The following is a 288,358-nucleotide window of genomic DNA, read 5'->3' on the forward strand; positions in this document are numbered from 1 at the left end:
TATGGAATTTGGAGAGGTCCTGCCCTATTCAGCTGTCACGGAGCAAAATCTGCCTGGCTACTTTGGAAAAGATACTTCCCCCTGCTTCAGGCTGTCTTTCTTGTCGGAAATAAGTCTTTAACTTTGAAGTTGGTCACTGAAGGTCCACTTTTTAGGAGAGGTCAGTGCTCCTTGTAAGTTCCCTTGAAATCTAAGGTCAGAAAACACCAGGAAAGGAGACTCTATATTGCAGATCCTGTGTTTCAGCTGACTTCCTTGTCCAGCTATATAGTCATGCTTAAGAAGTCACAGAATCGTACATTGTACAGAATCATCTCTGACCTGTCTCAAGGCTCCAGGTTCACACAAATATAGCTCGATCTGACAGACTTTTAAATTTCAAGAACGAGACCCACTGGTTTTCCTGTTGTCTTCCCTTCTGAGGAGTTCACTGAAACAGCATATATCCCACAGATCGAGACATGCGGAACTCAGCATCAACCATGTTCTCCTCTTTCCCCTGCATCCACCTTCATATCAACTTTTCAATTTAACTGAAGATGAAAGACAGAGACAGAGACAGAGAGATCCTGGAACTGTCAGAGTTTTAAAATGGGAAGTACCCTTGACAGACTAGAAGGAAAGAGATAAACCAGGACTTGTTACTGCTATAATTTCACTGAGATTAGGTGTGTTTTTTGTTTTGTTTTGTTTTGTTTTGTTTTGACTTGTTTTGCTTTTTTTCATTTGGTTGTTTTGCAACCTTGGCATTATGGGGGAAAAATAGAATGTCAATAAATTCAACTTTGACCATCTATTCAATGAGTTATTTCCTAGGACTAGTAGGAGGGAAAAAAAAAATGAAGCCGGCGAGGCAGTCTAAAGGGAGACCGTGTAAATGACTTGTAACTAAGGGGATATGACCCTCTGCATAATTCATAATCATTAGTCTAAGTGACACTTCTGCAGTCACTCTGTCAGGGCGTTCTAATATGGCGGGGCTGAAACCCAAACAGTCCACTCAGCAGCAGGCTCCGTGAGATCAGGTTTCTCTGAAAGACAACTCCCTGAAAGGCTAGATTTGGGTTGCGGGTTTTTTTTTTTTTTTTTTTTTCAACAGAAGATGCTGGCTCAGCTTCATCGTGTGTGCAATTTAAGGGTTGCTCAAGTGATTCTTTAAAACTGCATAAAAGCATTTCTGCTGTGCCTGGGAGACAGTATTGCTATAATGTTCTGTGCATACATCTGCATGATTTCTCAGAGCTAATTCAAATTTAATGCATTGGTAATTCCTTTTCTGCCGAAGCCACCCAGCAGTAATCTGAAGGTTACAGAATGATCTTCCAGCTCAAATAACACTTTTAGACCAGCATAAATGGAGAGGCAGGAATATAATGGGCAGAATTAGGCTTGCGAGGAGACTCTACCCTCATTACCACTCTGAGTGAGGCTGACCAGAGTTTAGAATGTTTTTAGAAGGACAGTCGTAACAGAGGTTTAATAAAACTGGAAGTCAAGCTACAGTGGTCTTTCGTCAGAGACGGTGTAATAACAAAAATGACAGCATGTGCACAACTTAGAAAATATTTCCCTAACAACTGCAAAGACAGTTCTTAGGGTAAAATTAAAGCTTTGGCTAAACCACTTAGAAGAAACCAATTCACAAATTTATGGGACGTCCGAGAATAATAATTTAGCTCGGATGTCATAAAAATATTGACACCTAATTACAGTCCATATGAATAATAAAATGAATAAAGTGGGGAGTGTTTTTTAAATTTTTAATAAACTTCTAGATTTTATAATAAAATTAGATTTCTATAGAAAAAATCTTAAGATAGTACAGTGTTCCCAGAGGCCGCAGGCCTAGTTTCCCCACTTTCTAACGTTTCACATTACTGTGGTACATTTGTCATAATGGATGAACCAATATTAAGACATTATTATTAATTAAAGCCCACAGTGCATTCAGACTTCCTCCCTTTCTATCTACTGCCCTTTTTCCTGTTCCAAGATTCCTATCCAGGACACTACGTGATACTTAGTTGTAATGTTGCCTTCGATTCCTCTCACCTGGGACAGTTTCTGAGACTGTCCTTGTTTTTGATGACCTTGACAGTTTGGAGGAGTATTGGTCAGGTGTTTTGTAGAGTGTCCCTGAATGGGGACTTGCCTGATGTTTTGCTCATGATTAGGGTTATTGAAAAGACCACAGAGGACAAGTTCCATTCTTAACACATCATATCAAGGGTACAGGCTATCAACATGACTCATCACTGTTGTTGTTAACCTTGATCATCTGGCTGAGGCAGTGTTTGCCAGGTTGATCTTTCTTTCCCCTTTCTATACTGTATCTTTTGGGAAGTGATTACAATGTGCAGCCTGCACTTAAGGAGTGGGGAGTTATACAGGTAATACCTACCTGAATTATTTGGAATTGTCCTTCGGAGGAAATTTGCCTATTCTCTCCCATTTATTTGTTCAATCAATTATTATAATTATTACCAACATATTAATATGGATTCATGGATGTTTATTTTATGCTTTGAGTTATAATCCAATACTATTTTATCATTCAATTCATTACAGTTTTGGCCATCTACAACTTTTTCAGCTGGCATCTATGTCCCTTTGAGGTAGAGGGTTTTGTTTTTTTTTTTTTTTTAGTTTTTTTTCTTGTTTGTTTTCTTTATTGAGAACTTTCTCACTTCTGGCACTACAAAATGTTCCCACCTCATCTTGCATATTTCCTGTCCAAATTCTAGAATCAACAATTTCTCCAAGGTGCCTGGCTCTCTTTAATGGAGAACAGAATCAGAAAAAATCTGGGCAGCAGATATGCTGGTTGCTCCTGTGATATCATGAATACCAACCTTTCTATGTACTCTCTGCTGAAAAAGCAAGGAAACACATGTATACTAATTCGCGTATGTTAATGTATCTATAAATGTTTCTATATGTAACCATCTGTGTGTACGTTAAAGTGTAACATGCGTTCATACCGAGGTGTCCCAACCTAACATTCATCAATGACTGTAGATTCCTCCTTTGCGTACCTATACTCTCCCTCTCCAAAAGCAAGAAACGGAGCTAATTTAGGAGTATTTTCACTACTTCCTTCACGATGTAGATGAGGGTTCATAACTCAAAGTCTTTCCTTTCTGACGTCTGATCCTATCTTATCGGGTCTAGAATGCCTTTCCACTTCCGACTCAATACAATGACATTACTCAAAAGTAGAAAGGCAATGAGCTCATTGGCAATTTTCTGAAGTGAATCCATGCCAAGGACTGAACAGAGTCTTATCCTTAAATGTGATTCCCTCAAGGCTTAAAACATTGTGAAAGAGACTGCATGGCCATTTCTTACTCTATGGCGGTGAAACAAAAGCATTTGGCTTCAAGTGTTGTCCAACCAGTAAACTTCATAGGATTAAAATCACTAAAAGCTGTTCTTTCCTGAAACCAAGTATTAGTCATTGGCAGATGTTATCTGTTAGTAAAAGGATTGCAACCAATAAATGCTGGGGATCAAGGCCCTACTTAATACAAAAACCTGACATCATCTGTGTCACTTACAAATCTGGTATTAATTATTTGATAAGCTTGGGGCTGATTTTGTAACACAGACATTTTGTTGTATGAATGGTGAATGTCAAGGATGACTTATTACCCTGAACACATTGAAAAGGAAGGATAATATGATTTCTTAGAGGAAAGACCCAAAGGCAGCTGTACCAGAGAGTCAATTACTGTTGTGTGCAGACTTATTTTCCAGCACAAGACTTATTTCCCAGAGCCAGAGAAAAAGAACAAGGCATATGAGTATCTTCATAGTGATGATGTTTTGGGTTCTCTAAATTTTGGATTACAAATCTCGGGAAACAGAACACAGAGGAAAGGGAGGATTCCTGCTTAGCCATCTGAAAGCAGGGTCTTTCCTTCCCTATAATGAATTCATGAGGTTTCAGTCCACAAAAACACCCCTTAATAGAGTATCGAGTTGAGAGGACACGAAGGATGTCAACATTATCATTTAACACAGCTGGATTTTCTATCGTAACAACATTATGAAGAGAAATCTCAGAACATAAGTTGTATAATTCACTGCTTTGTTTGTTTGTTTTTTGAGAATACAAGATATGTTGAATGCGGCTCATTATGGAAAGAGCAAATCAACACAGAATCAGAAACCAAATTTTAAGAGACGGAGTACACAGTATGGTATATAGATATTTCTTTCAAGTCTAGTTTATAATGTGGTTATTTATCCCCCAAAGAGGAGCGATCTCTGAATCAAAGAGGGTAAACCGAAGGCAAGCATGTGGTCCCCGAGCAGATCTCTGCCTGTCTGCAAAGGCAGAGATTTACAAAAGGAAATGATGTCTCTGGAAGAAAACAATCCTTTTCTGCTCTCGGTTGATCTGTTCTCTGAAAACTGTAAATTGTCCATATCCGATGTTGACAATTTTCTAAACAATATTGTTACTAAGAATGCAGTTGTGTCTCTAGTAGAGTCACGTATCACACAGGCAAACCGGCACATGTTTTTCTGAACATAAACACACGTTCCACAGTGGTAGGGGGTCGATGAGGCAGGACGTTAAGAGGATATATCCAAAAGCTTCATAAGAAATGCTGAGGTTCTGAGGCCTGGTGTTAGAATGAGGTCACGTGCGTGATTAGAGAGGGACGTACAAAGGCCGGAAACTGCTGTAGTACCTGATTCTGTTAGACCGGGTGCAGCAAGGCACACCCAGCGAATTAGCTGCTATGGGGACTCTAGTGTCCCTTTGGAGACACTGCTTAGTCTTTCGGGGTTTCTAATACCACTCAATACAGTGATGACTAAGTAAGGGCCCATACTGCGCTGGAGACTCAGGCTGTGATAAATCCTTGAAAATACCAATGACATGGAAGTTAACCACTGTTCTTGATCCAGCTCCTTTTTTAAGCAGTTAAACGAACATGGTTGATTTAATCAGAATAAAGGACTATTTGTTGAGAAATCATTGATAAGCATCCTGATTTCACTGAATTTACGTGGCTAAATACATACAGCAGCACTGCCTTTCACTCTGTCCCCCACCCCCCCCCCCCCCGCCCCGCCCACAGTCTTGGTAGTCCATGCATGACCACCCCGCAGGAGTGAAAATACTCCTAAATTAGCTCAGTTCCTTGCTTTTGGACTACCTCTTGGTAGTCCACGCATGAAAGCTCTTCTTCTCAGTTTTCTCAGGTAGGCTACAACCCAAGCCTGAAGGCCTGACTCCCCATCCAAATAGTTTTTATTCCACATGCTTCAAGAGTACATTTAATAGAGTAATTGAGAATATAAGTCAAAAACAATAAAATGAAATGAGAACAGTAATAAAATATAAATTGGTCATTTCCTTTTCCATTTGACCAACCAGATTTTACCAAGGCTTCACTTTTAAAGACACAATAGTTTTCAGTCCCAAGATAACATCGAGATCTATTAGTATGGTATAAAAACGTCTTCAGGGGTGCCTGGGTGGCTCAGTCGGTTAAGCGTCCGACTTCGGCTCAGGTCATGATCTCGCGGTTTGTGAGTGTGAGCCCCAAGTCGGGCTCTGTGCTGACAGCTCAGAGCCTAGAGCCTGCTTCGGATTCTGTGTCTCCCTCTCTCTCTGCCCCTTCCCTCCTCATTCTCTCTCTCTCTCTCTCTGTCTCTCTCAATAACAAGTAAACATTAAAAAATTTTTTTTTAAAAATGTCTTCAAAATCAGTGTCCAAAGATGGCTAGACATATAATGAAAAGATGCCCAATCTTACTCTTTTTAAGAGACAGAGACATAAAATAATCCAGATGTGAAATTTGACCTATTTCATTAAATTTGAAAGCTTTCATGATATCCAAAGCTGCCAGGTCAGTGGGAAGAAGAATACATTTCATAAACTGGTGAGGGAAGGAAAAGTTGTTGGAAAGATTCTGAACAGTCATTTGGCCGAGATATTTATATACCAATATATTAATGTAAATTATATCTAACACTGTAATCAACAAAAACCCAGAAAGCAGTGTAAATAAGTATCAACCAAATCAGTTAAGTTGTTTCAACCCTATAGTGAAATATTATGCAGCTGCTAATAATACTCAGATCGGTATATGTTGTCATGGGTGGGTCCCACAAATACGTCATAATACCCCCAAACCATCAAGATGCAGAAGAGCATGAAGAGAATAACTTATTTAAAAATTCAAATTATTCAAAATACATTTTCCTTAAGGGAAACCCAAGACACTATTAACAATAACTCTCTTTGGAGAGAGACATCGGTAAAGAGAAAGTGGGGGGGGGGGTTACTTCCTTCTGGTCTTTTTATGTATGATGTAAAAAACCCATACACTTTTGTGATTTTGCTTAGAAAAACTGTTAACAGGTTAGTTGGATATTGAGATTATGATTCATTTTATCTTTTGCTTTCTGATTCTTATTTTATATATTTACAAGTTTGTAACGTTTGCTATTTAAAATTTGGATGGGGGGGTGGGGCACCAGGGTCGCTCAGTTGGCTGAGCATCGGACTTCGGCTCAAGTCATGATCTCGCCGTTCCTGAGTTGGAGCCCAGCAGCTACAGTTCCTGACAGCTTGGAGCCTGGAGCCTGCTTGGGATTCTGTGTTTCCCTCTCTCTCTGCCCCTTCCCCACTCGCACTCTGTCTCTCTCTCTCTCTTTCAAAAATAAACATTAAGGGGCGCCTGGGTGGCTCAGTCGGTTAAGCGTCCGACTTCGGCTCAGGTCATGATCTCGCGGTCCGTGAGTTCCAGCCCCGTGTGGGGCTCTGTGCTGACAGCTCAGAGCCTGGAGCCTGTTTCGGATTCTGTGTATCCCTCTCTCTCTGACCCTCCCCCATTCATGCTCTGTCTCTCTCTGTCTCAAAAATAAATAAACATTTAAAAAAATTTCAAAAATAAACATTAAATTTTTTTTTTTTAATTTTGGATCAAATAAAGCCTAAGTGTCTTTTTAGCTTCATTCTCCACTCCCACAACTTAACTTGCTATTTTTAAAATGGGTCATATATTTTCATTTCTTCGCATATAATGCTTCCTGCTGGGAATACTTTCCTCCCTCTTTGTGAATCTGGTAAACTCCCCTCCATCATTTCATACCAACTCAAATATTCTACGTCTGTTTGGATCTTGGTATATGTGCTGTTTAACCTAGTGCCGACCAAATGTTATTTGGCATTAACTTTTTTTCCCTAAAATGCTCAAAGTATGATGGCACTATTTCAAAACATGCTTAATACCAGGAGTTAAAGAACCAGGTTCTCTTATAAGCTGCTATTGGTGAAGTCTGTAATAGCTTTGGTTTCTGTAATCAATCTGTGATACGCTGAATCTAAAGACATTTGATAGCAATAGTATAATGATACTCCTGTCCCTGTTTCTGCTTTACAGAGCCATCTAGCTTCACCCCAAATCCTCCCCTATGTGAAATACCTCTCCCTGCTTTTAATGGACATTAGACATGCGAGCTAGGGCTCAGATTTTCTTTTTCTTTAAACCTGCAGGGTAGAATGTAGCCGCGGAACTAAGGCAGAAGTAATGGAGAGCACTGCGTGAGAAATTTACATTATTATCTGGCAGTAGATTGGTTTACTTACTCTGTACCCACCAGCTCTATCCCCTGATAATCACCTTCACACTTAGTTGCACTTCAGAGCTTGTTTACCGTGTTGCAATGATGTTTATTCCCTGAGTTTATTTGATGTCGGCCATTTGAAAACATTATCATTTAAATTGGTTCCTGTAACTAATGAGCATATGTTTCATGTGTGTTTCACAGGAATGAGCCAGTGGAAGTATCGGTGTGTGAGGGCTGTAGGTAGTCATTTTAGCTGCAGTATAATGTCAAATTTTAAACTGTTCGGGTGCTAAGGGGGGGGGGGCGGAGAACTGGCATGAAATGATAACAGAATTTTATGAGAACTAAAGGAAAAAAAAAATTGAAACCAAAGCTGAGATCATTTATAAGCTAACTTAAGGGAAATCTTGAATGCAAAATGCTTAAAACTTGCTTTGGGACATTGTGAATCTATTGAATGACATAAGTATTCCCTTCAAACTTGCTGGAGGGAGGTGACAAGAATGTCAAATTCCTCTCTACAAGCGCTGATTGCTGTAGTGGGTTACACTGAGTGCAAGTGTGCAGAATATAGTTGTCTGTAATGACACTGTGGAGGGCAATGCTTGGTACGCAAATCAATCCCCCTCCGCTATAAGAACATGAAACAACTGCATTGGAAGCAAAGAGAAAGAGAAAGGTAATTAGGAATGAGATGTAGGAATGTGAAATACAATTCCATGGCACCAGATCATTAAAAAATATCAAGTGCAAATTAGCCACGCAGTATCTCTCCAATGATCTTCTGGAAAGCACACCCCCCCTATTTCCCCGGACAATCACATTCTCCCTTGGACTCTGCTCAGTGTTTTGGATAAGGCTGACTTCTTCCTTGACCAGAGGTGGGCAGGTAAGGAGGGCTCCCATTCATAATCTTGTATTCTCTTGGCCACAGACACTTGCTCAGTGATTGCCATGTGACCCAGTCAGAGAGTCAGTAAAATACAAGAAATCTGGCAGGGATCTCTGAGAGAAACATGTGCCCATTTTCCTACAGACCCGGACCTAGGATAGTATAGCTCTGACAGGCAAAAGGGACAAGAGTTGAGCTCCTATCTGAAGAAGGATCAGGTCTTAGGGCACTCAGCCACGGATGAAGCTAGATCTATACAGGACTTCTTAGTAACATGACCCAATAACTTGACTTTTGCCTATTGGGGTTTAGCTTGGATTTTTCGGTCTCTTGCAATGAAAAGTGTTCTGATACACTATATAAATATTCAGATCAATGTTTCATTTAAAACATGGACATAATTAAAGTGTGATGGTCTTCAAAACATTGAACCAGATAACTCCCTAAGGTTCTTTTCTCTACTAAGGACAGCTGAACCTAGAATCCAATCCTAATGTCAATGGACCATAAAAGAAGAGGTTAGACTAGAGCTGCAGACAATACGGCTGGCATCATGACTGGTTTTTCATCACACTTTCAGGTTTGGATGGTATTTTCATGATCTATACATAAGTATAATTAAAATGTCAATTGCACTCCTTTTGAGAGAGTGAGTGTAGCAAACGACCCCTCATTAAACAAGCAAGAATTTAACACTTTAAACAGTTTTTTTTTAAACAAATGAAATGCTTTAGTGTTTTTTTTTTTTGTTTTTTGTTTTTTTTTGGTTTTTTTTGGTCAAAGGGCTCCAAAAGCTCAAATGATATTATTGGCATTTTAAAACTCTGTTATAAATATGTGTTATATTTAAGTGATTCCCTGGCAATTATTCATAACTATAAAATACACTAAATAGAATGTACACTTAATGACAGCACATCACTTTTCATGGTACAATAAACTTTGCAAGCATTTGCTACAATAAAAAAAAAAAACAACATTCATAAACCTTAGCTTGGGAAGGTTGGGAAGTGGATTTTCATTAATAGCTTCTAAACGCTGCTCTAGAAGGATGGCTGGCCTAGAAGGACAGATAGTCATGCATACAAGATGCTACAGAATAAATATCAGTGTCCCCTCTCCCTAATTCATATGTACGTAACTCACCGATGTACACACAGGGACACGATGTCTAGAAAGCTCAAAGTTTAGCAAAGCTAAGCAACAACAAAAGCAAAAGTAAACTAGTGGGACTAGATCAAATTGAAAACCTTTTGCATAGCAAAGGAAACTAATAAAAATGCAACCTGTTGAATGGGAGAAAATACCTGCAAATCGTGTATCTAATCAGGGATTAATATCCAAAGTATATAAAAACTCACACAATCCAACAGAAAACAACAACAGTCAATCAACCCAATTAAAAAATAAGCAGATAATCTGAGGAGACATTTTTCTGAAGAAGACACACAGATGGCCAACAGGTACATGAAAAAATGCTCAACATCACTTATCATCACGGACATGCAAATCAAAACCACAGCGGGCTATCACCTCACACCTGTCAGAACCACTATGACGAAAACCACAAGAAATAACAAGTGTTGGCAAGAATGTGGAAAAAGGGAACCCTCGTGCCCTGTTGGTAGGAATGTAAACTGTTGCAGCCACTATGGAAAACAGCACGGAGGTTCCTCAAAAAATGAAAATAAAACTACAATATGATCCATCAATTTCACTTCTGGGTATTTTTTCAAAGAAAACAAAACCACTAAATCCAAAAGATACATGCATCCCCGTGCTCAGGGCGGCATTAATTACAACAGCCGAGATATTAAAGATATTACCAACAGATGAATGGATAAAGACGTGGCATATATACACAATAAAATATTATGCAGCCAAAAAAAGAAGGAGATCTTGTCATTTGTCCAACATGAGTGAACCGTGAGGGCATTCTGCTAAGTGAAATAAGTCAGAGAAGAACAATTACTGCCTGATCTCACTTATATATGAAATCTAAAAAAAGAAAACAAAACACCAAGTGCGCAGATACAGAGAAGAGGTTTATGGTGGCAAGAAATGGGGAATGGGGGTAATACGGGTGAAGGGAGTCAAAAGTACAGATTTCTAGTTATGACATAAGTCATGGGAATATATGTATAGCATAATGACTGTAGTTAGAATATCATATTGCATCGTTGAATGTTGCTCAGAGAGTCAATCTTACAAGGTCTCATCAAAAGAACACTTGTACCTATGTATGGTAATGGATATTAACTAGGCTTAGTGTGGTGATCTTTTCATAATAGATGCAAATACTGAATTATGGTATACACCTGAAACTAATTTATCAATTATACTATATACTTCAATTTAAAACAAAAACAAAAATAAAAACAAGCAAAGGAGAAGTAAGGCCAAATTCAAGATGGTAGTCATCTATTTGGGGGCAGGGAGTAGGCAAGGGCATGATAAAGGATCTCAGAACTAGTTCCCCATGGTTTTGGTGACGTTAGCTGCATTGCAGGTCTTGGGTTTGTTGATGGCATTGCTAGTGTTTATTTTGACTTTTTGCTCTGTAGTATATATTTTAGTTTCCTATATTCCTTTGTTATGTATCAAATACTGCATAATAAAAAAAAAAAATCAAAGACACCTGGCTAGCAATTTATACGTGCAAACAACTTCGAGTATGTAAACTAATAGTTAAGACACTATTTGCTGAGATACAGGTTATTTGATAATTCATAGGCAAAACTCAGTCCGACCATTCAAAATGTATTAAAATTCAGGATTTAATTTGGGTAGAAATGGACAGACTCTCAAATGCAGGATTATCTCTAACATCTTAAATGCTTCTCTTCCTATTTTTTGACATATACCAAACTAGTGGCAAAAAGATAATACTGGTAAAGTATAGAAGAAACCTTAGCGGCCACTTTTTCTTCCTAAAGTTTACTTAAACTGTGAATTGAACTATTTCTTCTTCGCCAGGTATGATCTTCTCTCCCTTTTTTTTTTTTTTCTTGCTAAGGATTTATTTTCTTAAGCAGACTAATATACCCATTAAGAACAGCCGATCCAGGCTTACAAAAAATTCTGTCACTTCCTGGTTTGTATGAATCTGTGGCAAGTTACTTCACCTGATCTATAAAACGAGGTTAGTAATAGTACCTACCTTGCTGAGCCGTGAAGATTAAATGAAACAAATGACTATAATAAAAACAAATGTCTATAATAAACTTGGTCTCAGGCCTGGCAGCTAGTAAACATTCAATAGATTTTAATTATTATAATTATTATGCCAGCAAGCATGTGGTACTTAAAGCTGGTAAAATATTGCTCTTCGATATCAGAGGAAAACAAAAAAAAAAAAATCACCCGCCTTCCAAAGGTTAAGACCTCGCATGTACACTTAGATTTGAATTCTCTGAAGGGTCACAAAAGAGCCAAGCATCCACATGGCTGGGTTTCCTGTCTCAGTGTGCAGCACTTTCCTTGAAGTTAGAGGTTGGGCCAGGCAGGAAGACCAAAGCATTTTGTAAGTCGAGTAACAAATCCATCCACACTTATTTTTCATGATTCAGGACACATGACAGCTTAAAGAAGTGGTAACAAGAGAACTCTCTGGTATTTTGAAATTCTAGGCCAGTCCCTAGCATCTGCTGTATGAAAGTATCTGGGTGCTTGGTTGGCTCAGTGAGTTAAGCGCCTGACTCTTGATTTCTGCTCAAGTCATGATCTCACCATTCACGAGATACAGCCCCAGATTGGGCTCTGTGTGGTCAAGGGCAGAGCCTGCTTGGAATTCTCTCTCTCTCCCTTTCTCTCTGCTCCTCCCCCATTTGTGCTCTCACTCTCTCTCTCAAAATAAAATAAACTTAAAACAAAATAAACGGAACAAAAGAAAGCAACATCAAGATGAATATTCTTCACGTTCAGGCTTCTATAATATAGCAACCAGTTCTATGCAGCTAATTAAAAGCAGAAATGGGACATAAACTGTGGATAATTGGGTAAAAGTAACACTCCATTGAGCATGTTGCTATGTGCCAGCACAGCCCAGGCCCGGAGCTAGTCACAGCCATAAGCAAACCGTGTCCGGATCATGTGCACTTGTTGTTTGCTTTGTGCCATGAAGGTCTATTTGTAGTCTTGCGGAGGGACAAAATAAAAATTTATTTGATCCTCTCTACCAAGGGTAATTACAAACCAAATTGAAGTACCTGTGAATTTCAGGAAAGTTCATCCAAACTTTTCTTTGTTACACTTCCTGTTTCTTCCTGCCTTTCCTGCGTTCACAAGGGTTTTGTTCCAAGCAGATTCAATGACGTAACACGAACGGCTTTGTTCTAATTTCCAGCTGGATAAGTCACAGAGTGTGGTACAGTTTGGTAGAGCAGATTTCAGCGTGATTTACAGCGTGAAATCTACCTCAAAGAGGATCATAAAAGCGAAGCTGCCAGATGATTGATTCAGAATTAAGTTGGGGTTTCACGTGTTGTCACGTTTGGGGTGCTAGTTAAAAATGGGTTTCTCTTTCCCATTTTCACAAACTGCATGAAAGTCTGCGATTTCTCTGAGGTTTCCTGACTGCAAGACTTCCGTCTGTTTGGCTTTCTTCCTGTGAACTCTGACACTTTGGGCTTTGGCTATTGATTATGTGACTGACTTGGGAAGTGGTCTCAAGTAATCTCAACGTGTGTATGTATTTGTCTAGATGGCTGTGTGTCTGTATGTGTGTGCACATCTGATGGACATTGTGAGCAGACAAAGATTATAACGTTTGGTATTCTGTTTTCACTATCTAAATCCTACCCAAGACAACAGGGAAAACCTCAGTAATTTGAAAAGCATGGCTCACCACTATCTGGACAAGTCTGGGTTATTTGATGTTTTAATTAAACAACAAGAGGGTATTTATTCGGCTAGGGAATCAGGGCTATTTAGAATGGTGAGCCATTTTGACTAGATTCATACTGACTTAATGAGGTTTTTTTTTGCTGTTTGTTTCCCTCAAAGGATAAAATTGAGTGGAAAAGGATTGTTCACATCCAATAGAGGTTGTCTCTTTCCCCTCAACCATCCTGATTCCAATTTCTAGTTTCCTTTGCTGTAATGAGGTTCAAGAAGATCTACACCGGGAGCCCATCATCTTGAACATTTTTCCCCCATTAAGATGGAAGGAGACTTTGTCAACAGTAGCTTCATACTCTGACGTCTAACCTGGTAATCCCAAGAAGGTCCATCAATTTAAGAAGCATGACAGAACCGCCAAGTTAATAATTGGTTTTATGCATCTGGTCATCACAGGTTTGTATAAAAAAAAGTTGTAAATGTGTATAAATGCATATATGTCATACAGGTCCCTCTTTCCTTTCTGAATCATGACTAGGCTACATAGAGGCCTTATGTAAGCTCTTAGAAGAATTCCTACTTATGTTTATGTGGGCTCCATTGCCCTAAGAGTGCTCAAGTCTTCCTCAGAAGCAAAGAGCATGGGACCCATTCGAGTGCTGCCTGGGCCGTCAATACTCAGGCTTTGCCTAGCTGCCAATGCAGACGTGGATTCCAGAGCATTTGAGGTTATGGGGATGAATAATGTAGTCCCCCACGGAGAATACATTAGGGTTGTTTCTTGCTTTGAAATAACCTGTGGTAAATTTGTTTCTATAGTAGCGGGGACTTCTTAAAAATGGGTTCCCCATATCCTGGAGCATGCTGGGTCCATGAGAATCTTATAACCGTCCCAAGGCTGGAAGAGGGAGCACGGAATCCTTCTTGAATGTTGAACTTTGTTAGGTGCTTGTCTCTCCAAGTCCCCAGAACAGTTCTGTGAGGCAAACAAATGTCTCCCTGATGGTGAAGGTCATCAAGGGGTTAATTTGCCTGCCTGAAGCCAAGGAAGAAACTGAAGGAGTAGAATCTGAATCCAAGTCTGATTCCTAAGGGGGAGGGGGGTTCCTACTGCGTCGTGTGTGCTGTGCCTGGAGCTCTCGTGCTGGGATTGGAGGATACGGTCAGGTCTTAGAATGAACAGATGGTTTATGAAAAAGAGACTGAAGGTGATGGTTGGTCATAATCTGTAGAGTGCTTTTCTTTCTATTTCTTTGTGGCAGTAATTATTTTTACTCTGTCACAGTGTTCGAATGCTATCCTACAAAGACAGAGGCTTCCCAACAAGTTTCCTTAAATTACACTTTTAACGGAATTACAGAAAATGTCATATGAAGGGAGTGCTTTTCCGACTTGACAATGATCCACACTGAAGCTAAGCAGCATCCTTGCGAGAAACTTTTGCTCCTTATGCCCAGAGGGCTGGTTTTTTAATTAATCCGTAAAGAAGCAAGTAAGTACATATAGACAATGCGTTGCAAATCATATGGCATATTCTATTCACAAACTACAATCGAACACGTGATTTTCTCTTTCCTTTTCTTTTACCTCTGGGAGACATTTTGCTTTGGTAGGGTATGCTCTTCATAGAAAACGAGTTGTTCTCCTCTCCCTCACTCTTTTACGCACACACACACACACACACACACACACACTCATTCTTGATTTCACTTTTAAAAGACATTCTTGTGCGTGGCGGGAGGACAACGCAGCACAGGCAGCAGGGCTGAATGAGGATAATGAGAAGGGACAGAATCAGGTCAGAGAGCTGGATATTAAAACTTGATAGGCACGATTGTTGGACAAACACTTGATAGGTTTTTAAATTATCATTATGGGGTATGAAAAATTCATATATAGCTACAGTGAGATTTTTATAATGGATGCTTAAATAATATAGTCTTGTTTCTGATCAGAAAGTAATACGTAGTTGTTTGGAAAACATATCTGCAAGGAAGAAAATAAAAATCACCCAATCCCACCATGCTGAGACAAAAGTCTTGAGTATATTAAGACTGTGATGTATTTCGGAATTTTACCATATCACTGCGAGGCAAATAAATAAATAAATAAATAAAAGACTAAAATCCCATATATTATTCCTGTAGACTCTGTCCTTGAATGCTTGTAGGAAACCAAGATGATAAAAAATGGTACATCCCCTGTAAATAGATTCAGACTGCACTACTGAAGTCACAAGTTTTAGCAATTTGTACTATGCCTTGGTTCGTTTTTGAGGGTAGGCACCAATGAAACTGGAGATATTTAGGGTACTGAACCCAGTGTTGGTTCTGGGTACAACACCACCGTTCTGTGGTTCATCTGCTTTTCCTATGCTTTGCAGACACTAGCAAACGCATGCCATACTGAAATGTGAAATTTATAATTAATGATGTTTAATATCTTATAAAAAATGGAATTTATAGTAACTGAAAAGCCCAGGAAATATTACAAAGGAGTAAAACTATCGATGGGCATTCAAACACTTACATTTACTGGGGCGCCTGGGTGGCGCAGTCGGTTAAGCGTCCGACTTCAGCCAGGTCACGATCTCGCGGTCCGTGAGTTCGAGCCCTGCGTCAGGCTCTGGGCTGATGGCTCAGAGCCTGGAGCCTGTTTCCGATTCTGTGTCTCCCTCTCTCTCTGCCCCTCCCCCGTTCATGCTCTGTCTCTCTCTGTCCCAAAAATAAATAAACATTGAAAAAAAAAATTAAAAAAAAAAACACTTACATTTACTGTGCAAATACATTTGATTTTAATCCTGGAAAAATCCTTTCACAAGGTATACATATGTCAAATCATCTTGTGTGCACTTTAAATATTCTATAATTTTATTTGCCTATTATACATGTCAATAAAGCTGGGGAGAGGGGCACCTGGGTGGCTCAGTCGGTTAAGCATCCGACTTCAGCTCAGGTCACGATCTCACGGTCCCGTGGGTTCGAGCCCCGCGTCAGGCTCTCGGCTGATGGCTCAGAGCCTGGAGCCTGCTTCCGATTCTGTGTCTCCCTCTCTCTCTGCCCCTCCCCCGTTCATGCTCTGTCTCTCTCTGTCTCAAAAATAAATAAACGTTAAAAAAAATTAATAAAGCTGGGGAGAGGGAAGGAAAAAAAAGTCCATATTCTAACCCTTGGAACCTGTTGATATATTATCTTATGCACAGCAAAAGACGCTTTTGAGGATGTGACTAAACTTCCAGATCTTGAAATGAGGCTGTTATCTTGGACTATCTTGGTTCAGTATAATCGCATGAGTCCCGAGAAGTGGAAGAGGGAGGAAGCAGGCGAGTTCATAAGAGAGAAATGATATAAGAGGGGCAAAACCTGCCATTGCTGTCTTTGAAGATGGAAGAAGGAGGTCCTGAGCCAAAGAACACAGGCAGCCCCAGAAGCTGGAAACGGCCCTCAGCTACACGCTGCAAGAAACCGAATTTTATCAACAATCTGAATGGGCAAGAAAATGGTGACCTCAGTTCCCGAACTCCAAAGAAACGGATTCTGTCTTGGCATCTCCAGTAAGGAATACAATACCGGTGACACAGTGATTTTAGCCCTGTGAGGGATATCTGATCAGCAGAACCGTAAGACCATGAATGTGTCTTGTCTTAAGGCTTTGAAGTTGTGGTGATTTGTGACAGTAGCAGCAGCAGAAAACGAATACCTGCTGCAAAGAGCTTGGACCATTTTGCACTCTTACCGGCAAGTGATGAGCTCGTTCCCCCACATCTTCACAGACACAAAGCGTTACCAGACTTGGAGATTTTTGTCCATCCAGAGGGTGAGAAGAGTACCTCTGTGCAACTTGAACTTGCATGTCTCTTGGTATGTATGAGGCCAAGGGCCTTTTCATGTATGTTTGCTTGTATTAAATGACTATCTGTTCATGTTTGTTGCCCCTATTTCTATTGTGTTGTTGGCATTGAATCAAATTCTAAGGGTTCTTCACGTATTCAGAAGATGTGGATTTTCTCTGTGATGGGAATTACAACTACTTTGCCCCCAAATCATTCAATTTCTGGGCGGGTGTGAAGGTGAACAGTGACACCTTCACTATTATCTCTAGTTTCTATGAAGTTTTCATCACATTGTTGTAGCTCCCAGGGTAACGCAAGCTAAAATATCACCAAGAGAACACAATTTTTGAGGGAAGAAATAGAAAAACAAGGAACTGTTGAATAGACTTGCTTCTTTCTTCACTTTCTCACTTCCAGTCTGAATCACGGTCATGGCTCCTTCCTAAGGCTTTGGCCTGAAGTCCACGTATGGCTCCCAATTCTAGACTGGCTCCCACCAGGAAGAAAAGATTTTGTGCACTACAATACAGAATCGCAGCAAATATGGTGTTTTGCATCAAAGTCTTTAATTAAAAGTTGCACCCTTAGACTTCAGCTGTCCAAGAACCCCACGTGTGGTGTTTCACATGAGCAGAGGCAGTGCTATCATTATTCACAGTGAAACGCTGACAGGCCCTTCTCTGCAGTGACACCAGCCAGCTCAGGTTATAATTACCCTTGTTACATCATTGCTTCCCTTGCTACACACAGCGCAAGCCAGCTCTTGCTTAGGAGACAGATTTGTGTTTATAGCCAAAGAGTTGTTCGTTTCTAATTCAAACCAGGTTTGCTGATAGCCGAGGGGGGGGGGGGGGAGAAAAACGGTTATAATTAGAGTATCATGAGGAAAAACAATAAACACGTACAGGATGAGGAGGTGATCATCATCTAGTTTGAAACAGAAGATCAGGGTGTAAGCCAGGCATTTCTGACAAGGATATCAGTGCTAGGTTCATTAACTGCCCTTCCTGCTTTCAGAATATTTTAAATGTGGCAATTTACATTAAAATGGATTTAGTGACACCATCTTCTCATTACTGTCAGTTTACATTTGGGTTCATAAACTATAATTGTAAATAAAATATGCTTTTCATTACCATGTCTATTTAGTAGAATATGGTAGGAAATTAGAGGCATAATCATGATCTAAATTATTAATTCAGTGATATTTTTCAGGTGCCATATGTAGATACTCCATTGTGCATAATGAATTTGCACTCAGTGGTTGAATTAGGTCTACATCTCTGTGTTCTGCCTCACTCTTCCCCGTTTTCATCTTATTTTGGTTTTGCTTCTCCACTTCGGTACACAGTAAAAGAGTGTTTCTTAAGTAGTTACCCTGTGATTATATAACATTATTTTCATCTTGTTTCTCCAAGTCTCAAGGGGCCCCTAATAAAAGTGCCCTTCCTCCTTCTCCATGTCCTAAATATTTTGAGAAATCAAGAGTAAGACAGATTGGGAGATCAAAATATCAGCTTTATTATGGACACAATTTAAGTTAGAGGCCATAACTTAGTCTGTGGGCCAAGTCACCTAGAATTTGGGAGATTTCTGCTCTGTCCTGATGATACTGGACCGGGTAGGCATCCCCCATGTACTGGCCTTAATAATGGCCACCCAAAGATGTCAGATCTCAATCTCTGGCACCTGTCAATGTTGACTGGTGAAGTTTTACAGATGTGATTTAAATTAAGATTCTGGAGATGCGGAGAGTATTCTGGATATCAAAGTGGGCCCAAGTGCCTTTAGAAATGTCCTTACAAGAGAAAGCCAGTGGGAGATAAGACAGAGAGAAAAGAAGGCGGCAATGTGACCACAAAAGTATTGACTAGAATGATGTGGCAACAAAGCAAGGAATGCCAGAAGCCTAAGGTGCTCGAAGAAGCAAAGACCACCTCCCCTTACCTCTTGAGGGAGTGTGGCCCTGCAGAATCTTTGATCTTGGCCCAATGAAACTGAATTTGGGCTTCTGGCCTCCAGAAGTATGAAAGAATAGACTTCTGTTATAATAAGCCACTAAATTTGAGATAATGTGCTACAGCAGTCTCAGGAAACTAATATGCTCCCCAGCCATCTCTGGCAGAAGGCCGCCAGAGGTGCCAAACTTATAGGCTGTCAAGAGGGAGAAGAGCTGAGAGGGCTATTCATGTCCAGTTTATGCTTAAAAACTCACCCATCAGATGGGCTGCTTTACTTTTTGTGGGGTAGAGTGATCAAAGAACCGGGAGAAGCCAGGGATTTATTTAGGGTAAATCTCTCTCCAGAGAAACACATTCCTTCGCTTTGATTCATGGTCTTCCTTAAATTCTAACAATTTCCGGGGCGCCTGGGTGGCTCAGTTGGTTAAGTGTCCTATTTTGGCTTAGGTCATTATCTCGCGGTCCGTGAGTTCGAGCCCCGCGTCGGGCTCTGTGCTGACAGCTCAGAGCCTGGAGCCTGTTTCAGATTCTGTGTCTCCCTCTCTCTCTGCCCCTCTCCCGTTCATGCTCTGTCTCTCAGTCTCAAAATAAACGTTAAAATAAATTTAAAAAAATTCTAACAACTTCCATGCTGAAATAACTTCTGGTATTTAAATATTATGGTCATTGTTAAGTCTGAACAAAGTCTATAGTTGAAATTACCTTCTACATTGGAGACCTTTGAGGGTCAAGATTAACACTGCATAAGAACAAAATTATTAGTAAAGTTGAAACTTTACTGGTCTCCCTGCCTCCCAACCAACTTTCATATTGTGTGTGGACGACACAGAAAGGGAGGTTGTCTTTTGTCTTGCTTAAAGAAAGAAGTCAGCTGGTAACATTCTCAAATACCGTGCTCATGCTCCTCCTGTAAAATGGTACCATCCCCTTGTAAATGTACGAGTTTACTGAGTTTACTGTATTTTAAAATATTTTCCCAGGGTGCATGGGTGGTTCAGTCAGTTGAGTGTCCGACTCTTGATTTTGGCTCAGGTCATGATCTCACGGTTGTAGAATCGAGCTCCACGTTGGGCTCCATGCTCAGCATGGAGCCTGCTTAAGATTCTCTCTCTCCTTCTGCCCTCTCCCCAACTCATGCTTTCTCTCTCTAGTTAAAAAAAAAATTTTTTTTAATGGGCGCCTGTGTGGCTCAGTCAGTTGGGCATCTGACTTCGGCTCAAGTCATGATCTCTCAGTTCATGAGTTGGAGCCCCGTGTCTCCCTCTCTCTGCCCCTCCACCACTTGTGCTCTGTCTCTGAGTCTCCCTTTCTCTCTCTCTGTCTCTCAGAAATAAACATTAAAAATTTGTAAGTAATATAAAAAAATAAAGTATTTTCCCTCCATATTGGATAATTATGTGGAAAAGGACTATACCTATTTGAAATCTTTTATTTTGAAATATTTTACCCTGCCTAAAAATCTGACAAACTAGGGGAAAGTAAAAAATGCAAAAACATACATAACAAAACAAAACAAAAGCATCACCTACCGATCTTGCCTCAAAGAAGCATGAGTCATGCAGCATAACCATTTTTTTTTCACTATTCCTTTCTTCCCTTTCATATGGCTTTCCTAATATGATGTGTTGAATATTAGTTCCCATTATAGGTCTAAATAAACTATTTATTCAACAAATACTTGTTGAGTGCTAATCACTGTGTGCAAGGCATTATTCAATTAACAAAGAGCTCCACTGTGCTGGGCTTACTTTCTCATGGCTATGGTAGCCTTTGGAAATTTTGATTTCACTCAGTTGGAGGAACATGTTTCCCTAACGTGGGCACACACAGGCTATGAATAACATGCAGTCCAGAACCTTAGGCACGACATCAAAAACATTCAAGCAATGGAGAATCATTTTCTTTCTTGCAAATGCAAACTAAATGTTAGACAAAATATTTGAGTAGGCCATTTCTGCCCACTAACGAAGGGATAAAAAGAGGTGATCGTGTTCCACTGAATCCTTCACATTTATTCCTTAGCTCTTTGAAGCACATGCCCTAGACCTAAAAGAAACTGATACATTCAGAGAATCTAGTATTGTAAGCATTGGACTTTATGAAAATAGGAATATAGTCTCTTTTCTATTTCTCTTAATACTTTACAGAACTATTTGGGAAGCTCTAAGTTTTTCTTTCTTTTGTTTTTGTTTGGTTTGGTTTTCCAACAGTGAGTGCTTATGCTTTGGAACCTGATGCGAATGCTATGCATATTTGTTCTCTTATTATTCTGTCTCCTTCCTACACAAATATATTTTAAATTCCTTTGTGAGGTTTTATTATATTTTATATTATTCTTCTATGTCATTTAAACTGAGCATAGTGCTACTGAGTGGGCATTTAATGAAATTTCTCAGTTGAGAGAGCAGTAAGAGAAAGTGAGAATGTTTTGAAAGGGGAGAGACAGAAGACGATAAATCAGACATGGCCAGTGGGTGTCAAGAAACATTTGCCTTGTTTAATCACTGTTTTATATTAAAAAAACATATTTATTATAAAACCCTATCCCTTTTCTGTTTACTGTATTATAACTTGCAACTTTAGAATGTGAATATTTTTATAAGGAAATAAGTTGGGGTGCTCCTGGGTGGCTGAGTAGGTTGAGTGTCCAACTCTTGATTTTGGCTCATGATCTCATAGCTCGTGAGAATGGACCCTGCATTGGACTCTGTGCTGGAGTGTGGAGCCTGCTTGGAATTCTCTCTCCTCCTCTCTTTCTGCCCCTTCCCTGTTCTTTCTCTCTCTCTCTCTCAAAATAAATAAATAAACATTAAAAAAAGAAATAAATTGGGACATTTGTTCCTAGAATTTGAGTGTTACTGAAGAAGTAATTTCCTTTAATCAACAAATCATGTCATGTGATTTTAAAAGTTAAAAAGACACCTAGAAAAAAAACATTCTTAATATCCTTAATGTTTTACTCCTCTGGACAATAATTTACACTTTTAAAGACCTTCAATGCCATAATGCCCTTTAAATATTTTGATTCTGTTTCCTTTCCAATATACACTTGACCACCTTTCAAGTGGATACTGTCAGTTTACTCTTTCAAATTTCATTTACTTATTGTTAAATATGTAAACTCTTTTCCAGTGGGTCACTAACCAATTCACAGAAGTGAGGTTGACAGTTGTGTAGCAGGTCTTAGTTGTACTTGCGGATACAGAAAGAGACGTTATCTTTTTTTTTCTTTCTTTGAGAGAGAGAGAGAAAATATGCAAGTAGGAGGAGAAGGGCAGAGGAAGACTCTTAAGCAGGCTCTATGCTCAGCGTGGAGACCAATATAGGGCTTGATCTCATGACCCTGAGATCATAACCTGAACTGAAACCAAGAGTCAGAGGCTCAACTAACTGAGCCACCCGGGTGTCCCAAGAGGTTGTCATTTTAATGTGTGAAGACTGGCTAGTGATCACTCTTCTCCTTGCCTTTCCATAATTCAGGTCTTAAAATTTTTCAGTGTGTGGCCTTTCGTCCTACAACTCTACCCAAAAAGTTGTTTAGCTTTTAATACAGAAGCAAAAGGTAAGAGATAGTTAGAAATGAAAGTCTGAGGTAACTGAAAAAATCTGACAAAGGATATTTTAAGAAGCTACAGAGAAAATTATGAAACATTATTGAAGAAAATTATAAAAGACCTAAATAAATGAAATGCTATACCATGTTCATGGACAGGAAGATTCAATTTTGAAAAAATGTGATTTCTCCGCAAATATTTACAATTTCCTTTCCTACTATATATTTTGTTCTGTGGAACAGAAAAAGAACAGATTTTCTGGAGTTTTATGAGAGCATACAAGCTCTCAAACAGTGGGAAATTTCTGAAGATGATCTTGGAGAAATTTTGCCTATCGGATATTAAGACATTGTGAAGAAATAGTAATCAAGGCATTGTGGCATTTATTCAGGAATAGACAAATATAACAGTGGAACGGAGCCCAGAACCAGTCCTATTCATAAGGGGAATTTACTATATAACATCTGTGACACTGCAAATCAGTGTTGAATAGAGTGCCTTTTAAACAAATGGTGCTAGTCAAATACACTGTTTAGTTATTATAAAATAGTATGGCGACCTTAGAATCCATTAGAGATGACCCATATGTGTGTGTTTCTCTGCTTTTTAAACTCATGTTAACAGAAAAGCTGAATGAATAAATAAATTACAAAATCATGTTAACAAAGAACCAGAATTACATAAAAAAATAATAAAAAAATAAACAAATGGTACTAGAATATCCATCTGAAAATGGGAGTAATAATAATACCCTCATCTCATACAATTGTTTTGACAATTGTTTTATTTGCAAATTGTTTATAAATGAAGGAAAATACTTTTATATTAATTTTATTAACAATATTTGTTTATGCTATGAAGCCTCTGTTCATACTTTGTCATTTTCCCCATTGGATCATTCTCTTTTACTTAATATACTGTAAATCTTTTTGAAAATTAATAAAATCAGCTCTGTCATAAAAATTGCCTATTTTTCTTTTATATTTGTTATTTAATATAACTGATTTATTATACAGTATTTTAAATTTTCTGTAATGAGACACCTCCTATTGTTTCTGGAATTTGTATACTGTAAGAAACAAACATTTCCTATTGCATGATTATTAATAAAATTTCCCATTCTTTCTTCCTGCTCTTGTTTCAATTTTTTCTGTCTTTAAATCATTGGTCTATCTGAAATTTATTAGTGTAAGGAGGAATATGCTTTCATTTTCCTATCAAAATTTATTGATGGTTTTCATATATTTCTTTTTCCATGTAGGTTTCCAACTTAGTATTATTCTGCTGAACAAAGTACCACGTGCTCCAAAAACATTTGCAATTTTGATGTGCCTCATGTTACATAAGGGAAAAATTCAAAACAATGAATAATTTTTAATGCATACTTGGAGAGAATCAATTGTCTTGGTTACCCAAAATTGTACCCCAATAAATGAGGACAACTATACCAGTTGTAAGCAGCATTTAGGTCTTATTTCAGAATATAGGACATTCCTACACTGTTAGCTAGTTTTAAAAGGTTTAACAGGGGATGTACAGTATGGACCTTCAGCAGACTTCTCTGACCTAAGGTATTCTCTTTAGTTTGTGGGGAAAAGAGAAAGGATGGAATTAGAAAGGAAGAAATCAGGGTGAAGCCTACATTTTTATATTTGAGTAAGTCTTGAGTTCCTTTCTGCCTCTAATTTATATGGCTAAAAAGTCTCACAACAACTTTGCACAATATTCATCTCACAACTGTCATGCTTGACTATTGATTAATTCAGCTTTGTTATTTTGTGAATCCTGAAACATCCTGTGAAAAACATTTTTTCTTTTCTTCTAGATGTCCAAGAATCATCATTGTTGTCTGTTATTTTTTTGGACCGTCTGCAAAGGATTCTATTTGTATTCTTCCTGGTTCTAGGGACTTGAAGGTATTTTAGTTCTTTTGATGTCTGTAATTTTGTTGCTAGAGGTCAAAATTAAGTTTTCACTTCTTGCTAGCGGTGTAGTTCACAGAGGTCACCCAACTCAGAGGTGAGTGGCAAGGAGAGGCCATACAGGGCTTGGTTCCTTTCCTCTCTGTATGACCATCTAGAAAGTATAAATCACATTTCCCATTTCTACTTTCTCATTTCCTACTCATTCCTCAACCCACTGCAATTTGGGTGTCAATCTAACCCTCCTTAAAATTGCTCTCCTTTTCTATTTTGGGATTTTCAGACCATCTGTTCTGATACCAGGCTCTACATTCTACAAGAACAGAGATGTTTGTCTGTCTTATTTCTGCTATACTCCAGGGCCTAGCACACGGAAGGCAATCTAATAGCATTTGCATATGAATGAATGTATGACCATGCCTCTTTGCAATTCTACTTTAGGCCTCCCTGACACAGCTCTCAGTTTTCTTTCTCCTCATTCTCTTAAATGTTCTTCTTTCACCTGTCCCTTAGATCTCCAGGTTGCCCAGGTTCAATTTTAAGTCTACCTTCCTCCTTCTACATACTCACCCTAGGCAGATGCATCCATGCCCATGGATTTAATTGCTACACATACATATACCTTAACTTCCAAATCTCTTATCTCTATCCTTGTTTTGCAAACTTTTGACTGGTATTTCACCAGGTGGAGTTGATAACATGAATCACTTGGAGCATTTGTTTTGAAATGAAGGTTTCTTCCTTCTCTTTACTGAATAAAGATATTTAGGGTTGAGCTTGGGCATCAGCATTTTCAACCACCTTCATAATTTTTGTTTGTTTCTGGATGAGTTTTAGGCACAGAACTGACTAGAAGCAGACTCAAGATGACAGTACTAATAACAGTCATCTGACTGATGCCACAGGTATTCTGAAGAGGAAGTAACTATTGCAGGGAAAATGTCATGAGAAGTTGGGACTGAACCTGGGCCTCAATATATGAGTAGGAACCCGACATTGTTGCCCAAATCCATCCATTTCCCTCATCTCCAGCATTAAGCCCCTAGTTTGATCCATCATCATCTCCCAGATAAACTATGGAAATAATGATAATCAAAATGACATTCACCGTCATTAAAGAAGAAAGAGGAAGAAGAAAAGGAAGCTGACAAACTATAATGATGTCTAACATTCACTGAATACTTGTAATTTGTAAGACTCCTCTACGTGTTTCATAACCAACCTCTTCTCCCTGTTACTGCCTATAAACTAACTTCCATGGAGTAGCTAATTTTGAAAAGGTAATCCTCTCATGCTCACCATTGCACTTACAATAAAATCCAAGCTGTCTGCCATGACTCACATTTCTCTCTGACCTCTCTCTTCATTATCCATCTGGCTTATACCACTACCCCTTCTTTGTTCAAATGTCCCATGTTGGTGGCTGCCTTGAGTCTCAGCCTTTGATCTTCCATTTGCTTGCGTTCTTTTCCTCCTTGTCCTCTGTTTTCTTTCTTCCCATTAAGGTCCAACTTAAATTGACCCCTACTCAGCATAACCTTCCATTGCTTCCTGATCTAAAATAGCGCCCCCCCCCCGCCAGTCTCCCTCTATCATCTCACCTATTTTTTTTTCTTTATAGCATTTAATATTCTCTGAAACGATCTTCTTTAGCCATTTATTTACTTATTTATTGGTCTTTCCTGCTCCATTGAGATGGTATCTGCTTTTCCATTTCTGTCTCCCTTACCTGTCTCACAGAGTGTTTATCCACAATAGACACTCATTGGATGTTTGTTGAATTGGTAAATGAATAGTGAGTAAATGTTTGGACAGGTTAGGCAAGTGTATGATTGTCTGGGGTGTCCATATATATGAAGGCTAAGAACTGTTATTTGGGGGCACAAAGAACAGATATATAGGATAGAATTGTCCTTTTATTCAATGGTTTACAATGGTTAGGAAGCGAACATGATATAAAAAATAAATAGATTGTTTCTTCCTTCTTCAAAAGTAAGCAACATTTATGGCACAAAAACAGACACTCAGATCAGTGGAACAGAACAGAGAACCCAGAAATGGACCCACAAACGTATGGCCATCTAATCTTTGACAAATCAGGAAAGAATATCCAGTGGAATAAAGACAGTATCTTCTGCAAGTGGTGCTGGGAAAACTGGACAGTGACACGTAGAAGAATGAACCTGGACCACTTTCTTACACCATTCACAAAAATAAACTCAAAATGGATGAAAGACCTAAATGTAAGACAGGAAGCCATCAAAATCCTCAAGGAGAAAGCAGGCAAAAATCTCTTTGATCTTGGCCACAGAAACTTCTTACTCAACACGTCTCTGGAGGCAAGGGAAACAAAAGCAAACATGAACTATTGGGACCTCATCAAAATAAAAAGCTTCTGCACAGTGAAGGAAACAATCAACAAAACTAAAAGGCAACCAACAGAATGGGAGAAGATATTTCCAAATGACATATCAGATAAATCTATAAACTTATCAAACTCAACACCCAAAAAAAATAATCCAGTGAAGAAATGGGCAAAAGACATGAATAGACACTTCTCCAAAGAAGATATCCAGATGACCAACTGACATATGAAAAAATGCTCCACATCACTCATCATCAGAGAAATACAAATCAAAACCACAATGAAATACCGCCTGACACCTGTCAGAATGGCTACCATTAACAACTCAGGCAACAACAGATGTTGGTGAGGAGGCAGAGAAAAAGGATCTCTTTTGCATTGTTGGTGGGAACGCAAACTGGTGCAGCCGCTCTGGAAAACAGTATGGAGGTTCCTCAAAAAATTAAAAATAGGGGCGCCTGGGTGGCGCAGTCGGTTAAGCGTCCGACTTCAGCCAGGTCACGATCTCGCGGTCTGTGAGTTCGAGCCCCGCGTCAGGCTCTGGGCTGATGGCTCAGAGCCTGGAGCCTGTTTCCGATTCTGTGTCTCCCTCTCTCTCTGCCCCTCCCCTGTTCATGCTCTGTCTCTCTCTGTCCCAAAAATAAATAAACGTTGAAAAAAAAATTAAAAATAGAAGTACCCTGCAACCCAGCAATTGTACTACTAGGTATTTATCCAAGGGACACAGGTATGCTGTTTCGAAGAGACACATGCATCCCAATGTTTATAGCAGCACTATCTACAATAGCCAAAGTATGGAAAGAGCCCAAATGTCCATCGATGGATGAATGGATAAAGAAGATGTGCTATATACATACAATGGAGTATTACTTGGCAATCAAAAAGAATGAAATCTTGCCACTTGCAACTACGTGGATGGAACTAGAGGAACTAAGTAAAATTAGTCAGAGAAAGACAAATATCATATGACTTCACTCATATGAGGACTTTAAGACACAGAACAGATGAACATAATGGAAGGGAAGCAAAAATAATGTAAAAACAGGGAGGGGGACAAAACATAAGAGAGTCTTAAATATGGAGAACAAACAGGGGGTTACTGGAGGGGTTATGGGAGGGGGGATGGGCTAAATGGGTAAGGGGCATTAAGGAATCTACTCCCGAAATCATTGTTGCACTATACGCTAACTAATTTGGATGTAAATTAAAAAAATAAAATTAAAAACATTTTTTAAAAAGTAAGCAACATTTAAGAAGGGGGGCTCTTAGATCTCAAATCTACCCATCCAAGCCACAGTCATCATCATATTCAAGAAATTAGGGGCATTCCAAAATTAATAGTGGGAGGTCAACAGGTATCAACTTTGTGCCATAGACACACAAATTAGCAACTATTAATTATGAGTTAACATGCCATGTGCATAACATGTTGATATTTAACTGTATACTATTACTATATGTAAATCATATTTTTTTTTTAATTTTTTTTTTCAACGTTTATTTTATTTTATTTTTGGGACAGAGAGAGACAGAGCATGAACAGGGGAGGGGCAGAGAGAGAGGGAGACACAGAATCGGAAACAGGCTCCAGGCTCTGAGCCATCAGCCCAGAGCCCGACGCGGGGCTCGAACTCAAGGACCGTGAGATCGTGACCTGGCTGAAGTCGGACGCTTAATCGACTGCGCCACCCAGGCGCCCCTGTAAATCATATTTTTGATTCAATTTTTTAGTGGAAAAATTATTTACACGTTGAATTCTCAGAGGCAAACAAAACAAAACGACAACGAATCAGAAGAAAAACTCTTTGTCAGTGGTGGTTTAACGACACTGTGACACAAAGAGCGAAGGAAGGGTACTTCTCAATGGCCAACCTCTTCCAGAAGGCTGTAAAGTCACAGGGAAAAGATAAGCATCGCTAAGTGATCAATCACTGTAGTAGAAATTCTGCATGACTGAAAAAGTGTTTAAAAATCACTGGCCTGCATCTCTCTGGAAGCGCCCGATTGTGTTTTCACTGTGGGAGAGACATGCACATTTGTAGATCAGGAACATATGGGACTCATTGTAGGGCTAGTGAGACTAAAGAGTTAATTGTGTATACATGTCATTCATCATCAGTCAGTCAATCAGGCAACTAATACCTTTAGGGGTCATGAATCTAACAGGACTGACAGTGACAAGCAAGCTGACAGTCCAAGACCTGCCACCTAGATAACAGGTCGTGTGAACCAAGCCATTACTTGCTGGGGCAGATGGCACAGAGGAAGCTTAGCTTCTGGGTATTCCTGACTCCACAGCTACAGCCCTGCTCTGGAAGCAGCAAAGGCAACCTCTCAGGCACTCGCTGTTTCTGTTAGCAACTGCCTGTCCATTTCACATACGATCAGGGTATAAATGGGATCACGTATGCTGAAGCTGGAAGGGACCTCAGGGCTCACCTAAACCAGCCCCACATTTAACCAGTACAGATACTGAGCCCTAGGGCGAGCGACGCCATTGTGATCAGAAGCCCTATTTCTGACTCATAAGCCAACCTTTGGTTCACTATATGGTGTGTCATTTTAGAGTTAAGCATCTGACATACATTTCTTCTTTTAAAAATGCACAGTCGACTGAGAAAAAAACCAAAGTAATGCCATTTAAAAACACATATAAAAATAAATTAACTTTTGCTGCATTGGTTTTCAACTAGAGGTCTACTTCAGAATCACGTGGAACATTTAAAAAAGCCCGCGTGGCTGATCCCCACCACAGACTGCTGAATTAGAATCCCCAGACTTGGCCACTGGATACGTATGCTTTGAAAAAACATCATATGATTTCAATATACGGTTTTTACCAACAATGTGGAAAATCCTACTCTTGTACAAACACTGGATAGGAAAATAAAAATTGTAACATCCATAGCTTAGGCAAGTATCAAACTTCCCCTTTTCTACCACATGTTCCACCACTGCAAACATCTTTACAATCATTAAGCATAGACTGCGTCGTGTCCAGATGCGGATATATAAGACAGCTATATTTCCATTATAAGTTTGGATGGGAAATAGTGAGAGCAGAGCAAACAAAAAAATCCATGGGATGTTCGAAAACCTCCTTTCAGTCAAGAATGCCCAGTATTTCCTCACCCATCAAATCCTTTGCAAAATCTGTTTCCAAGAATTAGGCTGGCTCATTTGAGTCCTATATCCTCCAACTCCATTTAGCACAGATAAGAGTGAATAGTGAGGTCATGATAACGCAGCAAGAAGAAAAAGAAAGGGAACAAAGGGTCTGGGAAATACACGGAGGCAAGAATTAATCCTTACACATGCCAGAGGTGCCTAGAATGCATGGAAGACAAATTGACCTTCTGAAAATTGAAATGGCAGCTGAAGTGGTGAATGATATCTGCCCCCACTGTTGGTTAAGGGCACTAGTTCAACATTTCTTTTATACTGAATTTAAGAATAGCATACACTAAACACAAGTTATTATTTCAGAGTATGGCATATTATAAAGAGGATCTCTGAAATACATATATATATATATAAATATATATGTATATATATATATACACATACATATATGTGTGTGTGTGTGTGTGTGTGTGTGTATATATATATATATATATATATATATATATATATATATATATATATTATGGAGGGCTAAGCATTCTCCCAAAGAGGAAAAGTTTCTGTTACAGGTTACGGTAAGATGGGGAGCCTGGGTGGCTCAGTCACTTGAGGGTCAGACTCTTGATTTTGGCTCAGGTCATGATTTCAGGGTCAGAGGATTGAGCTCCATGCTTAAGATTCTCTCTCTTCCCCTCTGCCCCTCCCTCTGCCCCTCCTATTCCTGCTCTAACTCTCTCTAAAAATCATAATAATAATAATAATAATAATAATAACTTAAGATAAGCGTAAGTCAACTAGTCACTCCAAGTCTGAGTGAGGAGTCGTGGTTCAGCAAGGTTTTGAGTTTGGAACACTAACTGAGTCTCCAACCTCATATTTTCTTCATTTTGTCCTCTGCCCTGATGTTTTATTCACAGGGATTAAAGTGCTCTTGCTTAGGGCAAGAGAACAAAAAGAAAGGAAACACAACTACTTCATGACATACTTGCTTTTATATCACAGTTGGGTTTCCTGGCGGCTATCAACACCTTTTGTTCCAGCATGGCATTGTAACTCCAAAAGTAATCCAACCCAGCCATGACATTTGTTCCCGAATGGAATGTCTTCCTATTGGCGAGAATGTAGTAGGAGTCCACTGTTTGGTATTTGGTTTCCCTTTTAACAGCCTCGTCTTTCAATGACATCACTCACAGCCCTGAGATACGACTGCGCCTCCCCAGCTGCCTGATAGTAAAGCAAAGGTTACCTTCTATCTCACAGCAGTGTTGTCATCAAAGAGCTCTATTTCACAGATGTGACAATGCAATAAATAAGATTTCCTCCAAGTGTGCAGAAAGGCCAAAGCAACCTTTACAACGGGAAACCAATGAGGCGGCAGGATTCAAATAGCCTCCCCAACAGATAACCAGTTTGGCTGCCTCTGATACCATCCCGCCCTTCAGCAAAGAGTGACTGCTTTGTCTTCAACTTTATCTTTGTTTTGTTCTTTGGGGCTCGAAATAAAACAAAGAAAAAGGCCCTTTTAACACGGGATAGATGTACAGAATACAGCTATCCCGCCAGCCATGTATAGATAGGCTGACTTCGTAATGGCTTAGAGACTCAGAAAAGTAATTTGACCCTGAGAGAGAATCATGGTGAGAGTCGTAAAAATTAAACAGAAACAGCCTGGAAAGCATTCATAAGTCTTTATGAGAATATTCTTCTGTGCGTCACTGTATTTCTATTAGTTTGGTGCAACAATATTTACCAAATGGAATCAGGGGGTGAAGTTTTTCATTAGCTGAGAAACAGCCATCTTGTCCTTCAAGAAATGGCAACGACACTTCATAAGGGAAAGCGGAGCTCTGTATGAAACTGCTGTCTAAGTAGAAGCAAAGGGTCTGAGTGCCTCAACGTAAACCAGCTACTCATGTTACAGCAGGTCAAAAATACCAGCTTCTGCTTCCTTGGTCCATTTCAGCAAATGGTGCCTTCATGGGAAAAGAACAGGCCCACTCTTCAGCACTCTCAAAATCTCTTTGCGAACCCAAAGCACAACCAACCCAGATCAAACCAAAACATTCCAAATCCCCTTCCTCCTCCATCACCACGGCGGATAGGTTCTTACGTAAAAGGAACATAGAAGCAGACAGTTTTTCCTGAATGTGATAGTTTGACAAAGTCGAGGTGAACAAAGTGCCACTTGAAAGTATGTCTCTTTCTGAAAGGGTTTATTTCCGAGGTGCAGAGGAAGGAAAGAGAAAGGAGGTGAAGAACGAATCTACCTCACGAGGTGATTCGTGGATGCTCAGCGCTCTGTGCTTAGTACTAAGATGACGCTCTCTTCAGCCCTCCTTCCTTTTGCTCACCCTGCTTCCTGTTGTCACTGCTGGTTTGTTCCATGAAGGCGTTCTAAGCCTGAGCCCCTCCACATGCCCTATGAAATTCCTACCGAGAAGCTGTGATACAGCACCCCCGCTCCAAAAGAAGGGCAAAGAAAAATATTTTCTCTGGCATCTGTCTCTCTCCAACCCCTTCATTTTCCAGAAATGCTACCAGTTGTTTTCCAATTTCACAGTTTCTGCAGTGCTGTGGCCCCACCTTATGTGGTGTGAGGAAGAGACATAGCACGAGGAAGAGAATATGGCTCTAGGCAGTGATCCCGTCTCTGTCTTCTAGATGTGGGATCTTGAAAAAAGTCACTTACCCCTAGAACCCTAATTCTGAAAACTGTGAAATGGACACGATGGTAACAATGGGTTATCCTGACGGAAAGGGAGATCAGTTGGGAAGGGTCCCTCACAAAGCTTGACAGTTAGAAAGGAAACAATGCACGTCACTGCCTTTCCCTTTCTTGAAATGCTCCAACTCTCTTTGGGGGAGGGCACCGTTCCCTAATTGACGTTTACTTTTTGGAAGGTGGAGAGATTGAGGCCAGGTGGTGGGAAAAGGATAGAGGGGTGTTTTGACATTTATTGGGTGTGTGTTTCCTTCCAAGATCTGAGTGTGTGAACGGCATATGGTATCACAGCGGAGGGCTCTCCCGTTGTTTCGCTTTAGATGGGTATTTCCAACTGGGTGAGGATCAAGAGAAGGCAGTCTCTATTTAGCAGACAGTCACTTCCAGAAATCTAGTATTCGACATGACTTGCATCTCTGTTTTTTTTTTTTTTTTTCCAAATGCACTCCACTTGGACTTAGCTCATCCCCTCAGTTGGTGGAAATTCTTTCTTTTGCTCTTTGGGCCCTAAATTGACTAATGAACTGTCCATCCATCATGGGGGAAAACAAGAGTACTGTTGTTCATCACTCCAGGCTTGAGGGTAAGTAGGTGTTGCCGCAACTGCTCCATATAGAGTCCTGTGTCGTGTTTGTTTGTTTGTTTGTTTGTTTCCTTCTGACTAAACGTCCAGGCATTCAGACGCGTAATATTCACTCACGGTGATCCATAAGAATTACCTGGTAACTTTTAAAGCACTCCAGTGTCCTAGCTCCTCCATAGATGAGTGAAATGTAGCAACTCTTGGGGTTGGACCTGGGCACAGGTAATTTTAAAAGTCCTTCAGGTGATACCAACACGCCTTCAGGATTGAGAATCACTGATTTACAAAAGCAACCCTGAGCCCTACCAGGGTTATTTCATAACGACACCACCATAAGGACGTCTCAAACTAAAATCAACTTTGGCATCTAACAGACACATTTTTCCTTTGCCTTTGGTGCTCTGTTTTTGTTGTCCTGTGCTCCTTAAATTATCTTTTGAATTCTTCCTGTAAATATACCATGGTAAGTTTTTAATAAACAGCGATTGAGAAAAAAATTCAAGGAAAGCCTTACACTTACAGGGGTCAAAGCTGGGTCCTTGGGCTGGTGAATGGTGACGAAGTCAGGAGGCCCGGGCTGGGCTTCAGATGCAAGCTTCTAAAATCAATAAAAATTAAAACACAAAGAGGAAGTCCCATCCTGGGAAGCGTGCCCTCAGGTGTGGGAGAATGGCATCCAGCCTTCTAACTGGTCTCTTGCGTGTACTTTAGTTTCCTTACAATCTAATTTCCATACCAAAGCCTGAGTGATCTTTTAAAAATGCAAATCACTGCTCTGCTTAAAACATTCTAGTAGCTTCTCACTCCCCGTAGAACAAAATCAAACTCCCGTTCCATGGACAACAAAGGCTCCTGCTTACCTCTGCTTTCCCAGCTTGTCCCCTTCCCTGGGTTTCTAACTCTGCTCCAGTCACACCGGGTGTCTTCTGTTCTTTACTAACGCGTGCTGGCTGTCCACTCCGGGCATTTGCTCTTGTTCTGTGTGTTTGGAGGGCTCTTTGGCCGGACCACAGAGGCCTGGCTTGAACTCCCGACCCAGAGCAGCTCCTTGCAACCACAGCTGATGACTCGGTTGTTGCTGTGTCTTCAGCGCACGCAGGGCACCGCTGTTGGTTCACTGGCTCTCCAGGAACACAAGAAAAGGTGCCCCTCTTGACACAGGGCTGCAGACCCCGTCCCAAAGACCCACAGCCCTCTGAAGCGTCTTGAGATATTTAGAAAAATATGTTTCTTCTTCCAGGCAGAGGCAGGCCTCCACCGAGATGCAAATATGGGAGGTACCCAGTAACTGCTTGCCGGATGAACTGACGGAGGGTGGTTCTGGCAATGTTGACGCACAGAGCACATTCTCCTGGGTCTGGATGTAGCAAAACGGAGCTGGCAGAAAACCAGGGGCAAGCTGACAAGTGAACGACAAGTCTCCAGAAGAAACAACGACCGCCACCACGCAGTTGTAGCCCTAGCCAAATCCCATGGTGTAAATAGTTCCACCACAGCCCATTTCAAGCTACGAACGTGATGTCAATGGCACACGAAATTCCTGAAAATTGAACACTTTCACCAGCTATTATGATGATATCAACAGTCGACACCAGTTCCCATACACCCAATCAAACCCTGCCCCATTGTTGAGCCCTGGGAGTGTCAGATTCCGGTTCGGAGAAAATGACTAATTGCACACTTCCACACAGCTGAGGCAGAGATGGATTATACACTGTGTGTTGGCATCTTCACTCATGTGAGGATCAGGAAAATGGCTTGTCTTCTGGATGGAATGGGGAGCTTCAAGATGTTTCAGAAAACAGAGGAGAAAAATAATATTAAGGCTGACATCAGCTACCTACTTCATGGAATCTCACCTCCTTCATCTCCAAAACAAAAAATTTGGACTAAGCGCTCACCATTTCAACCCAAAAGACTCATATTCCATAGGCCATGTGGGGATCCACACGAAGGGAAGGGAACACTAACTAGTAGGTCTGTGGTTTCCACATGTGAATGAGTTTGTGCTCTGCATGTAAGTAATAAGTCGATCTTTTGAGGCTAATAGGTATTTACCACGCATTTTTTTTTTCTAGTTGAAGTGAAATGATTTAGGTTAAATTTGTGCTGAAACTAAACCTGAGGCTTAAGAACTCGTCCAAATGCCAAGGACAGTATTTAAGTTAATAAGAACCCAACTCTTGCCATATTTTCCCTATCAGAGCTTGTAGGCTGATTTTCCTCCTTACTTCTCCACACACCCCATTTGACATCCTTTGTTTGATTGTGGATTTCCAGCCAAAGTTAAACACGTGCCCAGGAGCACAGACAGAAAGGAAATCCAAACCATCAAGCTGGGGAAGCATAAACCACTGTCATCAGGGGCTCAGTAACAGCTTTAAGAGTTATAATTTCTGATGTTGACCTATCGCTTTGCTGGGCAAATACCCGTGTTGAAATATATTATTACCACCCCTCTCCCCACTTCAACCACCAGAACAAACATCCAACTTCCCAGAGAAATTCATGTGTGCATGGATAAGACAGGATCCCTTTGCTGCAGCCTTTAAACTGGGACACTAAGCTCACCAGAGTCTGTCATTCTCCCACCGACTACTGAATCATGTTTATATAGAACTTGTGTATTAAAAAGCAACAGTCAATGTCAATGGTGCCAATATAAAAATATCTTAATAGCCAGTAACTGACTAATGAATGCTACTGTAATAATAGTTTAATTCGAAGAATTCTGACAGCTGGTCGCTTTGATGAGTGTGGTTTCCAAGGAGTCCTGTCCCCATGCTGAGAACATCTCCAGCCTGCTGACTGATGGCACCAGTGCAGAACTGTTTAATGTCACCGCCTCTCAGCTAAAGCAATAATAAACAGGACTGGTATGGTTAATTTTTCTGCATGAATTGTTCAGGCTCTATATGGTAAGTACCAACCAATAGGGCTTAATAGCCGTCATTCTCTTGGGAGTCGTCACTGGAGGGTGAGACTTTTTTCTTTTTTTTTTTTTATCACCAAGGTTTATATATCAGAACAAATGTAGCAATTCTTGGTTTTCTGGTGGATTTATTTTATTCCTTTACATAGCCCTTGCTCATCCCATTCTGCTTAGCAAATGTAATTACTCTGGTTAAGATGTAGCTTCCCTATTATTTCTGAACTTCCCAAGATAGTTTAAAGCAGACAGCTAGGGCATGAAATATATGGTTCTACAACTATCTTAATTATACTGCGTGCCTCTGTGTTTGATATGGAATAGCAATGTCTGGGAAGTGAATTTAATCTCTACAGATTTAGGACGATTGCCAAAAAGATTCATTGATTTTTTTTTTTTCCTAGGAGCGCAATCTTTTATTGTATAAATGTCAGAAGCTTCAAATTATTAGGAAATGTGTCAAGAAGCTCAAGGTATAATAACATTCTTTAGAGAGCTTGATTCCGAAGACAGTGCATTGAAACATTCAAAAAGAAAACATGTCTTATGTTCTTAGAGAATAAAGCTCTGGGATTCATTTTAATTTGTCATTTTGAACAGGATGAGGCCTCCACTGGGTACTTTGATGCAAAAGCCCTGGGTGTGATATACAGCCATTCTGTGGACACCTACAGCTTTACAGAGACTTGAGCAGTCCTGGGAAAGAAGATACTGCCTTGGGATTTGGGGCTTCAGAGCTGAACTATGAAAAATCACTGGGATTTGTCCTGGTGAAGAGGTCATGAAGAGGGTCTCATAAAAAAAAAAAAAGAAGAAGAAGAAGAAGAAGACAATATTAGGAGCTATGTCACCAGCTCAGGCAGAGCTGATGTCCTAAAATCAAGGGAAAATCCTTAGCATTGGGTAATATATTACTTACGGTGATTTTTATCGCAAGCGATATAAAACATACTCAACCTGTTCAAATAACAAAGGAAATGTAGTGGTTCACATATCTGAAAAGTCTAGAAGTTGGGTGGGCTTCAGGCATACGGGATTGAGAAGTTAACGATATCATGAGGGTGTGACCTTCATTTATTATTCTCGTCATGGTGCTCTCCTTCTGTGCACTGGATTCATTCTCAGGCTAGCTCCTAGCCACACTCCACTCCATCCTTTGTCTGAAGATCTTAAGGTAAAGTCCTAAATTCAATGCAGACTTGACTGCTATGCTTATCAGAAGGCTCAAAGTCACAGATTAGCTTAGCCTAGGACTTCATGGACACCCATCCGGAAGGCAGAAACTCTTGGGATGATGGCAACAGATGCTGCTGTGGCAGCCAGTGGCAGCGTTCAGAGACAGGCACGGTCTTCTTTCTGGACACATAAAAGTTGACTCAAAGGCTAGAAGACACAGATCCAATTGCAAACTTCTGCACACCAGTATATCAATGTTTTTAAGCCAGACTGAAAACTTGCTAACCAGTCTTCACTGCCTCAACAACATTCTATTTATTTAGCTTATCACTCAAGGCTTCATAGTGTGAGTTCATCTGAACTTTCCAGTTGAGGCCTCCACTGCTCTTCAGCAGGAGCCCTACATTCCAACCGGGCTATTCTGATCTCACCTCCGTGACTCAGTCTTTCCCCATCCTTCCTTTGAGCAGTCATATCCAACTCAGCCCTGAACATTGTATTGGAGGAGGCATGCTAGAGGAACTACAAACGTAGGCTCTGGAGTAAGGATGTGTAGGTTCAGACTCAGTTCTATTAGCAAATTATTCAACCTTGCTCAGCCACAATCTCCTTATTCAAATGAGAATATAATGGTACCTGATTCAAAGGCTGTTGCAAGGATTAAATGAGTTAATACACATAAAAAGCTTAGAACAATGACTGGCACTTAACATTCGCTCTCTTACTACAATTCTCTATGAAATCATTCTCTGTCCAGTCCACATCTCTCCTCCCTTTAAAGCACTGTGCTGTTTTGGCCTAAATTCCTCATTATACACTTAGACATGTGTTGCTTTGTATGGTCAAATAACTTTATATATGATAGGAGGCTCCTATTTGAAACTTCCTGTTTCTCTGCATGGCACATAATTCAACACCATCGCTCTACATTATACGTAGCTAGCAAACATTTACTGAAGAAATGGGATGTGGCTAAGAGTACCACTATGAATGTTCAGAAAGGATCACAGGTAGCCAAAAGCATCATCTAAAAACATCCACTGAAAACCCACCTTTCCAACAAATATCGTTTTGTGTACAATAAATTAAAAGACTATGTCTATGAAGCTAGTGAAAAGTTGATCAGTTGCTTATATAATTCAGGTTTACAAATTCCATTTTTTGCTCATAAAATATTTAGTGAGGATTACAATGATTTCCACCTTTCAGAATGTTTTTGGGAAATTTACTAAGTGCACGAAGATGGAAGTGAATAAGACAATTTCAGACCGAACAGAAAAAGTAAACATTAAATATTAGCAACGTGAAGAGAAGAGTAAAGGAAAAGTACAAATCCTATCTACTGAATAAGCATGTGTTTATCAGTTTGGAATATGGCACCAACTTTCTCCATCCCCCAGATGGAGAGATGAACATTAGCGCTACTGGCACACATAGAGGGCAAAATTATATGTAGATATAATTTATGTTATAAATTATATGTAGATAACAACAGCTGTATCTGTGTGATGCTATATACTTTTTATAGCATTTCTTTATTTTTCATCTGATATCCACCATTATATGTTGCAAAGAAGATATTATTCTTTCTCAATTAAAGGTCGAACAGACTAAATTAGTTCAGAGGAATTAAATGCTATTTTCTAGATCAGAAACTTAGAGAAGGGGGGAGCTGATATTGGATTTTACTGATTCCATGTTCAGGAATCTCCCCTGAATATGCCCCTCCCCCCTCCAATTCTTCTATTATCATCTGCTGCTTGTATATATTGGATGAGAAGAGAGAGGGGAATATAGTGAACATATTTGTGATGGCAAATGTGACAATCCTTTAAGGACTATCAGATTGGATATAAAAAGAAAATTTATTGGCTTAGCATTTGTCTGTTGCAAATGACACTCATCTATCAAGATCTCACTTGTGTCTTTTATATGCTAATCCCTCTCCATCCTTGGAGATTCAGTTTAAGTGTGCCTCATTCAGGAAGCATTCCCAGATCATTTTAAGTCTTCCTTCTCCTTTGCTGGGATCACAGGAAACACAGATTTACTTCTCTGTCTTCCTTAAGAAGCATGAACTCCTCAAAGCAGGATCCATGCTTCATGTGTCTTTGTATGTTGTGTGTCTATTATAGTACTGCATGGGGGGGGGTGTGAAAGAGGAAAGGGGAGAAAAAAAGAGAGAGAATATGAGAAAGAGGGAGAAAGAGAGAGAAAGAGAGAGAGAGAGAGAGAGGAAAGATGGTATTATACAGTGCCTTTCAAATTATTTTAAGAGGTTTAGCTTCCAAGTTACATGATTGGACTTCATGAGAGAAATAACCTCCAAGAAGCTCTTTAAAATCCCAATGTACCTAATCAACTTTTTTATCTGCAGAAAATTAATAGTTGCCTTACCCATGGATTAAAGTCAGCAGGTGATGAATTAGAATACTTTAAAAGCACATACAGTCCTACCAAAGGAAGAACACTAGACTAGAAGCCAGAATATCTGGGTTCCAAGTGTCACTTCATAGCTCTGGATCTCATTCTTTGTTATCAGAATAGTTTTGCACTGGGTATTTCAAAGGTCCCTTCTAGTTGTAAAACATTTTATTATGAAAACGGACTTTCATGGGGGATATGAAATATACAAAAAAAGTAACATGCATTATATAGACACGTGAAAAAAAAATCAGATTACAATGATACAATTAGACAAAACTCAAGTCCCCAATATCCAAATATTGCAGAAAACAAAGGCTCTCTATTCCAGATGGCTAATTGAATAGAAGATTTGTGTGAATGCACATGAAAATGGCATGCATAGACGTAAACTTGGTACTAAATAAATCAGAATAATCATGCAGCTTCTTCTAATGTAAAAACTTCTATTTATAAGCAAAGATAAAAGAGGAAAGGACAGAATAAAGGAGCACATGTGATTCATTTATATACTCAAGGTTCATGGCTTTTAATGACAGATAAAAGGAAATTATTATTGGGGTTTTTTTTGGATATGTTACAAGCTATTTGTAGAGACTGAATACTATTTCAGCTAATTTGTATAGAAGCTCCTATTCTTGCTATTTTTTTTTTTATTATTTATTTTTGAGACAGAGAGAGACAGAGCATGAACGGGGGAGGGGCAGAGAGAGAGGGAGACACAGAATTGGAAACAGGCTCCAGGCTCCGAGCCATCAGCCCAGAGCCCGACGTGGGGCTCGAACTCACGGACCATGAGATCGTGACCTGAGCTGAAGTCGGACGCTTAACTGACTGAGCCACCCAGGCGCCCCTATTCTTGCTATTAAAAAAGGTTTAATATTTTTTTGTTTTTTTTTTACAGTCTGACTTTCAACAATCAAAGAGATTAAATGAATCATATGTTGAAACTATCTATCTTTGGCATCCCAACTGTCTTCTCATAACAAAAGAAAATAAAAAACAAAAAACAAACTCTCCTATATGTAACACGTTAGTGGCTATTTCTCCTGCTTGCTGATACTTTTTTCTTGGTCCAAGGAATTCTATCTCTCTGGTGTAGAAAATCTGAAGCAAAGAGGATGAAAGGAGAGCAAACACAAAATCAATTCTTATTCTCTTTAAAATACACATAAGGAGAAGGAAAGAAAAAGACAGCAGATTAGTTAACTATCAAAATGCCTGAACCCTAATGGAGTCAAAGATGAAATGGCATATATAATAATAATAATAATAATAATAATAATAATAATAGTAATAATTACTCTTAGCATCAGTAAATCTGCACCAAATTTCTTAGTTGTTAATAGATGTATAGCTAAATGTTGTTAGGAACAATTTTGAGAAATTACGGCAAAGCAATTGCTCATTGTTTGCGCTCTATCTGTAATAAACCCATACAAACTGAGGGCACAGATTCCAGATGGTGCTCAAATGGTTCGGTCCTTGACCTTGCAGGTCAGGGTCAGAGCAAGAGAAGGTCCAAGGGGGTTTACAGCTTGAAGACATTACATAAAAACGTGGTATTACATAAGACAATATGGAAAGATCATTTATTCAGCAACAGATAAATCTAGGTCAAGAGCAACATTTAGAAGGATATGCTGAATTTGGCTGACAATGAACGGTGTCTTGAGAAAGTTGTCATTCTCGTCACAAACTGCAAAAATGTGACTACTATCAATCATCCCACAGCCTACATATGGACTGTCCTTCATTTTCCTATGAAATGCTATGAAAATTGCAGATGGCAACAGCCTTGAAGAAACTAAATAGCAACTTAGTAATGAGGTGTTTGAAGGAATCATGTTGAGACAAACCAGGCTCCAGATAAATCAGTGTATTTCTACTTATTGTTGAACAGTCCCAAGACTAGATTTTTTTTGATAGGGGAGAGAATCTGTAACATTTCTAGATGGTTGTTTTCTAAGAGAGAGTGAATAGAAAGTCTTTTCTTTTCCCTCCAGGAAACCAAACACCAGTCTTGGCTAAAAAACAAACAAAAGGCTTCTTTGGATCTAGTAGATTTCGGGAACTAAGGATGTTTTCATTTGTGTTTGCTTTCTAATTTAGAAAAACATCAGCATCAGTTAATGGGGTGTACTTTTTAAGCAGAAAGCCTAAGAATAAGTTGTATTATGCAGACAAAAAATAGTAAGGTTCACACTTCGCTCACTCGTGATAAGGTCTTAAATTCAACCACCCTCAGGCTAATGGTGATAAGTGAGCTCTGTACGGTGTGACATCTTCATGTATCTCAATATATGAAACAGCATGTCATCAGGCTAAAATTTCTTGAGAAAATCACTATAGATGTAGAGGGATTTTTTTTCCTCAAGACTAACTCTTCTCTCCCATTTTTTTCAAGGTTTCATTACAAAAAACTTCAAAAATGCAGAATTCAAAGATTATAATGAACATCAGTATACCCATCACCTACAGTCTACCTTTTTTTTTAAAGTTTATTTTTGCTTATTTGGTGGGGGGGGGGGGGGCGGTGAGGGGCAGAGAGAAAGGGAAACAATCCCAAGCATGCTCCACGCTGTCAGCACAGAGCCCAACGTGGGGCTCAGACTCACAAAACAGGAGATCATGACTTGAGCCGAAATCAGGAGGTGGACACTTAACTGACTGGGCCACCCAGGCACCCCCCCTAGAGTCTACTATTAATACGTTATTTGCTTCAGCATCTATCTGTCTATCCATCCCTCTAAGGTATCAGTCCATTTTACCTTCTGATACTTTTTAAAGTACAGTGCAGACATAGGTGCACTTTCTCTAAATATTTCATCATGCATATCATTAGCTTGAGCTCAGTGTTCGCTTACAATTTTATTCTTTTGATACAACATTGACAAACAGTGAAAAGAACACGGCTTAAATGTGCATTCTTGGTTTGGAAGAAAGCATGTATCTGTGTTATCACAAAGCCTACCAAGACAACAATCATCACTACTATTCTAGAAAGTTCCCTAATGAGACTGCCCAGCCGATACTCTCCTTCAGCCCTCCAGAAACAACCACTGTTCTTATTTTTGTTCCCACCATAGATTAGTTTTCTTTAGAAAATCATATACGTGAAATCACACAGTCGATACTCTTGTGAGTGAAGCTTCTTACCATCAGTATACTGTTGGGAATATCATCTCTGTGCTCTTTTTTATTGTGGAGGGATATTTTGTTGTTTATATTACAATTTATCAACTCCCCCATTTATGGACTTGAAGGCTGTTTCCAGTTTTTGACTGTTATGAATAAGACTGCTGTGAATATTCCTATGTCTTTAGAACCTTACTCCATCCACAGTCATTGTCAGTCTCCTCCCACAAACCTGACTGCCCATTTTTTTTTTTTTTTTTTTTTATGTGAAAGACTGTGTACTTCTGACCACAAACTAATTTTAATTTCAGGTCCTGCTTGGACTTGATACATGCAGTGGAGGGGTTTTGTTTGTTTGTTTGTTTCCAATGAAGATTTGAACACAGATGGAAAGAATAAAGAAAGGAAAGTAATGACCTGAGGCATATTCGTGAAGTGTGAATGCACTGTTTTCTTCTAATAACTTATATGTGAAATATCAGTTTGCAACTCTAGGAGAAAAAAAAATAAAAGCATTGCTGTATAATCTCTGTACGTCTTCCATTAAGATTGACTGTGACTTAAAATAGCCTAGGGTTATTAATGCTATAAATCTCTCTGAAACAGAGTTCAGTGCTTGTTCTTCTTGCTGAGAAAGAAAGAAAGAAAGAAAGAAAGAAAGAAAGAAAGAAAGAAAGAAAGAAAGAAAGAAAGAAAGAAAAGAAAGAGCAGTGTACCATAGATCTCACATAAATGACACATTTTCAAACTCTGCTAAGCTTAGACTTTTAGCAATGCCCAGGGCTAAAATGAATTATGGGATTCTTAAATATTTCTCTAAATAACCAAATGCACAGAAACAAAATTTTCTTTTACACAAAGACCGTTTCAAATGGATACCCGAACACTTAAAGCTTTGACTTCTAGAAGCCTACACATGAACGGTGATTACAATATTGAATTACTTCTTCAAAGGAATTAGAAACAACTAACTATGTATGATTCTAAGTTTTGGGGTGGGTGGGTAGGAGGGACTATAAAGGTTTCCCCTAATTTATGTAGTTTTATGTCAAGAGTTATTACGATGCTATCTAAAATTTTCTTTTCTGGAAAACCATTATGACAGGAACACACAAATGGAAATTCTGTATACATGATACAAAATAATTCCTCTTAGATATGGAATGATTTTTTAAAAATATATATAGAAAGAGGGTATATATTTATTCAATCTATTTTTTTTAAAACTTATTTACTTATTGAGAGAGAGAGAGAGAGAGAGAGAGAGAGAATGAATGTGGGGAAGGGGCAGAGAGAGAACTAGAGAGAGCCAAGCAGGCTCTCTGATGTCACAAAGAGCCTGATGTGAGGCTTGAACTCACGAAGTGTGAGATCATGACTTGAACCAACACCAAGAGTCAGACACTTAACCTACGGAGCCACCTAGGGGCCCAATTCCATCTGTTTCTTTTTTAATTTAAGTTTCTTTATTTATTTTGAGAGAGACAGAGACAGTGTGAGCAGGGGAGGGGTAGGGAGAGAGGGAAAGAGAGAGAGAGTGAGACAGAGAGAGACAGAGAGAGAGAGAGAGAGGAAGATAGAGAGGGGGTAGGGGGAGAGAGTCCCAAGCAGGCTCCACACAGTCAGTGCAGAACTTGATGCAGGGCTTGAACGCACGAAACCGTGAGATCGTGACTGGAGCCAAAACTGAAAGTTGGAGGCTTAACCAACTGACCATACCCCCATCCATTTTTTTTTAAATTTAGTTATTTTGCTATTTCACCTCTATTCATTCCCCCACAGTATTTTATTTCTAAAACTTCCATGTTTTTCAGGAAGTAAAATGCGTCCTATAAGTTTAATAAAGAAAAAGAGGGGCGCCTGGGTGGTTCGGTCGGTTTAGCGTCCGACTTCGGCTCAGGTCATGATCTCACGGTCTGTGGGTTCGAGCCCCGCGTCCGGCTCTGTGCTGACCGCTCAGAACCTGGAGCCTGTTTCAGATTCTGTGTCTCCCTCTCGCTCTCTGCCCCTCCCCCATTCATGCTCTGTCTGTCTCAAAAATAAATAAACGTTAAAAAAAAATTAAAAAAAAGAATACAGTTGTTTTATTAGATTAATATCAAGAAAGTTACATGCATATGTAATGCACATAATCTATAGAATGATAAAAATTAATAATAATATTAGTGAAGTAAATATCATATAAGCATTTGACATGACAGTAATGGCAGATCCTTTAAAATTTTTATTTTTTCCTATTTTTTCTTTTAGGTAACAACACAAAAGAGCCACGGGGCAATGTTTCTTTAGCTATCTAGGTCAGGAGAGCCATCTGGCACTCATTTTAATCACCATGACAGACTTGAAGGAAACCAATAAACCTTGTACTAATATTCCAATCTATTCACTAATGGAGATAATCAGAACATCTGGTTAGGGTTTCCCTTTATAAAGGTCTCCCCCAAGGATTATATTAGGTGTTGAAGCTCCTACTGTGTTGTGTTGGCTATCAACAACAGCTTCCCACCCTGCATCGTTGCCTGACTCTAGCCAGACTGCCCATCTTGGTCTCTGCCTAGAGTCCAAGCCCATCGACATTCGAAATCTAATCTGAGCATTTACAGGAAGCGTGTCATTTATGGACTCGAGGCAACCTCAGCCTCCGTTATTATTGCTGTAAGTTTGTGCCTGTTTGCAAACAATTTGCCTAAACTCTAACTTCTTTTGGTCAAGACTCAGTCTTGGGTTCCCGCTGTCATCAGCATCCACTTTGGTAGCTTCCCCTTGACTCTTCAGCCTCTTCGCTGGGTCTTCTCTCTGTGCCCTTCCAGACTTGAGGTATTTTTCCCTAGAGACCCTCGATTCTTTCTGCTCTGTACACCTCTTTATCTCTATTTGACCCAGTGGTTTTATCTTTATCTCCATTTTGGTCAATCCAACTTCTATGTATAATGGAATGATAACTGGATCAGAATCCTGAGATATATAGATTCTCATTTGGACTTGACTCTAATTAGCGTTGCAATCTTCAAGGATCTTCTGGGATTTCTATTCATTTATACCACAGAGAAGGCACCTCTCCAATTTTGCTTCTAGCTCTAACAACCTACAATTTTGTACCTATCTTTACAATGATAACAATTATAATTCACTGTCTGCTAATAACTAAATTCATTTATGTTCAGAATTTCCCAGTTATAATGACCATCCTCAAATATATGAGATAATCTAGTCAATAGAGAGATAGTCTGAGTTAGTTCTCAGCATGGCTACACCTAACAAATACTTGGGAAACTTTACAGAACCTATTGCCTGGGGCCCATTCAGACCAATCAGACCATTCAGACCAATATGACCTACTGACAGCAGGGCATATGCACTGTATAAAAGCTCACAAATGTAATTCTAATGGATAGGAAAGATTATGAACTACCACAGTAATCAATCTGAGTCAGTTTATTGTACACAGGTTCTAAAAATCACCATTTTAAGGAGTGAATCAGGCCAAGTATTTCCGGGAACAACACAGAATGTTAATAAATAAATACATGAATTTAAAAGGCAAATTGTTGTTTCAGCACAGAAAAATCTTACCTTTTAGAAAATATAAACACAATGATTTTCGGTCCAAACTCTGACCCTTGTATATACATTGGTTGATCTAAAAGACTCACGAGTCCTTTAAATATAACAGAGATGCTTCCCTTTTGGGAATTGTTCATTTCCCTTAATAATCTGGTAACATATTTTGTTCTGAATCGAGAAGTCAGCAGAATTCCGCTTGCGGTGCTAACATCACAGGCCCGGCAGATAGTGTTGACCAGGAAAACTGCCTGGGTTTACTTGATTGATTATGAATTGATCTCATTACCTTTCCACACCCTTGCTGTTCACAGTGAAATTTCACACATATTCACACAAGTATAAAAGAGTAAGAGTGAAGGACAAAGCCCATGAGTAAGACAAAATGGGTAACAGGAGTAATCACCGTGTCTTACTACTGCAAAAATCAATAAAGCAAATATGCTCTTTTTAAGTGGTATATTACAATCATGTTTTTCTGAAGATTGTTGTCTGTATTCAGTTTAAAAAGGCATCTGCTTGTGTTTGCTTAAAACAAAAGGGTGGTTGACTTAATGAATTATTTACAGGCATGCAATATGGCAACAATGTCATTACAAACTCTCTTCTAAGATCTCCCCTGGCTACTCCTGGCAGGGTGTCAATTTGCTTGTCTTTATGGTAGGTGCACAAAAATTGTGAAGCTATTCAAAGAAATGAGATTCTGCCATTGAACTTACTAAGGCACGCAAACCCAGTAAGAAAGTCCTTAGTGACAAGAGTGGCGGAAACATTTATTTGGCATTAAAATGTGTAGAGTTCATGGAAAGAAAGAACCATTAGAATTACATAAAGTTGAAAGCAGCCTTGAAAACAGGCCCGAGGCCTGAAAGAAATCAAGACAGGCCTCTAAGAGGAGCTGAAGAGGGGGAAAAAAGTACACTCTGTGACTTCTTTCTTTTCACTGTTATGTACGTTACTGACCTGTCAGTATCTGCTTGGCAGGGCGGTAGTGGGAGCCCTTAATGTTCCTGCACCACAGGATGAAGTAGAAGAAATGAAAGGAACTATGGAGTTTATACAAATAAATAAATAAGTAAAAAGCTTAAAAGGAAAAATTATGGACACAAAATAGCTTGACAAATGAAAATCTAATTATTATTATTACTTTCGCAACATCCAATCAATTCCAAATTTGCTCAAACTTCCTTCTATGAAATCAGAATATCTAAACAGACAGCCTATTAAAGCAAGTAGGTGGCTTTCAGAAGCAGGTCAGAATCCAGGGGAGATCAAATAGAACACCAAACTTGACAGAGGAGATCATAACCTACCTTCAGGGAAGAACCATGAACACCTGGCCCAATGTAATCACCCATCAGTGAGACTGGCTGACGGAGTGATTTGATCAAACTGAAATTTCCATTGATAGAAATAGCCCTGGGAAAAGATTTTGTAAACCAATATCAGTTACTATGGGTAATTTCTTCCCCACGAGTCCACAGTGCTGGTCCTAGAATGTGAGACAGGGGTTGTGAAGAGAACGAGTAGGGGGTATAGCTCTGGTGATTGCCTGCCATGCGCTGTGCCCGGCACTAAGCCTGGAACATACAATGGTGAACCGTACAGCCGTCCTCCCTGCCTTCATGGACCTTATAGTCTAGCACAGACTTTGAAACTTTGATGAATTTGATATGCTAGAGATTCAGGCAGAGAACTAGTCTGTTTATCTTCAAACACTTATTAGAGTCTGAGAGTCATAAATGTTTACAAGTATCTTTTCGTATTTGAATCAAGGACATCAGAAGGTAAAAGGAGTAGATTTTCTTATGAACTCTTTGAAAGATAAACTCTTAAATGCTGATCAGAATGTGAACAATGTATGATTAAGCATAATTTACATTGAATGCTTGAGCTACAAGCCCTCTTGTGATGGTGAGAGTGAGAATTGGCCTCTATTGTCAAAAAAGGCAGCTGTGAGCTACAAAGACCTCTGGTAGATTTGCAGGGCCAGCATGTACATTCAAATTGTAGCTGGAGTGTTTTTTCTGGTTTGAAGGATGCAAGAATTCGGAAAATCACCCCCTTCCCACCAGGAGCGATGACTTCTCTAACAGCTTTGAGTCACTGTTCAAAGGAAGGAAGAAATTAGCAATCACCAAGCCAGCAGGTAGGACTGATTAATTTAGTCTGGCTCTAGTGACAGATCAAATTCACCAGAAAATTGCCAGAGTACATTTGCTCTTTTGTAGTTCTAGATGTAACTTTAAAGTTGGGATTACCAAGTCTGCTGGTCTTTTTATTATTCCTATAGTCGATTTTTCTACACACAAAGTAGCAGTAAAGACAGAGCTAAGGGTATAGACTTCAATGCTCAGGAATCCTGGGCCAAAGAACTGACGTTTTCCAAGCACAAGCTGGACAGGTTTGGATAAGCAACTTGACCTTTCTGAGCTTCTGTTTTCTCACTGGAAAATTTGGAAAAGAATAATAACCGTTATACTAATACCTAAAGTAACGATTATCATGAAGGTTCAGGTAATTAATGTAACTGTAAGTTACATTAGTAATAGTATATGCCCCCAAATGCTAGATTTTTATTATTATCATGGTCATGATTTTAGTTTTCCTACCAATAACTTCTCTGGCAATCCTTAACATTAAGCCAACATACCAACTTCTTAGAAGTTACATGTGACCCCAAGTCTACCGCTTACGTGGCCTGGAGCTGCTACACGAGAGGAAGGCAGGAAAAGGATGATATTTCAAAATGAGTCAGAAATCTATGTGTGTTGACTGTCAACTCTAACTTCTCTGATGAACTCAGGCTTTGTCCCTCCTACACGCAACTCATTTTATCCCCACCCAGAAGACCTCTGGTATGTCCATCAAGGGCAACTGTAATAGGGCCGTTACACTAAGGACAGTGGGAAAAGAAAAGAGGTAAAGAGGTAAAGGGCTCTTCCTTGCCAGCAGAGTAGTCTTTAAGTTGGTTCCCTTTAGGATTTCTTTTCTCTTTGGAGTATCTTTCTTTTTCTTTCTTTCTTTCTTTCTTTCTTTCTTTCTTTCTTTCTTTCTTCCTTCCTTCCTTCCTTCCTTCCTTCCTTCCTTCCTTCCTTCCTTCCTTTCTTTCCCCCTTCAAATTCCTCCACATTACTCTGTTGTTCCCTCTTCTCTCAAGCTACTCCTGAGAGATTTAAAGCTTCTCCTGTTTGGGAAGAGCCTTCTGAAATGGGAAGGGGTTGAAACATCAGGTTAAGGTCCTTTGGAAAGGAACAAGGGAAGCTCTGCTCTAGAAAGGAAGTCTTTTTCTTTGTGTAGGGCTTTCATCGCACGGTATTGGTGTAGCTCAAGGACCAAAACCAAGCAAGAGAGACCAGAGGGATGTGTCTCCCTTTAATCACCGAGTTGGGGGCCACAGAGGGTCCAGAAGCTACAGAATGAGGAATGCACCGGCCGAGAGGGTCTTTTCTGCAATAGCTATTCTCTAGAAGCATCGACTGCAGGATTCCAGGATTCTAATACTCTTAGTATACTCTGGAGTATGACAGAACAGAAGGGATGTTTCTCAACATTTTAAGTACTAAATGCCATTTCATTAAGCACTCTTTGGGAAACAACATTTGACTAATATCTTGCTTCTTTAATTTTAGTATTTCTACTGAATTGACAACACAATGCTACCAGTAAGACCTGTCATGTAAGGCCTTGTCAAGTAAATAGCCAAGAAGCATAGAATCGAATATGCACTATTCTTTTTTTCTCTTCCTTTTTGTTTAATTATTTTTTATTTATTTCTTTTCAGAGAACAAGAGGGCATGTGGACAGGAGCAGGGAAGGGGCAGAGGGAGAGAGAGAACCCCAAGCAGGCTCCACACTTAATGCAAAGCCCAAAATAGGGCTTGATCCCCCAACACTGGGACCATGACCTGAGCTAAAATGAAGAGTCCAATGCTCAACTGACTGAGCCTCCCAGGTGCCCCTTACTTCCTTATAGTTAGTATCATTATGTATTAAGTTTTATTATAAATAATCTATTTAAGATATATTTTATGCTATTGTAATGTCTTTTATTCATATGGGGGGCTTATTATTGTTAAAGTATTCACACATATATTATTAATTAAGACAATAACTATACTCTATTATTAGCTCAGTTTGACAGATCAACTGACACTCAGACAAGTTCTATCTTTTAAAAAAAATTTTTTTTAATGTGTATTTATTTTTGAAGGAGAGAGACAAAGAATGTGAGCAGGGGAGGGGCAGAAAGAGAGGGAGACACAGAATCTGATACAGGCTCCAGGCTCTGAGCTGTCAGCACAGAGCCCAATGTGAGGCTTGAACCCACAAACTGTGAGATCGTGACCTGAGCCGAAGTTGGACGCTTAACTGTCTGAGCCACCCGGGGGCCCTAGACAAGTTCTATCTTGGGTAAGGCCTCAAATTTAAAAAAGGACAGAAATAGAAAATAAACCCACATGCCCTAAAACTGAGTTTTAGATCTCTTTTCACCTCGTTGCAGTTGATTTTTTGTTATGCTATCAAAGCAGAGACGAATTTTGTAGGCCAATGGTTTTCAACTTGTTTTTAGTGCTGACTTCATTCCTCCAATGAAATGTCATGCATAAACCGGATGTATCTGATGAATAAAAGTGGGTGGCATACCATCAGCTTGATTTCCCCCATCTCCATCTTGGAGAGGTCTCTAAGGAAATTCCATTAAATCTAAAGGCCTTCTCAGAGTACAGTTTGAAGGCACTTAGCATCTAGGTATGTCTAATCACCTCTGGGCACAATCACAAGTGGGCAGGACTGGTTACACAGTTTGTGGGACATAGTATAAAATGGAACCATGGGGTGCCATGTTAAAAAAATTAAGAATTTCAAGATGAGAGAACCAAGCATGAGGACCCCTTGAGTGAGGATTCTGTGTGATCACACAGGCTGCCTGTCTGTGTGAACCAGAAATTATCTTCAAAACCCTTTACTAAATGGTCTCTAGACCAGCGTGTTTATCTTTTCTCAATGACCTGTGTCTATGTTCTAGTTCATTCTCATATTTATATTTCTGTTGGGGAAGAGTCATTAAAGCTACTCAAAGTATATTGTAATGGGGTAATTTTTAAGTTAAAAAAACTATTTGCCCCATGCCTGAATACCAGATCTTTACTCCAGCTCATAGCAGGCACTCACATTCCCAAGGAGATTAATTTACTTTTTTAAAAAAAGAAACCTGAAGTAAAAGATACTCAGCTTCTGTCACAGAAGCTCACAGCTTGGGAGTGGATACGAAAAATTCCTTTAATCTCCTCCTCATCCTTAACCCACTATTATAATGCCAACTATCAATCTTGGAAGACTCAGTTAATAGACTGTATCACTAGACTGTGACAGAGACACTGCCATATGTTCATCACACTAGTCTCATGTTGGTCCTGGACACCCAGCAAGATGGTGTTTCCCAGTCTCTCCTGCAGTTAAGCGATACCAGGGTGAGTAAGGAGTGAAGTTTACCACTTCCAAGGCTGGCCCCCAAACCTGTACACTCCTCCAACTGCACGCTCTTTCCTTGGCTACAGCCAAATGCAGAGAACCCCCTGGAGAACTCAGACATCTCAGAGGATCAAAGAGTGAGAACATGGAAATATCCCAGGGCCGCCGAATAACTCCATATAACAGAGCATCTTGGCCCCAACACACCCCAATGGTCCACATTGGACTGTGGGAGGAGTGAGAAGAAATCTGTACCATATTACAAACCGAGATTTGGGGCTATTGTTATAAGAGCTAGCATTACTTTACCTAACTAATACATATAGTACAGAGAAGATACTTCTGACATTATTGGGGCTTAGCAGGAGTTAAGAAAATAGATATAAGCGAGCATTTCAAATAAAGGTTCTCCTTCTGATCCCAGAAAATGTGTGTGAAGAGACACAGAAGAGGGTACAAAGGAGAGTTATATAGCCATGTATTTGTCTCCTGAGTTTTCCTTTTTGGTCATCATCTTGGAGAAAAGAAGGCTTGCAAAACACATTGACAGGACTACTGAGAACATCGTTTCTTGCCCGTAGCTATATTTGTGACTTTGAGAGACTTTCTCACCCCAGTCAAGGATAAATCACATCGACCCAGTGATACACCAGGCCCAAGCAGAGGGAACACCTGATACTTAGCTTTCCCAAGCATCCCCTGGTTCTTAAGTGGTGTGCACGGAAGATGTGGTAGGGTTTCACCAGAGAAGAGGCCAGAGGGATTGCTTATATGAGAAAACATCGTTCTCTGGCATGGGCAGCTGAGGATAACCAAAACGGGTCCAAATGGACGTTATAGCCGTGTCTCAAAGAAATCAACAGAAAGAGCACAAACCCAAATGAGGTCAAAACTGTAAGAGAGTGCTAACAGGCCCCAGGAGAACTCAATCAAAATCACAAGTGACCCAGCCACAGACTTTAGCTATTAATACCTTTAGAGCAAGCAGCACAGGGATGATAAGGGGCAGGAAGCTTGGGTAGAAGGACTCTATTCTCTACTCTTGGAAAGTTTCCTAAGTCACCTCAGACAACCAAGGTGCCCAGATAATACCATAAGGAAAGACACGGAATGGGCGTTACCTCAGAGGAAAACGTGTTCAGTCAAAAGACTAAACACCCTAACTGGGGTGTTTCAATTATCCAAATGGATTATGCTTTAAACAGGATCACATGTTTACCAAGTTTTTTCCTGTTAATCAGTAGGTGGGAGATGGGGGAGTTGGCAGAGGATAGAGGTGTGGGGGTGCTTAGATAGTGACAGGGTTGGAAGCTCAGATCAGCTTAAGACAAAATAAAGTATTGATGTTTTCTTTGCACATCTGAGTTTTGATAGGAGTTAAATTTGGTCAATCTGCTACCTGAGATTAAGAGAAAAGCAAACAATTTCAGCTCTGTGCTAAAACTTCATACAGTGCAGAGCTCTTCCTCATGGGACCGCCTGGCAATGACAGAGTTTTATAGACTGATGTTACTCCTTTTCTCCATCCACTGGTGCCATGTTTTTGAAAAGTATTTTCCCACCTCTATTCTTGCATAATGCAATACACAAGAAGGAAAAGTGCATAAAACGGTGCCAGGTTTTCATGGGTTTTCCCCAAGCACTGCCCTGGAAAACCAAGCCTGCCAAGAACAATGTCAGAACATCAATTGACTACAGCGATAACAACATACCCAGAAGGCAGATTGTCTGACAATAAAGTTGCCAAAAAAGAAATTGCTGTACCTGTGGAGACCTTGAGTCATTCCACGAAGGTGGTCCATAGCCAGAAATAAAGGCAGCACGGAGCAGCTAAGAGTTCTTCTTTTAACCCAGTGGGAGCTTTTAGAGGATTCTGAGCCAGTTAACTTTGCTGAGTCACTCTGCAGGAGAGATACAAGTCCTTCATCCTGAGCAATAAAAGTTTTATTGAAAAGGCAACAACGACCACTGCTTAGCATTTCCTTCTTCGCACTCTTCTTTAAATTTCACTTTGGTTAATGGCTGAGACCAAATCCTACCCCCAGAGATATAACTGCATGAGTAGAAATGTGGTTGTCCATCCTCACTTGGTGTGGGACTTCTGCATTTATGCTAAGTTGCTTTACCCAACTCTCTAACCAGTGCTTGGGTGCACCAAAATGGCCAACTACAGTTTAAGCCACAGTTAGAGAGTCTAAGCTTGACTATTTCTGAGTTTAACAGTAAAATGGATGTATAGTGTTTGCATGGATCAGAACATTTTGGGCCACAGCAGATTTTATCTCTTGTCCAGAGGACTTCCCTGACCAGGTACTCTTGGGAAGCTGCCTGGGGAAAGTCTGAGAGCACAGCGGAGTGGAAATGGGATGGAAAACCCCTCGAATTGATGGCAAACGTTTGTAAAAGACTATGTCCAACTCTTGAAAGTGAGGCTGACATCTCAGTCTTTTGTCCTTTCCGTCTATCTTGCAAGTGCACCCTGGGAAAGCAGGAGGAACCCAGAGAAAAAGACAGAGACTTTATGACCTTGTCCCCTGGTGAAGTATCAAGGTCTGTGTGGGTTGGGGTGTGTTACTCACTTGCAGAATAACCCAAGTCTTGATCTGTCCTCTGAGCGTTTATGTAGCGTTCGCGCTTTCCACCAAAGAAAGAGCCTGTGAGCTCATTTGGGGCAGGGGATGTTATGTCCACCAGCGTCCTAACAAGATGGCACACTCAAGCTAGGACAGTTCAAAGAGGCTTTAAAGGAGGAAGAAAGACGCTGGCAAGGGGTGGCACGGCATCTGGGATAGTAAATGAGTGGCTGTTACCACCCTAAGCTCAAAGAAAGCTGAAAGCAAGGAGTCCAGAGCCCTTGCTCTGTGACCTTTCAGAGCAGTCAGATGGAAGCAGACAGGCCAGAGAGGAGGAGAGGGCACTCTTACCTCCCTTGCCTCTCCTGCCATGGAACCCCAGCAGCGGAGCCAGAAGGGGAAGCCAGAGAGCTCGGAATCCTGAGATGCCCCCCGAGCAGAAAACACGGTACAGAAGGGCAAAGAGCAGATCTGTGAGAAGCACACAGAACCCCACCCCCCAGCACAGACACGTTACCTATCCTCTTCTAAATCCACAGCACCTGGCCTCGGCAAAAAGCTGTTTGATTGAAAGGTTGCTCTTGGCATCTCAATGGCTCTTTTTCCCTTATCTGTATAGTCACAATGCACCTGCCTGCTTCCCGGGCCCACAGGAAGGGAATGGTTTATACCTATTTGAGGTGCCCTAAAAGAACCTGACTACAGGAATGATTTGAAAGCATAACTTAAACCGAAGCAATAACAGACCCCTAAAAGCCTTGATCAAGAGTCCTAAATAAATTCACCTTCTGTAATTGCCAGTACACGTCTATGTCCTCAACTTTATGAACCAACTCCAGCATCCCGGAGTTTACATCCTTCCTTGATCAATCTTCAGTAAGGAATTTACTTCTCTAATAACAAGCTTCTCAACATCACGCAGGTCCCAGAATGACCATCAAACAGAGGCAATGTGAACAGCTGGGACTATCTGATGGTAGTAAACACAGATGTGCCTGACAGGACATTAACTGTTTAGCGCATTGATGTAACCGACTTCCCAATGTTCGGCGAGGCTTTGTAGTCCCTGAGATGCTACTGCCTGGGTATAACGATTGCTGTGTTCCCCATCCGCTCTTTGGCAAAGGTATTTCCACAGCATTCGATGCAGGGCTTCAGCTCGGTGTTAATTATGAGATCAGCTCAAGGCCTGTGATTTAGAGCCCGGGTTCCGAACCCTTTCAGTAATTCAGTTCCCGCAAGTCTGTGTTATTGGCTCCTGAATGCACTTGCTTAAGCTAATTAAAAAATAAGCTGAAGAAATTCATTTCTTATGCGAAATTAAATCTGATACACACAGTGAATATTGCACCTTGTCATGTTCATTTCTAGCTCAATTCTACCTTTTACTGTTCATTTTGCAGTTTGCGATTCCCCTTTTAAAACAAATGTTTGTATTCTCCAAGAGACAGACCGGCCTTTTGTGCAAATATTTGGTTATAAACAACTTTGATAAAGCATTAAAGGTTTTTAATGTTCTTTTGGGGCATGATCAGTCAACCAACTTCACCATTGCAACCGACAAATTGATAGTCTCTTGATGAAATGCGAATGATCCTCCAAATAATCTCTCCTTTGCCTAGGAAAATGGCATTGGTGGACTTGATAGGCAGGAGGTATCAGCGATGATAAGTTGATGAGTGGCGACTGTAATCTCTATCCTGTCCTACCCAATGCACCTAATAGCAGAATGTCATGTATAGTTTTGCAGTATAGGCTGATGAAATGAAGAGCAGGCTTTGGCAAGAAACAAAATCTCCTTTCATTGTTTTAAATCCAAACAGACACATAAAAGCCACCCAGCTTCAGACCAGTGTTCTGTGTGTCTGTTTATGGCGAGGTTTCCAGAAGATCTAATAGAGAAAAATCTCAGGGCAGGGTCATTTCTAACATCTCTAACCTGAGCCAATGGTCTTGGAAATGCATTCTTCAGGCACAGGCTCTACTGACCAGTGCAATACATCACTGCCCTTGAAAATCTTCCAAGTAGCCTCAGACTGCTGTTAAGGGGCCAAGAGTGTCACTGTCACATAAAGCACTTGACAAAAACTTGGAAAAACGAGAGTACTCTTTTCTATCAGAGAATTGCTAAAGTCAGGACAGCAAGCAGGTTTTCTCTCTTAGCCATTCTTGTTATTCAAAACAGTTCTATGAAGCAATGGTCTCTGTCACTGTTGGGTGAATTCCAGGTTCAAGGGAAAAGAGGCTTTGGATCAGCTGGGAGGTGCTGAAGGAGTGAGGCTGGGGTGCTGTGTCATGCTCTCCTCTGGCAGCTTCCACCCTCTGCTTTCCAGGAACTGAGATCAACCAATGTTCCTTAAAGTGGAATTCCATGTTTCACAGATGATATGTGTGGGGATTTTAGCATAATGATCGCACAGATATCATGCCTATATACATTTACATGGATTTGTAGAAATAGAACTTAGCACATATAATTCCAAAGGAAGTCACAGAATTTGGCTCAGTAAAAAAAAGTGATTTAATTTAATGTTTATTTATTTATTTTTTAATGTTTACTCATTTTTGAGAGAGAGAGAGAGTGTGCGCAAGCAGGGGAGGGGCAGAGAGGGAGGGAGACAGAGGATCGGAGGTAGGTTCTAGGCTCTGAGCTGTCAGCACAGAGCCCAACGCGAGGCTCAGACCTATGAACCATGAGATCATGACCTGAGCCAAAGTCTGACGCTCAACTGACTGAGCCACCCAGGAGCCCCTAATTGAATGTTAATTTAAAGAAAAATATCTAAGTTCATAGCACAGGTGGTAAATATGGCAAAATATTATAGTTGGAAAATAAATTATTCAATACTTTGGAAAAATTATACTAAACTATAGGAATGCAGAGATAAATACAAGCTTGAATTCTTTTTTTTCCTCTCTCGACTTCAACCAATTTTCACTCTCGTATCGGGGTCAGCTACGGTTTTAAGAGGAGTCATCTTAACTATTATCATTCTTTGGCTCCGAAAAACATGGCAGCTTTTTGAATCCCTAAATGTCATGGGGGGGAGGGCCCTAGCAGAGAAGCAAGGTAACTTCTGCACCACCTCCTCCAATAATTGGCTGACTCGGTCATCAGTCCCCAGAGGAGGGAGTCACAGCAGTTATAATCCTACAGCACTCTCAGCAGGCCACAGTGATAAGTTATTAATGTACACTGGGAATTCTAACTATTAACTGGTTTGGAATATGTGAGTCAACCCATTAGGTACCCTTCTCCCACTGGGGAAAGTAAATTAACATCAGAAGGCCGCTTGGTGATTAATGAATCAAAACAAAAGGGACTGAATGGCTTTAAGAGTTGGGTTCCAAGAGGTCTTTTGGAAGTCAATCAGTTGCTTGATTTGAAATTCTTTCTCTGGCTCTCTTTATATGTGTGTAATTTTTTCTTTCATACCCAGGGGGTTTATCATAGATTTAGGCACACAGGCCAGTCTACGCAATAACTCCCTCTTTTTGGGAAGGGAGTGTAGTCACACGTAGATTTTTTTTTCCTTTTAATACTAGCATTTGGTAAAGGTAGTGTGGGATAATCATAAGCTCTGCTTCAATTTCGGGACATCCTCAAGACCCCGGCTCTGTGGGATGTTGTTACAGGAGGGAAAGCGTGGGGTCTATAGGTAGAGGTTGGTGAGGAGATAGGCTGGATGCTATTCATAGAACCATGGTGGGAGAGGTGATGGAGGGATAGCATTAGGGCCCTGCTGACCCTTCTCTGATCTCTTAGAGGCCACCAAGTAGGTGGGTGGTAACGGTGTACTGACTGCTATCATAGTCAGCAGCAGGCCAAACGGAATGGATAAAGTGCCAGGAAATCCCAGTGAAGGAAGTTCGGTCCAAGATGTCAGTTCCCAGAGCTCGAAAAATATACTCCAAGTCTTTAAGCACAAAAAGACATACATGCCCACCCACGCCCTGACATACCATGTGTTCCTAAACATAAAAACGATAGCGAGATGTAAAACTTATAAAGGATACCTAAAAGAAGTTACAGTCTTATTTTTTACACGATGACAACAATTCTTTTTTTAAATATTTCAAATACAAACTACTTTTGAAAACTGCATATGCTTAGTTTGACATCTCAGGATTCTGTAATGCTGGTCTGTAAGTCTCTGGGACTGTTCTCACTACTCAGAACTCAACTCCTCCAGCCCTGTGAGGATAAGTCTGTCACCTCGTTGCCTGCCCGATAGACACAGAGCTCTGAGCATTGTAGGAACTAATACACATTCGCGACTGGACAGGCTGACAAATTAAACGAACCCGACATCCATTAAAGGAAATTTTCACCCACTCCTTCCCATCAAGTTGGAGGCAGAGTACAAACAGGAGGTAGAGTCCATCTCACTACCGGGGCTGGAAGGTCAATGACACATCCTATTTTCTACAGCTTTCATTTTTTAGATTTCATGTTTTTGGAATAGTTATATTATTTTTTGGTAACACTCTCTAATTGCCACCTGGTTGTCCTTTATTACATTAATTTTAATCAGACATTGACTTTCCCTTTGAGCTGTTGATCTTCCCTGTTATGTGGCTGACTCTATGAGGAGAGGAGATATGGCCATCTCATTTTATAGCTGTATCACCACAGACCGACACAGAGTAAAAGATCGATACATATTTGTTGAATAAATAGATGGTGGCCATCTCCTTGTTTCCTCCCTCTTTTTCCCCATTGGACCCCTCTAAACAGGGTGACCATGGAGTTTGTCATTGAGATCAGGAATCTTTTTTGAGTCAAAGGAGATTCTCTTGGTGGTTATACAAAGGACAAAGACAAAATCTGCAACTGTCCTCCCAAACTGGGACATGTGATAGTGTTACCTTGACAGGTTGCTTCCATTCCCCCCTCACCCCCAGTACTTTCTTAATGATTGGAAGAAATGGGCAAATGAGTTTTAGATAGTAGATGTCAGGAATCGCATGCATGTCATTATTGCTTTTATGCCCAACAGCCAATAAGTTGCCAATGATGCTCGCCCCCATCTGAAGACCTCACAAAGTTCTCTGTCTGGCTAGTTATGCTTTGCTTTGTTTTTGTTGTTATTTTTAAGGAGCTGTTGTTATTAGGACTGGCTTTCTGGGTGATTCAGAATTTCTCGATCCTGAAAAAGTCTTGCTCCCTGTTTCTCATTCTCTAATCATCCCGCGTAGTTATTGTAGACTTCCTGTCCCAGGCCCTTGTCTCAGTGAACTGTTTGGCTTCTGCCATTCTGCCAACTTCATTCTGGAGGTCCTGCTGCCAACTTCCGGCCTCCTGGTGACAAGCCCCAGGTTTCAACAGGGCAGATGGGCCGGCCTGGACTTGGCTGAAACTCTTACCCCTCGGAAGTGACACGGAAGCAGGGCACCTGGATGGTTCCATCAGGGAAGTGTCCGACTTCGGCTCAGGTCATGTCTTGCAGTCCGTGGGTTTGAGCCCTGCATCAGTCTCTCTTCTGTCAGCACACGGCCTGCCTTGGATTCTCTGTCCCTTTCTCTCTGCCCCTCCCCTGCTCATGTGTGCTCACTCTCTCTCTCTCCTTCAAAAATAAATAAACATAAAAAAAAAAGAAGTGATATGGAAGCTTGTCTGTTGCTCTCCCCTTGGAGTGGTATATGCCTTGGACATACACCTGGTCCAGAAATGGACTAGAAGAGAATACTCTCACCTTCAAAAGGAATGTAGACCTTACTTATCAGGTAAGACAGCTTTCTTCATAATTGGTACCTGTCATGTAGCAGAACTTGGAAAAAATTCCATCAGGTTGTACGAAATGGACTATTGGGGAAATTTTTAAAGCACACATCATGAAGAAGAGAAAGCCTACAGACTCCTTCCTTTCCCTGCTATATCAAGAGCTCTAGACAGTCTGGGAAAACTGCTGGTCACACAGTGGATTTTTGTTCTACTTGGTCTCCATTCTTACAAGGTAGGCATGAGAACATGGTTAGTGTCAGTGCAAGCAGACTGTGAGGGTGCCAGGCAGTCTGAATTTTACATTTCAGCTGTTTACAGGTGTCGTCTGGGAAAGACAGCTTCCAGACCTAGGGGAGTCCACGCCCCTGGGACACTGGCTCTGGCTAAGGTGAGGAATTTCCTGGGCCCATGGGAGGTTGACTAGTAAGCACCGCTCAAAACACAAACTGTAGACGCTGTGTGATTCACATCCCACCTCCCCGCTCTGCAGGGAGTCAGCGTGACTAGAGCTTAGTAGTTTCAAATAAAAAAATACAAGTAACTCTACATGATTTCAATCTAAAAAACACAGTCAGGATATAGGCCTTCCTATTGTTTTATTACAAAAGAAACTTCATTGCTTTCTTGATTCCCTTTTAATAGAGGCAGTAATAAAAGTAAAATGGAAATGAAAGATGATGGATGGTCTGTAGGAACCTCCTTCCCCGACAGAAAACAAGACACACAAATAGAAATATTAATCAATGCTCTGAGCCTAGTTCAGGTGCTAAGCTGTAGAATGTAATACATCCCACAGCTTAATTATTATTTTTTATGGGTATAGTGGCCCAGGGTACCCCAGGCAATTGCATCAATAAAATCTTCTGCCAGAGTAGGTTCAGCATTGTGTTACTTTTCTGCCAGGTGAACAGCTTTGGGTTTATATGAGATTCATGCTAATAGCGTGAGCGGGGTGTCTGGATGTTCATTGCAAATGTACAGTTGAAGACACCTGCATTCAGTTCCCAAGTTGGGCCTCAGTTTTGTTCTGGAAATGTGCCTGCTCACACCAAAAAAGATGTCAGTTGAACTGAGCCATGTGATGCTACATAAAATCAAGCTTGCTACAAAAATAAATTGGCTGAAACAAATGCTTTCATCAGAAATGTCACTACTGAACAAGAAATAAAAGAGATATTTTTTTCCTCCTGGGCAAGAGCAGTGGATAACAAAGAATATTTTTCCTGGTATTAAATTTTAAATATAATTCTTTTTCTATAGAGAATTAGCATTTGTTTAAGGCATATAAAGTAGATCAAAATTTCTCTCATCTAACAAGGAACCTTTAGAAAAATAATTTATTTTAATGTAGCTATACTTTGTAGGAAGAAACGAAAAAAACTACAGGGGAAACCATGCCAGAGCATTTCTTTTCCCCTCTAGGTTGTCATATTATTGTAACCTATTGTCGCAAATTATATTATATTCTCCTAGTATGTAAGGCTACGTTCTCCAGGCTGGCTTCTAAGGATGATAAAGGAAATGCTCACAGGTCATCAAGAAAGTGAGAAAAATAAAAGAGATATAAAAGAGATTCAAGGAACTCTGTCTTCATCTTTTTCTTTCTTTTTTTCCCTTTATTTATTTATTTATTTATTTATTTATTTATTTAGAGAGACAAAGAGCATGTGGGCAGAGGAGGGGCAGAGAGAGAGGGAGACAGAGAATCCCAAGCAGGCCCCACACTATCAGTATAGAGCCAGATTCAGGCCTCAAACTCAAGACCTGTGTTGAAACTGAGTGGGATGCTTCACCGATTGGGCCACTCAGGCGTCACCCTCTTCCTCCTCTTCTAAAAACATTCTTTCTATGTGCATTAAACACTTACTTCCCCCAAACTGGGAAACTTCCAATACTGGCTGTCAATGTCAAGTTCAAAATACTTGACTCAACTAGGGAAACAGGTTTGAAGAGAAATGCTATCCTTACATTTAATATTGTTGTTTTCCATTTCCTCCCCATAAATGTTTCATAAAATCCACTCAGAGATACGAAAGATTTTCAGTTTTATCCCTCTGTCTTTTCATCGATGTGTGTTTCCACACCATGTGGTTTCAGCAAATACGATTAAAAGAAGATAATATTAAATGAGCTATAAATGGCAAACTTTTGAAAAGAGATGCAATGTTAATCTTGTATATCAGGGTTGTGTCTCTGCAACTTGCAAACATACAGATGTAAAGAAAAAAAAAATGTTCCACTATCCAGATGTTAACTCGGAGAGAATTTTAAATATTGAGATGCTTTATCTATACTGTGCTAACCAGCCCAGTGTTTCTTAGTATATGACTGTTCATACTGTGTAGACAGATGGATGACTTAACAGCACCATTCATTTTTTTAGCCAGATGTTCTGCCATCATGTTGGCAAAGCCTTGCCCCAGTTTTCACACTCGATACTCAATCTAAACTTCAGATCAGTATTGTTACATTGGTGATCTTCCCTGAAAAAGTGCTGATTTTTTTAAGTTTATGGTTATTTACTCATTCTTGTTCTGAATATGTAACTAATCTGACATGGGGAAGCTTATTACGTACTGTTAATATGGTGTTAATGAAGAGGTTATTATACATACCACAAATACACATACATCCATACATATGTATCCATATAGATCATCGTGCAGTCTTTTTAATCTCACGTATGAACCTTATTCAGTTCATTGGCTTACGCATTAATAATTGGTGATGACACTGGCATATAAATAGACAAGTAGGTAAATACACATATACATAACCTAAAATTTCACTCTTAACATAAATTCATTTCAACTGTTCTTTTGGGAGGGTATACAAAAACAATCAAGAACCTTAGGCTATTTAAAATGTTATCTGTAAGGAGACAGGATCTCCATATAAGTTTAAAATTCGGAAGATTTATAGCCTGTGCGGCTCTTCTCTTCTTCCATAGTGAGGGCTTGCATCACTTACAGTAGGAATTTTAAAGTGTATTTACTTTTGCATTTCTTCAGAAGCTCCAACTTAAATATTATTGTGACAATAAATATCTCTGCTTTAAGAACCCTTCACGAAATGTAAGAGCTTTTAACATGAAATAAATAAACGCGTTGTTCTCTGAGGTTAGGTCAGTGTGTTTGAAATACACTGTGTTCGAATGTTAATTGAGTTTGGCATAAGCATGGATATAAAATGCATCAGTGCCACTCAACTTACCAGCAGTGAAACTGATTACCAATTCTAATCGTTGTCTGCCTGGTGACAGCATACCGAGATGGAGATGTTGAATATTTTAGTTTGTGATATGATCATGGTTGTTTAAAGTACTGACTACGTGTTTTGCAACCAATAGAAGTAATTGGTATGCCTGTAAGAACGAGCAGCCCTGAGCACATCATTTATTTAGAAAGTCTTTTGATGTAACTCTATGGGGGAAAAAGTTAATAAAACATGGTTCAAAGATAAATTTACACTCAGCACTATAAGATGACATAACGCACAAATTATTGTACCAAAACAACTGTTTTCTAGCAAAACATGTTCTTTATCCATCCTTAAGCTACTCAGCCAAGCAAGAAAAACCAGGCTTGGGGGAAACAAGAGGTACACAGGTATTATTTATTCTTTTAAACTTTTTTGAAGCAACTTGTGACAATTTTAAAAAGCAACTTGTGCCAACAGAGAAAAATCAAGAAGCGTGAATGAGCTCTTAAACCTCTACATTTTCTCCCATAAATTAGGTTATGGTCCCACGGGGCAGGATGACCAGTAAGTCACTATTGAGAAACCCTAGGAAACACATTTAGGAAGCGACAGGGTGGCCTTCTCTGAAAGGGCAGATGTAGAGGGTAGTTCCATACGCACATCACTCTGCAGTGAAGGCACTGACGTGCTTAGTCTCTACTCAAACAGGAAAGACACGCTACAACAATATTAATGAGATGCCTAATTATGGCCAGAGAACTGCAGACTTCAAACGTGAGAGGCTTTAGGCAGAATCTGAGACTACAATGATGTTTTAGCAAAACGCAAAACTGCTGACAATAACAGAATGTGTTAAGAGCAGTGATGTAGGCTAGCTATGGACGAGCAGGAAGGGAAGAGGATGTCCGGGCAGACAACTGTCTATGGAGTATGACTGACTCATCTCGTCAGCTTGCGGAGAAGCGTTCCTAATCAGTGGAGGTCATGCCCAGGAGTGCTTGGGGGATTACCCTGAAAATCAGAAGGGTTGGTCTTTGGCTTTTGACTTTTAATGACAACTGTGTAATCCTAGGCAGGGGTTTTGATCCTTCTGAGCTTGATTCTCTTTATCTTGGACTAGATGGCTTCCCACTCTCCCTCCACTCTCTGTTTTGTGTGTGTGTGTGTGTTTTGAGGGAGAGAGAGAATGCATATGAGCAAGCACATGCATGCACATGCAGCGGGGTGGAGGGTGGGGCGAGGGGAGTGGCAAAGGGCATCTTAAGCAGGCTCCACGCCTGGCTCACTGCAGAGCCCCATGTGGGGCTGGATCTCACGATAATGAGATCATGACCTGAGCTGAAGTCAACAATCAGATGCTCAACCAACTGAGCCACCCAGGCACCCAGCCTCTCCCCCCGGCTTTTAATTCTTGGTTCTACAATGCCTTCTTCTCAAGAATGTTTTTGAAGTGGGACATTCTAGGTCCAAGAAGTAGAAATGATTGGCCTGATCTAGGGCTTACCTGGATCATCTCATCTAATCTTCCTAACAACCTTGTGACGTGTTGCATTTCCAGTGTCCAGATAAGCAAGTCCAGACGAAGTTGGCACGGACAACTCTATCGAACAGAGCCACGGTTCAAATCCAGGCAGTTTGGCTCCAGAGTCTGGGTGCCCAACATCAAAAAATACTGCAGTGAAGGTCTGTGCTTGGCCCCATCTTTTCTGATGACTGTGACCCTTGCATTTTGTGATCAAGTCACTAGCCATGGGGGGTGGCTAGGCTGTTTCTACCTTAGACCTCTTATGAACCAGATTGTCAACAGGAGAAATTCTGTCTTTAGGTCTGCTGAGTGGGGAAGCCTCTGAGGAACTCTCCCACACGTCTCCTCTTGTGATCGTTTGATCCCTGTGACTGGGCTTCAGCGTTTAAAGCCTCTATGTCAATAGTATTTAATTTAATCAGCCCCACCTTCATCAAGCAGCATATTATGACCGGAAGCTTATGCTGGAGCTCCTATTAACTTGCATTGTTAAACTGAGAACTTGAGAATAGAGAATGGCCACTTCGGGCAAAAATACGACTATAAAACAAAAGCTAATAATTGGAAAAATGCTGGACCTTTCCCCTTCCTACCTACACTTCTGTGCTCCTGCTGAGACTGCACTTCTGCCTGAAGAACTCACACCCGTTCATCAGCCACAGCCTGCTTTCGCCAGGCTCCGTCACCTTTGCAGGCCTGTTCATAATCTCCACCACTACTCTCTTGTCCTTACAGAGGTCAGTGTAAAGAACACGTCTCAGAAGTTTATGGCTACAGTAGAGCTAAACAAGTAACGTTTCATCAACTCTTATCAAATGCTGGATACTAAAGATGTATAAATCAGCCCGGGCTGCTATAACAAAATACCTTGGACTGGGTGGCTTATGCAACAGCCATTTATTTCTCACAGTTCTGGAGGCTGGGAAGTCTGAAACAGAGTGGCTGGGAGATTCGGTTCCTAGAGAGAGTTCTTCTTCCTGGCTTGCAGACAGATGCCTTCTCTCTGTGTTTTCATGTGACAGAAAAATAGAGAGCTCTAGTATCTTCTCTCTTCTCCCCTCTTTTCCTTCTCCTTCTCCTTCTCCTTCTCCTTCTCCTTCTTCTCCCTCCCCTTCCCCTCCTCCTCCTCCTCCTCCTCCTCCTCCTTCTTCTTCCAAGCACACAAATCCCATGTGTCTTTGAGGCCCCACTGTCATGATTTCATCTAAACCTAATCACCCCCCAAAGCCTCCATTTCCAAATACCATTTCAGTGACAGTTAGTGCTTCAACATAAGAATTTGGGTGAGACCAGCATTTGGTCCATAGCAAAGGTCAACGAAAAATTCTCCTTTTTTCATCCTCTGGACAGAAATGACACGAGTCTGCATAGAAAAGGAAGCACACTAGGGTGCCTGGGTGGCTCGGGCACTTAAGTGTCCAACTTCAGCTCGGGTCATGATCTCACGGTTTGTGGATTCAATCCCCAAGTTGGGCTCTGGGTTGACAGCACAGAGCCTAGAGCCTACTTCGGATTCTGTGTATCCTTTATCTCTGACCCTCCCCCCCCCCCCCTTTCTCAAAAATGAATGAAGATAAAGAAAAGGAAGCCCTCTTTTTGCTTTACCATATACTTTTATCACTTCTTTTTCATCTTTGGTTATTGATCTCCCTAAAAATGCACTTTGCCTGGTTCTCAGCTGTGGTAATCCAGATTAATGTTGTCTAAGTCTGGTTCAAAGTTCATGCCGTCATGGGTTTCAGATTCTTACTCTCCAAGAACAAGTTTCTGAAAATGTCACAAACACCATGTTTCCATATTTCTTGATTTGTGGTTAGTTTACCACAGGCGAGGCATTTAACATTTTCGAAAGTATAATTCCTCTCTTAACCAAAAAGAATTAAACGTGTATAAAACGTAGGTTCTTTTATGGTGGAAATATTGGTTCTCAATAAATATATATTTATTTAATAAATAAATTAAGGATGACGATACTTCAAGTTAGCTAAAAGATTTAAAAAGTTTCCTTCCATGCTTGCAACAGTTAAGTGAATGATATAACACAGAGACAAAAAGTTAGAGAAATCCTCATTTTTTTTCCCGATGTGTGTCTACTTCTCTTTATCCTTTTTTTTCCTTTTGTCTTTCTTTGTGGTCACAGTTTACTGACTTTTGTAACTCTTTTACAAAGATGCAGTTTTATGGAATTTACATTTCTATCTCCTTGCCTACATCACACTATGCACATAAGATCTAGCAAGTCAGTGAACCAGGAAGCTGAAAAGAGAAAGGAAATGTCAGTCTTCCACTGATTTATCTCCTTCAAGTTTATGGTTTTCCCGTCTCCCAGTCTAGGTCTTCTATAATACCAAGTCAGTTGGCTAATTTTTCAGAACCAGGTGATTGAATCCAAGATACGAGAAAACACATAGGAAAAAAAAAAATTCAGAAGAAGGCGCTTGTATAGACAGAGCACTTCCTGGTTGTTTTAAATTGTAGTAAGTCGCAAAATTCATTCAAGACATTTCTCATAAGAACTGCTATAAATATCAAATGTTTACCATGTGTCAGATACCACACTAAGCACTCTCACACATTATTCCATTTAAAACACAAAGGAGCCTCCTGAATCTGTTTTTCATATAAGGGCCCAGACCATTTATAAAAAAACAGTTTAGTGGATGATGACTGGCATTAAAAAAAAAAATAAAAGAGGTTAGAAAAAAGCACAGTGAATCCCATATTATAATGACAGATACTGCTTCTTAAATTGCTTTGTGTCAGTATGTGCATGAATATTTGTGTGTGTGTGCGCACGTATTGAGTCTTAGTGTAAAATGTATTTTTTACCGATAGTTAAAAACTTCAAAATCCCTTCCTCATAAGTAGGATTATTATACTAATATATAAGAGCATTATTATATGTTATAATAGTATAATAGTATTGTTATATTAATATTTGGAGGAAAAGTAAAATGATCCAGCTTTATAACCATAACTTCCAAAGTTCTCAAACCAATTAGCTTCCATAGGGTTTTTAACGGCGCCTAAGACAATGTTATTGTTGTACGTTACTTCTTCCTTACTGTCTCTCTCATGGTTTGCATTTACTTAGCATCAAGGCAGCCCTAATATAGGGTGATTAAATCTCCTCAGATCAGGCCATCTGTGCCACTGAGTAAGTGAGATACTTCAAATAAGTGAATGATGAATTCTGTTCCAGACTGTCCCATAAAATTATAATAAAAATAATAATGAAGTGCTCTCTAATAAAAAGAAAGTCGTTACAAATACTGTGCTATTGATTTCAAAGGGCAGTAATTTTAGAGGAGCTCTTTCATCTGTGTTATAAATCTCAGCAACCAGTGGAGAAAATGTCAGGATTTTAAAAAGCAAACAAACAGAAGAAAAAAAAAATTGCCTCGCTGCTCGTTTCATGCTGTTTTGAGTAAAACTAAGGTAGCACAAATATTTAAACAGATGGCTCAATGATATGCTTTCTTCTTTACTAATCATAGTTATTAAAGCACTCACTTTATTTTTATTGTGTTTTAAACGGGCAGAGAAAATCTGAGTCTGATAATGACCTTTGTACATCATGCTGCAAATTGATTTTGATGACCTTTCACTCTCCAATAATTAGGCTGGCTTCATGCACATTCATCTCCCTCCCTCTTCTCAAAGTGCCGGGTGCACTGTTTTCTTTTCTGCCTTCCCTCAAAACCTTACCCTCCTCCCCCTCTCTAGCTTTGTCTCCATCATTGCTGGATTGGGTTTCTATCTCTTCCCTGAAAGCCACAGATTCGTGAATAAAGCATGAATAGAGGTATTTAGAGGCTGACAAAAAAGAAGAATAGTTACTTTGCTGATGTTTGAATGATCAAATATCTGAATTGTCATGTAATTATGACCATTACAATGATGTCATTGCCATAGTCATTTGGCAATCGTGTACATTGTGTTGAAGACTTATTACCACATTGAATTATATCTTGGTAGTTTAATGAATTCTATAAGGGTGTTTCTTCGTGGCTAATGTGAACAGATGGTAGAGTGGAAAAGAAATAAACTATGCCTCATTTTCCTTTACATTTTCTTTGTCATTATGCTCTGAAATTAACCACATCAGACTAACACACATTTATACAGACATATTTTTAAATCATAATCTTTAAAAATGCATTTGTCAGACATCCCTAAATTCCACATTTTCTGCCTTCTTTAGACTTACGTTTGTCACTTTTTAAAGTTACGGTAAATAACGTACAACACAAAATTGACCATTTTAACGATCTCAATGTACAGTTCAGCTGCCTTAAGTACATTCATAATATTGTGCAACCATCACCACTATCCATTTCCAGAACTTTCTCATCATCTCAAGCCTTTAGACATATTTTTAAGCAAGTACATTTTTAGTCCGTTAGGGAACTTCTCTTTCTCTTCCTTATGTAAGGTTCATTAAATTATAACCTTAACAAAATCGTTTATCCATGAACCCCTAAGTTGAGGTTAATTATGAACGTATTTTCCTCAGGACTACAGAATTCCAGACAATAGCTTGTTGAGGAATAGTAGTACAAGAAGCTTTGCAGGTGATAATGGCTAACGTTTATGGAACATTTATTTTGAGTGTTACTATACATGCTAAGGAGAAAAATTAGATACCAAAATGTTGCTTCAAACATCCCTTACGCCAAAGTTGATACTGTTATTACTGAGTTGACCTTTCCTACAAAAAAATTTAACAGTTGAGGACTTCAACTGTTGTATTGCTGTAGGTTGGTGTCCAATATGTAAGACTGGGCCCAGTCTTGCAAGAGTTTGCAAGACCCACTGTTACTCTGTTCCTTTCCTGGTCAGGATTGAACCAGGGAAACAAATCAGACTTATTTATTTATTTATTTACTTATTTATTTATTTATTGAGATAGAGAGAGAAAGACAGTGACAGAGAGAGAGAGGGAGAGACAGACAGAGAGAGAGAGATATTGAGAGACAGAGAGAGAATCTTAAGCAGGCTCCACACCCAGCACAGTGCCCAATGAGGCACTTGCTGCCACCAATGGCGTGATCATGACCTGAGTAAAAATTAAGAGTCAGACGCTTAACTGACTGAGCCACCCAGGCAACCCCAGACTATGTTTTTGAAAAGGAGGAAACTGAATACAAGAAATTTGGCACACAAGTGATGGACATGCCTAAAAAGCAACAGAAGATTGCCAGGCAGCCCAAATATTGGCAGCAATGGGAGCCATGACTAGGTTGCTGGACCAAAGTGGCAATGACATGCTATCAGAGCCCTGGGGCAGAGTAACGTCCTGGAAACTGAAGCCGTGAAAGAGACACAGCCATTTTTTGTTGTGGGAGAAATAAGAAATTACTGGCACTTTTTCAGAATGTGCATACAATGGTTCTATACTTGATGACAAGACAATATGCACAGGGCCTGGGAAGAAAAAAAGTGGTGCAAGGGTCAAAGATAAAGATTACAGTGTCAACACAAGAGAGGAATAACATAATAGGTACCAATATAGTTGATTGACAAAGATGTTTTTGGTGGGAAATATTTTGAAAACATGCACAATTCCAAGTAACTGCTTTAAGGTAACAATGATTTGTTAGGCTGGAAAAGGAAAATAACTTCTTAGTGATGTCATTTATATTGTTCACAATGTTGATTATAAATCAACCAAGAATCCTCATCTACAAAAGATCAGGCTTAGGCTGAATGGCAGTAAAATTTATTTTCTTAGAAAGAAGTGCTTGTAGAATTCAAATTCTGAAGGTATAAACTCCATTGTTCTATAGAACAATATTCTAGGACAAAACAGGAAATACTGAGGTTTGGGTTCCTTAAGATGTACCTGGGCAACAGGATATAATATACACTCTACAGATCAATTTTGTGGATAGAGACGTCAGCCAGATGAGCAAACAGAGCTTATTCATCCCTAGTTTTGTTGTTTGACAATGTTTGATATAGAATTGTATGAGGTCATGAGAAGGTTTAAATTTTTTTTTTTAAGTTTAGTCATTTATTTTGAGAGAGAGAGAGAGAATATGTGTGCAGGGCAGGGGCGAGAGAGAGGGACAGAGAATCCCAAGCAGGCTCCATGCTGTCAGTGTAGAGCCCAATGCAGGGCTCGAACTCACAAACCATGAGATCATGACCTGAGCAGAAACCATGAGTCAGACGCTTAAGCGACTGAGCCACCCAGGCACCCCAAGAAGGTTTTGAATAAAAATACTTGGTGTGGGTAATTTGTGAAAGGTAAGTGGTGCTAAGTGTAGGTTTTGGAGACAGACTTGAGTTCAAATGTAGAGTGGGACTTTCTCCTTGGTCAGCCAGACACAACTGGTTTAAGCCTATTGTCCCTTTTATTCTCAAAGGTGTCCCCAGTTATAGAATAAATTATATGGTTACCCAATTTAAATGTCATCTGTTACTTACTGTGAGAACTTGGGTACATTTTCAAGACTTGGTTTCTTACTTTTAAAATGGGAATAATGATATCTAACTCTTAGGCACGTTGAGAGGTTTAAAAAGAAAAGAACCTATTCTCAGAAAAGAACCTATTTGTGCTGGCTCGTTAGTTCCTGGCAAACTGTTATTTCCTCATCCCCTGCAGCCTCCTCTGCAAGATAATTAAAGCCCTCAGTGATATGACCCCAGTGTGCCTTTTTCCTTCATCTATCTTAAACTCAAACTTCATCTGCCTAAAATTTCTCAACCTTTTCCAACTCTCAGCCTTGTGCACGTTATTTCTGAGACGGAAATGCAACCCCTGTCTTTTCTTTCTCATTATCTTTAAATTCTCTTTATTCTTGATGGCTCACATTGTCCAAATATTTATAGCTAGAAGTAAACCTACTTTCCTACACATAAGCACCTTTTTAAACTCTACTTTATGGCTGCTATAACTCTTTAAAGTGATTTAAATATTTGATTGGGTGGTAAAATATTTTATATTATTTGGATCTACCCCGATTGTTTTTATTTAGATATATGACAACTTATTTAACAAATCTCTTACTGAATGATATTTAAATTGTTCCCAGTGTTTAAATTATTATTTTTTATATAATTATACAGTGTACATTATACACTGTATAATTATACATCATTATATTTTAAATTAATATTATATGCAATGTATATAAACCTATACGTTTTTTCTTCATTGCTTTAATTTGTATTTATTTCAAGGTCAGGAATAGAGAATGTTTCATATACTAACTAGTTTTTTTTTTCTTATGAAGTATTCGTTTTTGTTCACTTACTATTCTTTTCCAGCCTATTTGTGTATTAGATTGTTCTTTGTTTTAAAAATCAATTTGTAAGATTTTTTTTCAAAATTAATGAAATTAGTTTCTATCCTATGTTTCTAGTTTGCTAAATGTCTTCTGTTCACAATGTTTCAGGTCTTGCTGCAAGGTTTTTAAGTGTTGTTTAAATTGTCAAATTTATGGTTCCTGAATTTTGTGTCTGTCTAGAAAGATCATCCCCATCCCAAGGTTATAAATAAATTCAGTCATGTTTTTATCCAATACTTATATGACTTCATTGTTTACTTTAAATCTTTGATCCATCTAGAGTTTATTTTTATGTAAGTAGCGACTTAAAGATGTGGCTTTATTGTTTTTTCAAATGACTATATAGTTAACACAGATTTATTAAAAAATTCATCTTTAATCCCACTGGTTTGAGATGCTTTCTTTATGCTAATTCCCATAGTACTTGGGTGTATTTCTGAACTCATCCTATTCCATTGATATTTCTGTACTGCTATTAAAATTAGGTGAAATAGAGCTATAGCATGTTTTATTATCTGTTACAGCTCTTAATTATTCTTCTTCAGAGTATTTCCAGTTAGTTCTATGTGTTTGTTTTCCAGGATACTCTACTCACATGGTTTCATTTTGTAAATTTTAGAGCATTTTTTGTTGTTATTGTTTTGTGTTTTTTTTAAAATTGCTATCTTTAACTATTGAGTCCTTATTTCTAGAAATAGGATAGGTTGCATTTTATTGAGGGCTTTTATTAAGTCTTTCAATTGATAATGAAAAAGTTATACCTTGTAATATCCTACAAATCTCTTATAAAGTTATTGCTGAATGGGACTATGATTGAAATATTTTCTTCCATGATATGTTTTACTTGATTATTTATATATAAGAATTTATGTTTATTGACCATATGAATACTATGTCTTTGTAATAACTTTCTAGTTCATTCTCTTTTTTCCCATTATACAATGTGCAAAATCATAGCATGTGCAAGTAATAATATTTTACTTTTTCTTTTCAAATATCTATACTTTGGTTCAGATTAGTATACCTGCTGATTATACTGCTCAGCTGGGTTCAAATGTGAACAGTGTCAAATTAGTTAAATGCCTTAACCATCAGTTTACTCATCAATAAAATGCAGAGAATAGTGGTACTTACTCTGTAAGGATAACGTAAAGATCAAATTGTTAATGTGTATAAAGCAATTAGCGACATACCTAGAACATAATATACTCTCAATAGTGTTAATCATTGTTTTGTTTTCCCTCAAAGTTAATTGAAAAGTCTAGTATTTTATCATCATTTAAATCATATTAATAGCCATTTTAAATGACTTTCAGTAATGATGTGTGGAATGGCCTAATGGCTTATTTGTAGTGTTTGGGTTACAGCATAATAAACATACAATCTACACCTAACAGGGTTACAATATCATGAAAGTTTATTATTTTAAACACAGAATCAGGAGCATACGGGTGGCTCAGTCGGTTAAGCATTGACTTTGACTCATGTCATGATCTCATGGTTCATGGGTCTGAGCCCCACATTGGGCTCTGTGCTGACAGCTCAGAGCCTGGAGCCTGCTGCAGATTCTGTGTCTCCCTGTCTCTCTGTCCTTCCCCTGCTCATGCTCTGTCTCTCTCTCTCTCTCTCTCAAAAATAAACATTAAAAAAAGAAAGGAAGGAAGGAAGGAAGGAAGGAAGGAAGGAAGGAAGGAAGGAAGAAAGAAAGAAAGAAAGAAAGAAAGAAAGAAAGAAAGAAAGAAAAAGAATCAATTATTGTGAAACTAAATGGCATTTAATTTTTGGTGAAATATGAGTGAATTCACAGATTAGAGAAAGAGTAAGGATAGTTGGGAAGTCTTGTATTATGTTAGATTCTTAAATTTAGTGGAAATATTTATCACTTTAAATTTGTAGCATATATATTTATTTACACTTTCTATCTTTCTTGATAGAAAAGGTGGGTGCCATGCTCAGCTGACTCATCTGCATGGTCAATTTGGGTAACTGACAGGCACTTTTTTTGTGCACGCACATAAGTCCTTTGTGTAAATGCACTAAATAAACTGTACTATGAAGAAATCAATGGAATCTCAAACTATGTATTTTTCTAGGTTCCACAGGGTCAAAGCATGCGCAGCGGAAACACTGTGTTATCCCACCCTCAACTGACCAGAGATAGTACGTACTTCATCTGTCCCTAATGCAGGTAACATTCTTTAATAGGAGAAAGGTAGTCAGGAGCCACTACGTACAAAGCATTGACTAGAGGTAAGAAATGTTAAATGCTCTTTCGTTAAGGAAGACTTTTTCCCCATAACGCACATGTGCTACATCTTACTCTAATCAGCTCATTTTTTGTCTTTCGCTCCTAGTGGAAATTGCAGACAGCTTGCTTTTTACTGTGGAACCTGATTTATATGCTTCTGCTAAATGCAGAGATTTCATTTATGAATGCTAGTCAGTGATTTATATCCTTGTTTTCCTTTTTGGACAAGTCACTACAAAATAATTTTTTTTTCAAGCAAGATGGTATTAACCTTCTCTGACTGCGAAGCCACTCTCTTAGCAGTATCAATACACCTTTGTCATTTCTGTCACTTTATTACATTTGGTAAACAAATAAATACAGCCCCACATATCAAAACCTAAAATGACTATTTTGAGGATTAGCTTTTTGATAATCATCTACAGCAGATTACACAGCCTCTATAATATTTCAAAGAATTGGCCTTTTTCCAGCTGATACCGATATTGGGATGTGAGTTAATTGCCAGTGCATCTCAGACAACAGAGCAGGTGCTGGTAGAAAGCACATTCCCTGTAGTTTCTTTGTTATTTATAGTCAGAGCTCTTTTGCACTGAACCCTTGAGCTGGCTTTTTAGAGCCCACTGTATAACAATTTCATTCACTTTCATGTCAACAAGCTTTGGCTTGATAAATTAAAACAGCAAAATGCTGGCTAAAGCAACCACAGCCTTACATGATTCATTTTGCTGCAAGTTTCTGGCAGCTGTCCAAGAATGACCTGCTATCTTCCCAGTGTCCTTATCATTTTCCCATCTGGAAAGGGCTGAACCTTACTTACACTGGGGAGTTAAAGGCCTGTGCAGGCTGCATTCAAAGGCCATTAACAATCATAACTCTAAAAATCATCACTTTCTTTCAGGCAAGGTTAATAGTAGTCTATAGAATAGATAGGGAGGTCAATATTTTACTTTTATTTAAATAAATATGAAGCAAGCAGGATTTCCTTCATGACATAGAACTGCATGCTGACCTGAACCATTATATATTTAGACTTTATGATCTTCCTTAAAATGATCCAAAAGTCCTTTTGAAGAGCCCATCCTAAATTAAGCAACTTCTGGTATTAGCTGTCACTTTACTATTAAGCAAAGGAATTCATCCATTTACTCTTCCTCACACAACTAGATTTCTCTTCAGTGGTGTTAAATAGAATTGTTATTTGAGTAATTATTTTAGCATTTAACTACCAGGATGCAAAGGTCATTAAGGAAAAAAAAATTAAACATATTTTTGGAAAGAAAGGCTAAATAATAGAATCAGTTTAAACTCGAATATTTAACTTTAGCAAACTTTTCAAATGTTTAAGTTAGTTTTCTTAATTAAGACTATATGTAGATTAAAACTAAATTAAATTAGGGGTACCTGAGTGGCTCAGTTGGTTGAGCATCCGACTTCAGCTCAGGTCATGATCTCACGGTTCGTGAGTTCAAGCCCTGTGTCGGGCTCTGCGCTGACAGCTCAGAGCCTGGAGCCTGCTTCACATTCTGTGTCTCCCTCTCTCCCTGCCCCTCCCCCACTCACACTCGGTCTCTTTCTCTCTCAAAAACAAATCAACATTAAAAAAAATATTTTTTAAAAGTAAATTAAATTCAAACCTGATACCAATACAGCATTTATCATACAAGAAATTATCAAAGCCTAAATATGAGGCTGTAGAGCCTAAACACTTATAATTTTTAGAAAACGAAAGCTCCCTTACTACTAGATATTTAAACAATTTAAAGCTTTCATCAGCCACTTGTAATGCATGTTAGTGATTATTAGTCTTATCTCTGAATCCTTGACCAGCTACATTGTGGGGTTTAACAAGCAAGAACTGAGCAAGGTGGGCACAACCAGGCAAAATGCTCTCTCTCTAATAAAAGAGACAATACAAGAAGAAGTCAGATGGACCCTCTATTCCTCACCCCAAATAGACCAGGAGAAGGAACTGCCATTTCAAAATTTATGTTGCTGAAGTTAAAAATGTGAGTTCTGCTTAGGAAGATGATTATATTTAAGGGGGGAAAAAATAAAAGGATTTTGTTTGTATAAAGATAAAGCCTAGATCTAATTCTGGAATGGAAACTGAGAGTTAACTGTCTGTGAATAATAATATAAGAGGTTATCTTCACAGTGAGTGGATTTGAGCCAGTGGGGATAATAATACACCCTGGGTAGCAGGTCTGAGAATAGTCTATCAGTCTCTCGGTGAGAGCTGAAACTTTGGGGGTGGGAGCATTAACTCGGGGATAAGAAGAACATAACCCAAGACTCTCATATCATATGGGAGATGGCCTGAATCATGGAACTTTCATTCAGTCATTAAACTAATATTCATTCGTTGGGCACATAGTCTGTGCCGGCATTATCTAGAGAGGTAAACTAAAGAATCATTGACATTGGTGATGATAAGAGCAGGAATTCTTATATAAATTTCCTTCCTCTCTCCCTCTCTTCTTTCCTCTCTTTCTCTTGCTTTCATTACTTTGTTCTCTCTCTCTCTCTTTCTCTCTTTGTGTGTGTGTGTGCTATAAGTTCCCTCACTATTCTCAAGCCATTACTGAAATTTTATTAACGCCTGTAACTGAAACTTAGATTGTGGTTAGAGATTTTAAAGAATGTCTTTCAGCTTAAAAACAACGTGACTTTGTTGTATAAAATTGCCAATATTAAGAGAGAAGAGAATCGTTTTATGTGATAGCAATAGATGGCCCGGATTCATGGTGTAAGATACCAACTTGCTAGAGGGACCAACAACCAGAGAACAGAGTCGTGGGACATATTAGCCTTTCTCAGGAAAGTATCAGAAATGCCTCCAGAGTAGTGCCTGATGGCCAATACTACCCTTAGAACCAAGCAAGAGTGCCAATGATATTGACAGGCTGGGGCACCCTGAGCTAGAACAGAAAATCATGAGCTTTCTTTCTGGTTTTTGTTTTCGTTTTTGTTTTCTCTTTCAGGATTCTCCCCAACCATGTACACCTCACCTCACCTTTAACAATGGTTGACCAGATGCCTGCCCCAAGGAACTTCATGATCCTAACCTATAGAATATCCTGTGGCCAGGACCTAGTTCCTAGATGGTGGCCCAGAAAGCAGATTGTTCCCATGGCCAGTCTGGCATATCTTTGTGCAATCATGTAAAATTGAGCCTTGAGAAGGGTGCTGGCATACTGACATGTCCCCATTCACATGAGACACAGGATGATTTCACAGCTCTGGGTTCCTGGCCATCTACTACTGACTCTTGGGCTTGAACTACATATGAGGGTCTGTGGGTTGGTACCCTCTGAGTTTTTACCACTGTCCCACCTCAAGTCTACTGAACCCAAGGGTGGCAAAGGGGTTCTCTGGGTGTGCATCCCTGCCAGCATCCAGGGTGGTCATCAAGCAGTCCTGGGGGAGCATGCTTATTGCCTCTATGGGGCAACAGGTGCTATGCAAAGCCAACAGGCCCTTCGATCAACATATTTCTTACTTCTGATAGACGTGGTGATATTTTACTCTTCCTGGCCTAACTTAAGCTGTGCCAAACAAAAGAGAGACATTCCTTGGAAGAATGCGACTATTCTTTTCATTCCATCCATGGGCCTTTTGTCTATTGTCCCTGTTAGTTGTCGTATAAGAAGTCAAGGGAGCAGTGAGCATTGAAAAAAATCACATTATAGGAATGCTGTGGTTCCAGCCTACAAAGGCATTATGGAAGATGTGTTGTCCTGTTTTTGCATTCAATTCTATATGATAAATATAACATGACCACAAAACAAAATGTTGTTCATATTTCCTTGCATACTTTGGGTACACATGCATTGTGTTCTATCAATGAAGCTCATTAACAACCTTTGAAATGGTCACTTGGAAGCCACTGTTCACAGGCAAGAGAATGGACGACTCGGTGTCATGAGAAATGGTGAATGCAATAGCAAATAAATAGTGTTAGGGAATAACAGAGCCAAGAAATTCTTTCAGTACAAACAAGTCCTGAAAAGCAAGGAATTGTGTGTAATAACAGTGTTGTTATCTCTTTTCTCCCAGTGGGAAATAGGAAATTAGACAGGATGGTGCATTTGACAGTAAAGGACACAAAAGGTAGATCTGGTGACCCACCTTATCTTGGACAGCTGGTATCCTGGGGATTCTTTTTGTTTGGATCAAATGGACCATAGTCTTTGAATTAAAATCCGTCTCATTTGAACCTTTTCCTCAGGTCCATCTCTTCTCACGGCTCTTGAGGCTCTTCAGTAGCCTCCATCAGCCTCAGTCAGAAGAGATGGAGAAGGAGAAGAAGGGAAGAAGTAAATGGCGGAGGAGGAGGAGAAACTGGAGAAGGGGAAAAGCATACCAAAGGAAAGAATGGTTCTTAAGTTAGGAGTCCAACGAATGAGTGCGTCTGATGGGCTTGGTAGGCTGTTGAAATAAGTACAGTTTGTGGGCTGAGACAAGAAGGAGTGGTAGAGGTTCTGGTGTCTGCAAGCCCGGTCAATATGGGAGAGTCACGTGCAGCTCCAGGCAGTTATTGTCATAAAAGAAGCAGGGCCCAATTTTGCCAGATCTGTGGTTTTGAGAGATGCCCCAAATGAAACCTTTATGCTAAATCTCCCTAGTTTTGAATGTTGGCAATTAATTCCAATGTTGAAAGTTCTGTGCCAACCACAGATGTCTGGCTCACCTTGACGTGAGCCCGGTCAGCTCTAAGACCTAAAGAATAGAGCAGGTTGGTAAGCCAATGGCACGTAAGCCTTCCAGGAATGAAAAAGCCCCTATCAAGTGGACATACATCAACTTTTGGGAGAGGAAAGAAGATACACTATCAAGAGATAGAGTCCAAAGTGTATTGGAAATCAAGCACTCTTGGTTACTTCTCTCATCTCTTCCAAACCTCTGCTCTCCAGCACTGTGGTCCTGATCTGATGGCTCTTTGCTTCTTCCTGAAAGTGAAGTGGGTAAAGGGTGTGCTGGGGTTGGGCTACCCTTCCTGGATAGTAAAGAAGAGGCCTGACCTTCAGGATGCTGAGTTGGTGATATGGTCGAAGTGATATCTTCAAGATGTGACATAGGTTATTCTCAACTTCAGATCCCCTCAGAAGAAGAACCAGCAATGATCTATAGATAAGACACCATTGTGAAAATCCCAGAAACCTGGGGTGAGGTTGGGCACCCTTCTGGACAACAAAGACTGAGAAGGGCTGCATTAGAAGGGTAAGAAGAACAGCTACCTTTAACTGAATCATCTCACCCCCACCTTCTAGGCCATCATAGCACTTCACTGAGAGGGACCCCTGGGCCTATGGTTTCTCCAGTGGGACAAGAGAGTCCAAGGTGGACATCCGGCTCCCCTAGTGTTGCAAGATTGCTTCCAAGGAGGACCACTCAGGTTTTGCCTCATAAAAATTAATGAGAGAATCAGTGGCACTCAACCACTTGGGATCAGATAGAGACAGAGAAAGGGGACAAGTCTTACAGCACCAGTACTCAGGTATTGGTGTACTGCGTTCCTGTTTGCAGTGGAGTCCAAACAAAGATCCCAGCCAGTGGATGTGCCCATCTGCAAAGTCAAGCTCGTGGCCCTATCTGGCCAGGGAGTTCAGTTAACAATTCTGTCTGACTGAGTCTCTGGTCAACAAACATTATCCACTATAGAGACCGTTCCACCTCCTCCCCAGGCAGGGACATAAATTCGAAGCCCTACCCAAGGATGAGTGCAGTCTATAGACTCAACCACATAAGAAAGTTGTAAAATACAAAACCAACATACAAAAATCAGTTGCATTTCTATACATTATCAACAAATTATCTGATAAAGAAATGTAAAAACAACAACAACAACAACAACAACAACCCCATTTATAACAACATCAAAGACAATAAAAAACTTAAGAATAAGTTTAACCAAGGAAGTGAAAGATCTCTACACTGAAAACTATAGGACTTTGATGAAAGAAACTGAAGATATCACAAATAAATGAGAACACATCCCATGTTCATGGACTGGAAAAATTAATATCATTAAGATGTCAATACTAGTCAAGGTCATCTATAGATTCAAAACAATCCCTACCAATATTTTATTGGCATTTTTACAGAACTGGAAAACACAATCCTAAAATTTGTAAGGAACCATAAAGACCCAAAGTAGCCAAAACAATCCTGAAAAAGAAGAAAAAAGGTGGAGGCAACACACTTCCTGATTTCAAACTGTCTAGAAAGATATAATCATCAAACACTATGGTGTTGGCACAAAAACAGATATATACCTATGGAACAGAACTGAGAGTTCGGAAATAAACCTTCACATATACATTCTAATAATATTTGACAAAGGAGTACAGATATTCAATTGAGAAAACATAATCTCTTCAATAAATGATAATACGAAAACTGGATATTCATTGCAAATTAATGAAACCGGATCTCTATTTCACTAATAAAAATTAATTCAAAATGGATAAAGACTTAAATGTAAGAAATCATAAAACTCCTAAAACAAAACAAGGAAAGTCTCCTTGATACTGGTCTTGGCAATGACTTTTTTGGATGTGACACCCAAAAGCACGGCAACGAAAGCAAAAATACAAAATGGGGCTACATCAAATAAAAGGCTTATGCATAGCAAAAGATATCATCAACAAAATGAACAGGCAACCCATGGAGCGGGAGAAATACTTGCAAACCACATACCTGAAAGGAGCTAACTTCCAAAATACATAAATACATATACATACATACAAAATACCCAAGGAATTCATACAACTCAAATAAAACCCTGCCAAACTCCACAAATAATCCAAAAATGGGCAAAGGACCTGAATAGATATTTTTCCAAAAAAGATATTCAGTTGGCCAACAGGAACATGTGAAGATGCACAACATCACTAATTATCAGGGAAATGCCAATCAAAACTACCATGAGATATCATCTTACACCTGCTAGAATGGCTATTACCAAAAAGACAGGAGATAACAAGTGATGGCAAGGATGTGGAGAAAAGGGAATGCTTATAAACTGTTGGTAGGAACGGAAACTGATAAAACTGCTATGGAAAATAATATAGAAGTGCTTCAAAAAATTAAAAAAGTAAATGATCAAATGACTTCTGAGTATATATCCAAAGGGCATGAAATCACTATTTAGAAGAGATATCTGTACCCCCATGTTCTTTGAGGCATTATTTAAAATCGCCAAAGTATGAAAACAATCTAAGGGTCCACAGATGGACAGAACATTATTCAGCCATAAAAAAGAAGAAAATTTGCCATTTTCAACATCACTGACAGATCTTGAGGTCATTATACTAAGTGAAATAAGTCAAAGACAACTACTGTATGTTCTCACTCATGGGGGATCTGAAAGAAATCGAACTCATAGCAACAGCAGATTGGTGGTTGCCAGGGTGGGGGTGATGTGAGGGGAACTGGTAAAGGTCATTAAAGATGACAAACTTCCACTTAGAAGAGAAATACATTCTGAGGATGTAATGTACAGGCAGCATGGTGACTATATTAACAATACTGACTTGTATATTTGAAAGTTGCTAAGAAAGTAGATCTTGAAAGTTCTCATCACACACACACACACACACAAACACACACACGCACACACTCTGTAACTAAGTGAGGTAACAGTGCGTTAACTAGCCTTATTGTAGTAGTCATTTCACAATAGGTATATATATCAAATCATCACATCACATACCCTAAACTTATATAATGTTATATGTCAATCATAGCTCAATAAAACTGGAAACGGAAAAGGGATATGGATTGAATTTTATCACAAAGACATCATTTTGGGCTTTTGGGATGAAGAGGGATTGAGGAGAAAGCCCCCAAGGCAACCAGCCTAAAGAAGAAACAAACAGTTGAAGAATCACCTCTCTCCAAGCACATTCACTTTGTGGGACCAGGCTAGCCATGGAGACAGATGAAGGATTGATTTATATACATATATATATATATATATATATATATATATATACACACACACAAACTATATATATATTATATATATATATATATATATATATATATATATATATATATATATAGTTGAATGGTGAATATATATGTTAACTATGAAATAAGTTCAACGGAGACTCTCTTGGAAAATTATAGCCAGCACTTAGATGACATTTATTGTATGTTCTATGCTCTTTTGTTATATTAACCCATTTAATTTTCACTACAATTCTAAAGGGTAGGTACTATTTTCATACTTGTTTTTCAGGTGCAGCAACTGAGGAAGAGAGAAATTAATCATTCGCCCACATTCACACAGCCAACAAACAGGGAACCCAGGAGACGTAGGGAGGTTGGTTGCAAAGTCTGAGACCTTACCCAGATGGTTTCTATGGAAGAGTACATCTTTTCTTTCACTACTGATTTATTTAAGTTATTAGGAGAAAATCAATGGCTAATCAAGAGTGAAGAATACTGACTGAGGCATGTTATCAGAAGAAAGATAAGGTCACTAAGTTCTCTACGATTCAAATTTTTTTTAGCCAGGAGGCAGAGAATACTATGAGGGAGCAGAGAGAAAGACTACTGTGATTTTTGTTGTGGGAAATAACAGTCTTTCCTGTGCTAGGGGGACACTTCAGGGAAACAGTCAGAAGAGGTGTTAAATTGGGAATTAAACTCTTCTTCCCTCTTCTAAGCAAAGAAGAATAAGCTAGTAGATTGGAGTTAAGAAACAGTGTAGGACAATCCTGAAGGAGAGAGAAGGTCAATGCTAGATAAGCAGATTTTGTATGCTCGGGATTAACATTTTCCTCTTTAGAACTCTTCTCTTCCATAGCACACTGTGATAAAAACTATATATGTAAGTATATATATATATATATATGCACATATTATTATATATATAAAACATTATATATATATAACTGACTGTTATATATATATAAACGTTATATATATATATATAAACGTTATATATATAAACATTATATATACATATATATATATATATATATATATATATGTATATATAACTGACTCCACTGACTCTGTGAACATAATGCCAATCCTCACATGTATTATCATCCATTTTATTGATGAGGAAGCTGACTAAATTTAAGTGACTGGTTACAGATCATAGAGCTCACAAGGAGCTGACTTAGAATTTGCAACTCCTTCTTGCTTTAAAATCTGTCTTCTTTCCACTGAATTAATATGATCCACTCAACTCTCACTTAATAGGAAATGCAGTGAGGAGATCGCTGCTCCAAAGCTATTCTTTAGATTTCTCTCTTAATTTTTTTTTTTCAACGTTTATTTATTTTTGGGACAGAGAGAGACAGAGCATGAACGGGGGAGGGGCAGAGAGAGAGGGAGACACAGAATCAGAAACAGGCTCCAGGCTCCGAGCCATCAGCCCAGAGCCCGACACGGGGCTCAAACTCGCGGACCGCGAGATCGTGACCTGGGTGAAGTCGGACGCTTAACCGACTGCGCCACCCAGGCGCCCCTAGATTTCTCTCTTTATGGCCCTAACTACAGGGCCTATTTGTGTCACAATCCTAAATTTTCTAGCAATAGGACTATTCTCTATCAAACAGGTGGTGTGGCTGGGGGCATGGAGTTCAGAGAGGGAATGAGGCCCGCCACCATCAGATATTCTATTTGGCAAGGTGGTATAACAGTCTTTGTAGTGGAAAATGATAACAGATTTTTAAAATTATCTTAAAATTGCAATTTCCCTCCTCTTGCCTCTGAATCGAAACTGAGAAGTAAACAGTTCACGAATGATGGTGGCATTCAGAATCTCTGTTCTTTGGGCATTGGCCACCCTCCAAGAAATATGTGATGATATTTATCTTACAAATGGTAGAATGCATATTTTAGGGGCACCTGGGTGGCTGAGTCGGTTAAGCGTCCGACTTCGGCTCAAGTCCTGATCTCACAGTCCATGGGTTAGAGCCCCGCATCGGACTCTTTGCTGACAGCTCGGAGCCTGGAACCTGCTTTGGATTGTGTCTCCCTCTCTCTCTGCCCCTCCCCCGCTCACACTCTGTCTCTCTCTCTCTCTCTCTCTCTCTCTCTCAAAAATAAACATTTAAAAAATTGAAAAAACAAAAACCAAATTATAGAATGTATATTTTAATAGTGTGCACAAAAAATAAACTCTACCCAAACAAATAGCTTGCTGTATTAAGAATCTTTTTTTTTTATAGTGTTACACTGAGGTATACGCTACTTGGAGTATCGTTACTTTTTGATTCTAAGATATTGTTTTATGCAATGGCTTTTTAGTGATTCTTCCAAGTGAATCAAAGCTTATAGCTCAGAGTTGTCCGTGAACTGATCCAGCTCCCTAGAGAAATACCCTGACTGCACATGGTTGAAAACCCATTATGGCTGCCCCACAGCCAAACATTTGAGGTGCTGATCAATCCTGGAAGTTCCAGAGAGGGCGAGCTGGGGCATCTTAGGACTGCCTGTTGTGTTCCACCTTGGTTCAGCTCTATCAGCATTAAAAGAAATAAAAACAAATTAACAAAAAAATAAAAATGAAACATGCAGCCCAAAATGAAAAACGTATTTTTCCCCATCGCCCTACCTCATCTGTCAGCATCTCATTTAGAACTGTCTTAGTAAACCAACACAATAGAATAGCCTCGTAGATGCAAGCTATGGGTTCCTAGGGACAAATTATATGCCTTTAACTCTTTAAGGAAAAGAATGCTGCCTTGGAATTATTATTGTGCGTCAGTTTTGTTATAAAGAAACACAAACTGTCTTGCTTCACATGAGGGCATTGGAAGATTAAGGCTCTCAGCCACCATGGGCAAGACAAAAGACAAGAAGGAATCAGAGATTACAGACTTTAAACGAAATAGAGACATCAGTATTTATTATCTGTGCATCACTGAGATTTACAATTCTTCAAATATGCAAGCAAAAACATTTGTGAAGCAGATAAAAAAGACCACAAAACATCCAAAGAGACTGCTAATATTAACATATAAAAGAAATATCACACTGAAGCATGTTAGTGCTAATGATTTAAAATACTACTTACACTTGAAGTGGCTGGCCTATGAGCACATATTTTCTCACAACCAGGAACAATTACTAGAATTGTTTCAAGCCCTTGTTAAATATGCAGTGTCAGGGGTTATGGAAACAGCACCAGGAATTTAATATCTTGCATACATTTGAGAATCTGAATTGAAAATATTTGGTATCTGGGATGAGGCTAATGTAGCACGAAGCTTAGGAAAAGCGTGTTTGAATACAAGGGATGAACACCAAATGAAGCCCATGGAGATGCAAGAAAGCCAAGGCAATGGGAAAAGAAAAGAAAACAACAGAAGTGTGCCACATGAAAATACTAACTCCTCCGTGTAACCGACACTCTTTTATTTATTTATTTTTGTGTGTGTACCAAACCGTGAATATTGTGATTTTAAGTGAAAGGAAATTGCTGGCGGAGTTGGGATGAACAGGAAAACAAATTTAGATACATCTTCTTCCATGTAATTACTGAAATTTTTAAGATCGTTTTTTAAAGGACTTACTCAACTTCCAACTGTCCTGGAGCTGATTCTATCCAATCATGTAACCAGTGGCTTTGGCGGAAATTCCTTTGGAGGACATGATTTGCAGATCTGTGACAGAAAACGAACTTGGTCTTTCTCACGAGTTAGAGGGCTCGGGGACCGTCCGGAAGACAGAATGATGAACAGGACACTGTTGCACCGGCAGCAGAGGTGGGCAACATGCAGGGACAACGAATATCAACCTCGCTTATAACACATTTGGTTTCGGGTCTGAATTTCCAAGAAAGATATGAATATTGCTTCTTCTACTTTGGGGAATGGGATTTTCCCACTCTTTCGGAGCTTCTGTGTTATTGGCCCGATTTGGGTCGCGAAGGTCAGGACTCTTCTCTTTTACTGGGAGCACCGCCGTGCAGCCAGGCAATGCGTGAGGAAGTTACTGGCAAGCATTGTTTTCAGGGAGAAACTCTCATTTATTAGGAGGCAGACCCAGCGCCAGGGACTTACTTGTCGTACTAGTCAGGATCCTAGAAACAGATGGCATCAAACAGGGCTAATTGAGGGAAATTGAATACAGAGGCTATTTACAAAGGGGTCCATGGGGTTATATAAGGAAACAAGCGAGGGATGTGGTAGTGTATCAGGACTAGCAATGGTGGGAGCCTTACCCGTCTGTACACGCAGGGCATCACAGTGGGGAGTACCTAGCAGAACCCCGAGGGAAAGGGGGCTACTTATCCGCAACTACAACCTTCGATAGATTGATGCAGTTTGCCCACAGGGACAGAGCAGGGAGGCACCTGGAGAAATAAAGTACCCTGACCTCACTCTCTTGTTTTCCTAAATTCTTCTTGCTGTCTTCTATTCACCAAGTGAAGCCAGAAGGCAGAGGGCAAGGTTGTCCGTAGATTTAGTTGATAAATGTCAACCGGGGCACAGAAAGGTGTGTAAGGTGGGAGAGTGGATTTGGAAGGGCAAAAGGAGAATAGCTAACTCACATAACATCTCCTCACCCTCACCACATCCTAATAAGCAATACATTACTAACACCTGCAATTTATGGTTAGGGAAAGTTAAGTTCAGAAGGTCAGGGGATTTTCGCAAGAACACACAGATAATAGATGACAGCATGAAGATCGAAACCTAGACATTCTCAGCCCAGAGTTTTCTTCTTCTTTCTTCTTCTTCTTCTTCTTTTTTTTTTCTTTAGAAAGGGCTGGGGCAGGGAGGAGAATTAAAAGCATAAGGAATAGGAGAACAAGAGTAGGGAAGGAAAGTAGCTGACACCCGTTGAGCACTGGTTATGTCCCAGCCACTGTTTCAAAAAAATGTGCTTTAAAAAAATGTGCAGGATTCCATCAGCTATATGAATTAGGTACTCTCATCTCATTCCTCGGAGGAGGAAGCAGAGCCATAGGAAGACCTGGTCAGTGATCAGGGTCAGCCAGCCAGCAAGTAGTAGAATTTGAACCTATGCAGATTCTGGGCTCCTACTTTTAGCAATTAAACCAGAGAGAATGAGGGGCAAAAACAAAACCAAGATGGAGGCCGTCTGAGTGCCTGGTTATAATTGCCCAGAACTCTCAGGTGTCCTAAATACTTTTTCTCGATCCAGGCCAATCAGTTTTTTCCTTTGTGTCTCTTGCCTGTTCATTTTGCCATTCATGTGTTATAACGTCAGTGGTACAAAAGGAAAAGAAACTCCGTTCGGGCCATTTATCATTTTGGGGACCCCTATGCCAATCCGACAGACACAGTCAAGGCTGAATTCACCACATTCCCTCTTTTTTTATTTTTTAATTTTTTTTTTCAACGTTTATTTATTTTTGGGACAGAGAGAGACAGAGCATGAACGGGGGAGGGGCAGAGAGAGAGGGAGACACAGAATCGGAAACAGGCTCCAGGCTCTGAGCCATCAGCCCAGAGCCCAACGCGGGGCTCGAACTCATGGACCGCGAGATCGTGACCTGGGTGAAGTCGGACGCTTAACCGACTGTGCCACCCAGGCGCCCCTCCCTCTTAAATCTACTTCTTTTCGATGCTCTCTCATTTAATGGCAAGGCCTACTTTTCATTATCTACAAAAACCTGGGCACCTCCCCGCGCTATTGTTATTATTATTTACTAGATTCCTCCTTGAGGGATTCTTTAAAATTATTCTCTATCATTCTAAAAGTACTGCATCTCTTTTTGGAATATTTATTACACTCCTTTGAAATCATGGAAATACATATAATTATATCCGTATAGACACATAGGATATATATGTCTACATCTATATCTATATCTATATCTATATCTATATCTATATCTACGGATATATATATCCGTATAGATACATAGATATATATCAGCTACCTATGTGTATAACATATCTGTATGTATGTCTCTGTCATCAAATGCTATGTCTTTTGCAATTGTGTCCCAGTCCTCTATGCTGGGTACACAGTAGAGACTCAATAAATGGTACTCGAATGGCCAAATGAAAATTGGGCTTCTGTAACTTCTCTGTGTGTATGAAAGCATTTGACTTGCTATGAACATATTGAGAAATGGATGCCTCAGATTTTTCCAGGTTTTCTTTCCTAGCAAAGGCCAGATAAGGCTGCAATTGCCTGGCTTTCCTTTTTGTTTTCTTTGATATCACACCTGATGTCAGACCCACTGTTCTTCAAATGTCAGACGGACTTGGAACTGATCCTTTGATGCACCGTTTCATGGGGTTTGCAGATACTGAGTTAGGCGCATTTTGATTCTCTTTGTTTCTATTTTCATGAACTCTTTTAGAGGACAACGGTCAGAAAGTCCTCCAGGTTAACTGACACCTCAATGGCATTTTTCAACCAACAAGACTATATTTTGAAACTCTCGAACGCTGTGCACACCCAGTCAAATGTTTTGACACTTGTCCCCATCATTAATGATTTCAAAACAGAGTGGTTGGCAAAGAATTCTTGAATCAAAGGTACCAAAGTGGAGTTTCTTTAAGGTCACTGAACATAAAGCACCATCTTTTAGCTTCCAAAGGAGTTGGGCACAGCTTGCTCTGAAGAAAAAAGCAGCATGTGGGCTATACTCTTCAGATTTGGAATGCTACTTACAATGTGTCCTCTGCCACAGGGACAGAAGCATTCTAAATCTCTCTCTCTCTCTCTCTGGACTGTTATGTCTCAGCAAGCTATCTTGCTGCGAGAGGAAGCTGGACCACTCTGCAGTATCTGGGTGCTGCAGTCTTTACAGTCGTGGACCGCTTCCTCCGTGGGGCAGCTTTTGCCACTGAACTGACACTCCTTCCCACCCATTCCCTGCTCCCGGGCTCATCCATTCCATCAGCATCTGTAGCGGCTGCCGCTTCCTCTGGCCCGGAAGCCTCAGTGTTTGCCTTTCAAATGTCATTCCTTCCACCTCCCTCAATATTCAGACTCGCTCATCAGTTTGTTTCCAGGCGCCCTCAAATGTATTCAGAATAAATGATGCACGAAGGACAGTCGAAACACAGGGAAGCAGTTGTAGGCAAGGCACCTCCAGTTTACCGGGCTGTCCTTCCTGAACAACAAGGGTTGTATTGTCATGTAAATGCGCGGCTGGCAGAGGAGACATTGGCTGTGTATCTGCTTTGGCAACTGAAGGATGTTTTATGGTTGCCAGGTAAAGAGAGGAGGAAAGGGTAGATGAAGGGGCACAGGACGGCGGGTTCAGGCGAGCCGCCTTTCCTTTGTTTTTCAACCTCACCGCCCATCAACAAGCTGGGCTTTACCACGGCTAAACCCTGGCAGCCTCACCGTTTCTCTCTACGGCAATCTCGCACGGTGACCACGTTAAGTCTCACTCAAGATTCTCAAGTTCAGTATCTTACCATTTTGGAAATTAGGATGTGATAAAGCCATTGTGTTACCGGTTTTCGTGTGTGCGTGAAATCGCACTCAGCATGAAGTAAGCACATGAGAATCTCACCCAGAATTTCACTCTTACAATTCAAACGTGATCTCTTCTGCAGGCATAAGAATAATGTAGCTCAATTTATAATTTTTGAAGCATTAAATTCACTTATTAAAATGACATCACTGCCTCGCTGCCATCAGGGCATGACTCTGAATTATTTTTCTAGTGGCTAATTGATGAGTAATGCAGATAGGTTTCCACTGTGTGGTCTGCCTCCTTCATGATCCATTTGCCTCATGGTTAGCGAGGGCTGAAGGCTCTGTCTGTGACCAAGAGCAGGGTGAAGCCACACGACCCACTGAGGCATGAAACCTATCACTTCAACCTCATTAGGAATAACTAACCACAAACATGGTCATTAGAAAAGAAAGTTTCCATCCTGTTAAGTTCAGTCTTAATTTTTGAGATCAAGAGAGACAAAAATCATTTTTTAAAGCCTGAATCACTCCATAAAAATTGTCTTACCTTCTTCGTTAACATGGTTCAAATAAGAAAACACTAGCCGGCTTTTTTATTGCTATAATCACAGTAAACATTGCATAGCTCTTGCTATGTACTAAGAGATTTACTTACAAGTAGTACACGTTAAATTAGTTAATCCTTACAAAGCTCTATGAAATAGCTATGATTCTAGTATTACTGGTGGGGAAACCGAGGCACGTAGCGATTACTTGGACTGCCCAGTGACAGATGGTTAAGTGGTAGGACTGGGATTTAAGCTGAGGCTGCAGGTGCAGAGACCATGCTCTTGACCATCATGCTATCCTCTTCCCCACTCCCATGGATCTTGAACTACCAGTAGAGGCAACAACAAATGACACATGCTTTCTCCTACTTTTCATTTGTGCTGTCATTCTACGCTTTTGTGGTCCAACTCAAATGTCCGCTCTCTCATTTCACTTTCCTCGAAGACCTCGCCCAAATAATAATTATAGCTTATTTATCACTATTTCTGTAGCACTTACTCATTCTTTTATTTTGAAACTATATACTAATATGGATATTTATGGCTCTTTTTCTCCTGCTATGATGCGTTCATAACTGTATTCCCAGAGTCTAAGCAGATTTTAGCCTACAGTAAGAACTCAATAATGACTTATTAAATTAACTGGATCTAAATAAAATAGTTGATACTACGCCTTCGTATGAACCCAAAAATGTTTAAAGGAATTTATATAGCTGAATATTCCTGTACTGAAACACATAAAATATTCGCTTGGCTTATTGAATATGTATTTAGTACTCACATTTGAACAGGTGTGAACATTAAGGGTCGGGTGGCAAAAACTTCAAATCTTGCTCTAAAAAAGAGTCACGGAGGCCAAATAATTGTTACTTTCAGGTAAAGGTGTATTTGTAAAATGCCTGCAAACTTTATTAAAAGTTACTCCATTCTACTTTGTCAAATGCCAGTTTGGTTGCAAGCTGACACAGTCAGATCATGTAGTTTAAAGTTTAAAGTAAAACGATGACCTGTCCTCCCTGATTATGACTGCCTTATGCAACTGCTGTGGAGAAGGTAAGAGGGTGTGCTTTTATGCTGGTCTCTCTCCTTCAATGGAATCCCCTTACGTGCATAAAATGGATCACAATGTTTCCTTCACCATGTTGCTGGTATGCCTTGGGCATGGGTCCATTCCATCTAGCAATCCATCATTATATCCTCACATTTAGACACACGCAAGTCGTCCCAAGGAGAAAGGCAAAGAAGAAAACTAGCAAATCCTTCCCTTTAAAGCAAAGACAGAGTTTATGTTTGAGGATGCAATTGATAGCTACCCTATACCGGTCAATGATGGGCTTTCAATATTCTCTCTTTTCCTAATTTTCCACGTACATTCCGTTAGCAAGACACGTCAGAAGACCCCTCAAAATATATCTTAAACCTGATCACGCTTTTACAACTGTCACCCTGGTCCATCACTTGCCTGAGCTTATATTTGCTAGACAATAACTATTCTAACTTGCCTTCTGGATTTCACTTTTGAACTTTATCTTCCAACCACAGTCACAGTGTCAGCTTATAATTGTAAATCAAATCACGTCACTCCTCGGTTTTCATTGACTTTCTTCACTGGATTCTTCACCCTTGGAATAAAATCCAAAGTCATTACTCTAGGTTTACATGATTTGACCCTGACCGTCCCTTCAAACGCATTTCCTACTTCTCCAACTCTTACTGCCTGCCCTGGAATTACCCTGGCTTTTTGGTGTTCTTTGAATGTGCCAAACACATCTGATTCCAGGGCTTTGAATTTGCCCCCCATGCTCTCTGCTTGGAATCCTCTTGCCCCACATATTCGTGATGTTCATTCCTGTTTAATCTGTCACCAGGACAGAAAGCTCTTTTTCTCAAATATTCTTCCTTGGTCACACTCTACTCCCTTCCTCACCTCATCTTTCTTGATAGTATTTTGATTTATTTGTTTATTGTATAAATAAATGTAAATTCTGAGATTAAAGTCTGTTCTTCATCATTTTCTCCCTAAAAGATAAATATGGTACATAGTAGGTAGTCATATTTGTGGGATGAACGAAATTCGATTTAGTTCTTGACCTAACATAGGAGTTTTTAGGAAGCATCTCTGTTGAGTACCATGAAATTTGAATGGTTCAGTTTCAGTAACTACTAGTAACATTGTAGGAAAATTCATGAAAATATTAATTTCTTTATTCTTTGAAGAATGTTATTGATATAGAGGAGAACAAAAATAATGTGGATATGGATTTAGGGACACAGCAATAGAGAGATAGCAATTGAGAGAGAAAGAGATAGAACCTGAAAGAGAGGGTCCTTCCCATTTTCAACAAGGTAAATATGAATCCTGCATTGATGCACTTGGCATGTCAAAATCTACCAAAATCTTGTTAGTGTGATTGACATGAATGATAGGATTAAATATTTAGATCATTTAAACCCTTATTTGGAAGTCAGTAGATTTGAGGCAATGCTTTAGACTTTAGGCTCTGACAAGATTTGCCAAACTGCAGTCCTTTTGGTAAATGCTATCTGAGCTTGGGCATCTGAGACAGATCTATCGAAGATGGTGAATACTATGGGTAGGACAAGTTCATTGCATTATTCATGGGTTGCGCTTGGGGTGTGCTGAAGTTAGAGGTCCTCTATTGTCTTTTACTTTATGATTATGTTTTTAACGTTTATTTATTTTTGACAGAGAGAGAGAGAGACAGAGTGTGAGCGGGGGAGGGGAAGAGAGACAGAGGGGGTGGGGGAGGGGGGGAGAGAGAGAATCTGAAGCAGGTTCCAGTCTCTCAACTGTCAGCACAGAGCCTGACGCGGGGCTCAAACCTATGAACCGCGACATCATGACCTGAGCCAAAGTCGGGCACTTGACCAAATGAGCCACCCAGGCGCCCCATATTGTCTTTTTCTTTAAATACTTGGTTACATTTAAACTGCATGTGAACTGATTTGTACAAAAGTAACATCTGCTGATAAAGCCTACACTCACATAGTTCTAACCTTTATTTTTAATGATTGTGTTGAATGAATACTCGGTGATTTCCTCAAGGAAATTCTCTGGAATGCTTATCATACCATATACTCCCAGGGTTGTCTATTGTAAAAACACAGCTCATAGATAGGTTGGCAGCACTCCACTGTTCTGACCCTGATGATGGCACTGACAATGGTTCAACACTTGGCTGAAAAAGTATGAGATACATTTTGGACCGCAGATTTGATAACAGGTGATATTCTTTTGCTACTGGAGAAACAGAGTTACATAATTTTGGAGCAATGAGAGACTTTACATGACATCTACTTAGACTCCTTCACTTTGTAGTTATAAAAAAAACAGTCCCCAAACCAGGAAATAGCTACCCGACAACAAATTAGCTGGCTGCAGAAGTGAAAATGGAACACGGTCTTCTGATTATTACCCCAGAGATCTTTTTTGGGTGGGGGAGGGTTTAACTGCAATATTACGCATGTGATAGGCAGACTCCTGACCCCCATAACCTTATCCTCCTGCTTTATACCAATACGTATGTTTTCCAACATAGCAAAAGAGTTTCTCCTGATGTAATTAAGGTTCCTGATTCTTAAAATTCACATAGGGACATTACCTTGGATTATGTAATGGTGCCCAGTGTAATCATATGAGCCCCAAAAAGGAGAAGATGGAGAGACTGAGATGCCCAGGAAGGATCAGATGTGCCAGTGACAGCTCGAAGAGGGGGGTGGGTCATGAGTCAGAGAACGTGGACAGTAATGAGAAGCCTCAGCCCACAGCCGGCCAGGAAAAGGGGACCTCAGTCCCACAGCCACACAGAACTAAAGTTAGCCAACAACCTGAAAGAGCCTGGAAGTGGATTTGTCCCAAAAGCCTCCAGAAAGGAATGCAGTTCTGACAGTGTTGTGATTTCAGAACCCAGGCGAAATCTAAACTAAACAATAATAAATGAGTGTTATTTGAAGCCGTAAGTTTTTCGTAAAGCAGCAACGGAAAACTAATTCATCCAGTTTGTCAAAAGGCTTCTCACAGTTTCTCAGCCTTCTATAGAGCTGAATGGTGCCCTCAATTCCTTCCCCTTCCCCCTCCCCCCCCCACCTTTTTTTTTCCCCCTCAATTCTTCAATTCCTCCTCTAAGCTGGGAAATGTCTATGCAAATACCAACTTGCAGGATGACTTCCACCCACATGCTAAGGGTTTCCCCGATGTGAGTAAAAGCCCTCCAGATCTTTCTGGTGGGATGGATCTCGTAGGTTCTCACAGAAGTTGCCTCTATGCCTCCTTCTTTGTCCCTGTTTGCCTGCCCATTTCCAGGGCTATGCCAATGCCCCGGCGTATCCTGAGAGGACTCATATCTAAGATACGGGAGGTGCTGCAGGAGGTTCCCAAAGCCTTGAACCTCAGGAAGCAGGAGCTCGGCTGGTCCTGCTCAGAGGCAGAGAGAATGACTTACTCAGTCTCTGTTCCCCTCATGGCTGCTGGGCGCCAAAGCAGCCTTCTCTGTGCATGGGGGATCCATGAGGTCCTTTCTACTTTCTGTAAAGAGCCAGGCTGTGACCCTTCATAGCCTCCTGCTTTGCACCATCTCTTCTTAGAAGTAGAATGAAAACCGGTTCAGGGGAGGTGACACAGAAATCTTGTCGTGTGCTTTCTTTTCTTCCCCCCCTTCCCGCTTCCCCCAGCTGCTCATCCAGTGAAGCATGTTTTCTCCCAATGACAAAAACAAAAACTCCTTCTCACCCTAATGGAAAAAAAAGCTGGTGTGCGGGCACATCCATATCATGTGTGTGTGTATACTTGTTAGACCAGCACAAGCATTCCTTACAAACTTATAAATTCTTTGCCCTTGGTGAAAATAAACCGGGCAACTTTCAAAATCGTTCTCAGCGTATCTTGGTAAGAGACACTGCAGTGAGCCGAGTCGTATCCTTCAAAAAGCTATGCCAGGGGCGCCTGGGTGGCGTAGTCGGTTAAGCGTCCGACTTCAGCCAGGTCACGATCTCGCAGTCCGTGAGTTCGAGCCACGCGTCAGGCTCTGGGCTGATGGCTCAGAGCCTGGAGCCTGTTTCCGATTCTATGTCTCCCTCTCTCTCTGCCCCTCCCCCGTTCATGCTCTCTCTCTGTCCCAAAAATAAATAAACGTTGAAAAAAAAAAAAAAAAAAAGCTATGCCGACTTCCTAGTCCCCGGAACCTGGGAATTCTATCTTATACGGCAAGAGATGTGATTACACTAAAGGCTTTGAGAGGAGCTTATCCTGGATTATCCAGGTAGGCCATAAATCCAATGACAAGTATCCTAATGAGAGTGACGCAGGGAGAAATATGGCAGACACACAGGGGGAAGGCATACAGAGGAGCAGGAGGTCGTAGGGCCTTGGCTACAGAGTTTGCAGTGATGCACCCACAAGCCAAGGAATGCCCAGAGCCAGCAGAAGCTGCACGAACAATGAACAGATTCCCCTCAAGCACACCTTGAAAGAGAGTACGGCCCCTCTTGAGACACTCATTTCAGACCTGTGGTCTCCAAAATGATGAGATCAATGCCTGTTGTTTGAAGCCAAGGCTGAGGTAATTTGTCATGGCAGCTGCAGGAAACTAACACAGACAACGAACCCTTAGATTCTAAAATTGGGTAAAATGTCCAAAATTCGATCCATTTTAGATGCTCACTTGTAAACAGAGGAGCTCTACTGCATTTACATTAGTGTTCACCATCACCTTGTTAGAGGTTGAGCTTACAAGAATATTGGCTCAAAGTCTTTGTCGATGAACTAATTCTCCCTTAAAAGCCTGGAATGTTGCACTGTACCTTATTAATCAATCTGTATTTATTGAAAGCTTACTCTGAATAAATTAAGGCAATATGCCAGGAATTATGGGGAAGGGGAAACAGTACAGAAAACGAAATACTCTATAATAATAATAATAATAATAATAATAATAATAATAGTAGCTGTATCTGACCCTTCCTAGCATTTACTATGTGTCAGACACTGTTCTAAATATCCAGCATATAATACATTTATATATTATGATATCTAACATCCCCACAAGGTTGGACCTTTTATTTATTTCGCTCTCTGGAGAATACCGAGGCCATGACAAGAGTCAGGTGATTTGTCCAAGGTCCCAGAGATGGTCAGTGGCAGAGCTGGGATTTCAAAGTCTATGCTCATTGACTGCCACTAGCCTTTGGTGATGGAGAAGATCATACCTCAGATTCCGAGAAACCGACTAAGAGAAGATTTCAGTTGCTGTGGAGCCCAACTACAAATAAACATCAACAAACATCGCTATCGTCTGATTATTTACTTCTATGTAGGATGCTTTCCACAAGGTGAGTTCAGATTCTCAGCAGACCTTGTAATGATAGCTTGCCCCAAGTAACCACGTTTCTCCTCAGGGCTGGATTCGGTCTCACCACTGGTGAGAAAGTGGGGATACAACATCTGAGTTCTGGTTGTTTTTTCCTTTCTTTCTTCTAAATTTGGTATGCCCAAGGCCCCCAGATGCTCCGCACTTACCCAGCTCTTGTGTCTCACAGTCAAGGCTGTTTCTACAAACGGACTTCATGGAAGACTCACACCCAGAACAAGATCCTTTTCACGGGAAGGATCCCTTGCCCTGGAGGAGAAGAGGGGAGGGCATGGTAAGAACTGTTTGTTTTACTTCCAGGGGCCCCTTATTTGGAGTGGCTTAGAATTCCCTGGCTGGGCTGGACCACCACAGGCAGACGCTTGAAGCCCTTATGTTCCATGGAGCTGAAGCTAGCTAGCAAACAGCCTCTTGGAGAGGCTTCTCCTTCTCGCCGAGTTGATGGACAAGAGGCTCTGAACTTTGATATACCAAGCAGTCACGCTTGTGGAGATTGAAACTGCGCCAAACAGCTGCCTCCTTTGAGAAAGGAGGGAGCAGGCCGCCCGCTGGTGGGGGAAGGGGGGATGTGAGAGAAGGTGTGCCAAAACAGTTAACAGAAACCATGAAGAAATTCCGATGTATTTTGTTGCAAAAAGAGGAGGGAACCGAGGAAATTGAACTTTCAGTGAAGTCTGATAATTAAACTCAGGAGTACTGACAGGGTAGCTGAACACAACAGATAAATAACTACTTTCCGGTAATTATAAGCCAGGATGGTAACATATTAGACAAGCTGGTTCACTTGGTATTTTCAAGTCTGACATTTCGATTCTAGGGGATATTTGGATCTGTGCTAACAGATTTCTTTCTTTTCCTCCACTCACTTTCCCTTTCCCACTCCCCACTGCTTGCTGAAAATGAAATGTGATTTTAGGGCAACACTTTCCGGCACGTTCCATATGTCACGCCTTACATGACATAGCAGACCTCAAAGCCCACTGCTGCTGGGCACAGTTGCTGAGACGGTGCCTGCTTTTCTAAACATCATAAAATATTATTAAAAAGAGCCCAGGCGTCCCCTACTAGAAAAACATGCTGCAAATTACATATTCTATTTATAGGCGGTCCTTCATTAATCATAGACTGAGTAAGCTTTTAACAAACCGTCTCATAGTGCAAACACTTCATTTCACAAAGAAGAAACCGAGGCAAAGAGTTCTTTCCTAAGACGCACTGTTTTCAAATGGAATAAAACAGACACTTAAGTCAAGGGAACAAAACCATTCTCTTCTATAAATAGAAATGACACCGAGACACCCAGTTTTCCTCCTCTCTTTGAGAATAACGTTAGAATACTTTTAACAGCTGAATTTACATAATAGGATAAAGATGTGTCCTTTTCTCTGTGACGTACAGACTGGATGGGTGCCGTGGTCCTGGGGCAGAAATGAAAATGAAAGCTTTTTCTGTGCGGGTCCCGTAATGAAACCACCCATGAAAAACTAAGAGACGTCCCTGTGTGCCTCCAGCTTGAGCGATCTGCAGCGTCCTGACTCAAACTCCACATGGTATAGATTTTACTTTGTGGACTCCCAACCCCCTGTTTTCTTTACTTCTTTAATTCACAGAAACGGTGTCCTAATTTATTAACGTCTGTGGGGGAAATCAAGTCTCAGCGCAGGTCTGGCCTGGCAGAGACATTCCCCAGCTCTGTTCGAGAAGACTGTCCATCCGGCTGGCTTGGCACTTGAATGGGCTGAATGTCTTTTGTTGTAAACACCTAGTTTGTTTATTTTGAACTGTCTGAGTAACTAGATCAGAGGCCAGTGTCAAATGCCCAAAGCAGTGTTTGTCAGCAGTGGGCTTTTTTTTTTCCCCCTCCTTGTCCTAAAGCAGCTGAAAGCGGTGGGGGGAAAAGACTCGTACTGTATTTCCACAAAAGCGTAGGAAAGTTCGCTTTGGCAGCCCCTTGCAAAAGAATGAATACAGGCTACTGAGTACAGATCATTTCTCTCCTGATTACAACAGACCCCAGGGGAGCTAGTGCTGGCTTGGAATCCCATCTCTGCTTCTCTGAGAGCCTCCTCGCTGTGACAGTTCCACCCCCAATCCTCACAGCACAGAGCACGAGGGAGTCCGATAGATCTCCTCTGCCCTGTCTGTGTGTTTTAGTCTGCTTTCTAAATTAAAATACGGCTTTCCTGTTGGCAACGTGTTGACTTGTTTTGAAAAAATATATTTCTAAACGGAACTGATTTAGAATTCACTGGTGGCCATAATGGATGCATTGAGTGTACGTGTGACTTTCTCACGCATGACAACAAGGGCTACGGCGAAGAGGAAGCAAACAGGGGAACGGGGCCTAACCAGAGCATCCCGTCCCTAACGTGAAAAATGGCAGAAGAGAAGCACAATGACGTTGCTAGCTATGCTTGAGCCCACATGGACTGTTTGCTTGTTGATTTATAAAGACTCCTATCATGTGTGTGTGTCCTTGTAGGATTATTGTTTTAAAATGGGGTTAGAACGTGTCTTTATCATCCTAAAAGTGCAGTTTTACTATTAGACAGTCTTGAGGGCAGTCGGGAATGTATTCCCTTCAATCACACCCGTTTTCACAGATGTTCCGTAAGAACAGCTCAGTCCACCACTGGGAGGTGAAGCTTAGGCTGAAACGCTGATTTCACACTTCGCAGCAGTCGCCGCTACGAACATCTTTTCCCCCCTCTTTACTTTTGTTTTATTGCTCATTTCCTTAAAAAAGAAGAGCGAACCACAAAATATTTGCAAAAGCCTCCTGTACTTCAGATTATCTAGATTTGCTTGATCTAGTTGCCCTCCGTCTTCTTTTATAGCCCTCCTCACTTTATTTTCCCCCTTCACGATTATTTTTCATATATAGAAAAAGAGGTAAAGCGGCAGCAGCCGCGAGAGCTGTCATTTGGCAGTTTCTTTTCCATTATGTTTTCACTGCTGGGAAATGCTGGAACAAAGGCGTCCAGAGTGTTACTGAATGGGGATCAACACACAGCCCTGCTGGTGAGGCTGTAATCAGCCTGTCTCGGATGAAAATGCATGCTTTTCAGCACTGGTTGGAGATTTTTGTATTTATCTTTGAAATGCATGCTTAGCCCGTGTAGGCAAGTGATGTGTTACTGCCTTGTCCTTACTTGGCCCCACCACTTTTCTGAGCAGAATGGAAGAAATGGAATGTGATCTGTCAACCCTCAGCGTGAAGTAGTCCAACAGATGGTTTTAAAACACATATAGGGGCTCAGCTCATGTCAGTGTCAATTTCTAAGACACATTTTTATCACAGATTCAGTTCCTGTCCTGTTCTGGCCAGATATGCATGTGGGAAAGCCATGCTGTGGCTGCTGACGTGTTACTCATGAACAGTTCTGGCAGAGGGCGGGAGGCAGGTAGCAAGAATGGGTGAACTGAAAAGGCAGTGGGCATCCACAGCCCTGGAGGGGGCACGGAAGTGGGGCGGGGGGAGGGGATCTAGGTCACATAGCCATCCCTGTGGAATGCACACCCTAATCTGGAGTTAGACCGTTTCTACCACCCAAGGTGATTCTCTTGAGTCCCTTTCCGGCAACCCTGTCTCCACCCCACAGGTCACCACTTTTCTGATTTCTGTTCCCATAGATTAGATCTCCACATTTGCTTTCAAACTGCCAAGCCATAGAGTGTAACAGTATATCAGAAAAACAAATCACACTGCTTCGAGAGTTAAGTCCTATGTTTAATTTATGTAACACTTGGATTCATCTGATACTATAAAATGTAATCTCTGGGTATTAAAGACTTGTTGAGAATTGTTATGTGATTTCCCCCCCTAAACTATTTAGTATTAATGATACTTCCTGAAAAATAGAGGTTCAGTGGATGATAGAAGTATTAGATTTATAAATTATAAACGTAGATCTCTCAAGTTCAAGTATGAAACAGCACAAAGGCTCCAAATATCTTAAGATGACAGTTTCATAGTAGAGTAGCAACCCTTTAACCTCACTGGATTAGGTAAAGTTCTCATTCTCTCCATAAAATATAGTGACTAATGCCCACTGTATTCTGTAAGCAATTGGCGTCTGAGCTATTCTCAGGTGTATTTGTTCACTTGACCCCACTTGCTGAATTGCTGTCTACCAAGCATTTACTATGTTAATATCACACAAATGTTAGTTCTTATTATTACTGTTTCATTTAATAAGTGTCACACCAAGTGGTCAGATTAGAATGTAAAGACTACTGAGTTTCCACAGAAGGAAATTTTATGCTGAAGAAAGACTTGATAAAGTTGATTTGTTAGAATAACAACAAAAAAGAGGAGCGCCTGGGTGGCTCAGTCAGTTAAGCGTCCTACTTCACCTTGGGTTATGATCTCAAGGTTCACGAGTTTGATGCCCGTGTCGGGTTCTGTGCTGACAGCTCAGAGCCTAGAGCCTTCTTTGGATTCTCTCTCTCTCTCTCTCTCTCTCCCTCTCTCTCTCTCTCTCTCTCTCTCTCTCCCTCACACACACACACACAAACATTAAAAAATCTTTAAAATATAACAAAAATTTGCCATCAAATGAAATAGACTAGACCACTGTAAAAAAATAAAACAGGAAAAAAGATCTTTTAAAATTCTTACTCATCTAAAGAAACTAAAGTAGAAGTCAAAGCTGATGCACTATAGAAGTTGCTTTATTTTTATTTATTAAGTAAACACTTAATGGCACTTTCAATGCACCAGGAACTATTCTAAATGTTTTAGAAATATTAACCCACTGAATCCTCATGACTACTCTCTGTGGTGGGTAGCATTGTGCCATTTGTCATTTGAGGAAGCTAGGGCACAGAGAGGCTATGCAACTTCCCATTTAGTTACACAGCCAGCAAGGAACAGAGCTGAGATTTAGAACTGAGGCAGCCTTATCCAGAAGACATTCTCTTCCCACTGCACTCCCTTACGTCTCTTTACCGATGACAATCTATCTATGACCGCTCTCTAACTGGGGCATCCACTTGCAGAGGAAACAACACAAGGCTATAGTCCATCATCAAAAGACAGTGAAGAATGGATGTTTAAATCTAATTCATGTTGAGGTAAACAAAAATGCTGGCATTATCTGGGTTCCTTTCTTTTCGAACATCAGCTTTAACCTATTTTCATTATTGATCCAATTTCTCTGGCTCAATGGGCTTCAACTCCTCAACCAATGACTCAACATATTCATTTTCCACATCAAGTTTTAAGAGAGAACAGCTGTTTACTGGATTTGTTAGTTAGGTCTAGATTGTCTGTAAAATGAAACAAAGTTGGATTAAATGAATTAATCAGTCCCTTCCTAACACTAATGTTTTGTGGTCACATATATGTAGCCTCTGAGTGGCTTTGTTTAGCTTTGCTTTGTTTATCTTTACTTTGGTTTATGAACACAGATGTACATACCCTTGACCTCACCCACCCATTTCACAACTGAAAAACAGAGAACGAGGGTATTTAATACCAAACCCTTCACTACTACCGACAAAGCAATCGAAAAGCCATTTTCTTATGTGAAGGAACAAAATCTCTCTCTCCTTCCTTTTTGTTATTGTCTTTATTAACTAAGGACTAATTTATATCCAATGAAACACTCAGATCTTAAGAATACAGTGCTGTGAGTTTTAATCAATATACACACTCATGTAAGTTACACTTCAGTCAAGTTCTGGATAATTTCCACCATGCCCCAGAAGTTCTCATTGCCTCTTTCCAGTCAATAGCCTCCTCACCTACAGGTAACTGCTTTTCTGATTTCCATTGCCATAGATTAGTTTTCCTGTGAGCACATTTGCTTTTAAATTGCCAACCAATATAGCTTAATACAATGTATCAGAAAACCAAATAGCACTGTTTTCTGAAGTGTTAGGTCCAATTTATACAATACTTGAATTCATCTGACAATACGAAGTGTAATCTGGTAGTCAAATAATACCATGGTGATTTCATCATCTGCTGAAATACTGATTTTTAAAACAATCTCTGAGAAAGGGGAAAAAAATGAATCTAGAGACCTAAGGCTTCCAAGTTTTATCACTGAGTTTCTGTGAATCTCTGCAAATTGTGAAATCTCTCCTATCCTCCCTTTCTCTTTGATGCTGTGCTGTTTACTCGGAGTATTACATTTACAACACATTATACATTCAAAATAAAGTCGTGACTTAAAAAAGAAACTGTCATTTGATTATGTGAAAGTCTATGTCGATGCTGTGGAATGAAATACTTATGGAAGAACGAATTACTTTCCAAGTTCTTTGGCCAGTATCCATTCATTTATATTATTTTGTATTTCATCATACTCCTCTTGAAAAGAATGAGTGTTGTGGTTGTTTATTTCTATGTGAGAAACTTCCACAAAACTTGAGGGCATCAAACAATAAGTTTTTAGTATCTCTTACAGTTCTGTGGATTGACTGGATCCCACTGGGCAGTTCTCCCTGGGGTTTTCCTCATGTGATGGCTGGGTAATGGCAACTAGATCTGGAGTCCTCGGAAGGCTCCTTCACTCATGGATCTTGTACTGGGCCTGGCGTGGCCGGCGTAGCTGAAGCGGCTGGGTATCTCTCTCCATGTAGTTTCTCCACATTGGCTCATTTGGTCTTCCTTATAAGCATGGTGGTCTCTGGGTACTTTGACTTTTTCCTTGGTGGCTGGCTTCTCCCCACAGTGAGTCATGTAATCAGCAAAGACAGAAACTTCTAGGCTTCCATAGGCTTAGCTTCATAAGTCACAAAGTATCACATCACTTTCTCTACAAGCTATTAGCAATTAAGTCATGGTAGGTAAGTCTGGTAGGTAAGTCACCTACCAGATTCAAGGGGAATTGAATCAGACTTCACTCCTCAAAGGGAGCAATAGGGAAGAATTTGCAGTTGTCTGTAATCTACCACAGTTAGGTTTATGTTTTGAATTCTGTAGCTTAAAGCTCTGTCTTGGTGCTTAGAAGACTTCATGGCATAAGTCGCCATTTAATAGCCAAGTCATCTATAAGATCAGAGAGATTTCATAACATTTAGGTATGTAATCTTGACCAACCACTCCACCTGTTTGAAATTTGGACTTTTTATCTGTAAAGCCTGTCCTCTGTCCCCTTCAGAAGGATTATATAGATCAGTGTGATAACATGTGAAAATGGAAAACAAAAATCACACAGAGGTAAGGTATTATCTTAGTTATCCTTAAAATATTAATGAATCAATTTCTCCTGCAAAACAATGAAACAAAATAAATGTCTTCTTAAAGGTAGTTGAATTTTCCCAAAACAGTTCTAAATACTTCATTTTTTTTCTATTGTCATGAAGACCTGGTTCATAGAGAGTCCTTCTCTGACCTCTGACTCCATTAACCCTGTTGTTGTTTTTTTTAAATAATATAAACACTAGGGGTACCTGGCTGGTTCAGTCAGTAGAGCACATGACTCTCAATCTCAGAATCATGAGTTCAAGCCCATCTTGGGCATGGAGCCTACTATAAAGAAAAAAGAAAAAAAAATAACATGAATAGTAATTTCCACCTGAAATTATATTATACTCTCATTCATCTACCTGTTTGGTTTTTATGTGTCTTCTAGAACATGAGTTCCTGTAGACAAAGACTCAGCTTCCTCGGGGTTCATAAGTATTCAGTGTATATAGATGTCAGACATTTAACAAACATTGTTGAATAAATGAATGACTCAATAAGTAGATGACTAGTGTTACTACTTTGACCAAACTGGCATCCTAGTTTTAAAGTCTCTTTACCTTTGTAGCTGTATCTATCTATCTATCTATCCATCCATCCATCCATCCAACAAATTTTATATGGATAAAGTCCTCCTTAAACTGTAATATATACACACAATATATTACAGGCATTATCTTGAAACTAGTCACTTCCTGAAGCAACTTCTTTTCTCCATCTTTCATCTCTGAATATAGCTTCTGATAGCTATGATAAAATCCTGACAATCCTTCCTGAGGTATTTCTCTGGAATGTGTAATTCTTTCAATTCTTGCTACCATTGTATTAAGCCAGGGATCCATCATGATCTTTTACCTAAAATCTTATAAAAATGTCCTAATTTCCTTCTTTATCATTTTCCACAAGCATTATCCTACTGAAACTATGGTTCTGTAATGTTATTCTGCCCTGTATGAAACCTCAGGTGGTCCACTAGGCCTCTAGGATGAACTGTGTGGTCTAGTTTTATGCTCATTTAGTTTCTGTCTACCTTTTTCCGGTAACGTAGACTTCCAATACTCCAACAGTGCAAGAGTTATAAAAAAGTTAGTATATTTCAATCTTTAATGGACATACAAGTAACTTGGGGATATGGATAAGATATAGATTCTGATTCAGAAGTTCAAGGATGGAACCTAAGATTCTGTATGTCTAGCCAGCTCCTAGGTGGACAAACAAGCCTCCATAAGTGACTGCAGATGCCATGCACTTCCACATATCTGCACCTGTTCTACTGCCCAGAACATTTTTTCCTTCCCTCACTATCTAGTCAAATCCTATATTCCAAAGACTTAGATCATATCCTATTACTAAAGCCTTTCTACCTTTACCAGGAAAAATTAATTGCAACTTTATCTGTCTTCTTACAGTGCTTTATCGATACTTGTTTAGTTGCGTATGTGCTTTTCTTCCGAAGTTGTGAGTTCCTTGTAGGCAGCGACAGTACCATTGTTGCAATTCACGTGGGAATGAAAACTCACACTCAAAGTAATTATTATATGATGTATAACATATAGACTACGTAATATATAATGTATAAAGAGTATTCTCAAAATCCTATGGGAATACAGAGGTATATGAAATCACTGCTGTGTGTCAATTATGTGCTAATTTACTGTGAAATGCCTCATAGAGCAGGTGCACAATACGTATTTGTTAAAATGGTTTTAAAGAATGATTTTGAGTTCTAACACTTTATTACAGAAAATGCTGGTCTGGTCATCAGACATTCTTAGTCTCTGCTGGAGAATTTGTTAGACCATAAATTACCTTCCTGAAAAATGTATAATATTTACTATCTAATTTAATGATCCAAAAATCTGTACTGAATCAGAAATAGAAATGTTAAAGTAATTACATTGAGAAGTCAATTTAATGAATGCCCAATATGTGAAAGCATTATTTCTGTAATCTTTTTTATTGCCCAATTTATCATTTTTATTGTTCATTTACTTATGCTATATAGTTCTGGAATGAATTATAATCTCTACCCCTCCCCATTTTATTTCAAGTAGGATCTCTTAGAAAGTCACAAAAAGCTTCTCTCTGAATCGAATTTTTATTCTTGTTAAAGTGAATCTATTTGATTCTTATGTGCTTTGGATGATTTCCCTAGAGCTTTCCCTTAATTATATCATACATGTGTTTAAACAAGCATTTGCTTTCCCACAGTCTAAATTCTCCCAACTTGATCTTCTAGGGCGGCCACAAGATTCAAACTATACTGTTTACAATCACTTAATGGCTATGGTCTTGTAAGCACAGAATTCTGAGTTAGGAAGGCAAAGTCTTTGCACGGTTTAAATATTTGTATCTCACAAAGAGCAGGGCAATATAACCACATGGCTGACACAGGTCATCGCGGGACTTTGCCCCTCGCCATGGATGCAAAACAAGCAGTAACACACATCACAGTGAAAAGAGGTTTTTTTCTCCCCTGTAAGAACATACAGAGAAACATCTTGGTAACAATGGAGAAACATCTTGGTAAGAAACAATTGATTCAGCTTTACCTTCAGACCCTATTAACAATTTCTTGCATGATTTTGGCCTAAATTTTAGTACTTTACATACCTACATACCTGCTGTATAAAAGCCTGTAACTGAAACTTTGCAACATGCTTCCAAAGCATTTTTTGATCATCTAACAAATCAGACATTCCAAGAGAACAATGCTACTTCTACCTTCAAGTTGACTGTGTTAGAGAACCTTAAGAATCAAAGATCCTAACAATTTTCCTTTTTGAGTATGAACCAAATAATTCAAAAGGAAATATAATGGTAATCTAAACATTGCCAGAGGTGTTCTTAAGCCTATTAAGAATGATTGATGATGAAGAGAAAGCTGAGACTTTTAAAAGATAAGCTCCAGAAAAGAGTAAGAGATTAAAAAAATGAATCAATCAATTGAATTATTTGAGTTTGTTTTATACTTTGGTTGACCCTAAAATAAATTTTATTTTTCCAACAAATTACTAGGATAATAAAAATAATACCTGCCATGCTGCATTATTTTAGAATTTGGGGCAAAGAACAAAGTTGGTTGTCATGTTTTTAATGTGGGGGGAATTTTTCTTGGAGGTTTTAGTCTCCAAACCGATTTTGCCTGAAAAGAACTAACTGGCAAGTGCATCTTGGTTGATGAGTGCCTTGCTCACTGATATAAACTGCTGATGCATCAATTTGGCTGGAATACATCTAGAAATGTCAAGCAGACCCTACTTTCTAAGTGCAATAGCTTGGTGGTGGGTGCAAATTATAGTTGGGGCAGTCTTGTGTTTCCACAGGCAAAACTGCAGTTCTCTTTCATGAATGTGGACAGTGTAGACTAGAGTCATTTCAATCCTATTGGCAAAAGGTAGCTCAGTTTAACTGAGACATGATTCTCTAGCAGCCATACAGATGGCTATTATCTATGCTGTGTAGGTAGCTAGCTAGCTTTGGTGTTTTCACAGTAATGGAAAACCCTGTTCCTGAACAACCATTCTAAAACTGTCCACAGTTGTTCTTCACCAGGAACCAACAGAAAATTGTGGGCTAATCAGCATAACATATCTCAGCTTCTGTCTCTTGAGACTGAAAGCGATGTGCCATAATGAGGGTAGATTTTAGGCTTTATCTTTGCATCTAAAGGGACAGTGATAGTAAAAATTTATGAGTATTATTCATGGAAATCACTGGAGATTTTGTTTCTCGTGTTTAGATCCTTATTTGGATAATATACTGGGGGTGAGATACCTTAAAGCAAAGAAGATATAGTCTCTCCCTACTAGGCAAAGGCAGTAGAGAGGAAAGCTTCACAGACTACAACCAAAATGAGATAGAAAATTCATGTATTCATGCTGATGAGTACACGTGACCGATAATAAAAGAAAGGCTGAAGAGAAAAATGACCTGCCCGGGAGTGGGTTTTTTATTTGTTTGTTTAATACACTCATTTACTAAAATAACCACAGTATAGGAGGGAAAAAAAGTGACGTTTTTCTCTGCTAGATGAAAAGTTTTGAAACGGAATGCTGTAGCTATCTCAGAAACTGAGGGAAGGGCAGCAAGCAGAAATGATCACCTGAGCTGTTACTAAGTCACCGAGAGAGGTGTCCAAACCAGAGGATAGGAGAAAGGGTCACAACGTAGAAAGTAGCAAGGAGGCGTAACTAGTGTAGGACAAGAAGGCTCCCTGTTAGATCTAGTCATTTAGAGACCCAAGAGAATGGGACATCATAGAGCCAATTCCATAGCCTATTTGGACTGCGTGGTTAATGCTTGTTGCTTTCTGTTAAATTTCTTCCCAAGGCACTGCATTGTGCTCTTTTATATTGGAAGTTCTGGCTTATCTAATAGAAATCATTTCCCAGTTGCTGAGTGGGACCTCATGTGAAGTGAAAAATCAAAGCCCCTTAAGAAAAGTAACCTAGTCCTTTGGGCCAGCGTCATCTTAACACTAGAATTAAATTATGCAAATATAAATTGAAATTCAAGGTGATTGCTCTATACAATCCATTCATCATCTCTCTACTTCTCTTTGCCTGCAGAAACAGCTAGACAATATCTTTTGTCATAGAATAAACTCAAATGGCAGGGTTTGCTATATAGTAATTTAACTCGATTATAGAAGAGATCTCATGTTTAATATAAGCCATTTGGTCTTTGAACTTGTCTCATTATAAATAGAAATGTTGTAGTCAAATTCCCTTGAGATGGAATTTCGCTAGATTTGATCTCCTTCCCCCGCCTTCCCCTCTCTTTCCTGCTCCCCTCCCCCACCCCCATCTCTTATTCTAATGTCAAGTATCAAGATAAACGCTAGAAGCACTCCAAGCTATGGTGGCTTTTATTTTATTTTTTTTAATGATTTTCATCAATACGAGATGTAAGTGATAAATTGTACTGAAAAGCTAGTTCCAAGGCTGGTCAAATACCACTGACAGCCTCCATGTGGATGCAGGAACTCTGAATTATGGATCATCCTGAAAATGCTACCATCAAGAGCCAATCATTGAATACGAAATAATAGTAGCTGCTAGGTTAGACTCCTATGTTAGGGAGGGTACCGTTGGAAGGGAGGATAGGATGATGTCTTTCTATGTCTACCCTCTTTTCGGAGTACGTAGTAACTGGGAGACACTGCTTAACAAAACAACACATAAAACCCCAGAAATATGAGTCATCAGTAGGAATGTTCCTTGTCAATCACATGATGCTAAGCTTCATCCATTTCAAGCGGATATAAACCCTTAGGGCTTTTTGTGGGGGAGGGTGCAGGTTCAGTCCAAAAAAAAAAAAAAAAAAAAAACAACCCTCAAGACATTAATCCTGCCAGTTTAGATTTTACTAGGGATTTAAAGTCACCACTACCTTCCACAGGGTTCATTCACGCTCAGTTGGGACAAATAATGGCTTAGCAGGAATTGGTTTACAATCCTGGTGGACCCCTGTAGAGTTAATAAGTCCAGAAATACCACTTGGATGGAAACGTATGATAATCATATGATTATCTTTTTTTAAAAATCCATTCCAGAGTCTCATGTATAAAAATAAAAAATGCACAGGGCTTAGGCATCCTTTTATGTATCAAATTAAATCGGATTTAATGCCTGGTTGTGTGTCATCCAGCTCAGACCCATTTGTACAAGGCTGTGGAGTGACGAGCTGGTTCAGATGAATGAATAGCTTTCTCATTACTTCACCCCCATTCTGCTGTCTCTTTTCCTGTCCTTTGTATTATAATGGAGGACAGCTGTGGCAGTGAAGTGAATATTAACTAACCCCAGTGCCTCAGCAGATTGTGACTTTAATCCCTGCAAATACCACTAAAATCAAAATTTAATTACACTCAGAGTAGCTCTGTTAATGCCTGAAAAATATTTAACAATTAGTGGTTGGCTTAATTAAGCAAACTGCCTTTCACAAAGCAACCTGAAAAGTCCTCCCAAACCCTTCCCCCATCCTTTTTTCTTTTTCTTTTTTTTTTTTTTTATCCCTTAGACTAATTAGTCTGATGTAAGCTCACAGCACTTCATTTACTGTTACTGAGTCTGCTGCTTAGCTGATCTAGGTTCTGAGCTTAACAGCCTGTAATAGAAGGGGAAGTTGTAAAAAGAAAGAAATTAGGTTCAGTGCACACAGCTACTTAATAAAAAATAATCCTTTTAATAAACTGCTAATCATTGTTAGTCATTTCCTCATTCATATTCATATCTGTATAACATATGCATATATGTTAACAGGCATACATTGCAATGACTATCTCTCATTTACAGTATTAGGTTATGGAATATTCAGGAAAAGCACACTAACAAATAACTGAACGCAAAATAACTTCTGTCAAAAGAATTAGTCTCTGTCCACGTGGATCGGAATACTCTACATTTAAATTTAGAAGGAAGGACAATGTATGCTTTCGTTTGTAAACTAAACAAATAAAGAATGATAGAAAAGCTGTTAAAATGTAAATCCTATTCTCTGATTGATACATGATACTACCTGACCTACTTGGTTACATGTTCATTCCCTCATCCAAGCATCAAATATTTATTGATGATTTCATGTGACTTGCTGGGGCAATACAAGTATATTATCGTAAATCTTTGCAGCCACACCTATGGAATGTTTTAAAATGGCACAGAAGGGCGGCTTATACAATCTATTTCTTAAGCTTCATTTTCAACTTGGATTCTTAGGAAAGATCTTGCCACTAAATAATTGAGAGAATAAAATACAATAACACTTCAAAAGGAGGTCACTTATCCAGCAAACTAAGAAGAGAAATAGGAATCAGAAAATAACAACAAAAAAATTGCCTTGGAGAACCAAAACAAATCCCAGAGCTATCAAAGAGTTTAGAGACCATGGAATCCAGCCTCGTGTTGGATTCTCTTTCTGTAAAAGAAGAAAAAAACCGAAACTCAGTGATCATCCAGGGCCATGTGAAGAACTAGTAGGAAGTGAATGTCGAGCCCTCTAGACCCCCGCCCCAGACCTATTTTCTTTCATCTGATATTGGACACAATTAGAGCAAGATACACTATACGATTTCCCAAATCACAGCAGATTAGAAGCCACAAAGTTGAGGCTGAAGGAGTGTTTCTGGAAACTTAGAGTTCAGATGTTATGAAACAGGAGAACATAAGATAAAATTTTGAAATCACGAAGTAAAATTTTAAGTAATCTGGAAAAGACAGTCTCTTGGTGATGCTCAAATGCAGGGTACAAGTAAACATCACAAATTAAAAAAAAAAATTTTTTTAATGTTTATTCTTTTCTGAACGACAGAGTGAGCCAGAGCACAAGCAGGGATGGGGCAGAGACGGGGGGGGGGGGGGGGGGACACAGAATCTGAAGCAGGCTCCAGGCTCTGAGCTGTCAGCACAGAGCCTGACATGGGGCTCGAACCCACTAACCGTGAGATGATGACCTGAGCTGAAGTTGGACGCTTAACCAACCGAGCCACCCAGGCACCCCCACAACATTTTTTTTTATTTGACGATGCGTATCTGTGCTGCCTCATCTCACCTCATTTTATTGTGCATGCATACGTGTCTGTGTGTGTGTGTGATTCCCTCCTTTGGGCTTTTAAGACAAAACAACACACACACAGGCACACGAAAGGTTAAGATAATAGGGTGATTTCGTTATCTTTATTTTGAGAATATCAAAAGGAAAATACTTTTCTCTGCTCCTAGTAATTCTGAGTGTTTCATCTTCAATGATGTATTAATTTTTCCAACAAGAAAAAAAAAGACCTATAGTCATATTTTTAAGGGACGTTTTCACCTGTATGGAGGTTCCTCTATGCCTTCCTATTACTCCTTATTTAAGACTAGTTCCTGAATTTTTTGGCCATTGGTTACTTCAATAATTAAGGGGGGGGGGGGAAGAAAGTAAGTATCATTCACGTGTAAGCACCCGTATATGCATTACATACACCCACACCTAAGTCAGCCAGCCATCCCTAATCCCATACAATTCTGTACATTTCCACATAATCGGCAGGTTATGTTTCAAGTCTCAGGGTTGGTTGGGGATGGAGATGAAATCATGGTTTATAATACAGAAGAAGGAGTGTATATGGGTTGTGACTGACATACTTGCATTTTGACTGACGAATTGGGGAGCATCTGGATTAACCACTATAAATCCTTCAATGGCAGCCATTTAAGTTTCTAATAGCAGGGGAAATGGCATATTATATTTCAAAGTTGATATATTTGAAAAATGAATATTAACACGATGATACGAACCGATGCAAAATCTTCTTATGGGTTCTCCAGAAATAACTGGGTTTTAATGCTACATGCAACTTGTGTTTCAAATTCTTTTGTCTATTAGTCTCATACACATATCTTTATTTCCTCTTGAATGTATGCTGCATAACTATTAACCAAATGTTCGCTCACCATCAAATTCTGTTTCTTCAGTGTGTTTTCTCATTCCAAAGCACATAATCATTCTCCTTAATGACACAAATAATCCACTTCTAATGGACTATTATACCTCTTTTCCATTCTTGAAAAGCATTATTGCTTTTAGGTTTTTAGTTAAATGTTATACAATTTCAACATGGTATAATACACTTAATTGAACTTTAAGTTTCTCTGTAAAAGAGCAGCGAGTATTAAAAGGCAAATAGAAAAATTGCCAAAGTCAGTTCACTTCCACTGTCAAAACTTTTCACGTGAAAAATGAATGGAAACGTTCTATTTCAAGTAAGCATATTTGTGGGTATGATATTCTCTTTCTGCCTCTGTAAATCACTTGAAAATAAAGTAGCTTGCCCATGCTTGTTTGCAATTTGCAAAATGTCAGCTGTATCTATGAAATGGTCACTGAGCCTCAGCATCTTGACTAATAAGGAAAGAACCACCGCCTTGGAAGATACACTAAATCTTTCATGTTCCCAAAGTATCGCCTCATGTTTTTCATCAAGAATTTGTTTGATAGTGGGCTGGTGACATAAATATGTAACATCACCTTTTCCCTACGTCCTACATTGCCACCCAGGCCACACACGCACCACCCCTCCCCCAACCTTCCACCAACAATGTCCTAAGCGAAGAGAAATAAACTCTTAACTAAGCTTAATATTTCTTCTGATTTAAATTTCAAGACGACTTATGTTTAAATGGATGGATTCAATTATTCAATAATAACACAGGAAAAAGATCTGAAGCTCACTAGGCCTGTAGCCTAATGTAAATAAAACCTCAACCTCAAATTCTGACTTTTAGAAAGATGCATAAAGAGCCCAATTGCCCTACTTCGAAGAGATGCATCTTACTGCTCAGAATAAGTAATTTTCAACTTTTTCTTCAATATCCCAAGAGCTGGAGATTCTACAATAGGTGTCATCCTGACACTTAATAGTGATTTTCTTATTTCTATTTGAAGCCACTTCGACTGCCTTCTGTCAGACTTTCCAAGGTAGTCAAGAAGGGCCGTTTTGGACACACTATACAACAGTAATTGAGTTACCTCTTCTCTCCTGCAGGCTGAACATCTAAGGCTCACTTACTTCTTACTTTCAGAACTTAAATTCTTTCCAAATCTCAGAGGTTCTTGAATGTTCTACCTTTAAGGGGTCATCCTACTCCACAATGGCCAAATCGTATTTTGAGCTCCCATTCCAGGAAATACAAAAAGTCTGGTCTTTTACCAAGTGTTCTTTCCCACTGAGTGTCTGGGTCTGTCTGAGGAATGGATCCATTAACTCATTCTGAGGGGTAACTTGTCATTTTTAAAAGCTTCCTAGCTTTAGGCCACTGTCTTTCTGGAGCATAATGCGCCATTACCTCCATGCTTCTGGTCTTCATACGATAGCTCGTCACCTTCAAAATAGAATATATTTCCAAACAGTATTTCCAAATTCCTGACAGACAATTATCATCAAGATTCTGGAATGAGAAACCAGAATTCCTGGAAATTCTCAGGGAGTCCTGAAATCATAATTTTCCCTCTATTTTTATAATACATTTTCTGTGATAATGAATGAGAATGAACTGTAAGCCATTTTTACACTATACTTTCAGAGATTTAATGTAACAAACCGATATACTAATAAAAGTATGGCTTTGCAGGATTGTGTCTTGCAATAACGTGTAAAAACGAGCTCTATCTGATAGGAACACCTTATGTCAGAAAACATTAAAGAAAATAGCATTCACATCAAATAAATGGCAAATTATTTAATTCACAGAAAGATAATGCCACACATATTTAATAATTAGAAATGATCTTCCTTAAAATGAAGTGTTAAAACCCACAAAGCATCGGGGTGCCCGGATGGCTCAGTCGGTTAGGCATCTGACCCGATTTTGGCTCAGGTCACACTCATGGGATGGAGCCCTATGTTGGGCTCTGCACTGACAGTGCTTGGGATTCTCTCTCTGCCTCTCTCTGCAGCTCCCTGGCTCACTCTCTCTCTCTCTCTTTCTCTCTCTCTCTCAAAATAAATAAACATTAAAAAAATAAAAAAATAAATAAAACCCCCAAAGCATTAACTGCCCTATTGCATGATCTTGTTCTTTTATTATGTATCTTGCTCTTTTTCAGTGCATAAAAATTTCATTTTTCAATAATGTTGATCAAATTGTTACAAATTTGTCCACAGCTTTTTTTTTTTTTTCAACATTTATTTATTTTTGGGACAGAGAGAGACAGAGCATGAACGGGGGAGGGGCAGAGAGAGAGGGAGACACAGAATCAGAAACAGGCTCCAAGCTCTGAGCCATCAGCCCAGAGCCTGACGCGGGGCTCGAACTCACAGACCGCGAGATCGTGACCTGGCTGAAGTCGGACGCTTAACCGACTGCGCCACCCAGGCGCCCCAAGTCCACAGCTTCTTTAAGATTAGTGTACCTACTGCTCCATAAATCTCACTTTCTAACAGTGAAAATATTTTGTTTGCTTACTCGGATTTGGATTTTGTCATTGATATCAATATTGTTTTTGTGAATAGACATTTTGGATCAGTTTCTGAATTCCTGTTGAAATACTCCACAAAAACATCTTCTAGTCTTCGTGTTGAAAGACTGTTGAAATAGTCCATAAGAACATCTTCTATTTGCATTTCTTCTGTTCAGATATTTACAAAGAGCCACAGCACATATCTGGTCTCTGGGGAATGCCAGGAAACATTATTGGGTAGCACTGAAATAACATACCATTCAAACATCCTAGCAAGGTTGACAGCAAAACACAGTATGCTCGGTCAAAATTATTAGCTTAAGAATATAGTTTGGTTCCAAAACTTATTTCTTAGAAAATCACTCATAGGATTTGCATAAAATACACTAGGTAAACAATCGTATCAACATTTATCTATTTGCAAAAAAACAAAAGCAAAAAACAAAAACAAACAAACAAAAAACCAACCTGTTAACAGCAATCAGGGTCAGGAGCATGCTTACAACATGACAACAATTACAGGTAAGTTGGGTTAGACCTGAACTATTTCTCTCCAATATGCTCCTCTCCTGGATCCAGAAATGTCAACCTTAACCTTGCACTTCCCTGTCTGCATTTTCTCCTCTTGCTTTCAATTGGACATCAGCGATTTCTTCTGCCAGTAATGTTTGTATATTGATTGTGAAGCTCTAAATCTTGCAAAAAAAATTATAATGTTTTTCCTCTGTTTCTTCATTTTTTGACCATTTTTTCTCAGGATTCATGGGTAGGAAAAATATATACATCTCCTGATATAGGCTGGGAAAGCATATGTGCATGGGAAAAGTAAATCCAAGTTACTCCTTTGCTTCCTACAGACCTATAATATGGTGGTGGTACTGTGTTCATATTTTGTTATAAAAAATATAAAATATATAAAAATCAGGATGTGTAAAGAGCTTCTGTGCATACATCACCCAGGCTACCAACATATGGTAACTACCATATATAGTAACTACGATATAACGACCAACATATGGCCAATGTTATTTAACTTGTGTATCTATATCTAGCCATTTCTATCACCCTCAACCCTTGGATTATTTACAAGTAAATCCTACACATTGTATTATTTTATTTATAATACACTCCAGTGTAAAACTGTAAAAGATGAAGACTTAAAAACATAACTAAAAAAGACAGAGTGGAAACTGGCATAAAGACAGACATACAGGTCATTGGACTAGAACTGAGAGTTTAGGGGAAAATCTGCTATACATGTATTGTCAAATGATTTTGAGCCTCTTTCAATAGAAAGAGAGAATAGGCTTTTCAAAAATGGGGCCAAACAATTGAATATCCACATGCAAGAAAATGAGGTCGGATCCTTACCTCATAACATATATGAAAATTTATTCAAAATGGATCAAAGATCTAAGTGTAAGAATTTAAACTAAAACTACAAAACTTTTAGAAGATAATTTTGTGACCTTAGATTAGGTAATGATTTCTTAATTATGACACCTGAGGCACAAGCAGCCAAAGAAAAAAATAGCCAAACAGGACTTCATCGCAATTAAAACTCCTGTTCTTCAAAAGATCCACATAAGAAACTGACAAGTCAACCCACAGAATGGGGAAATATTTGCAAATCATTTATCTGGTAGGAATCTAGTATCCAGAATATATAAAGCACTTTTCCTATTCAACAATAAAGGTGATGTAATTAAAAACACACACAGGAGGGGCGCCTGGGTGGCTCAGTTGGTTGAGCGTCTGACTCTTGAGTCCAGCTCAGGTCGTGATCCCAGGGTCACAGGATGGGCCCCTGCATGGGGCTCCATGCTGAGCATGGAGCCTGCATTAAGATTCTTTCTATCTCTCCTCCTGTCCCTCTCCCCGGCTTGCTCTTTCTGCCTAAAGAAAAAAAAAAAAAAAAGATTGACAAAGGAATGGGGATTTGTCCAAAAAATACACAAATGACAAATAAGCCCGTGAAAAGATGTTCAAATGACAAATAAGTCCATGAAAACATGCTCAAAATAGTTATTAGGTAACTACAAATCAAAGCCACAGTAAGATACCACTTCACACCCATTAGGACTATAATAAAAAACATGGACAATAACAAGTGTTGGTGAGGGTGCAGAGAAACTGACACCCTCATACATCGCTATTGGGAATATAAAATAGAGTAGCTGGCTTTGAAAAATATTTTGGCAGCTCTCCCAAAAATTAAAGTAGGGCTACCATAAGATCCAACAATTCTACTCCTAGATTTCTAGCTGAAAACATATGTTCACCCAAAAACTTGTACATGAATATTCATAGCAGCATTATTCATAAGAGCCAAAAGGTAGAAATAACCCAAATGTCCATGAACTAGTGACTGGATAAACAAAATATGGCATAACTACACGATGGAATATTATTCATTTGTGACAATGAATGAAGCATTGACATATACTAGAACATAAACAAGTCTTCCAAACTTTACGCTATGTGAAGAAAGCCACAATAAAAGGCCACATACTGTGTGTTTCCATTTTTACGGACTATCCAGAATAAGTAAATCCACAGACAAACAAAAAGTAGGTCAGTGGTCACCGGTGGCTGGAAGGAAGGAGGAATTGGAACTGGAGAGTTATTTGAAAGCAAGAGGAAGACACAATGAGTCCATAACCATTTCTGCTTGGGTCTGTATGCCTCCAAGAGTAGAAGAGACTGGAAGGCTCTTCCAATTTCTCTTCCAATTCTCTTCCAATTCTCTTCTCAACCAGCTTCCAATTTCTCTTAGCGCTTGCAGCACGACCTGCCCCGTGCCTTCCAGCGGTCGGAGCACCAGCTGGGTCATGCATCTCAGTGATCGAAATACAAGCTGTGCTTCCTCCTACCCCCTACCTGCCAAATACCAGCTGTGCCCTCACCTGCTATCTCCACCAGACTTGGCATTCCCGGCAAGGCATCATCTCAGAGGGGCACATCTGAGCTGTCGGGCACTTCCCTCAGCGGTCTGAGCAGTAGCCATGGATGCACTCTCAGAGTTTCAAGTATTCGCCCACAAGGGCTTCTGCTTCAGTTTTCTACTTTCTAGTATCATCGCTTCTCCCACTTAGTTCCTCTAGACTGAAAGGTGCTGTCTTTCTACAACGTTGACCCCTTCCTATCCGCTTTCCCTCTTTGCTCTTTCAGACTTTGAACACCTATCTATCTTCTCTATCAAATGCCCTCTGTTAGTAGTACCTACTGGGGTGTCTGACTTTCTGCTTGGTCTCTTACCCATGTACCTATAGTACCTGTTTCAATAAACCTTAGTAGCAAATCTGATATGTTCACCGTGAATTATAAACCTAATTTTCCTTTGTACTTTTCCCTTGGTTCTGTATTTTAGGTAATATTTTGGAAAATGGAACACTTCCAGTTTATTGTTATAAATGTAATGAAAAACTTGGAAAGCATAGAAATCCTTTCTTTCCTTTTCTCCCGAAATTTTAGTGATTCTTGATAGGATTATTTTAGCAGTATTATCAGGCCAAATATTCAAATGGAAAACTTTTCGTTATTCAAAAATGTTTTCCTAAATATGGAGTTAATTTTGTATCTTAGGGGTGAGATAACTATTCCTTCCTTAGATCATGGTTGGGTTTTTTGTTTGTTTGTTTGTTTGTTTGTTTGTTTTGATAGACAGAGAGAGACCGAGCAAAGTGGGGGAGGGGCAGAGAGAGAAGGAGACACAGAATCTGAAGCAGGCTTCAGGCTCTGAGCGGTCAGCACAGAGCCGACGTGGGGCTCGAACTCACAAACTGTGAGATCATGACCTCAGCCGAAGTCAGATGCTCAACCGACTGAGCCCCCCAGGCGCCCCACAGATCATGGTTTTAAAAGTTCTCTTTGGTTAGCGCCTACCACGTAGACCAATTATATTTCTACTTATACATACGTATGAGGAATGCGCTTTAAAAGTAAGACAACAAGATATCTATATGACTTAAATACTATTATGGGAAATTGCTTTAGGTTTAAATAAGAACAGATGGTAGATTCATGTGGTATTTTTGGACATTATTCTGGCACAAAGCAGGAACAGAGAAAGAGAAAACAGGCCAAAAATTGGACCAAAATGTTAAAACAAAAGATCATGTGTACTTCACAAATTCTATTAGATCCACAGAGTTAAATGACTTGGCATTAAGAGATAGGTATTATAGGGGCGCCTGGGTGGCTCAGTTGGTTGAGCATCCGACTTCGGCTCAGGTCATGATCTCATGGTCCGTGAGTTCCAGCCCGGCGTTGGGCTCTGTGATGATGGCTCAGAGCCTGGAGCCTGTTTCCGATTCTGTGTCTCCCTCTCTCTCTGCCCCTCCCCCGTTCATGCTCGGTCTCTCTGTGTCTCAAAAATAAATAAACGTTAAAAAAAAGTTTAAAAAAAAAAAACAAAGAGATAGGTATTATCATATACTCTATTTTTATGTATTCCCTCTGTATCTTAACATATAGATATATGTCCAAACATGGGCTCAACAGATGTATTAGCATTTTTTGATGACTTATAGAAAACATTAAGAAGTAATTAGGAAGGCTCATCTGCATACTAATAGACCCAGAAAGTTCGTATTGGATTTCCTTATATTTGCTATGTACTCTCATTTTCTGGGAACGGGTCAGCTTTTTCAGTAGTCACAAATCAGCTTAATGTGTAAAATAATCACACAGTGTCATGAATACATGAAAGAAAAAAAAAAACAACACTGGCCTCACTCTTTCACTTACTTTTAGACTGTTTTAAGTATAGTCATTCTGTGCCATTTATTCTTCGTAAGTAGACACTTTCATAAATAGGTGATTAATCCCCCATTAGTTGATTATTTTTTTTAGAGTCCCAGAGTCCAAAATGATGCATTAATGCCCAAATCTTTTCTTTGACAGTGAATGTAATAAAGGCTTTTGGCTTAAACCAACTGAGTTAACATTTTTTTTCCTACTTTGAATGAAAAACATCATTTTCCCTGGGAAAATATAGCTATTAATAGAATAACAGTAGACTCTTCATTACACATAATTTGTCCTTTCTCACAGCGCAAAACATGATCTCAGATGATTCATGATATCATCATGAAATAGAAGGTACAGGACATGGGAGGACTTCTTGAAAATGATTAGTGTTTTAAAACCCTTGAGAGTGAAATGGAGCAACTCTCTGTCACTGCGATTGCTGTAAAGGCAGGACAACATTTTAAAATTGATTTACCATTTGGTTCTTTGAATTCCTGCTTAAAACCTCAACAAGGCAAAGTTCCAAAACAGGTGAAATAGATATGGGCAAAAATCCCCGTGCAAATCTCTGCTTTCTGTTGAGAATGTTAAAGTCAAAATCATATATTGATATTGAAGTCATGTAGAAGTTCATGTTAATTAGCATATTCTTTTTTTGAAAGTGAGTGGGGAGGGGCAGAGGGAGAGGGAGAGAGAATCTTAAGCAGGCTTCATGCTCCGTGTGGAAGCCGGTGCAGGGCTCGATCTCAGGACCATGACATCATGACCTGAGCCAAAGTAAAGAGTTGGATGCTTAACTGACTGAGCCACCCAGGTGCCCTATCATATTTTTATAAGACAAGTCAGAGAGTTCATTAGGATAATAATTATAATTCAGTTAAATTACACATTTTCTTGAGGTTTCCTACAATCGCCTTGCTTCTCAACTGTGTACCAACTGTCGAGAAGGGTTATACTTTGAGAAAACTGGTGGTGCCTATCAATTGTTTACAACACTGAAGAGTGAGTGAACCATGGAACACAAGTGGCAGTGAGATTATCTGGCTGATGGTATCATTGTAGTCTGCACACAGTATTTCAGAAGAGAAAAAAACCTTTAGGATTTAATATATTGAGTTTGTCTCTCTATTGATCAAATTAATTGGACGATTTCCAAATCTCCACTTTACTGAGTATTTTATTGACATAACCTTTGACCAAGAAGCCTATAGATTTCAAAATGTCTTTTCTTATAGACAGAAAATCAATTTGGTTATTTTAATAAATATAATTGTTTGAGCAAAATAGTTGGCTGAGCAATTAAAGGATATCTACTGTCATTACTTGGTAGTTGTGGGGAAGGGAAGTGGTATTGATTGTGAAGAACAAAAGAGGAAACAAATTTTCAACACTGAGAAATGAAAAAAGCTAAGAAGCAATGGAAAAACACTAGGAAGAAAGCTGTGAACAAATGGCATTAATGCAAAAGAACCAATATGATCATTTTGACCTTACGTGGTAGTGTTGCATTATAAAAACAGAGTAGACTTTGGACATTTCCTGTAAATTTTTTGTGCAGTTCAATAGCAGATAAGACAAACATGAATTTTATAATCTTTTTTTTTCTTTTTTTTCAGGTTTATTTATTTATTTATTTTGAGAGCAGGGGAGGGGCAGAGAGAGAGAGAGAGAGAGAGAGAGAGAGAATCCCAAGCAGGCTCCACACTATTAGTGCAGGCCGACACGGGGCTCAAACCCACAAACCATGAGATCATGACCTGAGCTGAAATCAAGAGTCAGACACTTAACCAACTGATCCACCCAGGCACCCTGCCTTTTATAATTTTCATCAAGAGAAACATTTTCTTCAAAATACACTGGAAAAGCTGTCACTAAAAGATTGTTTCAAGTTGGTGCTAATTTCTTGAAGATGGGATGTCAGCTCTCCAGAGCCAGAGACTTCCAGGGCTAAATCTCAGCTTTACCTTTTATTAGTCATTTAGCCTCTTGTGCCTCAGTTTCCTCTTCTCTGAAATTTGAAAAATAATCTTACTTCTCTATGAAGTTGTTGTGAAGATGTGATAAGTTAACACAGCAGAGTATAGGAATATACAGAAACAAACACTTGAGAGTGATAAATGCTCAAGAAATTTCAGTGATTTTTATGTTTTCATCTTGAAATAGCAAATATGTGCTCCATTTATTTCCTAATGAAATATTATAATATCTTAAGAACAACATTCTAGGAAATTTTTATTTTATTTTTTAAGGTTTATTTATTTATTTTGAGAGAGACAGAGATAGTGCAAGTGGGGGAGGGGCAGAGAGAGAGAGAGAGAGAGAGAGAGAGAGAGAGAGAGAGGAAGACAGAGAATCCCAAGCAGGCTCTGCACTGTCAGCTTGGAGCCCGATGTGGGGCTCGAACTCACGAAACTGAGAGATCATCAAGTGAGTAGAAACCAAGAGTCAGACACTTAAATGACTAAGCCACCCAGGCGCCCCTCTAGGAAATAATTTTAAACTAAAAATGTCCATTTCATGGTTTTGATCTCCGTAGTGTTCATTTCTTTTCATTGATTAGAAGACTATAACAATGGCTGTCTCAATTAATGGTGTGATTACATCTGAGAAAAATATGTAGGTACATCTCCACATAGGGGCAGGAAAGTAAGTGAAAGAAAAAAATTTAAAACCACTCAAATTTAATTTACACGATCATAGCCCTTGAATTGACACTTTATACAGATGACAACCATAAACTACGAACTTACCCAAAAGTCCAACTTTAATTCACAGCTTTAAAGGAGATCTAAAAAGATTTAATGAATTTTCTGATTACTTCCACTCTTTTGTCAAATGTGATTCAATGATATTCAATTGTAATAAAAAAGGATACTGTAAGAGTAGCAAAGTCTGGAAATACTTGCTTCTGAGTGTAATTTGAGTGTTCCTAAAATCTATAATTTAAACATTCATATAAATAGGAACATTTATTTGAAAACTTAGTTGATTACAAGCAGTAACACTAGAACTACATGGATATTTTAAAACTCCGTGTCTCCTCAAAAATATTAAGCATATTTGTTCCGATGATACTTGTTCTGGGCACTGCTAGTTCGTATCATCATATAATTCTTTAAAAATGACCATACGGGGATATAATATAAACTGCTCGCTATTTAGTAAGGTTATTTTGCATAATTAAGTTTTCCTGACTTTAGCCTTTTAACAGAGTAATGAAAGCATACCTACACTTTAAAATAGATGACCAAACTGCATCAGATTGTGTCTCCAAATAGAGACAGAAGCACTGGTACGTGTACATTTCTATTAGAGCAGAAGTGAATCCAAAATACAATCTCTTGAGTTCAATTATAAAACCCATATGCTTGAGTGAATGCACGGTAAAAATATGCAACTTCATTACACATTAGAGGCACTACAAATTTCAGCTTTGATTCAAAAAACACTCAGATTGCTAATGTGGTGTAGACTGCTAAAAGGCTAATACCACTGCTGTGTGCAGTAACGGGCGAGTGAAAACATCTGTATTTTCTCTGCTTTAAGAACATGGCCTTTTAATCCCAGGGCTTATCTGTGTAGAGGATAAAGAGTGTAATAACAAGGAATGTTTATATTATGGTACCTAGTTAAGGGTGATAGCAAAGAAAAAGGACACAGGGCCATTGAAATTAAACAAGTTATACTTTGCCATAATGCCAATGTAAACTTACTCTTAAAGCCATGGAGAGGGGTTCTTGCTCGCCTTTTTGGATAATTTAAAGATCGATGGGGAGCCTGGGTGGCTCGGTCAGTTAAGCATCTGACTCTTGGTTTTGGTTCATGAGATAAAGCCCTGCCTCGGGGTCTGTGCTGACAGACTGGAGCCTGCTTGCGATTCTGTCTCTCCCTCTCTCTTTGCCCCTCCTCTGTTCTCTCTCTTAAAATAAATAAATAAACATTAAAAAAATGAAAATAGAGGTGAACATCTCCGTGTGAATTTTTATAAAATAAAGTGTGATCGGATAAGGATACCGTTGAGTACCTGAAAAAGAAAAATAAAGCAAAGTTCACGAAATCTTTGGGTTTATAAATCTGAAGCCTTGTTGATATACCAAGATATGTCCAGAAGAATATGAATTTCAATGCATGCAAATGGAAACTATGGGCTTAATTAATTCTCAGTAACTTGTTTTTGCTTAAAAGGTGTGTGCTGAGTGATTCTGGTACTTAAAAGCAATCTCAAAGAACCAAAATTTTAACTTCACAGTATTTCTAGAGGAAGTTACTATTACTGAAGGATTAATTACATGTTGAGACTTGAGAGGTCTACGTTCTAGCTCGATTAGGGGGCTCTAAAATATGAAAAAGTTAAAATTCTCATTTGCCTATGTGGAAGGCACACATATTACCTCATAGAGATATTGGGACTTAATGATACATGCAAATTATTTTAAATTCATGAAATTTTTATTCTATATAGTAAGCATCATTTTATATTTTCTCTTTATTCTTTTTTAACATATATATTTTTATTTAATATAATATATTAATTTATATTATATATAAATATATTTATATATAATAATTTATATTTTAATATATAAGTTATATCTTAACATATAATAATTTATATTTTAATATATAATAATATTTAAATATATTTATATATTTATATTATATATTTAATATATAATATATATTCATATATAATTTATACTTTAATATATTATATATATGTAATATATATAATTTATATTATGTATAAATTTAATATAATCTGATATATATATATATATATTTTTTTTTAATTTGAGAGAAAGAGAGAGAGAGAGGAAAGGGCAGAGGGAGAGAGAGAATCCCAAGCAGGAGCCATGCTCAGGGCAGAGCCCTGACACAAGGCTCGATCCCAAGGCCTTGGGATCATGACCTGAGCTGAAATCAAGAATCAGATGCTCAACCAACTAAGCCACCCACGCACACCTCTTTATCTATTCCTTAAGACTGACTGTGGTAAGCAGACTTTAAGACGTGTGAGATAATAAACATGTGTGGTTTTATGCTGCAAAAGTTGTGCTCATTTGTTACACAACAATAGAAAAAATCCATAGAAATCGTATACCTTAATAGATTGGCATATAACACATTTATGTACTTATTTACTTTGAATTTAGTGGAATAAATTTAGATAGTTTCTAAACTCCTTTCTTGTTAAGTTTTGGCCAGTATAGGAATGGCCTCCAGGAATGCTCCAGATGCCCACTACGTGAACTCACTCATATAGTATGACCGAAATGGAAGAATCGGAGGGCTTGTCATGACACCTGGTGCCAGAAGCAGAGGAGAAATGAGGTTTGAAGTATATGGAGTCAAAGTTAATCTGTGGAAAATTCATCTTCATCGAAATCTTGTATCTCCCATTTGCCATAAATCTGACAAAAAATTCCCAGATTTGACAACTCTGACAATCACTGAGGAGTTGTAAAGTTGAAAGCAAATTCTCTAGGCTAAAAATAATAAAAAAGAGGGCCACCTGAATGGCTCTAAGCATCTAACTCTTCATCTCAGCTCAGGTCATGATACAACGGGTTGTGGGCTAGAGACCCACATGGGGCTCTGTGCTGGCAGCATGGAGACTGCCTGGGATTCTCTCTCTCTCCCTCTCTCTCTCTGGCCCTCCCTTGCTTGTGTGCACACTCTCTCTCCCAAAATAAATAAAAACATTTTAAAAAATCTTTAAAAAAATAATAAAAGATTTCTTGATCAACAAGTCTAAAAGAGAAGCTAAATTATCTTTGTATCGTGACTATAGAAAATAATACATCAAGATCATTACTATATAAAGAGGTAATAAAAACAGTACGCAACCAAACCTACAAGGAAAAAAAAAAACAACATACAGTTGTCCTCCAAAATGACTCCCAGTGGTCCCACCTCTTGGTATTCACAGCCTTGTGTAGACCCATCCTATTTGTATTACACTTGGTCTATGTGACCAAGAGAAAAAACAGAAGTAATGGGGTGGTCCCTTCCAAAATTATTTTATAATAGACTACAGCTTCTACTTGGTCTGTCTCTGTCTCTGTCTCTTATATCACTTGCTCTGGGAGGAGCAAGCTGCCATATTGTGTGAAGTTATATGGAGAGGCCCTAGTGGTGGGAAACTGAAGCCTCTAGCTAGTAACTAGTGAAAAACTAACCAGTGTCCACGTGAATGAGCTTAAAAGTGGATCCTGCAGCCCTAATTACGCAGTGTAATGACTGTGCTCCCAGAGAGCTTGACAGCAAAATTGTGAGAGACCTTGACCCAGATTTACCCAGCTAAGCTGCTCTTGAATTCTTGACCCTCAGAAACTATGAGCTAATAAACGTTTGCTGTTTTCAGCTGCTTTGTTTCAGAAGAATTTGTTATGCAACAATAGATAATGAAAACACCCCAGTTGCAAAGTCGTTGAAAAGACAAAATGGGAAGTGATAGTCAACATAAGTAGGGGCCTTGGCTATTCAAAGAAACAGGGATATGTCTATCTTTTTAACAGGAGAAAAGATAAAGCATATGGGTACAGATATGCAATGAATTTGTAGACCACTAGGCAATTTTAATTTATTGGTCTTCTTTTCTCAAGTATTAGGCAAGACTAAATTTTAGGTAATGCAAAGGGAACATGGAAGGGATTAGAGGCTTACAAACTACTGAAAAGATTATGAACTAGTCACCTTGGTCAGTAAGAAAGAAAACTTAATAGCAAAATGAGACAGAATCAGGGTTAGTGTTGAATTCTTTTTGAGGTCCGCGTGTTGTATTTAAAATGACTTCAGCCAAATTGTGTAGTTTTTCCTCAGCAATATTTAGTTGCTGGGGTTCAGCCATAGAGAGAACAGATGTCTGGGTTAACCAGAGTCAGAATCTGCTGAGTGAGTGCGATGGAGGGAGAGAGGCCAGGGATTTGAGGGTATTTGCAAAGGAAGTCTTTCAGTGAAGGCATCTGGAATCCTATCCAGGGAAGATGAGGGAAAACAAGAGGTTATCAGCAGTGAAAGACTGATGATGTAGTTAATAAATTAGAGCTCTTGCCTAAGAATGGTTGCATAAGATAGTACCTGAGTAAAAGAGGTACATGAGGTAAGCTAATAAAGAGATAGTTCATGTGAAGACGACATTTAGAATGTGTGTACCTAAGGTGAGACAGGTGGGGAAATGTATTGAGGTTGGCTTGGAAAGGTTGACTAGGGGAGTCAAATAAATAAGTACAAGAAAAGAAATATGTGCAAATTCTGGAACCGAGAATACTTGAAGAACATGTGGGATGATGGACATTATTCAACCCCACGAGTGAGGGAGCCAAGGCTATTTTAGTATTTCTGGGGAAGTAGACCTCAAGGTCTCAGTGGAGGCGAAATCATGTACAAGATGATTCTTGGTATCTTGGCAATGGAAACCAAACCTTATTCTAATGACCTTTTACGGAAGAGACCCATAAGCAAATTAAGCAGGGAGTCACTTGAGGCTGGGCCACCCACGGCTTTCCTAGCTTCCCCTTCAGGGGCAGCGAAGAATGATGTCAGGAAGGGACAGACTCTGAATGACATATTCAAGGGTTATCTCAAGCCTGTGTACTTGAGAGTTCCAGGGACTGCAGTCCAAAGCTTTTTCTTTGATTTGGCGTAAGTCAGTGTTGTTCCTTGTCAGCAGCAGCCCTGAGCCCAGGCTAAATTTGGGGGTGGACCAATCCAGCCAGTTACACTGCTCTCCTGGCTTCTATGATTTCCCAGAAAGTTCGGCTCCCCTAAAGTTCAGGGGGAAGGGACATGGTGGTCAAGTCCATAAAATGGTGCTTGGTTAAGCTCCTAGTTGGCACTTAAAATTATGCTGGACGTTTAACACTGCCAGAGCAATGATTCTCATTCTCACGGGGGACATATCAGTGCCTAGGGAGAAAAATGTGTGTAATTTGAAACAACATACTAAATTTCATGCTATTATTTTATTTTGTCTTTTTTTCCGCAAACTTCTATTTAAATTCTAGTTAGCTAGCATATAGTGTTAATACTGGGCTCAGGAGTAGAATTTAGCGATTCATCACTTACATATAACACCCAGTACTCAACACAGGTGTCCTCCTTAATACCCATCACCCATCAAGTTCAGCCCCCAACTACCTGCCCTCCAGCAACCCTGAGTTTGTTCTCTACAGTCAAGAGTCTCCTATGGTTTGCTTTCCTCTCTCCCCCCACTACACTTCCTTATTTAGAAAATAAAATATATTACTTTATTAAAGATATTTAAGTCACACAGAAAGTATAAACATAACCTAACAAGTAACATGCACACATTACCCTCTGGAGATCTAGGAGCAACAGACCAAATTGAAACTTTCTGCTGCACAAACTCAACTTGTAAATTTGGAATTCTATATCCATAAACCAAATATTCTGTTGTTTCACATGTTTTTAAAGCAGTTAAAGGATTCATTATGGTATGGAGCATTCTGCAACTTGTTCTTTTTGCCCTTATGATTAAGTTTTTGGCTTTATGTTGTTACCTGCAGAGCTGGTTCATTCATTTTGATTGATGTGTAATATTCCATTCTTCACCTACGTCACCATTCACCTATCTGCTCTTCTGATGATGAACACTTCTGTTATTCAGTTTTTCCATATTACTAGTGATGCTACAGTGAACTCTTTTAGAATGTATCTGGCTGCACATATAAGACAATGAAATTGCCAGGTCTGAGGACCTGCATGTCCTACGGTTTCTCATATTTTGATAAATTGCTTTCTCAAGTGGTTGTACAAGCTTACCTTCCCCTCTGCCAAGCAATTCATGATAGTGTCTGTTGCCTGAAATCCTCTGCGGTACTTTCAAAAATTTAGTCCGGTGGTTGTGAAATGGAACCTCATTTTTTTTTAATTTGAAAATCCCTGACAATGTGATAAAACACACACACACACGCACACACACACAAACTCCAAAAAGCGAAGCTCACTCAACAAACTGTTTTGGCTGTAGGCTAACTCACTAGGCTATCTCCGTGGTTCTTACAGGATGGGTGGAGACGTTATGCCCCACCCCCCCAACTGCCCCGGGGAGATGCGTCGCATCTCTTGATGTGGGATTTGTGCTCATCTAAAAGTGGCTGGGTTTTAAAATGTGATGTGATGAAAAACTGAGTAGCAAAAGAAAACCAAACGGCATTGTACTGTTCTACCACTACAAGATGAAAGAAAGGCGAGGTTGGTACATTAAAATAAATAAATAAATAAATAAATAAATAAATAAATAAATAAATAAGATTCAGAATGAAAAAGAAGAAAATGAGAATTTTAAAAACTGCATGAAACGAAGGATATTAATACCCTCTGTTACTTTAGAATCTGCATACTTGGGTCACACTCTTTTGCTTTAGCCTTTAAGTCACCAGGGTCTCTAAATACATTCTACTTAGAGTGGATGGCTTGTCGAAAGGAATCACAGAAACAGAGAATTTGAAAGCGGATAGAAATCTCAGGTACTATTTCATTTCATGCATGGGGAAATGCAAGTTAAAAAAAAAGTTAACACACTCGCAAGGAACAGGTATTAATGAAATGACCGAAGAAGGAGACAATTGGGGTCCTCTACTTACTTCTCTGTGTTTACTGGAGTATTAACATGATGACCGATAAAGATAAAACCTGTCTCTTGTGCGCTCCATTGTAACATGGTGGTTGGGAGTAGAGGCTTGGGATCAGAGGTCTGGGCGTGACCTCAGCTCACCACATGTTACATGTTGTCATCTTGATCAAGTGATTTGATTTCTCTAAGCTGTGCTGTTATTTTTAAAATAAGGAAAGTTTTAATTCTTTACTTCTTGTTTTTTAAGTGTGCGATGAGATACTATTTTACTCTCTGGCTCATATCAAGCAATTCATAAATGGTAGATATTATGTTTCTATTTTACCACCTCAGTGTTGAAGATACAATTTAGTTGTTTAGAGTTCTGACTTGAACTGCCGGTGGAGCACTGGAGAAGGCTTTGCTAGAGCCAAATAGATGAGCAACATTTAGGCTAGGTCTCTAGAACAGCACAACATGGGATGCCTCTGAATTTGTTTTTATATAAAGTTAATATATAGTTTTTTAATAATGCAATGCTTTAAAAGTTTTTTTGCTCAGTTATGTGTTGTTCTGCCGAGGAATCTATCTACACAATATTTTGGAGTCTGCACATGGAATAGGAATAGCTTATTTCTCTACTTTTCTAGATTATTTCTTTATGGCTTGATTGAAAATACCTAACTTACCCGTTCTCTTTCTATTCAAACCTTTCATTTCCAAATTCTAAAATATGTTCACCTCAAATTCTTCTGTTATTTTTGAAGGAAAAACAGTGACATTTAAAACATCCTAGGGGCGCCTGGGTGGCGCAGTCGGTTAAGCGTCCGACTTCAGCCAGGTCACGATCTCGCGGTCCGTGAGTTCGAGCCCCGCGTCAGGCTCTGGGCTGATGGCTCAGAGCCTGGAGCCTGTTTCCGATTCTGTGTCTCCCTCTCTCTCTGCCCCTCCCCCGTTCATGCTCTGTCTCTCTCGTCCCAAAAATAAATAAACGTTGAAAAAAAAAATTAAAAAGAAAAACAACAAAACATCCTATCTCTGGGCACTTGGGTGGCTCAGTCAGTTCAGCCTCCGGCTTTGGCTCAGGTCATGATCTCGCTGTTTGTGAGTTCGAGCCCTGCGTCGGGCTCTGTGCTGACAGCTAGAGCCTGGAGCCTGCTTCGGATTCTGTGTCTCCCTTTCTCAGTGCTTCCCCCAGTCATGTTCTGTCTCTCTCCCTCTCTCTCAAAAATAAATATTAAAAAAAAATTTTTTTAACTCCTGTCTCATTTATGGATCTTTCCCTCATCCACCACATGCCTTAAATTCAAATAATTTATTTTACCATTACTTTTCTCTTATTTTTATGTCTGTCACCAGCTCCCACTTCATTTTCTCTCTCCTCAAATCCTACTGAGGGGAAAAAAGAAACTAAGACCCCAAAACAAAAAATAAGAAGAAATCTACAGCAATATAGAAAAAAAAAATTAAGTTCCTTCAGTGATCAATAATATCGGAAAGCTTGTAAAATCTCTAACGTAATAGATGAGATTTTTTTTTTTTTAATTTTTTTTTTTCAACGTTTATTTATTTTTGGGACAGAGAGAGACAGAGCATGAACGGGGGAGGGGCAGAGAGAGAGGGAGACACAGAATCGGAAACAGGCTCCAGGCTCTGAGCCATCAGCCCAGAGCCCGACGCGGGCCTCGAACTCACGGACTGCGAGATCGTGACCTGGCTGAAGTCGGACGCTTAACCGACTGCGCCACCCAGGCGCCCCAATAGATGAGATTTTTTAATTTAACCCAACAAAGCCAAAAATGCTCACACAATATAGACATAATATAGACCTGTTGAAACAATAGGTTTTCCTAGAAGGGCTAAGTCAGAGACACGACTTGGGTGAGGTAAATGAGGAGTGAGGCACTTATCTTGAATAGAAAATTTGAAGAGGTGCCAAAAAATGTTGATAATTAAAGCAGATGATGCCTTAAAAATAAAAATGTATGCAAAACTTCCATGATTTAGAAAATAGCATTATTACTGATTTTGCCTTTTGCCCATGTGGCTCAGCATGGTGCTGTTAGCAATTCTGTCTTTATTTAAAGTTTTGATATTTTATCCATTCTAGGTTTTCATATTACTTTTAAATTTTTTTTTCTTTTTTTTTTTTAAACGTTTATTTATTTTGGGGACAGAGAGAGACAGAGCATGAACGGGGAAGGGGCAGAAGGGAGACACAGAATCGGAAACAGGCTCCAGGCTCTGAGCCATCAGCCCAGAGCCTGACGCGGGGCTCAAACTCACGGACCGCGAGATCGTGACCTGGCTGAAGTCGGACGCTTAACCCACTGCGCCACCCAGGCGCCCCATACTTTTAATTCTTTTTATATTGCACTAAAATACCATGTATCTTGATCATCGCTTAAATTTTGTGCCTGAGGCAAGAACCACACTCACCTTGAATGTTTCACCTTAATCTCATCTGTACCTAGAGTAACCTTCACAACAGGCAGCAGGAGTGGCCTCTGAGACAATCTTTGGATATTATCTAACATGTTGTGACTTGCTCAGCCAGACCCTATACTTAATAGGCTAGCTCTGGTGTTCATCCTCAGAACGAAGTACAGAGACAAGTTCTTCAAATAATATGGCAACTTTCCATGGGGAACTAGAGTGAACTTTGAGGTTAGAGACAGAAACAGAGCAAGAGTCTAAATGACATCCACAATATATAAGAATCATCTGTATGCAGAAGATAAGCTCACAGGTACTTTAAAATAAAACCAATCGAACAAAATGTTTACTGCTCCCACACATCAGGCCCCTCCTAGTTATTTGACAGTGATTATCCATTATAGCCAGATGATCTGCAAACAGAACCCGCATTCCTTGCCTGGAAAACGCTGACATTTACTTGAACTACACACACAAATCAATCACCAGGAACCTGAGAAATGCCAACAAGTGATAAAGATACACCTAAACTCTTACTTGAGAAAGTAAAAGTTGGCACCAGAAATAGGAGAAAACTTAAAAATCGGTGTTCCTATCCCCAGGGATTTGACAAGATACCAACTGTATAGAGTAAGACTAAGCTGCTTTGCAAAAGGGGTTGTCAGACTGTGGAAAATTTAGCGCAAATCCCACACAATTTTAGTATAAAACCAGAAGAGTAGAAGGGTAGGAAAATCATGACCTGACATAAATTCCATCAAAACAAGGATAGTTTTGTTTCTTACGGTATTTCTAGCACAGGGATGAGTTGGGTACATTTTGATATTGTCTTAGAGCCACGGGCTAGAGCTAGTGTGGTAAACGTCGCCATCCCTTCCAGTTACTCACCATCTTTTCTGTTGCTGTGTGACTTGTACCATCATATAGGAAGAGCATACATCTCCATCCCCTTGATATCAATGACATGTGACGTGCTTTGGCCAATGAAAAGTGAACAGACCCAAAATACACCATATCCAAGCAGAAGTTCTGAGAGTTTTCAGGGTCTCAGTTCTTTTAATTTTTTCTGTTTGCCAAGAGGATGGCATATCCTAAAAAGGGACTGTTCCTTCGGCCTAGATTCTGGAATGAAGAAGACATATGTCATAGAGCCATGGGGCAACCTACAACTTCCACAGAAGACAAGAAATGAGCTTTTTGTGGTAAACCACCGAGCTCTGAAAGTTGTTCTCAAAGCAAAATTGACTGAGACAGTTAACTAATTGATTTTGATGTTGTTAGGAAAACTTATCCAAAATCTTTTTACTACTAATCTATGATGATTACTGGTCAAATATTAATAAAGTTAGAATTTTCTCACTATTTGAAAAAAAAATTACGTCAAATAAAATATGATCGACAAAACAATGAACAAGAAACAAAATAATAAACAAGGTAAATAGTAAGCAACAGAAAACAGAATGGAAGAAAAATGTAATAGAAGATGGTTATAAATAAGTACAAATATTTTAGTGATAACAATTATAATATTATACATTAAAGTCCCTTATTAAAAAACAAATAATTTCAGATGGGGGAATTACTATTGAGACATTTAAAAAATCTGATAATGTAAGCACTGGATTATTTTGCATGTGATTGCAATTGTCAGTATTCCAAAATTAATATATTTTTTTTCAACGTTTATTTATTTTTTTGGGACAGAGAGAGACAGAGCGTGAACGGGGGAGGGGCAGAGAGAGAGGGAGACACAGAATCGGAAACAGGCTCCAGGCTCTGAGCCATCAGCCCAGAGCCCAACGCGGGGCTCGAACTCACGGACCGCGAGATCGTGACCTGGCTGAAGTCGGACGCTTAACCGACTGCGCCACCCAGGCGCCCCCCAAAATTAATATTAAGAGCATGTAAAGATATTTATAGAACATTGGAGTATTTAAGAAAGCACTCAACAGAAACCGGAAAGATGGCAGAGTAGGAAGACCCCAAGTTCACTTCGGCTCATAGATACAACTATCTAACAATTTTAACAGTGTAAATAACCCCAAAACGACCTGAAGACTGGCAGAACACACTCCACAACGAAAGGGAGAGAAGAGGTCACATCAAAGAGGGTAGGAAGGGTAGACATGTACTGGGGAGCTAAACCCTGTGAGTCTGGCCACTGGAGGCCAGAGGTCTGGGCTTGGAGAGGAGAGAGAAATGGGCCTATCACCTCTGGGAGTCTGCACAGGGAAGATGAAAGCCTATAAAATTTACCTTTGAAAAACAGAAGGGCCAAATTTCATGAGTTCTTACAACCAGCAGGACATAAAACTCGGAATTTTAAAAATCAGCAGGCTCCATTCTGGGAAAGCCTGGAGAGCAATAAGAAACTGAGTCCCTGCCCTTAGAGAGACAGCAGGACAAACAGCCCATGCAGATACCGCATAGAAGCAGCAGAAAAATACCAGGAGCATACAGGAGGGAGAGTTATTTGCTAATCTCAGAGCAGGTACTGCAGGGATAGAGATCCCTGGGGGATTCTGTCTGGAACAAAGGAGCTGGCAGGCATCGTTTCCCTCCCCCACCTCCTAGCATGAACACCAAGCGACCTGTGGGAAACAGTGCCCGTTGCCAACACTCACTACCTAACTGGCACCCAGCCCCACCCACCCCGCTATTTGGCAGATCTGCCCTTTCCAGTCAGCTTGCCTCAGTCTGGAGCCCCCTCCTCCAGAAGACGAGCACAGACCTTGCCAACACTGGGACTCAGACACTTTGAGGGGCCTCAGTTCCAGCAGCAGCAGTGGTGGTGAGGGCGGGCCCCCTCCCCCAAAGGACCGGTGCATACCTTGTTAAAAATGTGTACCCCATCCCTGAGAACCTGGTCTCAGCAGCAGCAGCAAGTTCTCTCTTGCCAGCGTGAAAATTTTGAAAGCACTGCCTGTCCTGCCCCCTTCAATATGCTCTTGGCTGGACCCCATTCAAACCACAGTCACAAGGCCAGTAGTGTGCAAACAGTCAGAATGGGGCCCAGCAGCACTCTCCAGTAAATCCTGCCATGGGGAAGGAGGAAGACAGCTACACAATGCAGTGAGACTGCAGCCCCAGCAGTGGGGTGGGGGCAGACAACTGGTCTGACTGCAGGCCCCACCAACCAATGAAAGCTCAGGGCACAACAGAGGGAAAGTGCACTGTGGTTTGGTGCTATCTCATTTCTTGCAAATACCTACTCTGACTAAACTTAAGCCTAAGGCAGCCCCAGATTGGTCCACTAACACCACAGGGATAAAACACTGTCCACCGTGGATCAGAACGCCACTGCCGATGATTGGACTGAAGGAAAAAGTGGCCCGTACATCACAGCAGGGTGCATGCAGCACACATAGGAGACATCCCCGAAGCACAGGTGAACAGGGGACACTATACTGCAGGGCACTACAGGACCTCTTCTTCATAAGGCTGTTACTATCAAGAGCAGGAGACGTAGCTGACTTTCCTAATACATAGAAACAGACACAGAGAGTTAGACAAATGAAGAGACAGAGGAATAGGTTCCAAATGAAAGAAAAGCAGAAAACCACAGGAAGAGACCTAAGTGAAATAGGGGTTAGTAATACGTCTGATGGAGAATTTAAAGTAATAGTCATAAAGATACTCACCGGACTTGAGAAAAGAGTGGAAAACATCATGAGACCCTTAGCAAAGAGATAGAAAAGAACCAATCAGAGATGAAGAACACGATAAATGAAATTAAAAATACATTCAAGAGAATAAATAGTAGACTAGAGGAAGCAGAGAAACTAAGTAGCAAGCTGAGTAAGTAGCAAACAGAGTAATGGAAAATAATCAAACTGAGCCAGGGAGACAAAAAAAAAAAAAATGCTAAATGAGAATAGACTTAGGGAACTCAGCAATTCGATGAAGCATAACAACATTCACATTATAGGGATCCTAGAAGCAGAAGAGAGAGAAAAGGGGACAGAAAATTTATTTGAAGAAATAACATCCGAAACGTTCCCTATTCTGAGGAAGAAAAATGATATTCAGATTCAGGAGACACAGAGTGTCCCCAACAAAATCAACCCAAGCAGGTCCACAACAAGACATATTATAATTACAATTGCAAAAAGTAGAGATAAAGAGATAACTTTAAAAGCAGCAAGAGAAAAAGAATACAGTTACATAAAAGGAAAACCCCATAAGGCTATCAGTGGATTTTTCTTAAGTTTATTTATTTATTTTGAGAGAGAGACTGTGTGTGAGCAGGGGCGGGGAAGAGAGAGAGAGAGAGGGAAAGAGAGAAAATCCCAAGGGGGCTCTGCAATGTCAACACAGAGCCTGATTCGGAGCTTGAACTCACAAACTGTGAGATCATAACCTGAGACAAAATCAAGAGTCAGATACTTAACCAATTGAGCCACCCAACTACCCCTATTAGTGGATTTTTCAGGAGAAAATCTGCAGGCCAGCAGGGAGTGGCATGATACACTGAAAGTGTTGAAAGGAAAAAAATATGCAGCTAAGAATATTCTATCCAGCAAGCTATCATTCAGAACAGAAGAAGAGATTAAGATTTTCCCAAACAAAATCTAAAGGCGTTCATGACCACTATAAGCCAGCCCTATAAGAAATGTTAAAGGGAATTATTTGAGTTGAAAGAAAAGACCATAACTAATAGTGAGAAAAGTAGGAAGCACAAAAGCAATAAAAATAATTACGTCTATAAAAATCAGTCAGAGGACTCACAAAATAAAATGATGTAAAGTATGACATCATATATGTAAATGGAGGGTAGGAGGGGAGTAAAGAATAGGTTCAAACTTAAGTGACCATCAACTGAATGTAGACTTCCAATTAAAAGATACAGGGTATTGGACTGTATTAGAAAACAAGACTAAGGTAAGGGCCTCAGGGTGGCTCAGTCATTTGAGCATCAGACTCTTGATTTTGGCTCAGGTTATTATCCCAGGGTTGTGCAATGAAACCTCATGTTGAGGTCTGTGCTAAGCATGGAGACTGCTTGAGAATCAATCTCTCTCTCTCTCTCTCTCTCTCTCCCTCTGCCCCCTTCCCTACTTGTGCCTTGTGACCTCTCTCTCTCACTCTCTCTAAAACAACAACAATAAAATAAGACTCATCTCTATGCTGCGCACAAGAGACTTATTTCAGACAGAAAGACACATGCAGATTGAAAGTGAAGGGATGGAGAAGTGCTTAGCATGCGGATGGATGTAAAAAGAAAGCTGGGTTAGCAACACTTACATCAGATAAGATAGACTGTAAACAAAGACTGTAACAAGAGACAAAGAAGGACAGTATATAATAATAAAAAGGGCAAGCCAACGAGAATATATAACAATTGTAAATATTTATGCACTCGAGATGGGAGCACCTAATACATAAAAAAGTTACTAACAGACATAAAGGAACTAATCACGACTTATACAATAATAATAGGAGACTTTAATACCAACTTACATTGATGGATAGATTATCCAAACAAAAAAATCAACACAGAAACAGTGGTTTTGAATGATACACTGTGGTTTTATTTATTTATTTATTTATTTATTTATTTTTAATTTTTTTTTTCAACGTTTATTTATTTTTGGGACAGAGAGAGAGCATGAACGGGGGAGGGGCAGAGAGAGAGGGAGACACAGAATTGGAAACAGGCTCCAGGCTCTGAGCCATCACCCAGAGCCCGACGCGGGGCTCGAACTCACGGACTGTGAGATCGTGACCTGGCTGAAGTCAGACACTTAACCGACTGCGCCACCCAGGCACCCCTACACTGTGGTTTTAAATGACCAGATGGATTTAACAGATATATGGTAACATTCCATCCTAATACAGCAGCATACACATTCTTTTCAAATGTACATGGAACATTCTCCAGAACAGATTACATATTAAGCCATAAAAAGAATCTCAACAAATTCAAAAAGATCGAAGTCATATTCTGCATCTTTTCTGACCACAATGCTATGAAGCCAGAAGTCAATCACAAGAAAAAGTATGGTACAAAATCTTTGGGGTGCAGAAGAAGCTACTGGAAGAGGGAAGTTTATAGCAATACAGGTCTACCTTATGAAGCAAGAAAAATAGCAAAAAACCTAAGGTAACACTGAAAGGAGTTAGAAAAAGAAGAACAAACAAAAGCCAAAAACGGTAGAAGGAAGAAAAATAAAGATGAGAGCAGACATAAATGATATAGAAACAAAACAAAAGAAACAAAAAAAATGAAAAAACCAAAGCATCAACAACACCAAAAACAATAGAACAGATCAAGGAAACCAGGAGCTGGGTCTTTGAAAAGATCAACAAATTGATAAACCTCTAACCAGATTTATCAAAAAAAAAAAAACAAAACAAAAACAAAAGAGAGGACTCAAAAAAAAAATCACAAATGAAAGAGAAGAAATAACAGTGGACACCACAGAAATACATTAAGACAATATTATTAAAAACTATGTGGCAATGAATTGGATAACCTGGAAGAAATAGATAAATTCCTAGAAACATACACCCTCCCAAAACTGAAGCAGTAAGAAGTAGAAAATTTTAACAAACAGTTTACCAGCAATAAAATTGAATCAGTAATAAAAACACTCCCAGCAAACAAAAGTCCAGGACCAGAGTTTTACAGTCAAATTCTACCAAACATTTAAAGAAGAGTTCATAACTATTCCTCCCAAACTATTCCAAAAAATGGAAGAGAAAGCAAAACTTCCAAATTGATTCTACAAGGCCAACATTAACCTAACACCAAAACCAGATAAAAACAGTACAAAAAAGGAGAACTACAGGTCTAGGTAGCTGCAAAAATCCTCAACAAAATATTAGCAAACTGAATCCAGCAATACATTAAAAAAATCATTCACCAACATCAAGTAGGATTTATTTCTGGGATGCAAGGGTAGTTCAATACTTGCAAATCAATCAACATGACATACCACGTCAACAAGAGAAAAGATAACACTCATCTGATCATTTCAATAGACACAGAAAAAGCATTTGACAAACTACAAAATCCATTTGTGATAAAAATCCTCAACAATCTAGACTTAGAGGGAACATACCTCAACATAATTAAAGCCTTAGATGAAAACCCACAACTAACATCATACACGATGGTGAAAAGTTGACAGCTTTCACCCTGAGGTCAAATATTATTAAAATGCCTACACTACTGAAAGCCATCTATCCATTTAATGCAATCCTTATCAAAACATCAACAGCATCTTTAACAGAACTAGAGCAAAGAATCCTAAAATTTATATGGAACCACAAAAGACCCAGAATAGCAAAAGCAATCTGGAAAAAGAAAAACAAAACTGGAGGTATCATAATCCCTGACTTCAGGTTATATTACAAAGCTGTAGTGATCAAAACAGTATAATATTGGCACAAAAAACATACACACAGATCAATGAAACAGGGTAGAAAATTTAGAAATACCCCCCAGTTATAAGGTTAATTAGTGTTCAACAAAGGAGGCAAGATGCAATGGGAAAAGAGTCTTTTCAACAAATGTTGTTAGGAAAATTAGATAGCTACATGCAAAAGAGTGAAACTGGACCACTTTCTTACACCATGCACAAAAATAAACTCAAAATGGATTAAGGACCTAAATGTGACACCTGAAACCATAAAAATCTAGAAGACAGCACAGGCAGTAATTTCTCTGACATTAGCCTTAATAACATCTTTCTAGATATACCTCCCGAGGCAATTTAAGGGAACCAAAAGCAAAAATGAACTATTGGGACTACATCAAAATAAAGAGCTTCGCAGCAAGGAAGCAATCACCTAAACTAAAAGACAACCTACTGAATCGGAGACGATATTTGTAAACGACATATCCGATAAGGGTGCAGTATCCAAAATATACAAACAATTTATACCACTCAACAACCCCCCAAAACAAATAATCCAATTTAAAAACGGGCAGAAGATATGAACAGACATTTCTTCAAAGAATAACTACAGAGGGCCAACATGAGAAGATGCTCAACATCAGTTACTATGAGGGAAATGCAAACCAAAACCACAGTGAGATATCACATCACACCTGTCAGGATGGCTAAAATAAAAAAATAAATAGCAAGTGTTGGTGAGGATGTGGAGAAAAAGGAACCTTTGTGCTCACTTGCAGGGAATGCAAATTGGTACAGCCACTGTGGGAGACAGTCTGGGGTTCCTCAAATTAAAAACAGAACTACCCTACTATCCAGCAATAGCACTGCTGGGTATTTACTCAAAGAATATAAAAACACTACTTCAAAGGGATATATGCACCCCTATGTTTATTGAAACATTATTTATAAAAGCTAAATTATGGAAGCAGCCCAAGTGTCCATCAATAGATGAATGCATAAAGAAGTGCTAAATATATATACAATGGACTATTATTTAGCCATTAAAATGAGTGAAATCTTGCCATTTGCAATAACATGAATGGATTTGGAGAGTATAATGTTAAGCAAATTAAGCCAGTCAGAGAAAGGCAAATACCATATGATTTCACTCGCACGTGGGGTTTAAGAAACAAAACAAATGAACAAAGGGGATAAAGAGAGAGAGAGAGAGAGGGAGAGACAAAGTGAAACATGGACTCTTAACTATAGAGAACAAACCGATGGTTGCCAGAGGGAAGTGGGCAGGAGAATGGGGGAAATAGGTGAAAGGGATTAAGAGTACACTTAACTTGATGAGCACGGAATAAGGTATAGAATTGTTTAATCACTATATTGAACACCTGAAACTAAAATAACAGTGTATGTTAGCTACATTGGAGATAAAACTTGCAAAATTAAAAATCACAAATTAAAAAAATGTACTATTCAACATCAGTCGTTTCCATTATTTCCACCTATCTCCTCAAGACAAGAAAAAATGTATGTGCAAATACATACACATACACACACATGCATGCACACATCTTCTGGAAAACCTCTGAAGATAAAAAATTTTCCTTATACTTATTATTTTGTGGCAGTGGCCTAAATATATCTGACTAACCTGCATAATATCCTCAGAGATGGTAAGAAGTAAAGAGGGAAAAAATGTCCCATCTGGGTTATGGGGAGAATTACTCTCCTCAACTATCTCTTACGCTAGCAAAAACAAACAAACAAACAAACAAAAACAACAAACCAAAAACAACACACACACACACACACACACACACACACACACACACAAAGAAAGCAAGGAAACAAAACCACCCATAAGAAAAGGATTCACACGCTGCGGCCAAACAAAATATATAAAACTGAAAAAAGCTATATATATATATCTACATACAAATACTTTTTTGGTCAACAGTTTTCCATTCTGTACAGAAGGTCCCAGCATAATTAGTAGTACCATTCCCTCTCATTCCCAAAATCGCCTTGATTTGGCTGATAGAAATTTATACTACTCATGTCCCAGCCTCACTGTGATTGACTACTGGATATAAAATAAATGGAAATATAACTACAAAGATTGCAGCCAGAAAACTGACTCTTCTTCATAATAGTGTGCAAAGGAATCCTGAGGGATTCAGAAAGGAAATAGTAGGTACACAAGATGAGTCATTAACTACCTTGTAATCTAGATTCATTACCATCATTAAGTGTCTATTTTACTTCAGTCACCTGTAAAGTAGAGATAACACATAATTTTAATAACTTCATAATATTCCTCTAAGACTTCGACAACACAGCATGGAACCATTCTGAATATTATATAGTGCTATCAGCATTTTAAGTACTTTCTTATTGATAATCTACACATTATCCATTTTGAGTATTTAAGATTGTCTTTTTTTTTTCCTTTTTTAAATGTTTATTTATTTATTTTGAGAGAGATACAGAGTGCATGCATGCACACATGGGGAAAGGGGCAAAAAGAGACAGAAAAGAGAATCCAAAGCAGGCTCTGTCCTGCCAGCCCAGAGCCCGACGCAGGGCTCTATCTCACGAACCATGAGATTATGACCTGAGCCAAAGAGTCCGACGCTCAACTGACTGAGCCACCAGGCACCCCTGTCTTCTTTCTCTTTAACTACTTACTGTGTATAGATTCATGAAGATCATAGTAACTTGAGGCAATGATGTAATATGCCATTTGAGTAGGATAATATCATATTTAAAACTAATTTTTGAGCTTAATGCTTATAGTAGGGGGAATCCTGTGGTATTATTTTATTTTTTTAATTTCCTTAGAAATCCTTCTTCTGATACAACCTGAAGAAAAGTAAAAAAGTCCACTCTACTCCCTTGAAATACATTTCTACCAACATAGAAACAGTCCCCAAACTGCTCAAAATTTAGTTGCAAAAAAAAAAAAAAAAAAAAAAAAGACACCCAGAGAAATATCCCTCATTTTCCTGGAAATAAATGGTGTATGTTACTCAGTGACTTCTTATAATGATGAAATATACCTTCTTTATCAATGACTTAAATAAGAAAGGACCAGCCCAGAACATTCACATTTGAGGTGAGAGTTGATTGCACTTGGTTGTTTGGCAAGGCCATCTCTTGTCCTCTTTGAAGAGAACAATTCCTTTAGCTTTGTCTGACCCCAGATAACACTAGAAGAAAGTGAACAGGCAATAAATATGCGGAGATGAGGCTTGTTTATCTTGTTCTTGGTCCTGCATAAACCACAGGTTTTAGTAGTTCCAAAACACTATTTGTATTATATAAAGATGCTACTTTTCCAACATGATTCTGAAGACTCTGATACAATAGTATACTTTAAAAAAAGTAGCAATTGCTGCCCTGGTGTGCAACCACAGGCGAGCTACTGGCACTGATAAAACTCTCCAGAAAGACTGAATTAACCTTCTTGATTGTTGAGGAACACAGAGAAAGAGAAAAATCTTTCTATGTGTCCTCAGTTCAAAGGAGCACAGAGCCAGATGGAAACATTGCTATCTTAAGACAGGCACTTACACCATAAGGAAGGTCAGAGAAAAGACAACAAGCCAGCCTCCACCAAGGAGGGATTTTTTCAAAAGGAGTTAGTCTCCAGGAAGAATGGTACTGAGCAAACTGTCAAGAAATCTCAAGTCCTTTCCTGGTAGCTCTCTGCCTGAGAATTGGATGTATGAACTCTGTCTGGTAACACCAGGGTTTCCTTTAAAACATGGCGACCTCCACAATGAAGGGTATGATTACCTCATTATTATTGCAGAGCATGTAATGAAAGGAAGGTAAAAGCTATTCCTGAAAGGGTTAATGCTGCACCTCTCCTTGCACCTCATTAATAGCCAGGAAGACTTTAGGCAAAAGGGAAAATAGGACTCTTGGGATTAGCTAATCTCATCTCTGACTCTAAGCAAACCCAAGGAATACCTGTCAACCAGATAGAAGGCAGCAGCATTTAGGATTTGCAATCTGATTTTTAAGTCCTTCTGTGGCAAAAATAGATGTGAAGGCAAAAAAGGAATTTGCTTCAGTTAAGCTCCAGATTTCTAGAGGGCCATTAAATTAAATTCACAATCTTTGAGAAATCTCACAAGTATTTGCTTTTGCATTTAGTACAATCTCACTAATTTGGGCGAAGGAAGAGAAAGATACATTTTGATTTGAACAATACCTTTGAAGAAATGGTGATACCTTGAAATTAGGTAAATAGAATGTGGCTTCAGGGGATTTAAATAATAATGACTTATAGTTGGAATATCAATTTATAGTCAATTTTTTACCTGTTTATAAGGGCAAGAAATGACAGCTATCTATGTGAAGGGCTGTCACACAGAAAAGGGGGCCTTACTTGTCTTCTAGCACTCCAGAAGGCAGAATTAAGACCCGTGGGCCAAGCTTGCAGCAGGCTGAAGGTGGCTTTCTTCTGGATATAACTTTACTGTTTCCCAGAAGCGAGCCTCCTTCTCATCCATGCAACACAATCCATCTACCCAGTGACCACCTCTAAGGGATGTGGGGTAAAGAACTGTGGCATTTGGTAAGATTTTGAAATAGATCAATACTCTGAATTTTTTTTTCAATAGAAAAATTTGAAAACTTGAAATTGTCAGAAGTTCAGTATATAAAACAGATGGAAGAGCTGAAATGATTCCTTGGTGAGCCAGAACTTTCACTACTTGGGAAAAACATACCATGGTTCATGCACCTACTCCAGTACTTTCTGGGGGCCCTTATGCTTCACAGAGAACAGAGGGAAAGCTCACTCCAGGCAGTGGCTCTCAGATGGAGAATAATGGTTTCAAAGTACTAGGGATGATTATTTAATGGAAAACAAAGAAACAAAAAGCTCAGGACTGCCTGAGAATTTGTACCTTAAACTTAACAGATTCTTTAGCTAAAAGAGCTGTTGACGTCAACTTACGGGTGCACTCACAACTGTGTCACAAATTAGATTCAGAGATGTGGAAGACTTAGTAAGTGCAGTAGCCAGTTTCCAACATAGGCCCACCGGGTATACCTCCTGGTATTCATTCCCTAGTGTGTGGTTCCTTCTCTCATTTAATTAAGGTTTGTTACTACAATACTGTAGATGCGATCATGTGTGTTATCTGAGGCTAGGTTATAAAAGGAATCAAAGCTTTTATCTTATTTTTATTATTTATTTTTGAAAGAGAGAAACAGAGTATGAGTGGGGAGGGGCAGAGAGAGAGGGAGACACAGAGTCCCAAGCAGGCTCCAGGCTCTGAGCTGTCAGCACAGAGCATGACGCGGGGCCTGAACCCATGGACCATGAGATGGTGATTTGAGCCCAAGTCCGACGCTTAACCAACTAAGCCAACCAGGTGCCCCAGGAGTCAAAGCTTTTAATTTGACTTACTGGATCTTTTACTCTGGTGGAAACCAGTGCCATGCCTTGGGGTCAGTCATGCCTCCTTGTGGAAAAGCCCAGTGGTGATGGGCTGAGGCCTCCCACCAACAGCCACATGTCTGAGAGACCTTGGAAGCAGAGCCTGCAGGCCAGCCTAACCTTCAGAAGACAGTGGCCCAACCAACATCTGACTTCAACTTCTGAGAGACCTGGAGTCAGAACCCAGCAAAGCTGCTCTAAAATTCCTGATCCAAAGACACTGTGAGACAGTAAATAAAGATTGTTGTTTTCAGGCACCAAGTTTTGTGATAATTTGTTGTATGGCAAAAAAAGAAAAGGAAAAAAGTAATACATTTGTACCCATCTCTGGGAGATTTACTTCTAGACCCACTCACTGTTGATGATTAAGATCATGGCCTCACACATCTACAAGCAACATGAGAACATGAGGCCCCATTGGTTTTCCACTCCTGCAGCCCCACTAGCTCTCATAGTTCTTAGAGATGGTTCACAGAGAATCCATACAATTTTGCTGAACAGATGAACAATTGACATTAAGTACCGTCAGAGTTAAAAATGAAGGCGATCACATTGAGCGAGCCACTTAAGAGCTGTTTTATTACAAATCCAAAATTACCATTTTAAAAAAATCAATACTTTTTTTAAGGAGGAGGTAGAGAATGTCCCTAAATTATTTAAAAAAATTTTTAAATGTTTATTTATTTTTGAGAGGGGTGAGGGGCAGAGACAGGGACACAGAGGATCTGACACAGGTTCCGTGCTGGCAGCGCAGAGCCCAATGAGGGGCTTGAACTCGCAGATTGTTAATCATGACCTGAGCCGAAGTTGGATGCTCAACGGACTGAGACACCTAGGCACCCCTCCCTAAACTATTCATTAAGCTTTCACAAGATATAAACAACATTGTATTATAGTGAAGAATGGTGTTTCTAATCTAGTATGATTTAAACTAAAAGCTAAAGAATAACATATACTCTTCCGTCTGAAATGAACCTTGCTTTTGGTCTCCAGGCTACACCCCCTTATCCTTGAAGACTCTTGGCATAGCTGTAACATCGATCTGCAGGCAGCCTTTCCTGATGCCTTTTGTCCCGGTTTCCTGTCACACTGCATTTGAGAGAATGGCACATCTAGTTTTCTTTTTCAAAAAAAGCTTTACTATTGTTACCAAAAGGAATACACACTTCTTTACACACAATAATATAATATAGGACAATGACTACTAAATCATTCTCTTCCTGTTACTAAGGTATTTAAATGAGCGACTGTCAAATTATAAGTCCTCATACCAACAGGTCTAAAAGCAGAAGAAGGTGCAGCTACATGTTCTTATACAGGTTTATGCAGAATATCATGTTCTATGAACGTAATAGAAGCCCTTTTAAATGCCAAGATTCATTTCTTTATTTGTACCTTATAATCTTCCTCCCTCCCTTGGCATATTGCTTTCACTCAAATAGGTGTATTATTTCAATTATATTTTAGGGAAATCATTTTTTCTCGGTCGGAATGACTTCTTAGCCTCTGAACTTGTGTCTAGGCTCAAGCAAAATCACAATCAGAACATTCTGTATGCAGGAAAGAACATTTTCATATACATGTAAATTGTTTACACTGCCGATTATGTGACTTGTGCCTTCCACCTTCGAAGGAAGAACGAATATTCAGGATGCCGTAATTATTTAGGTCAACAAACACTTACTGAATACTTCCTAAATGTGAGCCATTGTGCTAGATCTCGGATTAGGAAGATGAGGCAGGTAAATTCTCTACCTTCTGAGGATTTACAGTTTAAGTAATTGAAAAGAAACAGATCAATCAAGGCTGTGTGACCTTTATCTTAAACATCTTTTAAATAGCTAGACATCCTCTGAGATCCAGGTCACGTCAAGGGGGTTCCACCTGCTTAAAAAAATGGTACAGAATATTTTCCAACTAGATTAGTTTAGCTAATAGACAATAGCAAGGAAGTCTCAACTGAGGCATAGCTAGACTGCATGTTAGAATATTTCCATTTCTAACACTCTTTCAGCATAGTGATGGGAAAACTTGCTTGAAATCTTGCAGGTGTTTTGTGACTGTTTATTGCAACAAACATGAAAGCTCGATAGAAACAATGAGACCAAGTCTGTGTTCCTCTAAACCATCGTAGACGGTACAGACCAGAAACTTTTTTCCCTCCCCAATATGTTAATACGGCCACAGCGAGCTGGTCTACACACAACTTCATTCAGCTCTGAATGGACTTTATTAATACTCTACATGTCTAGCCTTGAATAAGTGGTTCCTTCTTTGAGGCAGAATATTCCAAAACACTACGTTATAAGGTGGGGAGGTGAAAAGTAAAATCATGTCAGCACAGCTGTCTGTTTGAACCGGGCCAGGAATGGGCAAAGAAAACAGGAAAGCAGTGAGTAGTCAAATACGTATTTTCTAGGAAGTACTGAATGTGTAGCAGTTGAGAAAGCCAATAAAAGGAGGCACTGCTAATAGCTCAATTGGGTCTAACATCTAAATTTTAAAACGAGCCAACTACTAAGACTCAAGATTAAAACTGAAACCTATACTTAAAACTTTCCTAAGGTTTTTTTTTTTTTTAACTCAGACATAGATAACTCAAACATATTTCTGTATGTTTCTGTATGTAACTGCACGTAGAACATATATAGTGGGGAGAAGAAATTTTGTGGGAGCTTGTCTGTTTCTTATCCAGAAAACTGAGTTTAGTCCAACAAGAAACCTGAATCAATCCTGTATTTGTCATCATAATAAAGCTGATGGTAACGGTTCTTTTTTTTTTTTTTTTTTAATTTTTTTTTTCAACGTTTATTTATTTTTGGGACAGAGAGAGACAGAGCATGAACAGGGGAGGGGCAGAGAGAGGGAGACACAGAATCGGAAACAGGCTCCAGGCTCTGAGCCATCAGCCCAGAGCCTGATGTGGGGCTCAAACTCACGGACCGCGAGATCGTGACCTGGCTGAAGTCGGACGCTTAACCGACTGTGCCACCAAGGCACCCCAATGGTAATGGTTCTTAAATGGGCTTTTTGTACTCAAGAATTATAGTACTGATTTTTCATGAGCGGTAACACAAACCAATATCTAGAGAAAAGGAAGTTTCAGATGGGGAAAGCTTTCTATCTTTATTTTCACCGGTATACATTGATGTGCACATTATTTTCCTTTTTTTAAATTTTTTTAAATGTTTTATTTATTTTTGAGACAGAGAGAGACAGAGCATGAGTAGGGGAGGGGCAGAGAGAGAGGGAGACACAGACCCCGAAGCAGGCTCCAGGCTCTGAGCAGTCAGCACAGAGCCTGACACGGGGCTCCAACTCACGGACCGCAAGATGGTGACCTGAGCCGAAGTCGGACGCCCAGCCAACTGAGCCACCCAGGCATCCCACATTACTTTCATTATTTCACCTACAATGAATTTAAAATGTAAAAGAGAATATCTGAATAAGTGATTAGGAAGAAAAAGGTAGTTTGAATACTGATCGCTAGAGGACGGAGTATATTTAAAAAAACTGGAAATAATACAATTACAAGCTCTTTTAGATGGAAAACGCATGACTTATGTGGTCTACTCACTGTTAACATAGTCAGTTGTGGCTGCAAAGAAGTCACTGAAAGAAGTAACAAGGAAAGTACGGATTTTCTTTTCAATACTCAATATGGAAATAAAGAGCCTCCTACTTTTATCTATCAAACACCCTGCATTTATTTATAAATCCCCAAAAGCGGCTAGAAGTATGTCCCACACGCATCCGAGAATTTTAGTTTCAGAAGAACAATGGTGGTCCTACGGCCTCACCGTGTCATGTCACAGATAAGGCTCATGGAGGTTAAGTGATCGTCTGGAGTCACTGAGTTAGTTAGGAACAAATCCAGGGCTAGAACCTGGGGCATCTTCCATTATCCTCGGCTTGATCTAAGGTCAGTGCTATCTAAGGCAACACACAGTTTCACAGTTTTATCAACAGAGTGAGATAAAGCTACGCCATTTCTTCTGGTTCACACAAACAAGACTATCTGAGGTCAGAATATTTCTAGCTCCAAAGCTTTGCAGATCAGCACATGACAGAAGCTCCATTAAACGGCAAGGGGAGGGAAAACTCAAAAAACAACAAACAAACAACCCCCCCCCCCCCATAACTGTTTAGGAAAAAAAAGGAAGAAGACAAAGCTCTGAGTCAGCTGGAACTTTCAGCAGCATGGGGCGGACGCTGTGAAGGCAAGTCACGTGCCCAGTGAGGGCGCTACATCATTTTCTTTCCAAATTGTGCTTCCTTTGAGGGATACAGAATGTAAAACTGCTTTCTCCACACATGGGGCTGTTTGGCACTGGCAGGAGTTTTAAAAAGGGAGTTGGGAATTAGCTTCCTCACCAAGTAATCTGCTCTCCCATAACTGGATGCACGAGATTTCCAGCCATTCCTGTGGCTTGAGCAAGGCAGTGGATTTTTGTCAATCCCCTTTAATTAATCTTGCCGTAAGTCCTATGGTGGGGTGGGCGAACTCTCAAACATTAAACAGTGGAATTACTCACCGGGTGGCTTTTCCCAAACACCCCCAACCCCAATTAAAGAGCCGTATTTGGTTTGGGTTTCCTCAAATGGCGCTCTTGTTAACACTCATCAAACACAGGAAAAATAAAACAGCAATTTAACTGCGTGCGCAGTGTGAAAGGCTTGTGCAAATAATCAGCACATTTCTAACTGGTTAGTAATAGGCAGAGTGCAAAAAACAAATGCCCAGATTTATACCACTGGGCAGGTCTGAAAGCAACATTACGGCTGAAATATATTCATTTACAATTTAAAGCAAGCCTTTCAGTGAATAATTGTTTACATAATAGTGAAGAGCGCTTGTGTAGCACAACTGGGAACCATTTACAATGTGTTAACCAAATAATGCATGTTTACAAAAGATTCTGAGTTCGTTTTTGGAGAAAAGAATCGTGGTACTCATGCCAACAAAAGCAGAGCAGTATGTACAGTTAGTAAATCTTTTCTTAGCTGCAAAATTAGTGTCAAGATGTTTGAGCCCGTAAACTACGTCAGCATAAGTCACTCTCATTAAAGTGGTGTGTGAAGGTAGTCTTCTCGAACAGCAGGTTGTTCCATTCTCTCTCTCCTTTTTTAATCAGCCAAATAATGAGCTGGGGGTAAAGTTCTTTAACCAGACCAAGGAGAGAAGAAAGCGGAATCATCTTAAAACGGCCATCCTGGATTTAATAGCCTACAACAAAACCCTACGCAGGTCAACTTCATGGTTCAGCAATTCCTAAAAGTCTTGTCTACTTCTCCAAAGCTTATCGGTGACGGCTGGTATATAAGAGCTCCCAATGAGGACTGATTTATAGCACTGGAGGGCTTTGTGGTGACAAAGGAGGGCTAGGGTTCTTGAGAGCTTTCTGCATTTTTTTTTTTTTAGATCCCAAAAGATGATGCGGTTCTGTGATAGGAATCTCGTACCCTTTACTGGTGACATAAACAGGTCACAGTGCCTGCAAAAGCTTATGCAGGAATCAGGAGAATCAATCTTTGTCTCTCTCTCTCTCTCTCTCACTCTCTCTCTCTCTCTCTCTTTTTTTCTGGGTCAGAGTTAGATTTTTATCGAGTCAAACTATCTAACTGAACACAAACCATGTGATAGAACCCAAACAGTATGCATTAAAAATAAAGCCGAATGGGGCCAGGTTTGACTCAGGCTAATGCTGTTACAGGGTTATGTTTCAGGCATCACCTGAATACAAATGAATTTTTTTCCCCTGCATGGACTGAAGTCTTTCAGGGAGGGAAATAAAAAAGTTGAGAATAAAAAAGAGAACCCAAAACAAAACCACAAATCTAGTTTCATGCTGGATGTATCTGTTGTGAAGCAATATGTTGGCTAAATAGGAAAAGTCAGGTGAGTTAAAGTCTCGTGGCAGCTTGATTTAAACCATGGCTACGCAAACCAGAGCCCTGTCCAGATCTCAGGAAAGTGAATTATATATAATAACACTTACAGTTTCCTAGGACTATTAGATTTGCCTTCTTACATAAATGCTTAAGTTATGATAAAAAACAGGGCCATGTCAGTTTCTGTCAGCCTCAGCACATTTGCTATTAGCATAAGAAATGCTGCTTATGGTAGAGCTAGTCAGGCTTGAAATTTCTGAATTAATGGATTTGATTTCCTCTTGAGACAAACCATCAGCCTTGCAGTAATGGAAATAGATATAGTTGGTAAAACAAATAAAAAGCTGGCATGCAGATAAAATGGGTTTCAGTTTAAAATAGTAATGTTGTAATTGAAGTGAACAATTACAGGGTTGCTCCTAGGCACAAAAGAAATACCATGAAAATGAAGTAATGTTTTTGTTAAGTATAGTCATTTCATGAAAATGTAGAGCTGCAGATGTCATTGTCTGCCAAAGGGAAAACTATACTTATTCTTCTACACAAAGATCATTTAATAACATTTGGCTAATTTTAATAATAATTGCTAATATTAACCCTATATTTCACTGGGAGTTTGGAGACAAACACTCCCTGTCCCCGCCTGCTCTTCCCCTTCAGTTTGGTAGAGAGCCAACAAGAACAAGTCCCTGTAAAAAGCTATTGGCAATGAACTATCAGAAATCCCCACCCCGGCAGCCGCCTTCTCCTTTTTAATGTCTTATTTCTTTGTCAAGCATCTGTTATCAGAAATGAGTCTGTTAGCTGGCAGTTGTAGTTGCAAGAGGGACTAAGAATAAAGGGGGTGGTGGTGGAGACTGGGAACCCCGAGACAGGAAAGTAGGCTCTGGACTGTTCACATCTGATTGGGCCCCCTCCCTTGGCGTGCGCGCGCGCGCGTGTGTGTGTGTGTGTGTGTGTGTGCGCGCGCGCGCGCGCGCGTTTCAACTTGTCTGTGAACCATATGAAATTCGAAATAGAAAACTTCTATTTTTAGCACTTGAAATCCCTTCATGTTCATACACACACAAACTGAGGCAGCCAAGGCCACAGGATGTCACAAGAAACAGAAGTGTCTCGTTGAGTCTGAAAAGGCAGTGACACAAATTCACTCTAACAAAATGCTCAGCTGGGTCCCAGCCCATCCCTTGGCCCTCCCTCCCACTCCTTGATTTTATTGCATTGCAGGAAGAGACACGCACTGTGTTTCCTCCTCAGGTTTTAGGAATTAAAACAATATTGTAGCTCTGTGAAATTTTATTTGGAAATACACTGCACTTTATTCCCTGCGACGCTGACTGCCGCTGGCTCATTTGGCATCTTTTCATCCAAGGGAAGCACTTTTTCAGGGGTTGGGTTTTTGTTTTGTTTTGTTTTGTTTTAAAGCTACAGAGGAATGAGAAAATGAAAGCCCCCCCCCCGACCCCCCAACAAAGGATTGAGCTGTGACTTCTTAAGAGAAAAGGTTAAATTGTCCGGCTGTGTTTCTTGGAGTGAGACGGGAAGAAGGGCCGCTTCCCTTTTTGCTCAGTTAGAATAATTCATTTCCTGACTCAGCCTACCTGTGACAGTCACAGGTGACCTCGCAGCCTGCTAAGCTCGGATGATTTCCCCTTCCCATTGCCCAAGTACAACTCCTGCCAGAAGACAAATGTACTGCAAGCCGGAGACATATCTGTAGTGCAGAGGAAAAGCAGCCTGTCTACATATGTCATTTTAAAGCCTCGCGTGGAGATTTTACTGCTTTCTTCACACCCTCACACTTACATAAATACACCCACACAGTACAGGCAAGTCCCCGAGACTCCCAAGCGTTCCTCTTCCATTAGAAGACATTTTAAAACAAATTAGCACCCTCCCCGAAAGCCTAGTGGCCTAAATGTGTTTATTACTTTGTTTGCTGCTTGGAAAGCTCTTCCTACAGGCCCCCAGTAAGACTGGGGGGTTCCTGCAGAATGAAGCACGCCCTTCGTCCGCAGAGGAATATACACATCTGACAAAGACTTAAATCTTCTTCTTCTTCTTCTTCTTTTTTTTTTTTTTCCTCTTGACACAGCGGCTGGTGACACATAAATGTACTTTTTTCTTTTGACAGAGTAATAAAAATCTCATTATCTCTGAATAGGCAGCAATTTCGTTATCTAATCTTTTTACCAAAAGGTTAGTTAATTAATCAGAAACAAATCCTGATTATTATTTCAATAGAATTAGAAAGACAAATCACCAGAGTACAGCTAAATAGGGCAGGCCTGCGGTTTCACCTGCCTCATTGCCATGCAGGCCCCGTGATTGTCAGGGCTCCACCAGGCAGACGGCCTTCGGAACAGCAGCCAGCAGATGGCTGTGCGAGCGGCCAGCCTGCCTCTGCTCTAATGCCTGTGATCCCATTACCTCACTGAATCCGTTACCAGGGTAACTGTTAAATTGCTGTGAAAGGCATGGTAATAAAGTAACCTGTCACATTGGCAATAAAAGGAGCAGAATTTTCCTGTTCACTGAACTTTGCAGCTCATCAATACTCACTTGATGGAGAAATTCACCACTACTCCAGGGTCAGCCGCAGGAATCTTTCCATAAGGCTTCTGAAATGCAAACTAAAGTTCATGTAAACACAAGAAAGATATAATTAAAAGCTGGATTCTTAGCTGCACAGAGCTCACGCTTCTCTTTTCCGTGGAAGGTTATGGAGGCCTGAAGAACATCAGATTCCTCTCTTTGTTGTTGTTTTTTTAATTTAAAGCATGCTAGACAAAAATAACCTTTGCTGGTGAAAGACAGCTGTGATTAATTCAAGACTGGGAAAACAAAGCACAAGGAAAAAAAAAATCCCTTGTTCCTAAAATCTGTCTTTTTCAGATCCTATCTTATTGGCTGTTCTCATTAAAGGGTCACGGTACTTAAAAAATGATTTGGATTTGAGTGTATTAATAGTAAGAATGGAAAGCCTCGCTTTTAACAAGCATGAGGAGTTGAAAACAACAATCTCCCCACCTCCTCCCCAGCCCAACAGTTAGGGTCCTTGAGCTGTAACTGTGAAGAGATAAATGCAAGCTGAATGGATGCATATGACTGTGTCCCCACCCCCCACAGTCCCAGCCCCCGCCCCAACTGCTTCTGCAAATGCCCTTCAAGGGTTTCTGTGTCAAGGATTCCAGCAGTGACACTATCAGGTGTAAGATTTGCTACAATTAAGTGAGGTTCTTTAAGGGAAGCAAAGAGAAAACAGCAAACACTCAGCATTAAAGGAGAAGAAATAAGTAGAAACCCCCATTTATTTCAATTACATTCTGCAGCCGGCCCTATGAACATACATGGAAAGTGGGATATATCTATCTAGCCCTCATTATTAGCCATTTGCAGACTTCACGCTTTTGGCTCCATTTGGTGCTGTCATTAATTAGGCAGTATTAACCTTAGAATGCGTTAGAGCTTGCCTATTGAAATAACTTTGGGCACGCTTTTTTTTTTCCCCCTCCCTCCCTCTGACTTGCAAGTGCTTACAGCTTGCTATTAAAAAGCTGACAGTATTTCTTTGACCAGCCGGCAGCAGACATGAGCCGTTCTTCTGGTGGTAGCTGCAACCCATGAAAAGAAATGCCTCCAAGCAGGAGTTGTCCTCATTACAGAGTGCTCAGCATGGGATTAGAGCCGAGCATCTCTGGCTGGCCATGTCAGGGGGGCCTTGGATTGGTATCTTGGAAATGATGATGCTTTTCAGAAGGAGGGAGCCATGCGCTGCACATGGAAAAGTGGCTGAGATTCCAGCCGGACTCAGGCAAGTGAAGGCTATGGCTTCATGATATCCTAATGGATGTAAAGAATGAAATGTGTTCTGGTGAAAATAATTCTCAAACGTGGAGTCACAGCATACACGTATATACACACACATACACACTCACACACATACATAACTTGTAAAATGTGTATTTTACTGCCGATGCTAAAGAGGAGAGAAAGTGGAATTGCACAGGTAACTACTTGTGAACAGCCTCAAGCCGACAAATGGTGAGCTATCATGTAGGTTTTCCATGGGTGTCAGGACAGGAAAGGGCATATTTACTCCAAGGATTATCTAAGTTTGGGAGAATAAGAATATAAATAATTACCAACTATGAATGAACGAGGCCTGTAGATCAGATGCCATAAATACTAATGGGGCCAGTGCACTGGAAGTCAGAAAATGAAAAATGGTGCCCTGTGGTCAACCGGATAATCTAGTCCCTCTCTGAAGATAATAGTATTTATTGCTCAACTGCCTTCCATTGTTTCTATGTAGCTGAGGGGAGTTCACTGTTGTCAAATATTTTGCCTTTCAAGAAAATCCCCAATCAGAAGTTTTATTAGAAAATTCTTATTTTTGGGGAGCCGGAGTGGCTCAGTGGATAAGCGGCCGACTCTTGATTTTGTCTCAGGTCATCATCTAATGGTTCCTGAGTTTGAGCCCCATGTCGGGTTCTGTGCTCACAGCCTCGTCGCGACCCTCTGTCTCCTCGGATCTCTGCCCCTTCCCCGGTCATGCTCTCTCTCTCTCTCTCAAAACTAATTAAACTTTAAAAAAAAAATTAAAAACAAAAAGAAAATTCGTACAGTTGCACAAAGTACCACAGACGTTGCTGTTTTAAACAACAGGAATCTATTTTTTCACAGTTCTGAAGGCTACAAGTTCTAGCTCAAGGTGTCAGCAGAGTTGACTTCTTCTGAGGCCTCTCTCCTTGTTTTGCAAATGCCCACCTTCTGTGTTTTTTTTTTTCACATAGTTGTTCTGTGTCTGTGTACTAATGTCCTCTTCTTAAAGGATGCCAGTCACATTGGATTAAGGCCCTGATGACTGCATTTTAACTTAATTATCTCTTTAAGGACCCCATCTCCAAATATAGTCACATTTTGAGGTTCTGAGGGCTAAGACTTCTATATGCGATTTTTGTGGAGGACACAATTCAGTCCAAAACACCAACGTAGGTTCAAACACAACTTCACTGCAAGATGAATCCTGGAAGCCATAATAATTATACAACGCTTACAATGTAAAAGGCACACCTGTGGGCCATTCACACTTAGGAACTTACTGGATTCTTACAGCATCCCTAGGAGGTAGGTAATACTATGATCTCTTTTTCACAGAGGAGACAGGAAGGGAGAGAGATTAACTCACTAATGCAGGATCTGGTGGAACTAGGATTGAAATCCAAGCAGCCTCTGAGGCTTCTAGGTTGTAGTTTCTGCTTAGAGATGTCAGAGCTTTCATGGTGAGAAAATACCCTGCCTGGACCCTGTACGTGTAGAGCAGAAACACTGAACTGATGAGAGTCAGAATCCTATTACCCCTAAACACGGCAATCATCCTCATAAGATCAGCCTTACAGAAATGTCCCACAGAGGCACACCTGTTCTCAGACCAATGGGTTTTGTTAGGCCTTTCTGCTGAACTCGCTGGAGTTGAAGTAACAAAGCCGTCTTTATCATCTAGAGAAGGTCCAGGGACGGAAGGAAAGCAAAGTTTGATTAACTTCATGCTCCACTGAAAAATATATCAGCGTGAGTCTCCGGGTATCTGAGATAATCACCGAGGCAAAGTTGGAAACTTTCTGGAAACACTGTAATTTGTGTGTGTTTTGGCCATTGTTGCTGCTTACCCCTTCCGCCACCATTAGCGGGAGAACCTGACCTGAAAAAAGATAAGTCTCAGTCTGTTTGTTTTCCAGACCTCTAAAGAAAGGATAATGTGGAGATCACATCCTATTTGGAAGCTACTCTTAGGACACCAAGACCGTAAGATTCGGTGGTAGCCCGAAGGAGTAAAACCGCCCGGGAGCTATATGTAAAAATCAGAATTCTGTAAGGAAGAAGCTGGGATTTTTCTATGGTAGCTGTGGCTCAACCGGGTGAAGAAACCTTTGGGCATCTTCCTACCTATTCTGTGTGTGTGGGTGTGTGTGATAGCTTTGTGGAAGGGTGAAGCAATAGAGCAAAATATAGTTAGTTTTTTTTTTTTTCCCTCACATTTTTTCTTCCTGTTCCAATGAAATGAAGCAGTTTCTCCACAGGGCCCATTATGCCTAGTTAATTGATTTTCCTAATCAGGCCTTTTGGAAAAACTATTGAGCTCTGCGAACTTTTGGATGTTTTTCTCACTGCAGACTTGAGAGGCACACACCCACTGATCTTTGTATTTTTCGGCGATGTTATTTGAACACAGATTAAGGAAATTTTTTTTTTCCTGCCTTCTATTTACATATCACTTTCTTCCCTGAGTAATTTTTCTTCCCTTCTCATGTACTTGCATTAAGACCTAGCAGAGGGGGCACCTGGATGGCTCAGTTGGTTAAGCGTCCGACTTTGGCTCAGGTCATGATCTTGAGGTTTGTGACTTTGAGCCCCACGTTGGGCTCTGTGCTGACAGCTCAGAGCCCGGATCCTGCTTCGGATTCTGTGTCTCCCTCTCTCTCCATGCCCCTCCCCTGCTTGTGCTCTGTCTCTGTCTCTGTCTCTCTCTCTCAAAAATAAATAATAAACATTAAAAAAAAAAAAAAAAAGACCTAACAGGAACTGCAATTCTGGGTAAAGCCTCTGAAACTTAACAGTGAGGCTCTCATGTCTGAAACTGTTATCACAAGTCCAAAAGGGAACACCCTAACAGTAATGCCTGTCAACCTAGAGCAAGCTCTCTTCTCTGAGAAAAGACATTTCATTTGCCAAGAAGTTATTTGATCATCCAAATCTACATTTTCTTTAACTTGACTGCAATCATGTCAGAGACCGAAGAGAACGAAGATTACAGAAGGCAATTTTGATTTGGCATATTAACCTAAGGTATAGGTTAATAGGTTAATGTGTTTTCTAAATGCATTTCTTCCCCTCAAATCCTCTTTGAAACAAGGTGCACTAAAACAAAAACAAAAACCCATATTTACTAGCACTTAATATATATTGGAATGTGCATGGGTGTTCTCCTAGTCTATTATTTTTCCTTACCTCAATATGGTCACAAGGTAGTAAATTAACTCTAGGGCTTTGGAACAGTGATGATGCTAAAACATCTTAGCTGCCAGCTTACATGTTTTCAAAATGGAATAGTTACCCATGCAACTGAATGGCTGAAAAGCATATTCATGTATGCATACATGTGTAGTGAAAAGACTGGAAATGTATTATTATATCATAATTTGGTTATTTCAGGATTATAAATAATTTTTCTTTTAATCGACATTTATTTCTTATTTTCAAGCAATAGATACAGATGTGAATGTAGATGACATCCACATCTGTATTTCCAGCCTCAAAATCTTTAAGCTTTCAGTTGTTTCCATCCCTCATCTAGCTATCCTAACCTGGAAAACTCTAAAGATTCCATGCTGAACTCATTACAGGGTCCAAAGATTCCTGTTTCCCCTATTTCTACTCATATAACCATATTCCTTTCAGCAGCCCAAATCTAAGGGATGGCAAATCTGGTCTCTTGCTTCTCACAGGAGATCAGTCAAGTCTAATGGGTAGTGTCACCTCAGGATCTATATGTTACAGTCTTCCTTGTATTATCTGCAGGACTAATACCCCATTCTGTGTTATTTCTTATCCAAACTTCCACATGAGCCATCAATTAGCCAACTGGCTATATATTTTTAAAACATATTTTCCCTCTCAAGTTATGATATCTGTAAAAGGTTTTATAAATAGTTCTGTCATAACCTCAATAGGGGTGATTAAACATTATATAAAGTATTTTTCTTAGCTGTGCTAAATAATGATGAATAGTGCCCTCAATCTGTAATTTTTTTTTGAGAATTGTAGGCATTTTGAGCAGTAATCTTTATCTAGGATAATTAATTCTTTGTAAAATTTAATTCCATTTAGTGCTAGTTGGCTGTATCTGGTATTCTAAGATTTTTTTTTTTTTTTTTTTTTTTTGGATTTCACATTCTTCACTAGAACTTTCTATTAAGATATTTGAACAAACGATTAAAGGAAGTTCATACATACAGTCAAACTTAGTAACCATAGTAATTGAAATTACTTTAATTTTCAGTGGGTTTGATACAGGAAGATAAATTTACTGAGAATCAACCATGGGCATAAAATGGATTATGACATGGCCAATATGGTCCACATGAATTCTTAGGGATATGTTGGTAGAAAAGTATCTGATAAGTCTAAGTTTTATTTATGAAAACCTAAATGAGTCAAATCTTAGATAGCCTTTTTTTTAACCTTTAAGCATTTAATAACAAGAGATTTAAAAAAAAATATTTTATATTTGCCACACTCATAATCTTTCTAAAAGAAAAATTATTAATCATTGAATTATTCAGATATTGAATGCTTATATAACAATCAAGTAACAGATATTCTGGTGACTTCCTGTGTCTCTAGGGGCTAGTAGGCAGGCAAGATGAAATATATCCTCCCTGTGGGATGTGCTTCCAACTTTCCCAAGGAAAATATCAAAGGAACATGTATCTATTTTCCTGCCTAAGAATCTGCTGACATCATCCGAATACAATGAAACCACAAAAGGCAGATCTTCTTCCACACTGATTAAAACTTAGCTAAAAGGAGACTCTGTAATTATTGAATTCCATCCTACCTTAAATTTCCCACACTTTTCAAATTTAAACATAAATATTATTTACAAAACCACGGCACTGTTCGGATTCAACTTCTTTCCCCTCCTCTCTCTCTCAAACATCCGAACAAAAATCTTCAGATTCTTCAAAATTCAAGCTGGTAATGATTATTGGGTTAAAATCACATTTAGAACGTTTTTTTCATTAAGAAATGCTTCCTATTTCTATTTGACAATCCAGAAATCCAGAACGGGTGAATAAAACAAGTTGGAGGGGAAAAAAAAAAGCGCAACTCCACAAAACATGCTTGAGGCTTTTGAGAAAATTGCCTTGGTGTCCTTATTTATTAAGAATGTTTTCTTGAAAGAAAAAGGTAGGAAGCCTTAAATGATAATTTGCTCTTCAGGCTATCAGTGAATTCTGCCCAGACTATCTTCCATTAACTTACATTTTAAGTTTCACCTCTCAGGGATGCTGATAACAAAGCTTTTTATTTTCAGAAATAATGTCCTCTCACAGCAACCTAACTTTAAAATTTATGGAGATCCTGGCTGTGTCCAAACAGTTGTTTTTCTGTTAACGTCGCAAGTTATTGCTTGGCAGCTATGTTTTTTACTGATTTTTTTTAAAGTTCATTTATTTATTTTTGGGAGAGGGAAAGAGAGGGAGCGTGAGAGAGCTCGTGTGGCGCACAAGTTGGGGAGGGGCAGAGAGAAGGAGAAACAGAATCCCAAGTCAACTCCACACCATCCGCGCAGAGCCCCATGCGCAGCCTGAACTCACGAACTGTGAGATCATGGCCTGAGCCGAGGTGAAGAGGTGGGACGCTTAACCAACTGCGCCATGCAGGCGCCTACTTTTGTCTTATTCACATGTAATAGAAGAAGTAGAAGTCCACGGACATCTAGGCATAGAGGGATCTCAACATTTTAAAGGCATCTCACATATCCCTCATATCTAAGGGCAACTGGTGTGGATTCTATATGCTAGTCAAGCAGTTGAAACTTTATTTTTCTACTTTTGCGTCTTATTCGGAAAGGTGCTGAAAATAATCAGGAGCAAGATCTTAGAAGGAACAATAACGAATAAGGCTTCTAATGGTTTCAAACATAAGTGGTACCAATTTTGTGTGTGGAAACAGAAAATTTATATCTTTAAATCCTGTATATGGAAAAGTATCCATATTCTACATTCACTCTACGGTGTTAATTTATATTTGTATTTTGTGTGTTAGAAAGTCAAGTACGTACAGTGCCTCGGGCATGCAAGCATTTTGATTATTAGTGATTCTAAGAGTTGTTCAGAATATTCGACACGGAGCAGGAGGAAAAAAAAAATCTCAGGTTTTTATTGGCTCTGCTGTTTTACATTCGTTTTTGAATATGAATTCAAGCTCCCTAAAGAAATGAGATGTGTCAAGTAGGACTTTAAACACAGCCTCTTAAAAACATAGGGAATGATTATTTCAGCAAGTTTTAGTTTTTAGCAGCAACATATGCAGTGGCAGCTGGGTACTGGAGCTTGGAGACCAGGGATCCTTTGGAACCCAAGCAGGAAACTGTGACTTGCATGCAAAGTGCAAAAGAACCGCTTTTCCCTCGTTCTGAATTATGCTGAGACTTCAGGGGGATAAAAAAGACAAAGAAACATATTGCGATTTCAGTCTGATGATCTTCTACCGAAAGCTAAGCAAATTAAGATGAAATTAATTCTATGGAAAATATCCCCCACCCCCACTCCTGCAAGTCATAGTGAAAAATCTTTCTTTCCTGCAGTAGGCAGTATAGTGTGTAGCGACATTTCTTTGCTCGTTAAATAGTCTCACTTTTATGGTGTCTTCTCAACATTTTCAAAAAAAAAAAAAAAAAATTCAAGGCCGTGGTGAAAGATCAAGGAGAAAATTTATTCTTCAGGTGTTGAGTCTGTTCCGAAGTCACTCAAGCATTGCTCCACGGCTCTGTGGCAGCCTCAGAACATTTTATTCAATTACAGGCTTCAGCCATGGGGGATCATGTTTTAATCTGTGGATAAACAAAGGGATAAAATAAAAACAGCACATTTACAAATCCTAAAGATGCTGCTTTTATAACCTGGTACCAGGAATTACTGCGATCACAGTACTTGCTTCCCATAGTGAGAAGGAATAGGGCACATCTGCACGCAAAGCCAGGCGTCCCCATCACACGTGACACACAATTAATGTGAAAATCACTATCCTCTAGGAGCAAGAGGGAGGAATCTGTGAATAACATACAGTCACGTACTTAATGTTAACTTTCATGGATTCAAAGATGCGCCTTTGCATATTACTGCCTTTCCAAAGAACCCGATTCATTCTGTCGCCTGGAAAAAGAATCAGAAAAGCTGTGTTCCACTTCTTAGTCTAGTCCCATTTTAGGTAGGCTTCTGGAATCTAAATGAGAGGCCATAATTCTGCACGTTTTTTTTTTTTTTTCAAAAATGAAAATTGCTTTGGGGAAGAGAGGTTGCCACAGTCAGTGTGCTAGTATCTAGACGCAAACTAGAGCCCATAAAATCCCTTCACAATCTAATGACTTGTGGTAACCCACCTGCCAGCTACCTGAGCCATTTAGCACACCTCAATAAAAACTGTATTACTTTAACATCAAACGTGATTAAGGCTTTATGCTGGCATTTAATTAAAGCTCTCTGCATTTTGTTGCCGTTGCCTCTCCTGGAGCATCAGCTTTGCATGTTTTGTTTTGTTTTGTTTTGTTTTGTTTTTAAACAACATGCTAACTTAAAACATCCCGGAAAAAGATACTAGAAATGGTACAGCATAGCCTATCAATGATAGTTTTTAAATGTGTAAGGTAAAGAAAAATCTTCTACTGGTTTCTATATCCCTGCAATAAACCAAATGGAGGAGAATTCTTCCTTCCGAAGATTATCAGTCTGCAGTGCTGGCATACGCGTGTTTGACCATAGAAGATTGAAGAGTCTGGTTTTTACATGACCTTTTTTTCCCCCTCCACCAGGAGTGCTTTATTAATTTAAATTCTCATGAGAAAAAAAAAGTCCATATTACAAGATGGATGCATGATTGGATGACCTTCCTCCCACTATTCCCCTGGACAGGTCAGAAGCTGTAGTAATTCCTGTTATTGTGAAATAATCAATCAACCAGTTCCTTTAGAGTAGGACCACTGTCACTGTGAACTCATATCTCTAACAAAGCAGGGAGAATGCCTTCATGTTGGACAGACTCCTCATCAATGCTTAAATCGGCAATTGGCTTATTGGAAGACATCAGCCACGCTGGAGACAATCTTCCTACTTTTAATAGCCATCCTTTTCGACTAGAACATAGGTGTGCTGGGTTTAGGTCTCACCTACGGTCAGTCAGACCAGTTAGTTGGGCAATATTTGCTAAAGTGTAACAGGCCAGAGAATGAGACCAACGCATGTCAACAATCCACATGTGAAATGATCTCAACCGTTACTGAGGCTTGAGTCTGGTTCCTTCCCAACCGTAGGGAAATGGGCCGCCTAGGGAGATTATCCAGAGATACATTTTGATATTTCATGGCCAAGAACTAAGGGGATGTCCTTCAAACAGCTGTGTTTAAGACAGGAGACAATTCAATTCTGTTCACAGTACACAAATGCTAAACATTTCATCTCAGTATCTATTTCTCTTATATACGTATGAGATACTGCTAATATCTATAGTTGATACATAACATGAATGACATAAATTAGTATAGGCATAAATGAATACTAATGTCTGTGCTGGATAGAGAAAATGAATGATTTGACTTGCGTTATTGATTGGTTTACAAATTATGTTTACTGTCATATAGAAATTGTGACTGCCTTGAACACGGCTAGTTAATTTGCTACATTAATCTGATAGCAACAGAGCTTAATTTCTCTGAGCCCTATCTAAAGTAACTATGCCTGGATTCTCCACCACTGGGGTAGTCCTGAGATGTTCCCACTTTGGCAAAACTATTAATATCTACTGGCCTAAAACATAATCATCGCAATAACGCCCAACCCAGATATTTAATTAGTATTTCCAGGTAGAGGAGGGTGTATGACTTGAGCCTTTCAGCATGGCTTCAAAATCTCAGTTATCACTGGTTAAAGAAAACTTGTAATTCAAAAGCACCTATTCAACATCTTGCTATAAATAAATTTTCCATATCTGTCTTATCAGCAGATGGAGTTAGGGCAGAGGCATGTTACTGTGGAAGTATGGTAAGAAACTGACTCAAGTATATAAAAGACCGCTTTTACAAGAAGTTGGATACGGCCTATGAAAATCTTTACTTATAAGTAATCTGAAACTTCTGCCCTCCGCATTGAAAACCTGTCGTACACGCACCACAAAAGATATATGGTCATCAAAAACCAAAACCCATGAACTCTGCTCAGTAAGTACAGGAAACGCAACCCAACTTCTTTTGGCTGACGTATGGAGAAAAATCGGAAAGCAAACCTTCCGATGTAATTAGTTTACCATGCAAAATGTTGACGAAAGCTTTAGTTCAACACCCTGGATTTCCCCCATGCTTGGCTGAATGAGAACAGTTCCTAGTGGCAATCATGCTGGGTCATGAGACTAATTGTGCTTTGTGAGGGTGAAAATTCTCTGTTTCCGAGCAGGGGACACTGCCGCATGACGGATGAATGTTAGAAATGTGGTATGCTGTGCTCTTTCACCTCTGTCACTGGATATTTATTCTGACTCGGCTTCTAAATTATTCATTTTCTTTAAGCAATCAATATTAATAATCTGATTTGCTCCCTGGCATTTTTAGTCACACTACTGTTTAACTGACTGTAAATAAAGGTCACTTGGAGGCTTCCTGCTGCTGTTCGGAAGGTCCTTGCCTAATTAATTCCCAACACTTTTTTCCCTATGACTGTGATTAGCAGTTGCAATCAAGTTCGGCAATTAGCTGCCTCCTTGCGCCATGATTTGCTCAGTGCAGCCCCCAAGACGAGGCTCCATTTGGTCATTCAGTCATTACTCTCAAAAGAAACCTGAGTAGGGAGGATTTATTTTTCACTTCAAGGTTTACAAATTTGCAGATAATTATAGAGGAGATTATCAAGCCCATCTGCCAGCTGCTTTAGTAATCTCCTTGTTTAGGGTCCTTAAATCCTGAGCACCTTGGGAGCAACATAGCCCGCTGATACTCTGCAACTCGAAAGTGTGGTGTTCCAACCTAGGATCCGCCACTTAGGACTTAGATCTTGAGCAAGTTATTTACTATGTCTGCCAGTGAACTGCCGTATTTCCCAGGGTTTGTAGTGAAGACTGAAGAAACACTAAATTGTAATGAATGGAGTCTACGGATATCTATTAGGAAATGGAAGAGTTCTAGGCGGACAGTCGTGAATAAAACGAGTATGCGGTGGGCAGACAGAATGAGTATAGAAACAAACAAGCAAACCCATAAATGTTCATAAGGAAAAGGACAGGATACTATGATAGAGAGGCTTTCACTTTAGATTGGGTGGTCCAGGAAAGCCTTCCTGAGAAGGACATGAGATTTCATGTGTTCCAAGAGCAGAAAGTGAGTCTGAATGTCCATAGTACAGCTTGCTAGGTGGAAGGCATGGTAGGAGGTGAAGTTGAGGTGGTACCTTTGGCCAGTTAGCTCATTTGGTGAACAGGATAGCAAAGTGGTTAAGTGACTGGGTTCAAATCCCAAATGTGCCACTTATGAAATACATGACACTGATCAAAACATTTAACCTCTTGATGCCTCTTTTTCTAACTCATTGGACTGTTGAAGGCATTCGATATGCTAATCATACATAAAGCATTCAAACAAGGCTTGAAAACAGTAGGTACCCACTGGTGTTGAATATTATCATTAGGTGCTGATAATGAGTCTGGATTTCATTAAGTACAGGAATAAGGCTCAGGGGTATTTTCAAATACTTTTAAAAGTCAGGAAGACTACAGTGTGAACAACAGGATTGTAAGGAAAAGAAGTAAAAACAAGGATTCTGATTGAAAAGCTACTTCAGACATTCACATTCTTGACCAAAGTCGACAAAAGTAGACATGAAAAGATCTGCTGTGAAAAGATCTGTCTGTGAAAAGACAGAGGGCAAAGTGTCCCACATATGGTAAGAGCTCCATAAATATTATTTATCATGAATCTGATCATTTACTAGTCCACTGATCACCCTTTCATGTACCTGCACCAGGTGATGATGGGTACCTGCTTAACCCATAATTATAAGCATTCATCTAAGTTATTACTTTCCAGTGATGTTCATGGTGTCAGATAGAGAAGGGCAAACGGGTTATAGGAGTATTCATTTTGGGTAGGTTTCTAAACTATGCGGGGAGGCAGCCGAAAAGGAATATTCTGTGTGTTACACCAGGTTGCGGCTGGCACTGTAGTAGACCAAAACTAGCAGACTGGAGGTGGGCGAGGGCTTGAGAGGTTCAGGGCTTGACTCATCAAATGTTAGGTCTAAAGTCATGAGACATGGTGGTCCAGGTCAGGAATAAGGCAGTAACACCACGGTTAGGGGCAGAGAAGGCCCGGGAACCAGGGTGGGTAGCAAGATGAGCAGCAAGTCAAAGCACTCAAGCTGTAGAATTCATTAATTAACTTATCCATTCACTTACCAATTTATGTACCAAATGATTACTATATGTCTATTTGTTCTTCTTGGGGCTGGGGCTTTAAAGAAGGGACAAAAATCTGTGGTTGCATGCAGCTTACATTCCAGAATGGGAAAGCAGATAAAAATATGGCAAATATGGCAAATAACTATTAAAAGATGATGAGGAAAACACAGAAAAATTAGATAGAAATGGAGTACTAGTAGCTTTTGATAGCTTTTATATCACCTGGCGAAATAGAAGCTACTAGAAGGTTCTGAGCAGAGGATTGACATGATTTATCTTTTAAAAGGATCCCTCTGGCTCACAATAAAATGTATGGGGCAAAGGAGATCAGTTAGGGGGCTACTGCAAAACTCCGGAGGAGAGAGGATGGGGACTTGAACATGAATGGCTCAGTTCAGGGGCGAACAAGCTGGAGTCTGGGTATGGTTTGCAGGTAGAATCAATTGGATTTACATCAGAGCTAAATGTGAGATGTGAGAGAAAGAGGTTAAGTGCCCAGCTCAGAGCAGCTGAGGAGAGTGGACTGTGCCGTCAGTTGTGAAGTCGCAACGGTCATATCAAAACCAGCCATGATGAAAACTTTTACACCGTGAAAATCGGAAAACTCAACAAACATAGAGAGCTACACACATACCCACATTTACGTTTATACACACACATTTATTTACACGAATACACACACATATATATGCACACACACACACATTCTTTTTTTTCCCCTTACGAGTTGATTGTGAAACATTTACCAGCACCTCACTGGGTGATTCAAAATGACTAATGCTTTTGGCCTGAGCAAGGGGAGAGTGGAGTTGCGATCAACCGGGATGGGGCATGCTTTGGGTGGACCCACATTCCTGAGGGGGACATCTAGAGTTAAATTTCAGATATTGTATGGGGATGGAGATTTGAATTTATGAATCTGCAGCATGTACATGGGACTTAAGGTCACGGGCCTGGATGAGATCATCCGAAGGAGGCAATCACCTGGAGAAGTTCAAGGACTGGTCTCTGGAGTACTCAGACATTACCAGACAGCAGATGAGGAGGGGCTAGTAAAAGAGAATGGGAAGGAGGTGACTATGAGGGACGTGTGATTTCCAAGGTGTCTGAATCTGATTACTCAGAAAAACATCATACGTTCCGCCATCATCTTTTACACTCTGCTGGGCGTGAGAAGGAAAGTGTACTTTGGGATTTGAGGGTGGTTTTGAAGGTAGTGGTCTTGGTCTGCAGAGAGCACGGGAGACAATCACATCCTGACAGAGACACACACATCCACAGGTTGGCCCTAGTAGGAAATGGGGCGTTTCCGGAAAGCATTTAACTTGTTTAGGAGGGTCTGCATATTATCAGAAGCGATTTCAAGACACAGCAAACTCTTCTTGGTGAAATACTCTCTCTGAAGTGTCTAAATGGGCCTGCCAAAGAAAACTGCACTTTTCTAAGAAAATCATATCATTAAGCAGCTGAAGGAGGAGCCCATTTTTACTGCTGGCACCGGAGCTCCCTCCTTTCCTGACAGCTGCAAGCCAAAGCAAGTGTGCCCCTGCATGAACAGATTTCCTTTTGCCTTTCTGTTCTGTTGAGCTTGTTCATTTAATCTCACAGGGGATCTGACAGCTTTCTCCAGCTCCTAAAGCATTTCTTTAGCACTCATTGAAAAGCACACTAAGAGAGTAGAAAGACTCTTCTGGGGGCTCACACGCAGAGACCTGCTATGGGCTACGCGAGCAAAGTCTGCCCGCTTCCCAAGTATCTAATGCTCAGAATTAGGACTAGAAGTAACAATTCCAGCACTCTGTCTTTATGACAGCTCAGCGAATGAATGCAAATGTTCAGTGTAACGCATTTACTGGACAGTGGATGATTCATATCATTGGGATGTGTTATAGAAAATGTCAAGTGCTTTTAATTTATGGACTGCATCTACAGTTCATGTGGCTATATTCGCTGCTTCTTGACATACAGAACAGGTGATAGGTATCTCCCCTAGTATATTCTTTGTGGATGGGAAAGACAACTTGACAATCTACACAATTTTGCCATCAGATAAGCTCATTTTTGTGCTCACCAGATAATCAAAAGATGCTCTTCACCCAAATGGACGTTTTCACGAGTGACAGTGCAAGGCAGAAGACTTGACAGAGAAGTTACTTCCACAGAGGACTCTGCAACTCAGGGAATTCATCACTGCTTCCTCACAAAGGCTGTCCACAGAGCTCATCTCCAGAGGGCTCCCCCTCTTCTGTCCTAATAGTCTCAGTCATGGACTGCTTAAGTCCGGCCCCTTCAGCTTCTCCTGCTGGCAGGGATGCACCAAGGACTCGCTCCTCCCTACCAACTCACTTGGCCTTCTTCATGAAACCCAAAGCTGTCCCGATGACCATGGGGGAAACAAAAGGCTAACTGAGATTCTGGGTTTTAGGACTAACAGAAGTTCATTGTCCCAGAGAATTTTCTGTGAGGAAGAAAATGCTCTATTTGCACTGCCTAATGAGATAGACACTAGGAACATGCGGTTATTGGGCAAATGAAATGTGCATCGTCTATGTGAGGATCTGAAGTTTTTATTTTACTTTATTACAATTAATTTAAAATTTTAATGACCACATGTGCCTAGTGGTTATCCTACTGGGCAACCAAATAGATGCAAAGTCTCCTAAGCCTCTGTCCTGAGTCTGAAAAGTTGATTTCAATTTTCTGAAAATTGTTTTAACGTTTATTTTTGAGAGAGAGAGAGAGAGAGAGAGAGAGCAAGCAGGGGAGGGCAGACAGAGAGGGAGATACAGAATACAAAGCAGGCTCCAGGCTCTGAGCTGTCAGCACAGAGCCCTTCGCAGGGCTCAAACCCACGAACTGCGAGATCATGACCCGAGCTGAAGTCAGACGCTAACTGACTGAGCCACCTGGGCACCCTGATTTCAATTTTTTAAAAAAAAAATTTAATGTTTTTTTTGACACAGAGAGAGACAGAGCATGAGAGGGGGAGGGGCCGAGAGAGAGGGAGACACAGAATCCGAAGCAGGCTCCAGGATCTGAGCTGTCAGCACAGAGCCCGATACGGGGCTCGAACTCACAGATCGCGAAATCATGACCTGAGCCGAAGTCAGACACTCAACTGACTGAGCCACCCAGGCACCCCTCAATTTTTTAAAAAAAATATAACTTATTGTCAAATTGACTTATATACAACGCCCAGTGCTCATCCCAACAAGTGACCTCCTCCTCAATGCCCATCACCCTGACTTCAATTCTTCAAAAAAAAAAAAATTTAATGTTTATTTACTTTTGAGAGAGAGAGAGAGAGACAGAGCATGAGTGGGAGAGGGCAGAGAGAAAAGGAGACACAGAATCTGAAGCAGGCTCCAGGCTCTGAGCTGTCAGCACAGAGCCCAACGCAGGGCTCAAACCCACGGACTGAGAGATCATAAACTGAGCTGAAGTCGGACACTTAACTGAGCCACCCAGGCACCCCTACCCTGATTTCAATTCTTAATGGAAGATCTCAGGATTGAGGTGTCCCCTAAAAATCTCCTTAGACAAGGCCAGGTTTGAAAGAGAAATCTGTGGTCCCATCAGCTGGGCTCTAAGGATTTGGTGTCCACTCCATCTCCAAGCTGCCACACCATTTATACATCATAGTTGTCTTAATATTAGGGGTTTAGGACTTGAGGTTACATGACTGCAGGAATCCTCATTCTTACCTTATTTTGGGTCAGTTTACCTCTTGGGGCACAATTCTATAAAATGACGCCCTCTGGAATCATGCAATTTTGGTGTTACACAAAACATTTGGCAAAACTTTCCTGACTCAAGAGAAAGAACTCTCCTGCTTTTGGGGATTCTTCTGTTGTCTCATGTGGACATCAGTCAGGGAAGGGGAAATGGTGCTAGAGGCAGAATGAGGGTGTGGGATCCAACCTAGACTAGGTCCCCACTTCATTGGGGATGTCACTTTCTAGCCACCTTCTATGTGCACATCCTGTCTCCCAAGAGAAGACCTAGAAGCCAGGTGGATCCTACTGTGTGACTCAGAGATAGCCTTGGTCCATGAGCTCCCAGAAAAGTATATCCCTTGTTCTCTAGTTCTGTCTTTTCCATTTATGACCTAGCTAAGCTCCTCTGGACTTCAAGTTGAGAGAACTAAATAAAATGATGAAATATAATCATTAAGTACGTTATTAGGAGCAGAAAAAATATCTTCTAGGGTCATAGACTGTCCTATTCTGTTGAGGAGCTGCAGTTGGCTTCACTAGGTCTATGACAGGAGAAGGATGCAGAGGGCAGGATGAAAAAACTGGAAGGGGGCCAGGGTGAACTACACAGCCCCTACTCTCTTCACCTGTTTTGGCCTAGAGACCAGCACTGGTTTATCAAGGGGCTTTTGTGTCTCCTTTTTCCTGCAGCTTTCATGGGAACCTTTACACCCTTTCACCTCCTTTGCCTCCCTCTGTCAAACTCTTCAAAATCTTTCTCTGCAGCTGTTCCACTTGGTCCTTCAACTGTTTCAACGCTTTGACCAGATGACATAAAAATGTTCAGGATGAGGACTCGGTTGCTGACATTGAATACTTAGGCTTCAATGGGCTGAGTAGAAGCTGAATCCTTGGTACAAGGAACAGGATTCATCTGTGGAGCATGAGTTGTAGGTGTCCCTGAAAGAGACGTGCTGCCCAGTCAATGAGATCACAAAATCGTACCCCACTCCAATGGCTGAACTATTTGTATTAAGGATAACATGTACACATTATTATCAAGCATGGCTGAATAGAAGTCATGAAAGTATTCTTCTCCAGGAAGGGCAATGCCATGCCTGAGGACATCCATGCAGATATTTTCTTTGTGCTCGAGGAAAAGTCCATGAGCACGTTTGCCAAGATTGCATCACGATGCTCTACAGTGCCCTGATCACACACAAGGAGATAGGGTTTGCGTCAGGGTTTGTGTATGTCTACAGAGAAAAGAGGGATGATAATGGATGATGGGGCCATTTCCATTCCTTCCCACAACCCGGTCCATTCTTTTCTCTTCTCATTCTTTTGCTTTCTTTCCCACTTCCTCTACACCTAGCCTTTTCCTTATCATTTGCCCTATTTTTCCTCCAGGAACTGTGCATCTTCACCATAAACATGTCCACTTTTGATGGCTGACAGAATCTTGTGCTCTGTAATGATGTCACCAATGCAGGCCTAATGAAAAGACTCTGTGGAGAGGCTTCCCACTTCAAGGTACCCACCCAGTGGGAAGATATCATTGTCTCATTTAGCTATTTCCCAGAAACATCGATATAACGGATTTCTAAGCAGCACCTACCTTGTTCTTAGTCTCTGCCCTGGCTGGTTCAGTGTCCATCAAAGCAGTGTGTTACTGCCTCTACCTCCAACATATATATACCCCAACCAATGTCTACCCTATTCTATGGACTTTAGCCACTTACACCACTATAAGTATATAAAAAAAAATACTGTTTTTAGGAGAATATATCTGTCTATGATCCCTTTTAGAGCTGCGATGTCATGGGATGAGAACTGGCCTTGGCCAAGGGTGAATTATCATGGCCCTGGCTTTCAATCTAGTTGACGTCCAGTAGTCAGAGAATAACCTGCATACTGCTGGAAGAGGTGGTAAGCCAGTAAATAGCTTGTTCTCCTTCCCCTTCTATCATTGCTAAAACCTTTTTTCTTCTCCTTTTTTCTCTTAGATTCTCCCCATGTGGAAAAGGAAAAGCAGAGAAGGCCTTCTTTTACCACCACCACCCTGGGTCCATAGTGTCCAACAGTCAGCCAAGGTACCGCACACATAATCGCACACAGGTACCACTCACAGAGCTGTCTGTATCTTTTCTGGGGGTGAGACAGAAGGGGAGAGATAGTGTGTGATGAGGGCCATTGAGCAGGAGTCACTTTTTTAAAAATTTTTTAAAAATTTACTTATTATTGAGAGACAGAGAGAAACAGAGCATGAGCAGGGGAGGGGCAGAGACAGAGGGAGACCCAGAATCCAAAGGAGGCTCCAGGCTCTGAGCTGGCAGCACAGAGCCCAACATGGGACTCCAACTCACGAATGGTGAGATCATGACCTGAGCCGAAGTCAGATGCTTAACTGACAGCCACCCAGGCGCCCTGAGCACGAGTCACTTTCCTTTGGTGTTGGGAAGTTGTTAACAGCCCCACAGAAACACAGCTGAGAGCTCTTCACCTATACACACGTGTCCCTGGACATTCTGAGCTTTCTACTGCTCTAGCGTATGTATGGGGGTGGAAGACAAGTGGTAAACTATTATGTGTTTTTATTAAATGTAGGCTAAGAGGTGGGGAGGAGGGCCCATCTCTTAGCTTAGTGCGGAAGTGGGGTTCTTGGGAAGAAGAAGCTATTCCCCACCATGAGATCCGGAGTCACGGGGTTCTCTCTATCTTTCTGAATGCACGCCCAAACTTCTAGTTTCCATTTTTGTGATAGGTAAAGCTACTTGGTTTCTTACCCTTGCTAGAGTCTACATGGGGAATGTGTGGCCCCGTTATGTTCATCTAACCCCAGCTACCTTCTATAGCTGAACAAGAAGGAGGAAAAAGACTGTTGAGCCAGGTCTTGGGATTAGGTCTTTTATGATTTTCTCATTTGATAAGCCCCTAAATTCTTTTTATATTGAGCTTCCAAAATAGATTTTTGGGGGAGGGGATGACAGCATTATGGGAAAAAAATAAGTATTTAAGACATAGGATGTGATCGAGTGCAAACAATTCCATGAAGCACATGACTGGGAAGGAAAATTTATGAAACTGTATTGGAGAAGGTAAAGTTCCATATTAACGTGGAATTAAATGAATTGTGCATTGTCAATGTCACTTTAATTTGTGCTGTTTGCATAAAATATTCAAATCAATACATCGTTACATCTGGGCATACAAAAACCATTCACACTGAATCCACTGACACTGACTAGATCTGACTAGATCCGACTTAACTGGTGATGTATTTGTGTGTAAAAGCAGAAACAAGTCTGACACGCACACTGCGATACAAGAGCATCTGAAACGAAGCAAATGTTCAAGTGAAGTGTCTTCGCGATGATAAAGTTTCATGTAATAAAAATATATTTCATCTCTGCTTCATTTGCAAATTTATTAGACAAAATTTATTTCAATTCCTCAGCCATACTAGCCACATTTTAAGTGCTCAGTAGCCACATGTGGCTGGTGGTTAGCACATTGAACAGCATTAGATCTAGAAGAGAACAGGAAGTCTAGATTGCCTCACTGATGTGTCGGTGGTGGATATGGTGGTGAGATGGGACAGGAAAGATCTTGGAGTTAGTCCCCATGTTTTCATTCATGATTTCTGAGAAAGAGAAGGAAAAAAGCATCCTCTCTGGCATATACAGCAATGGATGGGCTAGTGTCTTATTCCTTGGGTTTCTTTCCTTCTAGGCACTTTCTCATGCCTGATGTGTTTCTGGACTATTCTCAAGGAGAGGAGTGCTATTATTATCATCATTTGATAGGACAACAAAACTAGCTTATCAACAGCGAATCACTGCACAGCCTTAGGAGCTTACTTAAATTCTGAGTTTGTTTATATGTAAAAATACTACGTATTTGTCTTACCCACTTCCCAGGGCTGTGTCGTATGAGGGTAATGCTTTTGTTTGTTTGTTCATTTATTTTGAGAGAGAGAACACAAGAGGGGTAGGGGCAGAGAGAGAGAGAGAGAGAGAGAAAATCCCAAGCAGCAGTGGGGTTCAAGCTCACAAACCGCGAGATCATGACCTGAGCTGAAATCAAGAGTTGAATGTTAACTGACTAAGCCACCCAAGACGCCCCCAGTAATAGTGCTTTTAAACATTCAAGTGTCTCTAATTATTTTGGTAATTATAACAGTATCATTGCACCAAGACAGTTTTTATTTCCTGGATATCTATCTTACCAGAAGAGATGAATTCCATTTATTTTTTTAAAAAATGTCAACTCATTGCATATTTTAAATAAACAGAAAATAGGGAAAATTTGAGACTCGAGTTAACGCAAATTTTAATATCATGTCAAATTTGCTATAGGTACTTCTTCCTCTTTTTTTTTTTTTAAGAAATAATATGCTGTTCAAAGAATAACAGTCCCACCAATACAGCATGACATTGAACAGGACAGCCTCTGGAGCCAGCTCTGCCACTTGTTAACTGTATGACTTTGAACAAGTTATTAAATGTCTCCGTTTCCTGACTTGAAAAGTAAGCATAATAATAGAGTCTAACTCACATGGTTATTTTGAGAATAAAATGCATTTTAAGTATTTTTAAGGGCCCATGTTAAGTTCTGTATAGATATTAACGATCATTAGTAGCACAAAGGTTTGTAATATGTGTGTGGTCTTGATTTTTTTTTTAACGTTTACTTATTTTTGAGACAGAGAGAGACAGAGCATGAACGGGGGAAGGTCAGAGAGAGAGAGGGAGACACAGAATCAGAAACAGGCTCCAGGCTCTGAGTGGTCAGCACAGAGCCCGACGCGGGGCTCGAACTCACGGACCGCGAGATCATGACTGAGCCAAAGTCGGACGCCTAACCGACTGAGCCACCCAGGCGTCCCCTGTGTGGTCTCAATTTATATAAAAGGTAACCATGTATTTCCCCCAGTCAACATGTCTCTGTGATGCACCTATGTGAATACATTCAAACTGAATTAATCGATTTTCAATTATTTGTACCATTCCAACAAATGTTGATATTATAGATTATTGACTTTCCACTGACAGTCATTTTTATGGTTTCTTTTTGTTGTTGTTGTTTTTTGTTATTACATCCAGGTAATTCTTGTACGTCTTTCCTGGCGTACATGTCCAAATCCTATTTATTTTTGTATCACAGAAATTAGTGCCATTCCAGACATAGCAGGTCTTAATGACTCACTGTTAAAGTGAAATGGCTTTTCATGTACTTAGATCTTGGCTCCATAACTTGATGGTGAGCTTCTTGAGCCAAGAGTGATGGGTACACTGCAGATTGTCAGGAAGTTACCATGGCCATGGTGGAATGAGGTCATGCCTGTGGCTAGTACAGCCTATCTCCATTAGAGGTGTTGAAGATATCTCCATATCTAACACAGGAGGTTAACACAGTGAATGAGGGGCTTAGGCAGCTGTTCCGGGAGCACAGAGTAGACACCGCGAGGGAGTTTTTTTAAAAAGAGCCTGATAGTGAAACTCATGCTCATATGCTATTTATCTTCGCCTTCTTTAATGTAGACTTTGACTCTCCAACTCAAAGAAAGGGAAATTACTCAAGTTTTCAGGACAGCTTGGAATTGGCAAGCCTCAGTGTTCAGAAGAAAGAGGGAAGCAGGAAAGGAGAATCTCTCTGCAGTTGCCCAGTGATATCTTATCATGCCACATCCTCACTGCTTTGCCTCATTCCACCTGCCTAAATGCCCTTTCCCCTCCCTCTCTGGCAAACCTCTGAACATCTACAATGTTATCTCATACAAGAAACCTCCAAGCCTGGGTTCAGTTCTTTTCACGTCACACTGTACTTTTCATATTGAGTTAAATAGGAGAAGGAGTCAGCCTCTGGAATTGATGGAGTAGCTCACAAGGAGCCACTTGTCCTCTCCAGAATAACTAGAAGAGCTAGCTTAAAACCAACCAGACGAAAGAAACTTCTGTTTGAAGGCACTGAGGAACTCCTGAGGCAGCAAGAACTTCAAGGGTAAAGGTCCTCAGGAGAAGGAAAACTCATTAAGGGGAACATGACATTTTGCGCTGCTTTTTCCCTTTGGAACATTTGGAGCCTTTGCCAATTTACTGCATTGGTAATAAAACTATACAGAAAAGTAAGTAGATTATAAATACAAAACTCAGGCAACTGGTTACCCTAGAGGGGAAGGCAGGATGTGTTGAAATATGGCACATGGGTTTGGTTTTGTTTGTTTTCTTTCTCTCTTTTCTTTTCTTTTTATTTTTTAAGAAACAAGCAGTATCCTATTTCTTAAACTAGACTGTGGTTACATAGCTAATAAGTTTGCTATTTTTCTTCAAATTTATATGCACATAAAGATAGATAGATAGATAGATAGATAGATAGATAGATAGATAGAGATAGATATACACATATATATCACATTATTTTGCATGTGTATTTAACATGAAGGAAAAAAAAAAAGGAAAGAAACTCCTAACTAAAAGCTCTTATCCACAGAGAACATATTCCAGCCCCCAGCATGATTTTGTACTTCAGCAATTTCCTCAGAGCTGCTAGAAAACCTGCTCTTCTCATCTGTCTCTAGTAACTTCTGCTATTCCCAAGTGGTAATAAAAATCTCCAGGGCTGGAAGCTAAAAAGCTGTTATTCAGTGTTAAAGAAAGCTGGGTGTGTGGCCTCATTCTAGGAGAGATTAAAAAAGAATATGAAGGAGGCAATGTTTAGGTTAGGGGGATAGAAGAAAGTGTGAGAAATCAATTTGTCTGCAGACTCACCAGTATATAAAAATTCTTACACCTGTGTATCATTGTACACATACACATATAAACATACAATAATGTGCACATCTGTACTGGAGCTGGGCTTTGAAGGTTGGAAAGAATGGATAAGAATAGGGCAAAATGAGATTAGGTAAAGGTGTGGAGATGGTGGCTGAGTTCATGAAGAGATAGAGTTTGTGAGTTCCTGACAGCAACAAGATGGGGACGGGTGGGGAATAAAATGTAAGAGAAGGAAAGAACCAAGGAACCGGTCAAGTTAACATCACTTTAGGCATAGAAAACCCACAAAAAGATTTCTATTGAAAATGAGAAGAGTGGCTGTGATCCCACACCCCAAGTTTCATGGGGCTTCCAGATTTTCAAATGGAGATTTTCCTTTCATGCCCTGCCTTACAACATTTGTAAAGAAAGGCCTGGAAGAAAAGTGTTACCACAAGGCAATTGCCTTTTAAGTGGGCGCACACCTTTGCAGCCTCCAAGCCTCCTTGAACACAATATGCTTCACCTAAGACACAAGAAACTGTAAGTGCAAACACGCATGGCGGAGTTGTGGAAATCACCTTGAACAACTGTCAAGAAGGAAGATTGCTTGATCTTACACAAAGACCTGGGAAAAAGCATACTATCTAATATTTCAGATATTTATCAGCAATCTATAGGCGATGCTTTTGACAAAATAGATATTCTTGGGGGAAATATGGTAACGGATCTAAGAAATATAAAAATCACCTGAACTGAATAATTTTCTTTTCCTTGAAAAAAATGGGTGGAAGTGGGCTCCTTGAAATGAAAATATCCCTGAGGATATTATAAAACACAAGACTAAAATTAATTGTATGAGGGGCAGACAGGGAAGCAATGAGACTTTCTGATCAGTAGTAAAAATACAAGTGCCTACAACGTATATGAAGTATCTACACGTCAGTGAATGAATACATATAAACACATATGTGTGTCCAAAGAAGGAGCGTGACATCTAATTTCTAAATAAAGACAGGTCCACATCAGAAAAGCAGTCTCATTATATCTGCTCCATCACACCTTGATAGTATTTTCTACCTGTAGGATTTATTATTACACATTATCATATATGCTTTCTCCTTTTTTTTTCTTAGATACTTTTGGCAAGGTCAAAGATCTAGTATTACCTACTATCAGTAAGGCCTTATTTTGTGAATGATTTCAAGAGGTATTATAAAATTTCTTTAGCAATCCAAAACAAAATTAATTTACATTTGCTTTAATTTTTTAAAGCATTTAAAATATTTGCCATATTCCATAGGCAAAAACAACAACAACTCATGGTGTTAAATTATTCCAACAAAGAAAGCCTGCTGCAATTCACTAAACCAGCCTCCCAACCCGCCCAGAAGCAATTCCAACAGCTATTTCCAAAATACATCTTGAATCCACGTGATCCCTTCACTTTTCTTTACAGAGATTGCCACAAGCCTAATCCACACCACATTTTCTCCAGCCAGGGCTGGTCAAAACCTGCTAACTAGTCTTCCTGTTTTTGCCTCCTGTTCCCTCCAAAAATACAAATGTGAAAGCTTAATAGGTTTCATATAAATTATTTATGTTTCTTATATAAAGTAGTTTTAAAAATTCTTCATATAGTACTGGCTGATTGGCTTAAAGTACAAATCAGATCTTAATACTTGTCAGTTCTGAAACCTGGTAGTTATCTCCTGCATTTAAAGTTTATTGATTTATTTTGAGAGAGAGAGAGAGAGAGAGCTCTCTATATTTACAATCTATATTTACCTTGTTTTACTTTTAGCCTGTTTACTTGTTACTGCCATGCACACTGAAATGTAAATTCTGTATTGGAGGCTTTCTTTGTACTGTGCTCAGTATTCTATTGCAAGTAGCTAGCTTGATTTCTGGTATAAATATGCATTTAATAATTATTTGCAAAGTGAATGAATAAACAATTAAAACTGGTTTATTTCTCTTTCTCCGGTGTATGTTACTTATGCTTAAAACTCTTCAATGACATTTGTGGTGCCTGGGTGGCTCAGTCACTTGAGCATCCAACTCTTGATTTTGACTCAGGTCATGATTTCATGGTTCATGAGTTTGAGCCCTGCATTGGGCTCTGTGCCAGTGTGGAGCCTGCTTGGGATTTTCTCTCTCTTCTTTTGTCTCAGCCCCTCTCCTGTGCACTCTCTCTCTCTCTCAAAATAAATAAACTTAAAAACAACAAACTCTTCAATGACATTCAACTGAATTTATAATAAAATTTAAATCTTTACCGTCTGCATTTCCTGTATAATCTACCCATAAACCTTTCTTCAAATTCATCTTCTATCACTCTCTGTTTTACTCACAGTGTTTCAACTATATTGGCCCTGCTTCTCCTTAAACCATATTGGTATATGTATCTGCCTAACACATAATCCTCCCAAATAGTGGCTTAAAAATAACACTTATTATATCACAACCTCTGTTGATCAGAAATTTGAGGTCGTTTATCTGGGTGTTCAGGCTTGAGATCTCTAATGGTGTTGCAATTAAGATGCTCCCTGGGATCTCCGTCACTCGAAGGCTTGACTGGGGCCGGAAGATCCACTAACGCAGCTATTGGAAACAGGCCTCTCAGTCTTCACTGATTGTTGGTAGAAGGCCTATACCCTTACCACATGGCCTTCTTCATAGAGCATCTTGAGTACTCTCATGCTGTGGCAGCTGGCTTCCCTCAGAGCAAGTGAGGAAAAAGAACAAGACAGACACTACGATGGCTTTTATAATCCAGCCTCAGTAATCAGACTCTGTCATTTCCACAATATCCTGCTGATAATAAAAGTCAGTCCTTCTCAATGTAGGAAAGGTACTACCAGGAAGCAGAGATAATTGGGGGTCATCCTGGAGGTTGCGTTGCAAAGCCTGCCCTTTGTCCTACAGTGATCCACATATTCTCTACCTGCAAAATATACTCACTGTGCCCCACCCCTACCCAATGTCCCACTCCATTACAGTACCAGCTCAAAATCCAGAATGGTGTGGGGCGGCTAGGGTGGCTCAGTCAGTTAAGTGTTGAAGTCTTTATTTCACATTAAGTCATAATCTCACAGTCATGAGATTGAGTCCCACACTGTGCTTTGCTTTGCACTGACAGTGTGGAGCCTGTTTGGGATTCTCTCTCTCTCCCTTTCTCTCTCCCCCTCTCCTTCTCTCTCTCGCTCAAAATAAATAAATAAACATTAAAAAAAAAAAAAAACAGAATTGTGTCATCTAAATAAAGGTTCCAATGCAGATGAGGCTCCTCAGGTATAATTCCTTAAATGCAGCTCTTCTGGTACAGTTTCTTCTGATCTTAAGATCGATGAACTATAGCAATAAGTTATCTGTCCCCTTATATACCCAACATACAACGATGGGACACTCGGATAACCCTTTAAAAGGAAGGTAAATTGGAGACACATAGAAGTCACTGAAATCCAGCCAGACCAATACTGGAAGTTCCCTTATTAGGGATCAGTCTTACTCCTGGTCAGGAATAACTTTGTATGGCTCCTAGTTCTGACCTCTGATCTCCTGGTTCCTTTCTCTAACTCATCTTTCCTTTCCTACAAAGGTAGTCTATGTTTGCAGCTGCAAAATTTTCTGAGCCTGCTTCCATCAATAGCACTTGGGGGGAGGTTTCTTTTCATTTTTATATTGTCGCTATCCTTTTCAGTCCAAGTTGTCAGTGTTTCTACCAATATAATAATTTTTAAAACTCTATGGTTTACTTGTGAATCACATTGGAATTCAAACCTTTAGATAAAATCCACAACCATAAATTTCTTTAAGATAAACCTTTCTCTACCTTGTCCTTGCCCGGATACTGCTGAGAGACAATACATTAGGTTTCTTAGCAAACCTACTGTCTGACTGAAGGTTCTCTGAGGTGCAGTGTCAGCTCTTTATCTGGTCTTGGCAAATTATCTTTACTGCCACCCCCTTGACTTTATCCTTAGAGCATGTTTCCCTAGTAAGACCTTGGGTTTTACCTTTGCCTGGAAACCATTTCTTAATTTTAGCACTGTTTGCCAAATGGAGAAGTTTAGGGTTTAAAAAAAATTTTTTTTTAATGTTTATTTATTTTTGACAGAGAGAGACAGAGAGAGACCGAGCACAATGTGGGGAGGGGCAGAAAGAGAGGGAGACACAGAATCTGAAGCAGGCTCCAAGCTGTCAACACAGAGCTTGATGCGGGGCTCAGACTCATGAACTGTGAGATCATGACCTGAGCTGAAGTTGGACCCTCACCTGACTGAACCACCCAGATGCCCCCAGTGTTTTTAAATACATTTTAAAGTCCTGTCTCTTTTTGTTTAACAATTTTTCCTTTAGATTTTGCTGTAATCAGGAAAATGTCCAGAAGTTTCCTTGGCTAGATCACTTGATTCATTAACCACATTTTCTGCTTTCCATGCAACTGCAGGTAACAGTGTTGCTAAACTCTCTACCAATATCCACCCAGGATCTTTTTTCCTTCATTCTGCTTTAAGCCCTCATGATCAACCTTTCGAAAGCCATCAGGCTTCTACCTAAAGTCTATTCACGGTACGTGATCTCTTCTTTTCTCTTCCCATCTTTTCACTGCCTGGTTCCAAAGCATACTTATGTATTTGTTATAGTACCACTACACCTCCATTAGCAAACTCATTAGTTCTACTAGTTATTGACGGCCATGTAACACCTTTGTGGTTTAAACCTTAGTGGTTTAAAACAACAAACACTTATGATTACCTCATGTGGCTCATGAATTTGGGAGTGACTCAGCTGGTAAGTTCTGGCTTGAGGTCGCTCGTGAAGTTGCTGTCATGATATTGGTCTGGGCTGCCAGTCCATCTGGAAGCTTACCTGGTGGTAGATGATTCACTTCCTCTATGGCTAATGCATATGGCTGTTGGCAGACAGCTTCTGTTACTGACTGACTCTTAGCAGGAAACATTAGCTCCTCGCCACACGGACCCACCCACGTTTACATGAGTGTCCTCACAACTTGGCAACTGGCTTCCCCAAGAATGATTGCTCCAAGGGAGCGAGACGGAAGCCTCAGTATCTTTTTTTGACCTGGTTTCGTAAGTCACACGCCGTTATTTCTGAATTGTTGTGTTGGTTACACAAGTTAGTGCTAGTCATTTTGCCAGGATGCCATACATAGGCGTGAGAATCAAGAGAAAGGAATCATTGCAGGCTTGCTGGCACAAAGATACTGCCTTTTTTGCTTTTGATTTTATCATTTTATCTTCTGCTTCTACCCGGGTCACTTTTGCTGTTTTCAGATCTTTGGGTAACACGTAATCCTTTGAGTATCTGATCAAATGTCACCTCCTTAAACCATACCTCCTTCCCCACCATATCTTGTATGTCCCCATAGTTTCTTTTATATCATGCTATTTTCTTCACATATTTATTATTATTTGAAACAATCATTCAAATGTATTTGATTACTTATTTATCACTACTTTCTGTTTTCGACTACTGGAATGCAAACTTTCTGAGGACAGGAATCCTGTCTATTGTTTTTATTTCTCTATCATCAGTGCTTTGGGTGAGGCTGATACCTAAGATTTATCCAATAAATTTTGTTCAGTGAATAAACAAAGCTATTCCATAAGGGTTATAAATTATTTACTTTCTTTTTAGAATGGTCTATTTCAAGAAAGGATTTCAGTCAGTGTGAAAAAACTATGGAATTATGCAATACAGAAAGACATGTAATTAACCGGAAACAGGTTCTGAGCTGCTTGGGAGTGAAACGTACCAGTGTTAGACAGATCCTCTGTTTTCAATGGAGATTCTCTGTTTTCAAAATGGAGCCACATAAGAAGGGATTATCTTAGGCAAGCAGGGTTTAAAAGTCTTTACTTTTTTCTAACATGAACACAGGACACATACTAGGGAGCTAAGGCACAGAATTCACAGACTACAAACTCACATAGAACTGCATGTGAAGAAGGACGCAGACATGGCAGAAAGCCAATGGTTTTCAGAAAATGCTAGAAGGCCACCTGAGAGAGTCTTATCGTTTAAGGTGAATGTTTAGCAATTGTAAATGCACACGAAATCAAAACACTACACACTACCACAAAGCTGTGTGATAAGATCGAGGGCCTACTGAAGAGGTACAACAGTAGTGAGCAATACAAGAAATTCAAAATTGTCTACTTATTATCCTCTGACTCTATATCAGGTAATTTCATCAAATAATGATATCAGATAATTTCATCAACCTAGAGGTGGAAGATTCTGTATGTTCTGAATATGAATCACAGAAGTACAATTAAAACTAGATTAAGCACACACAGATTTTTTTGATTATTATAATCTGGAAAGACACTACGGTAGCTTCTCACTGAAAAACAAAAGGAAAAAGAAAAGAAAGGAGGGGTGCCCAGGTGGCTCAGTCAACTAAGCCTCAGGCTCTTGATCTCGGCTCAGGTCATGATCTCATGGTTTGTGGGACTGAGCCCCACATTGGGCTCTGTGCTGGTGGCGTGGAGCCTGCTTGGGATTTTCTTTCTCCTCTCTCTGCCCCACCCCCTGCTCATGTGCACAAACTCTCTCTCTCTCTCTCTTAAAATAAATAAACTTAGTTTTTGCTTAAAAAAAGAAAAGAAAAAGAAGAAAAGACACCCTGAGAAAATGGGCCTTGGATTGTACAACTTGAGACTTCAGGCCACATATGTGGTATGTCTATTTGCCTTTCTTCTCTGATTCTGCTTCTTTTTATATATATATTTTTTAATTTTTTAATGTTTATTTATTTATTTTTATTTTTTTACTGTTTTTATTTATTTTTGAGGGAGAGAGAGACAGAGCATGAGCGGGGGAGGGGCAGAGACAGAGGGAGACACAGAATCGGAGGCGGGCTCCAGGCTCTGAGTTGTTAGCCCAGAGCCCGACGCAGGGCTCGAACTCACGGAGTGTGAGATCATGACCTGAGATGAAGTCGGATGCTCAACCGACTGAGCCACCCAGGCGCCCCATGATTCTGCTTCTTTTTAAGTAGTATTATACCCTTTTTCTGCTTCCTCAAAACCCACTACCACTTCTTAGGCATTTTTTTTTCAAATTCCCTATAATTTAGATAATAGGCCAAAGACACCCCCCCACACACACACACATACCAATGTCAGTGATAACACTCGACCAACTAAATTTCACCTTGGAAATTTGGAATTGACACAACAAGCTTCCTTCAGTTTTGAGTTTTGAACTGGTAAGTCACGAGGCTCCAGAGAAGCCATTATCAGCTGAAGTTGAGAAAAAGGAGAAAATATTCACATACAGTGGAAGAGATAATGAAAGACAGGAGTTCTGATTCACCCAGTGATGGTGAATGAATGTGTAGCACATCCATCTTGTAACAGAAATGACTGCAAAAAAAAATGGCCAAAATATAACAGTAATCTCTTTGAAATATGATTGAGATATTAAAAGAGCCAGTGCTTAATCGGTCAACATGTCTGGAAGAAGAGAAACTCACTGTAGTAAGCATGACATTCCATAATGCTTTTGCTTCAATCCATTGGCTGATTCATAAGCAGTGTTGCCTGACATACTAATAAATCAAGAGGAAAGTGATGACTGAAAGGTATGGAAGCTGAATGTAGCTGTCTAGTGTCTCATGGACCTGGGGAGTAAAATTTTGATGTTTAGGGCTAGCAAGGCAGCTCAACGTTGAGGGGCCAATATTTTGAAGAGAAGGGAAGCTCAGAGAGGTAAACGTGACATTCTAAGTCGCTTTCCCCAGAAGCATTTGTCATTTGTAAATGAAACAGACGGAGAGTCTGGGGGACCAAGCAAAAAACAGTTGCTAACAGGCTGAAAACCTTAGTTACCAGTAGTCTCATTGGACTGAGAAATAAAATTTCGAGCCAAGAGTCTACCAAAGTCCAAAGATCCTGGTGAAGAGCTCAGCCTTCAGTTGAGACGTCTGAACAACTAGATAGATCAATCCTTAAAAAGGCTAAAATCCAGTCCCAAACCAATTCTAGGTAAGACTGGATAAAGCTGACCTACTCCATTCTAACATTCTGAAGAAGCTAAAGAAAATCTTCTCTTATTTCCAAAACCTCTCATTTTTTCTTAAAAATTCTAGCCTCCAGTCAAAATTTCCAAGGCATATCAAGAGATAGGACCAAGAGAAAGAGCCCACAATAGAAACATAGATACTCTAGACTTTGGGGTTATCTCATAGGGACTTTAAAACAACTTATCATAGTTATTTATATGTTTATATATATTAAATAAATATTTATATATTTATAACTATGACAGTTATTTTAAAGTCCAAAATAAATATGACTTCAAAAAACAGGACAAGATGGAAACTTCCCTCTGAGAAAAGGAATCTCTATCAAAGAAATTAAGTGACAATTTTGGACCTGAAAAATACTATAATTAATATACTCTTAATTTCATCTTGGGTATGTAGTACTAAAATACAGTGTAATTTTATAGTTTAATAACATATTATTGTGGTTCTAATTTGCATTTTTCTTACTGTGAGAATGCGGAGCAAGTAGAAAAGCCACACATTGTTTGGATGTCTACTTTGGAAATGTATCTAGCACGACCTACTAGAGCAGAATGTGCATATAACCTATGTCCAAGGATTTCTACTCCAAAGCATACACCCAACAGAAATGCACAAATATGGGCACCAGAGACACGTTAAAGATTGTATACAGGAGCACATTTTTTTGTGATAGTGAAAGATGAAAAACAAGCCAAATTTCCAACCACAGTAGAAAAGATAAACTGTGGCGTATTCGCCAACAGAATACCACATAGTAAGGAAACCAAATGAAGCTACACATAACATTAAGGAGAACCCCCACAAAAATACTATTGGGTGACAGAGGCCAGGAATAAAAGACTACATATAACGCAGTTCCACTTCTAGGACATTCACAATCAGGCAGAACTAATTTATGATAGTTCACCCCTGGGAAGGACAGCACTGGTAAGTGGGAGAGGCAAAAGGAAGCTTCCAGCTACGGGTACTAGTCTTCTTATTAGTCTGGACGATGATTTCACTGGTGAGTTTATTTTGTGAAAACATAATGAACTGTACACTTAAGACTTTTATACATCAATAAAACAATTTATACAGAGAAGAAGAAAAGAGTGAAGAGAGAAGTAAAGATATAAGCCTATGCAAGACCAACATGATATCCAGAGGTCATCCCAGGTTCCTACTGACTCTCCTGTTCATGCTTTGGTTGCTCTGAAGCCTACTGTTTTCTTGACCTTTGGTTTTATGAGATCCTTTCCAACAATTTCCCTCTCCTCCGCCCCACATTTTTTTGTAATAAGCTTCCTAAACAAGCCGTGAAAGTATTCCCTTAACATGGGAACTTTTGGAAGGAACTATGGTAAACAAAGATTTGCTAAGAAAGACTGAACCCACACACTACAAAATAGAGCTATATATATTTTAATTCCATCTACTTAATAACAAGAAGCTATAAACTCTCTGAGCAAGATTTTGACCTACAATCCCAGAATAACACAATTTTCAAGAAACTTTAATGGAAACAAGCATCAAAATGAAATTTGTGTAGAGCAATTTGCTTTTTACGAGATTAAATAAATTTAGTAAAAAAAAAATTATACATACTCTGAGCCTTTTCCATTCAGAGACTATTTTAATTAATTCAAAATAAGCAACTGGTCTATTGCCCAACCTCTAGAAAGAACCTCTGGAAATTCATTTCCAAAAGAACATGATTGTGATTGGAAAAGAGATCAATTAGGTAGAGATTAAAGTGCATTAATATGAACATAGATTACTATGTTCATGACACAAGGTAATTAGCAATGACCATGAATGGTCCATAGTTCCTAAGAATGTTCAGAATCAAATGATCAACAACATTTGACTCTATTTGGTGCATATGTCTATTTGAAATAGTTTAATTCCAATGAAGTTTACAATTGATCATGTTTGTCTAAGGACGTCTAACTTATATAGCTTTATATAGGTGACTTTGTTGGAAACCCCAGTTGATCCTTTTGGATGAGATAATTAGAGCAATGAAATAACTCCAGCAAGAAACAAAGGCACGTGGAAAACACTGTGAACTTGAAATTCTTGAACATCAGGTCTTTTACTTTGTAAAGGGATTAGACTGCTGAGTTGTAAGAGGCTTATTGCAGCTTGTTATTAATTTAACATTTCAAATTTAACATTTCAAAGCAACTATTCACAAGATTCTATTTAACTGAATATTAATGTGCAAATGTTTAAGGCACCTCCACATAAAATATCTCTATTAACCCTCAAAAAATTGCTGTAAAAAAGGAAGAATAAATGTCATGCTCATTTTTTTCAGATTAAAGTTTGAGAGACTGACTCTTCATGTCGGCTCAGGGCGTGATCACCATCTAGAGATCGAGTCCTGCATCAGGCTCTGTGCTGAGTGTGGAACCGCTTGTGATTCTCTCTCCCCCTCACTCTGCTCCTCCCCCACTCATGTGTGCTCCCTTTTTCTCTTTCTCTCTCTCTCAAAACATGTCGAAAAATTTAAAGTTTGGGTACTTTCCTCTAAGGACAAGGTGTTTGTAATGGGTAGAACTGGACCCAGACGACAGATTTCTTCCCTTCTAATGAAGTGTTCTTGTCACAACTTTGTGTTGATGGATATCAGCTACATATTGTACAAATTCATTTAGATCCATTCTCTTCATAAGAATAGACTTTTCTCTGTGTAGCTTACATATATTATCACCATTGACGAAACAAAACAAAGTTTATATTAATACAAAAGCAAGGAGATTATTTATTTACATTAACTCCTTTATTACTAGAACTTATAACTTCATGTCAGTAAACTTATGTTCTATATCTTTCCATCCAGAAGTAGGACAATTTAATATTTTTCATATCAATACCGAACAGATTTTCTGTTGGGTTTACTTTGGTCCCAACTGTGAAACTTCTGTGGATATGCAGAATGACAGGACTCTAGGACACCTGTACACTGAGGATCATGGAGTGAAGGATATTAATTAGAAAGTGAGATGTTGGTCATTTTCTTCTGTTTTGTAAACCACTAGATCTCTACGCTAAGCTTCCATCTTCTTTTCTTTTCTTTTTAATGTTTATCTATTTATTTTGAGAAAGAGAGAGTACAAGCAGGGGAGGGGCAGAGAGAGAGACAGGGAGAGAGAGAGAGAGAGAGAGAGAAAGAGAGAGAATATCCCAAGCAGGCTCCACGCATTCAGCACAGAGCTTGACATGGGGCTTGAATTCGTGAACTGCGAGATAATGACCTGAGCCAAAATCAAGAGTTGGACACTTTTTAAAACAAAAAAAATGTTTAATGCTTATTTATGTTTAAGAGACAGAGAGAGCCAAAGTGTGAGCAGGGGAGGGGCAGCGAGAGAGCAAGACAAAGAATCCAAAGTAGGCTCCAGTCTCTAAGCTGCCAACACAGAGCCCAAGTGGGGCTCGAACTCACCAACCACGAGATCATGACCTGAGCTGAAGTCGGCAGCTTAACTGAAGAGTCAGACACTTAACTGACTGAAACACCCAGATGCCCCTAAACTTCCATTTTCAACTGTTACTTTGTCATTGACTTTCTGAGTTTCTCTTCTCCCTGCTTCTCACTGAGCACTTCCTTCCCTGGTCTGCACTACAGTAGGCACATAAGGACAGGGCACAAGGAACAAGATGTTAAACAACATCAATAATAAATTGAGGGGCGCCTGCGTGGCTCAGTCGGTTAAGTGTCCAACTTTGGCTCAGGTCATGATTTCAGGGTTGGTGAGTTTGAGCCCCACATCAGGCTCTGTGCTGACAGCTCAGAGCCTGGAGCCTGCTTGGGATTCTGTGTCTCCCCCTATCTCTACCCTTCCCCCACTCACACTCTGTCTCTCTCTCTCTCAAAAATAAACATTAAAAAAATTTTTTTTAAATAATAAATTGAAACCTCCTCTTTAATGCAAAGAGACCAATTTTGAAACCAATGTCTTTCTAAAACTTGCTACCCGTTGGACTTCCCCCTCAAGAAGATTTCCCCAACAAGAATAGTTCCATATTCTTTTGGCTAAACTTGGTCTATCGTATATTTCAGTTATTTATATCTGTCCCATCTCATTTACTTGATGGCACAGCCACTAATGGCAGAGTTTTGGTTTTGCTCATTTTTATATCTAGCGGAAGGCCTGAGAGAGGAGCTTTAGCACAAGCCCACCTTTAAGCCTACAGCTCAAGGCCTGATGAGGTAGATTTTGTCCTGTCCAAACATTTATTTGCCATCATTGCTCACTTTTTCTCATCTCTTTTTCAGGCATCTGGCTCAGTATTTCTTACTGGTCAATTAGAGTGGCTTGAACTCTTATTATTTAATCCTTCCCAAGCGAAGAGGCTTCTGGGAATTAGGGGTGGGGTTGGGGGTGGATGCTGGCAAGACATAAATCATGCATCCAGAAAATTTTAAAGGCTTGGCGTGACCAGGAAATTGTAAGTATGCCATATTCAAGTGGAGTTTTTAACCTCCTAAATGTGTTTCTCCTGTTCCTAATCACAAAAGCCAGTGTAAACTATTTAATTCTGCAATTACAGGATGAAGGACTGAAAACAGCACAGCCTCAGGCAAGAACTGAGCACCCTCACACCATACCCTCATTAGTGAGGATGAATGTGCTATCTCTGGGCAACCCGTTACGTACCCTGTGTTTGCGTATTAATTAAAAAGAAAGCTTGGCGGTACAGCATGAATCTATAGGACAGGAAACCATACAATTCTCTAACTCCAAAAATTTTAAGGTCTAATTAAAAAGGCCTATATTTTCGTACCCTACTACGCTGCACATATGTTCAAGGCTCTCAGGCTCCCATGCTGCCTCTGAAACATGTTTTGTTTCATTCCAGGAAGATTACTGCTGTTACAACACGGGGTTTGGATGGCGTTTGGAGAGCAGAGAGAGGAAGGGAGGTTTCTCAAGAAGAGAAGGGATTTCCATTGTTTCCAGAAAATTGTTAAAATGTGCGTGCGTACGTGTGTGTTTTCTACACATTTCTCACACATTTTCAAAACTCTGTTTCCCACCTCTGATTTTTCCCCCCACTTTCTGCCTAGCCTGCTCACTGCTAACATAAACAGATGGGATCCCCCAAATGCGAGGAATGTGATCAGACAGTGACTCCACAGGAAAAATGGAGGGCTTCTTTGCAAATGGCAGATGAAAGTGTTCCTAAACTCAGTTCAGAAAGCAGAGGCAGAGCTTTTTGTTCTCTCTCTCACTCAATCTCTCTCTGTGTGTGTGTGTGTGTGTGTGTTTCCAAAGGACAGAAGCTGACTTAAAATGTAAAACCTGGCAATGTTTGGTTCCTATGATGATGCATAAAAGATTAGGACTTCAAGACTTCTATGCTTGAAGGAGGCTTTGAGACTGTTTTCCACAGGACAATTGGAAAAAGATGGAAAGGTAGTGTGTTTAAAACAGTATATACTGAAGTCGCACTGACACAGAAAGGACCCCCACAATATTGCCTGTTGCCCACTGACTCTCCTTGTACATTTTCAGCTCATCATTAATTTGGAAAGGTTTTTATTTTCATATGGTGGCTAGGTGGGCTTTGTGACGTGCATGATTTGAGAGATAAAGGAAAAGGGGTCTTCTCTCCTCCAATTTTTATAAAAGAAACATTTCAAAATAAGACAAAGTGTGAAGTATGATCTCCTTATTCTTCCCAGACCCATTACCGCCTTCCGTCAGCACAGGCAATTTTGACTGTGTCAGGATATGAACCATTTTGGCAAAGGAGAGCTAAGTGCTTTTTAGGTTTAAATATTTAAATAAATGAATGGAAATCAGGAAGGCGTATTTTCCAAGTCAGTAAGACCATTTCTCAGAAATGTTGATCTACTCAGAGCTAGAGCGTCATCCATACACCTTAAGCATTCTAGAGTTTATGGCATCTTGTGAGCAAACACAGGTTGCCTTAACGTGTGACTTGTGTAGGTAACGAGAAACTTACCAGTGAAGAAATGGTGGTTTGCATCCATGACCTCCTATTTAGGGACGGCACGGTCCACTCTCCCCACACTGATGCCATCTACCTTCGGGGAGAAGCAAAACTGGCACGGCCAGCCATCCTTGAGGTCCACAGTTTCTGAGAACCAGCTTAGCTTTCCAGTTAACACATGCCCCGAGATGTTAGCTCATAAGAAAGGCATGGATAATTATGTGTTGCAATTTTTGAAGGCCATTCTTCATGCCATTTCATCTATACCCCTGGTCTCTTCAGTACAATACTGCTTTCAGACCAGTTACATGTGAGATCAGCAAACAGGGATCATTTAGGAGCAGGAATTTTTGGTTGAAAATAAATATAAGGCTCGAAAGAAAGAGATTCTCCCCCCTCACCACACACAAAATTATAGCTATTAGTGATCCTTAACCATGCTCGGTTCCAGCTCCTGCACCCCACCTCTGCCTAAGGTGCTTTAATTTGATCTTTGGTGTACATGCTGCTTGAAAGATGAAGCCCTCTGGTGATAGCAATAATCAAGATAAAAGGGAGAGAGAAAACCTGAAACCAGAGTAGGCTCTTATTGTCCCTGCACCTGTGCAAAGAAAAGAACCGTGGTTCAAAGTGCACTATTAATCTTTCATATTTCCCTTTCTTTAAAACCCACCCTCCTTCCCTCTCTGGAATTTCTTTGTAAGGAAAACACCCATGTGTTCTCAGGTACCGTTTTTAGGTAAACTATTTTAAATCGTAGTTACTAAAAAGAATTTTGCTCCCAGAGAAATGATATGCTGAACGTGAGTAGTCACGCGGGGCCCATTTATACAGAGCCTTCTTAGGATTCAAAACATACACAATTCTTTAAAAAATATTAAAATTACTTGCTACAGATTCTATGTTATAAAATAAAAGGTAATCAATACCATAACCCCCTTCATTTCCAAGGCATGTGTTGCAATTCTGGAAAAAAAGAACTCTTAGTAAAAAGAAAAACAATGCAGGGGCGCCTGGGTGGCTCAGTCGGTTAAGTGTCCGACTTCAGCTCAGGTCACGATCTCACGGTCCGTGAGTTCGAGCCCCGCGTCGGGCTCTGGGCTGATGGCTCGGAGCCTGGAGCCTGCTTCCGATTCTGTGTCTCCCTCTCTCTCTGCCCCTCCCCCATTCATGCTCTGTCTCTCTCTGTCTCAAAAATAAATAAACGTTAAAAAAAAAAAAAAGTAAAACAATGCCACGCTGAAAAGCACGACAACTATTATTGTCTCGTGACAATTTATCTTTGCTCCTGAAGACTCCAAAGCAACAGGCAGGCCTGATTTGCTTCTGTATCTATTACCACATAACTATAGGGAAGGACTCAACTCAGCCACACAGTCTGTTCTTTTCCTTATGTAAGCTGTTTTATTGCCATCATAATCACGGAGAGTGACCCTCTCTTCCATCTGTTGATTTTTTTCCTTTGCTGAAACAGTGCTTAGGTTTCAAAAATACTGATCTCAAAATCATTAACCTAGAAAGAACCTGGCCTTCATCCACTCCATTTATGGGATGTTAAAGCAGTCTCAAGGGTTTGCTAAAATAAACTAACAGGCTGTAGAGGAAAGGAACACACCATCTGGCCAAGCCAGTGAGGCTGAGAATATACAGTCTAGGTAATTACTTCAGGTGAATCTATTTCAACACATGGAAATGACAAAAAGTTTGGGTATTTCTTTTTCTTCACTCTAATCTTCGCATAGTCTGAACGATGGACTAGTCAGATGGAAGAAAGAGGAATCCAGAGCTAATGTAAAGAAATTATATGTGAGCCGTGGGACCTTGGTGACGTATACCTACAGACCTCTACCGTTCAGTGAAGATCGAAATTCTTGTGGTTTATGGACAGACTTGCCAGAGGGACTGTGCATACATACATTTTCATACACTGAATCAATCAGTATACTAAGAAGTCCAGGAGTGTGAAAGGAAACCTGTGTGGAAATCTATTTATGCCCCATTCATTTACATTTCATAAGCATGGATGGCTTACTCTCTCTCTCTCAGACTTAAGACAAAAGTTGCCCTGAGACCGAGATTTTATCAGTTAAGAAATACTCCTTGAGGGAAAAGAGCTTACAAACAGCCACTTTATTTCCATCTTTCAGAATTAGGACAAATCTCTTCATATTGCCTCCATTTTCTCATCTCCCAGCTACTTATGAAGCCAAACTGCTAGGGTTCTGCACCTGTCATTCAACTGCAACAGTAGCTTCTTTTTGCCAAATACAAATTCACACAATTTCACATTAAATTATTTAACTTCTCAGGATCATCCAACGTCACTGTCTCCTCTTTCTCACAAAATTATCTTATCCTTGATTTCAAGGCACCACAATCCACTTGCTCCTTTCTGCCAGGTTTTTTTTTTCTTTCTTTCTATCCTCTTAATATCTATTTTCACAGGACCCAGGTTATGGACTTTTCCAGAAGTTAATCATCTTTTTGATGACATTAGAAATCATCACTATGCAAGACAGAAGAGGTTAAGTAAAAGTCTAGTGATTAATCTATCTACCTTCCTCCTTCCCTTCCTCTCTCCTGCCCTCTCCTCCCATCCTTTCCTCTTTCTTTCTCTCTTTCTTTTCTTTTACTCTTTCTTTTCCTCCCCTCCCTTCCTTCCTTCCTTTCTTTCTTTCTTTCTTTCTTTCTTTCTTTCTTTCTTTCTTTCTTTCTTTCTTTCTTTCTCAGTATGCTTGACACACAATGTTACATTCAGGTATACAACATAGTGATTGAACAACTCCATATGTTATGCTATATTCACCACAAGAGTAGCCACCACCTAAAAGTCCAGTAATCCTGAATTTAAAAGGACAAGATCAGTATGAATGTGGGATAGCTGTAATCACAGAGACCAACCCAGTAACAATGAGTACCCAACTTGCGTCCTCTAAAAATCAAGATTTTCAACTATAAAGAACTGGGTCTCCTAAGAGAAATGGTTGATTTCACATATAAAGCAGGAAATGTGTCCAAATTGCCCAGAAACCAAACTGAAGAGGCTTTTTGCAACATGAAATAAAATAATGGATCTATGTGGTAATCCCCTGTGATTGTTAATATCAGAAAAACAAGACAAACAGACATTTTGTACCTCTTCATGGAAATATCTACCACCAAGGGTAAAATATCCTGGTGCCCCCACCCCCAAAATCAAATCTGAGTCTGGAAAAATCCTATAGATCCAACTCCTAACTTACAGGAAACAATGAGGAAAGAGAGAATAATGGGGTAAATGACCCCATGGGGATGCAATCAGAAGAATACAGATTGTGAGACTCTCCCTAAGACCATAAATTTAGTTTATCAACAAATAAACTTCAAGGGGTAAAAAGGAGAGGAAAGAGAAAGAAACACAAGAGAAAAATCAACTAATTATAATGTATGGACATTATTCCGAACTTGATTTGTAAGAAATTTACAGATAGGCAAGGAAATTGAAACACTGGCTCAAATTTTAGAAATTTCAGAGATTTCTATTGTTTGAGTTGTGACAATGGCGTTATGATTATATTTTTATAGAGTCCTGTCAACTTTTAAAATTCTATACTGAACAATTAATGATGGAAATTATATGTGATCTAGGATTTGCTCCAAAATAATCCAGTAGTGTTAGTGGTGGTGGCAGGGAGGAGGGAAGCAGGGAATGGAAGGATAGAGTTGAAACAAGACTGTCCAGGAACGAATGGTTGTGGAACCTGGGTTAAGAAATCATGGGACTCACTGTACTCATGTCTACTTCTGTGCACATTTTAACCCATAATAAAAAAAAATTTTTTAAACCCATATGCTGATGTTGACATTATCTGTACTAGTCCTGCCTCTCATCTGCACACAGGAGGTATACATCACTATCCCTTGATATTTAAGGGCTTATAGGAAACTCAGACTTAACGTATATAAAATACAACTCAAATACCACAAGTCCCACTAAAATAATAAAATGACAAGGACAATAAAGGCTGTTTTCTGTTAGTGTTTCCCGTCACAGTAATTTTTGCAGCATACACCCCAATAGCTCAACCTCGGTGGAAGTCTTGATTCTTCCCTCTGCCAAACCTCTTCATCCAGACTATCCCATGACTCGTTAGTTCTAACACCAGTGATTATTAGAATGAATTCAAATTAATCTCCTCTGCCCCCTTCACAATCTAAGCTACCATCATCTTTTTTAAAATTTTTATTTATTTTTGAGAGAGGGAGAGAGAGTCGGGGAGGGGTAGAGAGAGGGAGACAGCGGATCTGAAGCAGCCTCTGCACTGAGAGCAGAGAGCCCAATGTGGAGCTCAAACTCACATACTGAGATCATGACCTGAAGTCAGAGGTTTAATCGACTGAGCCATCCAGGCACCCGTAGGCTACCATCATCTTTCACAGAGACTAATGCCACCTAGATATTGGTTGTGGTGAAAGAGAAGTAGAGGAATACAAGTAACAAAAAAATGCTCTCATTCTCCATCCCTGGCTCTAAGATAGAACAAGCCCCTTATCTTGGCATTTTTCATGCTGGAGGTGGCAGGTATTAGAGTCTGTGATGTGACCTCCGTTAGCCTCTAATTTGTCCAGTGCTGGACCCATATCACTAATTGCTTGCTTTTCATAAAAGAAGACAAAGACACTGAATCAGACGTCAAATGTAATCCTAGCAAACAAGATGGGCACGTTTGTGGTTCTACAATTTGTCTACGGTCCAAGGTTCCTACACTGTCTCGTCCTTGTTCTCCATCAGAACAGACCCTCACCAGTCCCTTCCCCTAAGGCTTTATATTCTGAGAAGCAAAAATCCTAAGATTGTGGTCCCAACTGCTTTATCTCACTTCAAGTTTCATTTAATTGACACTGGATGTGGAAAATATTTATGGCCTGATTTTGTGAACCGGCAAAAAAGCACATCTAATTTCTTGGTTTAAAAGAGCATATTAACAACCCAAGCCTATGTGACATCACGATATTTACAATTAGTACGATTGCGATTTTGCCTTTTTTTTTTTCCAAGACAATAATCATAACTATTCATTAGGCAATTTCTTGTACAAAGAATTAGGTAAAATTATGAGCCATTAATCCATCAAGGGTCATCGTGGGACAGTGGGAAGTCTTAGGACACAGGATTGAAATCTAACTTGAGCATCACCAGTCCCATGCATTTAGACAAGCTACGGAAATGCTCTCTGTCTCTAGTGCTAATTCGGAAAATGAAAATAATAATAAAACCACTCCACAGGTTTATAGTGAGGGTTAAACTAATTAGTAAAAGTAGAATGGTTACAACGGTGCCTGTCATCTAGTGAGCACTCAATAAGAGCAAGTTATTATTAGTTGCAGTACGACCCTAAAAGTATTTAAGACATTTATTAGAGAACAAACATGACAGTCCATAAACCATCTGTGTTCCTGTCAAAGAGAAAATAATTGATTAGACCCGAGGTCTGGGCTGGTACAGTAACTCACGCGTTACTAAGTTTCCAGCCTGAAGGTTTTACATAATTGGAGCGGTCTGTGCTTCTTGTCAAAGCAGAACTTGGTGTTATCTACCTCTCTCAACAGCAGATACAAAGGACCCCCTACCGGGAAGACACGATTTGGAGATTTCAGAGAGAGATAAAGATATCATAGTTTGTATCCCTACAGGGACGTGAATTCCCCTTTTAGGCCACTCTGATCATAATAAAGTGATACTTGCAGAAGCTTCTGATATATAGCAGGTGTAGAATACAATGGGGCATCTTTATTTTCCCATACAGTTACATTTCTCAAAGCACGAATGCATAAGGAGCCTGAATAGCCACCTCCCAACAGTTTTCAAAGCATGTTCTGGAGACCACTTCTCTAATGCTTCAACCCCCACTTCAACCCTTACCCCTGCCAGCAAAGATTTCCAAGTTTTTAGCTTGGGAAAACCCGTGTCTTTATGTGTAGGAAAGAGTCTACAGTGCTCAAAAGCATATTAAAAAATTTTTTTTTAACATTTATTTATTTTTGAGACAGAGAGGACAGAGCATGAACGGGGGAGGGTCAGAGAGAGGGAGACACAGAATCGGAAACAGGCTCCAGGCTCTGAGCCGTCTGCACAGAGCCTGACGCGGGGCTCGAACCCACGGACCGCGAGATCGTGACCTGAGCCGAAGTCGGCCGCTTAACCGACTGAGCCACCCAGGCGCCCCTCAAAAGCATATTAAATGAAGTGGGGAAGAAACTTGCTTCCATTTTAAGTTATCTGTTTATCTCTTGGCTCCCAGCTTTGTTCTGCAGTGCTGGGAACCACATTTACAAGGCTTCCTTGCCTAAGGGCAGAGCTGCTGGAAATTGGAGGATACCAAGAGGGGAGAACCCAGTATGTTCTCACTCCCCTTCAGTCGGGTCTCCTTCAGGGGCTGTACCTCCACAGTGATTCCAGGCCCATTGGGAAAAAACCCTTCCCTTCTTGATCCCAGCGCTAAAACACAGCCCCAGAACGGGTCCAGCTCCTTCTAAGCGGCCTCGGATCTAGAAGTGCCACTTGGTGGTGATGGCACTTTCTGTTGTGGCTAATCTCTGCGATACTCCACAATCCAGGGATGTTTCCTCAGCTCTTCTACAACTTGTGTTAATAAATTCCTCTATTATGGTCCTGTTTTTTTTCTATTTTCCTATCACAACACTGATGATGCTACGAGTATTTCCCAATGTATGTAAGTATGAAAAAGTTTTGTGTTGTAAAGCTGTTTCCACACTTAATGGGAACAGTCAGAGCTGTTGGGGAGTGTTCAACTCACTCAAAAGGCAAAGCAGATTTGGATAGGTCAGACATTTTGAAAAAAGAGATACATTTCACTTGGGCCCACACACATGCGCACGCGCGCGCGCGCGCACACACACACACACACACACACACACATCTTTATCTCCCTTGATGAAATTAAGAATTGCTCAGTGGAGTCCACCCCACTTTGTCCTATGTAGTCAGGACCTTTATCTCATTTCAAATAATGGCTTTTCCCAAAGGAAGTGTCTCCTTTCAGGATATCATAATAAGCTAATGGACTGAGTGATCAATGTTGTGTGCGGTGGAACATTAGAAATGTGCCATAAAATATGGAAAACAATTTAGCCACCCTCTAATGCAGGCAATTCTTGTAAAAACTATACACGAAAAACATGTACCCAACCATTTTTTTCATGCCTTATGACAAGATTAGATGCAATAAAAACCTTGTCTTAGCAAATCAGCACGTTAGAGGATGCTGTCAGCAATAACTTTGCAAAGACATGTCCATTACCAAAGAGGGGCATTATCCTAAATTTACTCTCATTGAAGATTGATGTCTGCTATAAGCCACCATCTGTCTCTAGATTCTGTGGTATTACAATGCTGTCACTCCGCACAGTGGGAGCAGTTTGCGGCTTCTTGTTTTCTTTCCACTTTTTTATCATTTCAAATTGGAAGATAGACAGGCAATTGTCAGAACAAAACAACAAAGTATGACTGACCGTGTGAAGTGTAGGGATCAAGTCCAAAGTACTCTTTCTTCATAAGATGAACAATGCATAAAATGAATTGTTTGAACGTGATTACCTTACAGTGATTTATCCTAGTTATCATCAGCTATTTTATGACAAAAAACTCTATTTCAGCACATTTGGTCAATTTCAAAAATTCCTCAAACTAAATACCTCAGTGACATTTTTACCAAGAAAATAAGAATTTTCCTCATTCGAGTGTGTTTTGTTTTGTTTTGTTTTGTTTTGTTTTTAGGGGTAAAAGAATAGATGTTCTTTGTCCCAATGCTGCTTATCTACTGAATAGCATAGGTCTCTCCAGTTTTTTGATTCCTTACCAGGAATAAATGTTTAACTATTCAGTTCCAATAAATATTTATAAAATATAAATAAATGCCATACAACATATACAATGTAAAATGACATCATATAAATAGAAAATAATGGGATAAAAAGAAATGCACATAGGACTTTGATTATTTTGACCCACATTCCTTGAATCATTGCTCCGGACCACTGGATGGAGAGCTCACAGCAGTCAGCCTATGTTGAGAATTCAGTTTTGATGCAGAAGTTCCACTTAAATCTTGTCTACTGGAGATAGGCTTGCCAGATAAAATGCTGAACACCTAGCGAAATATTGATGGGATGTACTTATACCAGATAATTAGTCATTATGCATTGCAAGGCAAATTTAATTGGGCATCAGAGTTGTTTGTTTACTAAATCTACAAATTCATCTAATTGTCTAAGGATCTACCTAATACTTTCCCTGCCTCATCTTGTCTACCTCTCTCCCAGCTTTGTCACCAGGTCTGTGGTTACTGTCTATTAGCAAAGAACTGATAGGTCTAAAGCCATGTACTCTGCTATGACTTCTTTAAATGATATGCAGTGAGTTCTATATTTTCAGGGTTATCCCACACGGTACCTGTCTAAATAGGACACTACAAAGCCAGTCTTTGTATATCATTTAATTGGTTGTGTGTGTGTACATGTAGGGTTGACTGAGGAGGTTCATTCACTAATCATTTATTCAATGCTGGCATATTTTAGGCAACAGGCCCAGGACTTGTGGTATTAAGGAGCAAAAGACGCGATTCTGTTTCCCTCAGAGTAAATGCCAACACCCTAAAAACGATCCATGTGGCTTTACACTTCTGGCCCTGTGGCAGCCATGAAAATGCACCTCCCAGCTCTCAGGATATAACATTCTTCCCCAAATATCTCCATGGTCCATTCCCTCACTTCTTGTAGATCTTATTCTCAAACGCCTTTTGTGTGTGTGCGGCAGAGCAGAGTGGGAGAGCTTTCAATTGGCCAACTTTTAAAATTACACTTCTTCCTTATTATCTCTATTACTTTATTTTTCTCCTTAGCATTTACCATGAACCTACTCTATGGTTCACTCACAGTCTACGCCTTTCTACCCTATGGATATACATATTCCGCAAGGGTAGGATTTTTGTTTGGTTTGTTCATAGCTAAAGACCAGTGCCTGGAACAGAGTAAATGTCCAATAAAAACCTGTTGAATAAATGAATCTCTGCTCTCAAGAAGTTAGAGGTCTCATGGAAGGGACATAAACCAGGGAGATACCTTACAGGGCCCTCTTGGAGATGGGAGGGTAGAAATATAAGGTAAGGCAATGCTTGTGCCCAATCACAATAATTCAGTTTGGCTCAGGTATCCCTATGCAGGCAGAACTGGGTGTCACGCTCAGCAAACAGAACACAAGGTAACCAAAGGCAGACGGGGAGTGTCAAAAGCAGGAGAATGAAAAGGGGGAGGGGCAAGACTAGGGGAGAGTTTTTCAAAAGGGGAAACAAGAACAAATTGCCTACTAAATAAATTGATGTAGAACACTAGTGTTGGTTTCACGGCTGCTGAAAGTATTCACAGCTAAAATAATCATGATACACATTATCATTTACTTAATAACTACTATGTTCCAGGTTTACTGCTTATACACGTACCATGTGAGACAGAGAAACCATACAGAGAAATCCAAATTCATAGGTAAGGGTATTGCAGCTTGGACAATCTCAAGAGGAAATCAGTGGCAAGGGACAGAAGTAGGAAGCAGATGCTGAAACAGCCTGGGAATTTTCCTTTACACTAAGCCTTTTTCCTAGATTCCTACAGCCACCTTATATGTATATCCCTTGTTCATAGTACCAAGAACACTGTGTAACCTCTTTTTTGCTTGTCCTCTGGATATAAAACGACGAAGACTTGAATTTAATTCTATAAAAAGCCAGCTGGTACAATTCACCACAGGTCAGCAATCTGGATGAGACTAGCAAAGCATACTTCTGGCTTACCTCTAAAAACAAATTGAGCTTCCAGGATCTGTACTGAGCAGTGTTTTGGCCACTTGCCTAAGATCCTTCCCTAAAACCATGAGTTCTAGATTCAAAAAAGGACTGTGGGCCTTAAAAAGTTTTTCTACATGTTCTTTTCTTAATCCTTTCTTCTTCCACCTCATCCCTTACCTTGAAACTTGGAAGCCATATATGTAGTATATCTTGGCTATGATGGCGTTTCAGAAGGTCACAAACCACTTTCATATCTTACGTCTAAGATTTTTCCTTTTTTTTTTTTTTTAGCTTAGGATTCTCTACCTTTTTTTTTTTTTTTTTTTCAACGTTTATTTATTTTTGGGACAGAGAGAGACAGAGCATGAATGGGGGAGGGGCAGAGAGAGAGGGAGACACAGAATCGGAAACAGGCTCCAGGCTCTGAGCCATCAGCCCAGAGCCCGACGCGGGGCTCGAACTCACGGACCGCGAGATCGTGACCTGGCTGAAGTTGGACGCTTAACTGACTGCGCCACCCAGGTGCCCCCGTCTAAGATTTTTTCAATCTCCAGGCTAATCTGGAGGTGATATAGCCCTTGTTGACAATGCATGGTCTAGGCAAATACATGTTTCTCATAGTTGGCTTTCTATACTTAAAGACATCTCAGGAATATAAAGTTGTCTTAGCAACTAATTATTGGTATAGTGGACTAGGCTGAAATCAGGAATCCTGAGCTCTTGTCCTGGCTGTGCCTCTAAGAAGCTGTGTAATCTCAAGTAATTTACATTTTCTGGTCTTCAGTCAGCTTCATTCTAAAACAAGAGGCTATACTGAATTAATTCCAAAGTCCCTTCCACAGTTGAGAAACTTCGTAAATGTTTGTAATGAATCCTGCTTGTTGGCTATTTTTCCCATTTGCTTTTGGAAACTATACAATTCATGGGGTTAAGACAGTATTTATGGTTTCATTTGCTGGTGAGAGATACAAAGTACTCTTCTCTTCTGCATGACTGCACTTGCATTGTAGGACAGCAATAGTGGACTTCCACCGATGGCTTGGTGAATATCATGAACTTTTATTTCTTTGAGGGCTTCTGCAGTCTCATCAATGGAGGCCTGAATGATAAGGCAACATCAGAGAGACGGAGTTCCTCCACAGTTCTGGGTCAGAGGTACAAATATCCATGGGATCTTAGCTGTGGCAATACATGAATTAAAATGAAGTAATGAATTTGCAGTGTGTTCCATGGCTTTAAGTTACACCTGACCTTCAAATCACATTTAACAGAGTGCAATCACAGATCACAAGTCACAGAGGCTTAAGTAATTTTCTCTTCCATCAAGGAAAACTGACTGAATCAAATTTAGCTTCATATGGTGCTCAGAATTTAGAGAACTCTAGAATGTCCCTGTGACTTACAGAAATCCATTAAAATGTGAGAATGTTAGAGTTTGGAGTATTTCACAAAATTTTAATGTGCACCTATACACACGAGTTTTATTTGTAGATGATATATGACACATAGCTTTATTTACAGATATAGCTCATCTTAGGACATGAAAATCTCAAGAATTAAATGACTGGACAGTGAATCACTATGAAAGCACCAGGGTACCTCTTTGTTCAAGAGAACTGTTAGGACTTCCATTTAATGATGAAGTATTTTCGTATTATGAATAATTCTCTTTACTCCATTTATTGGCTTCAAAAATTAGTGTGCTATGGCATGTTTTTGAAGAGTGGGATTCATCTTCATATTTCTCCAGTGCTTTATAACTCTGTTCTCTTCTTCATTCCTTGCTTCAAGAGGAAAGGCCAGTAGCTTTTCACAGTATTCCTTGGAGTGTGTTAGGTTGCTTAGACTTCCCAGAGCAACATATCCACGCAACAAAGAAACCTTTATTTAAATACTTATTATTTAAAAAATACTATTACATACTTACATGGTAAGAGCCTCTCTCTTTTTTCGTGTGTCTTACCAATGACCCCCATCTCATCAAGAGTTAGAGGGGAGGGAGTAAAAGTGCAAAAGGCATCAGAACCTTCATTCTACAACAGGAATATAGAGTGATGCTCACAGGAAGACTGTAGTACTGGAGATTAAAATATATATATATATATATATAGTACATTATTAATATGTTCTGCTCATCACAGAAAACTTAATAGATGACAATATCTTTTAATAATAGTATATTATTCCACTCCCATTCTGCATAGTTGAATTTGGGAAGGAGGGTTATGAGTTATTTAAATGTGACATAAGGACAAAAATTTTCCTAAAAGATTCTTCCTGAATGCAAAGAGATTAGACCAGATATATGCATTCATCCATTAAACAATATCAACTTTTTGTTCTAATTTCATATATTAGTTTCTATCAAATCTTAACCATTGCTACTTTTGGAAATCTGTTAACTACTAGGCTTATTTCAAATTCAAAAAACACTAGGGGCACCTGGGTGGTGCAGTCGGTTAAAGCGTCCGACTTCAGCCAGGTCACGATCTTGCGGTCCGTGAGTTCGAGCCCCGCGTCGGGCTCTGGGCTGATGGCTCAGAGCCTGGAGCCTGTTTCCGATTCTGTGTCTCCCTCTCTCTCTGCCCCTCCCCCGTTCATGCTCTGTCTCTCTCTGTCCCAAAAATAAATAAACGTTGAAAAAAAAAATCAAATTCAAAAAACACTATGCTAAATAGCACCTTTGTAGCTTATAAAAATTAATGCAAAACATAGACCAATTATACAAATTTAGTAAAATAATGACACAGAAAAGATGGCACAGGATTGTGTGGTTGTTTGGAAAGTAGCAGGGCTAAGAAGAGGCTTTATTTATTTTAATTTAGGTGGTGTTAAGGTGGACCTGAGCAAATTCATAAAGGAATTGGTATAGTAGAGGAAAGGTAACTAGGGATTCAAGCGAGAAAACAAGTAATAGTTGGATCAGGTCTCTTTACTAACTGGGATGGAGATGAAATCACGGGTGAAGGTTGAGGGCCGAGATTGGAAACAAGATCCAGAGGGGGAAGGCTAGATAGTGAAGACAGGGATTTTCAATAAGTATTCCCAATAATGAGTTGTGATTTGGGTTAAAGTCTCAAATTCTCCATAATCACCTAAGTGCTAAAGTAGGATCTACTGGCAGAAGCTACAGGACACAGATTAAAGTGCATCCCAAGGAAGCTCTTGCTAGCAATAGGATCTGTACATGAACAGAAAGAGTGATCTCAGGAGGTACTGGATTCCAGTCCTTGCCACATGTCTAGGAAACCTACCTGGCAGATGGCTGCAGGGAAGACACAAGAATGGAATGAGGAAGGAACATGCCAAGCTGCATGAATAAAAGCTTTCAATTACCAGTAGAGACACTCAGAAGGCCCCGTCAAGGGGAACCCAGTCTTCTTGGGATGGCCTTCTTCAGTCACTTGGAAAAAGGAGTCAGAAAGTAAGTAGAATGAGGTATTTTAGCTACAGGACTGACAAAGTGGGTACAGTAGCAATTTGTAGGGAAAACACTGAACCTAGAAAGAAAGTGATGGCCTGGAAGAACTGCGTTGGAAGGGTTAGAAGACCAGACATCTCAAGGATGTCAAGATCGATGAGTATTATCTCTCTAAAGGATCTTTCTCCTCCCTGCAACTTGCAAGTCCGACTCCCAACCAGTTACTTCCTAACCTATTTAATCAGGTGTTATTCAAGAAGTTTAGATGGTAAATTAATTGAAAATTAGCCTGAAATGACTCTGGTCATAAGCCAAGTCAGTTACATTTTATTTTGAGGAACAAGGCTTTAGGGACAATGATCTCCATAGTAATATCATTAATACTGTCAATTAGCTAAAAAGATATACTCCCTCCCATCAAAAAAAAAAAAAGCTTTGCGACATTCATTTCTTGATAGGTTCTTTAATGCATTTTCTCATACTCTGTGAGTCAATAATTTCAAAAAAAGAAAAAAGAAAACTCAACAATCTCAAGTTATTGCTAAAATAAAGGGACAGTTTTTATAACACCTAAATTGTAAACACATTTTGAACCACTTCTGAGTTTAAGTTCCTTCCCAAATGTCCTGATACCTAATTTTTCCCTGTAAGACAAACTTATTAAATTGGAATTAGAAGGAATGGATAGAAATAAGCTTGTATTGATAAATTCTTTCATCACTGTTAACCATTAAAAAGTATTCTGCATTTCAACTGAAGGCAAAAAACCATGAAACAATTGTGTTGAGGAGGTGGCTCCAAGAACACTTCACCAAAGCAGAAAGTGAATCAAAGACTTTCACTGGGAAACTATACTCCCCCAAATAGTTGCCTGCTGAGTTTGAGACGGTTTGTGGAAACAAAACTCAAGATAAAATAGACTCTTGTCTTGTTACATCCATCATTAGTGAGTATTTAGTTAGATATCCACCTAAGAGAGCTAGACTTTTACTCCTACGGAGATAAAATTTGATGTTATACAGAATCCAATCAGTCGAATTTTGCAAAATGCCATGGTCCATAAGACCCAATGCTGTAGATAAATCATGGGCCCTATAATAAATGACCCTTGCATCCATAGGCTTATAGATATCAATCGTCACTTTTAAAACAAATGCTTTAGTGGCTGAATGAGATAAGAGGAAAACCGATTTCTGTAATAACAATGTGCTAGTGTGTCAGCACATACTCAATCCATGATTTATAAAAAGTGAAAGTAGAGAGGGGGAAAAGGTGCTAATATGTCTTGAAGAGCTACAGAGATAAGCATACATTTGAATCACAAGGTGCCAGGATTTTACCAAGACTACAACATCATGGTCTTTCCCTGAGAAAATATATATGTCTGCATAAGAAGATGAACATTTTGTAGAAAAAACGAACAGTTGATTCAGGGGCATTTAGTTGTCACCCTTGTTGAGCATCTTTGTTTCTTCTTTTCAAAGCCATTAATCCGGTAAAAATAAGAGCTGACTACATACCTGATCAACTCAATAACAGGAAACTTTCTCTTTCCCTATAGGTAATGGGGGATTTGGGTGGAAGATGAAGACATGGAAATGAAACCGGGGAGCAGTGAATCTAGGTAGCTTTTGTCCTGACCACAATTACCAGATATCACAGAGTGTCCATATTAGTAAATATTGTTTAAATCCAATCACTGCCACAGTTATTTAAAAGAAGGCCCTTCCTACAATAAGGGCCTTTAAAAGAAGGCCCTTCCTACAATAAGAGTTGACTCTAATAATTTGTCCAGGGGAAGCACACTTTACTTCTTCAACTAGATTATAAACGCTTCAAGGTTCAACACCTAATTATGCATTTCCCCTCCTGGTCTAATAGTCTTGTTCATAAAAATAAAATTGCTTGAAAAACTCTTGTAAACAAGATTGGGAAGCCTGCCAAGGAAACCTCTTCCTCCAGATCACTGCTATTTCTTAGGTATCATGTTTTAGTGATAGTAAAAGCCAAGACTCAGCCTTTTCTTTTGAATAATTCAGATGAATTCTTTAGTTTCTCAGAACAGATGCTTTACTAAACCCAGATGTAAACTATGAACCAAATTTTTAAATTCTCGGTATCTTGCTAGTATAGTCCCTTGCCTACTGGGTAGGGTCACAAGAGAAAAACACCATGAGGATCATTATCTCTGACAGTGTAGAGCTGCACACTTCCTACTGAGAAGATTCTTTCTAGCTTCTCTTTATGCTACACTTTCAAGGCTGGCTCTTTGCGGTCCATTAGGAAATGTGGCTTCAGAAATTTTGGTGTTTACCCTGCAGGTACAAGACCTTGCAGGTATGTGCAGGGAGTCCACAGCACAGGTAAATCAGATTGATGTTTATTAATGAGAAAGTGTCTCCTCATCTGGATTTAGCACAGAAGCCACAGTTCTTTCTAACATGTGACATACTTTTGTGCACATATAGACTTACTCTTCTCCAGAATAGTTACTTTTAAGTCTCAGAATTTTTTCTGCATGAAGGGCAGGCTACACTGCAATCTTATTCCTGGATTAAATCAACCACATTATCTGAATTCAGCACCCATGTGAGCACTTCAATGTGCTGTTTTTAAATGTATAACTTTTGTGTACATTCTTCCTATATTATGTACAGAATATCATTCTATGAGTAACTTAGTTTAAGATGATCCACGTATAAAATCTTGACCACCTCTCTGAGACCAGCCTATTTTGGAGTAATGATATTGTTCTGAACTTGAAATCTGCTGAAGTCTAAACAATTTTTTAAAACTTTACTATACATCATCATACAATGTATTATATAACTTAAATGGTGAATTTAACGGTATGTAGAGTATATCTCAGTAAAGTTGTGTAAACAAATCACCTGGCATTATTTCCTCTTTGAGTTTGATATGAGTGAGGTTTTCCCAGGTTTTACGCTGGGCTAAAATCCCTGTCTGTTGGTAGATATTCAGTAAGCGCCTCCCATAAATGAGTTTGCTTTTACATACTCCATCTCATCCACGTTGGGGAATTCCACTGAACCACCTCCAGAAAAACCAAATAAATTTATGAGCTATCTGCAGCAACTCAGGTACCATGGAGAATAAATTAAAAGTTTTCAAATGAACCCCATTTGGCTTTAGTGGTGAGCAATCTTGCTCTATTTTAACTGAGAAACCCACAAAAGAAAATAAGGAAAAAAATTAGGGTTTTCAAGGAAAGACTATGGATCATGCTGTGTATTAAGATGTACAATCACCTATACAAGAGTAAACCTAGATTAACAGGGAGACAGCATGGAGTTGGTGGACCCAGCTATGGCCCACAGCGAAACATCTGGACAGTAGGAGGTCCTGGGTAGAGTCTGCCAAAGGCATTAAGTGGTGAGTGTCAGGTAGGTCCCAAACTTGGGCTCGCAGCATTACTCTGGGCATTCCGGAAAGAACGGCTACTGACTAACAAGACAGGTTACTGACATAGAGATAAGAGCGCAGGAATAAAAAATGGGAAACCGTGCCAAGTGGATTAAATACCACTAAGAGGCTGACTACAAGGCACATCGACAGACTCCAGCTTCTAATACTGAGACAGAAGGTTCAAGTGAGCTAAGCCACAGGCTGACCTGAAGTTGATTTGCCTTACCTAGACTCCTTCAATTTTCCCTGATTTGTTCCAGAACCCTGGCTGGGGATTCAGGTAGGAGTAAGTGGCCCCAGCTGTAGGGAATAGAGAGACATACCCCCGGGGGCCCAACACATCATTACAGTGTCTGTAGCTGGGATGTGCAACCACTCATTCACAGACTCGGAAAATATTTAGGCTGATTGAGACTTGCTTGCTTCCCTACCCTCCTGACAACTTGACTCTTATCTCCCCTCCCTTCTCACACATGCATTGTGGAGTCTGGGAGCGGACACTTTCTAAAGCTGATTTGCCTACAGTAAAATTTGGGTTGGGTCACACTTGTTTGTAACATCCAGATGAATGTGCTATGTTTCGATCACTGGAAAGGAACTTTCTATGACATGGTGTTCACGCTTATATCTAAAACCCAAACTTTAAAATTTACAAAGCCGTAACATGGAGCAAATAGTTTGTCAATTTATAGACTAAATTTGAAAAGATCACCCGTCTCTCTCACTCGCTCTCCCCACTAATGTAGGCGAGTTGCTGATAATGAACTTCAACCCAGTACTACTTTTAAATCAGTCCTCTTCATGCACATAAACCACAAAATCTCATGCTTGCAAACAATCACATTAACGAGATGAATTCAAAAGATTCCAATCTTACCAAAATAAGAAAAACACAGAGAAAACTAAAATCACCACAGAGTGAAAATGCTACTTATTTATAGCCTGTGAGTCCCCAAAACCAAAATGAAAATATGTAGGATGAGCTTCCAAAAACAATTCTGCAAGTCAATACAATAAATCAGGCCCAGATGTCACAAACACAATAAATCAATTGAAACTGCCAAACCACTTTTCTCAGCCTACTAGATTTAATTAAAACCACCACTCAGTGCATGAAAGGCCTTCTAATACAGAAGATACTATCACTCAGGCTCAACCATCTACCCAAGCCTGATGTAGGAGATGGAGTTTGTTAAATTTTCATCTACAGGCCTGTTGAACATGGCAGGGTTTAGTTCAATCTATGGTAATGCACTGCAGTCCCTTTTAATGTTTTTTAATGTTTTATTTATTTTTGAGAGAGAGAGACAGAGCACGAGAGGGGGAAGAGCAGAGAGACAGGGAGACACAGAATCCGAAGCAGGATCAGGGCTCTGTGCTGACAGCAAAGACATGAGGCTTGAACCCACAAACTGTGAGATCATGGCCTGAAGTCGGAAACTTAACCAACCGAGCCACCCAGGCGCGCCTGCAGTCCCTTTTAGATGCTTTTTCTCAGCCTCCCAACGTGCTCAGTAAGAATGCTATCAATCAGCTTTTGCCATTGGAACACAGTAATGCCAGATAAACGCTGCAGAAATATTGACTCTCTGGTCCTCGTTTTTGTGTCAAAAATACAGCACAGTCATTGAAAACAGACAAGCATATTTAATCAAATGTATAAGACAAGTGGTGACTCGGTGCTTGGTGTTCTAGATTCTTCAGTGACTCTTCTGAAGACAACCCAACTGTAGCTCATTGTCTATAAATATCTGTTCCCAAACAACCAGTAAATGCCACTCAGGGGAAAGAAAGAATGAGGGTGGGAGTTGGGGGGAAATGAAGCACTCACAAGTGATTATGAATTCACGAGGCTGACAAAGGGCACCGGTTTCCAGGCATCTTCCAGGACTGGAGGTGAGGAATCTCACTGGCCCTTAAATAAAAAAGATCCCTTGAGTTTAGCACAGAAAAGACAGACACCCAACCAAGAGGTTGTTTTAACTTGAAGGATCACATTATTTATCACGAACAATCTCTAAACTCAGTCAGCAGAAGCCTTCCTGGCACTCTCCTTGTGTATACTTGGCTCTATTTTATAAAGACAGAACAGACTATGTTTGGCATTTTTGCCTTGAGTTATTGACATGTTTTAAATTATGCTGTTTTATGTCCATTCTTAATAGAACAGAAATCTGCTACAAACGATCTTTATTAACAGACCGCCTCAGGTGCTGAGACTCTCGATTTAACAATGTCTCCAAACAGACAGGCAGGGAGCTTGTTAATAGGCTTTTCCAACCCTTTGGCTTCTGTGAGACGTAAGTGGATTATGGAGGTTTGTTTGTCAGGCTATCTTTTTACATCACTGTCTGAATAATTGCCACAAAGGCCTATTGCTTTGGCCTAATTAACAAAATGTACAAAATCCTGAACATAGAACTTTTATTGATTAGCCATCTCCATGGGAAGCTTTTGAACCCCCATGACTTCTGGCCCCAGACAGATGCTACTCATGATGTTACACACTGGACCATAGTCTTTAAATATAACAAGGACTCATCTTACCACTTTGGGCTATTCAAAAAGTGCCGCAGGAAACCACGTGTATTGATAAGAGTTTAAAAATCAGTGTCCTTGGGACGAGATAAATTTTTACGTAAATGTCACCATTTACTATAAAACAATCCTATCTGTTCCATTTTTTTTTTTTTTTTCATAGAAACTGATCCTTGAAGGGGTGGTTTGAATTATAAAAACTGTATGGTTAAGAAGCAAAGTCAGTTTTATCTGAATGAGGAAAAATATGTGGATAAAACATAACTTGAAGGGAAAGTCAAAAACATGGAGTAGGCATGCATTAATTTATTATTCAGTCAGTTTTCATTAACTGAATAATTATTTCAACAAATACTCCAGGGCTTGTGTTCCAGAGGACAGTTTTAGGCACTGGGACTCACCTCGAGGCAAGAAGACAGTATCCTTGCTCTTGTGGAACTTTTAATATCAAGGCTAACAGATGTTTTAAAAGCCCGGGTATGGAGGCTCAACAACTATTTACAACATAGACTGCACTTAACTTTTCTTTAAAAAAAGTAAAAAGCCCATGAGATAAAAAATTCTGTTTGATGACGTAGCAAGTGAGATCAGCCATGGGAAATTAAGCCATGTGCATCATTTTATGTAATATTCAGAAGGCACATATGGAAAAAGGAGCTACAAACATTTTTGGGAGTTTGAGAAGACAAAGAACTCAGTCTTTGTTCGATTTAAATGGAAAGCAGGACCAATGAAAATTTCTTAATGAAGTTACACATACGGATAGGTTAGAAAGTTTTGACTAAATTTATGTTTTTTTTTTTTTTTTAAATCAGCCAAGTAACTAGGTAATGACTGTGAAGCAACAAACATTAAATTCAAACATTTGAATGAGCTTTGGCTGGGAACTCAGCTAGAGAAACATACATAGCGTTGAATTAATTTAGAAAGCTTCAAGACCCTAGGAGTCAATTACATGACAGCAGTAATCTCTCTCTTTTTTTTTTTTTTTAATTTGTAGATGATATCTTGTCTAATCTTGGGAATGCATGCTGAATTTCGGAGAAAAATTTACTGTGGACAAGTTTACATGTGAAGTTATAAGCATACACACGTGGGCATTTGTCAACATGAAGGTGAATTTAACAGAAATGAGATGTGCATCAGCCTCTTTGCTCAATGCTAAGTATTAAATGAGTGTCAGCAGCTATCTTCAAATTTTTATAAATATATGTGTATATATATGTGTGTGTGTGTATATATATATATACGTACATATATATATATATATATATATATATATATATATATATATATAGAACCCAACATCACAGTAGAGGAGGACCAAAAGGTTAGGGAGGTCAAGATCAATGTGCTAAACAGAATATGACAGCTTCTTGACTATTCTTCAGGTGAGGATAGATAATGCCGGGAAAAGACAACCTCTGCTGTATCGGTGGCTCCTTCCAGAAGCCACTGGGAAATTGAAATAAAGGCAGAGATGTTCTTTTAGATCAACGGTAGTAATAATAGTGACATCGACAATTAATAGAAACCATACTTTATTAAGAACTTACCTTGTTCCCCATTTACTTTGTTCGTGGTTTACATTCATGAACGTCATTAATCTTAACACTACAAGAGTGGGTATTACTGTCAGCTCTATTTCACACATGAGGACACAGAGCAGCAAGCTGCTGCAGATCACAAAGGGAAGGAGAGGCAGTGTCAGTATTCAAACCTAGGACCAACTCCGAAGCACCTTCCCTTATCCACCGCGCTCAATCTGCCAGGGCCTTGCCTGATACACGGGCATTTTTTTGGTGATTGTGGAGTGGGGGAGGCCGCGATGAATCACTCTGCCCAGCCAGTCGTTCTCCCTGTGTTTCGCAAGAGATCATGTTTAAGGTAAACTGGTTATCACGTGCCTAGACACCAGTGATTTACAATTACTTCTTTATTAAGAAAACGTTCACTGTGTGAGTGGTCTCTCTCTGAAAAAATGCCAACAAAGAGGCCTTGTCAGTTTTTTGGCAGAGGCACATCTAAACACATAAAAACAAGTTTAAACACTATCATTTATGCATAATTCTTTCTTGGCATCATCTCCCACTTGCCACAATTTGCAGCCAGAAAACACTTATTTCTACTTTTCTTACTCTAGAAATAATCCAGCCTTAAGTGGATCTAATTCCTCCCCAGAAAAGAAACAGCCCTGTCAGGACTTGGTTGTGTGTGCCGTTTGAGACTTCAAGGTTCCCATTTACCGCACAGCTGCACGGATTCTGAAAGCTGGTGCTAAGCCAGAGCTCTGTACCCACTGAGATCTGTAGTCTGGAATGATAAACACACAGCTGCCTGTGGTGAGGGCCACAGGCATAATAGATGGCCACGTCTCAACCAGAGCCAGGCAGCACCAACACAAATCATTAATCCGACTGCTTATACGTTAAATATCACAAAATGTGTACAAAATGGGGAGCTGTCTCCATGGCAGGCAGTGACAGGTGGGGGGAGAGGTGGAAGCAATTTAAGGGAACAGGAGAGAAAAAGTGGCTCTAAGTCTTCTGTAAAATCCCACTACAGAGCTGATTTACTGCCACGCAGCCCTCTTCCGGCAAATAGTTCATAAAGCCTATGACCTGAGTACTTGCCCACGGGACCACAATAACATTTATCTAGCATAAATTAATGTGTTTCAACCACTAATTCAATTTGGCCGTCTCATTCTTTGGGTTTTGGCAAAGCCTAGCCTTGCTATAAAGTCACTTGGTGACTCACACGAATGGCTGTTTGCTAAGGACTCACACACCACTAGGAACAAAGCGTGCTATTAGTCGAGCAGTCATAAAAATATACCTCCAGAGCACATTTGGAGCTGTGCTAATTGAAACTTCCTCTTTAGAGGAGCCTGATCAAAACCAGCTGTAGGAGTTAAGCAGCAGCAGATTTCAACATTGCATTAAAAGCCCAGCGGATTCAGAAGGAGCTGCGGGACTCAAAGAAGAGGGCACGGCGGCCTGAACACGCGCTCTAATTGGCTCCTGACACGACACACGCTGCAGAGCGAGCTTGTGACCGGAACCTGGCGAGCGCTGGAAAGAAACTTCTCCGCGAGCAAAACTTGGAAAGAGAGCCCCGTCGTGCAGTTCTCATAAAATCCCAGATCTGCCAACCTTCTCAAGGAACATGTGGGAAAACCCACAAAAGGCTAGTAAATTTAAGAAAGTGAAGTGGGATATTGTTCCGAAATGGGAAAAACAAGAGCTTAAGTATCTTCATTGGCAATGCAGCCTCTTAAGAACATCCCATTAGTATTAAAAACAAAAACAAAAAAAACCCCAAACCATCCAACGCACAGAGGAGCAAACGAACAAAATCCAAATAAAATACAAAAACCTGGATGAAACACGAAAACACAGACCCTACTGAAAGATGAGAATGAGAACTCTGTCATCCTCTCTGGCTGTACGTGTGTTTCTCATTTCCAAGAAATAAGGAGTGCATTCTACCGATGTGTGTAGAAGCAAAATCCATCCGTAGGTTTGCGGCAGATGTGGAAAAATCACGCACTTTCTGTTAGCTTTCCTTGACGGCAGGTGAGCCACTTGTAAAGGAAGCAGTTGCTGATACATAAATATAAATAGCATATTCCACCCATCAACTATGTGAATTTTATTTAATTTAGATGAGTGGAGTGCCCGGAAATATTAAAAGCAAGTTTTGTTTTATAACACCTTTAAGTAGCATATAAATTAGAAAGGACTGCTGGTCTCTTTAATTTATTTACTCATCAATTTAATGGAGTGTCTAGTCTGGGAGCTATGTCACAGTGATTTGCAAAGATAAAGGGTGGGGAGGTTTATTTATGTAGATGTAGGAAGGATCGTTATGTTTTATGCCACAGAAGGATGAGAGTTAACTCTATGTAATATATGAAATATAATGATTTTTCTAGGCAACATAATTACAGCCCCACCAGTAACAACCATGAAAGTTGAAAATTTGCTTATTTTCACCATCTTTTTGGAATAGATTAAGCGGCTAAGCTCTTTTTTTTTTTTTTTTTTTTCCTTTTATCACATGTCAAACATATTACACTGACTCACGGGGTATGAAACCAAAATAAAAACAACCTCACAAAAGTAGAAATTAGTTATCTAAGTACGTCCCTGTTCCCTTTTCGTGCATAAAAATTTGTATCCAGCATTTAGCACTCACTGATGTAAAGTCTGGCCTCTGGTGTATGTGATATGGTATTCTGAGTTTGTGTAGACATGAGCAGAAGGTAGGTCTGGTGCTTTTTTATTATTCATATGACTTGTCAGATAGTGAATCATTCTCAATGCATAATGCAATTCACAGTTGGAATGCTGTGCCCTTGATTTTATTTATCTTGTTGGTCCAAGTACTATAGACATTAGGGAGGCTTCAATTTAGTGCTCTTAAAGCTGATGAAGGAGGCTGAAGAATTTGGAAAATTTTCTAAAGATAAATCAAGATTAAGTGATGAAATAAAGAAAAAAAAACCTGTAAATAAGCCAAACACAACAATATTCTGATTTAAAATGGGGTCTGAAAAGAAGGTATTGACCCAGCTTATCCCAATTTTCTCACTAAAACATTTTCTTTAAAAGTCAGAAAGGATAAATCCTCATATGTTATCACCACCCCTGAACTTGGAGTTAACTAATACCAGAATCAAGGAGTTTCCAATTACCTAAGAATTAAGACAACACACACACACACACAAAAATGATTTACAGGTTCCATACAATTAGAAACAGTGGAAATAAGTCCCTCAAAAGTAATTTAAAGCCCCTCGTTTCTTTCCTATTTCTTCAGCCCTGGCTCAGAAAAATTGTGTACAGTAACGTCAAGCCAGGCAGCTGTTCTTGGGACCGAGGGTGCTACATTCTGAGGCAGCACTATGCTGTCCCTTCCCTGCACACAGGTTCCTTCCCTGACCACAAACAGAAAGAGACGGTCCACTGAAACTTGCAGAAATGCAGGCAGAAAGTGGGTGGGTTGTCTGGGAAGTGGTGTTACACATTCAGGAATTAAAATACAAATGCAGGGTCAGGACCAAGCAAAGAATTCATCTCAGATCAGTGGGACTATAGTAGACAAAAAGGTACTGAAGTCTGGGAATTAGGCTAGGAGTTGAACATGCTCTTCTCTCTGAGAGGAGGAACAGACCAGGAGCCATGAGAGTGTGCACGGGGTGAGCACAGAGAATTCTCTCTTTACTCTAGGATAAATTTTAAAAATTTGTTATGAAGCATATAAAAAATATTACATGACAAGAAAAAAATTTAGCTTTCTGAACACTCAGAAGAAGAGTAGATCTCTGAGATGATGAGCTACAAGAATTAAAATGTTAACTTAGAATATTATTTGGTAGCCTCAGGTGGCAAAGGTGGTTGGTCCCTCATTCTTCCTGGGCTGCACAGCTACAACTATATTTCTCAAACTCCCTTAGAGAGGTGTGGTCAAGACTAAGGTTTCCTCACTGGAAGGTGAGCACACATCCACTTTTTTTTTTTCCTAGTGATTAGAAAGAGTGATAAATAAGAAGGACGAGAATAGAAGTCCAGGGACCAATGAGGGTTAGGAGACCCATGTATTTGTGCAAGGACCCCAAAAGCTACACTCCAGGAACAACTGATTTGGATATAGACAAGCTGTTGCAGAGATGGACACCAGCTTCAAGTCACTTTAATGCAATTTCAGTGACTGAAATGATCGCTAGTTCTAGTAACTGTCTATCTACTAAAACCAGATGTAAAAATTACATCATATTCAACCTTAACTGATTTTTCCCAAGTGAAGTTCATTGAAGTAAAATGTACATTCAGTTAAATTCTCTTTTTAGTTCTATGTTTTTTGATAAACACACTTGAGTAACTGCCTCCATGAGAAGGATATAAAAGTTCCCTCGTGTCCCTTTGTGATCAATTCTGTCCACCAACCCCTTGCCCACAGCAACCCATTTGATTTCTGTCTTTGTGGTTTTGTTTTTTCTGCAATGTCATGTAAACGGAATCATGCAGTGTGTTGGCTTTTGAGTCTGGGTATTTTCACTTAGCATAATGCATTTGAAATTTATCTCTCTATTTACATAAGTCATTTTTTTTTCAACTTATTGCTAAGTACTATTCCACTGTGTGGATGGAATAATAATTTATCAATCATCAGTTCATGGGCATTTTAATGGTTTCTAATTTCTGGCATTTTAAAATACAGCTAATACATATATCTTACATACCCATTTATACATATAAATATCTCAAATTTTTGTGTGCATATATATTTTTATTTCTCCTGGATAAATTCCCAGAAGTAGAATTCCATATGGTAAGTATATATTTACTTTTTTAAATTTATTTTTTACAGTTTATTTATTTATTTTGAGAGAGAGATAAAATGTGAACGGGGAAGGGGCAGAAAGGAGAGAGCGAGAATTCCAGGAGGCTCCACACTGCCAGCATGGACCCCAACGAGGCTTGAACCCATAAACCACGAGATCATGACCTGAGCCCAAGTTCTACGCCCAACCATCAGAGCCACCCCGGTGCCCTTGTATTTACTTTTCAAAGAAGCTACTCAGTTTCCCACAGTGGCTGTAACCATTCTTTCCCTCCAACAATGAATGAGAATTCCAGTAACTTCAAGCACTTGCTGCAATTGGTGTGATCAAATTTTTTTGTTTTTGTTTTGTAATTAAAAAAAAAATTAACCACTCTAAATGTACATTGGTATCTCTATGTGGTTTTAATTTTTTACTTCCTCATGACTAATGATGTTGACTTTCTTTTCATAAGCTTATTTCCCATTACTTTATCTTCTTTGGTGTTCAAATCTTTTGTCCATCTTTTTAATGGGTATTTTCCTATTGAGTTGCGAGAATTCTTCATATGTTCTGGATACAAGTCCTTTATCAGATATACATTTTGTAATATTTTTTACCTTATTCCATGGCTTGCCTTTTCAGCATGTTTCAAAGAGTACAAATGTTTAATTTTGATCAGGTCCAATCTGTCACTTTTCTCTTTTACAGTTTGTGCTTTTTGTGCCGTAAGACATCTTCATCTAACTCAAGGTCACTAAGACTTCCCTTATGGTTTTTTTTTTTTTTTTTAAGTAATATAGTCTTAAGTTTTATATTCAGGTCTATTCAATTGAAGTCAGCTTTTGTTTATGGTGTGAGGTATGGGTTGACATTCATTTATATGCATATGTCTCAGTTGTTCCAACAACAATTATTGAAAATAGTCATTTCTCCATCAGATTGACTTGCAAACTTTGTTAAAAATCAAGAGACCAGGGGCGCCTGGGTGGCGCAGTCGGTTAAGCGTCCGACTTCAGCCAGGTCACGATCTCGCGGTCCGTGAGTTCGAGCCCCGCGTCGGGCTCTGGGCTGATGGCTCAGAGCCTGGAGCCTGTTTCCGATTCTGTGTCTCCCTCTCTCTCTGCCCCTCCCCCGTTCATGCTCTGTCTCTCTCTGTCCCAAAAATAAATAAACGTTGAAAAAAAAATTAAAAAAAAAAAATCAAGAGACCATATGCGTGTGAGCCTACCTGTAGACTGCTTAGTCTGTTTCATTGATCTGTATGTCTGTCCCTTCTTTTTCCCTCATTGTCATGAGTGCTCTAGGTTTTACAGTTAAGTACTCTCTGTCTTCCACCTGATTTTTTTTTCCCCCACTTCGGAGGCAGCTATTCTAGCTTCCTTGCTTTTTCCATGTAAGTCTTATAATCAGCTTTTTGTTTTTTTCACACACACACACAAAGTTTCTTGGTATTATTTTAATTGGATTCCACCGAATCTGAAGAACATTTTGGGGGAGAATTAACTACCGACCAGTTTGACTTTTCTTACCTATGACCACCATTTTGTGCTTCTTAACATACGAATCTTACACAAATTTGTTTGATTGCCACAAAGTATTCAAATTTTGGTGTTATCGTAAATGGCACTATTTTACTTAAGTTCAGTTTCTAACTTTTCATTGCTGGTATACTGATAATTGATATTTGTATACTGGGTTTGTCCCCAACGATCTTGCTAAATTCACCCATTAGTTCTAGTTGCTGTATTACAGAGGCTTTGTGATCATGTTACTTGTGAATAGAGACTCTTCTATTTCTTCCTTTCCAAACTAGATGACTTTTATTTCTTTCTCTAGCTTATTGTGCTAGCTACAATCTCCCGTGGACAGAAATGGTGAGAGTAGACATTCATGCCCTGTTACCAATCTTAAGGGAAAAGAATTCAGTCTTTCACCATTAAGTATGATGTTATCTGCGCGTTCTTTAGTGTTATTTGTTTGTTTTAATCAATGTCCTTTATGTGGTCGAAGAAAGTTCTGTCAATTTCCAGCTTATTGGGAGACTTTTTTAAAACATAATTAATGAATGTCAAATTTTATTAAATACCTTTTGTGCATCTCATGGGAAGATCATGTAATTTTTTTCTTCTTCAGTCTGTTGATAGAGTAAAATTCACTGATTATATTTTAATGTTGATCCAACTTTGCATTTCGGGGATAAATCCCTCTTGGTTATGATGTATTATTTTTTTTCCATATTGCCAGGTTTGATTTGCCAATATTTTTTTGAGAAGTAAATGTTTAAAAATAATTGCTCCTATGCAACATCTGATATTCAGAAAAAGGAACTATGCCCATAAAGAGATAATTCAACTTGGATGAAGACTAAGAAAAACGATAGACGATGGAAACAGACTCAAAAGGACTGGCGTAATTTTTAAAATCTATACATAATGTACTCATTGGAAATGAAAGGATTTGGGATGATGGAGAGAGCTGAAGGTGGTGAATTTGTAGGGTTTCTTTCTATCAGCTCTTTACCCAGTAGGACTTTTGTGCTGTCCTGTTACTATCCCTCCAGGGCGGACAGGGCTAGCCTGATTTACATGTGGATGCGGTGGCCAAAGACCATGCTAAGGCACCGTGGGAAAGAGGCAAGTGCATCTCTGATAAATCTACTTCTGGATGACTTCTACTCTAGGCTGCTCATTTTATCACATCCTGTCCCCATTAACATAACCAACACACACAAACCAGGTGACAAATGGACGTCAGCCTCCCCAAGGGAGGGTCTCAAGGTTCTCAGATTTGGGGTACCATTTAGGTTCTGCTTTCTTTCCATTCAGAATTGGTTTTGGTGGAAGTAGACGGCTGTCCCTATCAGTACATACTTTGTTAGCACTTGCGCCTTCTAGACATAGGGACTGGAATACTTTTTGTGTACTTTCTCTGAAAGATGACGGGAGATACTAGATGTTTTATTATTATAATGAATCCTCTTTGCCACCACCCCCAAATCAATATCTTTTATAGTTGCAAGTTATTTGCTGAGAGTTGCTTTTCCATTTAATGAGACTCAAATCGAATATCCTTGATTGTAAGAACTCTAGTTGAATGTTTATTTTTTTATTTCTTTTTACATCCTTGAAAACGAAAAGGAAAGGTCTACTATTTACTGGTGAGAAAAAGACTAGGTGTTGCATTCATAAAATTCCAGGAGATGTATGATAAACAAGGTACATTATTATTTACTCATGGTAGATAAAATAGAAGTAAAAACAGAAGGAAACAATAAGGAGAACGGTGTACATAATAACCAAATGAAACTTCACTAATCAAGTAGTCTGGATAATCAGTAAGCTAACAACCAAATAATCAGTAGTGGTGTTAAGAGCAGTTATAACACCAAGTATAATATCAGGTATAGCACCTACAGTATCCTATGTGTTTACAGATGTGCCAGTACTAATATTAGACAAAATGGAATTTAGGGTCTGTGACAGTCAAGGAACTGTGTCTCCCAGGTTTCCTTTTAAGAAGACGTGCTGCCAGGGCAAGAGGAGAGATAAATGAATGACACCCTGCAGCCGCTGCATCTTGAGATCCCTAAGGGGGTTTGTTCTAAGGTCATGTGTCCTCTGAACGGCTCCCAGCAGCCTGAGTATGATAAAGGTAGTAGAGGAGGACTATTTCTGCCCAGGGTGGGACTTCTGGATTCCATGCAGAATGTCACATTAAGCTATTTCATCAATGACGTCATGCACCTCAGGGAGGATGAGCGCAAGGTGGCTGGTCGACTTAAGGCTGACCGCAGACACAGGAGCTAGCTATAGTCCTCCTCCTTGGCTCTGAATTTCTCAGTCTCTTCACGGTTCTATTTTTACCTCATACTTTGAGGCCCTGTGGCTTTATTACTAATTATCTAGATGATCTTCTAAGTGGATTATTTCTTTGCTTAGTTGGCAGGGCCTCCCTTTTGCATTTTTAATGTCTTGACTCTGTTAGTACAGGCTCTCTGAGAAGTAAGTAGCAAAACAAAATGAAACATGCAAGACAGTTATGGAGGGAAACCTTGTGAAGGAATAAAAGAGGGAAAAGAAGAAGCATGGAATGACTTTCCTATACGATACTGGTCTATCTCCTGGGAAAGGGGATAGAGAAGGAAGGAGGTTTAATTAAGTAGGAAGAGACACTGACAACAGTAAAATTCTGAGCAAGCCTCAATCGTGTCAAAAGGGAGTCCTTGACAAAAGGTTGACAGTTAGGATAATTCCATGCTGAGCAGAAATAACTTGTCTCTAGCACTCCCATCGTGCTGCATCACTGGCTAGTAGTAGTTTAGTTTAAGTGGATCCAAATGTGGCATGTGAAGGCTGCCAGTCAACTATGTTTTCCCTGGCAGCTTCTTTTGAAAGAAGATATGAGCCATATACTTCCTTGAGTGCCATAGTCTATCCTACCCCTTAGACCATACGGATCTATTTCATGAATGTTGAAAGAACAGCAACTCCACAGTTACTGGAGCATCCTTTTCTGAGAAGGAAATTCAGAAGGGGGAGTTAGTGAGACAAACGACAGACCTAAGCCCAGAGGATTTACACAATAATGTCAACAAACCATTAAGGGACATGTAATTTTTATCTTACACAAATTATTTCAGTGACCAGAATAAAGGGAATAAAAATGCTACAAATACTAATAAGCATTAGGTCCAGATGCGTATAACTGAAAAATTTAAAACTATAGAAGTTTACAAAAGATAAAACTTCATCACACACAAACACTTTTTAATGGCTGACATGCCAAGACAACTTTATGGCATCTTCAAGAATCCAGGTGCTAATCTTTCCCCATCACCATCTTTAGTAAGTGAGTTTCCATTTTCAAGGTCATGTTATGTTTCAGTATGGCTGACAGAGCTCTAATGATCATGTCTGGCGTACCAAAAAGAAGAAAAGTAAAACAGTAAGAGTGCCTTTTCCTTGAAGAACACTTCCTGCAAATCTTATAGCAACACTTCTGTTTAGATCTCCCTACCTAGAACCAGAGCCATCATATACAACTTCAATATTATGCATACATAATTCCAAGAGGACCGTTTCACAGAGTGATGTGGCAGCTCTACCAGAATTTATTACATGGTCACATCTAGATAAAAGAGAAAAAGAGATACGCCGGAATATCATCGGACATCTCTTATCAACAACAACAAAAAAAGGAAAATAAAATTGGAAGAGAGATAGGAAGGTAATTAAGTCTCTGATGCACAAATAAAATCCTTTTCTAAAACTAGCATATCATTGATACAAAACCAAAACTGAACATGAACACAGCGGTATAAGAAAAGAAAATCACAGACACATTATCTAATGAAAATGCCTACAAGGGTGCCTGGGTAGCTCAGTCAGTTAAGGATCTCGCTCTTAATATCGGTTCAGGCTCAGATCTTGTGGTTTTGAGATAGAGTCCTGCGTTAGCAACACATGGCCCCCCCTGAGATTCTCTCTCTCTCTCTCTCTCTCTCTGCCCCTCCCCTACCTACACACTCTCTCACGGTCAAAATAAATAAACATTAAAAAAAAATAAAATGCATACAAATATTAGAAAAATAATTCTGTCATAACATAAAAAGCAATAAATAATACAGTTTAACCAATCAAGATTTGTCCCAGCAATTCAAGTAAAATTCAAGAAATTCATCATATTAAAAGGCTAAATGAGATGAAGAGATAATTTCAACAGACACAGAATTTTTTTGTTAAAAATAAAAATTGATGAATCTTTATAAATATTTACAAATTGTAAGTACAGGATTACCAAAAAGTATCTATTAAAAACCCACAAAACACATCACGCTTAATGGTTAAACTTGAAAAACATTCTTATTAAAAGACAGACAAAAAAATATACGTCAACCGACACTATCCAACATTTTTGTGAAGTCCCTAGCCAATGCAAAAATATTTTTAAAAAGTATCACATTTCATAAGAGAAAATGTCTGGTGATTTGTGGTTAATATGATTACTTTATTGGGGTGCCTGGGTGGCTCAGTCGGTTAAGCGTCTGACTTTCGCTCAGGTCATGATCTTGAGTTATGTTAAGTTCAAGTCCCACGTCAGGTTCTGTGCTGACAGCTCAGACTCTGGAGCCTGTGTCTCCCTCTTGCTCTCTGCCCCTCCCCCACTCATGCTGTCTCTCTCTCTCTCTCAAAAACAAATGAAAACATTAAGAAAAATGATTACATATCAAATCCAAAAAGAAGAAGCTGTAGAGATGAACTGTTAGAACGAAAGATGAGAATTTAGTAATTCTGCTGGAATCTAAGACCAACATTCGAAAATCAAAACCATCCCTTTAGGGGTGCCTGGATGGCTCAGTTGGTTAAGTGTCTTGATTTTGGCTCAGTTCATGATCTCATGGGTTCATGAGTCTGAGCGCTGTTTTGGGCTCTGCACTGACAGCACGGAGCCTGCTTGCGATTTGGTCTCCCTCTCTCTCTGCCCCTCCCCCACTTGCTCTCTACCTCTCTCTCAATGTGAATAAACTTAAAAAAAAATCCCTTTATAACCTATTAATACCCAATCTAATAATGTAACAAAGACATGATGCCCTTTATAACAGCAATAAATATATAAAGATAAAAATAAACACATCTAATTACAGATGAAAAATTGTAAGGAAAGTTATAATATATTACTAAAAGAAATAATTTTTTGAAAGCCTGAATTAATGAGATATAACATGTTCATGATAGGAGGACAATGTTTAAAGATGAATACTTTTCCCCAAATTCATTTAAAAGTTTAAAAAACATTTTCATTTTTCAAAATTTATTTATTTTGAGAGTGAGAGAGAGAGAGTGTGAGTAGGGGAGGGAGAGGGACAGAGAGAGAGGGAGAGAGAATTCCAAGCAGGGCCCATGCTGTCAGCTCAGAGCCCAACATGGGGCTTAAAGCCACAAACCATGAGATCATGACCTGAGCTGAAATCAAGAGTAGGACGCTTAACCAAATGAGCCACCCAGTTGCCCCAAAAGCATTTTCAAAGAAAATCCCATATATTTCTTTTTTAGTAACATGGCAAGCCAATTTCAAAAATTTAGGTGGAAGAGTAAAAAGCCAAGAAAACTGAGGCCATTTCGTAGAACATTAAGAAGTGCTATTTTCCCCAGAAGATATCAAGACTTATCAAAAAATCATAGCAGTTATAATGTTACAACATAATGACTATTTGATAAGTAAGCTTCCCTGCATTTCCAGTTGCTCCTGGGATGGGCATCACATCCATTTGAGAACCTTGGCTATAAAGGATTCCTATCCCAGCACAGGCACACTAGGAAGCATGCACAAGATTTTTACTGCAGCCATAAAATGAACAAATATATACATCAGAATGGAAAAGTCATCTAAACCTAATGTAGAGTAAAAAAAAACTTAAGTTGCAACAACATAAGATATACAGCATATTATCATTTATATGAGACTGAGATATGGAAAAATACTGTATGCGATGTAAATTTACAAATATCTGGCATAAGTATAAAAACCCAGATGAAGCATGCCTATACCAACTCCAGAATTTTGGTTACCTCTGGGGGGGGGGGGAAGAGAGAGAGAGAGAGAGAGAGAGAGACAGAGAGAGAGAGAGGCGAATGGGTGAGAGGGTTAGGAGGGCTAGAAAGGTGCCTAATACTGTTTCTTCAAAGTTTTATTGCTTTTAGAAAAAGTTACAGCAACTATGGCAAGGCAGTGATGTTTGTTCAACTGGAGTGGGAGATAATCAAGTATGTTAAATTATTGTATGTTTTAAGTTCTCCCTCCCCACCAAAAAAGAGAGTGGGGAGAGTAAGGTAATCCTATAGTTTATTATTATATGATAGAACAACCCAAATATAGGAGCACAGTTTCCTTCCCACCAAGGAATTCACTTTTTAATTATAGGCAATAGCTGGCAAATTCGGGGAGCTATTTGGAGGATACAATTTGTTGCATCTCCCTCATTTACTCCTTCCCCTTTGTATGGACTCCAGCTAATCCACAATTCATGTGCTTGCATTCTCTGCAGCTGTGTGCTAATTCTAGACTAAACCCCTCAAATTAGCCATGGATAATAATACACTAATTCAAACTGGAACACAAAGCAATTTCTCCAGAAGCAATGTGAAAAACCTCACTGATTATTAACTGTGTATACTATAACAATTTTAGCGGTTTGTTACTGAAGCTTAAAAGAAAATACACTAAGATAAACATACTCAAAGTTGCTTCTGGAGTAGTGGTGATTCTACTTCTCAGCTTTGGAATATGTACAGATATCACTGTTTCTGGATCTTCCTTTTCCTCTTCCTCTTCCCAAAGAAGTTCCATAACAAAGATATCAAAACAACCACCACCACCAAAGCCACATAAAATAACTAATGTATTTAGAAAGAACTCTTATATTTGTACTACAAAATTACCTCCTCTGACTACTTTCTCTCTGTAAAGCTACTTGAAAATTGCAGGATCCCAGGTAGATGAAAAAATATTGCCTTCTTTTTAAAATTAAGTAATTCTAAGTTGTATTACTCCTAAGTTATTGAACAATAAAGATAATTGAAAAGACACTATTCTTCTTAGTCTTAACTAGTTGTATAACTCTGAAAGTCCTTCGATATTTAGAACATTTAGGGCTTATAACTTCATTAAACCAAAATAAAATGATACGTAATTTAGCAATATGTTAGAATTAACTACCTAATCATTTTGACACAACAGGCTTAGAATTAACAGAGTTTATACTAGAGATTATGTTTCATAGAATGGTTTCGAGATTCACTCAATTGCACATCAAGAAACCTACTGGTGTGTTCCCTAACTGCCCTTAAATAATGAGTACGCGAGACAATTTTTTATTCTCTGAGCTTGCATAATCTGCAAGATAAAAAAATGTTAATATGCCATTTCCACTCTTCTCTTTTCCTGTTTAAAAGCAGTTTAGGAAATTCTGACATTGTTCATTATAAAATGATATTCAGAGACTCTCCATTCTAGAAAGAAAGGAGAGGAGTAGGCAGGGGAGGGAGAAAAGGGTAGGTGGGACCACACAGGAGGCTACTGAAGGAGTCCAGGTTAAAAAAAAGACTATAGTTGGCCCCACAGTGTTAGCAGTGAGTGGAGACAAGAGAAGGGAAAAGACTAAGGGATAGGAGGCAGATACCCAACAGGTGTGTTTTATAGATGTGGTTGTGTGTGTTGGGAGGGCATAAAGAGAGGAAAAAGACAAGCATACAATTATTCCGGGATTTGTTTGCCTACAGTGAGTGGGTAGTTATTTACCAAATGGAAATGATGAGAAAGAAAAGTCTGGGTAAATTGTAGAGAGTTCTGTTTTGGCTACATTCATTTGAGATGCCTTTTAAGCAGTCAGGTAGGAATGACAACTGAGCAGTTGGATACTTACATTTGGAGTTACAGGGACAGGTAGGATTTCAGCTCAAGTCATGATCTCATGTTCGTGGGTTCGAGCAGCACGTCCGGCTCTGTGCTGACAGCTCAGAGCCTGGATCCTGCTTCAGATTCTGTGTGTCCCTCTCTCTCTGATCTTCCCCTGCTTGTATTCATTCATTCATTCATTCATTCATTCATTCATTCATTCATTCATTCTCTCTTTCTCAAAAATAAGCCCAAATACCTCTAGATTTGGACATCATGAGTAAAAGGTGGTATTTAAAGACATGACATTCATTAGGTGACCCCGAGAAACCCCATAGAGGGCCAAAAGCGCAATACCTTAGAGAACCATCATGTGACTCATGTATCATCCACAAAAGAATTGCTAAACTGGAAAGGAATAAGGCACTATGGATACATGGTGTGGCTCATCCATTTAGCAAGAGTCAGTGTCTAAATATGCTAACTTATTGTGAGTGATTAGAAAAGCATGAATTTTTCATACAATAATATTTATGGCTTCTCAATACAGCCGGATTTTTTTTCCAGTGGATTTTTAATTTTCCTGAATCCCATAAGACCAAAGATCAGTGGTCTCTCTTTTCAAATCAATTTTCAGCAATAATTTAGACAGATCTTGTACTATTCCTTTTTTTTTTTTAGCTTGCAGCAGACTCTGTTCCTTTTGAAACTAGATGGTTATTATTCTTCTCTTGTCAAGTGTGCAATAGGTACCGCCACGCATTAGTGAACCACTAAACCTAACCCATTGTATCTTTTTGTCATATTGGCGTTAACGGCAAATGTAAGCGAGAACCATGAGGAGGACAGGCTGTGGGGACAATTTGGATTAATATGCTGAATTGTCTAAAATAAATAGAGACTCCATGTGTACTTTTCATTTCCTGAGCTATGCAACAATTATAGTTATTCCACTCAAATGTCTGTAGCAATGAGATCAGTGACAAAAATAGTGCTTGAAAAACAAGAGAAGAAATGGCAAACATGTTATTTATTTGCTTAAATCTATTATAATGGAGCTGACAGTGTTAGTCTCATTAACAGAGGGACCTTTCTTTCCACAAGCCAGCTGGAATAATAAAGGCAGCTATGTGACATTTAAAATGCAATTGCTCTGCTATCTGTAGATTCTGTTTCTGATGCTTACTGATCAAAGAGGAAAGTGATCTGAGTAGAATGCAAACCATCTTGTTCATCATCTGCATTCTCAACAAAGATAGCATTAGGGTTAAATGCTATAATATGGCAACAAGGATATGCAGAAAAATTATTCATGTCAAAGTGCTTGAACATTTATTTGAAGCATTTATTCAATTGTTCTTTTGCCATGTGACAGTCCAAGAGTTGGTAGAAATACATCTGTTATGTTTTTCTTAAATAGGCAAAAGGAAATTATAATTAGGGGGATACTGCCTTATGCATATAAATATACGACATCTTTTGAAACAAGTTGTTCCAAACGAGCGAGAAGCATGCAGATTTCTCCCTTTGAATGGTTAGTAAATGCAAGCTTGTTTTGGTGCCTTTGTTTTAATGACAAAATAATAATCTTGACTAGAAACATGCCTTTAGAGTTTAGGCATCATATGACAAAGTGAGTTTGAAGATAAATGCAAGAATCTGAGTTATGCAAAATTCTTTGCATTAAGGATTTGTTTGAAACCTCAGACAGGCAAATATTACTCAATGATTTTCAAGCTCTCCTTAAATGTTCAAACATGGATTCCAAAATGAAGGGTTTCAGGAGAGAATCCTCAAGCCTTCCGTTTTCATGGTCAGATGAAAAATAGCAAATTCAGAAGCAAATAATGGGCTATATAATATATCACTTGGGTGGCCAAGCTTCTCTATACCTCAAAGGTTCAGGCTGGAATTTTAATGGGTTCCAATTTTACTTGACCCAATTCATCCATTTCCACTAGATATGCTTATACTTTACACACTAAAACCATAGAATGAACTGTAAATCATCAGATTATAAAATTTTATTCTGACATTTTTAGGAACTACATTTATTCCACTTTCTGCCTATGTAATGAGGTCTTGCTACTTCCTTTTTTTATTGTAGAGGTGAAGAGCTATGCAATTTTGGCTCATTTGCATAGCACCTAAGTGAAATACAAGTCTAGTTTTTTATTTGAAAATATTCAAGTCTAATACTGTTAGAGTGGTGAGGACTATATGGTTTTTCAGTCTCCCTCTCCCTCTCCCTCCCTCCCTCTCTCTCTCTCTCTCTCTCCTTCTCTCTCTCTCTCACACACACACACACACACACATACACACACACACACACACACACACACACACACGAAACAGCAATTATAGTCAGTATTGCTGAAACACAGAGTTATATAAAATATCTCAAAAGTAGGGAAAAAAGAAATGAAAAATATTATGAAATGAGCAGAAAAAGACTACTTAAAAAAATAAAAGGTGGGGTGCTTGGGTGGCTCAGTTAAGTATCTGCCTTCAGCTCTAGTCATGATCTCACGGTTCACGGGTTCGAGCCCCACGTTGGGCTCTATGCTGACAGCTCAGAACCTGGAACCTGCTTCAGTTTCTGTGTCCTCTCTCTCTGCCCCTTCTCCACTTGTATTCTCTCTCTCTCTTTCTCTTTCTCAACTAAATAAACTTTAAAAAAATAAAAGAGAATATCTAAAAACACATGTCTGTCTTATCCTATTTCCATGTCAACAGTAAGTGTGACTATCAGATTATCTTTAGGAAGTGTGCCACATCTCATCACCCCCTATGGACCAATGCCATTAGTCCAGCAAAAGGCCCACATTTTACATTCATAATAAAAAGCAGGAAATCCACAGTGCCAGACAGAAGCAGAAAGAGAACACCATTGGTGGATAGCATGATGAAGGAAGTCTATATGATGGAGGTGACATAGAACGGGGCTTGATTTTGGCAGACTAACTTAAGATAGAGTGTATTCTAGACGTAGGGCTGTAGGAGAGTACGGTGTGTACCAGGGGACGGGGGGCAGTAATACCGCTCAGGGCTCATTTAGAATAATAGTAGATGTGAGAGAAGTCTAGAAAAGGAGTTTGATGGCAGTCAGATTGTGGCAAGGCCATAATGGTCTCAGGAGTATTAGCTAGACAGGGTGGATTTGGTGGAAGATGAGATTTTTGATCTCCACTGAGATCAATTTGAATACTGAATTTAAATACAGAGATTTATGACAACTCTGAAGAGCATTCTGAATATAAAGGAGATGGTTATACTATGTGTTAGCACATAATGCTGGTTCTTGCTGATTTTAAAGAACAAGCTGAGGAAAAGTTAGAATACTATTATTTTTCTATTCAGATTTAAATTGTAAGGCTGTGGATTAAATAACCTCTCGAGAATCTTTCCATCTCAATGATCTATGAATAGCTATCTTTCTGATCTGGTTCTTCTTGAGTATGTGAAATGTTTCTGATATAGCAGAGATTAAATCTCCTGTGAGCCTTTCTCTATTAAAAATCTGCAAGTATAAAGAAAGGGATGCAATATAGAACTGCTACTACAACAAATGACCAGCTACGATTCCAGAGCTTTAGTTTTAAGAGCAATGAAGGGTTATATTATATTCTGTCTACTTTGTTTTAACTTTAGGAATGGATTGTTAATGCAGTGAATTCTTCCATTGCCTGAATATAAAATTCAGTGATATTCAGGTCCTTCTGATTGTAAGGCAAAGATAGAGGGGAAATGAAAAACAGAATAAAAACTTGATAAGAAAACAGAAACAAGGCCATTTTCATGAGTGAAGACACAGAGCAGTAGTTGACCAAACGTAAAGTATAATAACTAACTTAGCTGAGCGTATCAAAACTGAGAGGTGATTAGACTAAACCATTACAAAACACAATGATACTTTTGCAAACAGGACATGAAAGTTATAAAATCAGAGATTCATTTCTCAGATATTAGCACACATAAAGAAAGAAAAAAGCAGTTTGTGTTCCCCCCAAATGGATTTGTAATAATGTTATTAAAATAATACCTATCAATACAGGTCTAACTAAATGGCCAATAGTTTTTAGCTATTATGCAGCTTACTGCTGAGAAGTTGATTAGGTAATTGCTGAGTAGATCTAATTCCATTGTTGACTGAAATAATAAAACTGTTTCCTAAGCCGGTCATTGAGATCATCCCTTACCTAAATTGATTGCAGGATACATTAATTACAGAGTGGTTTGCATTCCAAATCTCCACCCCCACCACATACGCACAATAGAAACAGCTGATCTTATAGATATGTTTCTATGATTCATAGAAAACATGCTTTACCTTGAAAGAAACTTTGTCATAATATTTGGGAATATGGGTGGGCCTGGAGTCCTGCACAACAACCACGGATGTGAAGTTAAGTGAGCTAGTGAACATTACACATTTAGCTCAGCACCCACTACAGATTAAGAGTAGTTGTTATTAGTTATTAGCCCTCATATTTTCCCTAAAGAAAGTTATGTGACAAACAGCTTTGTAAACAGAACTATTAGTTTATAGAAAATCTGATTTTAAGAACTTTATGGTTAGTGGCCAAACTCTGGAAACCTGGTTGGCTTCTTTACATTTATTTTCCTTCCAACTCCTTTGTAGGATACAAATAAGCAAAATCAACACAGGTCAAGGTCAAAGAATTTAGCTAATATATCTACCCAGTGCAACTACCTACACCCAGCAAATATTTCTTCTACCTCTTCATGCAATGAGCATTTGGTTAGTTGTTGTTGGCTTATTTGCAGTGAGGCACTAGTGAATAATGGGTTAAGGTATGGGCATTGGAATTAGTTTACTTGGACTTGAACCTTGCCTTGAACCAGAAAATCACCTAATGCTTCTGGGCTTTAATTTCTGTTTCTTTAAAATAGAGATAACAAGAATACCTTAAAGGGTGGTTATGAGGATTAAATAAAATAATACAACTAGAACATTCACAACAGTGCCTTGTCCATAATAATCACTGATAAAATGTTAAGCAATTTTTACTATTACTATAATTTTTCTTCAGAAGGTATGTGTTTGGGGTGCCTGGGTGACTCAGTCAGCTAAGTGTCTGACTTCAGCTCAGGTCATGATCTTACAGTTCGTGAATTTGAGCCCTGCATCAGGCTCTGTGCTGACATCTCAGAGTCTGGACCCTGCTTCAGATTTTGTGTCTCCCTCTCTCTCTCTGTGTCCCTCCCCCAGTTGTGTTCTCTCTCTCTCTCTCAAAAGTAAATAAATAAACATTAAAAAAATTTTAAAAAAGAAAATACATGTTTGTTTGGATATGATGAGATTATGAGTCCATAACATTCATGAACATTCTATTTGACCAAATATGGGCATTTCTTATCCACCAACTAGATTCTTATTAAGGCAAAGGAGAGCTGGGGGACAAGGAAATCTGTACAATTTTCATTCCTGTAACCCTTTAGAAGGGCTAATGTCAAAGAAATGTTTGAAAATTGGAGCATGAATTAAAAGTATTTTGAGAGGTCTTCGTGTGGTAATTTTGGAAGTCTCATGAAGGCTAGAAATAAATGACCAAACAAAAGATGTGAAATATATGATCAAACACCCATAATTAAAAAATATTTTTCCGTGGCTAAATTAAAAAAAAAACGGCTTTTATTCATATTTTAAGTATTAGAATAAATGTGTATTTCAAAACGTATTTTTTCTTTTTTTTTTTTTTTAATTTTTTTTTCAACGTTTTATTTATTTTTGGGACAGAGAGAGAGACAGGGCATGAACGGGGGAGGGTCAGAGAGAGAGGGAGACACAGAATCGGAAACAGGCTCCAGGCTCTGAGCCATCAGCCCAGAGCCTGACGCGGGGCTCGAACTCACGGACCGCGAGATTGTGACCTGGTTGAAGTCGGACGCTTAACCGACTGCGCCACCCAGGCGCCCCAAAACGTATTTTTTCTAATTTTTCTTTGATTAATGTGAGTTTGTGGGCAGTTGCTTTGCTATATAGATGTCTATGAATATAAGGATGATGAGGAGTCCTCATGTGCAGTCAAATGCTCTACCACTGAGCTATATCCCCTCTCTTTTTCACCTGTAATAGGATTTGTTTATTTCAAGTAGAATTTCAACACATTGTTCTTTTCCTTGAAAATACTTTGATGAGGACTTCTGGGGAAGACAGCAGAGTAGAAGGATCCTAAGCTCTCCTTGTCTCAAGGATACAATCCCATAACAGCCACATGAGTGTAAATAACCCAGAAAATGACCTGAAGATTGGTAGAACAAACTGCATGACAGGGAGGGATGCTGTGGGCACAGAGATAGGAAAGAAAAGGACTCTCACATCAGGCACCCCAACATGGGGAGCCTGCACGGAGAAGATGAATATCCCTAATGTTTGGCACTGAAAACCAGAAGGGCCCAATTTTAAGAGTTCTTACAATCGGTAGGGTTTAAATCCTGGAACATCATAAATCAGTAGGCTCGTGGGAGAACCAGGAGGGTGAGAAGAAACAGTCCTCAACCTTAAAAAGACACCATAACAAACAGCTCCGTGGAGATAGAACCATAGAAGCAGCAGTTTGAAAAACATCTGGGTGATATGGAAGGAAGATTTGTTTACCAAATTCAGAGCATGTACTTGAGCTGGCAGGTGCCATTTATCTCCCCTTCACCTCAGAATGAACACAGGGACAACTGCAGGAAAAATCACAGTGCCGACAATAGCTACTTAACTTACTAATCGTGCACCTGCCCATGAATTCTCCTGTGGATATGCTTCCTCCAAAAGACTGCCAGAAACCCTGCTAACACCATCCAATTCTCCTGTGGATATGCTTCCTCCAAAAGACTGCCAGAAACCCTGCTAACACCTGCATGCTTCTGTCGATCCACCCCCTCTAACCTGCCTGTGGTCCAGTGGCTGCCATTCTCCTCCCACAAGTGCAGACCTTGCTGGCACCGTGAGTCATGTCCTCCCGTTCTCCTGCAGTTCAGTACTTTACTTCTGGAAGATGCCTGGTCTGACTCAACTGAAGCCCAAGGTGGGACTATACTGGCCCACCAACACCACAGGAATGAAATACTGCCCTCAAGAGTAAGAAACAGCCATTGCAGATGACTAGACTGAAGGCAAAAGCAGCTTGCCACAACAGCAGGTCATATTGAACACACAAGAGACAATATAAGGTGCCAGGTTCTGGTGAACAGGGGACATTGCACTGCAGGGAACTATAGGACCTTTCTTCATAAAGCCACTACTTTTGAGAGCAGGGGACATATCTGATTTTCCTAACACAAAGAAACAGACACAGAGAGTTAGACAAAATGAGGTGACAGAGAAATATGTTTCAAATGAAAGAAAAAGACAAAATCACAGCAAGAGATCTAAACGAAATGCAGATAAGTAATATTCCTGATAGAGAATTTAAAGTAACGATCATAAAAATACTCACTGGATTTGAGAAAAAAGTGGAAGACTTCAGTGAGACCCTTAACAAAAATATAGAAAACATAAAAAAGAACGAGTCAGAAACGAAGTATTCAATAAATGAAATTAAAAATACATTAGATGGAATAATGTAGACTAGACTAGACTAATCAGAAGAATGGATCAGTGACCCAGAGGACAGATTAACAGAAAGCAATCAAGCTGAAGAGGAGAGAGATAAATAACAATAAATGAGAATAGATGAGGGGGACTCAGCGACACCACGAGGTGTAATACTTGCATTATAGGGATCCCAGAAAGAGAAGAGAGAAAAGAGGGCAGAAAATTTACTTTAAAAAATAGCTGAAATTTTCCCTAACCTATAGAAGGAAAGAGAAATGCAGACCCAAGAGGCACAGAGAGACCCCAAGAAAATCAACCCAAGGAAATCCACACCAAAACATGTAGTAATTAAAATGGCAAAAAGAAGTGATAATAAGAGAATTTTTAAAGCAACAAAAGGAAACAGTTACATATAAGGGAAACTCTATAAGGCTATGAGAACATTTTTCAGTAGAAACTTTTCAGAAGGGAGTGGCATGATAGATTCAAAGTGCTGAAAGAAAAAAAAAAAAGCTGCAGCCAAAATACTCTATCCAGCAAAGCTATTGTTCTCAATAAAAGGAGAGAAAAAGAGCTTCCCAGAAGAACAAAAATTTAAAAAATTCACCCCTATAAGAAATGTAAAAGGGAACTCTTTGAGTGAAAAGTAAAGACCATAAGTAGGAGAAAGAAAAGTAAGAAACACAGAAGCAGTAAAAATAAGTGTATCTACAAAAATTAGTCAAGGGATTCATAAAATAAAAGGATGTAAAATATGAAACCATATACCTAAAACATGGTGGGGGGAGGCAGGAGTAAAGAATGGAGTCAAACTTAAATGCCTATCAATTTAATATAAACTGCTATATGCAGAAGATGTTATATACAAACCTAATGGTAACCACAAATCAAAAACCAGTAACAGATATGCAAAATAAAAAGGAGAAATGAATCCAAATATATCACTAAAGAAAGCCAAAAAAACCATGAGAGAGGAACACAAGCGAAGAAAGGAACAAAGAACAGCTTCAATAACAACCATAAAACAAGTAACAAAACAGCAATAGGCACATAGCTACCAATAACCATTTTGAACAAAAATGGGCTAAATGCTCCAATCAAAAGACATAGGGTGATGGAACAGATAAAAAAGCAAGACCCATCTATATGCTATCTACAAGAGACTCATTTCAGACCTGAAGATATATGCAGATTGAAAGTGAAGAGAAGTAAAAGTATTTATCATGCAAATGGCAGTGAAAAGAAAGCCAAGGTAGCAATACTTACATCAAACAAAACAGACTTTAAAACAGACTGCAGCAAGACAGTGACACTATATAATCATAAAGAAAACAATCCAACAAGAAGATATAACAATTGCAAATATTTATGCACCTAAAATGGAGGCACCCAAATACATAAAGTAGGTAATAACAAACATAAAGGAAATAATTGATAGCAATGTAATAATAGTAGGGAACTTGAACCCCCCCACTTGAATCGATGAACAGATAATACAAACAAAAAATCAAATAGGAAACAGTGGATTTGAATGACACATTGAACCAGATGGATCTAACAGAAAAATTCTAAACAATCCAACCAAAAACAGCATAATACACATTTGTCTTATGTGCACATGGAATAGTAACCAGAATAGATCACATATTATGTCACAAAACAAATCTTAACAAATTAAAAAAGATGTAAGTTATACCCAAAAGAGCTAGATAAAAGAATAACAAACAAAAGTAAAAAACACTAGAAGGAAGGAAATAACAAAGACTAGAGCAGAAATAAATGAAATGGAACCTAAAAAGCCAAGAGAACAAATCAATGAAATCAGGAGCTGGTTCTTTGAAAAGATCAACAAAATTGATCAGCTTTTAGCCAAGCTCATAAAAAAATAAAAAATAATAAAAAAAAAAAAAAAAGGGAGAGAGAGAGAGAGGGAGAGGACTCAGACACAATCACAAATGAAAGGAAAACTAATAACCAACATGAAGAAATACAAAGGATTATAAAAGAATATTATGAAAAACTATATGCCAACAAATTGGAAAACCTAGAAGAAATGGACAAATTCCTAAAACTGAAGCAGGAAGAGATAGAAAATTTGAACACACAGATTACCAGCAATGACATTGAATCTGTAAGAAAAAAAACTCCCCAAAAAAACAAAAGTTAAAGACCAGACAACTTTATAGGCAAATTCTACCAAACATTAAAAAAAAGAATTAATACCTATTGTTCCCAAACTATTCTAAAAAATAGAAGAAGGAGGAAAGCTTCCCAATTCATTCCGTGAGGCCAGGATTACCCTGATACCAAAACCAGACAAAGACACTACAAACAAGGAGAAGTACAGGCCAGTATCTCTGATAAACACAGATGCAAAAATCCTCAACAAAGTATTACCAAAACCAAATCCAAAATACCTTAATAAATCATTCACCAAGATCAAGTGGGATTTATTCCTGGGATGCACGTGTAGTTTAACATTTGCAAATCAAGCAACATGATATATCATATCAACAAAAGACAGGATAAAAATCATTTGATCATTTCAATAGATGCAGAAAAAGAATTTGCAAAGTACAACATACATTCGTGATAAAAACCTTCAATAAAATAGAGCCGGAGGGAACATACCTGTATGTTCCAAGGCCATATATGAAAACCCACAGCTAAAACCATTCTCAATGGTGAAAAGATGAGAGCTTTTCCCTAAGATCAGGAACAAGATAAGGAAATCCATTCCCACCACTTTTATTCAACATAGTAATGAAAGTCCTAGTCATAGCATCAGACAAGAAAAATAAATAAAAAGCATCCAATTTGGTAAGAAAGAAGTAAAACTTTCAGTATTTTCAGATGATACGACACTATATATAGAAAACCCTAAAGATTCCACGAAAAAACTACTAGAACTGATAAATGAATTCAGTAAGGTCCCAGGGTACAAAATCCACATACAGAAATCCATTGCATTTCTACACATTTATAATGATGTAGCAGAAAGAGAAAATAGAAAACAATGCCACCCACAACTGCACAAAAAATTGTAGGAGTAAACCAAAGAAGCATAAGACCTACGCTACAAAAACTATAACATATTAATGAAAGATATTTTAGACAACACAAACAAATGGAAAGATATTCCATGGTCATAGATTCTGAGAGTATTGTTAAAATGTCAATACCTTACAAAGCAATCTATAGATTTAATGCAATTTCTATCAAAATACCAACAGTGGTATTCACAGAACAAGAGCAAACAGTCCTAAAATTTGGTTGGAACCACAAAGACCCCAAATAGCTGAAACAATCTTAAAAAAGAAGAATATCAGAGGTATCACAATCCTAGATTTCAAGATGTACTACAAAGCTATAGTAATCAAAACAGTAGGACACTAGCATAAAAAGAGACACATAGATCAACAGAATAGAGATCACAGAAATAAGCCCATGACTATATCATCAATCAGTCTTCAACAAAAGAGGCAAGAATATGCAATGGGAAAAATAGAGTCTCTTCAATAAATGGTATTGGGAAAAGTGGACAGCTACATGCAAAAGAATGAAACTGGACCCCTTTCTTACACCATACACAAAAATAAACTCAAAACGGACTAAGGACCTAAATGTGAGACTCAAACCATAAAAATCCTAGAAGAGAGCACAGGCAGTGATTTCTCTGACACCAACCATTTTTTCTACCTGTCACCTGAGGCAAGGAAACTAAAAACAAAAATAAACTAATGAGACAAGATTAAAAAAAAAAAAATAAAGAAATAAAGCTTCTGCACAGCCAAGGGAGCAATCAACAAAACTAAAAGACAACCTACTAAATGGGAGAAGATAACTGCAAATGACATATCGAATAAAAATGATTAATATCCAAAACATATCAAGAACTATGCAACTCAACACTGAGAAAACCAATAATCCAATTTAAAAATAGGCAGAAACCATGAACAGACGTTCCTCCAAATAAGATATACAGATGGCCAACAGACATATGAAGAGATGCTCAACAACAGTCATTATCAGGGAAATGCCAATCAAAACCAAAATGAGATACCACCTCACACCTGTCAGAATGGCCAATGTAAAAAAACTCAAGAAACAACAGGTGTTGGCAAGGATGTGGAGAAAAAGGAATCTTCATACACTGATATTTGGAATGCTCGTTGGCATTACCACTTTGGAAATCAGTATGGAGGTTCCTAAAAAATTACAAGTCGAACTATCCCATAGCCCAGTAAGCTCACTACTAGGTATTGACACAAAGAATATGAATATTTGAAGGGATATATGCACTCCTATATTTATTGCAGCATTATTTAAAATAGCCAAATTATGGCAGCCCAAGCATTCACCGGTAGACGAATGGATAAAGAAAAAGTGGCATTGGGGCGCCTGGGTGGTGCAGTCGGTTAAGCGTCCGACTTCAGCCAGGTCACGATCTCGCGGTTCGTGAGTTCAAGCCCCACGTCGGGCTCTGTGCTGACAGCTCAGAGCCTGGAGCCTGTTTCCGATTCTGTGTCTCCCTCTCTCTCTGACCCTCCCCCGTTCATGCTCTGTCTCTCTCTGTCCCAAAAATAAATAAACGTTGAAAAAAAAAAAAAAAAAAGAAAAGGTGGCATATACATACAATGGAATATTACTCAGACATAAAAAGGAATGAAATATTGCCTTTTGCAACATGGATAGATCTAGAGTGTACAATGCTCAGTGAAATAAGTCAGTCGGAAAAGACAAATGCCATATGATTTCACTCGTGGATTTTAAGAAACAAACAAATGAACAAAGGGAAAAGCAGACAAACCAAGAAACACTCTTTAACTCTAGGAAACAAACTGACAGTTACTTAAAGGGAGGTGGGAATGATGGGTAAAACCAGTGGAGGGGATGAAGAGTATGCTAATCACAATGACCAGTGAGTAATGTACAGAACAGTTGAATCACACTTGAAATTAATATAACACTATATGTGAACTGTATTGGAATTAGAATTTAAAAAAAATACAATACTTTGATGAAAATACAAGAAAGAAGTGTACAAGAATAAAATACTCCTCAGTAGCAGGCTTTAAAATCTCTCAAGTTATTTTCTGATTTGACAACTAAATCAAACAACCAATAGTCCCACTTTCCCCCATCTAAACAATTTTACAGAGACTACCTTGCAAATGTCCCAAGAGATAGGCCTACTCACAGTGAAAAATGTACTCAGCAGGAAATTCACTTAATGAAAATGATTATTCTTCTATGTAATGGACATTTCATTGTCAGTAAAGTGTAATATTATTCTGTTGAAAGCTTTACATATGCAGCCAGCTCCAAAGACACACTTAGCTTAACCTGCATATCTCACTTTCCAGTTTTATCATTTGTCTTTTTGCATATCAGTGAAATCATTTCATGCTTGGTATGTGGACTGCTTTATGCTAGTGTCATTTGCTTTTATTGGGGAGGAAAACCTCCATAGTCTGTATGGATACATGGATTCATGAATATATTTTACATAGTATCCTAGGATAGAAGGTGGTAGCTCTTCTTCCTCATGGAGAGTGTATAGCTAGAGATTATTTTTCTACTTTCAGTAAAGCAGAAGACTTGCTATATATCCACTTTTCACAATAGCAACACTTTAACTTGGTCAGGATTTGCAGTCAGTTGGGGTCAAAGACAAGACACCATAGTGTATTTGGATGGCTGACTGAAAGCTTTCCCTTAACACAAACAGAAAATCTCTGTGTAGGTTTCAGATTCTATAATGTCACAATCAGTCGTGGATTTAGCATTAGTGGCCTGTTTTCTCTTTAAAACATAAATACCTTTTGAACCTAAAATTATGTCACCTCCACTTTGAGATGATGTTCTTCCAAAGTAGGAATTTCTCACTTCATCAATGTCAGGGGCACTAAAATGCGGGAGGAGGCCAACAAAGGACGAAAATGTGTCAAAGACCCTGGAACTCTGAAAATAAACCTAGAACTCTTCCAAACTAAAGCATTAAGCAGATGATGTACACTTAAAATCATATTAATGAATGGATCATTTGTTCCTGTATAAAAATAGACCAAGGAAATACAGGAAATATATTAATATGCAAATGATGCTACACAAATCAGCATTTTTATATCAACCCCATCTAATCTCATGGGAAGGTACTTATATGTTCAAAGCACAAATATGTTGTATGTCCTCAATAAGCACATATTCTGCTATAATCTAGATATATCTACATCTCCTATTCATGTAATTGCATTTAATATTTAGTGTGCCTATCATAATAGCTAGATACATACATAGATAAACAGATGGATAAATGATAGATAGGCGGATGGATGGATGGATAGATAGATGTAGATGTAGATGACATATATATGGGCTATATAGGCCCAGATACAAAAAAACATGTTATTAAAAATGTAATATCTTTTGAAGAAATTGTATTATCAGCTGTACCCCAGGACCTAAGAAGAGGGTAGGTTTCGGGGCGCCTGGGTGGCTCAGTCGGTTAAGCGGCCGACTTCGGCTCAGGTCACGATCTCGCGGTCCGTGAGTTGAAGCCCCGCGTCGGGCTCTGTGCTGACAGTCAGAGCCTGGAGCCTGTTTCAGATTCTGTGTCTCCCTCTATCTGACCTTCCCCCGTTCATGCTCTGTCTCTCTCTGTCTCAAAAATAAATAAACGTTAAAAAAAAATAAAAAAAAAAAAAAGAGGGTAGGTTTCATATGCAATTATTCCCAAGTTCATAGGCTACCATTTGGAACACTGAGTAATCCAGAAGATTTTACAACTTACTGAAGTTGTATGTAGGACACAGTTCCATTTTCTAAGACAGAGCTGCCCAAATGCATTTCACCACAGAATTACTTTAAACACATAATGCATTGCTAGAATGCTAAAGGAGTTGAGGTATGATCTCCCTTTGGATTAAAACTGAGAGCAAAATAATGATCTGAGAGATAAATTTATTTCTGTGAGAAATGGCCCAAAGTATTTTTATTTTGATAACATCAAATAATATTACCAATATATGCTGACATAAGAGAGTTTACATAATAGAGGTCAGATCTAACCAACAAGATTAGAAAGTAAATGTTTCCTAAGTCATTAATATGTGATTGACTATCATCTGTCACGGGCTTTCTTGTCCAATTTCCTGGCATTTGGGGGCTCAATACTAACTGTGTAAAGGCATATTTTACTACAATATATAAAAATACAGTTAGTATTGTTCTTAAATTTATTCACAAATAGTAACTATTATTTTTTATGAACTGCTATACTATGGAAAATTCAACCAATACAATTAAAAAATAAATCCTCAGGGGCGCCCGGGTGGCTCAGTCAGTTAAGCGCCCAACTTTCGGGTAGGTCATGATCTCACAGTTCGTGAGACCTACATCTGTGTCGAGCTCTGTGCTGACATCTGAGAGCCTGGGGCCTGTTTCACATTCTGTGTCTCCCCCTCTCTGCCCCTCCTATCCTCATGCTCTGTCCCTCTCTGTCTCTCAATAATAAAAAAACGTTAAAAAAATTTAAATAAATGAAATAAATCCTCAAACTATGCCATCCAGTAGTAACTATTAGCCCTGAATAAACTTTATTTAGTTATCTCTATGCATTTAAACATGAAGTGCTAGGAAGGTAGGGATAGGAAGACAAAAAGGGTTATATAAAAATGATACCATGCCAAAAATATTGTTACCATGCTTTATTTGGTAATTCTTATTAAGATGTAATTTATGTAAACAAAATTTGTTTTTTTTTTAAACTTATTTATTGTTTAATTTACATCCAACTTAGTTAGCATATGGTGCAATAATGATTTCAGGAGTAGATTCCTTAATGGCTCTTACCCATTTAGCCCATCCCCACTCTCACAACCCATCCAGCAACACTCTGTTCTCTCTATGAGTCTTTTAAGTTTTGTCCCCCTCCCTGTTTTTGTATTATTTTTGCTTCCCTTCCCTTCCCTTATGCTCATCTGTTTTGTATCTTAAAGTCCTCTTATGAGTGAAGTCATATGATATTTGTCATTCTCTGACTAATTTCACTTAGCATAATACCCTCTAGTTTCATCCACGTAGTTGCAAATGGCAAGATTTCATTCTTTTTGATTGCGGAGTAATACCTCTTAATTTTTGTCAAGCTTATTTATTTATTTTGAGGGAGTGAGAGCATGAGTGGGGGAGGGACAGAGAGTGAGGGACAGAGGATCTGAAGGACGCTTTGTGCTGACAGCAGCAAGTCCGACGTGGGGCTTGAACTCACGAACTGTGAAATCATGACCTGAGCCGAAGTCAGACGCTTAACCAACTGAGCCACCCAGGCACCCCAAGCCCTTAATTCTTTTTTGGTTTATCTATAAGTTTAACTTTACACCCATGCCATGTCATCTTGTTTACTGTTACTTTATAGTAAGTCTTTTTTTTTTTTAATCAAAATATATATTTTTTTCAGGGATTGAATTTAGTGATTTGTCACTTACATATAATATCCAGGGCTCATCCCAACAAGTGTCCTTCTTAATATCCCTTATCCCATTAGCTTTTCCTCCTCACCCAACACCCCACCAGCAACACTCAGTTTGTTTTCTGTATTTAAGAGTCTCTTGTGGTTTGTCTCCCTCTCCATTTTTATATTCTTTTTGCTTTCCTTTCTTATGTTCATCTATTTAATCTTAAGTTCCACATATGAGTGACATCATATAATTGTCTTATTCTAACTTATTTCACGTAGCATAATACACGTTGTTGTAGATGGCAAGATTTCATTCTTTTTGATTCCTGAGTAATATTCCATTGAATATATATACCATCTTTTCTTAATCCACTCATCAGTTGATGGACATTTGGGCTCTTTCCATACTTTGGCTATTGTCAATAGTGCTGCTATAAACATTGGGGTGCATGTGTCCCTTTGAAAAAGCATTTTTTGTATCCTTGGGATAAATACTTACTAGTGTAATTGCTGGGTCATAGGGTAGTTCTATTTTTAATTTTTTGAGGAACATCCATACTGTTTTCCATAGTGGCTGCACAAGTTTCTATTCCCACTAGCAGTGCAAAAGTGTTCCCCTTTCTCTGCATCCTCACCAACTGTTGTTGCCTGAGGTGTTAATATTAGCCATTCTGACAGGTGTGAGGTGGTATCTCATTGTGGTTTTCATTTGTATTTCCCTGAAGATGAGTGATGTTGAGCATCTTTTCATGGGTCTGTTAGCCATCTTGATGTCTTCTTTGGAAAAGTGTTTATTCATGTCTATTTCCCATTTCTTCACTGAATTATTTGTTTTTTGGGTGTTGAGTTTGATGAGTTCTTTACAGATTTTGGATACTAACCCTTTATCTGATATGTCGTTTGCAAATATCTTGTTTCATTCCGTTGGTTGCCTTTTAGTTTTGATTATTGTTTCCTTCGCTGTGCAAAAGCTTTTTTCTTGATGAGATCCCAATAGTTCATTTTTGCTTTTGTTTCCCTTGCCTCTGGAGACATGTCAAGTAAGAAGTTGCTGCGGCTGAGGTCAAAGGGGTTGATGCTCGTTTTCTCCTCTAGGACTTTGATGGCTTCCTGCCTTACGTTTAGATCTTTCACTTTATTTTTGTGTATGGTGTAAGAAAGTGGTCCAGGTTCATTCTTCTGCATGTCGCTGTCCAGCTTTCCCAACCTCACATGCTGAAGGGACTGTCTTTTTTCCATTGGATATCCTTTCCCGCTTTGTCAAAGATTAGTTCGCCATACGTTTGTGGGTCCGTTTTGGGGTTCTCTATTCTGTTCCATTGATCTATGTCTCTATTTTTGTGCCAGTACCATACTGTCTTGATGATTACAGTTTTGTAAAACAGCTCTAAGTCTGGAATTGTGATGCCTCCAGCTGTGGTTTTGTTTTTCAGGATTGCTTTGGCTACTTGGGGTCTTTCCTGGTGTCGTACAGATTTTAGGATTGTTTTTTCTAGCTCTGTGAAGCATCCTGGTTATTTTGATAAGGATTGTATTGAATATGTAGACTGCTTTGGGAAGTACTGACATTTTAACAGTATTTGTTTTTCCAATCCAGTAGCATGGATTGGAAAAGTATAGACTTTTCACCTTTTCAGTTAGGTTTATACCTAGATATTTTATGGGTTTTGGTGCAATTATGAATGGGATGGATTCCTTAATTAATCTTTCTGCTGCTTCATTATTGGTGTACCGATGCAACTGATTTTTGTACATTGATTTTATATCTTACTGCTTTGCTGAATTCATGTATGAGTTCTAGCAATATTTTGGTGGAGTCTTTTGGGTTTTCGACATATAGTATCATGTCATCTGTGAAGAGTGAAAGTGTGACTTCCTCCTTGCCAATTTGGATGCCTTTTATTTGTGTTGTCTGACTGTTGAGGCTAGGACTTACAACACTGGTGAGAAAGAATAACAGTGGTGAGAGTGGACATCCTTGTCATGTTCCTGACCTTAGGAGGAAAGCCCTCAGTTTTTCCCCATTGAGGAGGATATTAGCAGTGGGTCTTTTGTACACATATGGCCTATAATCTTGAGGTATGATCCTTCTATCCCTACCTTTTTGAGGGTTTTTATCAAGAAAGGATGCTGTATTTTGTCAAATGCTTTTTCTGCATGTATTAAGAGGATCAAATGGTTCTTATCCTTTCTTTCCTTAATGTGATTTATAACATTGATTGATTTGCAGATATTGAACCAGCCCTGCACTCCAGGAATAAATCCCATTTGATTGTAGTGGATAATTTTTTTAATGTATTGTTGCATCTGGTTGGCTAGTACCTTGTTGAGAATTTTTGCATCTGTGTTGCATTGGTGTATAGTTCTCCTTTTTAGTGGGGTCTTTCTCTGGTTTTGGAATCAAGGTAATTCTGGACTCACAGAATGAGTTTGTAAGTTTTCCTTCCATTTCTATTCTTTTTGGAACAGCTTCAAAAGAATAGGTGTTAACTCTTCTTTAAATGTTTGGTAGACATTTTCCCCTGGAAAGCCATTTGGCCCTGGACTCTTGTTTGTTGGGAGACTTTTGGTTACTGATTCAGTTTATTTACTGCCTATGGGTCTGTTTGAATTTTCTATTTCTTCCTGTTTCAGTTTTGGGAGTTTATACTTTTCTAGAAATTTTTCCATTTATTAAAGATTGCCCAATTTGTTGGCATGTAATTGCCCATAATATTCTCTTATTATTGTTTGTATTTGTGTAGTGTTGGCTGTGACCTCTTATCTTTCATTCATAATTTCATTTTTTTGGGCCCTTTCCTTTTTCTTTTTGATCAATCTGGCTAGGAATTTATCAGTTTTCTTAATTCTTTCAAAGAATCAGCTCCTGGTTTCACTGATCTGTTCTACTGTTTTGTTTGGTTTTGGTTTTGGTTTTGGTTCTGTTTTTTCATTGATTTCTACTCTAAGTTTTATTATTTCCCTTCTTCTCCTGGCTTAGGGCTTCAGTCTGCTGTTCTTTTTCCAGCTCTTTTAGGTGTAAGGTTAGGTGTTGTATTTGAGACTTCTTCCTTCTTTAGGAAGGACTGGATTGCTATATACTTCCCTCTTATGACTGCCTTTGGCGTGTCTCAGAAGTTTTGGGTTGTTGTGTTTTCATTTTTGTTGGCTTCCACGTACTTTTTAATTTCCTCCTAAATTCTTAATTAACCCATTCATTCTTTAGTAGGATATTCTTTTATCTCCAGGTATTCATGGTCTTTCCAAATTTTTTCTTGTGGTTGATTTCGAGCTTTATAGAGTTATGGTTTGAAAATATGAAAGGTATGATCTCCATCATTTTGTACTTGTGGAGGACTGATTTGTGACCCAGTATGTAATCTATTCTGGAGAATGTTCCATGTGCACTCGAGAAGAATGTGTATTCTGCTGCTTTAGGATGAAATGTTCTGGATATACCTGTTAAGTCCATCTGGTCCAGTATGTCATTCAGAGCTATTGTTTGTTTGTTGATTTTCTTCTTAGATGATCTGTCCATTGTTGTAAGTAGGGTGTTGAAGTCCCCTACTATTATGGTATTATTATCAATGAGTTTCTTTATGTTTGTGATTAATTGATTTATATATTTGGATTCTATCATGTTGGGGGCATAAATATTTACAATGGTTAGATCTTCTTGGTGAATAGATCCCTTAATTATAAGACCCTTCTTTATCTCTTGTTACAGTCTTTATTTTAAAATCTAGTTTGTCGGATATAAGTATGGTTACACCAGCTTTATTTTGACAACCATTAGCATAATAGATGGTTCTCCATCCACTTACCTTCAATCTATAAGTGTCTGTAGGTCTAAAATGAGTCTATTGTGAGCAGTATATAGATGGGCCTTGTTTTCTAAAAAAACTTTTTTTTTAACGTTTATTTTTGAGAGAGAGACAGAGCACGAGTGGGGGAGGGGCAAAGAGAGAGAGGGAGACACAGAATCTGAAGTAGGCTCCAGGCTCTGAGCTGTCAGTACAGAGCCCAATGTGGTGCTTGAACTCCCAAGCTGCAAGATCATGACGTGAGCTGAAGTCCAAGGCTTAACTGACTGAGCCACCCAGGTGCCCTGAGGGGCCTTATTTTTGTATCCATTCTGATACTCTTTTGACTGGAGCATTTAGTCCACTGACATTTAGATTGAGTACTACAAGATATGAATTTAGCGCCATTGTGTTGCCTGTTGAGTTGGTGTTTCTGATGATGTTCTCTAGCCCTTTCTAGTCTTTGTTGCTTTTGGTCTTTTTGTTTTCTTTTCTCTTTTCTCCATTAAAAGGTTCCCCCATAAAATTCCTTGAACTCCTTTAATTTTCATCTGAGAAACTCTTTATCTCTCCTTCTATTTTGAATGACAGCCTTGCTGGATGAAGAATTCTGAGCTGCATACTTTTCTCATTTAGCATGTTGAATATATCCTGCCACTTCTGTGGATAGGTCTGCTGTGAAACTGATCTGTCTTCTCTTACAGGTTAAGGACTTTTTTTTCCTTTGCTGCTTTCATAATTCCTTCCTTGGCTGTGTATTTTGTGAATTTGGCTATGATTTGCCTTGGTGATGGTTGGTTTTTGTTCAATCTAAAGGCAGTTTTCTGTGCTTCTTGGATTTTGATGTCAGTATCCTTCCACAGATTAGGAAAGTTTTCTGCTATAATTTGCTCACATAAAACTTCTGACCCTTTTTCTCTCTCTTCATCTTCTTCTGGGACTCTTATGATTTGGATATTAAACCTCTTTAGTAAGTCACTCAGTCCACCTCCACTCATTTAGGTCTTCTCTAATTTCTTTCAGCATTATTTTGTAGCTGTCCATTACAGGTATTACATATATTTTGTTAAATTTGTCCCTTGGTATTTCATAGTTTTGACGCTACTATAAATTTTATTGTTCTATAATTTTATTCTCCTTTACTACTGATGTTAGTTTTCTATTGCTGATGTAACATATTACCATAACCCTGGTGACGTGAGACAAAATTTATTGTATCTTATATCCATAGGTGGGAAGTCCTACACATGTCTCACAAGGTATAAGTTAGACTGCCTTCCTTTTTGGAAATTCTAGGGAAGAGTACATTTTCTTGCCTTTTTCGGCTTTTGGAGGTTGCTTGCATTCTTTTCTTGTCTCTCCTCTTCATCATCAAAGACAGTAAGGTTGCATCTCTTTGACTTTTCTTTGATCCTCACATCTCTCTGACCATAATGAGAAAAGACTCTCTACTTTTAAGGATTTAGATCTTAATCCGAGTTAGAGAAGGATTAGAGTGGGCTCACCCAGATAATCCAGGATAAACTTCCATCACTTCTGCAACCGTTGCTTTTGTCATATACATATTCTCAAGTTCCAAGGATTAGGGTGTAGACATCATGGAGGGGGTATTATTCTGCCTACCACAGGTATAAGATGGAGATGTAATTGATTTCTGAATTTTGAACTTGCACCCTAAGATGTTGCTAAACCCATCTCTTACTTCCATAGCTTTTTTTCTTTTATGGATTCCTTAGGATTTTCTACATAGACAATCATACCATCCTCAAATAAACAATTTTCCTTCTTACTTTCAAATATGTATAGCTTCTATCTCGTTTTCTGGTCTTGTAGCACTGGCTAGGATTTCTAGTATAATGGTGAGTAGAAATGGTAAGAATAGACATCCGAGACTCATTTCCATTTTTCAGAATAAAGTGTTAAGTCCTTCAACATCAAGTATGATGGTAGCTCTAGGTCTATAGATTCCCTTAATCAGTTTAGAAAATCCTCTTCTATTTATAGTTTGTTGGTATTTATGCCCTGAATAGATGTTGACTTTTATGTACATTTCCTTTTTTACAAAATAAGGATATTTAAATTCACCTTAGAACAGAGATTATGGTAAGATGATATATGTAAAAGAGTCTAACTTCTTTGTTAGGCAAATAAGGCATAGATGCATATATTGCTCATGCCATATGATGTAAAGTAAAATCATATTTGTTATAAAAAATGTAGACAGAGAGACAGCAAAACACACATATTTTCCTAGTTCTTATCCTAAATAAAGGATTGTTGCAGTGGGAAAAATATACTGGCCTTAACATGTGAAAGGCTCTAAGAGAGACACTCAACCTCTATTTATCATCTGCTTGCAGAATAATAGAAGGGAAGTACAGTGTAGGGTATACCTAAATCACTGTGCAACAGTGGAGTATCCTGGGTAAGAAAATATCATTGTTCACAGGGAACATGCCCATACTTCAATGTTTGTTATCATTTTCTTTTGATCTAACCCAGTAACTATGCCAGCCCCTTGCTAAGCTATTGAAAAAGGTGTAAAAAGTAAATATCTCCTCCCAGGACACCCCAATCTGTCTCTGACATTTATAGTATGCGCTCCATATAATCCCTTTTTTTCCCCTCTTCACCTACTCCCAGAAGGTCAGAATCTCAAAGTCTACCAATCTCTTTTCATTTTTCAGGTACAATTGCAGGAACACATAGCCAAGAAGCAGTGAATGTATGTATAATCACCTTGCTCATATTATTAGTGTAATGTCTACATAAAGCTGAGTAAACAGAGCCAACCTAAAAACCAAAGTTATTTGATTGGCACATTTTGTACAGTAACAAATGAATACAGCAATTCACAGCAATTAATGAAAACGACCTGGTTGCTATCCTTTTTTGGTAATGTTCCACACATGGAGCTCATTATTTCATTTTCCCAGTAAAAAGAATGGAGTAATGAAGGCCAAGATTTCATGGAGTTATTAACTTGAGTTTAAGTTAATTAGGCATTTGGTGTTTATCATTTGACAGATTTCCTTTATCCTTACTCCCTTAATTTGACCTCTTATAATTTCTTTTCACATGAAGCACTTCTTTCAAATGAAAACATCTCAGGCAGAGAAGAGATAAGTAGGGTGGGAAATGGAACATTATTTCAGAGTCTCTAGATGCCAACAGTCTAAGTTTGCAGCCACTGTGACAGTGGAAGTTCATACAGGCTATGATGGTTAATTTTATGTGTCAACTTGACTGGCCTAAGGGCTACACAGACAACTGGTAAAACATTATTTCAGAGTGTGTCTATAAGGGTGATCCCAGAAGAAATTAGCAATTGAATCAGGGACTGTGTGAAGAAGATTTTCCTCACCAATTTAGATGGGCATCATCCAATCCATTATGGGCCCCAAGAGAACAAAAAGGTTGAGGAAGGGAGAATTTGTTCTCTGCATGAGCTGCAACATAGGTCTTCTGCCCTCGGACATTGATGCTTCTGGTTCTCAGCCTTCAGACTATGAGCAGCACTTATACCATTGGTCCTCCCAATTCTCAGGCTTTTGGACTCAGATAGGAAGTTACATCATTATTTCCCTGGTTCTCAGGCCTTCAAACTAGCACTGAAATAAATGACCAGCTTGCCTGGTTTATCAGCTTTCCTGCTTCTCCAGCTTGTAGAGGACAGACTGTGGGACTTTTTGGCCTTCCTAATTGTATGAGCCAATTCTTCATAAATATCCTCATATATTTATATATATACACACACACACACACATATATATACATATGTATATACATATATATGTATATATATATGTATATACATATATATGTATATACATATGTATATACATATACATACACACACATATACACACACATTGCACACACACACAGAAGAAGAGAGCGAGAGCAAGCGTGCGAGAGAGATCCTACTGGTTGTGTTTCTCTGGAGAATCCTAATGAATACACAACCAAAATGAACATTACTGTTTAGGAGATACCAATAAAACAAGAGAATCATCCCAAATTATAATTCTCTGGCTGTGTATCTCCTGAAAGCTTCTGGTGGGTGAAAAAATTGTTTGTAAACAGATTGAATTTAAACACTTTCTTTATGAATTCTGTTTGATCAAGGATTAGGGAAACATTGCAAAGTTCTTTCCTTCCTTTCTCCCTCCCTCCCTCCCTTGTTTCTTTCCTTCCTTCTTTCCTTCCTTCCTTCCTCCCTCCCTCCCTTTCCTTTCTTTCTTCCTTCCTTCAACAGTTTATTATTTTGATATTAAGAAGGGTTTATATCGTTCTAGTGGCTGTCTTTATGCTAATGCCCTAGTATAATACCTCAGTACCCTCTATTAATTCTAACTAAAGCTGACAAATAGAGCATTAATAATTACCAAAGCATCAGTCGCAGACTTTTTAAAATTGTGATAACTGTTAAGTAGTCAAAAGTTTTTCTGAACAGAAGCCAACTTTGGAAATGTTTTTTTTTTTTTTTTTTTTTTTTTTTTTTACCATTTCGAAGGTAATCACTGAGGAGTCATAATTACTATCTCTTGCTTTCATGATGGATTTTATGAGATGTTTATACATTGCAACAAACTATGTTAAAAATTAAACCATCCTCCCTTATTTACATTTAACTGCCTAAATATATTTGTTAGAAAAAGAATAACCTAGGCACGCCCGGGTGGCTTATTCGGTTAAGTGTCTGCCTTCAGCTCAGGTCATCAATTCACAGTTTGTGAGTTCAAGCCCCACATCAGGCTTTCGGCTCTCAGCACAGACCCTGCTTTGGATTCTCTGCCTCCCTCACTCGCTGCCCCTGCCCTGCTCGCAAGCTCTTTCTCCCTCAAAAATAATAAACAAACCTAAAAACAAAAAGAAAGAGAACAACCTAATTTCAGGTATCCCTTCACACATCAAAAGAAATATTCCTACCTGCCCACATGCTTTTGTATGTGTGGCTCATGTGACAGTATTCACTGTGGTAGAGTCACTCCCTCAAACAGTATGTCATACTTGTTTCATACAGGAGTGTAAAATAATTTTCTATATTCAAAGCATCACTTTCTATTGACTGTCTTGAGCCATCACTGTAAAACAGCATTTTGTGATCTTAATGAATTAAATCATAATTGAGAGCACAACAATTCTAATTTCACAATCCTTTTACGGTGAATCTAATTAATAGCATTTAAAGGTCCTTAGGCTTGTATTACGCTTTTATTATCGCAATACTCCCAGAGTGCAATAGTAAGCCCCAAAGCCTTCGAAATACGACAGAGGTTTCTACCGACCTCCAAGTGCCTTAACACTTGTAATTTCATATGCAAGGTAATTGCTTTAATGCTCTTTGCTGGTACCTTTGCTATCGTTTACATACTGTGGCCTCTTCTAGATACGTTTGTCCTACGACACCCACGAAATCAGACAGCCACAATGCCATGTAAGAAAGAAGTAAGTCTGAAGGTCAAATGCATGCCAACGTGAGACTGGTCATAGAGGGTGGAATTTCATGTGCCAGGCACTGAGATCTTAGGCTGAAGAACTGTTTGGAGATGACGGCAAAGACAATGAGGAGAAAGGTCTTGCCCAACAAGGGCAGAAAATTCTGAATGTTACGTTTCTTTTCTGCTCTGCCACAGCACTGAACCTCCTCAGAGTGCCCCTGGAAGTGTAGCCACAATTGTGCCTGTTCATTGCAGTCCTGACCAGTCGTCAGAAGGGATTCAGGAGTAACTGGATGTGAAACTAAAAGTAACTAACTGAGGAAGATAACCAGGAAAATCCTCAATGACAGTCTCTCATACTGTGGTTGAAAGTAGCATTTTCCAAAATGGATATCACAGAATTTATTCCTCAGCGAAGTGTCAGGAAGGGAGCTGTTTCTGACCAAATGGTCAAACGTATTTGAGAACCCTAACACATTGTGAAATAATAAGAAATGTATATACTGGTCTCTGTTCCTGGTTCCTGACACAGAGATCCCCAAACCCTTGGAAATAGGGACACCGGGAAAATCTTTTGATTTAATATTTAGCCTTTGATCTTGGTTACTGGCGCAGAGATCCTAAGACTTTTATAATTTCCTGAATAATGAGAGCATCTGACACTGAGCTCCTAAGTCCCTTGGAATTTCCTGAGGTGACTCTTCGATGAGGGCTGGTCGCCAGCAAGACCAAAGCAGGATAAAAATCTTGCCACTTTCAGACCCACCCCTATTCTTCAGAAGGGGGCTGGAAATGGAGATAATAATTCTTCTTGCCTATATGTCGGGGCTTCCATAAAATCCCAATAGTAAGAAGTTAGGGGAGCTTCCAGGTTAGTGAACACACTCATGGGCCAGGAGGGTGGTGTACTCCAGCCTCATGGGAACGGAAGGTCCTGCACTCAGAGCCCTTCTAGACTTCAACCTATGTATCCCTTCACCTAGCTGTTCATCTATATTCTTGATTCTATTCTTTATTACGTAATAAAATGGTAAATGTAAGTGTTTCTCTAGTTGAATAATCTGTTCTAGCAAAAATTCGAATCCAACAAGGGGGGGGGTCACAGGAACCTCCAATTTGCAGCCAAGTTGGACACAAGTTGTCTGGATCTGTTACTTGTGATTGGCACCTAAAGTGGGGAGCATAATTCTGTGACTGAACCCTTAAGCCGTAGGGTTTGTGATAACTCTGGTTAGTTTCAGAATTAAATATCATTGCAGGACACCCAACTGACGCTGTGGAGAATTGCTTGGTGTAGGGGGATACCTCATACACCTGGTGTTAAAACTATGTGTATGTGAGTAAATGAGAAAAGGGGAGTTTTTCCTAGACACATCACTCGCACATCGTGAATTCACAACGTAAATTTCTTCATGAATACTTATGCTGAAGAAATCAATATTGTCAATTAAAGCTATTAACTAGTGTTCAATTTATTTAACCACACAATGTATTTTTTCCCTTTGTTACATTTTTAACCTCCAACAGGAACTAATATTATGCAGAACATACTCTGTAACAGGCTGGTCTGAACATCTTTCAAATTTATAACTTATTTTCGTTTTGTAGAAGCAACAGGTCCCTTTGGAGGTGTGGTGGGTATAAATTAAATCTATAAACCTTTCAGGTTGGTCATTTGAGTGCCTGAAGGAGTGTTTCTACAAGTACCAACCGAATTAAAAAAAACAGCAACAGAATTTTGATCCCTCTCAAGTCCACTTAGTAGATCTTAGGGGTACATATGGTTAAGCAGCAGTGTCGTACATCTTCCTTGAAAAGCATACTATGTATGTCAAAGTTAGCATCTGAGCTATGCTGGATTTTGACTACTGTGAAGGTTAAGATTTAATGATAACAATTAACAGATAGTGGGAATTATTACAAAAATTGTTTCCCTCAAATTATCTCAGAAAATCCTCTCAACAACTCAGTGAAGGGAACAGGATGGTGATATCATTCCATCTCTTTAAGAAACTGATATTCTATTTTCTTTTCTGACCCTAAGGGCCCTGTGTCAGTTATATTTGTGCATGTTGAATATATGATGTATATAATAGAATAATCCTGTGTATAGAATAATTATGTGCCACAAGAACCAAATAGAGGTCTCACTGTCTTTATCAGGCATGACCCTAACATTTCATGATGTAATGGATAATATTACCATTTGATGTCATTTTCAAAGACATAAAGTGGAAATTATATTGGCTTTCATTGTTTGCTCCTTTGGAAATACATATAATCCCATCCAAACATGTTATTGCCTTTCTCTGCCTTTTTGGCCACTATTGATATTTAAGATAACTCATGTAATTTTGTCCTTTCAAAAAAAAGTGTTAAAATTTTGGGGTAAAATTGGTTTGTTTAGGTTTTTGGAGTTTTGTTTTGGTTTTGGTTTGTTTAGTGTTCTCCCCAGAAATCAGCATAGCACTGCATACAGGGGAGGTATTCCATGAAAGCTATGATTTCATTAGGGTCCTTGGGCTCACGACTCTCTCTTAGGCATCATGGAGTTTGCAGAATTCTATCGAAAACTGCCAAAAGATTGAACAATTTTCATTTAATTCAGTGGCTCAACCTTTTAAATAAGGTTCTTATTGAAGTAAAACACAGATAAGAATACAAATATAAGCATGAAGCTCCATTCATTTTTATAACGTAGACATACAAGATAATCAACATCTAAAACTACAATATTATCAATATAAATCCCTTTATGCCCCTACCAGTCACTGTCCCCACCAAGTAAACCACTATCCTGACTTCTAACACCATAGATTTACATAAGGGAATCATAATTTATATTCTCCTTTATGTCTGGCTTCTTTCACTCAACACTGTTTTTTTTTTTTAGTTCATCTATGGTATACGTATCAGTAGTTTGTTTATTTTCAGTGCTGCGTCACAATTGTAATTTATGTATCCACTCCACTAGATATGAATATTCAAATTGCTTACACTTTTTGGCTTTTATAAACAGTGGTGCTATAAACAGTTTTGTACATTTCTTTTGGGTATCTACCCTCCAGTGAAATCCCCGGGTCTTAGGGTATACAGAAGGCTGTCTAAAGTAAATACCGTCAAATTCTTTTCCAGAGTGATTTTATCAATTTACTCACCAGCCATATAAGATACTTTAAATTGCTACACATGCTCATCAACATTTGATACTGTTACTTTACAAACTTTGGCCAATACGTTATGTGTCTGCTGGATTACTGTCATTTTACACTGAATTCTCATTTTTGAGATATACTTGAGATGCAATAAAATGTACCTATTTAAAATGATACCAAATTTGCTAAATGCGTCCATCTGTGTAATCTCCGTATCAATAAAAATAGCAAACATCTCCACATCACTCCCAGAACATTCCTTTGTGCCTCTTTTCAGTCAATTCCTTTACCACCAGCCCCCAGCAATTTCTGTCAGTATAGGATTTCTGTCAGGATAGGATAGTGTTGCTTGATGTTGGACATTCTATAAATGCAACCATATGGTATGTACTATTTTGTGTATACTTCTTTTATTAAAACCAATGTTTTCTAGTTGATCTAGTTTTTTTTTTATTTGTATCAGTAATTCATTTCTTTTTATTGCTGAGTTGTATTCCATTATATAGATATGTAATACAATTTGTTTATCCATTAACCTTTTGATGAATAAAGTTGCCTCACAGTGGTTTGTTAATAATGCTGCTGTGAGCACTCACATACAAGCCATTGTGTGGTCATCTTCACTAAGTGTGTCAGAGGACAATTGAAACAACATAAGTGTCCATTAGTAGATGAATGGATAAAGAAGATATGGTATATGTATACAATGGAATATTACTTAGCCATAAAAAGAATGAAATCTTGACATCTACAACACCATGGGTGGACTTGGAGGGTATGAGACTAAGTAAAGTAAATCAGACAGAGAAAGACAAATACCGTACGATTTCATTTATATGTACGATCTAAAAAAAACACAAGTAACAAACACACAAACAGAAAGCAGAAACAGACTCATCAGTGCAGAGAACAATATGGTTGCCAGAAGACAGATGGATGGACGGATGAGCAAAAAGAATTGAAAGGAATTGGGAGGTATGGACTTCCACTTACGGAATCAATAAGTCATGGTGATAAAAGGTACATGATAGGGAATATAGCCAATGGTATTGTAATAGTTTGTGTGGTGACAGATGGTAGCTACAACTTGTGATGGGCATAACATATAGAGTTATTGAATCACTATGTTGTATACCTGAAACTAATGTAACATTCTGTGTCAACTATACTTCAATAAATAAAAAAATAAAATAAAATAAAATAAAATACACATAAAAATAAAAATAAAATAAAACAAAATAAAACACCTATGAGTGAAAGGAAGTTTGGAAGGAAATATTCAGGTATCTCTCTGTTTTCAATTATTCAATTCAATTATTCTCCTTTCAGTTATATATGATTAATTAAAAATACCGCTATTCAACACTCCTTCCTACAAAGGGGATATAATAGTTTATTAATAATAATCTTACATATTACCATTTCATGGGTGAAATAGCTTCTTCTCCATTCTCACTTTCGTGTTTTCTGTGCAGACTGATTCCTAAATGGAAAATATCATCTATGAGTATTCATAGTGATAAGTTAGTTACAAAGAAGAAGTCAATATAAGAGAAAATAATAAAACCTCTATGATTGAGAAATGACATAATATTTATGTCATGCTATGTTATTTCTGAACAAATAGGCAACGTGAGATCTTCATTCATGCAATATATCCCAAAATCATAACCACATATTGTGAGGTAAATTGTTACTTTTTATGAACTCATTGTATGAAAGTTAACATAAGAATTCTTGAACGATAAATAAACATTAAAAATCTTAGTTTTATTTATTTATTTATTTAAAAAAATTTTTTTTTTCAACGTTTATTTATTTTTGGGACAGAGAGAGACAGAGCATGAACGGGGGAGGGGCAGAGAGAGAGGGAGACACAGAATCGGAAACAGGCTCCAGGCTCTGAGCCATCAGCCCAGAGCCTGATGCGGGGCTCGAACTCACAGACAGCGAGATCGTGACCTGGCTGAAGTCGGACGCTTAACCGACTGCGCCACCCAGGCGCCCCAAAAATCTTAGTTTTAAAGGAGGGGACAAAGGTTGTTTAAATATATCAAAGACCTTATTTATTATGGTAACCAATAATGGAATATATGTTATAATTCTATAAATTTCAGATGACAAATGCTGTGGAAAAAACTGGCATTGTAAGAATATTCCAACACTTGTCTATAAATTAGGACCAGTAAAAATGTAGAATTTTTGAACATCTTTGCAGTGTGCATTATTTTTTATTTCATTTTAATTACTTTCCATTACTAGGGCAGGGAAGAAAACAATTACTGTCCACATCCTTACTCATTAAAGTGTTGGGTAGAAAAGAATCCAATAAACGTCTGCTTTTTTTCAATTGTCTTAGTCGTGAGAGGTTTTTCCAATTTGTGCTGTGCCATCTTTGAATAATTACAAATTCTATTCAACTGGGGAGATAGGCGAATTAAAAGAGAAGTAAAGAAAAATTTTGACTTGTCATAGTTAAAATTTTAATATTTTTTTCTTAGAAAGGGATATTTATTAAACATCATTGAACTCCAAACAAAGGTAAATCAATAATAAATATTTCAAATGTGACTCACATCCTTCTATGAATATTTTGATTTTTCCTTGTACTCAGGAGAAAATAAATCTCTAAAGGTTACATTTGTTCAAACTCCCAAATATGTTACTAGATCTTGAGTCTATACTGCTTCATATCTTGCAGTTGTTATTAACTCTCTTTTTATGTTGTCTAAATTGTTCTCATAAAGAAGTGACATTCCTAAGTATTTTATTCCTTTGGTCTAGGCATACTACCCCTCAAATCTTTTGTCAAAAAAATATCATTTTGAAAACAAGAAGAAAGAAAAGAAAATCCAGTCAGAGAAAGACAGCTATCATATGCTTTCATGCATATGTGGAATTAGAGAAACTTAAAAGAAGACCACAGGGGAAGGGAAGGAAAAATCAGTTACAGACAGAGAGGGAGGCAAACCATAAGAGACTCTTAAATACAGAAAACAAACTGAGGGCAGATGGGGGTGGAGGGATGGGGGAGGATGGAAAAAATGGGTGATGGGCATTGAGGAGGACACACATTGGGAAGAGCACTGGGTGTTGTATGTAAGTGATGAATCATGGAAATCTACTCTGAAGCCAAGACTACAATGTTTGTTAGCTAACTTGACAATAAATTATCAAATAAAATAAAAATAAGTACAAAAATAAAAATAAAAATTGTTTGGGTAAAAAAAAAAAAAAAAAGAAAGAAAGAAAATCCTGATACGCACATCTAATTAGGAAGTCACAATAAACTTCACTCAGAAATATCTCACATGAAAATCTCACACACGCAATTTCTGAAGAGTATTTTGGGAGACATGCACAATGTCCTGAAACTATTACAATCTGCAAAAAATAGAAAGAATAACTTGTTTTTTTTAATTAAATGAAAAGAAATGCTTTGGCTGATGTTAGGGAAATGAAAGAAGTATTTTGTCATTGCGACTCAGGTCTTTTTAGAAGTCAACATTACCTTTTTCTAGTGGAAGAAATAATGGGGGTTACATTTACCAAGAACTTAACTGTCCACTCTCATTAGCATAAGCCTAGTGTATCCATTTGAAAGGATATTGCTAAGAATGTCAAATTTACAAAGTTTAAACAAGTCTTAGTGATTTTTACTACACAGATGAAAATTTTAGTTTAGTCAGGACAGAAATTAAATTCAGGGGTATAGAGTTAAGATAATTATATGTGATTCTAAAAATGTATAAAGGTATAAAAACAGCCTGTTATTTCCAGTTCTATGGCTGAAGAAAGTTCCCCTTTCCTCCGCTTCTTCAAATCTCACCACCAACAAAAACCAACTAATAGATAAAAAGAAAACACTCCATCATAAGGGAAACAAGAAAACTGTCATGGCTCAAAGGAGACATTTTTGACATCACTTAAATACTGTTAAATGATAATCAAAATGAGAGATCAGGGACAATGTACAGATTTTACCATAGTTAAGACGGCATACAAAATCATGATGATTAAGAGATCCAGAGTTGTCTAGAAAGTTGGGAAAAAAATCCCTGCAGAGATCCAGTTTGAGATCTCAAAAAGGTGGATAAAGACCCAAAAAGAAAAAAAGAAAAAGAAAAAGAAAAAAAAAAACGAAATGTATACGAAAAGGTCAAAAACAAAAGAGAGGCAGTAGATTCCTTTAGATTCCTCTCAATCTTCTAGCCACTACGTGCCCAGTTTGACCCCACATGATATCCATTAACAGCAATTCAATTCAAAGATAAGTAATATCATCCAAGAAGTTCACATACCATAGCATCACACGATCTCAATATAACATAGAATTTCTTTAGGAAAATTTTATAAGCAGAGAAATAGTGGGGTGAGTATAGTCCTCCATACTTTCATTTTTCTGTAATATAGGATGGACAAAAATGCTCTGGATGCATCAAAGCCAGACTTCTAGGATACAGGTCTGGCTAGGTCAGCCTGTGGGATATGCAACTGAGGACTCCAAGAGCGAGCCCAATACCAAGTTGCCTATTTACAGGTAAGCCTAACCTGAGGAATTGGGAACACCTGGTTTCTCTAAACCGGGGAAACGTTCTCTGAAGGGGACCAGGTAGTATACATTTTATATAGAAATATGGGCCATATATTCTCTGTGTAGCTACTCTACTCTGCTACAGCAATACAAAAGCAGCCATGGATAGTATATAAAAAAAAAATGAGCACGGCTGTGTTACAATAAACTTATGGACACTGAAATTTGAATTGCATTTAACTTTCATGTTTCATAAATTATTCTTCTTTGGATTTTTCCATCCATATAAAAATGCAAAACAATTCTTAGCTCACATGCCATTCAAAAACAGGAAGCAGGCTGGATGTGGCCCTCAGGTTGTAGCACTTACTGATCCCTACACAAAGCAACAAGAAATATATCAAATGATGTGTAGGCCCTGGAACAATGCTAGGGAATACGAATACCAAAGTTTAGAATATGCAAACCAAGAGCTCTGGAAACAATCTTACATACCAGGAATACTGACATTAGCTAAATAAATACCTTGGCTGTCAGCAGAACAGTTCAGTCCACTGAACCAGCTCTCAGCTAAGCTACCCAAAGGGGGAAGGCCACGGGGGCCATGTAGTTGTGTCTTTCATTAAGTAACCACAAAAGCTCTAACAGAAAAGCCACACATTAAAGCATGCTTTTTATAGAAGATTGGAAGCATTAAAAAAGGCCAAGTGAAGAAAAGACATTATAAAAAGAATTACTCAAAGAAACATAGGTAATGTCAGAATCGGAAATGATAGGTAGTATAATCACTTTAAATTTTTAAAATGGCACAAGATTGACCAATGTTCAAATAAGGGAATACAAAAGACAGAAAGGGTTGGAAATTCCTAGTTCTTAGGGGGAAAAAATGGAAATGAACAATAAAAATATGATGGTTCTGAAAGTCATGTTAAGACCATAATATAAAAATGAACATAATTGAAAACAAAGTCAAAAGTGCCGTGGATAGGCTGAAGTAAATCACATAAATACAACATCAGAAAACACAACATGAATCTAACTCTGGAGAAACATGGATACGACAGATGATACTAAAGTACAGATGCTCCCTGACTTCACAACGGTTTGACTTATAATTTTTTGAATATACGATGGTGTGAAAGTGATATGCATTCAGTAGAAACTGTGCTTCAAATTTTGAATTTTGATTGTTTCCCAGGCTAGCAATAACTGGTATGATATTCTCTTACGATGCGAGGCAGAGGGAGAGAGCCACAGCTCCCAGCCAGCCATGTGATCAAGAAGGTAAACAACAAATACCCTTATAACCATTCTGTACCCATAGAGCCATTCTGTTTTTCTACCTTCAGCACAGTCTTTAACAAATTACGTGTGATATTCGAACTTTAATACAAAATAAGTTATGTTAAATAATTCTGCTCCCCTGTGGTCTATCCTAAGTGTTCTGAGCAAGTTTAAGGTAGAGTAGGCTAAGCTATGATGTTTGGTAGTTGTATTAAATGCATTTCCAATTTAACAGCATGTTCAACTCACAATGCGTTTATCAGTATGTAATCCTACCATAAGTCAAGGAAAATCTGTATATATAATTTGTGTTCCTGAGAACAGCAAACAGCACAAAATTCAAGTAAGTACACAGTTAAACTGTACTGAAATATGGCAGGCTTGAATCTGAGTCCCACAGTGTTCCCAGGAAAAATGGATACAGAGGGATTGATATAAATGTATGAATTCTGGTAAATTCCTCAGTCTTTAAGGATAAAGAAGACGGGTGCCTAGGTGGCTTAGTCGATTAAGTGTCTGACTTTGGCTCAAAGTTCATGAGTTCTAGCCCCACATTGGGCTCTCTGCTGACAGCTCAGAGTCTGGAGTCGGCTTCAGATTCTGTGTCTCCCTCCCTCTCTGCCTTACTCTCTCTCTCTCTCTCTATTAAAAATAAATAAACATTAAAAAAAAATTAATCCCATAAAAATAAAGGGAGAATCACATAGGTACACATGAATGAATGAAAGAGTAAGTATCATTCAAAGGGGATGTCAAGTAGTCTTTAGAGGTCTCCAAAGAAATATTCAGTTCCAGAAAAAGTATACAAATATCATTTCTAAGAAACATTGTTTTCCCAAATTTATATGCAGGAAGTTATCCTTTATGTTTAAAATTAAAGACAGAGCTTCTCACTCTTGCATAGTAAAATTTAGCCAAACAAGAAATAACACAAAATAAAGAGCTGAGGAAAATAGAAACTAGAGAAAAAGAATGGTTAGTGAGAGTTGAATACATTTATGCCAACACTAAAGATTAAAAAACTAATTTTAATTATATAATCTAATGTGAATGTTATACTTGTTAGAAATGTTAAAATGATAATATAAAAGTGGAAAAAAGAGAAGCTAAAAGGGCAAATGTGGGAGGAAGCATGAGTGATATTTTCCTCATATTTCTTAGCAGGGAGTCAAATATTTTTCAATCTTGAAATATATTGTTAAAAATAACTCTTTTTAGACATGCAAGTATCAAAATATTACTTATCAAGTACAATTTCTCAGTATTACTGAGTGTGTTCCATGAAAGGGAGGAAGTAAATAATGAATAAAAGAGATTACAAGGCCAAGAAACAAGAGATGTGGAACGGTTAGCTGTCAGATGTGACCATTCAATCCTTCAAAATCCCATCTTCCTAGAGGCACAGCTGAGAACACTCGCTTCTGTAGCCAGGATCCAGCAGGCAGTAGCTTTCACAGGAAGCTTCACTTCCAAGGCAAGAAATGTAACAAACCCAGCTTTGTTTAATTTTGTTGTTGTCGTTTGTTTGTGGGGTTTGTTTTAGTTTTCTTCTGGAATGGGTGGTCAAATATGTTGAGATTGTAGTAATACTTGTCAAATAACATTTCCAACATCTCAGATAAGACTGACAGAAGTGGTGGCAGTGACGTCTTAAGGTCTTTGATATGGTTCTGCATATTACACGTTGAATATGAGTCACAAACGTAGTCCTCCAGCTCTCCCACTTGCTGTGTAAGCTACACAATATTTTTTACTAAACTGGACATTTTCACTAAAAATAAGAGACCCTAGGGGCACCTAGGTGGCTCAGTCGGTTAAGCAACAGACTCTCGATCTCCACTCATGTCATGATCTCGCGGTTCATGGGTTCAGGCCCCACATCAGGCACTGCATTGACGGTGTGGAGCCTGCTTGGGATTCCCAGTCTCCTTCTCTCTTTGCCCTTCACACTTTTACGCTTTCTCTCTCACTCTCTCTCTCAAAAAATAAATTTAAAAAAACAAAATTTTTTTAAAATAAAAATAATGGACTTAATTTTGTTATTCTCAACTTAAAAGCTATCTATTTCTTCAGTTAAAGTCAAATAATATTAAGCTTAATTTTAAGTGATGATGCTGGGGCGCCTGGGTGGCGCAGTCGGTTAAGCGTCCGACTTCAGCCAGGTCACGATCACGCGGTCCGTGGGTTCGAGCCCCGCGTCGGGCTCTGGGCTGATGGCTCAGAGCCTGGAGCCTGTTTCCGATTCTGTGTCTCCCTCTCTCTCTGCCCCTCCCCCGTTCATGCTCTGTCTCTCTCTGTCCCAAAAATAAACGTTGAAAAAAAAAATGCTTTTAAGTGATGATGCTATGACTCTGTCTTAAACTATTCCTATATTTTATACAGCTTATGTGTGAACAAAGGGAGATGAACTTGATGGTCACCAAGACTAATTGTTGAGTGATGGGTGGTGAGATCTGCAGTAATATTTGTTTTCTTGTCTGGAACTTTCCATTTCGCTTCACTTTTTTTTCTTTTTCTTTTTCTTTTTTTTTTTTGTTAAACAGTGATATGTGAATTTTTTTTTAATGTTTATTTATTTTTGAGAGAGAGACAGAGTGTGAGCCAGGGAGGGGCAGAGAGAGAGGGAGACATAGAATCTGAAGCAGACTCCAGGCTCTGACTTGTCAGCAGAGAGCCCGACATGGGGCTCGAACCCATGAACCGTGAGATCATGACCTGAGCCGAAGTCGGACGCTTAACCAACTGAGCCACCCAGGCGCCCCCACTTTTTTTTCCTTTTAAATATATGAGTGGGTATTTTTTTTAAAGGCCATAAAATAATTATACTAAAAACTGGTATAATAAGTGGCTTCATTCAAAATATTGCATATTTAAGGAAAATTTTCCCTGTATAGGCAACTGATATGCAAGCGTACATTGGTGTGTTTATGAATGTGTTTGGGTGCATGTATTATTTAAGGATCGTTGGGAACTAGTCCAGTATTTAAATTTTTTTTCTATTCTTTATTATGTATTCATACCTCATTTGTTACCTGAAAATAATTGAGAAATGTAGAGGCCAGAATTTCATAAAACTATTACTAATTACGACAAAAATTAATACCTCTGTATACATACGTATTTGTATAGGACATAGATGGCATCTCAGAGAGAAAATAAGACAATTTAACATTCATTGTTAGAATATGCCAAAGCCTGGGGTGCCTGGGTGGCGCAGTCGGTTAAGCGTCCGACTTCAGCCAGGTCACAATCTCGCACTCCGTGAGTTCGAGCCCCGCGTCAGGCTCTGGGCTGATGGCTCAGAGCCTGGAGCCTGTTCCCGATTCTGTGTCTCCCTCTCTCTCTGCCCCTCCCCCGTTCATGCTCTGTCTCTCTCTGTCCCAAAAATAAATAAACGTTGAAAAAAAAAAATTAAAAAAAAAAAAAAAAAAAGAATGTGCCAAAGCCTTCCTCTTCACACAAAAAATGAGAAATAAGAGAAAATACATACACTTATTTTCTTTTCAGATCCACAAAGTCATGAATATCTACAGAAGCTGATCTCCTGTAGTAATATGCAATGCTAAGTGCTCCATAGCCGGGAACAACCTGAAAGAGATGGCACTCTACATAATTATGCAAATAGATTTTTTAAGAAAAAGAAAAAAGCAGAAATGACAATATGCTAATATGGCAGCAGCATTGAATACGATGAGGATTATGAAAATACGAAGTGTTTGTTCATGCCCATAGCCTTTTTTCACTTAATATTTTTTCCTGGCACACATATCTCCAAAGGAAATATTCAAGAAAGAAAGCCCTCAAATCATAATTACCATAATTATACTTTTTCATCTTAAAATCCTCTCCACACCCCTAGAATAAATATTATATGTGGTATATAGTATCATAATTAAAGTAAATGTTCAAAGAAATGATGCTTTCATTGCTGTTTGCTACATATTCTATCTAATGAGCCAGAACTACACGGTGTATATGCGTGGTATGCGTCTATTTGTTATTATTATTAGCATGGTGGCTTTGACTAATCTTAATTAAAAATCTGCATAAAATGTTTCTATCCCATTGTATGGAATACACCAGAAATATACAACAAAAATTAATATTGGAAGCGGTGAATAATTTAGACTACTTGACAGAGAAATGTTTTAAAAGAAAGCTTTCAAATGGAGATAAGCCTTGTAAAAGAACATCAGAGATTAGCAGTAGCAGGCAAGCTCTTTGCTCAGCCGTGTGAATGTATTGTTTAATTATGGATCAAGTTTAGTCTTTAGCTCCTTGACCACTGTGGATTATTCCTTCTATTTTCTTCTATGGGATCATGCTGAGCCGGGTGATACATAGATAAAAACCTGATGTTATTCACTACACTATATTCTCTAAAGAACATCAGAAACGGGCGAGAGGTAGGGGAAGGGGGTGCGGAGAGGCCTTTAAAAGGCTTTGATTTTGAGCAAAAAGAGAAATTCAATTCTTATTATTCTAAAACAAAATAAAACTCACTCAGAGCAAAAGGTTTAAGAACCAAAGATAACATTCTTTTGTGGGGTTAAGTCTATTAAAAAAAAAGTGATCAAAATACACAAATGAAATTGTTCTTTTGCTGCCAACATTCACAGTTCAAAAAAACAGCTGAATATGGTATCTGTATAATGGTAACTAAGCGGCAAATCACCCCTACGTCTCTGAAATAGCGAGCGGTAACGAAAAGGGGAAGTGGGAAGTTATTTCTGTATTTTCGTCTTTTCAGAATGGCATGACCAAAATAATAGCCAGCTTCTTCTTCGACAAAGCAAAAATATTTTATTTCTGAACTTCAGAATCTGTTTTTAAATAATAATAAGTGAATGATGATTATCTACCCTTTTTCTTCTTCCAGAAGGAGGCAATCTTACATGACTGAAGGATATTTAACATGGGAGCGAGGAAATCTGGGTGTTACCTCCCACTTTGCCACTAACTAGCTATGTCTGGTGGTCAATTTCTTGGGGTTTCCATTCCACACCTACAAAATGAAGTGCTTAACTAAGGTACCGGGGAAACCAAAAATATCACAATTCTAAGATTGCCTGTACTTGTTTGCAATTCATTTCCCATTCTCTTAACCTTTAGGCCTCTCACTTCATTAAAAGTGCTCTTGAGAAAGACACACAATAACGTCCCCATTGCTAGATACAATAATCCATGCTCAGTCCTTGTCACCTGACGTGTCTCTATTCTCTTTCCACCTGTAAAGCTGTAAATTCTATTTTCATTATAGCAGCCAGGATGATCTTTCTCCTCCTCCTTCCTCTTTCTTTTCTTCTTCCTGTACCTCTTTCACAATCTCTAACATTTTTTTTTCCCCTAAACTTTTTGTATTATTTTCAACCAGCACTCTATAGATAGGGCCTTTCCCACTGAGGGAATCTGAGTCAGGTCAAATGGAGATGAGTCCTTTCAAATGAGCATTTGCAGAGGGCTATCAGGTAAGTCAAAGATAACAATTCTGTAGTGATAGGGATTTCAGTGCAGCTCCACAGCAATTCTGTCCCTCCAGTGGCTGCTAGACCCTGGTTTTCACAGCTTTCACAGCTGCAAGGCTAATAATTTTCAAGGCTTCCATGCAGCTGGGAAGAAGGATACAAGGCACATCCATACGCACACCATTATCATCCTGTTCATACCAAGATTCACTCAACCATTTTTCTTGAATAAATGCTCCTTGACCGTTAACAGGATTTTGGGTCATTTGAAGAGCTCAGAAAAATGTTGATCTGGGCCATTTTGCACTATTGTTGGTGCTTTTATGGAGCAAAGGATTTTCAGAAGTTCTTAATTTGCCTTTTGGAAGTGCTTCCCTACAACTAAGTTTTAGGGAGTTGGTCCCCCCAAACCTGATTTTAGCTCAGGTTTTCCAGATTGCTGAAATGCAGCAGAGAACGCCAAGCAGAAAAAAAATAACAAAAGAAGCACACCTTGATGCATCCTATTCAAGCAAGTGAAACATCAAAGATAAAGTCCTAAACAAAGCCAGAGAGAAAAAAAGAAACTTTACAAAAAATAACATTTTTCATCAGAAACTACGGTTGACCCGTAAACAACATGGAGTAGGGGTGCCCACCCCCCCCCAACATACAGTCACTGATCCACAGACAACTTCCGACTCCCCAAAAGCTTAACTACCAAAAGCCAAATGACTGGAAGCCTCAGTGATAACATAAACAGTGGATTAACACATATTTTGTATGTTACAGGTGTTATATACTGTATTCTTTTTTTTAATTTTTTTAATGTTTATTTATTTTTGAAGGAGAGAGAGAGAGACAGAGTGTGAGCAGGGGAGGGGCAGAGAGAGAGGGAGACACAGAATCGGAAGCAGGCTCCAGGCTCCCAGCGGTCAGCACAGAGCCCGATGTGGGGCTCGAACTCACAAACCGCGAGATCATGACCTGAGCCAAAGTCGGACGCTTAAATGACTGAGCCACCCAGGCGCCCCTATATACTGTATTCTTATAATAAAATAAGAGGGAAGAAAATGTTATTAAGAAAATCATATTTTCTTAATATGGGAATATACATTTACATCTTAATAAGGGAAAATACATTTTCCCTATACATTTACATCTTAATAAGGGAAAATACATTTGTAGTACTTTGCATGTAAGTATTCACAGCTCAAACCGACATGGTTTAAGGGGCAGCTATATACTAGCCAGAAGATGACCCTGACCACATCTTTAAGGCAGGAAAAAAATCAAAAAGGTCATCTTTGCATTCTAGTCTCAGTGAAAATACCTGAAACACAAAGGCTAAATAAAATGCCATCGAATATGCCATCACTTATGAATTTTTTCACAGGCTTTTTTCAAAAAAGTAAATTCTTTATTTTTACATACAGTCACCAAATAGTTGTAAAACAAAATACAGAGAAATCCTATGTACCCTTTAGCAAATTTCTCCGAATGGTAACATTCTGCCAAACTCTACTACCAGTGAGATACAGACATGATACGGTCAACATTTAAAAAGCTACATTTCCAAAAGGATTCCTTATAATTCTATTCATAGCCACAGCCACCTCCTCCCACCATCCCTAACCCCTACAACAATTTATTCTCCATTTCTATCATTTTGTCATTGTAAGAATGTTACATCAATGGAATCAAAACATCTTTCAAGATGGACTCTTTAAACTGAGCACAATTACCTCAGAATTCATCCAAGTTGTTTCATATCACTAGCTTTTTCTTTTCTTTTCGTTCTTTTTTTTTTTTTTTTTAATTACCGGGTAACATTTCATGCTATAGATGCATCATAGTTAATTTAATCAATCATCTGTTGAAAGACATCTGGGCTGTTTTCAGTAGGGGCTATTTTGAATAAAGCTGTTAAGAGTATTTGTCTACAGGTTTTGGTGAGGGCACAGATTTCACTTCTCTGTGACAAATGCCCAAGAGAATGGCTGCTGCTGCATTGTATGGGAGTTCCAAGTATAATATTACAGGGAACATCAAACTGTTTCCCAGATGGATTACAATCTTACATTTCCACTGACATTGTACGACTGACCTAGTTTCTTTAAATCTTACCAACAGTTAGGGTTGCCACTATATTTTATTTTTGCCATTGTCCTATTCTGTTTGGTCAAGTGGACGGATGAGCTGGGTCACTAGGTTAAGGGTTGGGATCTCCAGGATCTTCTTTTGTTGGGTGGTGAATGGGAGGTCATGAAACACCTTGCCATTATGCGTTTCCTCCAGTTCTGGAGTCTTTAATCAGTTCTCCCTCCTCTTGTCTATATGAGGTTCCTACTGAGGCTGTAAGAAACTACTGGAAATATGGTGGACTACAGTAGCACAAATTTATTTTCCTATAGTTCTGCAGGTTAGACGCCCAAAACTGTGTTTCATTTGGCTAAAATCCAAGTGTAGGCTGGGCTGGTTCCTTCTGGAAGCTCTCAGGGAGACTGCCTTTTCCAGTTTCCAGGGGCTGCCTGTATTCCTTGGCTTGTGGCCCCTTTCTCCATATTCAAAGTCAGTAGCACACTATCTTCAAACTCTCTCTGTTTGCATCATGAGATAGCTGTCCTTTCCTAACTCTGACCCTCAGGCCTTACTCTTAGGAGGATCCTTGTAAGGGACCCTTCTAGATAATCCAGGACAATCTCCTCATCCCCGAATCTGTCATTTAATCCCATCTGTAAAATCCCTTCTGCCATGCAAGGTAACATTCGGATCCCAAGCATTAGGATGTAGACATCTTTGGGGGACATAATTCAGCCTACCATACTACTTTTCAGAGTTGTCTGGTTGTCTCTTATGTTCTTTCTAGGGTATGTTGTTGACGTAGCGGGAAGGGAGGAGAAAGAGACAAGTGTTATTGGCTCAAGGTTTGTGTCCCTCTTAAATTCATATGCTGACATCCTAACCTCCAATGTGATGATATTAGGAGGTGGAGATTTTGAAGTGATTAAGTTAAGTAATGAAGTTATCAGGGCTCTGTCCTCTTGAATGAGATTTACACTCTTATAAAAGAGACCCCAGAGAGCTCCCTCACCCCTTTTTACCATGTGGGGACACGGGAAGAAGATGGCCATCTGCCACCTGGAAGAGTGAGGGTCCTCACCAGAATCTGAATATGTTGGCACGCTGATCTCCAACTTGGACCCTCCAGAACTGTGAGAAATAAATTTCTGTAGTTTATAAACCACCCAGTCTACTAGGCTTCGTTACAGCAGTCTGAATTAAGACAACAAATATAGGCCATCTTGTTCGGACTAGCAGTATACTATTATTTTTGTCTCTAGCTTTGTGTCATGTTCAAATTTTATAGGTGCCCTTTTCTGTTTGTTTTTAATTCAAATCATCGATCAAAATATTGAACAAGACAAGGCCAAAGACAAGGCTATAGAGTCCTACAGCACAGTTTAGGAATGTCTCATTTTGGTCCTATCGGAATATGGTTGGGAATATGGATCCATTGTTTGCATCATCACCAAGTTTTACCCTTCTCCATCTTTCCTTTAAGTATAAAGAAGAAATTTTGTAGGATGCTCTACTGAAATCACAACGATGATAACGTTTCTCTCACGAACAGATTAGGGAATCCTCTAAATAAATTGTGCTCGTTTTTAGTATACTTTCCTTATTTAGTAGACTCTAAACATCATTTTTTAATTGAAATCACTCCAGGTTCTCTACCTCATAAGATGTTATAGAATTATGGCTGAAATACTCGCATCACTGCTCTGATAAACTCCAAATCCATCTCTTTCCCTTTTTCAAACTTTGGATTAGAACACTCTGACTACGTCTTTGAGACCTCTATACTTGGATTGCGACCATTGTTAATGACGGTTCTAACATCAGATTTGCAGAGCCTTGCCTCTTGGGATGTCATTCGTCTTGGTCTGTAGAGAGATGTTATTGAGGAAGAAGCAAGTCCCTTCATTTGGCATTTCATGTCGGTCTTGAAATCTCTCCTATAAAACTCCCATTTATTCTGTGACTTTTCCATGTTCAAAATCACCGTTACCACCAGAGCACTTCAGCCACCCATCTCCTCGCATGGGTGTTATACTCAATAGGAGACCGTCACTGTGCTCGGCGCAGGGCGTGCAAAGGCGAAAACATCGAGTATCTAGTAACACTTCAGTCATCGGTTAGCAGTGTACCACGTCCAGCAGTGATCCTATCCCTTCTCTGTTCACAGGGTTCCTGGACATGGCTTCCACAGCCTTGTCTTATCCTTAGCAGTTCCTCAGGCTTCCATAACCCTGGCCTCTAACCTCCTGATCCTGCTCTTGTAAGTCTACGCAGCTCTTTTATTTTCATTCCTTGCTATGGGCCCCTCTTTCTACCTCTTCCACATGTTCGTTTATAGTCCCTGCTCTTGGGAAACCTTCTTGGGCAGCTAAATCAGTTCCCTGAGGAATATTTTCTTCTCCATTTGAATGGAGACTGTACAAACTGAAGTTCATTTTCCTACCACACTCCTTGGACAACATTCCCTTTTAAGGCTCACACGAAAGACAAATCTGATTTTTTTTTTTAAGGGCTTTTGAAATCTGTTTTTTAAATACCTTGGTCCCATGTCTGGTTACAGTCATTTATTTCCACTTAATCACTTCCCATCATGAATACTTTCTTGCTTTTTGATCAGAATTAGCTTCACAGAAGCAGCATCTTAATTTCTTCATTTGTCTTAAGAAACGTAAAAAGAATACTTTAGGTGCTCCTTCTTCAGCACAATTAGATTCCCAGATGGTTGAAACTTATGACTTTACCTTAATAGGTTTTCCCTTTCTTCTGCTGTTTATAGTAAAAATCATGTTTAAGGACAATCTTGATTATTTTCTCAAAATGCCTTTCCTAAACAAAGACATTGAAACCATTCTTCCACCAGTTCCTTCCCTAAATATTATAAAATTTCCACAAATACAAAGAGCCATGTCTTTTTTTTTTTTTTTTTTTTTTTGGCTCTACTTACAACAAACCAGCTGTCTACAGAGCTATCAGCAGGGTTTATTTTTCTTGGCCTACATGCAAACCTCTAGTTATTAATATGGGTGTGAGTTCTCCTTGCTGACAATTTAAGATAAAGTAAATTGGAAGTGACATAAAGGAGCGTGTGTGTGTTAATGTGCGTCACTGAGGTTCTTTCCTGACATCCTGAAAGGTCTCCTCTGGATGGCCCGTACCAGCAGCCACCGCAAGTAACCTCATGCTATTAAAGGGTGGGCATTCTCATTGATTTGTAAAAGTGACAGATGCAGCCTGTGATTGTAAATTAGCAATGTGAAGTTAGTCCCGAGAGATCCCCAGGCAGGCTCCCCCAACTTCCCACCTCCCAGCAATTATTTGCCTATTTCTCAAGCTTTTTAACATTTCCTCCGACCTGCTGCAGTGAGTCCTTTGGGGTTTGGCTTATCTTTTTCTTCCCTTTTTCTCCTTACTTTATAGTCCTTCAAACCAAAATAGTTTAACCATGGAAAATTATCTCCACATTATAATTGTTCATATCTTCACCTTCTGGATCTCTGGATGATAATATTGTTTTTGGACACTGTCCATATCATAGTGCTTCACAAACTTCACTGTGCATAGAAATCACCTAGAGTGCTTATTAAAAATGCAGATTTCTAAGCCCCCTGCCCAGAGATTGTGATTCGGCAGGTCTGGCAGGCAGCCTGTGGTTGTCTATTTACTGTGCTCTCCAGGTGACCTTTATGCAGGTGGTCTGCGGACTGCCTTTGAGAAGCCTAAGATTTAATCCTTAATCTCTCCTCAAGCTGAAATTATGTGTTTCTTTCTATTTTTAACTAGTTTATATTTTCCGTAGGCAATGCTTTTACGAGCAAAGACTGTGGTTCTGCAGGGTTGAAATGAACTCTTCTGAGACCTGAAGCATTCTACAGCGTCGCAGGGAGGAGACAAGGGCGCAGGAGGCATGGGCGCTGGGCACAGGCTCTGCACTAAATGCTCTCTCATGTTATGTCTATGGGGGGGCTTGTTTAGAAGGCACCTCAGCCCACCCTTGATAAGAGCAACGTTTCACTCTTGAGAGATTCGTCGTGGAGACATTTTGTATCAAATTAGATACTACCTCTATGGAGCCACATTTTTTAAAAAAGAGCATGTTCGTATAAAATATTGAAACACCATTAAATTTATAAGGCAACTAATGCTATAGCACCTTAATCAAAAGCAAAATACCACATGATGAAATGTCATGACTTCAAAATGCGTAGGAACAAACTTTGGCCCAGACTAAATGTCAGCAGTAAAATACTTGGTAATGAAATGAGCAAGACCAAAGGTCAGGCTTCCATAAAAATCCCATTCTAGCTCCAGCTTCGTTTTAAATCATTGCAGATTATGTACGGTAAGCTGTCTATATTTCCAAGTGAGATGTCCTTCCCATGAACTTCAGGCTGGGTATCGCTCAGGAGAGTGGAAGGTTCCAGCCTAGGAAGCTGTACTTTGCAGTGCTTTTCCTCTTCCTCTGCTTTTCAAGTTGTAGAAGCCTGTCTTGGTGACTTCTTTATATTTATTTATTATATATTGTATTATGGGGCGCCTGGGTGGCGCAGTCGGTTAAGCGTCCGACTTCAGCCAGGTCACGATCTCGCGGTCGGTGAGTTCGAGCCCCGCGTCAGGCTCTGGGCTGATGGCTCAGAGCCTGGAGCCTGTTTCCGATTCTGTGTCTCCCTCTCTCTCTGCCCCTCCCCCATTCATGCTCTGTCTCTCTGTCTCAAAAATAAATAAACATAGAGGCGCCTGGGTGGCTCAGTCGTTAAGCATCCGACTTCAGCCAGGTCACGATCTCGCGGTCCGTGAGTTCGAGCCCCGCGTCGGGCTCTGGGCCGATGGCTCAGAGCCTGGAGCCTGCTTCCGATTCTGTGTCTCCCTCTCTCTCTGCCCCTCCCCCGTTCATGCTCTGTCTCTCTCTGTCCCAAAAATAAATAAACGTTGAAAAAAAAATTTATTATATATTGTATTATATTATATTATATTATATTATATTATATTAATTATATTATATTTATTATATTATATTTATTATATTATATTATATTATATTATATTTACTTACTTATTTAAATTTATATACTTTATTTATTTTTCAAGATTTATTTATTTATTTTGAGAGAGAGGCCTGAGCAGGGGAAAGGCAGAGAAAGAATCCCAAGCAGGCTTCACGCTGTCAGCACAGAGCCTGACATGGAACTTGATCCCATGAACCGTGAGATCATGACCTGAGCCGAAATCAAGTCATATGCTTAACCGACTGAGCCACCCAGGTGTCCCCAGATCTCGTTTTAGATGAGCCTGTAATATTCTACAGAATAAATGAGTGATTTATGGCCTCCCACATCCTGGTTTGACCCAGAACATCTCACCTTATACTCTGTTGCAGAAAAATTGTAACTGTTTTTTAGTATTCTTTTTTACCCTCGAGAATGCCCAAATTATGGTCAATCAGTAAAAGTCTTAAGGTAAATGATTGGGTTAGATCATGATGTCGTTTTGTTTGGAATCATCCACTGCTGTGATTCTCCACCTGAACATGGATCGGAATCACTTAGAGTACTTATTAAAACAAAGTGAGGAGCCCCATCTCCAGAAATTTTGATGTGGGTGGGACCCGAGAATTCACATTTCTTCTAATTCCCAGATGATGCTTGTGCTGCTGGTCCAGGGACCATACTGTAAGGACCAATGACCTACTGGCCTTTCATTTTACTCACAGTAAAAGCCAAAATCCTTAAAATGGCCTAAAAACTCAGATGATCTGGCTGACAGCTACGTTTTGGACATTCCACTTGCTAATCTGCTTTCTCCCTTCCAGCCACACCGTTATCCCTGCTGCAGCAGGAATAAGCAGGCAGTCCCTCCTGCCTGGAGGGGTCTACCAGCTCCTTCCATGGTCTATTTCCTCAATTCCAGTAAGTATTTATTCATGCTCTCAGTAAAGTTCCCGGGACCACCCTCATCAAAATTACAACCCAACCGCCCAGCTCTTTTAGCTTACTCAAATGTTCCTTTTTTTTTATTAAAAAAAAATTTTTTTTAATTTTAAAGAGAGACAGAGCGTGCGCACGTGAGAGGCGGAGAAGGGCAACAGGAGAAAGAGAGAGAGAGAGAGAGAGAGGGAGAGAGAGAATCTTAAGCAGGCTCTATATAGCACAGAATCCAACACAGGTCTCAATCCCATGACCCCGGGATCATGACCTGAGCCAAAATCAAGAGTAGGACGTTCAGGGGCACCTGGGTGACTCAGTCAGTTAAGTGTCCGACTTTGGCTCAGGTAATGATCTCATGGTTCGTGGGTTTGAGCCCCACGTCAGGCTCTGTGCTGACAGCTCACAGCCCGGAGCCTCCTTCAGATTCTGTGTCTCCCTCTCCCTCTGCCCTTCTCTCACTCGTACTGTCTTTCTCTCTCTCTCAAAAATAAATAAATGTTAAAAATAAATAAACATTTTTAAAAAATCTGAAAAAATAACAGTGGGACGTTCAACCGACTGAGCCACCCAGGCACCCTCAAGTGTTTTTTTTTTGTTTTTGTTTTTTGTTTTTGTTCTTGTTTTTTCACAGAACATAGCGATTTGTAACATTTCACTCCATTAACTGTCTACAATGCCACCTCAATGTAAGCCCTGCGAAGGAACATCCTCTGCTTTGTGTAATGGTCTGGAACACCTTGATGAGAGCCTGGCATATGATAGGCATTTTAATACAGGTTCACGAAAGAAGGAATGCATCATCAATTTTGGTTGTTCCTTTTTACATTAATTAGTAAAGCATGTGACGGCTAGCAGACTACCACAGAATCCTAAGGTACTGTCAACACATAGATAAATAGATGCATACAATTTTAGGATCAGAATTTAATGCTCAAACTTTGGACTTGTGACTGTCTCATGCCCAACCTTTTTACTCATCAAGTTTGTGAAGCGTTATGAAATCTCTGTGCTGTAAAATCTTTGTGCTGTTCAATTAGCACATAAATGTCACGCACCCTTAACTTTATTTTAACACGTCTGTGGGTCAGTCCTTCTCCAACTATCTTCCTGGCTCTTTCACCTCTTACCACCACAGTTTCAAAAGTCCAACATTATCTGTTTCTATGGAAACTATTAGAAATATAACACGTGTGATACATAAGAAAAAGAGGTAATAGGAAGCATTGATCCAGAAGTGTCACCTGCATTATGCGCTGTTTCAAACCTCTGCAAGAAGTGATTTTGCAAACAATACTCTTTCTGAAGGGCAATGTTAGAAGGCTGGAAAGATCACTGTTTCATCTGAGTTAATGGTTCACAAGTTCATGATGAATTACACTCCATTCTCTTGCAAGATTCTTTGTCATCACTGTATTTTAAAAACCTGTCTTTTGATTGTCTTCTAAATGCCGCTTCCTTTTAATCTCAAAGTCTGTGTGGTGGTGGACGCCCTCATTATCCCACCATCACACCCAACCTGCCCTCAGCCGAAAAGTTAACCCTCCATTTCTGTCGCTCTCCTGTTGTATACCTACTTGTACAGCAGAAATTATGGGCTGGATTTTTTGAAACCAGTCAGTTAATTTGGCAACCCCTTTAAAGCATATCATTTTTCTATCCCTTCCATCAAAAACATGTCACTGGAGCTCCTCTTCATGTTTCAGAGGAAAGAAAATATTCTTGCGAGAAACTGTATCCAATCAGAGAAAATAAGCTCAGTAATTACAGGCATATAGGCTTCCTAGAGGAAAGACACATTTTTTCTTTAATAGTTCAGCTGCTGTCATCAATTATTCAAAGCCCAATTTAGATGTTGTTGTTCTTTAAACTCTACTGGTTAACCGATTTGGGATTAATGTGTTAGCACTGGCCATAAGCTACCTCACCCTGCATTCACTTGTAAACTGCTCTCTGCTCTGTGGAACCCAGTTCCCCTGGCTCTTAATTAACTACTCTGACCATCCTGTAAGGCTAAGCAGACTGATTAGCCCCACAAGCGGAGCGGCCAACACATTGATGGCTCATTTTTATTTGACACGGAGGTTTAGGGGTCTGGTTCAGGGGTCTCGATGGTATTTTTTTTTCCTCCCAAACCCAGTTTGTAACAGAATGTTTTCTAAATGACTATTTCTCCTGGAAGAGTAGAAATACAAATATGTCAAAGCTGTCAAAACTGTTGACTCCTAAGATAATCACTCAATGGGAAGAAAGCACATTAAAAATAAAATGGAGAGAACCCAAGAAATTCAAGTGACCCATGGTCACTGCACTATTTTGTCACATTTCATGATTTCAGACCTGTAAAGACCTATGCACGATCTCTGAATTGTCCTGGGTGCCTATCTCTAAAAACTTCCTTATTGTGCCTTTTTTTTTTTTTTTGTCCTCAGCTTGGAAGCTGTCTGTTGTCTTACCTTAGCCATTCCCTACAGTCGCTTTGCTACATTCCCAAAGGACAAATTATTTGACTATAGTAATACTTTCTAATTTTTCCATCCACCACTAAAAGGAATTATTTTAACACATTTTAGAGGCCAGAACAGTGCCTAACACTATATACTGCACAATAAATTTTCAGTGAGTGGATAAAGAGTTCTTTACATCTTTGTTCTCTCTTTGAAGTTCCTTGTGACAATAGAGCAAATTGAGTATGACTTTTGGGAATAAACCAGAAAAAATAATTAAGTTACTTCAATATCAATTATCGTGTGATTCTACATAATGCTGACTTGTTGTGGCGGTATAAAATGATTTATTTCAGTGATCCTTCTGATCAAAACAATCTTGTCAAAGAAATCATGAAGAAAACAAATTACAGGGAATTAAACCAAGTCCCTTCTGTCCAGATGTTTTCTGTAACATGTCCAGAGACATCACTCCATATTTTCCAGAGCAATTTGGGACTCACTGGCCTTCACTCTCTGAAAAGGTCAGCACGTCTATGGGTTTTCAGTCCCCTTTCATCCTCTGTCTGGCTTCATTTACCAACATTCTTCTTTGAGTCTTTCATGGTCTTATACGAGTCCTTGACTGTTTTGTTTTGGGGGTGCTGGCAATAAAGAGGTATTCACTACGTGGGAAGATGTGGGTGATTTGTTAGAAATTAAAACATCTTTGAGAGTTTGAGGAGGAAAAAAAAATGATACATCTCTTTCTCTCCCTTTATATGCTCCTTCCACCAACCAGGGTGATATCCTGTCCTGGGAACAAAGGACTGCTTTGTGCTCATCTGATTATTTTTTGTTTCTTATCTCCATGTTTGAGATTCACCAAGTAATTGTAGGGTAGTTTTGTTCAGATGATTATCATTACTGTATCTTCAATTCAAGACTCCAAAATTTTCTTCAAAACGTGACTAAGGTCAACTTTAGTCTTACGATCAGTCTTTCTAAAGGACCATTAGAACATCAATGACATGTGAGAAAACACACATTTTCTGTCGATAAGCCTCCCAAAGAAGCACATGAGTATCCAAACTTCTGTGCTTATCACTTCTAAGAGTTTTACTCTTTCCCTAGTTAAACCAATAAAAGGCATGAAAGCTAAGGTCTTTGGTTTTTGGATTTTTTTTTAATGACAGTTTGTCTAAGACAATAGATTTTGGCAAACCTATTGTCTTAGAATTAAAGAATTAGAGCCCAACACATGTAAGTATTAACAAACTTTATAGAATTCCTGGATGGGTATCTTACTTCACTTTGTAAGTTAGTGCTCAGGAGCCAAACAACTCCTATATAAGGAACTAAGCAGACATAGAGGGTAATCTTAACACAATGATAGACACAGAATCAAAATTGATAGGAAATTGAGAAATGTACCACATCTACAGATAAACTCTGATCACTAATTATTATGTGGTTAACAAAATGAGAATTCTGTTCTTCTCGCTATTTTAAAAAATAAAATCCCCTTAATCTATGCACTGCTTAACTCTAGCTATTTTTAACTCAAATGGCTCAATATCGACTACATATGTTGTAGCATTATTCTTAGCTCTCCATATGAACTAATTAATTTGATCCTTAAAATACCGTATGAGATATACATGTAGCCTTTTAAAGATAAGAAAACTTAGTCACAAATACTATAAATAAGTCGCCCAAGATCACACTGAACTGTGACCCAAACCCAGACAGGCCTGATCTAGAGTATGTGATCCTAACCCCTACACCTCCCTTAACCATCAGTAGTGAATATATTAGTCTCACATTATCATTATAACAAGTTACCCACAAGTTAGGTGGCTTAAACAATATTGATTAATTATCTTACAGTTCTAGAGATCAGAAGTTCAAAATGGCTTTCACTGGCTAAAATCATGATATTGGCAAGTCTGCGTTCCTTTGTGGCTCTAGAGGAGAAGCTGGTTCCTTGCCTTTTCCAGCTTCAAATGGTCATGTGCCTTCTTTGGGTTGTTGGCCCGTTCCTGTATCTTCAGGTGCAGGGTGTATCTAAAGGTGCAGGGTAGCACCTTTAAGAATCTTTCTCTGTTTCAGTCATCATACCAGCTTCTTCTATAACTGATTCTCTTTCCTCCCTTAGAAGAGGGAGGACCCTTTTAACTACATTGGGCCCACTCAGAAAATCCAGAAAAATCTCCCCATTACAAAATATTTCATTTAATCACAACTGAGAAGTCCCTAGTACCCTGCAATGCAACATATTCACAGGTTCTGGGGATTAGGACATGGACATCTTTGAGGGGGTATTATTCACTCTACACTGTGCATCACAATTAATGTTAAAGAGGAGAACTTGAATTGTATGTGGGAATGAGAAGTGATTGTTGTGACTTTTGATCCCATTCTCCAATACTTTTTCACATCTCAGTTATGAATCATTTCTCAAATTAAACTAAATTAGTATTATCTCTTTGTTTTAAACAGGAAAAAAATTGCTTTGAGACCTTCCTAGCATGTAGATACTTCATGTTTATGACTGTTATTTTATTTTATTATTTTTTAATGTTTATTTATGAGAGACAGAGAGAGACAGAATGTGAGTGGGGGAGGGGCAGAGAGACAGGGAGACAGAATCTGAGGCAGGTTCCAGGCTCTGAGCTGTCAGCACAGAGCCCCACGTGGGTCCCGAACTCATGAGCTATGAGATCATGACCTGAGCTAAAGTTGGCCACCCAACCAACTGAGCCACCCACACACCCCTATGACTGCTATTTGAAACAGACTATTCTTGTCTGACTGCTGAGGCTAGGACTTCCAACACAATGTTGAACAACAGTGGTTAGAGTGGACATCCCTGTTCTGTTCCTGACCTTATGGAGAAAGCTCTCAGTTTTTCCCCATGGAAGATGATATCAGCTGTGGATCTTTCATATATGGCCTTTATGATCTTGAGGTATGTTCCTTCTATACCTACTTTCTTGAGGGTTTTTATCAAGAAAGGGTGCTACATTTTGTCAAATGCTTTTTTAGCATCTATTGAAAGGATCATATGGCACTTATCCTTTCTTTTATTAATGTGATGTATCATGTTGGTTGAATGGTGGATAGTGAACCAGCCAGGAATGCATCCCAGGAATAAATCCCACTTGATTGTGGTGAATAATTTTTTTAATGTATTGTTGGATTTGGTTTGCTAGTATCTTGTTGAGAATTTTTGCATCCACGTTCCTCAGGGAGATTGGTCTGTAACTCTCCTTTTGAGTGAGGTCTTTGTCTGGGCTTTTCAAATCAAGGTAATGCTGGCCTCATAGAATGAATTTGGAAGTTTTCCTTCCATTTCTATTTTTTGGAACAGCTTCAAAAGAAAATGTATTAACACTTCTTTAAATGTTTGGTAGAATTCCCCTGGGAAGCCATCTGGCCCTGGACTCTTGTTTGTTGGGAGATTTTTGATTACTGATTCGATTTCTTTACTGTATGAATCTGTTCAAATTTTCTACTTTTTCCTGTTTCAGTTTCAGTAGTTTGTATGTTTCCAAGAGTTTGTCCATGTCCATGATATATAACTTCTCCTAACATTCTCTTATTATTGTTTGTATTTCTGTGGTGTTGGTTGTTATCTCTCCTCTTTCATTCATGATTTTATTTATTTGGGTCCCTTCCTTTTTCTTTTTGATAAACCTGGCAAGGGGTTTATCAATTTTGTTAATTCTTTCAAAGAACTAGCTCCTGGATTCATTGATCTGTTCTATTTATTTTATATTTATTTTTTTATTTTGATACCACTGATTTCTGCTCTAACCTTTATTATTTCCCTTCTTCTGCTGATTCTGGGCTTTATTTGCTGCTCTTTTTCCAGCTCCTTTAGGTGTAAGGCTAGGTTGTGTATTTGAGACCTTTCTTCCTTCTTTAGGAAGGCCTGGATTGCTATATACTTCCCTCTTATGACCACCTTTGCTGTATCCCAGAGGTTTTGGGTTGTCGTGTTTTCATTTTCATTGGCTTCCATGTACTTTTTAATTTCCTCTTCAATTGATTGGTTAACCCATTCATTCTTTAGTAGGATGTTTTAATTTCCAAGTGTTCTTGGTCTTTCCAAATTTTTTTCTTTTGGTTGATTTCAAGTATCATAGTGCTGTGGCCTGAAAATACGCATAGTACTTGTTGAGGGCTGATTTGCGACCCAGTATGTGATCTGTTCTAGAGAATGTTCCCTGTGCACTCAAGAAGAAAATGTATTCTGCTGCTTAAGCATGAAATGTTCTGAAGGTATCTGTTAGGTCTATCCGGTCCAGTGTGTCATTCAAAGCCATTGTTTGTTGATTTTCTGCTTAGATGATCTGTCCATTGCTATAAACGGGGTGTTGAAGTCCCCTACTATTATGGTATTATTATCAATGAGTGTCTTTATGTTTGTGATTAATTGATTTATATATTTGGGTTCTATCATGTCGGGGGCATAAATATTTACAATGGTTAGAACTTCTTGGTGAAGAGACCCCTTAATTATGATATAATACCCTTCTTCATCTCTTGTTACAGTCTTTGTTTTAAAGTCTAGTTTGTCTGATATAAGCATGGCTAATCCAGCTTTCTTTTGACATCCATGAGCATGATAGATGCTAAAAAATGAAAGATACCCAAATCAGCAAGGAAGAAGTCAAACTTTCATCCTTCACAGACAAGATACTCTACATGTAAAACCCAAAAGGTTCCACCAAAAAACTGCTAGAAATGATGCATGAATTCAGCAAAGTCACAAAATATAAAATCAATGTGTAGAAATCAGTCGCATTTCTATACACCGATAATGAAGCAGCAGAAAGAGAAATCAAGGAATAAATCCCATTCACAACTGTACCAAAACCCATAAAATACCTAGAAATAAATCTAACCAAAGGTGTGAAAAATCTATACACTGAAAACTATAGAAAGCTTATCAAAGAAATTGAAGACAACACAAAAAATTGAAAAACATTCCATGTGCATGTATTGGAAGAACAAATATTGTTAAAATATTGACACTACCCAAAGCAATCTACATATTCAATGCAATCCCTATCAAAATAACATCAGCATTCTTCACAGACATAGAACAAACAATCCTAAAATTTGTATGGTCTCAGAAAAAAAAAAAAAAAAAACCCAAATAGCCAAAGGAATCCTGCAAAAGAACACCAAAGCTGGAGGCATCAGAATTCTGGACCTCAAGCTGTATTACAAAGCTATAATCATCAAGACAGCATGGTAGTGGCACAAAAACAGACACACAGATCAATGGAACAGAATAGAGAATTCAGAAATGGACCCACAAACATATGGCCAACTAATCTTTGACAAAGCAGGAAAGAATATGAAATGGAAACAAGACAGTCTCTTCAGGAAATGGTGCTGGGAAAACTGGACAGCAACACGCAGAAGAATGAACCTGGACCATTTTCTTACACCACACACAAAAAGAAACTCAAAATGGATGAAAAATTTAAATGTAAGGCAGGAAACCATCAAAATCCTAGAAGAGAAAACAGTCAACAATATCTTTGACCTTGGCGCAGCAAATTCTTTAAAACTCTTTTTTTAACGTTTATTTGTTATTGAGAGACAGAGCATGAGCATGGGAGGGGCAGAGAGAGGAGGAGACACAGAATCTGAAGGAGGCTCCAGGTTCTGAGCTATTAGCACAGAGCCCGATGAGGGGCTCGAACTCACAAACCCAGCGAGATCATCACCTGAGCTGCAGTCGGACGCTTAACCAACTGAGCCACCCAGGGGCCCCTTGGCACAGCAACTTCTTACTAAATCTATCTCCGGAGGCAAGGGAAACAAAAGCAACAATGAACTATTGGGACTTATCAAGATAAGAGCTCTGTATGGCAAAGGAAACAAGCAACAAAACTAAAAGCTAAGGGTCAGAATGGGAGAAGAAATTTGCAAATGACATATCGGATAAAGGGCTAGTATCCAAAATCTATAAAGAACTTATCAAGCTCAACCCCCCAAAAAAACAAATAATCCAGTGAAAAAAATGGGCAAAAGACCTGAATGGAGACTTTTCCCAAGAAGGTATCTAGAGGGCTAACAGACACATGAAAAGATGCTCAATATCACCCATCATGAGGCAAGTATATATCAAAATCATAATGAGACACATCCTCACACCTATGGGAATGGGGAAAATTAGTACCTCGGGAAACAACAGATGTTGGCAATGATGTGGTAAAAAGGGAAACCTTTGGCACTGTTGGTGGTAATGTAAATAAACTGTTGCTGCCACTCTGGAAAACTGTATAGAGGATCCTCAAAAAATTAAAAAAAAGAGCTACCCTATGACCCAGCAATTGCAGTACTAGGTATTTATCCAAGGGATACAGGTGTGCTTTTTAGAAGGGGCACATGCACCCCCATGTTTATAGCAGTGCTATCGACAATAGCCAAATCATGGAAAGAGCCCAAATGTCCAAAGAGTGACAAATGGATAAAGAAGATGTGGTATATATACATACGTGTGTGTGTGTGTGTGTGTGTGTGTGTGTGTGTGTGTGTATAATGGAGCATTACTTAGTGATCAAAAAGAATGAAATATTGCCATTTGCAACATGGTGGATGGAGTCAGGATGTATTATGCTAAGCAAATAAGTCAGTCAAAGAAAAATACCAGATGATTTCACTCATATGTGGAATTTAAGAAACAAAACAGATGAACATAAGGGAAGGGAAGGGAAGGAAAAATGAGATAAAAACAGAGAGTCAAACCATAAGAGACTCTTAAATACAAAGAACAGACTGATGGTTGCTCGCGAGGTGTTGTATGGATGGATGGGCTAACTAGGTGATGGACACTGAGAAGGGCATTTGTTGGGATGGGCACTGGGTGTTATACTTAAGCGAAGAATCACAAAATTCTACTCTTGAAACCATTATTACACTATATGTTAACTAACTTGGACTTAAGTAATTTTTTTTTTTAAAAAGTAAAAATAAACAGACTATGCTTTACTTGCTTCTAGATACACACAGAGCCTAAGTCAAAAGGCATACAGCCAAAGGCCTGACTGTATGTGGAGTGTCTCCAATGTGAGAATAATCTATTACCAGACCAGACTGCATTGATGTAGACCCAGGTGACGCTGAACTTGTAAACAGCCATGATTACAGATGGCAGGCGGATGGCCTAAACATAGCTCGAGACAAAAATTCCCTCTTTATCTCCTTACCATTTTCTTGTATTAGAGGTAGAAAATGTGAAAGATAAATTTAAGAGATGGAGTAGTGTGCCAAGTACTTAGCAAACCCCCACTGGAGAAACAAACTAAATTCAAATCTAAACCCAATAGGTGTTATTAGAAGTTTCCTCCCTCATATGTAAATTAAATATGGTAATTTCTTTCCTGCATGTTTCCAGCTGCAAAGGATGGAATTGTAACAATGATCCAAGCGCGGGAAGTGGCAGGGGGTGATGGAGAGTCGCATTATGAGATACTGTCAGAAACATTTCATCTCTATGGATTCCTGCAAGCATCCTGGGCAAGAAGAACAAAAGAACAGTGGCCAGCTCAAAATCACCAGGTCTTTCTCTTGACAAACATCTAAAACTGTGTACTGTACTAGGAAAAGACTAACTTTATATATACATACTTACTGTAAGCACCCAGGTCTTTGTTGTGCTTCAAGAACATCTATCTGCTCTGCACGCACTTAGCATTTCAAAACACTATTTAAAAAAAAACAAACTGGGAGACCAGTCAATCAGATTAAGGAATGGACAATTTGAAGTTTCCCCTGATATTTTAACATTCCTCTTTGGAAAACTGTGCACAGGTGCAATCAGAGCAAACAAAGACAATTCGCTTTTACAATGAAGTAGCTTAATGCTTTCCTTAAAGGTGTTACTTGATTAATTTCTTTTATGAGGCTAAGCAGGATGATCCAAGAAGAAAAATGTCATGTAGCTACAGAGTTTTATGATTCATTATAATAAAGGCCAGGATAATAACAACCTAATAATAGAATATGAATAGACTTTAAAGCAACAATTCAACGGAATTTATAGAAAGCAGCAAGCAGCTTTAAAGAAAACAGGATAGGCACTTCTCATGGCAAAACACGCATCTTGTTTGTCCCAGGGAAGATGAAATACAGACTGGTGATCTTTAAGTCTCTATTGTAGCTTTCCATTTACGTTGGTAGGAGAAGCTCCGGGGTAGAGAACACCAGTGCTCCTTCCAAATGGATGCAGCAAGAAGTTACTCCTATCAGCTTTTGTTTAATGTTATAAATCTGACCTACCTGTCAGCATCATCATTCATGACAGCAAACAGAGAGTGTGTGAAGCCTGCATTTCTGTGGGTAGGGAATAGATTATAGAGTATTTAGACAGCTTTCACGCCCAGTCCCAGCCAGTCTTGCTGGACATAAAAGAAACTCCAGAAAATTCTGCAGTTCTACTACAGACTCAGAGTGAGATTCAGGGAGATGAATCATTTCTTGCTGAAGGTAAGTGTCTTGAATATAGCCTCAAAGCCTACACTGGCAACCTTAGGGAAAAATCTTTTTCTTGTGTATGAATAAAAAACTCCCATTAATCCTAAATAAATTAGAGATATGTGTTGAGGAGCTTCTCTATGTCTTTATCCTCATGAGCTGGTGGAAAACTACCTAAAGGAAGAAGCGTTTGTATGTATGCGTCTTATGCTTGCCGGTTGACGTTGGTAGCGACTGGTCTGTTCAACAACAAATGTCTCCACTGGTGGTATGAATTCCACTCTTAGTGACCGCACGTCATGACTTAGCCCTAAATTTGTTCTCTCTCGTTACTCAACACTTACTGGGCAACTACTGTATACAAGGTACTGTGCTGGGTTTTAGAGATACAAATGTAAAAGACAACCCGAGTTCAAGAAAGTTGGGTCAAAAAAATGTAGATACTCTCCCCCCAAAATGTTATCACATGGTTTTGTAAACATGCTTAGGGAAAAACGCAGCATTTCTGAGGCGGTAAGAGTCAGAGGCTGCTTCCTAAAGAATAAAACATATGGATTTGATTTTGTGGGATAATCAAGGGCTTGACATTTTGTAGCAAAGGGGAAAGAAAGAAGTATTTTGCTTAGAAAGAATAGCGTGAACAAAAAAAAATCATGGAGCAAAAACCAAAAATGTTATGCTAGAAGACTAGCTAGTAGAGTGTTGGAATAAGGGCTTCTTACTCAAGGAGGGGAAGAAGGGCAGATCAATCTAAAAGGCTTGTTGGTGAAACTCACTAAAAAATATGCTACACAGACATTTTAAATTCCATTATGTATGTATTGTGTTTTCTGGTGTGTTTAAGTTTAGTTGTGGGTTAGAAACAGAATGTTGATGGAACGTGGCTTGAGGAGGTGATGACAGAGGCAGGAGGAATCCAACGGAATCCGGGAAAAGGGCAGGAAGAGAGTGCGTTGCAGAGGAAGGAATGAAATTGGGGAAAAGATTAGAGATGAAATTCAAAGTCTTTTGTCACGCACACACACACACACACACACACACACACACAATGCCTTGTGTTTATCTCGAATCACTGTGTAAACTCAGTTTCTTTTAGGGAGGAACATAGTGGAGTAGCAGGAAGAAGATAAAGAACTTGAACAGGAGCAGACTGAAAGAGTAGGTCCAGGTAGAGATGTCTAGGACCAAGCTGAGCTTGGACTGAATATAAACGCTGGGCAGAATGTAAGGGTTTCGGAGACAGCATGGTGGGGCTGGCATTTCATACCACGGCTATAAAATAGACTCCCTAGAAGCACATGTTCACAGAGAGGAAAGTGGAACAGACACCAAGGCAATGCTAATGGGATATGTGTTCATTCTGCTTCACTCAGAAAGTTCACTTCCAGTGACTGTATCCGGAGGGATGGAGTGGATAGATTTGAACCAGAGATGATGCTGAGTCCTCCTAACACTCTTGGGCTCCCCATGTGTCTTCTCCACTTATCCATTATAAAAGTCATACATGTGTACCAGGCTTTCCTGAGGTGTCCAAAAGTGAGATCACAGTCTGTGAAAAAAAGATTTTGCATTTCTCATAACACGAGGGAAAAGCAGTATAGAAGCTAAATCCCTCGTGGCATGCATTCCCATGATTGCCTCCAGTTCCTAAGTTGGTTTCTTATCCTTCCCAAAAATCCACCTCTAAATCTGGTGTATTAAATGACAACCATCTTTTAAGGATACAGTCCCCCCTTCCCAAAGGGCCTGATCTTCTAGGTTTCTTCCTTCCCCAGCAAAACAATTCTGTACATCTGGGTTATTTTGTCTACAATAACATGCCTCACAGAGCTTTAGATAAGGTAATTCAAGGTGGCTGTAAGGACTCCAGGTCTAGTCGCCTTAAGGTCTTCCTGTGAGGATATGAAAATATATGTGGGTTGTTTTTTGGGGTTTTTTTTGAGTGTCGAGTGGATACGTGTTGGAGTACTAGTGTAATTTATTCTCTACTCTTCATACGACACCTATGAGAAATTGGTGTTGGTTAAATAAACCTCATCCACATGGGGTGATTCAGGTTAGGCTACCTGATGCTGGATCTGGGAATTCAGTCAAGCTTCCAATAGCTCTGATATGACCCTCTCTCATCCACAGACATGATCATCAGCAACTGTGTTCTACACAACAGAAAGCCAGAGGATTGCCCTGTGTCTATCCCCACAAATGTTTCTGGTCTTGTCACGTACCCCAGTGGCACAGACTCCCTTCTGTTTCTGTAGAACAGATTTATCCACGTGGAGTCAGTGCCAGGCCTTTTCATCCATCCGAGTTTCTTGTTGACAATTGTTAATCCAGTGAAAGCCATACTATAATGGGGGTGAGGGGTCGCTGAAACATGTCAAGGTGGAGATAGAAGTTGGCAGTCACGGGAAGGGAGTGAAGGCTACATTCAGGAAAAGAATTTTTAGGATGAGAAAGATGTGAGGACATTAATAGCCTGAGAGAAAATTCTAAGTGGGGAGGAAGAGAAGCAAGACACAGGAGAGATGGTATAAATGATGGTTCAGGAACCCAGAAAAGGCAGGAGAGTTTGGAATGAAAGACTGAAGTGGAAATATCTAGGATTGCTGGTTCCTCTTCCCCTCAAATGGAAGAAATGGATGAGCACAATGAAAACATTTTTATGTTTGTCTATCAGAGTTGTCAGACTAAAAGTCATTTAAGTACAGAAGCCTGCTTTATCCCTCGTAGGGTTGTCAGTCTGTCCCCTTGTTTACACAACTGCAAACTGAAAAAAGGTGAATTGCATGCCATCAAGAAGCCAAGCTTCTGTTGGGAAGAGAGAACAGTAAGCAATTATGATAAATTAATATACACAATGTTATAAGTTATTATAGCAATTCTGTAATAATTTTCTAAATATGGTACCTTGCTCTTGTACTTAAATAGGAAGGGACTGAGAAGTCTCTTACAAACGTGACACCTTTTTACAAGAAAGAAAACGTTTAACATAAAGGGATAAGAACTAACCTAGAATTGTGGCAGAGTGGAAAACCTATTTTGTAAGATTATAGAATTAGAAGTGTTTTGTTTCTGCTTTTATTTGGATCACTGCATATCAACTTCATGAATTTAAGAGCTGTATGAACCAGAAAAACAAACAAACAAACAAAACACTGCTAGAATGATTGTGAACCAAACTAATCAGTTTCAGAAATGTATAGCTGAAATTGATTCTAGCATTTAACACAATGCTAAATATGGCCATTATACAAAAATCCCAATGTTGAATCCGTGCAATACCAACTGGTATTGGAGGGCACGAAGGAAGGAAAGAACTTTAGCTCTCACATTGAAACACATAGTTGAACCTTATTAATAGACATTATAAACGACCTATTTCTTCTCTCTCTCTCTCTCTCTCTCTCTCTCTCTGTCTCTTCCCCACCTAATGCATTGCACCCTCACACATACACAGAGAGCAAGAGGATTTCATACAATTGCTCCCACAGAAAGAGACTGTGAGATATCTCCCACAGAAGTCTGCATTCAGTTCTAACTGGCTGGAGAAGCTGGATTCCATTCCTAGCTCCAACAGGACTTTGACTCCACATTACCACACTGAGGAGTTGCCACAATAAATATTATCTTTAAAACCCCTTAAAGCTCCATAGAGAAATATCTTATAATTACTCAGTGACATGTTACTTAAATTGGCAAACCAGGACAGCAGCAATGCCATAAGGTGTGTAACAAAATACAAAATAACAAATGATGGCCAAGCATGACCCTGGAACATTTCTGGGCATGAATCCTTGTTGATCACGGAACTTACTTGATAGGCAACCACTTGACAGGTTTTGAGACAAAATAAAGATAACATTTCCTATTTTAACTAGAAAATATATGTTTCTCATCTGTTTCTCAGATAGAAACAATGTCTATTATTTCCCAAGAGAATTATGACTTTGTTCAGAGCAGAAATTGTCTAGCTGGGTGACCTTGTGACCTGCTTATAGCCAATAAGATCTGAACAGAACATAGCTGAAAACAGTGGCATCACAGTAACCTTTCTTTGTAAAAGAGGCAGACCAGGCAGGTTGTATTCTTCACGGTTTCTTTCTGTCTCACTTTGCAGAGGTAATGGCTGGATCTGCAGCAGACATTTTGTGACCACGAGACAAGCATAGATAAGAAAATGAACATTCTGAGATGACAAAGCAGAAAGGAAAAAAGATCCTAATGGCATCCTTGAGCAAGGGAACCAACACTACCATCCAGGAACTCTGGATATCTTGTTGTATAAATAAAATACATCCCAATGTTTAAGCGTTTTTTTAAGAACATATTCTTTTTTGCAGCCAAATATATTCCTGATACACCACGGGTTTTCCCTGATTAGATTTTCCTTACCATCTGACCACACTCTTGCCTTGTTTTTCTCTGGCACTTGGTTTGACAAAGAAGTTCAACCTAACATCCTGAAAACAGCCTGCCCCAAATCTCTATCCGTTTCCTTGCCAATTGTAATTACTACATTCTTTTGCCTACTGCTTGCCTCCTGCTTCTGTCCTAGCAGCCAATCTCATCCC

The 288,358-nt window shown here is 39.1% G+C and overlaps 1 long non-coding RNA gene across 1 annotated transcript; it reads right to left on the minus strand.

Annotated features, from left to right (window-relative positions):
- Positions 1–96,410: 96,410 nt before the first annotated feature.
- LOC123602861 lies at positions 96,411–101,317 on the minus strand. The gene is made up of 2 exons (XR_006714621.1): positions 97,125–101,317; positions 96,411–97,023 (listed from the first exon to the last, which is right to left on the minus strand). It is a non-coding gene; the product is annotated as an uncharacterized LOC123602861 (long non-coding RNA).
- Positions 101,318–288,358: the final 187,041 nt, after the last annotated feature.

The sequence above is a fragment of the Leopardus geoffroyi genome, chromosome A1 (genome assembly GCF_018350155.1).
Source record: "Leopardus geoffroyi isolate Oge1 chromosome A1, O.geoffroyi_Oge1_pat1.0, whole genome shotgun sequence".
In the NCBI taxonomy this organism is placed as follows: domain Eukaryota; kingdom Metazoa; phylum Chordata; class Mammalia; order Carnivora; family Felidae; genus Leopardus; species Leopardus geoffroyi.